This window comes from Schistocerca americana, chromosome 1, assembly GCF_021461395.2.
Source record: "Schistocerca americana isolate TAMUIC-IGC-003095 chromosome 1, iqSchAmer2.1, whole genome shotgun sequence".
Taxonomy (NCBI): Eukaryota; Metazoa; Arthropoda; class Insecta; order Orthoptera; family Acrididae; genus Schistocerca; species Schistocerca americana.
Genome location: NC_060119.1, coordinates 798,477,168 through 798,765,525, shown reverse-complemented (window position 1 = coordinate 798,765,525; position 288,358 = coordinate 798,477,168). Strand labels below are relative to the sequence as shown.

The 288,358-nt window shown below is 39.6% G+C and overlaps 1 protein-coding gene and 1 non-coding gene across 2 annotated transcripts; one reads left to right on the top strand and one right to left on the bottom strand.

The window, feature by feature from the left end:
• Positions 1-49,985: 49,985 nt before the first annotated feature.
• LOC124612597 (kinesin-like protein KIF11-A) lies at positions 49,986-281,018 on the bottom strand. The gene is made up of 18 exons (XM_047140884.1): positions 280,855-281,018; positions 263,866-264,013; positions 263,620-263,769; positions 232,370-232,527; positions 208,500-208,649; positions 188,741-189,170; positions 130,914-131,096; positions 130,606-130,814; positions 115,826-115,965; positions 104,671-104,786; positions 101,574-101,759; positions 92,573-92,740; positions 80,943-81,200; positions 62,774-62,953; positions 57,074-57,296; positions 56,868-56,992; positions 56,611-56,721; positions 49,986-50,532 (listed from the first exon to the last, which is right to left on the bottom strand). Exons 1-18 carry the CDS (start codon positions 280,908-280,910, stop codon positions 50,416-50,418), a joined length of 3,108 nt encoding a protein of 1,035 aa, XP_046996840.1. The 5' UTR covers positions 280,911-281,018; the 3' UTR covers positions 49,986-50,415.
• Trnat-ugu lies at positions 195,404-195,478 on the top strand. Its single transcript has one exon. It is a non-coding gene; the product is annotated as a tRNA-Thr (tRNA).
• Positions 281,019-288,358: the final 7,340 nt, after the last annotated feature.

Here is a 288,358-nt window from a genome sequence, read left to right as displayed (position 1 = left end):
CTGATTATGATGACTGGCTATAATCCCTTCATCATAAGGCGGCGTCCTACGTGAACGCACTGTTGCGAACGCTCTGCGGTGCGGCGACCGCGTGGAAATATCGAACAATGGCCAACGGTCAAATTGTCCTACGTGAGCGCGCACGTGCGAGGCAGTGTGCGACGCGAGTTGTGGCGAAGCGGACGCGATCGAATTGTTTGACATTTCCGCGCGAAGTGGACTCGGTTTGCAGTATGTTTCTCATCTTAAAATGGCTGAAATTTTGATCAGTGCTGTTCAGGAACGGCGTGTATTGTGGGACAAAAGAAATAAAAATTATCATAACCGTTTAATATCGTGCCGTGAATGGGAGGAAGCTGCGAAAATAATTGGTACTACAAGTAAGTACATGTGTAACGTACATTTATTAAGCAGTATTGTTTACTTTCTGTGCGCAGGATTTTGTTCAACACACAATTTAAAACTTTTCTTCATTGCTAATATAAAAGATACTACAAGTAAGAGCACATAACACATTTTTAAGCAGTGTACTATACATTCTTAGTACAGGATTTTGTTCAAAATACAATTTAAAATCATCTCTCAGTAGCACAGCTGCTCGTGATTAAGGATTGTATCTCTTTTGTAAATTTTCCTGTGCTGCATTTGGTATATTTCGGTATATATCTTGGAAAAATGTCACCTCTGGCTCGTTTATTGATTCAAGATCACGGAAGATGTTGTGTAATAAAGTTATAGCTTTAACAATATGTACTGCTTTGTCCACACAGTGTCGATAGGTTTATGCAAAATTCTAAATTTAGATGTTATAGAACCACCATTCTTTCCCGAGATAATCGATAGTTGTATATCTCTTTACCGTCACCTGCAGTCGTCTTTCTTTCTGGGAAAGGCCTCATTAAATATTCCTTTAGTGGAAATCGTGCATCACCTAGAAAAACATAAGGATACTCGTTACTGGATCCTGGCAAAAATTCTTCTTCAGGTAGTTTTAGTCCTCCCTTTTCTATTGCATGTCGGAAGGGGCATTCAACAAACACACCTGCGTCATTTTCTTTGCCGTAGGAGCCTACATTCACCATGACAAACCTGTACTTTGCGTCGGTGACGGCTAATAATCCAATGGAAAAGAAGGATTAGTAGCAGTAATAAATGGAACCAGATTTACTTTTTTTTTTTCTTAATATGCGAATGTGTTTCGCACCTACACTTCCAAGACAGTTAGGGAATTACCATCTGTCCCAAAAACATTGTGCTATTTTTTTAGTCATCTTCTGTTGGCTCAGGCATGTGCTTCATTAAGAGTGTTGTCCAGATAGCTTTACAGCCTCTGCAACGATTGTAACCGTTTTAGAAATTCTGAATGAAAAAGCGAGTTGGCGGAACGGTATGCCCGAGGCTAAGTACCTGGGATGATGAAAAATCTGTGTTACTTTCTTAAATTTTTTGAATTTGTTTATAGATGGGGTAGGTACTAAATTGGACAATAGTATTTTTTTCCTTTTTACGTTGTTGTTGTGGTCTTCTGTCCTGAGACTCGTTAGATGCAGCTTTCCATGCCTCTCTATCCTGTGCAAGCTTCTTCATCTCCCAGTACTTACTGCAACCTATATCCTTCTGAATCTGCTTACTGTATTCATCTCTTGGTCTCTCTCTACGATTTTTACCTTCAACGCTGCCCTCCAAGGCTAAATTTGTGATCCCTTGATGCCTCAGAACATGTCCTACCAACCGGTCCCTTCTTCTTGTTAAATTGTGCCACAAACTCCCCTTCTCTCCAATTCTATTCAATACCTCCTCATTAGTTATGTGATCTACCCATCTAATCTTCAGCATTCTTCTGTAGCATCACATTTCGAAAGCTTCTATTCTCTTCTTGTCCAAACTATTTATCGTTCATGTTTCACTTCCATACAAGGCTACACTCCATACAAATACTTTCAGAAACGACTTCCTGGCACTTTAATCTATACTCGATGTTAACAAATTTCTCTTCTTCAGAAACGCTTTCCTTGCCATTGCCAGTCTCCATTTTATATCCTCTTTACTTCGACCATCATCAGTTATTTTGCTCCCCAAATAGCAAAACTCCTTTACTACTTTAAGTGTCTTATTTCCTAATCTAATTCCCTCAGCATCACCCGACTTAACTCGACTACATTCCATTATCCTCGTTTTGCTTTTGTTGATGTTCATCTTATATCCTCACTTCAAGACACTATCCATTCCGTTCAACTGCTCTCCCAAGTCCTTTGCTGTCTCTGACAGAATTACAATGTCATCGGCGAACCTCAAAGTTTTTATTTCTTCTGCATGGATTTTAATACCTACTCCGAATTTTCCTTTTGTTTCCTTTACTGCTTGCTCTATATACAGATTGAATAACTTCGGGGAGAGGCTACAACCCTGTCTCACTCCCTCCCCAACCACTGCTTCCCTTTCATGCCCCTCCACTCTTATAACTGCCATCTGGTTTCTGTACAAATTGTAAATAGCCTTTGCTCCCTGTATTTTACCCCTGCCACCTTTAGAATTTGAAAGAAAGTATTCCAGTCAACATTGTCAAAAGCTTTCTCTAAGTCTACAAATGCTAGAAACGTAGGTTTGCCTTTCCATAATCTTTCTTCTAAGATAAGTCGTAAGGTCAGTATTACCTCACGTGTTCCAACATTTCTACAGAATCCAAACTGATCTTCCCTGAGGTCGGTTTCTACCAGTTTTTCCATTCGTCTGTAAAGAATTCGCGTTAGTATTTTGAAGCTGTGGCTTATTAAACTGATAGTTCGGTAATTTTCACATCTGTCAACACCTGCTTTCTTTGGAATTTGAACTATATTCATACATCTTGCTCACCAGATGGTAGAGTTTTGTCAGGACTGGCTCTCCCAAGGCCGTCAGTAGTTCTAATGGAATGTTGTCTACTCCCGGGGCCTTGTTTCGACTCAGGTCTTTCAGTGCTCTGTCAAACTCTTCACGCAGTATCGCATCTCCCATTTCATCTTCATCTACACCCTCTTCCATTTTCATAATATTGTCCTCAAGAACATCGCCCTTGTATAGACCCTGTATATACTCCTTCCACCTTTCTGGTTTCCCTTCTTTGTTTAGAACTGGGTTTCCATCTGAGCTCTTGATATTCATACAAGTGGCTCTCTTTTCTCCAAAGGTGTCTTTAATTTTCCTGTAGGCAGTATCTATCCTACCCCTAGTGAGATAAGCCTCTACATCGTTACATTTGTCCTCTAGCCATCCCTGCTTAGCCATTTTGCACTTCCTGTCGATCTCACTTTTGAGACGTTTCTATTCCTTTTTGCGTGCTTCATTTACTGCATTTTTATATTTTCTCCTTTCATCAATTAAATTCAATATCTGTTCTGTTACCCAACGATTTCCACTAGCCCTCGTCTTTTTATGTACTTGATCCTCTGCTGCCTTCACTACTTCATCCCTCAGAGCTACCCATTCTTCTTCTACTGCATTTCTTTCCCCCATTCCTGTCAATTGTTCCCTTATGCTCTTCCTGAAACTCTGTACAACCTCTGGTTCAGTCAGTTTATTCAGGTCCCATCTCCTTAAATTCCCTCCTTTTTGCAGTTTCTTCAGTTTTAATCTACAGTTCATAACCAATAGATTGTGGTCAGAGTCCACATCTGCCCATGGAAATGTCTTAAAATTTAAAACCTGGTTCCTAAATCTCTGTCTTACCATTACATAATCTATCTGATACCTTCTAGTATCTCCAGAATTCTTCCATGTATACAACCTTCTTTTATGATTCTTGAACCAAGTGTTAGCTATGATTAAGTTGTGCTCTGTGTAAAATTGTACCAGACGGCTTCCTTTTTACGTATGTAATGCAATATATCGAACTTAACAAATAACATAATTATTTGTATAATCTGTCGCTTTCGCAATTGCTGACAACAGAATGGTGAGCTAGTCTTTGTTTACACGCTAACGAGCTCGAGATTATACGCACAATAGTATTCAGAGTGAGCTCCTGCCGTAATGTGCCCTTAACATCTTTTGCAATAGATCGTCGGCCGACGTGACCGTGCGGTTCTAGGCGCTTCAGTCCGGAACAGCGCGAATACTGCCGTCGCAGGTTCGAATCCTGCCTCGGGCATGGATGTGTGTGATGTTCTTAGGTTAGTTGGGTTTAAATAGTTCTGAATAGATCGTCAACAAGCAGTCAGTTGTTATGATATAGAGCGATTCAGTAGAAAAGCAATTATAAATCACGTAGGTCAAATTTGCCAGAAGAGTTCAACAACTGTGGAGTAAACGTCTGCAGCATCTCATCAGTTATTATGTCATTAAACAATCGCATTAATTTCCTACGCTTCTATGTACAAGGATGAATCAGTAGTATGGAGAGTTTGATACTAAATTTGTCTCATGTTCGCTCAACTCATATAGCGTACGGAAAGTTCCATTTTCACCGAGAGAGAATATACCGCTCGCCATTAATTCTAAGCAATCAAGTCAACAATCCGTAGCGTTCCCCACTGAAACGGCAGTTGTTAAAGGGACAGGATAACAACCCTTTAGTACCGTTATGCTTTGAAGTCTTTTTCTTTTTAAATTTTTACTTCAGGTGATGCGGCAAAGAAAAAATGGAAAAATGTATGGGACACGTTTGCAAAAGAATTGAGAAAAAAATACCGAAGCCTCGTTCTGGGCTGACGCCGACAGTGAACCGGTATATAGAGGCACTTGGCCATATTTTGAGTCCATGTTATTTTTAAAAGATATTTTGACACAGCGAAAAACAGAAGGGAACTTTCAGCCAGAACACTCGGCAGCGAGCACGTCTTCGGATTTTTTGATCTCTACATGTGCTACTACTCTGGAAGACGAAATGGATGTGAGGGACACAGAAAATGCCTTTGAAAGTGCTACTGTCAGCATCAGTTATGAGACTCTCAATGACAGTAGTGTTGACGACAACGATGAACCTGAACTTCAGGTTCCTGTAGTTGAACAGCCAGAGCAGGCCATCCCCCAAACAACAGAAACTACCCGCAATGATAGCATCCCTTCAGGTTCGATAAATCCACCGGCTGCAGCGAGAAATAAACGCAAGCAAAAAGATGAGCTGTATACATTTCTCCAATTAGAGAGAGAGAAAATTAAAATAATGCGTCAGGACCAAGAAGATAACAATGATGAAGACCTTCTGTGGTTCAAGACAATATTGCCATATATTAAACAGTTGCCATCATTAAATAAATTACATTTTAGAACACAAATGCAGGAGTTGTTATTAAAGGAGTTGTCGAAGTCAAATACGCTACAGGTGCCACAAGTTGATCATTCATATCTTACTAGTGTGTGAGAAATGTAAAATATTAAGTACATACAGTTATGTGAATAAAGAAGTGAAAGGGCTGATTTATTATTTGTTTGTGTTCTTATCTTAAAGTCACCATCGACCGTTCTTCAACTGAAATAGGTCGCTGGAAATTAGTTGAATTCAATGGCAGAACAGGTTTTATAGCGTCCACGATATAATCGAACGTTGTAGGCAACATTCGAGCATACTCCTTGAATAGCAAAGGTTGTCATTTCAATTCTTCATACAAATGGTGAAGTTCTCCATGAATATGCCTTTCCAAATATATTAGTTTCACTCCTTTGTTGTAGACAATATTTCTTCAGTATTTGGTACCGTAGATACGAGTTTTCCATTAAAAATATCTTCCTTCTGTCCATAATGAATGTGGTGTACTGAAAGGGAGGGTGTGCCGACACCAGAGTAACGCGATTGCTTCCATAACTATTGACGACTGAGCTGCAGGCTACTTGCAGGCAGCGCGTTCGGCACCTGCGCCCTCGAATAAAAATACTTCAGCATCTTTCTCCATTCTGTAGTTAGATATTGCTTTTATTTCAGCTTTAAAAACAATTTCGGTATGTCAGCTACATTTTATACGCAGGAACATATCATCTAAAATTAACCAAACGTAAAGTAGCCTGCGACCACATTTTTCACTGTAAACACTCTAAATTTGATGAGATAACTTTTTAGAAATTATCACAATGACTATGACAAATATCGAAAAAATTGACACTTCATCATCAAGCTGCGATATGATACTGTAAGATACGGAAAAATCAGTTCTTTGCAATAATTAGTTTTCTTATAATCGAATAAGAAGTATTCCCAAAACGGAAAGAAGCGGTTTGTAATTTATTAAAGGAAGAGGAGAGTCTCTACCGAAAAACTAACTACAGGAGTTGATGTAGCTTTGCGTCATTAACAGACAGTATTTTTTACTTTAGGAAAATCGGAAAAAGGCCGCGTCCGCATTTGACCGCTCACGTAGGATGTGGTGTTAAGAGTAAACCTGATGTAAACATTGCCCTATGTATACTTCCGCGTTTGCTGGAACCTCATTGGATTTCCGTTTCACGTGGGACTGAAGCCAGGCTGACTCTACGCGTGATAATGCGGGACAACTTTACCGGCGCATGTAACTTGGATAGCACTAGCCGGTCAGCTGGTACAGCTAGCCTGCAGTGCCGTGGACAGCTGCAGTTCACACGCAAAAAGAGACGAGCAGAGGAGCAAAACAGATTCGAATGTCATTTAATTTTTAAGCAGAATGAAATAATATACCGCAAATCTCCCACAATGCGCTCCTTAGACAAAAACCGCAACACGTCATCGTTTTTAGCTAACGTACTATTGTAATTAAAATTAAGAACGATGAAAATTCCTGACTTAACCACAGGATAATTTTTCTGCATAAGCTGTGGGTAACTTAAGAGAGTATTGAAGGATTTCACTGTATAGTTATGTATTGAAGCCAGTGAAGCTATTTCTAGTCGTCTGGTAATCTCTTAGCTCCTTCCTTATCCGAATCCGAGAAATACACTCCTGGAAATGGAAAAAAGAACGCATTGACACCGGTGTGTCAGACCCACCATACTTGCTCCGGACACTGCGAGAGGGCTGTACAAGCAATGATCACACGCACGGCACAGCGGACACACCAGGAACCGCGGTGTTGGCCGTCGAATGGCGCTAGCTGCGCAGCATTTGTGCACCGCCGCCGTCAGTGTCAGCCAGTTTGCCGTGGCATACGGAGCTCCATCGCAGTCTTTAACACTGGTAGCATGCCGCGACAGCGTGGACGTGAACCGTATGTGCAGTTGACGGACTTTAAGCGAGGGCGTATAGTGGGCATGCGGGAGGCCGGGTGGACGTACCGCCGAATTGCTCAACACGTGGGGCGTGAGGTCTCCACAGTACATCGATGTTGTCGCCAGTGGTCGGCGGAAGGTGCACGTGCCCGTCGACCTGGGACCGGACCGCAGCGACGCACGGATGCACGCCAAGACCGTAGGATCCTACGCAGTGCCGTAGGGGACCGCACCGCCACTTCCCAGCAAATTAGGGACACTGTCGCTCCTGGGGTATCGGCGAGGACCATTCGCAACCGTCTCCATGAAGCTGGGCTACGGTCCCGCACACCGTTAGGCCGTCTTCCGCTCACGCCCCAACATCGTGCAGCCCGCCTCCAGTGGTGTCGCGACAGGCGTGAATGGAGGGACGAATGGAGACGTGTCGTCTTCAGCGATGAGAGTCGCTTCTGCCTTGGTGCCAATGATGGTCGTATGCGTGTTTGGCGCCGTGCAGGTGAGCGCCACAATCAGGACTGCATACGACCGAGGCACACAGGGCCAACACCCGGCATCATGGTGTGGGGAGCGATCTCCTACACTGGCCGTACACCACTGGTGATCGTCGAGGGGACACTGAGTAGTGCACGGTACATCCAAACCGTCATCGAACCCATCGTTCTACCATTCCTAGACCGGCAAGGGAACTTGCTGTTCCAACAGGACAATGCACGTCCGCATGTATCCCGTGCCACCCAACGTGCTCTAGAAGGTGTAAGTCAACTACCTTGGCCAGCAAGATCTCCGGATCTGTCCCCCATTGAGCATGTTTGGGACTGGATGAAGCGTCGTCTCACGCGCTCTGTACGTCCAGCACGAACGCTGGTCCAACTGAGGCGCCAGGTGGAAATGGCATGGCAAGCCGTTCCACAGGACTACGTCCAGCATCTCTACGATCGTCTCCATGGGAGAATAGCAGCCTGCATTGCTGCGAAAGGTGGATATACACTGTACTAGTGCCGACATTGTGCATACTCTGTTGCCTGTTTCTATGTGCCTGTGGTTCTGTCAGTGTGATCATGTGATGTATCTGACCACAGGAATGTGTCAATAAAGTTTCCCCTTCCTGGGACAATGAATTCACGGTGTTCTTATTTCAATTTCCAGGAGTGTACATTTCAGTTCTGGAAGTGTCACCTGCTACGTCGATAACGTAACGACAGAATCCACGAAGCCAACCAGGTGCAGCATTTTCTATTCTTCTTTTATGACGAGCCGTTCTATATATCCCGCCAGCGTTTGGCAGTGACGTGTAAAAAGGTGCGTGGGCTAGTTCCAGTACGTCTCGCAGCTTAACAGCCTTGTTACTTTCTGAGGCCAAATCCCGCAGCTTGGCTCCTGATCAGTTCTGTTGGGTCCAAATTGTAATGATACAGCAGGAAATGTAAAAATGTAGCATTTCTATGATGTGTTCGATGCTGTGAAAATGATTGTTTTTTATGTTTCTACAATATTTAACTACCTCTATGGTATAAAACTATGAACATATTCCAAATAAAGAGGATTTGGTTTTTCATTATTGCCTTAAAAATTAAATTGTTACTTTTTCTTAATTTAAACAACTCTTATGAACAGTCTTTCATAAAACGTCTATAATTAAGACTGTATTTGAAGTGGAAACAGGAAATTCGCGTCCAATATGTAATTAGAAACAAGAAAATGATGACGAGTTTTATAATTACGAGATGTAGGTATTTCAAAGTAAACGAGGAAAAAAATTATATTGGGGACATTTCAACCAACGCACGAATATCCCCATTAGGGTGACATTCCACTACGCTGCCGACTGTGCTACACGTTCAATAATAGGCTAAGTTATCATCTGCAGTATATGCAACGCTGGGAAAACTTCAAAGCCGATTATCTCCATAAATTTATGAAAAACATAAAGAACAACCTATTTTTCGGCACTTTTTAACGGTGTTCCATGCGCGTGTTTCACTACAGAATAGAAAACAGCCTCAGCCATTTTCATACTGCGCATCAACAGCGCGATATCAGAGCACAGCACTGCAGAGACTGTGACTACACGATTTTTGAAATAAAAACTACGTAACTAAAGGATGATTAAGAAAAACGCTGATGGCTGTTAGTAGGGTTGAATATCTTAAAGTTTCATTTAACGTAACTTAGTAATAAGATGTCTAATACATAAGTATGACAAACTTCCAAGAGCGTAACAACACCAGTGTATGTTACCGAGCGAGCTGGCGCAATGGTTAGCACACTGGACTCGCATACGGGAGAACGACGGTTCAATCCTGCGTCCGGCCATCCGATCGAGGTTTTCCGTGATTTTCCTCAATCGCTTCAGGCAAATGCCGGAATGGTTCCTTTGACAGGGCACGGCCGACTTCCTTCCCCATCCTTCCCTAATCCGATGAGACCGATGACATCACTGTTTGGTCTCTTCCCCCAAATCAAACCAACCCAGAGTACTTGTGCTACGGCTTCTGACCAATCATAGCGTTCGTGTTTGTTTACATCTGGTTTATTCTTCTCATAAATGGATTATAGTCATTGCGTTTATGTTTGTTTACATCAGGTTTATTCTTATGATGAATGACTGTAGTTCTGAATCGGTCCATGTTGCTTGTGGTCTGAAAACATCATGCTCATAGTATTTTGCCTTCTCAGCTGCCAATCTCTAAAGAACACTGAGCCCTTTACAATACAATATAAAGCCAGTACAATACTACACACACTATAGTATTTGCTTTGCTATCAACAAAATCTCAGAAAATTAAGCAGAAGCATGTCTTTCGTAATCAGACTCAAACTGTGATTAACCAACCTTTATTGCACTGTATAGAATGTGATTTTAAAGAATAATGTGCTTTTTGTCTTCAGCTTTTATGATAGATTCAGATACTTTTCTAGGAAAGTAGCGTAAAAATGTCTAAGTATAGTGAAAACGTAACAATAAATTTAAATATTTCTAACGTGGAAACATAAGTTCTGTAACATATGATCTGCTAATCTCATATTTCACAAAGTATTAAGTGTATTATTCCTTGTTCCAGTTCATTTTTAGGCTATTGCCATCAACCAGGGTTACTTCGGTCCTTGCAGGGTTACTTTGGTCCAACACCAAAAAAGAAGAGGTTTAATTTTTATGCTGAACAAACAAAGCCAGATATATTGGTATTTTTGGGTTTACTAGGGTGGTTTGAAAAGTTCTCGAAATCACCACGAGAGGTCAGTGGTAGCGCAACAAGTTGTTCACATGACATTCATTTTACTGTTGCCTGCAAACACGTGCCACATCAGTGCTCTTGGAAGAGAGCTGTGGCGGTGACATGACTCTGTTGTTCTTCCTGCGTAGTGATTTGCGAAGATGGAAAAAAATCGAGATTCGAACAGAATACACTGGAGGATTCTTCTCCTTCATATTCAACTGTTGCCAAGTGGACAAACGAATTTAAATTTGGTCGGGAAGTGGTAGGACAAGATGTGTAACTACTCCATAAATCATTGCAAAAGTGCACAAAATGGTCATGGAGAATCGCCAATTGAAAGCGCATGAAATTGCTCACCCTTGTCAGATGTCATCTGAAAGGGTATATCATTTTAACTGAAGAATTAGAAATGAAAAAATTATCTACAAGGCGGGTGCCGCGACTCTTGACGCTGGATCAAAAACACTCTAGAATGGACATATCGGTACAATGTTTGGCCCGTTTTAGGAGAAATGAACAAGATTTTTTGCGCCTGTTTGTGACCACATTTGAAACTTGGGTGCACTACTATACCCCAAGAGACGAAACAACAACCAAATCAGTGGAAACATGTTCATTCTCCTCCACCAAAGAAAGCAAAGACAATTCCTTCGGCGAGAAGGGTCATGGCATCAGTTTTCTGGGATGCGAAGAGGATTCTGTTTGTAGATCGTCTCCCCACCGGACAAACAATTACTGGAGAATACTGTGTTAACCTCCTGGATGAATTGCAACAAAAGATACGTGAAAAAAGGCCAGGTTTAGCAAGGAAGAAAGTCATCTTCCATCAAGACAGCGCACGCCTGCATACATGTGCTGTCGCCATGGCAAAATTACACGAACTAAGGTATGAACTGTTGCCACACATGCCTTATTCACCTGATATGGCTACATCATCAGACTTACATCTCTACCCAAAACTGAAAATTTTTCTTGGTGTACGAAGATTCGCGTTAAAGGAAGAATTAGTAGCTGGAGTTGACAACTGTTTTGCAGGCCTGGAGGAAACTCATTTTCGACATGGGATCAAGGCACTGCAACATCGTTGGACCAAGTGCATTAATCTACAAGGAGATTACATTGAAAAATAAAAAACGTTACAGTGATGTAAGTACTTTTTTGTATTCCGTTACGAGAACTTTTCAAACCACCGTTGTAAAATATAATTTATACCATAATTGATGGTATTTTAATAGTTTTGGGTAATTTAAAATTTTTACCGTTGACAACACTGGAGCTTTTGTAAACCTTTGTTTTGGTGTGTGATTTGTTTACTTCCAAACTTTTCATCATGGACAAATTCAGTAACACAATAAAAGTACCGTAAGGTAAGTGGCAAAATATCTGTTACCAATGTGTGATAATTGTTTTTCATTATTCTTTTTTTAAACTTCACCTAAAAACTAGTTTTTTGGGGCTACTTTGTACCAGGCCTAATTTGGACTAAAGTAGCCCCATCATCTTAGAAATACGTTTTTTGCTTCCAAATTGAAACAAAAATATTTTTACTGACATTGTTGTATAAGTGACTGCTGTACAATATTATTTTGGTTGTTTTTGTACCTGTTGCTGACCGCAGAATGACAAGGATCTACAAGAGAAAGCCAGGTCCAAGAAAGTATACTTATTATAATGCTGAGACACTGGAAGCTTGTATGAAGGATGTACAAAGTGGAGTAAGAATACAGCAAAGTGCTAGTCAGTGCTTAGAAGCACAATAATAAATGAGCTTAAAACCTATGGGTTACTGGTACTGGTAGGCTGACCTGCAAAAAAAATACGGCCATTCTCCTCAATCAAGGAGAAGAACAAGCCCTTGAGGCACATTGACGAGTTAGCTACATTTGGATTTTCTATCATTGATCTTGATGTAAGATACTCCACAAAATACAGGGTTATTACAAATGACTGAAGCGATTTCACAGTTCTACAATAACTTTATTATTTGAGATATTTTCACAATGCTTTGCACACACATACAAAAACTCAAAAAGTTTTTTTAAGCATTCACAAATGTTCGATATGTGCCCCTTTAGTGATTCGGCAGACATCAAGCTGATAATTAAGTTCCTCCCACACTCGGCGCAGCATGTCCCCATCAATGAGTTCGAAAGCATCGTTGATTCGAGCTCGCAGTTCTGGCTTGTTTCTTGGTAGAGGAGGTTTAAACACTGAATCTTTCACATAACCCCACAGAAAGAAATCTCATGGGGTTAAGTTGGGAGAGCGTGGAGGCCATGACATGAATTGTTGATCATGATCTCCACCACGACTGATCCATCGGTTTTCCAATCTCCTGTTTAAGAAATGCTTCTCCTTTAGCCTTTTCCGTAAGATTTTCCAAACCGTCGGCTGTGGTACGTTTAGCTCCCTGCTTGCTTTATTCATCGACTTCCGCAGGCTACGCATGAAACTTGCCCGCACGCGTTCAACTGTTTCTTCGCTCGCTGCAGGCCGACCCGTTGATTTCCCCTTACAGAGGCATCCAGAAGCTTTAAACTGCGCATACCATCGCCGAATGGAGTTAGCAGTTGGTGGATCATTGTTGACCTTCGTCCTGAAGTGTCGTTGCACTGTTATGATTGACTGATGTGAGTGCATTTCAAGCACGACATACGCTTTCTCGGCTCCTGTCGCCATTTTGTCTCACTGCGCTCTCGAGCGCTCTGGCGGCAGAAACCTGAAGTGCGGCTTCAGCCGAACAAAACTTTATGAGTTTTTCTACGTATCTGTAGTGTGTCATGACCATATGTCAATGAATGGAGCTACAGTGAATTTATGAAATCGCTTCAATCATTTGTAATAGCCCCGTACTATCTTGACAAACAGAGGGATACAGTAAAGAGTTTTAAAAACAACTTTCCAGGTCCTAATTGGGCAGCGTCATTCAGAAAACATCACCCTAAGTTAATGGTGTGTACAGCTAGCAACATTAAATGAATATGGGCTGCTATTGATGAAACAGCAGTCAGTGATTATTTTGACAACAAACAAACTGTCCTCAGTAACGTTCCAGATGAGAACATATGGAATTATGACAATACAAATCAATGACCCTGGAGCAAGCAAGATCATTTGCAAAAAGGGGCAGAAGTTCATTGAACGCATACTGGAGTATTCTATTTGTTTAAAGTTTGTGGAAGTGACTGTGGAGAGATGTTACCACCCTACGTGGTGTATATGTGTGAACATTTATGGTCTACAAGGACCGAAGGTGGTCCTGCGGGATGCAGAACAAAAAGTGGGTGGTTTCATTCGGAGACATTCGATGATTAGTTTACGACCACCATATTTCCTGAGTTGAAAAAGCTGCCTGGTGTCAAAGTTGTGATTAAGAACGACTCAAGTAAAGTTGTAAAAGCTTGTGAAGATAATGATGTAAAGTTTGTGTGTCTGCCACCGAACTCAACATATATCACCCAACCATTAGACATCCCCTACAATGGCCCAATGTAAAAGGAGTGGCGTAAGATATGGATGTCATGGAAGGAAACAAACAAGTCACCGACAGGCTTGTCCAAGGATACATTTCCTAAACTGCTAAAACAGCTAGCAGATTGTATGCAGAGGAGGAGGAAAATGTGGTATCTGGATTTAAAAAAATCAGGTATCATACCTTTTGATGAAAAAAAGTACGGGAGTACTTGCCTCAACATGGTAACTTCAAGAGCCCTATGAAAAGTCTAACTGGAAAAAAATTTCATGCAATACCTTGCAGAAAAAAGGAAGGATGTGACAAAAAGTACTAGGCCAACTCAGAAGCATAAGAAGTTGGATGTTCAGTTTTTGTTCAAAGTTGTTCGATGAATCGAGTGAAAATGAAATGGACTTTGAAGCCGCATCAACTTCTGCACCTAAGCTGGAAAAGCAATAACTAGCTGGTGAATCAGATAACTCTAGTTCTTACAGTCTTCATGATGACAGTGCTTCTGGCTCACACCTGCAGGAGAGCTTCTGTAAAGTTTGGAAGGTAGGAGATGAGATACTGGCAGAAGTAAAGCTGTGAGTACTGGGCGTAAGTCGTGCTTCGGTAGCTCAGATAGTAGAGCACTTGCCCACAAAAGGCAAAGGTCCCGAGTTCGAGTCTCGGTCGGGCACACAGTTTTAATCTGACAGGAAGTTTCATATCAGTGCACACTCTGCTGCAGAGTGAAAATCTCATTCTGGATTTAAAAAATAGTTGAAAAGTAAAAAAAATATAATTTCTTTAAAAAATGTTGATACAGTTTACTTCTTTATAATTTGTTAATTGGTTGAAACTCAATTTTGACATTGAAAATTCATGTATTATATTTTTTATTAATTAATATGCAAGCGAAAACATGAAAAATTGGCCCAAAGTGACCACGGTTGACGGTATTTATTAAAAGTTTGTAATGAAGGGATATCCCATACTCAGATTTAGATCTGTGTCAGCAGGATAAACTTTGTCTGTATTTATGTTACTATTTCATTTAAAAGGCCATATTTTGTGTCTGTTCACAGGAATTTACGTATAAGAGGCGTCCAAAAAGAAACGAGCCGGAGGCATAATTACAGAATCCAGTACCTGGATGTTAGAGGTATTGACCCTGGCTGTTAAGATACGTGTCCCACTGTGACACAAGGTGGTGAATAGCTGTCTCATAAAATTACCATGGCTGCGATGTTAACCAGTTCCACACGTATGTCATTGTCTGAGATGAATCATTTGCCCCTCGGAACTTTTTTAAGGGACCCAAAAATTCATTGCTTCTGATTCACTTCCTGCAACATGGGACAACAGTGAATGCCAAGCATTACTCGCAAACCTTGACCAGCCTTCGTCAAGCAATCAAATCAAAACAACCAGGCAATCTTACCCATGGGGTCATTCTGCTCCACAACAATGCAAAGCCTCTTACGGCCAACACAGTTGCGGCACTCCTGCAGAAATTCAAATGGGAGGTTCTCGGCCACTCTCCATACAGACTGGACCTCTTTCCCTGTGATTATGCTATTTTTGGAACAACTTCGACTCCAGGAAAAGCCAAAGGGTGTGTTGTCAAATGATGAAACTGAATAATTTTCAGGAGGATACAATTTGGCAATATATATAAATGACCATTATATGTGAAAAGAATGCCACACTTGGAAGAAACTGCTTCTCTCACAAGATAGTTTTTTTTCCTGAGAAAAATGAGCTTTCAAGGATGCAAATAGAAGATAGGGTTTTACCCTTTCTTGAGGGAAGTAAATGCAAACCTCCAGAAAATTTGCACAAAGCAAGGGTATACACTAATCATTGCAGACCAACAGCATGGACCAATAACACTGCATGAGGAACTGTTGGAAAAGGCAGTCGAATCATTGTTCTACACACTAGAATAACCAGCGAGTTTGTTCCAAATCTAAGTTGTTTACAGTGAAGGAATCTGGAGACTAACATGCGGAAATAAAATTTAAGAACTGTTCATACACTCTTTGGTTCTAAACATTGAAAAGAACTCCACTATAATATTTGATAATGCGCCATATCTGTCCACTGAGTCAAACAAAGCTGCAACATCCATCAACAGGAAGAGTGACATTGCACACTGGCTAGAGAAGAACAGCATAGATTCGTGTGATAGAGAAATGAAAAAGAAGCAACTGCTGAAAACTATGAAACAGCACAACAGCACAGCACATAATATCATTTACAGCATTGGCAAAATTGTAGAGGAAAGTTGTTAAAGAATTTTGTCATCACGACTGAGTAATGGTGTACTTGTGGCAGTTCCACAGCGTGTTGTTTCTATTTTATGCACAATATTTCTATGACTGACTCAGATGTCTTCTTCAGGCACAAGACTAACAATAGTTTATAGCTTTGTTGGAGTCCAGGCAGAGTACACAATGGCAAAAGAGCACCTGAAGAGTACGGCTGAGTTGGTCATCTAAAAATACATAAAATGGAAACAACTTGGCAGGAAACCTGGAAGCACACCATTAATTGTCATAGAGTGTTGCATCTTCCACTATATCACTGCCATTTCAGTGTAACAAAACTCGTGTGGGCTCAGGTGAAATCATTAGGCAGTATTACTCCCACAAAATGGAACAATATTGTCACATAATCGTGGCATGTCTTGGCAGAGGCATCGCAATAGGAGGCTGTGCTGTGTCATGTACTGAGATGAAGTAAGGAGTGTGAGGAGGGCTATGCAAGAGGCGTTCAATGAATTCGAAAGTAAAGTTCTATGAACTGACTTGGCAGAAAATCCTAAGAAATTTTGGTCTTACATCAAAGCGGTAGGTGGATCAAAACAAAATGTCCAGACACTCTGTGACGAAAATGGTACTGAAACAGAGGATGACAGACTAAAGACCGAAATACTAAATGTCTTTTTCCAAAGCTGTTTCACAGAGGAAGACTGCACTGTAGTTCCTTCTCTAGATTGTCGCACAGATGACAAAATGGTAGATATCGAAATAGATGACAGAGGGATAGAGAAACAATTAAAATCGCTCAAAAGAGGAAAGGCCGCTGGACCTGATGGGATACCAGTTCGATTTTACACAGAGTACACGAAGGAACTTGCCCCCCTTCTTGCAGCAGTGTACCGTAGGTCTCTAGAAGAGCGTAGCATTCCAAAGGATTGGAAAAGGGCACAGGTCATCCCCGTTTTCAAGAAGGGACGTCGAACAGATGTGCAGAACTATAGACCTATATCTCTAACGTCGATCAGTTGTAGAATTTTGGAACACGTATTATGTTCGAGTATAATGACTTTTCTGGAGACTAGAAATCTACTCTGTAGGAATCAGCATGGGTTTCGAAAAAGACGGTTGTGTGAAACCCAGCTCGCGCAATTCATCTACGAGATTCAGAGGGCCATAGACACGGGTTCACAGGTAGATGCCGTGTTTCTTTACTTCCGCAAGGCGTTCGATACAGTTCCCCACAGTCGTTTAATGAACAAAGTAAGAGCATATGGACTATTAGACCAATTGTGTGATTGGATTGAAGAGTTCCTAGATAACAGAACGCAGCATGTCATTCTCAATGGAGAGAAGTCTTCCGAAGTAAGAGTGATTTCAGGTGTGCCGCAGGGGAGTGTCGTAGGACCATTGTTATTCACAATATACATAAATGACCTTGCGGATGACATCGGAAGTTTACTGAGGCTTTTTGCGGATGATGCTGTGGTATATCGAGAGGTTGTAACAATGGAAAATTGTACTGAAATGCAGGAGGATCTGCAGCAAATTGACGCGTGGTGCAGGGAATGGCAATTGAATCTCAATGCAGACAATTGTAATGTGCTGCGAATACATAGAAAGATAGATCCCTTATCATTTAGCTACAAAATAGCAGGTCAGCAACTGGAAGCAGTTAATTACATAAATTATCTGGGAGTACGCATTAGGAGTGATTTAAAATGGAATGATCATATAAAGTTGACCGTCGGTAAAGCAGATGGCAGACTGAGATTCATTGGAAGAATCCTAAGGAAATGCAATCCGAAAACAAAGGAAGTAGGTTACAGTACGCTTGTTCGCCCACTGCTTGAATACTGCTCAGCAGTGTGGGATCCGTACCAGATAGGGTTCATAGAAGAGATAGAGAAGATCCAACGGAGAGCAGCGCACTTCGTTACAGGATCATTTAGTAATCGCGAAAGCATTACGGAGATGATAGATAAACTCCAGTGGAAGACTCTGCAGGAGAGACGCTCAGTAGCTCGGTACGGGCGTTTGTTAAAGTTTCGAGAACATACCTTCACTGAAGAGTCAAGCAGTATATTGCTCCCTCCTACGTATATCTCGCGAAGAGACCATGAGGATAAAATCAGAGAGATTAGAGCCCACACAGAAGCATACCGACAATCCTTCTTTCCATGAACAATACGAGACTGGAATAGAAGGGAGAACCGATAGAGGTACTCAGGGTACCCTCCGCCACACACCGTCAGATGGCTTGCGGAGTATGGATGTGGATGTAGATGTAGATGGCATCAAAGAGTCGCTTTTTGTTGTAGTTTATGCAGGTCAATGCAGCTAAATGACAGGTAACACAATTTAAGGGGCAAAATAAACTTATGCTTTATTCGCACAACGCATATTAATACATCTGACTACCAAATTATATTACGTTGCCCCAACAAAATCATGTATATTCCATAGAGTCTAATGCACTCTGCACATCATATCTTGAATGCCACTAAGCACACTGGAAAATGTTTGTTCACATCCCCAATACTCCCCCTTGAACAAATATTTTTCAGCTACTCAACACTATACATCCCAGGTTAAACCATAATGTTTCACCAGCTTCTGAAATTTGCCTTACTGAGAGGCTTGGTTCGGAGATCAGATAACATTTCTTCCGTGCATAGATAACTTAGGATTATATTCCCCTGTTCCACATGATGTCTTATAAAGTGATGCCTTATGTCAATATATTTGGATCTTACACTGGTGACATTATTTTTTGCTAGTTTAATAGCTCCCATATTGTCACAAAATATCACAGTTGGCTTCAATGTAGGAGGAGAATCTATTTCAGTCATCAGTGTACGGATCCAAAGAGGTTCTTGAATAGTAGAGGACAAGGCCATATATTCAGCTTCTACAGTACTCAAAGCAACAGTTCTTTGTCTCTTACATGTCCATGATATCAATCCTCCCATTAGTCTAAAATAACTTCCAGTGCTGGAGTGTCTGCTTTCCAACTCATTTCCCCACTCTGCATCACTGTATCCTTCCAAATTTATGTTTCCAGTTTTAGAATATTTAAACTTATAATCAGCAGTTCCATTTAAATATCTGAGTATTCTCTTGACTGCCATTCAGTGCTTTTCTCTCGGATCAGTGCAAAACTTGCTTATTGCATTTGTGCCAACTCCAATGTCTGGTCTGGAAGTCTGTGCCAAGTACAGTAGACTTCCTACAGCTTCCAAATAGGGTACACTTCCCTTACATTTCTTGTCATCATCAGTTATTAGCAGTTTTGCATTGTTTTCCGTAGGAGTAGAAATATGTTTACAATTTTCCATATTGAACTTTTCTAAGATCTTCCTTGTGTACAGAGACTGATCAATCCATAATTCTTCTCTGTTGACACTTCTTAGAATCTTCATGCCTAAGTATAGATTAATTTCCCCTAAATCATGCATATTAAATTCTGACCGCAACTGGTATTTAAAAAAGTCCATCTGGCTTTCACTATTGGTTAAAATAAAAAAAAAAATCATCTACCCATATGGCCATGATTGCAATTTCTTCATTGCTCCTTTTATGATATACAGGATGAGTCACCTAACGTCACCACTGGATATATTTCGTAAACCACATCAAATACTGACGACCCGATTCCACAGACCGAACGTGAGGAGAGGGGCTAGTGTAATTGCTTAATATAAACCATACAAAAATGCACGGAAGTATATTTTTTAACACAAACCTACGTTTTTTAAAATGGAACCACGTTAGTTTTGTTGGCACATATGAACATATAAACAAATACGTAAACAGTGCTGTTTGTTGCATTGTAAAATGTTAATTACATCCGGAGATATTGTAACCTAAAGTTGACGCTTGAAACCTCCGACGTTCAGTTGCATGTTGTAACAAACACGGGCCACGGTTGGCGAGCAGCATCTGCAGGGACATGTTTACGATGACGACTGTGTTTACGAGTGTGGCTGTAGTGCACTGTTGTAGTTTGGTCTAGCTGTCGCAGTGTCCGCATGTAGCGCTTGCTGCTATTGTTATTCTGCTTTCGTCTCCGCACGCAGACCAACTGTAGTACACCGTGTTACCGGACGTCTGTGACAGTGTAGTGACCATGGTGTATTCGAACTCTGAAAAGGCAGAGATGATACTCATCTATGGGGAGTGTCAACGAAATGCAGCTAAAGCCTGCAGGGTGTATGCAGAACGGTACCCGGACAGAGAGCATCCAACGTGCCGCACATTGCAAAACATCTACCGCCAACTGTATGCAACAGGTATGGTCGTAGCACGCAAACGGGTCCATAACAGGCCCATCACAGGAGAAGCGGGTGCAGTTGGTGTGTTAGCTGCTGTTGCCATGAACCCAGACATGAGTACACAGGACATTGCGAGAGCCGGTGGACTGAGTCAAAGTAGTGTCATGCGCATACTGCATCGTCACTGCTTTCACCCGTTTCATGTGTTGCTACATCAGCAATTACATGGTGATGACTTTAATAATCGAGTGCAATTCTGTCAATGGGCATTAACAGAGAATGCGTTGCAGTTCTACCTGTTTACCGATGAAGCGGGTTTCACAAACCAGGGGGCTGTGAATCTACGGAACATGCATTACCGGTCCATGGACAAACCTCGCTGGCTCAGACAGGTAGAGCGGCAGTGACCGTGGACTGTAAATGTATGGTGCGGAATCATTGGCGACCACCTCATTGGTCCTCACTTCATTGCAGGGGCCCAAACAGCTGCAACATACATCGCGTTTCTACAGAATGATCTGCCAACGTTGCTCGATAATGTCCCACTGGAAACGCGTCGACATATGTAGTATCAGCATGATGGTGCACCTGCACATTCCGCAATTAACACTAGGCTGACCCTTGACAGGATGTTCGATGGGCGTTTCATAGGACGTGGAGGACGCATAAATTGGCCAGCCCATTCTCCTGGTCTTACGCCTCTGGACTTCTTTCTGTGGGGTAGGTTAAAGGAGAATGTGTACCGTGATGTGCCTACAAAAATGGCTCTGAGTACTATGGGACTTAACATCTATGGTCATCAGTCGCCGATGTGCCTACAACCCCAGAGGATATGAAACAACGTATTGTGGCAGCCTGCGGCGACATTACGCCAGATGTACTGCGGCGTGTACTACATTCATTATGCCAGAGATTGCAATTGTGTGCAGCAAATGATGGCCACCACATTGAACATCTATTGGCTTGACGTGTTGGGACACACTCCGTAATTGAAAACGGAAACCAAGTGTGTACGTGTATCACACCCCTCATGGTAATGTACATGTGCGTCAGTGAAAAAGACCTATAAAAAGGTGTTAGCATGTGGACGTAATGTGCTGTTCCAGTCTCTTCCGTACCTAAGTTCCATCACCGTTCCCTTTGGACCTCTATGTAATTCGGTGCTCTCCGATACACACGATCGAACAGCGGAGGAGTGTTACTCAAGTGCCAACTTTAGGTTACAATATCTCCAGATGTAATTAACATTTTATAATGCAACAAACGGCACTGATTACGTATTTGTTTATATGTTCAGATGTGCTAACAAAACTAATGGGGTTCCATTTAAAAAAACGTAGGTTTGTGTTAAAAACATACTTCCGTGCATTTTTTTATGGTTTGTATTAACCAATTACACTAGCCCCTCTCCTCACGTTCGGTCTGTGGAATTGATTCGTCAGTATTTGATGTGGTTTACGAAATACATCCAGTGGTAATGTTAGGTGACTCACCCTGTATACTGGGATCTGCCTTTGACAGTAACATGCCTAGATACACTCCTGGAAATGGAAAAAAGAACACATTGACACCGGTGTGTCAGACCCACCATACTTGCTCCGGACACTGCGAGAGGGCTGTACAAACAATGATCACACGCACAGCACAGCGGACACACCAGGAACCGCGGTGTTGGCCGTTGAATGGCGCTAGCTGCGCAGCATTTGTGCACCGCCGCCGTCAGTGTCAGCCAGTTTGCCGTGGCATACGGAGCTCCATCGCAGTCTTTAACACTGGTAGCATGCCGCGACAGCGTGGACGTGAACCGTATGTGCAGTTGATGGACTTTCAGCGAGGGCGTATAGTGGGCATGCGGGAGGCTGGGTGGACGTACCGCCGAATTGCTCAACACGTGGGGCGTGAGGTCTCCACAGTACATCGATGTTGTTGCCAGTGGTCAGCAGAAGGTGCACGTGCCCGTCGACCTGGGACCGGACCGCAGCGACGCACGGATGCACGCCAAGACCGTAGGATCCTACGCAGTACCGTAGGGGACCGCACCGCCACTTCCCAGCAAATTAGGGACACTGTTGCTCCTGGGGTATCGGCGAGGACCATTCGCAACCGTCTCCATGAAGCTGGGCTACGGTCCCGCACACTGTTAGGCCGTCTTCCGCTCACGCCCCAACATCGTGCAGCCCGCCTCCAGTGGTGTCGCGACAGGCATGAATGGAGGGACGAATGGAGACGTGTCGTCTTCAGCGATGAGAGTCGCTTCTGCCTTGGTGCCAATGATGGTCGTATGCGTGTTTGGCGCCGTGCAGGTGAGCGCCACAATCAGGACTGCATACGACCGAGGCACACAGGGCCAACACCCGGCATCATGGTGTGGGGAGTGATCTCCTACACAGGCCGTACACCACTGGTGATCGTCGAGGGGACACTGAATAGTGCACGGTACATCCAAACCATCATCGAACCCATCGTTCTACCAGTCCTAGACCGGCAAGGGAACTTGCTGTTCCAACAGGACAATGCACGTCCGCATGTATCCCGTGCCACCCAACGTGCTCTAGAAGGTGTAAGTCAACTACCCTGGCCAGCAAGATCTCCGGATCTGTCCCCCATTGAGCATGTTTGGGACTGGATGAAGCGTCGTCTCACGCGGTCTGCACGTCCAGCACGAACGCTGGTCCAACTGAGGCGCCAGGTGGAAATGGCATGGCAAGCCGTTCCACAGGACTACATCCAGCATCTCTACGATCGTCTCCATGGGAGAATAGCAGCCTGCATTGCTGCGAAAGGTGGATATACACTGTACTAAAGCCGACATTGTGCATGCTCTGTTGCCTGTGTCTATGTGCCTGTGGTTCTGTCAGTGTGATCATGTGATGTATCTGACCCCAGGAATGTGTCAATAAAGTTTCCCCTTCCTGGGACAATGAATTAACGGTGTTCTTATTTCAATTTCCAGGAGTGTATATCAAACTTTTATGCAAACATTTATTCCAGCAATGGCCACTTTGTTTTAATCCATATATGCCTTTCTTCAAACGCCAAATTCTCCTTTTCCCTTGATAAGGTCACTTAACTTCATCAGGTGGAATCACATATATTTCCTCTTCCAGTCTTCCATTCAGGTAGGCTGTTTTCACATCCATTTGATGAATTACATCTACATCTACAAAAATACGATCCACAATCCACCACACGGTGCGTTGCGGAGGGTACCTCATACCACAACTAGCATCATCTCTCCCTGTCCCACTCCCAAACAGTTCGAGGGAAAAATGACTGCCTATAGGCCTCTGTACGAGACCTAATCTCTCTTTTCTTATCTTTGTGGCCTTTCTGCGAAATGTATGTTGGTGACAGTAAAACTGTACTGCAGTCATCCAGAGCTAAAAGGTATCTTAATGATGAATACTTCACCACTGGTGAGAAAGTTTCATTGCACTCTATTCCTTCTTTCTGGGAACATCGTTTAACTACCAATCTGGCTTTGAATTTTGGTATTGCACTCTCAGGATTTTTAATACTTACCACCCATCTTGTTCCTAGTGGCTTTTTATTTTCGGGCATGTCAACCCATTCATATGTATCATTATCCACAAAAGATTGGAAAAAAGCTATTGAAAAGGAACTGCAATCTTGAGCATTTGAACTTGCTAAAGCTTCCTCAACTGTGACTGGTTCATTGTTGATTGTTCGGGCAGCATACATTTCATAATCTGGATATTCTTTCGGTTTTGCTATACGTGAAGACCACCTTAAACTGACTTCCTCTGTTGAATCTTCTTCTTCAATTTGATTCTCGGGTAGCACATCAGCTTCCTCTTTATTATCGTCTTCCTCTGTTTCAGCACTATCACACATTATGCTTGGCTGCATTACTGTGTCATTTTGACTACTTTATTTTAGGTCTGTAATCCTCCAAAAATACTACATCTCTACTACTTATTATCTTCTTATTCACAGGATTATAAAATCTGTAGCCTTTTGAATCCTGACAGTAGCCAACAAAAATATATTTTTGAGATTTTGCATCCCACTTTCCTCATAATGGTTTTGGAATCTGAACCATGGCTTCACATCCAAAGACTTTTAAGTGCTTTAGATCCGGTTTCTTCCCAGTCCATACTTCATAAGGTGTCTTGTGTCTCACAGCTTTGGTAGGTGATCTGTTAATTAAATACACTGCTGTTGACACAGCCTCTGTCCAAAAACACTTAGGTAGTTCAGCATCGCTTAACATACTTCTTGCCTTTTCTACAATGGTTCTGTTGGCTCGTTCTGCAACTCCATTATGAGGAGGACTGTAGCGAATGGTAGTCTGATGCCTAATACCCATTCCATTCAACTGTTCCTTAAACCGTCTGTTTACATATTCTGATCCATTGTCTGATCTAATGATTTTAATTTTCTTCCCAGTCTGTCTTTCGACCATTTTGCAATAAACAACAAATACATCATTCACTTGATCCTTGCTAATTATAAAATAACTATGAACGTCAGGAAATAGAAGCTACCTCCTAAGAATTCATTCTCCATAGGTCCACAGAGATCTGAATGTCGGAGTTGCAAGACTTCAGTAGATCTGCTCTGACTCGATTTAAATGACAATCTAGCCTGCTTCCCTTGCAAACACACCTCACATTGAACAGTATTCATTCCATAATTTTCCACCCCAGTTGCCATATTCTTCAGTAAAGTCATACTTTTCCTATTCAAATGTCCAAGACTCCTATGCCACAAAAAACCTTTTGCAGCATAAACAGAGTGATTTCCTGTTTCAGCAGTATTTAGAACTGTATTCACTTTGTAAATACCTCTTACATTACTTGCAGTAGCTACAATGTCACCACAAGAGTCTTATCACTTTGGCTCCCTCTATATCGAAGATAACTTTATTACCCTTCTTTACTATTTCGCTTACTGACAACAAATTAGTTGCGATATTCTTTACATAATGTACATCATGAGCAGTAACAATTTCCTTTTCCCCATTCACAAGCAAATTAAGATCCTCTTTTCCTGCGATTTCACACCTTAACTTAGATCCGTCAACTGTAGAAATTCCAATGTCAGTCCTTGACTGAACATCATACAAACCAGACAGAGTTTTGATAATGTGCACAGATGCTCCTGAATCTAGGAACCATTCTGCACGATCGTCACTCGCTTCATTAAAAGAGTAAAAAACAGAAAATGCCTTACCTTTGTCGGTAGTCTTTCTCTTAGGACTACTAGAATTAACATGCTTCTTTTCTTTTATACTTAACTTTTTGTTACACTTTGAAGCAATATGTCCAATTTTCTGGCATCTGAAACATCTTATTGGCTTCTTCTTGTTGTGCTTAGAGTATAAAGCCGACGCTGTTTCCTTTTCTGAAGCATTAGAATCTGGTTCATTCTTCACGTCCTGTAGAATCTTTACCTTAACACTATCCACTGTAATGGATATTCCCGAACTTTCCACGCCCACAATCATTGGCGAATATTTCTCAGATAGTCCAGCTAACAATAAAGTTCCAATCCATTCTTCTGCAATTTCAAAACCAATATTCCTCAGACGATTGGAGATTGCAATTATTTTATGAACACATTCATCGACACTTTTACACTTATTCAGTCTTGTGGTTATCAGCTCACGAAGTAATCCTACTTTTTCTGGTTAAACCACCATCTTCAAATGCGTTTTTCAGTTTGTTCCATACCTCCTTTGCTGACGTAGCCTTTTCTACGTGAACATAATTCACTAGATCAATCAAAAGGATTAGTTTTCATTTCGCCTTCCGATCCTTAGTAGCAAAACTTGATTCCGTAGGTACCAATTTATCATTTACGTCGTCCCGTAAGTCATCCAGGTGCAAATACGCCTCAACGGCAAATTTCCAGGTCTTGTAATTTTCGCGCCCTACAAGCCGCTCTATTTGCGGTATCTGTGTTGTACTCATTTTACAGTTATTTTCTTCCTCGTATAGCGTACACCATCCAAGTTTATACGAACTTCCGCGCACCTTTTGCGCAAATACACCTTAGAGCTTATTATTTCTTTAATCCAGTACCTGGGCCCATAACCTGTTGTAGTTTATGCAGGTTAACGCAGCTAAATTACAGGTAACACAATTTAAGGGGCAAAATAAACTTATGCTTTATTCGCACAACACATATTAATACATCTGACTACCAAATTATATTACGTTGTCCCAACAACAGACACGGAAAACGTATATTCCATAGAGTCTAATGCACTCTGCACATCATATCTTGTGCGCCACTATGCACGCTGGAAAATGTTTGTTCACATATCCCCAACACTTTTGCATGGGCAGCTGATAGAACTGCACCCTGTAAAGAACGTCCAAGCTAAGAGGGTGGGTAAATACCAAGGAATCGTATTTTGAATTAAACTCCAAATAACAAAGTTCAATGACAGTTCACTTCTGGGACTACTGACTTTTAACTCATCTGTTCAATGCATCATGCTACTGTATGTGGCTCACTTGACTCTTAACAGTCAACTGCTTGCTTCTTGTCTCTCGGTCCTCAGACTACCTTCTCAGTACTATCTCGTTCCCAACACAGGTCTAAATATTCCAAGTCCTCAGCCTGGCGATGTCCGCCACAGGGCGATTTCCCTTTTTATAGTGCTCACCACATTGCTGGAACATTCCATCTGATGCTTATTGCAAGAGGGTGTACATTAGCATATTTGGGGCAACTCCTGGTGCACTTGTCACTGAGAGACGTTGCTTGTATGGGTCCTGGGTCGAGCGCTGGCCGACCACAGTCTGTCTCCATGTGTGTACAGTGTATAACGGGCATTCAAAAAGAAATGAGCCAGGGGCCTAATTACAGAAACCAGTACCTGTATATTAGAAGTACTGACCCTGGCTGTTGAGACAATTTTCCAACTGTGCCACAAGGTGGTGAATGGCTGTCTCATAAAATTCTGCTCTACTCCCTCTTGTACATTCTATCAATACCCTGATGTTCTTCCAATCAGAGACGTGCATTTGCTTCATTATTACTTATGCTAGTCACTGAATTTGAGCTTGTTTATTTCCTTCGGCAGCTTTCCTCTGATACTCAGAGCGTATTACTACCTGCTCCCGTTATCTGTAGGTCGTCACAGATGGCCTTGGCTACTGCCTCATCTGCACTGATTAGAGCTGCCAACTATCCCAATTTTTCTTGGGAAATCCCATGTTTGGCTACTTTTTTGGTCAGATCCTGTGTCCTGTATTATTTCGAATTCAACCCGTATTTTTCTAACTTTTGCAATGGTCGTTAAAAGACTTTATTTTGCCTGATGTGACACAGCTTTCCCTACTACCTCTACCCCTGTGGTGAACAAGTAAACAGTTCCTAAAACTGTATGGTAACTTCTCCATTTCTGCAAAGTGAAGTTTTAAACTCCTTTTTTGAAGTTGTGGGTGTAAAATGAAGTGAAATTTTCTTGTATTTACCAACTAGATGGCTTTCTTTAACATGAACAGCTGTCAGAATCATTACAAATTAACCCATTGAAAGTTACATGATAAGTATGATGGTTGTCCCAAAGATCTGAAGTTATTTTTAAATGATTATGACAACACTGAAAGACTGCAAATAAAGTTTTTAATAAGTTAACTGTTTCATAAAACACCTTGAGGATAATCTTACGGACTTTTAAGTGTAACAGAGAACATATTTAGTCAAGAATTTCAAATTCGAAGATCATTTGCCAATGGCATAACAATCTTGGATGCCTCTTTGTAGTCCAAGCTAAAATTTGAGCATTTTCAAGAAGTAATTGACTCATTTTGGTTCGATGATGTAGTTGAAGATTGTTTGCATGTTGAACATTATAATACAGAAGATATTTTGAATCAATGGTTGTGCATGGAAGGAAATGCAAACAGAAAGTGGCTTAATGTGTTCTGCCCTTTGAGAGCCAAAAATGTTCAGGTTCCAAATTAGCTAAAAGTAGTTGGGTTTGTATTAAGAATTATTCCTAGTTCAAATGCTGAGACAAAAAGTAGATCAAATTCTGCAACAAATGTACCCCCTAGCTTATAAAAGCAGAACTGCACGTAGTACTGAATTTTAATTGTATATAATGCTTTACATACGGAAAATCAAATGAATCTTTGCAAAAAGAAGCAAAGACTGTTAATAAATACAAGCAGTATTGTAAAATAAAACATACATGCACATTATAAATGTATTCCTACTGTTCTTTGAGAAAAAAATCTCTATTTGAAACACTTATTTTGTAGGCTTCCTTCTCGATCCCTTATTTTCCCAGTACTGTATCTACAGTGTTATTGTCTCCACTCACTGCTGTAGGTGCTGGGTCACTTCCAATCTCTCTTCCATTCCAAATGTGAGACAACACCTCTGCCTTTATTTTTTTTTGCATCCTTAGTACAAAATCTGGTAATCCTATTCTAATTTCAACTTGAACTTCACCAGGCAGGACGACAGATAAGAAACACTACCGATCCCCGTGAGTGGCTTGTGATTTGTCACTATCTTGAAATGTCTTCTGAACAGATAAGGTCTGAAGTACCTCACAACCCATGCTGTTGTGAGTACCTTTCTCTCCGTGGTGCTGTAATTTTTTATGGTGCTGTAATTTTTTACAGACTTGTTGACTGTCTGATATATGAGGGTGGTTTGAAAAGTTCTCAGAATCACCATGAGATGTCAGTGCTAGAGCAATGAGTTGTGCACTTGATACTCACTGGACTGTTGCCTGTAAACATGTGCTGTCAGTGCTCTTGGAAGATAGCTGTGGCAGTGATGTGGCTCTGTTGTAGTAGTGATTTGCGAAGATGGAAAAAAAATGAATAAATAAATAAATAAAAAATAGATTTGAGCAGTGATTAAGTACTTCGTAAAAAAAGGTATGAAACCAAAGGACATTCATGCTGATTTCCAGAATACACTGGAGGACTCTTCTCCTTCATATTCAACTGTTGCCAAGATGACAAATGAATTTAAATTTGGTCGGGAGAGCTTAGATAATGATCCGCGCATTGGTCGGCCAAGATGTGTCATTATTCCAGAAATCATTGTAAAAGTTCACAAAATGGTCATGGAGTCTCACCAATTGAAAGTGCATGAAATTGTTCAAGCTAGCCAGTTGTCATCTGAAAGGGTATATCACATTTTAACTGAAGAATTAGAAATGAAAAAATTATCTGCAAAATTACATGAACTAAGGTGTGAATTGTTGCCACATCGGCCTTATTCAACTGATATGGCTCCGTCAGACTTCCATCTCTTCCGAGAACTGAAAATCTTTCTTAGTGGCCAAAGATTCACTTCAAACAAAGAACTGCTAGCCAGAGTAGACAACTATTTCACAGGCCTGGAGGAAACTCATTTTCAAGATGGGATCAAGGCACTGGAACATCACTGGACTAAGTGCATTAATCTACAAGGAGACTACATTGAGAAATAAAAAAAAGTTTCGGAGATGTAAGTACTTCTTTCCTATTCCGTACCGAAAACTTTTCAAACCACTCTCGTATAAAGGCTACTGGTAGATCTTTGCCAACTGATTCTTTACTTAGAACTGAACAAGTGACATGCTGGCTCATGTCCATCGTCACTATAAACTCTTGTTCAAAGTCTCGGTAGTGTAAAATTGGCAGACTAATTATTCTGTCTATTAATTGTTGGACAGCTGCTTCCTGTTGAGTCCCCCAGCTATATGGAACTCCCTTTTTCAATGCATCATACAGTGGTTTGGCTGTCTTACTGAAGTTGCTTCAAAAATGCCTGTTGTATTCCGCGAGGCCTAAATACTCTTTTCAACTGTGTTGTCCGTTGCAGGTATTTCCTGATGGCTTCCGCTTTGGATGGATCCAGCTGAAATCCCATTGCCATCAACACAAGACCCAAAAAACTGACTTCTTTCCACAGGAATTCGCACTATCTATCTGATGATTTAAAGTATGATGACTGGGTTACCCTGTGGTCCTTGGAATGTGGATGCCGCCAACCCCATGGCCATCTTATTGTACTCAAAGTGACCTCTGGGCATGTTAAATGCAGTTTTCTTGTGATCTCTTTCATCTGTAAGCACTTGGTAGTATCCCTTTACCATGTCCGACATTGAAAAATATTTTGCTTTTCCTAAACTGTCTAGTATCTTGTGTATATGAGGAGAGGATACACCATGTTGAATGATATCTAATTTAATTTTCTGTAGGCAGCTACCACTCTCCATTTCTATGGTCCACTTGCATCTACTTTCTTAGTTAACATAATTAACGGGAAATTCCAAGGACTATTCCAAGGCAATATTATTCCATCAGCTAACATATTGTCAACATCTTTCCGGCTACTTCTGGTAGTAGTGGTATGTGGTGTATCTCGACTGTTGTATGCATTAATAGATCGCCCAGTAAATGGAATACGTTTTGTAGGCGATGCACAATTCTGAAATTGATTGTTTCTCTCTCTCATTCAAATGGTCTACTCACATTTTCTCTAGCAGAAGGCTCTTTATAGACTTCACAATAGTGTGCATATCTTTTCATACTTGTCTGAGCTTGCAGTGGTTTGGTGGAGGTATTGGTACTTGCACACCTTCCTCATGAGAGTTTATTGTAATTACAGCTTCAGTCCCTTAACTCTTGTTAGTTTTACTTGAACAAAATGCTTTTCTTAAGGTTCTATCCACATTTCTGTTTTGAACTCTGATTACCGTTGCTGCTGGTTGATTACTGTTTATCTCTTAGGGTCTGTCAACACACTGTTCTGGCAAAATTCCCTCCACGACTCCCATTTTTCTGTGATGCTGACAGCCTTAGGTTGGCCAAGTGAAGCTTGTGCTAATGTCCTATTCAGCTGCTTGTCTGAGGCTCTTACTCTAGTCCTGCTTGTGTTTACTTGCCTGGGTAAACCACTCATTCTTGAATAGACGGTTGCCAGTTTCTGTGCTATTGCTTCCCTTTTTGTGTACCACTGGTGTCTTGCAACACCTAGTATTGCTTTTGCACTAGATCTCACTTCCTCAGTTCTCTTCTTGTGTCGTGCATCAGCACTTCTGTTTAGTGCCATTCCCAATTTGGCTACTGTTGCATATTCACCTGTCTCTTACAACTCAACTCAGTCGTTCCATGTCTTAAGTCATTGGCTTACATAGCCAATAATCATGCGGTCCTGATCCAGGAAGTCCCGGAAACTAAACCGTCAAAGTGTAATCCAATACTTGCTCCAATGACCTGGAAATTCTGTACACATCTTGTCCGCTGTGGAGTATACAAGACTAATTTTGCTCTTCCTTCTGTTCAGATCTCATTTGCAGTACTTCGAATGCTGACAGCTTTCCTTTCATCCCACTATCTCCCAGGCTTCTATCCTTCCACCTTTATTAAACTTATATGCACCCCACTGTCTATTAAAACTGGGCATCTCAACTGAATAAAATCTTTCTTGCTGCTGCAATCTGTGGTACGTATAATGCCGGTTCCAGAGTAATGTGACTGCTCCATTATCCTTTGCGTTTCTTTCCCTGTGCATTCTTCTTATGCACATTCAGCCATCGGGTCCCTGTACTGTCCATGGCGTAGTGTCCCGGGCAGTGATAGGTAAAGCATGTCCCTGGTTTCCCTTGTGTACATGAATGAGTACATCCCATCAGGTTACACTGACTGCATCTCACTGGAGTTGGGCATTACGATTGGGACCTGTTTCCTCACAAGTGACACACTTCGATCTCTGTGACCGGTAATCTTCAAGGAATCGAAGGTTGAATTAATTACAACTGCGCACCAAGTGTCTGTGACCACACGTAAAACACTTTGTACATACGCCATGGCTTTGTCTAGGGGAGGGGCCACACTGTTTTCTCTGTCTGAAGTCATGGCACTTTCTTTAATTGCCACTAAATCTATGGCTTCAGACAAAGTTGGATGCTCCCCGTGAGCTCTAATGACTGTCTTTATGCTGTTCTCATAAACTGCCCGTCCAAGTTTTCCAATCAGTGTGTTATTTCCAAAATCATCTGTGTTCATTACACTTTTAATTGGTTCCCTGAAATGAAATTTCATTACGTCTATTCTTGTGCCCCGGTGATCCACACTTTCACCTCTGCTGCCAAATAATTTGCAAGTGTATTAGTCTAGTGGTCGCTTTTTCTCATAATTTTCAATTAAAATCTCACACTGCGGACCAGGATTTCGTATGACCACAGAGTAATAATTTGCTGTTAGCTGACCCAGTGATTTGTCCTATGATAAACTTTAAAGAACTAGGATCGACTCACTCGTATGCTTTATCGCAATTGTTTATGAATTCAGACCACTGTTTACGATCACCATCAAACTTCCATTGCACTAATTTGGTTGCATCACTGTGACTCAAAAAATCTCGAACCCTGCTATTTGAGAGTGGATTACCTGCCTCAGAGAGTGAAGTCATAGTCACTAACCTCCTCTTACTATTGTAGTCAGGCTAGTTACTGCATTGTTACCTTCGAAGCCAGATGGGCCTGTTGCTCATGGTCTGCATGGCAGCAGCTGTGTCGGTGAGGCTGTTGCTCACTGTGGAGGTAGCATCTGCATCGGTGTCCCCTTCTGTATGGTGAGCCTCTCGCTCACTGTGGCATGAATACGAATGTGGTGGGGACCTCCCCATCTCGAAATTGTTCGCTTGAGACGTTCCCCGTTGGCATGGACTTAATTTAACTGAGCTCCCCTACACCTGTTCCAGTGCCCTGATTTTACTAAATCCACCTACATCAAAACACACCCACTCCATATCTGGCACCAAAATGAGTTCACAATCCTTGTCGTGTCCAGAGAGGGGGAGACATTATAATTACAAGGGCTTACCTCGACTGATGGCATCAAGGATGACTTTTGCATGGGTTGCTGGCAGAACCGCACCCTGTAAAGAATCTACAAGCTAAGAGGGTGTTCAGAGACACAGAACTCTGTGTAAATACCAAGGAATCGTATTTTCAATTAAACTCCAAATAACAAAGTTCAATGACAGTTCACTTCTGTAACTACTGACTTTTAACTCATCTGTTATACAGTTGTACAGATCTTTTAACGTCCACATCAGGCGAAATGGACCTGAATGTAACCAGATACAACTTACACAAGGGTGTTGAAAACTCTTAATGATTTTAGGAATGAACAAACACAAGACTTTAATAATTTAACTCAAACTGTATGTGGCTCACTTGACTCTTAACAGTCAACTGCTTGCTTCTTGTATCTCGGTCCTCAGCCTACCTTCTCAGTACTATCTCGTTCCCAACACAGGTCTAAATATTCCAAGTCCTCAGCCTGGCGATGTCCACCACAGGGCGATTTCCCTTTTTATAGTGCTCACCACGTTGTTGGAACATTCCATCTGATGCTTATTGCAAGAGGGTGTACATTAGCATATTTGGGGCAACTCCTGGTGCACTTGTCACTGAGAGACGTTGCTTGTATGGGTCCTGGGTCGAGCGCTGGCCGACCACAGTCTGTCTTCATGTGTGTGCAGTGTATAATTGGTGTTCAAAAAGAAATGAGCCGGGGACCTAATTACAGAAACCAGTTCCTGTATATTAGAAGTACTGACCCTGGCTGTTGAGACAATTTTCCAACTGTGCCACAAGGTGGTGAATGGCTGTCTCATAAAATTCCCAGGGCTGCAATATTAATCAGTTCCACATGTGCAGCTGGACGAAAATGTCTTACAATTTAAAATCTGTTTCCTAAATCTCTGTCTTATCATTATATAATCTACCTGACACCTTCGTGTCTCCAGGCCTCTTCCACGTATACAACCTCCTTTCATGATTCTTAAACAGAGTGTTAGCTATGATTAGGTTATGCTCTGTGCAACATTCTATCAGATGGCTTATTCTTTCATTCCTTACTCCCGTCCATATTCACCTACTACTTTCCCTTGTCTTCCTTTTCCTACTATTTAATTCCAGTCTTCCATGACTATTAAATTTTTGTCTCCTTTAACTATCTGAATAATTTCTTTTATCACATCATACATCTCTTCATCATCTGCGGAGCTAGTTGGCATATAAACTTGTACTACTGTGGTAGGCTCGGCTTCGCGTCTATCTTGGCTACAATAATGCGTTCACTATGTTGGTCATAGTAGCTTACCTGTGCGAAGTCATTAAGTTTCCTAACACTGGGGGGCGGGGGGAGCGGCAGTGGCAAAATGCAATATAAACATGCCCACGCTATGCAGGGATATGTCCGGGGTGGAGGGGTGGGGGTGAAGAAAAAGAAAAAATAAACATATATCTGTATTCTACTGTTTCCTTCTACTCATCCTGAAAATGAGACCCGGAAACACTGTAGCCTACAGTCTTCGGATATAACAATGACATTATTTATGATTGTATTATACTGCATTCTTTATCACAGCGATGGACAGTGAAGAAGTAAACATCACTCTGTTCAAAGGAGAGTTAATATATCAATCAATTTAGACTGTTTCAGTGGTGATCGTAGCGATAGACTGTAGAGGTGTAAACTTATGACACATGAAGTGCTGCAGGTGAAAGTATCCACCAGCAACACACACCAAAGTAATCCACAGTAGTCGCATCCTTTCAGCACCAGTACTTAAATACCAGTATAACTGGAAACGGTAAAAAAGATGGTGCCAGGTATACTTGAAGTAATTAAAATATGTAAAAATTTTCCATTGTATTAATTATCTTTTTTTTTTTTTTGTTATATGAAACGAATAATATTGCCAAGAGAAAGAGAAGAAGGATCACAAAAGGCTATACATGTACAGAGAATACATTGTGAAACTCATTGAGAAGATGGGAAAATTCTGACATTTAGCTTGCATGGCTGCACTTGATAGTGCCACCCTTGTATCTAATATCAGTAGTACCCTCTCCCCTCCCATCCTAAAAACAGGAGTAAGTAGTGTATATATTAAAAAAAATCATTTTCTTGTTGATAATTTTGAGTACATGTAAGGGCAACAACAATGAGTTACAATATATATACACAACATGTCACAGGATAATTTACAAAATTTTCTCAGAGTAATTAAGAAAGGGATATTCATTTTAAAATTTAGCGTTTAGTAAATCACAAGGACAGGAATGGATACAGCAGATAAACCCATTGTTCACAATTCAGTAATTAATGTACAAGCACAAAATGGTAATGAGTGTGAACATGTCAATGAGTGACACAACAAATGCGAGTATTATTTATGTTCAACTATGATTGAGGACAGCAATGTTGCGATTAATGATATGACTGTACTTACAGTAGACAAAATAAATTCAGGTATATCACTGGGAAGCAGTTTTTCATATGAGACTAGTGAAAGATGCAGCAGGGGGCAGAGTCGAGTAGATCTTTTAATGTCCACATAAGGCGAAATGGACCTGAATGTAACCAGATACAACTTACACAAGGGTGATGAAAACACTTAATGATTTTAGGAATGAACAAACACAAGACTTTAATAATTTAACTCAAAAGTCTAAGATTCTCAAAACAAAACACACAAACACGCCATAATTTTAGTAATTGTGCAACACAAAAATATGAAGAACTTTCAAATGAACAAATCCAAAAATTTGACGACCTAAGTAAAATGTTGTGCACTGACCTGTGAAATGATTTAACATGTAATTTGTCCGAAATGGGAAAAGAATTAAAAGTAGATCTATTCATAGATCGGGTCTCAGGAAACAGAGAAGATAGGTACAGGATGAAATGACAGGTACACATAGCAATGCCTACCTGGGAAGAGCATATGAGACTTTTGGAACAAGTACTACATCGATTCTCAGGATATGTTACAGCAAATTTAATGAAGTCTGAATTTTGGTATGAGAAGGACAAATTCCTGGGACACATCACATCACTCCCACGTACTTAGCCAGCTCTGGAGAAACTAGATGCAATCGGTTATCTTCCCCCACGTCAGAACAAAAAACAACTTAAAGCTTATCCGGGTTTAGTGTTTGTTTAGAAAATTTACTAGTGATCAGTTGTTGAATAACAAAGTCCTGTTAAACTTGTTACAGAAGAATAACTCAAGGGTATGAACCAATTAATGTCAAACCAACTTTGGAAACACAAATTATGCTCTACTCAACACAAATATATTGCATTATCCAGACTTGTTTTGTTTAGGTACTGATGCTCCTTTGCAGGGTCTGGGGAATGCCTATTCCAACTCACCACGACAAACGTACAACAAATTCCCAAGATAATTAGTTTTACAAGCAGAAATCTTACTTGTTATGACTTCTGCACCACTTGTTAGCAGCAGACACAGTGGCTGCGCCAAAGCCCGAGACGGCGTGGGGTTTTACAATTAGTTATCAAACTTTCTTTACAATTTCTCCCTCGTCATCACTGCCCAGCCCTTCGAATCCGTCCGCCTGGCTGCTGCTGTGTAGATTCTCCAACAATGCTGATCGCACTCGGAAGCTTCAGGCCACCAGTGCTCCGCTGAAGCCAAGATGCCCTGTGGTTGAGATGAACTCGTTGCCGCTCGGTACCTCAGTACGGCACGCCCACGGAGCCGCGTCGCCGTGAGGTCAGCTGCCGACGCATGCTGCACCGGCAGCTGGGAACCTGTCAGTCGCGATGTCCCGTCATGGACGGACCACGGGTCGTGGGGCCAGGTTGCCATGAAGTCCGGGTGTCAGTCCCCGGCGGCACCTGTGGCCAAGACCACGCTGCGGCCGCTCTGGCTGGAAGTTCTCGCTGTAGCTAGTCAGCCATGGTGCCGACCGAACTCGGGCTGACCTCCGGAGCTGAAGTTAAAATCTGGCAGCGAACGGATGACTCCTGCGAGCTGGAACAGACTTCCGGAATTGTTACCTACAGAGATTGAACATTCGGACACGGACCACATCTGTCCTCAGATCCGAACTGCTTCCTAATGGCTTCTGTCTGTTTCTGCCTGTGCTCCTCTATTTATATAGAGCAGTGTAACTTAGCATGCTGGCCTCACTTCCCCTTACTCAGCACTCTCCGGGCTTCGCTCGGCGCTCGTTCTGTGTGCGTCATTGCGTCAGTCTGTTGGTAGACTGCTGCTGTCAGCAAGGCTATCTGTGCCTGCTTATTTCGCAACGCCTAGGTCGCCGGCGAGCCTCTGTTTTACCATTCTCCACTGCATGAAGCAACGCTTACTACATGTGGCCGCCACACTGCCTCCTCCTAAAAATTAAATTTGTCCCCGAATGCACCCTATACGTTAACTCTGGTTCTACCCTATATTCTACTTCTTCCCTATATACATCCACGTTGCCCCGACTCGTGCCCTACTGGTAATCCATTCTACGGGAATCTCACGGAGCGGTCTTGCATTAACATGCTGAATCCTCCGTTTTAATAAGACATATACCACACCGATAAATACAATCAACACGGTAATAGTACTGGTTGAAATACCAACGGTCACTATGCTACGTTTCCGCCTGGTATCGTACCCCTCCACATGCCTTAATAATTGCTGCATGGAAATTTAACTTTTCTCCAAATCTACTAGTTTATCTGTCGTTTGCAATAGTGTAGCATCCAAGGTCAAATTTTCTCCTGGAGCGATGCTGAATGACGCATCTGGCCAGTACAACGTCAGATGAGTATCTGTAACCTTGGTGACCTCCGTGACTGTCGCTGGTAAGCTGAAACAATCCCCCTCACAGTTTGTCCCGTTGATTAGCAAACCACTGTCCCGTAATTCCATTTCTGTGTTTGCTGTCCAATTCCCATTGTCATAACACTTGGCTGATATCCTCTCCGTAGCTAATACTGAATACAACCAATGCCTCCCAACTTGCTGAAAAATGTGGCGTAGGCTTCACTATTATTCTCCGACGCTCCGAAGCTTCTGCTTCTGTCCTAAATAACTGGATCTCACACGACCCCTTGCCTGTGAAAACAACCCATGAAGGACAAATGGAAACTAACTTCGTTAGACATCTACTTAACTCTAAACTCGACATAGTAGCACGAGTAGCCCCCTCCTTAGAAATTAATAAAACCTCCCGTGTCCTGAACTGTATGCCCTTCCCCATGCGCTCCCATCTGACCGGATAAGGACGCACTGTGCAACAGTGATACTGTTTCCCCACACTAGTTACACGAAATCTAATCTCTATATACATCTTAACTAGATCTGTTGTTACCTTAATCCTAGACATATGATAAAAAAGTGACACACTCACTTCAATTATCGGCACTACGTGCTCTACCCCCTCTGGAAACTCTCCTGCCTGCTTCAGATTCTGTCTGAATTTTTCTGGTGTCATCAATGTCACACTCACCTGCCCGTGCAATGAATGATGTACTGCCTCTTGCAATTCACCCATCCTCACTCGTGCATCACCAATGCTGTTAACCAGTTCCCGCAGTAATTTAGCTATTTCCAGCTTCCTTTCCACTATATCCAATCGCTTTTGTACCTGTTCCAGATCCGCATTCAATAATTTCTGTGTTTGTTCTATATATGCTCGTAACCCTGTAGCCATCCCACGCACCACGGGTGTCACATTCAACAACTCTGTACCCAACCCCCGTATCTCTGTTGTGTGTATATCCACTAACTTCCCTATGCTTTCCTCCCTGTCGCTAGTAACTGTTAAAGAATTGTTCAAACCCTCAATATTGTCTCTATCCGCTGTTCCAAAAATTGTTTTCAGTAACTTCCCACCTGCATTCAACCAACCCCTCTTTATTCTCTTTCTCCTCTGGAATCATGCTCACGAGTTGGCGCAGTTGTTCCCTTATTTCCTTACATGACCTATCCAAAGCCTCGTACTCTCCTTACGTCCCGTAATATTCCGTTCTTAGATGCAACCGTTTCCACACTCGATACCACCTCCTGTAGCTGCCGCATCTCGTTCCTTACCTGTAGGATATTGAGTGCCAGCCGAAGCGTCCACTCGTGACATGTGAGGACCACATCCGGTTGTTTCCCGAACAACAACCCACTTCGCCATGGCATATCCTGTACCTGGCCAGATTGTATCAGCTGCCAGAGGACTACGCCCCATACTATCCACTTGTACCCCATCCCACGTCACCTACAGAATGGAGAGAGAAGGGAAAAACTCCATCACTACCCCTTAATACCAATAAAATAACCCTAGTCTGTGCACAAAAATAATACACACGTGATAATTACTGCTAACGACACATTCCTCGAACACAACTTATACTAAATACCCGGTTTATTGTCTGCTTCTGGGGCTTCTTTTCGCTTTCTGCCAGAAGGAGAAGTACATATACACGGATCTACTAACCCCTGGAACGGCTTAACTCTACAAACGTGAACCACCGTTGTCTTGGTAGGCAATTGTAATTTTACATTAACAGGTGATGCCATTTCCACTATCTGGTACGGTCCCTGGAACTTGTTTGTGAACTACTTGGTTCTCCCTTTTGGAACATGCGGGTTAGCTAGTAGCACCTATTGGCCTATTCTGTACTGTGACAACTTCTTCGTTGTACCTCCCATTCGTTCTTGTCGTTCCAACACTTTCGTGTTAGCTCATCTAACTCTCTGCCATACTTCCTTAATGGTTTTCACAAATTGCCTTTCATGCTCGCCATCTGCTCCCAGCCTTGGACGAAGCATATCAAAAGGTGATGGCATCTTCCGCCCATACACCACTTCGTACGGCGACAATCCTGTTGACGTATGTACCTTACTATTTTATGCACTGGTTATGAATTGCAAGTACATATCCCAGTCAGTGTGTTGACTATTTAAATAGTGACTCAACATCTTAGCAATCGTGCAATGCACTCTCTCCGTTCGTTCGTTTGCTTGCAGATGGAATGGACTAGTCCGTAATTTCTTTACCTTCAGCAACTTACACAGTTCCTTCATCAGATCAGTGTGAAATTAGTACCGTGATCCGAGATTAAGGACTGAGGTATCCCATACCTGAGTAACTAATTATTAACTAAAGCTTGTGCCACTGACTTGCTTTCTGATATGGTAATGCGACCATGACTAAATTCCTAGAAAAGTGGTCAATCACTGTTAACACATACTTATTCCCTGCTGCACTCCTATTAAATGAGCCTAATACATCGATTCCGATGATGGCTCTAGTCCGCACGCTGTGTGCATGGCACACAATTCCTGACGTACTCATCCATGTCTTGACGTCGTGTCCTCTACCAAAACTTCTCCCCTATCCACCTATCCGTAGCTCGTCTCTCGCCATGTCCTGAAAGAAAATGGTCATGCACCTGTTGCAAAGCTTCAGATCTTAACGCTGCTGGTACGACGACGCGCGGGCCACATTTCGTTGACCTGCAAAGTAAATTGTTACTGCAAAAGAATAGGGCGCACTGTACAATTCCACAAAGGACATAAAGGATTGCTGCAAATGCATCCAAAGCGAACCAAACATGGAAAACTTAGCTGCAAATGGAAACACTTTCACACTGGCCCATTTGTAATTACGCCCCTCATTCAGGATCATATAGTGGAAAGGACAAGGGCCCTTATCCACACAAGGATCTAAAGGAATTTGTACACTGAATGGGTTTGACAACAGGTCATGAAGTTATTGTGCTTTAAGTGTTGTGAAAATATATCACTACAAATTATGAAAGATGTTCACTTAAGTTTTAGGATAAGTTTCTCCCTTGTTATTTATATGTGAGTAAACAGAAATAAGGTAAGTCATTAGTTATTTAAGATTTTGTTCATTCGCAAAAGGACGTAGTGAAATAAGCAATAAGCTGAATTTAATTGCCATGGTTCGAATTTGCAACTAAAATACATACACCTCCCTAATGCAAATTGATAAATGTGGCGAGGAGAAATAAATGATGAAGCACTACGACGAGAGGCAACAAGCAAGCACAGTAGAAATTTTTGTCACAGGACATTGACCTCGGTGCACGCGAAAATACAAAATGTGTCCAGCACGCTGCTTAACACATCAATTGCTCAGCTAACATTAGTATCTGTCCACCAAGTAGAACATACCCGAAATATTATGAGTATAAATTGATTACTAAAATAAATACTGAGGTCTACATTATAGAAATAAAACTAAAATAAGAAAAGAGAACTAAGATAAGGAAATATTTACATGGAAGGGAAGAAGACGAACTAACTACGAGGAGATATCTATCCACTAGGTTACTATAGGAGGTGTTCAAAAATAATTGACCCAAAACACATATCCCACTGTGACACAAGGTGGTGAATGGCTGTCTCACAAAATTCCTGGCGCTGCGATGTTAACTAGTTCCGCATGTACAGCTGGACGTCGTCGTCCACACAAGTGTAGGAAAGGTTACCGTATTTACTCGAATCTAAGCCGCACCTGAAAAATGAGACTCGAAACCAAGGAAAAAAATTTTCCCGATTCTAAGCCGCACCTGAAATTTGAGACTCGAAATTCAAGGGGAGATAAAAGTTTTGGGCCGCACCTCCAAATCGAAACTAAGTTGGTCCATTATGATACGAGACACAATTGAGGTCGAACGAATGACGATACAGCTACAGTAGTTTGGTTCGAGTCGTAAGCTTAGCAGTTAAGCTTCACCAGGAAGCCATTGCTATGTGTCAGGCGCTCCGTCCGTATTTATACGGGTACCCTTCCTTTTTCACGTGCTTCGTCTGGTTTGAATGGATTGCTTATTTTTCTTTGATCTGATAAGTGCCGTTATGTGTTTACGTCACTCTAAGCTGAAAATGCATTACTGTACTGTGTCACGCATTGTTTGTCGCATTCTGATAATGGCTTGCTCTTGTGCGCGGTTACTTGCACTGCTGCTTTCTTTGATAATGATCAACAAGAACCAAATAATAGACTGCATATGATGGAAGATGTTCTGAACGAGAGTTTAGCGAACATTTTTCTCCGTTTGAAAATCTTTGCAGACGCCTCTTTAGTACATTATATTCTGCACAGAAATTAGAGTCATCTTAGATTTAAAAATCTAGTCAATTGCCATGCTTCATTTCTGACTGTATCACTATTAGGCATAAGAATAATACGAATATAAACATGACATGATTTGTGTATTCTTCCGCGTTTGCTGTGCTCTCGCTATAGTTTCGTAGTTTATTAGGCAGACAGGATTTAAATGAGACAGCAGCAAACACGAAAGAATACATGGCAAAATGTTTATATTCGTATTATCCTTATGGTGAAGAGAATACTGCATGTGATTCACAATTCATAAAAGTTCCTCGTAGCAACCATCTCTTCTCATAGGTAGGAAAAAATTCAGGACGTAAAGTTTCCCATATTGACAAACACTCCAGTCTTGCCAGTCGGATTTTCGTAGTACATTGAAATGCTGCTAGAAGATGAACAATACGAAATTTCTATTTACTTCGTTGGATAGTGTATGAAAGTGCAGTGCTCGAAACTCGGGGCGGAGAAAAAAGCTCGTTTTCCACTTTTTTAAAAAATTTATTTACTGACGAAGAGGTTTTGGCGCCAGTTTTTATCTTTGTGCCTGAAAGACATGCCTGTTGTAGCGCTACATATATTCGATGGCAGAAGTTAGTTGTGGCGGCACCTACCAACATTTTTCAGAACTTCCGCTTACTTTGCACTCGATTCTAAGCCCCAGGCGGTTTTTTGGATTACAAAAACCGGAAAAAAAGTGCGGCTTAGATTCGAGTAAATACGGTATGCTCATGATGTTTTTTGACCAATATGGCCGGCCCACTTCTGATTCCCTACCTGCAGCACGGGACAACAGGAATGTCCAGCATTACACGCAAACCTTGACCACCCTCCACGAAGCGATCAAATCAAAACAACCAGGCAATCTCACCCGCGAGTTCATTCTGCTTCACAACAATGCACAGCCTCATAAGGCCAACACAGTCGTGGCACTCCTGCAGAAATTCAAATGGGAGGTTCTCAGCCACCCTCCACACAGTCCAGACCTCTCTCCCTGTGATTATGCCATTTTTGGTCCCCTTAAAAAGGCTCCAAGGAGCAAACAATTCACCTCTGACAAAGACGTCCAGCTATACGTGTGGAACTGGTTTACATCGCAGGCCCAGGAATTTTATGAGATAGCCATTCACAACCTTGTCACACAGTGGGACAGGTGTGTCAACAACCAGGGTCAATACTTCTGACATACAGGTACTGGTTTCTGTAATTATGCCTTCGGCTCGTTTTTCTTTTAAATGCCCCTTATATTTACAATATACACAAAAATCTACATTATGGCTATATACAAAATAAACTAAGCACTGCAATAGGAAATCTGTTGTTGTTGTCTTCAGTTCAGAGACTGGTTTGATGCAGCTCTCCAAGCAACTCTATCCCGTGCAAGCTCCTTCATATCCCAGTACCTACTGCAACCTACATCCTTCTGAATCTGCTTAGTGTATTCCTCCCTTGGTCTCCCTCTACGATTTTTACCCTCCACACTGCCCTCCAATACTAAACTGGTGATCCCTTGATGCCTCAGAACATGTCCTACCAACCGATCCCTTCTTCTAGTCAAAGTGTGTTACAAAAGGAAATCTGTATATAGCATGAAAGAATGACTAATTCTAGGGATATACTTATGCCTGAATTCAAACACACCCTTTTTTTGCGTCACGATTCTCAGGAATGGAAACTTTGAAGTTTCGTACATTTCATGTAAATTAATTGCAGTATAAAGCTGACAGGTGCAGGGCATAATTGAGATATAAACTTAGCCGCAAATAAATGGATTTGAACCCCAGCTGGACCAAACCTTAGTTTTATTGGTACTTTCATATGAAATCTGATTGATTATACAGGGCTATTACAAATGATTGAAGCTATTTCATAAATTCACTGTAGCTCCATTCATTGACATATGGTAACGACACACTACAGATACGTAGAAAAACTCATAAAGTTTTGATCGGCTGAAGCCGCACTTCAGGTTTCCGCCGCCAGAGTGCTCGAGAGCGCAGTGAGACAAAATGGCGACAGGAGCCGAGAAAGCGTATGTCGTGCTTGAAATGCACTCACATCAGTCAGTCATAACAGTGCAACGACACTTCAGGATGAAGTTCAACAAAGATCCACCAACTGCTAACTCCATTCGGCGATGGTTTGCGCAGTTTAAAGCTTCTGGATGCCTCTGTAAGGGGAAATCAACGGGTCGGCTTGCAGTGAGCGAAGAAACGGTTGAACGCGTGCGGGCAAGTTTCGCGCGTAGCCCGCGGAAGTCGATGAATAAAGCAAGCAGGGAGCTAAACGTACCATAGGATGGTGCTCCACCGCACTTCCATCATGATGTTCGGCATTTCTTAAACAGGAGATTGGAAAACTGATGGATCGGTCGTGGTGGAGATCATGATCAGCAATTCATGTCATGGCCTCCACGCTCTCCCGACTTAACCCCATGTGATTTCTTTCTGTGGGGTTATGTGAAAGATTCAGTGTTTAAACCTCCTCTACCAAGAAACGTGCCAGAACTGCGAGCTCGCATCAATGATGCTTTCGAACTCATTGATGGGGACATGCTGCGCCGAGTGTGGGAGGAACTTGATTATCGGCTTGATGTCTGCCGAATAACTAAAGGGGTACATATCGAACATTTGTGAATGCCTAAAAAAACTTTTTGAGTTTTTGTATGTGTGTGCAAAGCATTGTGAAAATACCTCAAATAATAAAGTTATTGTAGAGCTGTGAAATCGCTTCAATCATTTGTAATAACCCTGTATGTATGTGTGTTTGTAAAATACACAACTACTGTATACTGTCACTCAGTAATCTGACAACACAAGTATACAGTTGGAAGCAGTTGTGATAGATCTTATGTTGTTTTAGCTATAAAGTAAGTGTCATTTAATAAGCATCAGAACACTGTGCAGGGCACGAACATAAACATGCCCTTACCAAAAAGAGATATGTATGAAAAGAAAACTTAAAATAAATGTTATATTTTTCCTTAGGGCAATATCAAATTTTTCACTTCAACTATCTGTCTCTTCACATCCATGATTCTGGTTGGACGTGTTGTGTGTGTTACACAGTTCTGTGTATGTGTGTTTTTTACAATGTGTCTTGTGGAAAGGGAGGCTGTTTCTTTCATTTCTAAATTACTCATCCTGAAAATGGTACCTACATATACTGTAGCCAGCAATCTTTGGATATCGGCGACATTATTTCAGATTGTATTATCAGGTTGTATACATAGACAAGGAAAAAAAATTCCTGGATTTCCCGGTTGAAAATATACTTTCTCCCGGGTGGAAAAACACTTTTCTCGTGTTAAGTGACACTATACTTTTCCTTGGCACTGTAGAACTTATCAATCCTTTGAATGTTTATGGATTTATACACTGACATATAACTTCCTGGCACTTTAGAAAACGAAACTCAGGGGGGAAAAAAAGTTTGGAAAGATCTTTGATGTGCAGCAACATGTACACTACATATTTTCGTGTTACGAAGGTATAAATTTGAATTCCACCAAATACCACATGTTACTTTCCGAAGCATAGAAATCGAGATTGCGACGCGCTTTTGTAATCCAGTCAGAGCTCATGCCACGTGATATCGCCAGCTGATGACAGCATAGGACACGTGATGATGTCGGCCAATAGCAAGATCACTCTTTTAAGTAGCACGAACACACAAATCAGAAAAGCTAATGGTTTAAATTAATACACATAGTGTTGCTACAAGAAAAACAAAGCTTTCACATATAATATTAGTCTCTAAGATTAACAAGCTGCAAGAGAAGCTAAGCTTCCACAAATAATGTTGATCTTTTTTGCGCGTGTTAACATTTTAAGATACATCACACAAATGCGCCAGTAAAATTTTTTATAACGACGTAAATGTCTGCTCTTCTGGGCTTGAAATTCTTCTAGATAGTCGTCCTCAAAGAGTACATTTTTAAATGAGAGTCTAACACTCTGTGATTTAAGAAATTCATCATAAATTCTTGCACATAGTTCACCTTGCGTAAAAGGAAATTTACTTTTAAAGTAACCCTTTTCAAACCACCATTTGCAATATTTTCCCGTGACCTGTTAGAAATTGGTTCGTTTCAGCAGTTGCCAGAGAGTGGCAGGTAACATGCGTCAATGCGCTTGCACAGCTACGATGATGCAGGAAGCCCTCATGTCCATACGTGTAAAACATTAAAAGATCTTGCATTATGTCATAAAAGACACAAGACATCAGAGGATACTTCAAGAGCATCGGAACTTCTTGAACCATGCTAAAATGCATAATTCGGCTTAAAGTGTACATTCGTATATCCAGAATCGGATGTACATTTTATTGAGTACCAGTACTGTATTATCTCAAGTTTGGTTCTTTATTATGGCATAATGCCATACGAACTAGACGATGGAAAACGTGCACTTGAAATGCAGCAAACAGTTGAAACTAGCCAACAGTGTGAAATTAAACACTTCGTTTCAAATAAATTGACTGCCTCTGGGCAAAAGATTAATAAAAGTCAAATCTCTTTAGCAAGCTGACAAAAATAACTTCATTGTTCTGCAAGGCAATTAATGCTTGACTGTCAGAAAGGTGGAAATAAAACCTGAAACTAATAACATATTTTAGCCTTCAGTAACTATGCGAATGTATTTTAATTCATTTGATAGCTCTCGGCCACAGAAATCCAATTCGTTTTCATTTAATGTGAGAGCAATAAATGAAGAGGAAACAGCAAAATCACTAAATGTAGACACAGGTCACGTGGAGACTCCCCATCTCCCAACAACTCAGACTGCTCTGTGCATCATCCAGTGATCTACAATATTTCGGAACTGGGGCAATACTAGATAGTGATGCCCAGACACACATCCGTAGCCAGAAGTGGGAGAAGGTACTACTCATATGCGACTCAACTGCGTATGCACAAGAGCTCGCCCGCAACTGCTCAAACGAATCTAATGCAAACAGCTGTCACTTCACGCTCATCGGAGGCAATCTGTTGTTAGGAAGCATTGCATAGTCTTCCTTAAGCCTTTGACAAACTTTGCTGTTGGCAGACGCTTGTATGAGCACTGTGTTTTATTGTTGTATATGGCATATTTTGTTTGCGACTTCAGTCTTATTTTCGTTTTTTTTTTTTCCCCCCTATCGTTCATGTTTTGTTGCTGCAGTATTATTCTGCAGAAGCGGGGTACAGTAATATCCTTTGTTAGAGCATTGGTTCTTACAGTCAAAATCACAAAAATTTAACTGAAAACTAAAACAATGAAAAATTCCCGGAATTCTAAAAAATTCCCGGGGTTTTCCCGGTTTTCTCCCAGATGAAAAAATTTCCGGGTTTTACCCGGATCTCTTGGGTTGTATACACCCTGATTATACTGCAGTCTTTATCATGGCGCTTCCTTTCCTTCAAGAATGAAGTAGTAAATATAACTCTGTTTAAAGGAGGGTTAATATGTCAATCAATTTAGACTGTTTCAGTGGCAATCTTAGCGAGAGACTGTAGAGGTGCAAACTCAGATGCATTAAGTGCTTCTGGTGAAGGTATCCACCAGCCACACACCTCGAAATAATTCATATTAGTCGCACCTCCTTAGGCCACATGTGCTTAAATACCAGTGTAACTGTCACTTCATGCAGCAATGACAGATTTCTGCCAAATGGTTACCCCTGAAAGACACTCTTGTCAGTCAGCAAGACACACACACACACACACACACACACACACACACACACACACACACACACAGAGAGAGAGAGAGAGAGAGAGAGAGAGAGAGATTACCTCTAACTCGGAGTACCCCGGAAGCAAAAGCTATCACCTTTGGCAATGTTAGCACCTCCTTCAATAATAATAATAATAATAATAATAATAATAATAATAATAATTATTATTATTAACTCACTCTGTCTGTGTGGGTGTGGTTCTTTAATTTAAAAAAGCAGGTTATATATAAGACTGCCCAAACATAATTAAAGTACAGAAATCTACGAATCTTAAGCAATCTGTGGGTATACATCTGGTGGAAAATCTGATGAACTGTGACAGTGGCGGACGGTGTGTGGAACACCATAATCTCCGCGATTTGTTCTAATCAAAGACAACAGAGTGCACCAACCGCTGCAGTGAGTGGTAAAACAGCAGCTGAATTTTGCAGTTACACCAGAGAGGGCACTGCCACTTTGAAGTGTGGGCCATCTGTCAACTTCAATCTTTACACTTGAATGGAATACTCTGAGCACGCGATATACAATGGAATGGAGCAAGCATTCATTGGTTCACCTGAAGATGACTGACAGGTGCCCTGCCGAAATATCATGCAATGAAATAGACAAAGATTGGCTGCAAGCCCAAAATTTGTTTGAACAAAGAGTCTGTATATTGAACCTAGAGGACTGTATAGTAGCTGGATATTTCTGTATGGAAAGCATGGATGGAGGGATGGGAGGGAGGAAGAAAGGAAGATTAAAGAGTCTAACATCTCAACAACAGGGCAGCCATGGGTGACCAAGCACAAGCTCTGATTACAGAAAGTTTGGGAAGGAAATCAGTAATGTCCTTATCACAGAAACCTTCCCCACATTTGGCTGGAGCAATCTAGGGAAATTATGGAAAACCTAAGGCTAGATGGCCGAACAGGGATTTAGACCACTGTCTCATGAATGTGATTCCAGTGTGCTGATTGCTGTGCTACCTTACTTAGTAAGGAGAAGTTGTTATGCACGTTAAAAATAGCATTAAGTTAAAAATTACGAAGTATGCACATACCACAGGGATATTTTCATATATCTTTGGGAGGAAAAATCTCCATTGTGCCACCTAGCAGACACAAGAAACCAAATAATATTCGAAGAGATTTTAATATTAATGTTCTGAAGGATTATGATAAACATAAATTGAAACTATTACTTTATCACTTACAACAGTGTTCCACTCTTAATGTTCCCACCAGAATTACACACGCGAGCAGTGCATTAATATGTAACACATTTAGTCAATGAGAAACATTTCTACAGCAAAAAATGCCCCTGCCATTGACATTATTTCTTTCAGAATTTTCTGTTGCTAATACAGTATGGTACTAAAAAAAATAGTGTCTTGAATCACGAAAATTTTCACATCACATGAAATACTATACAATAATAATTCAGGCAATACTTAAAAGAGAAGTTGAGCAATGTGAATGTCCATTATTGTTCAGCTCCTTTTTTAAGCACAGTCAGGCACCCATGTATTAAACAAGCTCAAAAGACTGGCAATGATACTGCAAAGGATGAAGCAATGCCAATGCTACATATGTACAGTCAAATTTCAGTTGCACTGGCCAGTCTCACTGTTTTTTTCTATCATGGAGGTGCTGGAAAATAATATGTACACAAGAAAAACACACCTATTGCAAAGTACAATACTTCTCAAATTTGATTTTCAAATACATCTCTCCACAAAATTTACAATTTTTCTATTCATGTATCAAATTATAGAAAATTTAAACAACAAAATATTGCCAACTGGTGTATTCTGTGATTTGTCCAAAGTGTCTTCTTGTGCAGCTCACTCCATTTTCCTACTACAGGAAGTCCAATAGTATGGTATTGAGATCTGGCTGCTAACAGAAAGGATGCAGAATATTCCACTAAGAAGCTCAAGAGCATGTACACCGTAAAGCAGCACCTTCAGATTGTGGCTGACTTACTACAAGTGTACCAAATGGACTGACACAGGGACCACTCTTTTACAGGAATACAAAAAAATGATGTGTAATAAAAGCATTACAAACTGGAGTCAATTTATTGTAATACTTCAACTTTGGCGTCATAATGTCACTGTTTCCTCAATTTACAGTAAGACTCGAGACAAAGCTGTCAAGTCCAGTTTTTGTTACAGGAATGTACAAAAAATTAAAATAAATGCCTAGTTACAAAAGAACATTAGCACACTAACACACAATTTATTATATTTCTATAAATATTCACATGTATGATGGTAAAAACGGCAGTGGAAACCTAACCCTACTGACATTAACTTCTCTTAAAACAAGCTGTAAAAACTTTGTCATAATATTTACAGACAGCTTCGCACAGCTACAATATATATTTAATTTACATTTAATTGCAAGATAAAACTGAGGTTCACTAAACTTTGTTTCCTCTTACAGGAATGTACAAAAGAAATTCAAGTAACGTCATGATATAAAAGCATTCAGTTTTTAGCATTCAGAGGTTTACGTGGTGTGACTTTCATATCATTTAAACTTGCAGACTTTAGTAACTTGTTTGTTTCTTTGTCACCAGGCCGTGAATTCTCTTTATTAACATCCTGTAACAAAATAGAAGTGTGATTCAGAAACGGAACATTTGGAAAAAAATGGTAAAAGTTATCTAGTGCCACCTAAACTTATTCCAATAAGTTGTTGCTTACACCATTGAAGTTTGAATGAAAGGGCTAGAAAACTGTAATTCCCAGTCACGCAATGTAATTTGCTTAAATTTCACAACTGATAATGAATTTTCTGTAATAAATATCTGTTGTATGCACACAATTTTCATATCAAGAAGTTTCAGTTCAAATTAAACTAATCTGTTTTGAGCGCTTAAGTACTACAGTATTAAGTTGAATGTCAGAACCAGCAACCCCAAAAAATACAGTTGATCCAAGTAGGGCATATTAGTAACTGGATATAGTCAAACAGCTAGAAATTTAGTACATGGAAGGTGTGTGTGTGTGCGCGCGTGTGTGTGTGTGTGTGTGTGTGTGTGTGTGTGTGTGTGTGTGTGTGTGTGTGTGTGTGTGTGGGGGGGGGGGTTGGTTATGGAAATGTGTAATTGGGGGATGGGACATTGTAAGCATCGAAAACAATGTGTTGCAAGTTGGATGGATAGGCACATTGGGAGGTAGAAGTCTTAACAATATGATTTCGTTACAGCCCTGTGTATTATTGAGTGACAAGAGGATGTGCCATCATTGTCTGAACAGCAAGAGATATCGAGTAAAATGCAGGGTCTACAGGTGGCCACACTGCAGGAGACACTTTTTGGTGTTAACCAGTTGACAGCTGTTGAAGCTGAGTTGTTGCTGGTCACTGGTAGGTTTGGTGTGAACACACATTCTTATGGGGCAGTCAGTAGGTGAATGCAAACATCCACAAAGGTGGATAGCCGAGCTGAAGACATCATCATCATCATCAGTTATCTGCTATATTAGCAGGTCCTTTGCCTCTCCATTTTCTGCGATCCATTGCTTCCTTCTTAAGGCTGCTGTATGTTGTACCGTCCATCATGTCATCCAGTATCTGGAATCTCTTCCTTCCTCGCTTTCTTTTCCCTTCTACATAACCTTCTAAAACTGTTTTTATCAGTCCGTCATTCTTTCTTAATATATGCCCAATCCAATTTCTTTTTCTTCTCTTTATTACATCTAGTAACTGCCTTTTCTCTCCCACTCTTCTCAGTACCTCTTCATTTTTTACTCTGTCCATCCAACTTATTCCTTCCATCTTCCGCCATGTCCAGATCTCAAAAGCCTCCAGCCTTTCTCTGTCTTTTTTCCTCATAGTCCATGTTTCAGCGCCATATAGAAGAACACTCCATACAAGGCATTTTATGAGTCTCTTTCTGAGTTCTCTGTCCATACCGCTGCAGAAGATTCTCCTTTTCTTATAAAACACCTCTTTTGCCATTGCTATCCTTGTTTTAATTTCTGTGGTGCACTTCCAGTCGGTGTCTATCCTGCTTCCAAGATACTTAAAATTTTGCACCTGTTCTAGGTTTTCTCCATTCAGCACAATTTTTAGTTCCTTATTTCCTCCTATTGTCAATACTTTTGTTTTATTTGTGTTAATTTTCATTCCATATTTTTTTCCGTTAGTTGCAATGGTGTCCACCAAATCCTGTAATTCTTTTTCCCCTGTGGCTAGAAGGACCATGTCATCAGCAAATCTCAAGCACCCTACTCTTCTTCCTCCAATTTCTACTCCTTTGTCATCTAATGAGCATTGGTCAATCATATTTTCCAAGTACAGGTTGAAAAGAGTAGGTGATAAACAGCATCCTTGTCTTACTCCTTTCCCCTAGTCTGATCCAGTTCGTACTTTCTCCTCTCATTTTAACTGAAACTTTTTGATTAAGGTACAATGAGTTTATAAGTCTTCTGGTTTTCCAGTCCACTCTCTTTTCCCTCATAATAGTCGCCAGCTTGTCCCAAACCACATTGTCAAATGCCTTTTCTAAATCGATGAAGCACATATATAGGTCTCTTCCTTTTTCAATAAACCTTTCTCCTAAGATTCGTAGGAGCCCTATTGCATCTCTGGTGCCCGTATTCCGTCTAAAGCCAAACTGCTCCTCGCCGAGATTCTCCTCTATTACTTTTTCAAGTCTTTTATTAATTATTCTTAACATCACTTTGGCTGCATGTGAAATGAGGCTGATTGTCCTGTGCTCACTGCATTTCTTGGTTCCTTGTTTTTTCGGCAATGGAATCATTACTGTTGTCAAAAAGTCCTCAGGCCATTCACCACTGTCATATTTTATTACATAACCTCAATATTTCTCTTATTCCATTGTGGTTCAAGCATTTTAGTATTTCTCCCGGTATTGTATCTGTACCTACTGCTTTGCCATTTTTCATTGCAGCAATAGCAGACTTTACTTCTTCCATTATGATGGTCGGTCCTTTCTCTTCATCACTTACACTGTTGTGTGATTCAAGTTCCAGAGTTTCTGGTTTGCTATTTGTGTCATATAGCTCTTTTATATATTCTTCCCATCTCTGGAGGACATCGTCACGATCTTTATACACTACCTCTTCGTCTTTACTCAAAATTTCCATAGTAGCACTTCCTGCTCTGTTTTGTTCCCATGTCATAGTCTTTACTCTGTTGTATAGTAAGTCGTATCTTCCTTTCCTGTCCAGTTCTTCAATTTCATCACATTCCTCTTTTAGCCATTTTTTCCTAGCCTGCTCTGTTTCTCTTCGCAGTTCATTATTTAACCTTCGGTATATCTTTCTTGCATCTTCAGTGTTCTTGTTTTTCAATTTTCTTCTCTCCTCCATCTTGGAAATCATTTCTTGTGTGACCCATGGTTTTTTTGACCTTTTCCCTTTTACATATCCTATATTTTGCTGTCCTGCTTTAATGATTCCTTCTTTCAGCATATTCCAGTACTCGTTGGCATTATCAGGTGCTTCTTTGTCTCGTAATGTGTTTAGAAAGTCCCGAGACAGCATTTCTGTAATTTGTTCTTTGTTGGACCTTATCTTCTCTAGATCCCATTTCTTCACCATTGTCGCCTTTTTCAGTTTTTTCATTCTTATTTCTATTTCTGCCATAAGTAAGTTGTGGTCACTATTAATATCTGCACCTGGTAATGTGTGCACCTTCTTGATTCCATTCCTGTATCTTTCTTCTACCAGTATAAAATCGATTTGGTTTCTATATTTATCCCCTGGTGATTTCCAAGTGTAGAGCCTCCTCTTATGGTTCTTGAACCACGTGTTTGCCACTATCAGCTGCCTTTCCCTGCAGAAGTCAATTAACCATTCACCTCTGTCATTTCTCTTTCCAAGACCATGACTGCCTACTATGTTTCCCTCTTTCCCTTCTCCCACAATGGCGTTCCAGTCTCCCATTACTATTTTGCAGTATTTTTTTATTTTCGTCCATTATTCTCTCTATTACATTGTACGTTTCCTATACAATTTGGTCATCATGTTCTGAAGTTGGCATATACACCTGGACAATCAGTAAATCTTTTTGTGCTCCTTTCAGCTTTACACCAATAACCCGGTCATTTGCATAGTCTACATATTCCACACATTTAGCCAATTCCTTTGTCATAATCATTCCTACTCCATTAATTCCTTTTACTTCTCCTCCTGAGTAGTAGAATACATATTCATCTGACTGCAACTCTCCATGTCCATTCCATCTTACTTCAGCAACTCCTACGAGGTCCACATGATTCTTTTCCATCTCTCTTTTAAGGTTTTCTAGTTTTCCTGCTTGTAGCAGAGTTCTGACATTCCAGGTACCAATTCTCGTTTTGATTTTTTGCCTCCTTTGAAGTTGTCCCCCCCGGAGATCCGAATGGGGGACTATTTTACCTCCGGACACTGATTTAACATGAGAGGAAGCCATTTTTTGTGCATAAAATGGAGACTGCATTATGCTGAAGACAATCAGGTAAAAAAAAGGGGGGGAGTGTCTAACTAAGATGGCCCTCACCCTGTTAATAGATCATTATGGGACAATACGAGGTTTGCGACCGAGTGACTACAAAAATGCCTTGAAATAGCCCAAGAACATACTGGAGTGTGAGGTGCAGACCTGCTAGTATGACAGTTGTAAATATCTTTGTACAACCACCCTTTAAGTGACTGGCTCACGAATTTGTTCATTTCAAGACATTTATAACACTAAAACCAAATGTTTAGGATTCTTAACATTAGTTTTAAGAACATATTTTATTCACATGATATGTGAAATATCTAACTAACTTGAAAAGTTACACAACCAAATCAAAAGGGATGTCTCATCTATAACAGTGTCAATAAAATCTCCTTGCACACTTGCAGAAGGAAATTGTGGAAGTCACAGATATGCACTAACAATAACTTATCAGTGAAGTTTGAGAATGCTTTGACACTTGCTCTGTCAGCACACAAGTGAACACACACAATTCCTCCAACAAAAGCATTGAGTCATCTTCCCTGTGGATAGATTAATTCATTTTGAAGAAATATATTGGATATTATCAATTCCCTAATCCTTCAGACTGCAACATATTGTCCTTCCTACCCTGTCACCTCAGATCATGAAATTTTTAGCCAGACATTTTCAACAAAAGCAACAAAACGCTTGTTTCAAGAAATTATCTTCAAAAAACTTATATTTTTATTAATAAAAAACGTCCTACAATGAATGACATTACTTATATACTTACAAAGATAGCTTTTAAAGCTCAAAATAATGAGTTATAGCTTTCTGAACATTTCCAGTAATAAATTCCCGAGTGTACTCATGTACTGGACATCAACTAAAATATCAAAAAACTTTAAGTCATTTTTTAGTTTGTGTAGCTATGAAGTCGTTCACAAAGGTTTCCTGTGAACACTAACATTGGAGGAGCTTGCTGGAGCACAGTGGATGTATTTTCTCTTACCATTGGCGAGCACTTAACTGACGAACTGTTGTGACTTCCAATTTCTAATGAACACATCGCATTTTCCTTCACCTTCTGAGCTGCTAAATTCAATGTCAATCACAGGATTACTGTAGTATCCTCTTTCAAAAGTACTGCCGAAACAACAATATGGAACAGAAGTTGAAAGTGTGTGTTTTATTGTCAAATATCCCAAGCAGCGCACAGTGTAGACAATATCTAGAGGTAACCACCTCGGCCAAAACATGACAGCCACACTAAGAATGTAGGATTTAATTTTTTCAAAGATCTGTTCTGAAGTTGCCCGAGAATATTTGGGATTTTTTAGCTTGTCAAAATAATAAAACCAGAGTAAATTGGGATTTTATGTTTGCACGTAAAACAAAAGGTTGAAAAATATTTTAAATACAATAAATCTTACTGAGATAGGGACTATGCCATTGCCACTTCCCATCAGTGGTAACTGCACACATTGTGATTCTAGAAAGCACTTAGTAATAAAATAAATTAGGGTTGCCCAGAAAGTAATGCACCACGTTTGTTTCCTTTAACAATCCTTTATTGAACATAATGAGATTTACACACACGAAAGAATTGTGTTTTTTTACACACCCTATTTTTCCACTTTATCTCCATCTCATTCTATGTTCTTCATTCAGCACAAAGCAAGGGCTTGTATGCCCTGCTGGTACCAATCCTTGTCTTGGTGGCAGAGCCATTGCTTCACTGTATGAGTCATCATCTGTTCGTCCTCGAAATGTCTTCCACAAATGGCATCCTTTAATGGCCCAAACAAGTAGAAGTCAGAGGGGGCTAGGTCAGTTGTGACAGCCATGGACGGTCTTCCCGACTGCTGCAAATCTTAACGCTCCGCTGAACCGCCTTCTGATGACCTCACTCTATGTGCCCAGCGACTAACCGTACTTTTGCCGATAGCAGTTGCTCCATAGACTTTGCACAAGTGTGTGTGAATATTCCCCACAGTTTCTTTCTCTGTGGTGAGAAATTCAATGCAGGCATGTCACTTGTAATGCGCCATTTTGAAGCTGCCCTGCAGCTACACCACCTGTCGTAAGTGGCAGAAACTTTGTGCAGTCACTGAGGTGGCTTCACATAATACGTAAGTAATGTTTCACATTTACAGCATTGTTTTTGGCTGAGAAAAAAAATGTAGCGCGTTACTTTCTGGGCAACTCTTGTACATTGCAGAAATATAACTCTAAACAATATATACCTCATTACTCTTAGCTTTATGTAAGCTAATGGGTGTCCTTAATATATTTTCTGCATCTTGATTACTGATGGAGGAGTCTGTGCTCTCTGCTTCTACATCTTCTGAAATAACCTGGAAAACAAGATTACAATAGAGAAAGCATTACATATATAATGATTTCAAGCTTTGTTTTCTCCAAGCAGCATGTACAGGTTAACAATGGACAGGATGGTGCATTTACTTTCTCCTACAGCCCACATCAAAAATATGTAGCTCACCTGATCCAGCTTATTTTTGAGTTGCGCAGCTTCATGAATTTTTTGTAACTTTTCCAATATTTTTGTAGGTGTTGAATTTATTAAGGTTGTCGGGTAGTTGAACTGCCTTCTCTGCGGAGTGGTGCCTACAAATCAAGGGACACAATTAAGAGCAAATGGCTCTGCAGCAGTTATAACAAATTCTGGAAGTAGTAAAGTGAAATTACCAGTAGGGATATCTTGACGTAGCAATTCCACAATGAACTGTTCAACATCTTTATCCCGTTCTTGCACATGACCATCAATACTGTACTGCCAGTCAGATATATGTGCACACTGCTGTTCGAGAGAAAGGACACGGTCACGAATAAAACTGGCATATGCCACGCGTTGTTCTTCTATATGTACTTCTTGAGCATGTGCTGACTTGTGGAGACTCCCAGTTAACAGCTGTAGAAGAGACACATACAAAAATAGGCTTGAAAATTTGTTATTTAACACGTTAAACGGAGTATGTGTAAAACTAACTAACACTGTTTATGTAAAGAATTATATTAATGACATCTTGGGTTGTCGGGTGTTCTGCCGGATTTCAGCGTTGTACTTGCACGATATTTCGGCCACGTAGCTCGTGGCCTTCATCAGGTGCGACCTGAGACTACTCCTCGAGTGGACCTGGTCCAGTATTTATGCCTATGGCCTTCCCCCTCCACCAACGGCTGCAGGCGCTTCCTCTGTGAGAGGAGATGGAAAACGAGCCCCTGACGGACTGCCAGGCGCACCAGACCGAAGATGGAACACCCAGATGTGGGACTGGTGGGCGCGGACCGCAGAGGGAACATCCAGAGCCGCAGCGGACGAAAAACGGAGCGGCAACGCTCCAACAGGTCGTGGTGAGCGGGCGCGGACTGCAGGGGGAACGCTCGGTACCCCAGACCGTAGATGAAACCCCCAGGAGCGGGTTTGGTGGGTGCGGACTGCAGAGGGAACACCTAGAACCGCAGCGGATGGAAAACGGAGCAGCAACGCTCCAGCAGGTCGCACGGAATGGGCGCGGACCACAGAGGAAGCACCTGCAGCCGTTGGTGGAGGGGGAAGGCCATAGGCATAAATACTGGACCAGGTCCACTCGAGGAGTAGTCTCAGGTCGCACCTGATGAAAGCCACGAGCTACGTGACCGAAATATTGTGCAATTACGACGCTGATATCCGGCAGAACACTCGACAACCCAAGATGTCATTAGATCGCCGGGAAAGCCTGAAGAGTTGCAATTATATTTATATTTAACTCTTCCAGTGCAAACTTTGTAGTATATTTCACCTAACTGTAATTATCTTTTATTCAATTTTCTTTCCAAAGCATAAATGTATATATAATGAAGCTTCTTACAAGAATAACAGTGCCTTCAGTGAGAGAAAGAACTTGAGTGTATACAGCACTTCAGACAATGACTTTTTGGATACAGCAGTAAATACATTTGGAAACTTTTACACATTTGATTTAAAGAGAACCTTATCAGATCTGCCAGGGTGGTAAACATTATAGAAATATAGGACAGCTGTAGAGCGAAGATGCCACAACGTTAGGTGAAGAGCGAGTGATGTAGGGAGTGTGTGCGCTCGAGCATGTTTACCATTGTGCATCGCAGCAAGACAGAGGTAGACCGCATTGGCATAGAGAAATTTGGAAACTGATTTTACACACAGCAAAGCAGAGATGTCCAACATAACTTCTGCTGACAGGCTACATGTTTCAGGATGAAGCAGCTCTAAGGTATTTTAAGAGATTGTGACAAATTGTTTTTATTTAAGCCGACTGACATGTCATTTTTGTGAAAATTTGTAGCTATTTCATCACATGGAAACAACGTTGTTGTATACGATTATTGGCTTCTTAAGATCTACACTTTTCTACTATACTAGTCATTTATAAACTATCTGGAGCGAACAGTTCAATCAGCCTCGCAACATTTAAATCAAAATGGTCAATGGAAACTCTTAACTTAGTCAGAATACTATACATTTTTAATTTGCTTTAAATTGAAATATTTTTATTTTAGTTTTGTAAATTCCAATTAATAGATAAGTCAATCACAAATTTATCACCACCTTGAGCATCATCATGAAAACTGAGTCAGAACATGTTCTACTTTAATTACAACATAGTGAAACCATTAGCCTCCCTTTACTAAATTTTCCACCTGGAATTTTTCTCCTATGAACTCAGAAGTGTTTTCCAGGCAGAAGGCGCAAAAAATAATAATTCATCTGCATTAAAATCATCATTAGGACTGTGTCAATGTCATGCTTCCGGCCTCACATCTAACATTTATGTACTAATTGTGTGTTCTTGTCATTTAAAATATGGTATGCTATATAGTCATTGGGACATTTTCTTGGGGACCCGGAGAAAAACACACAAACTTTGGTAAACATGTGCAGAACAGATCAAATGAGGAATGAAAAAGCAAATTGTGGAAAACATCCAGCCAAGTAATGAACACATAAGAGATATCACCATAGGTAATAACGACAGGAAATAATCCAATTTTATTTCATACAACATTCATACAAACAGGAATTAAAATTTTAATCCTCAATAATATGTGAAAGTTATTTACTCAGTTGCTGGTAACAGCCTTTCTACTAATGGTCAGAACTTTAAAAAATACTATTCTGCTATGCAGGTACTGTTCACATTTAGCTGAATCCACCTTTGTATCTTTTTATGATGCCAATGGAAAAATCTATTTGTATTACTCTTATGTGATATGCAACTGAAGTGACACTGTTACTGTCTGCATTATAACTGTACGCAGTACTGAGGTGGAGCCCTTCGTCATCACTATTATTCTTTCCTCTGAACATAATTTGCTTCACAAGCAACAAGAACCCTTTCAATTTTTACAGAAGTAGAAAGTTTGAGCAGAAAATGCAAGAATTAATTAAATGTAATCCTAGTGCTCTGCTTCTTGTAATGAACTGCTGACTGTCAAGGTGTTAATGTGTGAACGCAGCTTCATGGATATCTTAACTGAAATGATCATGTGTTTTTGAGATCCCCGACACAGATCCTCTTCGCAGTGAATGAAAACGATTTATTCATAAGAATTCATTCACCTGTGTTTACCCAAATTCAGTAACAAAGTTTCCTGTACGTCAAAAACTTAGTATCATCAGTAAATTTATTTTAGTTAACTTTTAAATGTTGTCATCAAAATTTGCTGTCATAAATAAAACTAATGAAAGCATATCTCCAAGAGAAGTGATGCCAGTTCCTTCTTGGTCCACTGACCAGATTAAGATTTTAATGACACTTAAGATTATGCATGTTTTCTGTGTGGGATGTGCAACTCTGCTGGTGTTAGAGCTAAATCACTGTCTCCTAAGTTTTTACTGCTGTGGCCAGGTTAACAAGGAACATTTAACACTGATTGATAGGCTTTTCCACCTATCACCAAACACAAATTAGGAACACGAATGGTGCCTGCTGTGTGCAATATGAACCCATTCTGTTACTGTATCAGTTATGTTTGTGTTACAGAAATTCCTCATGAATGAATAATAGCCACTATTTTTGTGACGTTTTTGGCTTACCAAATGCAGTTTAAGGAAATCAATAGTCCTCTAACAAAAGATTGTCTTACATAACCGTACTGTCCACTGCTTTCTCTGCTCACAGCTTTCCTCCTTTTTCGGTGTCCTTGCTAATGTTACTGACCTCCTATGATAATACTGCTGTATAATACACATATAAATAACAGAATAGATTTTCTTCAAAAAACATGATAGCAAAATGATTCATTGCAGGACAACTAGTAAAAAATTCCTAGGACAACTAAGCACAAGTCATATGCATCCATTCAGCAATTAACCACTGGTGTATAATAAGATCAAGGGATCTTTCACAGAACCCAAAGAAGTTCTGGTCATATGTAAAGGGTATTAGTGGCACCAAAGTTAGTGTACAATGCCTAGCAAATGAGACAGGAACTATAATTGACAGTAACAAAGCAAAAGGTGAAATGCTCAACTCCATTTTCAAATGTTCCTTTACAAAGCAAAACCCAGGAGAAATGCCCCAAATTAATCCTCAAACCATTGAAAAGATGAATGAGCTAAGTAGTGTCAGTCGTATTGAGAAAAAGCTGAAATAGTTAAAAGTGAACACAGTTCCTGGGCCCGATGGATCCCTGTCAAATTTTATGCAAAATTTGTGGCCAAGTTAGACCCTCTTCTAACTATAATCCATCTTAGATCCCTCAAACAAAAAACAATGTCCAGTTCTCGGAAAAATGCACAGCTCACATCCATCTACATGAAGGGTAGTAGAAGTGATCCCCAAAATTACCGCCTAATATCCTTGATACAGATTTGTTGTAGAATTTTAGAACACATTCCGAGCTCAAACATAATGAGGTATCTTGAGCAGAATGACCTCCTCAATGCCAACCAGCATGGATTTCGAAAACTTTGATTGTGTGAAACACAACTCTCACTTTTCACACGACATACAGAAAGCTTTGGATCAAGGCAGTCAGGCAGATGCAATATTTCTTGGTTTCCGAAAAGCATTTGACTCAGTACAACATCTATACTTATTGTCAAAAGATCGATCATATGGGGTATCAAATGAAATTTGTGACTGGACTGAGAACTTTTTGGTGGAGAGGATGCAGTATGTTATGTTGGATGGAGAGTCATCGTCAGAGTTGGAACTACCTTTGGGTGTACCCCAGCGAAATGGGTGGGGACCCCAGGCTTTTTGCAAATGATGCAGTTCTCTATAGTGAAATAGTATCTGAAATAAGCTGCATAAATACTCACTCAGATCTTGATAAGATTTCAAAGTGGTGCAGAGACTGTCAGTCAGCTTACATTAAATGTTCAGAAATGTAAAATTGTGCACTTAACAAAATCGTAAAATGTAGTATCCTATGACTATAATATCAATGAGTCACAGTTGGAAAATGCCAACTCATACAAATAGCCAGATGTAACACTTTGTAGGGATATGAAATGGAATGATCACACAGGTTCAGTCATGGGTAAAGCAAGTGGTGGAATCTTGTTTATTGATAGAATACTGGGGAAGTGCAATCAGTCTACAAAGAAGATTGCTTACAAATCACTCGTGCGACCAGTTCTAGAATGTTACTCTGGCGTGTGGGACCCGTACTAGATAGGACTGACAAGGAACAATGACGTATACTGAGAAAGGTAGCACAAGTGGTCAGAGGTTTGTCTGATCTGTGGAAGAGTGTAACAGAGATACTGAAGGTATTGAAGGACTCTTTAAGATAGCTAAAGTCTAATAACAAAGTTTCTAAAACCAGCTTTAAATGATTATTCTAGGAATATACAACAACCCTCCATATATCACTCACATAGGAATCGAGATGTTAAGATTAGTGTAATTACTGCACACACAGAGTTATCTAGGAGATAGAGGTGTACTTATTCAGGTTTTGCCACCTCCCTCTGTACATTGTTGAGTATTTTTTACTGTTACTTTCTTTGCTGAGCAGTGAAAGGCTTGATAATAGGACTCCTGAGATATCATCATGATCTGAATGAGCCTGAAGTATTTTATTATTGTGAAGGTTGAAGTCAAATAAATAAATAATAAAACATGGGTAACAAGGTTGCAGTATAGCCACTAAATCTGGATAGCTGATGTTTTGTGTAAAAAGCTAATGTATGATTTTAAATAAATAAATAAATATTATTATTGTTTATTTACAAGCAAAGGGATGAAAATACTTGAGACTGAAGTGGGAAGGAAAACTAGAGTAACTTTGTGTCAATGACGTTTTACATTGTTCTGAAAGTACACAACTGTCACAGTATTAGCTTTCAATAACAAATGCAGGATGAAAACAATTGCCAACCAACAGATTAGGTTTTATTACTTGTTACTAACTTACTTGAGTATGATCTTGGTGCTGTTTCTCAGCTTCTCTAATATTTTCTGATATATGACGAAGTTGTTGCTCAATGAAACTGTATTGTTTTGACCATGCTCCTTCTGTATCTGAAACAGCTTTCCTTACAACAGTTTCCAGTTCACCATTACATTCTTCAATCCCACTTTTAACAGTTGAAATCTGAAAAAAGAAAACAATTTAATTTTAAGATAAATATCAAACAAATATAACATTATGTATAAAATAATTATGTCTGCTATTTGCTACTTATGCAAAAAGCAATGATATTATCAAGTAAGAGAATTCTTTTTAACCATTTTAAATTGTTGCATGATGTTATGTAGTTTGCACAGTACACACTGATCTGTACATAAGACACTACTTAATTGAATGTACTTTTAGTTACTAAGAACACATCGGTAACCTCAGCAACAACTCAATAAAACATGTAGACAAGATTCAAGGATACTTCACTGCAATCCACTTTTACTATTATTCTGATAAACATTATTACATTACTACAATTGGTTTGTCAGTGAAATATGCAAATTTGTCAGATTTTTGAGACAATATTTCAGGGTCAGTGTAAATAAGAAAATGATTAAAATTATTTACCACCTCATTTTCAGTTACACCCAATAATGTACTTCTGGAAATGCAATTGGAAGTGACAGACTTGCAAAAAATGCCCTTAGCAGAGATAAAACTACAGCACCACAAACCTGTTCCGATATATTGGAAAATTGGTCGATTCATGGGAGGGAATCAAACAGTCTCATGGAATTCGGGAAGGATGCGGAAGCAAGTCAGGACCCATCCTGGCATTTGCCTGAAGTGATTTAGGGAAATCACAGAAAATCTAAAGCAGGATGGCCGGACGCGGGTTTGAACTGTTAGCTTTCCAAATGAAAGTCCAGTGTACTAACCACTGCGCCACCTTGCTTGGTAACCATTGGAAAATCTGTAAGCATTGGAAAATATGGGATGCAAAGCAACAATATGAAACATGATAGATCAATACTCACCACATAAAGGAAGCATTTAGTAACTGGCAGGCAGGCATGTTTAAAAAAAGACTGCAACACTTCATATGCAGAAATGAAGACCCCCCCCCCCCCCCCACACACACACACACACACACAACCACTGGTGGGTCATTCCATGTCAAGTCACCCAGGCCTTGACACCAACCATGTCAGATTTTGATGAAACTTGGTACAATTACTTCTTTTATCATCCTGAAAGCACTTGTAAAATTTTTTTGCTCTTTCTCTGATAGTTTTTTTTATAAATTTTTAAAGTTTTTAGATTTGGCGTTGTTTCAGCAGTCGGAAATCTTAACTTAAACGTGTCCTCACAACTAAAAAAATTTGTATATTAAAGAATACTCAAGATATCAGTATGAAATTTTGGAATAAGTTTGTGTATTATATCTAAATGTTAAAAAAATTACCATAAAGATATATTAAAACCTTTCAAATGAATAAAAATTTACAAGTTTTTTTTTGTAGCTAACGGATGTTCAGTTTTACAAAAACTGCAATATCTAGAGTCTCAGACCTGATAGAAAGCTCAAATTTGTTTTAAAATACTCTTAATTGTATAGGCTATTAGATAAAAGAAAAATTATATTGGCTTTTTAACCTGTTTAATAGTTATCTAATTTTTAAAATAATAATAATTATATTTTAAAAATAAAAAGTACCAAGTGACTTAGACACCGAAAATAAGTTTTTGTCTTCTTCAAGTAACAATGTACGCTTGGATTTTGTTTTGTTACTCCTGTGTTTTGAAGTAAAAAATTATTACAGTGTTAAATAGTGCTTGGATAGTATTTTATTAAGTTTATTCGAACTTTCAGTAAGTACTGTTACTTAGTTTACAGAGATTCTTTTCCAATATCCTATAAAAGTAACCAGAACAGTAACCAGACCAAAAGTGAAATCAGTATGTCAGATATTCAAACCTGTAGTGTAGGGTTATTTAAAAAATCTGACTGTTTCCAAACAACCTACACACCTTCAAAAAAGTTACAGCCGGTATCTGAATTGAGCGAGGAAGAAAAAGATTTGATTCACTTACGATCTGGAATTAATCTGTGTGAATTTAAGAATATATGTTCATACCACAGCTACTACTTTTTAAACGTTTTTGAAAAGTATCAAACAGCATGTGTAGACCCCCTAAAAAAACACAAAAAGCCCATCAAAAAATCATTGAGAAGTGTAGGCTTGGATCTTTCTAAACAATTACTGACAAAAAATATTAGCATAAAACCTGGACAAAAGTTTTGCTCAACATGCCGTAACTTTTGTGAGGAAAAATTAAGAGTTGAAGTCAATGAAAGTGAAACAGATGAAGTCATGGTTGAATTAGAATCACAGGAATCCAGAAATGAATCCCTCGTACAAACAAACATTGCTCTTGATAATTTAGGTTTAACACCGATAGAGCTTCATGGCTTGTCAGAACAAAGTAAAGGGTCTTATTTTAAAAGGAAGGTTAGCAGTATTGAAAAGACGGCAAAAAAAGGCGGTTTCAAAAGCATTAAAATATGATGCACCAAGTTCTGATGATGTCGAAGAAGATACAAGTGTGGTTTAGAAAGCAAAGGATTTTGAAAGAGAAGATTTCATCCGTTGGGAGGTCTAGAAAAATCCAGATTCTGACCTTGGCTCCAGATTCTCGGAGTCAAAATAAAGTGATGAAAGAATTTAATGTAAGTGAGTATATGGTGCGACAAGCTAGAAAGCTAAAATCTGAAAAGGGTATTTTGGAAACTCCTGGTCCAAAAAAAGGTAAAACTCTTTCTGAAAATACAGTAAGACTTTTAACAGATTTTTATGAAAAGGATGAAAGTTCCAGAGTGCTACCTGGAACAAAAGACAAAGTAAGTGTTTAAAAAAATGTGTACATGCAAAAAAGACTCATTTTGTGTAACTTGAGAGAACTCTATTATTCTTTCTAATGGGAGAATCCCGAGCCAGAAGTAGGATTTTCAAAATTTTGTTTCTTGAGACCTAAATGGTGTATCCTTGCTGGTGCTGTAGGCACACACACTGTATGTGTATGCAGTATCCACTAGAATGTTAAACTATTACTGGATGCTGTGAAAATTGAAGAATCTTATAAAGACCTAATTAAGATGCTTGTGTGCAACACGGAAAACCAAAACTGCATGCTACGTCATTGCGACAGCTGTACTGCAAATACTGCACTAACTGAGTACTTATCTGAAAAACTGAGTGAAGATTATGATTTAGAAGAAGAAATTGTAATCAGTCAGTGGGTTAACACAGACAGGGCAGAAATGATCAAACAGTCTATCAGTGTTGAAGACTACATTTCTTTATTGGTTAGGTCATTGGAAACACTCACCCCGCACTCGTTTATAGCAAAATCCCAATCAGCAGCCTTTAAAAGATTGAAAGACGACCCACCACCCAAAATAGCAATTATTGTGATGGGTTTCAGTGAAAATTATTCCTTTGTTATACAAAATGAGATCCAAAGTTACCACTGGAATAGAGGTGGTTGTACTCTACACCCAGTTGGAGTTTTTCTAAGAAATGAGGAAAACAATGTTTTTGTTTCCAACCAATGTTTTATTAGTGATGACCAAGAACGTGATACTGGTTTTGTTAACTTTGTTCAAAAAGAAATTACAAAGTGGCTGTCATCACATCATACTGACATTGACTCAGTTCACTACTTTACAGATGGTTGTGCTGGGCAGTACAAAAATAGAAACAGTTTTAAAAATTTGACTGAACACTTGAGAGACTTTAATTTGAAGGCCCAACACACTTTTTTTGCAACAATTCATGGGAAGTCAATTTGTGATGGCCTAGGAGGACCTATTAAAAGAATTTTAAGGAAAGCTGGTCTACAGCTTTCAGACAAAGAACAAATAATGGCAGTAATCGATGTGTGTTCATTTTCACTTTATTGACAAAAAAGAAGCTGATTTGTTACGGTTAAAACTAGAAAACCGTTTTTCAGAAACCCGAACCATTCCTGGAACAACAAGTTTTCATAACTTCAAACCACTTCCAACAAAAAACCTTGAAATTAGAAGGACTGCAGATAGTGTAAAACCCTCCTTACTCTTTTCTCTCCATTCATCTTCTGATTGGGTTCGTGTTGAACCATCCATAAATAGCTATGTGGCTGTAAATTATGATGGTAACTGGTACTTTGGACTGGTAAAAACAATATTCAATGATGAAGAAGATGCAGAAATTCTATTTCTACATCCTTCAGGACCAGCTGCATCATTTTATTGGCCTGAAAGAGAAGATTCTTGCATAGTGCCTTTGGAGCACATACTCTGTGTAGTAGACGCACCTCAATCAAGCGGCACTGGAAGAATGTATTACTTCAATAAAGACTGTATCAAAAGAACTGAAAGCTCTTGGATGAAGTGGAAAAACAAGTTGAATCAGCATTAATGTTTATTAAAAAGACAAAATTACTCAAAAAATTCAATGTTTCAAGCAATCAGGTGGGTTATACATAAGTGTCATAAGTACACTATCTTTGTACATAATTCTAATGCAATCTACTATAATTAATAAACATGTTAAAAAGCCATCATTATCAAGTAGCCTATATGTTTAATTTGCGCATTCTATCAGGTCTGAGACTCTAGATATTGCAATTCTTATAAAACAAAACATCCGTTAAAAAAGAAAAAAAAATACATATATATTTTTTTTTCATGGAAAATATTAATATATTTTAATAGTATCATTTTTATCTTCAAATATGTATAATAAATAAACTTGCTGCAAAAATTCATGATGTTATCTAGAAGAGTTTTTAAGATAAGCAATTTTAAAGTTTTGAATACAAATTAAATTTACCACTTCAGAAGGTTCGGAAAACACAAAACATAAAAACTTAAAAAATTTATATATAAAAAAAAAACTATAAGAGATACAGCAAAAAAATTTTGCAGGTGTTGTCAGGATAGTATTAGAACCATTTGAGCCAAATTTCATGAAAATCTAAGGAGGTGGGTGTAAAATTTATTTTTTATTGGGCGATTTGATGTGGAATGACCCTGGTGTCTCTTCCTCCACCACAACACTGCTATCCCTCCCCTTCCCTGCACCACACCTCACACCTCTTCTGTACTCCCATTCCCACCCCTCCCCCCTGACATGCTCAATGTTCACTGCTCACTGCAGTTTGGCCATAAGCCCTTCACAGGGGGAGTCAATTTGACTGACATATAATTATAAAATTAATAAGGCTTTCGAGGTCACTTGCTAACGAACTGCCTATTGGCTTCTGTCTCGAGTTCTTCAGCTGACATTCGTCTGACGATTTTTCTGATGTTCGCCAGCACAAGTGGCTGGCATTGTCAAAGTTTCACACTCCAGTGCTGGTGGTGGACGTGAGCCGAGCTCGCGGTCGCGAACTGTATGTACCTGGTGCGCCGATGTCCAAGGGCTTCTATGCAGTCATTTCCGTCGTGGTTCTCCTCTTGCTATGGTCGTTCACTGCAGCAAAGGAAGCAAGGATCCATTTACCTTGAAGCTTTCTTGTTTCTTGTTGAAGCTATTCCCATGTTTTTGTATTTCTATAGGTTCTCTGAACAAGTGTGTGTGATAGTTCTCCTCTCCAGCCATAACTTCAGTGTTGGAAAATTTTACCACGTAGTCTGTCTCTTCTAGTGCGTGCTCTGCCACGGCCTATTTCTCCACCTGCCCCAATCAGCAATGTTCCTTATGTTCTGTGATCCTGGTGTTGATTGATCGTCCAGTCATTCTGACAAACTTTCCACATGTGCATGGTATGCTGTATATTCTTGACACTGTAAGTGGGTATTTTCTCATTTGCCGATCTAAGACACTTTTTGATCTCTCTTGTTGGTTTGACAATAGTCTTTACCCCACGTTTGCACATTATGCGGCCAATTCTGTCTGTCACTCTGGGAATGTATGGCAGAAAGGCCAAACTTGATATTTATTTTTCTGATTTGTCACTTTTCTGAGTGTTTTGGCTCTGTTACACCACATGCCATGCATGCACATGTGGAAAACCTTATGTCGGAATCACTGGATGATCAACACCAGGATCAAAGAACATAATCAACATTGCAGGTTAGGGGAGGTGGAGAAATTGGCCATGACAGAGCACACACTGGATGAGATTTGCATGGTAGAAGAAACAGACATCTGAATAAAACAACTACCCAGGGACAAATGCAGTCCACCCTAAAATAGAATTCACCGTTAAGACAAAAGCAATCGTGAAATTAAATTTTCTGTACGTCACCATACACACAATCAACAGTAAACACAATACAAACGACACATACAGCCGTGAGTACAACTGTTAACAGCCAGTCCACTCACTGAAGTGCACAAAGTTTCACATACATGCTACACTCCATAGGACAAACTCAACTATACACACGAAATGTCCACAATGAATCAGATAGCTAGAGAGCATGGGTACAATGCACAAACAATAAGAAAACTGAACAACAAATAAAAAAAGCAAATTACAGAAAAAGTCGTCAGTCCTGTGACTGACTCTGAAGATGGCCGGACAATACGCAGCCGAAATATCAGAGGAGGAAATTTTGCGTGGCTGCATGCCCGAAATTTAATGGACTATTCATTACGCCGCGAGAAGGTGAAAATGCACATCAAGTACCTCCTTGGGGAGGAGATGGTTTCATGGGTCCATAGTTCAGACAAATTACGACACAAGAGAACAAGACTATTGAGCTCCTTGAGTTTCTTACTGAAGTGCCACAACCATGGAGTTGTCCCAAAATTTGCAAGGTTGGTTCACTTTGTTAAGAATGCTACAGTAAATAAAATTTCACATAGGGCTCGTTCTGTATTGTCAGAGAACTAATTCGTTTTACTAGTTGGAAGTTGGACATTGTTTCTGAACACCTATATCATCTGCATTTGAAGGTAGCAGCTGAATTATGGTGTTGCCATGGGAAGTCCCCTCTCCCCTCTGGTAGCTAATTTATAGGACATGCTGTATATCAGAAACCAACATGTATCTTCATGCCAGTAGCTGCCATCACCCTTCACAGACCATAGGTGTCCTTAAGACCTTAGTGCATCGGGCGCACTGTATACCCGATAAAGACAATTTGCAAGAAGAGCTCGCACACCTCAAGAGCATTTTTAAATCGAATGGATTTTCTCCAGAGCAAATTCGTAGAGCATTCCATGGAAAACCTAAAATGCATGTATGTGATGGGGAAGAAGATAGTAACTCCTTCAGATCTAGTGTGGTTTTGCCCTATGTGGGTGCTCTTTCCTCGAAGATAAGCTGTATTCTTGAAAAACACTGTGTTAAGGTGATCTTCCGGCCCCCCACGAAGATTGCAGCTTTACTCGGCTCTAGCAAGGACGATTTACAGCTTCGTAAAGCTGGTGTGTATCAGATTACTTGCAGAAATTGTGAGAAGTCGTACATAGGTCAAACAACACGCACCGTTCATGAGAGGTGTGTTGAGCATTGAAGATACACACATGATTATTACAGCCAGACAAGTCAGCTGTGTCCAAACACTGTATTGGTACAGGGCATTCTATGAATTACAGTGATGTGAAGATTTTAACATCCACTACTTCTTTTTGAGAATCTGTCTTCAAGGAAGCTAGAAAGATTAAACTGCAGAGAAGTCGTCATGGTGTCACCGCAGCTGATCATACATCGATAATTGAATCGAATGTCTGTACACCTTTGCCACAGGCGGCACGTGCGTAAACTTATTTCTCTACCTCCGACCAGCATCTGTGACCCGTATGCGCAGTACCGCCATGGTGGAGCATCTAAGGCCGCGCTTGGCATCTTGTCAGTCTTGTGACTCACTCTGAGAATGGCTGGACAACACGCGGCCGAAATATCAGTGAAGGAAATTTTATTTGTGCGGCTGCATGCCCGAAATTTAATGGACTACAGAAAAACTAATCAAGGATAAATTACCAGCCACTACAAAACCCAAGAGCACTAACACTTGACAAACACAGAATGGACCATACAAATATATATCAACAATGATGTCCACAGGATGGGGAAGATTCTGAAGAAACGACTACAATATTGAAACGGATGTGAAGTTCCTCAGAGAACGCAACAGTTGGGTCAAGATTTTGTTATGAATGTATCTGTCATGAGGAGGATTACAACTACAGAATGGTTCCAGCTTTGGGACCCAACACTAAAAAAAATTCTGTGTCTTGCAGCAGCATGAATATTTTGATACTTGTAAATAAAAATAAAGTCTTGTTATGGAGTTTAACAGGGTAACACAGTGGGCAGAGTGGGAATGATATTCGGAAGATATTGTCTTATTTTAGGGCTTAGCTTGAAAAAGTCCCCGGATGTAACTAGATAGAAATGGAAGAAACCAATTTTGAGTTTACAAATTGTGGTATTGGGGGGTTCAATGGTAGGGCACATCAGTTTAGCACTGACACCTAAGTTGTAGGCCACGTAGAATTTCATATAGTTGTGAGACCTGTCAATATTGAGGTATTTTTGCTTAATAGCTGGTTTTATACATACTGAGGTTTGAATATGATTTTTAATGACTTGGAAGAGGACCAGATGTATGTAAGTTGGGGAAGTCAAGTGTTGTATGAAATGGAGAAGATTTTGATTAGGGATCCAGTTAATAAAATGTAATCAATAAAACAGGATGCAGTAAATATCTGCAAAAAATAATACAGATATCTAAGTGGGGATTAGGGGGGAGGTAATAAATAAGTTGATAACACATGTTCAGTTCATTGGAATTAGAAAAAAAAGCTATACTTTTATCTCTGAAGTTGGACAGGATGGAAGACAACACGAACAGGAAATTAATAAGATATACACCAAGTATTGTCACAGTTCAAAATGCACCACAAGTTCCCATTCAAACAAATGGCTGTCCCTCTCTTAGAGAAGTGTGTAATGTATCAATGTGGTGTAGTGAAACTTACATGCAACAAGCATTGTACACTGGTGTCTCATCATGCTGAAAATGGAATTCATCGATCAAGGAGCAACACTCAGCCAGGACAACTTGTCAAAGCTGGTGTTATTTTCAGCTTTTGTTCATGGTCACAATTCCACAATCCATCCTTATTTGGTCGTTGGGATTAATGAAGATCATACAGAATTAATTTTTCACTCTGAAGTTGAGTGAAACACAGATACAAAACTTCCAGAGAAACTAAAATTGTGTTTGAGAACAGTGCCTTAGCATGACAAAGGCCAGTGTTTGACCTTGACAATTCTCATTTGTTAAGAATCAAAGTCGATACTGTGACACAAATGTGAAAGCTCAAGGGATAAACATGCACACCCACATGAATCGCAACACCAAGGAGATGCCCTGTAGCATGCATTCCACAGACTCCAAACCACCAACATCATTGGTGTCAATTGAGAGCCCACAGGAGGGCACGGTGGAGGTTTGTTGTGCTTTCTAATGAAATAGGGTTCTGCCTTGGTGCCAGTGATGGCTACACATGTGTTAGGAGGCCAACTTGAGGGCCTGCAACCAATCTCTCTAAATCCTAGATACACTGGACATATGGCTGGAGTTACGGTCAAGGGTGTGAATTTGTATGACAGCAGGAGCACTCTTGTGGTTATCCCATGCACCCTGACTGCAAATCTGTACAACAATCTGGTGATTTGACCTATCGTGCTGTAATTCATGAACAGCATTCCAGAAGGTTTTCCAGCAGCATAACACTCACCTACATACCACTGTTGTAATCCAACATGCTCCACAGATTGTCGGCATGTTGTTTTGGCCTGCTTGATCATCAGACCTGTTGCCAATCAAGCACATACGGAACATCATTGGATGACAACTCCAGCATCATCCACAAACTGCATTAATTGTCCCTTTATTAACTGACCATTCCACAAGCCGACACCTGTACAACACAACTCGTGCACATTTGCATGCTTGCATTCAACATTCTGGCAGTTACACCGGTTATTATGTATTACCACATCACATTTGCAAAGGTTTATCTTGCACTTACATTGACCTGCAATCTTGCAATGTTAATCACTTACATATGTTACCTAGACATACAGATTCCTGGAATTTCATTACTTTGCATTCTTTATTCTTTGGTGTTGCAGTTTTCCTCCCTACAGAGTAATATGAACAGCAGATTTTTCAGAAATAGTGAAACGAATCTGTAGGTTGCTGTACTGAACCCTTATTCAGTAATAAACAAGCATAATGAAAAATGCTCTTATCATAGTACTAAAAAGGCAAACAAACCCTGGACAGAGTTAGAGATGTGAAAGAAGGGAACCAGCCATTCAATTTATCTGACTGCTTTCAAATACATTTTAATCTCAACATATTCATGCTTTTTTACTTGTTGGTATAAGTGCCCATGTCATATAATGCATAGTATCAAGTAAAGTAGGCATATTCCATATTGGTTCAGGCAGGCTAGGAAAACCCCTTACCTGCATAGTTTCTGATGTTATTGAATTTAGCATACGTTAAAATAAAGGACTAAACAAATAACACATTTTTTTGTTTTCTCCAAAAAAAATTCTGCTCAGAAGACATTGAGCATCCCATTCTGAAGATGTGAATTTTGGAAAAAAAATTTAAAATGCTGTATCTCTTAACAAAGAAATCGTTCATTATCTATCAAAGTTCTTATAGAGTTCAGAACTTTTTTTTATTATTGGTGGATTTTTTTGAACACGTTTTATAAACAATGGAAATTTTTTGCCATACATAAAACCTGTTTAATTACCACATTATCACATAACAGGCTCATAAAAATCAAAACCTAGCCTTATTTAACATAATTTTAGTTTTGAACGATAAGTAAGATACTCATTATTAAAGCATTTTAAATAATTCCAAAATGTATGTGATAGGTCCAAAGACAAAGGTTTCAATTTATACAACTTCTGTGCACGCTGTTTTGTGCTGAAATTAGCCAGCCAATAACCTAAAAACGTGTTCGACTGCTTCAGTATCTTCCTTTGATATAGTGAGATGCCTTCCTGTTGAACCAATAGGAACTTGAGCACTTACAATCTTCATAATATTGTGAACAGGAACTGAGCACTGATGGCATTGTTTTTGTCCATCACCTGGAAACCTATATCCAGCAGCTGGTCCATGTGGTAGCATGAAGTTCACTACAATTTCGTTTAACTCGTAACCAGTGCCTACAGTGTCTGCAATCCACCAGTCCCAGTAATACACACATGCCACAAACATCCCCCTTCTCAGGTTGTGAATCTCAATATTATCCTGCTGTTTCTGAGGTGTTGGCCGAACGAACGAAATTTCTTCTTTCTTGCTCTTTAAAGTGCATGCAATATGAATCTGACCTACACTTTAGGTCCAAAAATGTAGTCTTCTAAGTTCCTTTCACAGGAGCAGGTTTGTTTGGACCATTCTTCTTTTTCTGCTCATGGAATTCTTTGATTTCCCCTTTGGACAAAAGGAGGAGAGCTGAGGATGTGTAGGATTTCACAGTCCTCATAAAATCCTCAGCATTCTGAATCGCAGCTGTATTTGGTCTGGAAAGATTATGTTTTGTAACATGGTGCTTCAGCAGGCCTCATACACCATCACAAGGCCTCTTCCCATGACCACTAGCACTGTATACCCAGTCGGTTGGCACAAGTGACTTACTCAATTCAAATAGCTGGTAACGATTTTTAAAATGACTAGGAGCATAATCAGAAATAATGATGATCATCTCTCCCCTGTTTGCAGTTGAAGAATTTTGCGCATTGCTAGCAAAGCATGTGCTGAGTCATGTCCTGTGTCATCACGTATAACTGCAACACTTGTGCTCTTATTTTGAAAATACGTCACTCCTGTAAAAATTGAAACTTGGTCTTTACTCCAATGGTACCCTTGTACTTCTCATGGTAGAATTATGGACCAGTGAAGCACTGCATGTAGTTCTTCAGCCTGTACACACCCTTACACTTCTGCAATGTGTTGTTGTTGCAATTTCTTCAGATGCTGATGTGTTACTGCTTTCACTGACCATTTACCAAGTTCATCAATGAAACTGTCAAAGGCAACAGTTTTCTTAATTAGTGTATTTACCTCCCATATCGCATATGTAATTTCTGCACAGTTATCGGCTATGTCTGTAAAGACAGTCCTCCCTTTCCAGGGGAGTGATCACATTCTTGAAATAAATAAGTCTCTTGCTTTACGCCACAGACTACTTAATACTTCACATGCCCAACCATGGTGTCATATGTCATGTGCTCCAGTAAGTTCTTCAAAGTTACCACGCAAAGTTCAAATTCGCACAGTACACACATAAACAGACATCTCTAGGTGGATGTGGAACTACCTTCTTAGGTCATAGCGCATAAAATTTTGATCTTCCAACATGTGAAGTTGTATAGGTGCTCTTATAAATTGAAAAAGTTTCTTTAATACTGCAAGTTATGTACCTCTTCACTTCCACAACTTTTTGACCTTCAACTGTTACAGTTATAGTGTATTTTTTGTCAGCGCTTTGCCGATAAGTCCCATTTACCTTCCAGATAAAATGACTGCATTATTTGAACTTGAGCTGCTTTCACAGGATGATCATAATAGGGATCTGGTCTTTCTATGACTCCTTTTACAGAACTCACATTTCTTGATTTGTCTACCATGTACTTTGATACTGGTGGAACGTGGTTCAAAATTGTTTTCTTTGAAAAATGTCTCTGGAATATTAGTTAGAACTTGCACATTTTCACTGTTGGGTGCACAATATTCAACAGCTGAATTGATATTTGTGAAAAATTCCTGGCAAGAGGTACAACAGTGCTTTGGTTCATTTTCTTCTGAAGATGGACTTTCTACTTTAAATAGTGTGGTCAGTTTGCTGTAGTGTATTCATCCATAGCTGTAGTAATTCCTCTGCACTTTCCTGTGGCTCCTGTCAGAAGACATTTAAAACAGTACTTTTCACAAAACACACTGCACCTGTGTCTAGTGGCAAATTCATCGCGAAAACACGGATCTCACTGGACGGTGTCAGACTTCTTGGAAGCCTCTTCGGTAAACAAATTAACACTGAACAACTACGATACAGAAACCTGAAATGAACAACCACAACAAGGAAACTGACAAGAAACTACAACAAAGTGTAAGAAATAACTGCAACAAAGAAATCAGTAAGAAACAAAATCAGTGGAGACATACTTTATCCCTATAAAAAAAAGGGGCCATTTTTTAAAATAAAACCTATCCAACATGAAAGTGGAAGCTCTCCTTTACAGCAAAAATAGTACTACATGGTACTAACCAACAGAAAAATGTAACTTTTCTGGATTTAAAAAACTATATTATAAAAAAAAAAAAAAAAAAAAAAAAAAAAAAAAAAAAAAAAAAATTCAAAAGGCGACATTAAGAGAGCACTGACATTTGTCCAAACAGAGGATACCATTGTACTCATAAAGCATTTATCTTTGGAGGCCTGTATCTTGAGGCAGGATTATTTTTTTTTAAATAAAGTTTCTTATTTACTCCTGAATTTTAACAAATGCTAAATTCAATAACATCTGAGGCTATGAAGGTAACTCAACCTGCCTGAAGTGATACAGATTATGCCAATAACATCATACATGACATCGTATCATCCAACATGGCATTTGTCATGTCATGCAATTTGACACACAGTTTCATTAAAGTTTAGGCTGCATGCACCCTCATTCTAGGATACTTCATATTGAAGATGCATCTCACTCTCCAGAAGCACATCAATTTCTCTCTGTTTGTTCTTACACACATTTAACACGAGATAGGTTCAGGAGAGGAATGGGCATAATCTGGTTCCGTACATGCATTGTTTTGCACATACAAAGATTTTTCGACGATTTTAAGCCACTGGTTCATAGAATCTTCACTGTATGAACAATGAAGTGATAGTCAACTTCTAGACTGCTACAGCATAGCACAGGAACAATCTTTCACAAAACAACAGGCCGACCAATAATTACAAGTTTTTCTAGCATCTTTCAAAATTCGAGCCGATTCGCGTAAGTTTGAAACACACAGGTGGCACATTTTACATTGCATGTAAAATCCAAATGAAGCTAGACTAAGTGACTTTCCAATTTCATTGTAAGAATCCTTTTTTAAATTTGATTCACTTTAAACCATTTCTGCACATTCAATTCACATAAGAATGACTTATGTGCTACATTTAGCTGAACTTTAAATTATCGTATCTGAAGAACGGATAAGGAATATAGGATAAAAAAATTTCAATTTTACTTTACCCTTCCTATATTGTTTGAACAGTGTCGCAAAATCTTGAAGTACACAAGTGGCGCGGTCCAAAAACCTCCCAGAAAAACATGTTTTATGGATGTAAAATTCAAATGAATTAAGATTTTTTAACAGTTAAAACTCACCTTGGACCAAGGACTGATGCAATGGTGGACCAAATTTGAACCACCAGTCTCTCTCCAATACGGAGTTACTGAAGGGCGACTCTTTTTGTAAATAAAATCTGAACAGCGCACATACAAATGGTGCAATTGATTTCAGCTCAATTAAAAACTTTTGCAAAAGGCATTAAACAATTCACACAATTTGCCTGGGTGCCGGTTCTGGTTTGTTGTTCAAACTTTACTTAATGTACAGTAACACAGATGGGTTACACAAATGAGTGTTGGTCCTGGCTAAACTAAAAACTTTTTACACGTAGGAACTGAGTACCAAGACCCAACCGTGAATCGGCATGTGGCCTTTTAATACATATTTGTTAGAGTGCTTCAACACTGTAACAATGTCTTCCACATCAACTGACAAATTACAACCTAAACTAGACCATTTTTTTTTTACTTAATCTGTCCTTAATTTGTCATTGAAATAATATTTGTACTGAATGATAACTTAAATTGAATTTCAGTCACAGTTGTATCCAATAGAATGCCAAAATCACTTCACAAGAAAGGTATAAATACAGGGTATCCATTTATCTAGATGTGTCACAATACTAGCCAGAATAGTATCAGTGGGCTCCTCTACTTTTGTAACAAAGGCAGGCAGTCATCTGCTTGGGAGAAAAGCAGCCAGAATTTTTTTTGGGAGGGGGGTTGGGGGATAATTACATTAGCTGATTAGTTGACACACAGCTCAACAGCAGTCGACATCACTAACTGTGTATAAAAATGCATTTCAAAAATCATTCCTCTATGAATTTCTGGGCTTAAATTATTTTTATTATTAATTTATTTCTTTAATCGGTAACTTCTTAATACCCAGATTAAAAAGAATTGGCACAAACTGCATTTTCTGAGGATAAATGAATGAGAATGGCTTGCTTTGTGCACAGATGGAGTTCATGGGGATAAGTCAAGAGAAATATGCTGGCGAAGCAGGGACTGAAGTTTGAAAAATTTGTACACAGAGGAAGCTGCTATTCCTTGCTTGAAACTAGGGAACTGGGATATCGGCAAAGCTTTAACCCTGAGACATTGATGCTAATTATTGAATGTTGTGAAAAGCAACATGCAAATACACCTAATACCATATTTATCAGTCAATAAATAGAGAAATAAATAATTTTACATAAACCACAACCTTTTGGACTAGAAATACAATTTTTGAGGAGTTTCTTCTTCAATCCACAGCATTATTGACAGAGAGCAATATCCTACTTCTGACAACAGTATTTTAGAAAACTGACATTGTGGTTACACAGCCCTTCAGCACTTTTTTCTTTTTTTGATAAGTAGTACTGATGATATGATTCCATACTTCTAATAGATCTTGTTGAGCAAATTTAAGGCTATTTTCCAGATAGTAACTGGAGTGTTACAGTAGTTCCAGTTCATTTTTTGCCAATTATTCTTTTCTTGTGCTATTTTATATGTATGCATGTTTTGCCCATCTTTAGAGCCATTCATTTCAACAGCAGAAAGTAAATCTTTGGTGGTTTTGATTGCCTTCATCTTGAAAATTTATGTTCTTGAATACAGGTGCCAGCAATGTTGATATGGTTAATGTATTAACATGTTCAGCTGGTAGTAAGTGTTTTTTGGCTACTGTTATGATATTATTCTTTACATTCTCTTCAACAGCCAGTGTTGATTGTATACCAGATGTTTTTATGTTCAACATACTGGTTTTGAGATAAATTCACTGCTTACAACATACTTTTCTACACAAATTACCAGTGTAGACCGCAAAATGTCACAACCATCTTAAATATCTAAAATATCAGTAACTGACAGTGCAAGTGGTGCACTAGCATGGCATGCTGATCGTAAGTAATATAGAAATAAGAGTATCTATATTAATCACAAATGCACTTTAAAATGGCATTGTAGGCTGAAACAGGGAAGCTTTTTGTGCAGAAATCTCTAAACACAAGCATATAAAGCTTACACTGCAGTTACTCGAACTGACTTTGTATAAAATGTGGTATTCCTGTTCAGTTCACCCTGCAAGCCCTACTGACAAGAAATCATTGACAGTGGTAACAAGTAGACTGGTTTTACACTGATGTAATTATGTTTCAAATTCTCCAGTATCAAAATTGACATTCTGTAAATATTGACGACTATTTAACATCCATACTTCAAATTACCATTTAGGACAATATTATGCAATTGTAAATAATATCTCTCAAATTTCTTAATGGGACTCAATTTCTGTACCTCATATATTTCAGGAACAACAGTATACTAAAACGACAGAAAAGAATGAAGAAATATTATGTTTAGGACCTTAGTCTCCATTCTATCACCGCCTTCTACAAATTTAACACATTAATTTCTTTATTTTTAAAAATATCAATTTCCTGTGAAGCGTTCCATAATATCAAATTCCTGTGACAATGGTGAATCTACAATGATAATCCAAAACATTATGACCACTGCCCACCGTGATGTTTGATACTGCCTTGTGGCGCTGCAGGCCTATGATGTGGTAACAAATATATGCAGAGCAGATACAAACAGAGGAGCACCTGAGTAAAGATATGGGCTACAAATGGGGAAATACATTGAGATAAGCAACTTTGACAATAGGCAGATTATTATTACGCAGAGTCTGGAAGCGAGTAAGTTAAAACAAAGAAGAAGAGCCACAGTCTTGGGCATCTATGGAAAGAGGTAGAAGGGCAGTGAAACTATCAATAGGCACTAAATGGTTGGACGTCGATGACTCTTCACATAAACTGTGGGGTTCGGAAGCTTGTGAGATCTATAAAGTAGGAGAGAATGTGATCTGTGGCCACTCTGCTGAAAGAGCACAATGCTGGTGCATACGCAAATATTTTGGAGCACACAGTTCGTCGTACATTGTTGAACAACTATGCAGCAGACCACCCCTGTGTGTTCACACGTTGACCCAGAGCCATCAAGATTCAATCATTGATCAATGGAAACGTGTTGGCTCTTTAGTTGAATCACATTTTTGTTGAAACTAGGTTGATGGTTGTCTCCACTTATACCATCACTGAGATGAACGGCAGCTCAAAACATGCAGCGCGTCATGGACGCAGTAATAGAAGACACGCTGACAGATGCAAACCACCTGCTTTCTTTCATGCTCAATGTGTTCCCTGACAGCAATGTCATCATTCAGCAGTATAATTGTTCATATCTCTGAGCCAGAACCATGCTGCAGTGGTTTGAGCGGCATTATAGGGAACTCACGTCTCGGTAATCAAATTTGCTCGACGTAAATCCTATGGAACCCGCCTGGGTCAATTTCAGGTGCCATCACCACATCTGCAAATTGACAGCCATTATTTATGCGAATTACATGACCTGTGCATAAACATCTAATGCCACATACCTCCACAAACTTACGGACAAACTATCAGATCCCTGATATGCAGAATCCGTGATGTATTTCATTCCAAAGACAGACAAATAAGCTATTAAGCAGGGGGTCATAATGTTTTGGCTCATCAAGTGTTTTAGTGCACTGTTCTACAGTAAATCAGTTTATATCCTGGTACCACTTTATTCTCTATGGCACTACTGTCAAGAGATTACAATTTTTGTGAGTAAAACTATTAAAGATGTACCTGAACAATATCTACTGAGACCTCAATTTCCACTTCTGAGGGCAATTCTTTTCTCTATAATAATTATTTAGAATATTCAGTTCAGTTACTGCACTAGAAATTGAACACTTATTTTCATTTTCCATACTCACCCTTTCAAGAAATCCTTTTACCATTTCCGAAGTTTCTTCGCCATGCACCTCTATGCTAGTATGAAGATCGCGGCACCGTCTTTCTTCTGTTTCCAAAGCAGATGATACCACAAGATTAGCTTTCTCTGTATTTTGCTGGATTAGCTTAAAATCTTCATCTGTTTCCGACTCATCATTTTCTTCTGTAAGAAATTCTTGATGCCTTCTTTCAATATTTCTAGCATTTTCTATCAATTTTCGTAAACTGGAGAAAAGTTCCTGTAGTAAAAAGAGTAATGCTTTAATGAGCAGGTGTGATGATAATTGCTACCTTCTAAGCTCTTATCTATTAGATAACCCTCAAACAATTTTGAAACAAAAGTCGAATGGAGTCTTCTGAAATAGTGTAATGATTAAGGGCCTGGAAAGATAACATCCATTTTTGGCGAAACTGGAACCAATAAAAGCAAGCGCGCCTCACACACACGTCTGCCAACTCCATCTAGGGCCAGAACGCAACATGAGGTGCAAGCCGCAATCTGGAGGCGGCTGGAAAGGGAAAGGGATAGTAGTGCATGGGTGGGGAGAGAGAAACGCTGTCTGATGGAGTGTGCAGAGACTAGAATGCCAACACGCATAGTGCCAGGGGGTTGTGGGGCAGCAAGGTGGGGGAAAAATGGACCAAATAAGGAGAGGAACAGGGAAAGACTGACAGTTGCATTGGCAGAGGACTGGAAATAAACAGGGTGAGAGATGATAGGACAGGGGTGGAACCTGTTGGATGGAGGTTGTGCGAAAAGTATGTTACCATAGGTTGAGGGTGGGATCCTTACAGGAGCAGAGAATTTGTTGTAAGGATAACTCCCCATCTATGCAATTCAGAAAAACTGGTAGTGGAGGGGAGGATCCAGATGGCTCGAGCAGTGAAGCAGCCATTCAAATAAAGCGTGTTATGTTCAGCTGCCTGTTGTGCCACCTTAATTCCAACACTGAACACTGCATCTTCCAGTTCATACCACCATAGAACTGTGATCCTCACACTCCCCCCCCCCCCCCCCCCCCTCCTCCTCCCACTTAACCCTCACCAGTCATCTTCCAGGAATTCCTTACCTCCAACTTAGCATTCACCATCTTTCAGTGGAAGAAAGAACAGCCATACACAAACTCAAAACAAATCCTGACCTGACCATTCAACCTGCAGACAAAGTTTCCACCACTGTTGTCATGAATCACAGTGATTAACTTGCAGAAGGTCTCCACCAGTTATCTAACTACTCCATCTATAAACTCTGCCAGCGTGATCCCATCCCAGAAATCCAACCCAATCTCCAATCCCTGCTTAAGACCGTAACCAATTTCCAGAAAATCTCCTCTGAACCCATTTCCGTCCTCACCTTATGACATCCACACACCTTATGACATCCGCACACCTTCTACACACTCCCCAAAATTCACAACCCCAACAATCCTGGACGTCCTATTATAGCTGATTATTGTGCCCCCACTGAAAGAATTTCGGCCCTCATTGACCAACACCTTCAACCGATTGCCCATAATCTAGCCTTCCACGTCAAAGACACAGACCTTCCACCATTACCACCCCTTTACCTCCTGAATCCTTACTTCTCACTGTTGACACCACCTCCCTATGCACAATCTTTCATGCCCACTGTATGACCATTATTGAACACTACTTTTTCCAGCATCTTCAATTCCAAACTGACTACCTCATTCCTCATACACCTTATCAACTTTATCCCAACCCACCATTTGAAGAGAAGGTACATAAATCCGAGGCACAGCCATGGGCACCCACGCAGTACCATCATATGCTAACATTTTTATACTATGTCTAGAGGAGACCTTTCTAGCCTCCCAAACACCAAACCCCTCGTCTGATTCTGGCTCATTGATGATATCTTCATGATCTGGACTGAGGGCCAAGACACTGTATCTTCGTTCCTTCACAACCTCTAACACTTTCCCACCCATCTGCTTTGTGTTGTCCTCCCCAACGCAGCGTGCCACCTTCCTAGGTATTGACCTCCCCGTTCTCTTTGATGGCTGCATCTGCACCTCTGTCCACATTAAACCCACCATCCACCAACAGTACCTGCATTTTGGCAGCTGTCATCCCTCTCACAGCAAAAAAATCCCTCTTATACAGCCTGGCCCTTGCTCAGTAAGCTGAGGGATTTACTAGGGCCGTCACAGGCAGGTACTATTCCCCAGACCTAGTCCACAAACAGATCTCCTGTGCCATTTCTCTTCACACCCCCAATCTTTCCACAGCCCTCAAGAACCAGCCACAAAGAAGTGTCCCCTTCACCACCCCGGACTGGAAAAACTGAACTACATCCATCGCCAAGGCTTTGATTACCTACTATCATGCCCTGAAATGAGGGACATCCTTGCTGAGATACTTCCCACCCCTCCTAAAAGGGTGTTTCATTAACCACCCAACCTCCACACATAAGGATCATATCCCTGTGGAAGACCCAGGTGCAAAATCTGCCCAATCCACCCACCCAGCACATTCTATTCCAGTCCTGTCACAGGTTTATCCTAACCAATCAGGGGCTGGGCCACCTGTGAAAGCAGCCACGTCATTTATCAGCTCTGCTGCAATCACTGCACAGCTTTTTACAATGAAAAGACACAGAAACTGGTACAAGTCCTTAATATCATGCAGGGACCCTGCGAGCATGCAGAAGTGCTGCAACAGGACATGGCATGGACACAGCATGGATTCGACTAATGTCTGAAATATCACTGGAGGGAACTGACACCATGAATCCAGCAGAACTGTCCATAAATCAGCAAGAGTACGAGAGGGTGGAGATCTCTTCTGAACAGAACATTGCAAGGCATCCCAGATATTCTCAATAATGTTCATGTATGGGGAGTTTGGTGGCCAGAGGAAATGATTAAAACTCAGTTCCTGGAGCCAGTCTGTAGCAATTCTGGACATGTGGGGTGACGCATTGTCCTGCTGGAATTTCCCCAAGTCTGTCGGAATGCACGACGTACACAAATGAATACAAGTGATCAGACAGGATGCTTATGTACATGTCACCAGTCATAGTTGTGTCTACGTGAATCGAGGGTCCCATTTAACTTCAACTGCACATGCCTCTCACCTTTACAGAGCCTCCAGCAGCTTGAACAGTCCCCTGTGCAGGGTCCATAGATTCATGAGGTTGTCTCCACACCTGTTCATGTCCATCTGCTCGATACAATTTGAAATGAGACTTGTTCCCAGTCATCAACAGTCAAATGTCGGTGTTGACGGGCCCAGGCGAAGCATAAAGCTTGTGTCGTGCAGTTGTCAAAGGGTACACGAGTGGGCCTTCAGCTACGAAAGCCAATATTGACGACGTTTCATTGAATGGTTCGCATGCTGACATTTCCTGAGGGCCCAGCATTAAAATCCGCAGCTATCTGCTGAAGGATTGCACTTCTTTCACACTGAACGATTCTCTCCCCGTTCTTGTAGGATCTTTTGCAGATGCAGCGATTTCAGACATTTTATGTTTTATCAGATTTCTGATATTCATGGTACACTCGTGAAATGTCCTTACAGGAAAATCTCCACTTCATCGCTACTTCCAAGATGCTGTGGCCCATTGCTTGTGTGCTGGCTATAACATTGTTTAAACCCACTTAAATCTTGATAACCTGCCATTGCAGCAGCAGTAACCAATCTAATTGCTGCACAAGACACTTGTCTTATATAGGCGTTGCTGACCGCAGCGCCATATTCTGTATGTTTACATAGCTCTGTATTTGAATATGCATGCCTATACCAGTTTCTTTGGCACTTCACTGTATATTGGTATGAGTACCAACCAGGACCACCAGAATGAACGGCCACCAACAAACTGCGGCCAAAACTAAAGTAGACCACTCTGTGGCCCAACATGCAGCAGACAAATAACACACTTTATTTCAATGGCTCCTTCAATGCCCGAGCCATCTAGATCCTCCCCTTTTCTGAACTGCACGGATGGGAGTTATCCTTACAAGATGTAACAATCCCAGCCTCAACCTACAGTAACATACTGTCCACCCAACAGTTTCCACCCCTGTCCTATAATCTCCTCCCACTTTCATATCTCACCCTGTTTATTTTCAGTCCTCTGCCAACACATCTGCCAGTCTTTCCCTGCTCCTCTCCTCCATTTTCTCCAACCTTCCTGCTACACAATCTTCTGATTCTGCGACTGTTGGCATTCTAGTTCCTGCATACTCCACTAGACAGTGTTTGTCTCTCTCGCCACCTGTACAGTACTATCCCTTCCCCTTTCCTGCCTCCTCCAGATTGCTGCTTGCATCCCATGTGATAGATGCATTGTGGCCCAAGATGCTGGAGTGTGTGTGTCTTTTACTGGTGAAGGCTGTGGCCGAAAGCTTTATGTAAGTGTCTGCAACTTAGTATATCTTTTTTACAGTAAGTAGCGATCTGTCTTCTCCTACATTTATGAAACACGACTTTAGTTATGACCACTAAATTCCTAATGTGCGAGGACAGAAATGGGTGTGTCTTGTGCAAGTGTCCACTGGATATAAAAACCAATTACTTCAGAATGGAAGCTGATATTGTTCTGATCTCAATCTGAAATAAAATTTCTATAGCTTATCTGCATTTCATATGCTCAATATACGATCTAAAATCGACCATAAAGTTTATCTAACATGTTTTTACCTCTGCAAATTCTTCAAAATCGTGTGCAATGTTTTCCTTATTTTGATGGAGTGCAGTAAATGACGCATAACAAAAGGAAATTGGTCCTTTATCAAGCGAAAATATCAGACTGTAACACGTGCAAAATCAATTTGTTTCATTGAATAATTTTCTTAAAATCTGATGATAATTACTTCATAGAGGCCTGAAAGCCATCTCAGCACAAGTAGCAGCATTTGATGAGTAGTATAGCCACAACAAAGGTACAGTCAGCATGGATGGCAGAGAGCATGTTCGTAACAATGAAAGGATTAACGATAATTACTCATTCTTTTTTCAAACAATAGTGACTGGAAGTTTAGTATATAACTGTCCGAAGTAACTGCATGATAGATAATTATCTGTCTTCTTTTTCCATCAGGGACTGTCATTCTCCCCTTGGGTGTACCAACCTTCCAACTTCCACCAATGTATGAAATCAATTTTCGTATGTGTAATGAATGATCAAGATTAAACCAAGTCTGATCAAGCTACACAATATTATCTAAGGTCTCACCCACCACATTCCACAAAAATATCAGCTATTATCTCTCCATCCCACAGTTCTGAACCATTAATAAATGAACAACTAAGGTTTACGTTTCTCAGCATTGGGCGTAATGAAAATTTACTGCCTTTGAGAAGATACTGGGTGGCCCAAAAAGGATGGTCGGATTTGAACTGCGTAGTACCATTGAAAGGTGAGGAGGGGGGACCACTGCCGGCCGTCTGCAAGTCGGCCATTACACCCAGTTTGCCATGAGATGGCGCAGTGGACGGTCGAGCATCGTGTTTTTGCTGTGGAACAGTTTTTCAGAAATGATGAATCGTTTATTACTGTGCAACGATGGTTTCGACAACGTTTTGGTGTAGCGCGTGATGGACCCATTCCAGATCGCAGATCCATATCACGTTGGGTGACTGCATTCCGGACAACAGGGTCTGTCAAAAGTGGTAAATCTACAGGGCGTACACGTACGGCAGTTACTCCACAGAACATTGATGATGTTAGAGCGTCAGTGCTGCAAAGCCCGCGTCGTTCCACTAGGCGTCGTGCTCAAACTTTAGGCCTCAGCCGTAGTTCGTTGCAGCGTATTTTAAGCCGTGAGTTACAGTTTCACCCATACAAAATTATGATCATGCAAAAGCTGTATGATCGTGATTTTGAGCAGCGAAGACGATTTTGTGAATCAATGCTTGACATTTTGTACTCTAATAATGATGTTGTGCTTCTTATGTCAGATGAAGCCCATTTCCATTTAGACGGCTATGTCAATAAACAAAACTGCAGGTATTGGGCAGCAGATAATCCCAGAGAATTGCACCAAAAGCCTCTTCATAGTGCTAAGGTAACAGTCTGGTGTGGAATTTCAAGATTGGGGATTGTTGGTCCTTATTTTTTTGAGGAGAACAACGCTACAGTCACAGTGAACTCGAAACGTTACGTTAACATGCTACGTAGCTTCTTGGTGCCGAAACTGCGAGAGTTACATGTAAATCAAGATCGAATTTGGTTTCAACAGGACGGGGCCACGGCCCACACAGCCAATGACTCCATGTGTGTTTTAAGGCGGATGTTCCCCCACCACATCATCTCGCGTTTTGGAGATGTCCACTGGCCCGCGAGATCACCTGACCTCTCAGCCTGTGATTTTTTTCTTTGGGGATACCTAAAGTCAAAAGTCTACGTAAAGAAGCCCCGAAACTTAATTGATCTGAAGGAGGCAATCAGTGCGGAAATTATGGCAATTCAAGAAGAAACAGTAGTGAAAGTGATGGAAAATTTCGAGGAAAGACTTGTGGAATGCATCACCGAGGAAGGACACCATCTTCCGGAAGTCATTTTCCGTACATGATTTTTTGTGGTTAGTTCTTGTAATTGGGTGCCTGGGAGCATTTAGTTACGTAATTGAATAAAATTAATTTGTAAAACTGATGGAGTTATAGTTATTTAAAATGTGACCATCCTTTTTGGGCCACCCTGTACACAACCTTCCTGAAGTAACAAAAGAAGCTTTTTAGTGTCGTCTTTTCCCTTCTCCTAGAAAGACAACAAATGTTATCTATCTTATAATAATCCAAAGCTGTCATTTACTTCTTACTCCGACAGTTTCAACCTGGGGAACGCCAATTTGTTGTGACAGTTTCATTATAATTTCACCATTATTTTGCTATCAACACCAATGTGCTTTTGCTTATTTCCCAAAGCTGTTGTGGTCCTCTTAAGACCTGACTAATAGCTCACAAGTTATCTTTTCTGTTCCAAAGCACTCTTTTGCCACATGGATGTATAGCACATATTTCTCCCTCATGTGTGTGGCTTGTACCATTCATTGTATAGATCACTGTTTAGAATGAAATGGAAGTGAATAAGCATGAATAATAACACTCTTGCAGTTAAATGACTCTAAAAGCCAAATATATGCACACAAGATCAGGTTCCATTGCACAAATGATGTCATCAAGCTACACATCAATAAGTTATACATAATATGGTAGCTATTGCAGTAAAACTGGTTAATCTAAATATTTTATTCCTTTTATGTCTAAATATTTAACATACACATGAAGTGCACCGATTCAGATCACTGTACTGTAACCATAACGGTAAATCGGGACACTATCGGAAAGGCTGTTTTATATCTGCATTTTTAGAAGGCAACTTAGGTATTTGATGAATGTAGCAGCAGGGAGAGGGGGAGGGAGAGAGAGAGAGAGAGAGAGAGAGAGAGAGAGAGAGAGAGAGAGAGAGAGAGAGAGAGAAATGGACCAAATGCAAATTTGTTTAGTTATTTTCCAGATGGACTATGTAATTCAGGTGAACAATTTTAACTACAACTAAGACAATGGACACAACATCCTGTTTTTAGTGCGAAGTTTGGCAGCTGAAGTAACATCAGTTAGTGAAACTGCTTTACAGATAATAAGTGTAAGAGGTGGATGGATGAGGCACAGACACAGTGATATTTCCTCCAAAGGCAACACAGTTCCACAGCAGGTACCAAGAGTTTATGCTACGATATTTGTGCAACTAATGTGTAATGCATAATTAAGGCACATGAATTTCAATGTTTTATATATAAAGTGGTAATCAGAGGCAATTAACTTTGTAACCTTGACAATATGTACTGGCACACAGTGTTCTTACTTAACCATTAACATCTCTGAAATATGCGTAACTGAACTTCACATAAGATGACAGAAATCCAGTAAATAGTCAGTTAATTCATGTCATAAGTAAATTTAGTACTTTTCAGCCCATATAAACACTTTGTTGTTTAAATTATATAAAATAAACATGAAATATCACAAGTACTTGCAGTCATTCAGTGTCAGATTTCATATGATTTTCACCACTGTTATACCAGACAATATATTCCCAAATATAAATAAAATATTGCAGAGAGAGAGAGAGAGAGAGAGAGAGAGAGAGAGAAAAGAAGAAAAAAAAAGAAAGAAAAAAAAGAAAAAGGAAGAAGAAGAAGATCATCAATTGAACTGAAATATTAAATCACATCTCTTTTGCACAGTCAACACACGTCTTTCTGCTGCATTCCAGGCAGCACTTACACGCCGTTTTCCTCTTCTTGGACGCAGGGCACTTCATACACGTCTTCCTTTTGTCCATTCTATCACTTGGAATGCCTTCACTTGATCGCTGAGTGTCTCCTAGAACTTTGTGGATCATTTCCTTGACATTCCTAGGACGAGTTAGCATGGGGTTTCCTCTGTAGCACAAATACAGAACAAAACTGTCCATGCAACTGATGTTTACAAGTGTGTACAAGACTGCCACTGGGCAGCACCTTGTATGTCTGACGAATAATTGGCACATTTCATGCCTAGCAAATCTACTCCATATTTCGTTACTACAACACAACAAATAATTTCTGGCTTATGTTTTATGGTATCATTTTCAATGGAACGATGCACTGAAAACACAAGAATTACTGCTTTGTTTTTCAGAGAATCCATATAATGCTGACCCAACTGGCCTACTTTTATCAGCCAAAAGCTCTGAGAATTTCTGACTGTTCCTACATATGTTAGTCCTCTATTTCTTAGCTCACAAATTAGTTCTAGAGATGTAAAGCAGTTGTCAGCAATAATATTTCTGTTACTTCCTTCTATTGCACAGACGTAAAACAGCCCGAGTTGGTTTGGCAAGCCTTTTCTCTTCTTCTGTCAGGCCACATCCATCACTATCTTTCCCTGAATATATGTAGACATTGAAGAGGTAAGCGCTTCCAGAGTCTGCCAGGCACATAATTTTTATGCTGTATTTGACTGGTTTGCTAGGCATATAAACACGAAAAGGACATTTTCTCCTGAACGGTACAAACATTTCATCCACTGTAACATTGCCTTTTACGCAGTATAATTGCTGAGAATTGAAAATGAATTTCTCAAAAATTTTTGATATTGCAACAGCACGACCTGACTTCTTTCTTTTGTTTCTGGTAGTCGCATCGTCAAGTCTCAGACTACGTAGAAGTATTACAAAGTGCTTTGCCGACATTGTCACCACAAATATAGGACAACAGGTCAGATCCTTTTCGCGAAGACACTTGTCAGTGTCTCTGTAATTGGAAGGATTAGTTGTTTCCTGCAACTTTACCCTTATTGTATTCAGTTTCACATTTGTGTGTAAAACTATTTCATCTATCATGTCATTATCAAATAAATTCTCCCATATTTGAGATTTAGTAGGACTTTGCCCCAAACTTCGACTTTTGACTGTTAGGCCAGGCATTCCTCCTTTCAGAATATTGTGTTCTGGTGGTGTTCTCATTCTAACAGCCCACTGGAAATTATTTTTACCATAAAAGTACTGTGTTTGCTGTGAGGTATTATCTGTAGTATACACTGCTCCAGGCTCTTCTTCCAATAAAACATTTTCTTCACTATTATCACTCTCTGTTTCATGGTGACTATCACCTACCACGAAATCTGTATCATCAGAATCGTCAAACGTGTCATCATCGATCCCACTTTCCTCTTCATCTAAATCCAGTAACTGTGCTTGCACCCAAGCTTCCAAATCTGGATTAGCTGCAGATATGTTAGTCTTCTTAGAAAGTTTATCCATGTTATACCTGAAATAGGACCAAAAAAAAAAAAAAAAAAAAAAAAAAAAAAAAAAAAAAAAACCAGCCACTGAAAGCAGAATATACCGTAATTAGAAACATGCAGTTCACTGAACCTACCAAATTCTTGCACATAATATGAAACGTGGTATCTCAGGCACACAACTTCGCGCACTCCTTTAAGCAATACTCTGTATGTCTTCACTGATGAAGTAAAACTGATTGTTGACTGCTGCTTTACACGCGGCAAGCACTGCGGCGAAGGTACTGAGCAAGTGAAGCTGTGCTCTTTTGCACTGCTGCCACACTAGACATTTAAAATAAATGAGGGGTCTGAGAGATCGATGTTAAGGCTTAAGCCTAAGAGCATTATAGGTAATTCCATGTCAATTCCATGCAGGGGGGATTTTTCAACATGATCATCTCAGATTTCTTTTCAATTTGATGCATTCAATGATTCACATTAGAGGTGGAAGACTACCAATTTGTAGAGGTATATGAGAACTGTTAATAAAGGGGAGAAAGAGAGAGAGAGAGAGAGAGAGAGAGAGAGAGAGAGAGCACATACCACCAGATCCCCAACACTGAGTGCTACTACACAGGGCTAGCACTTGGGATGGGTGAGCATCCTGTCTGCCGAGTGCTCTTGGCAAGCAGGGTGCACTCAGCCCTTATGAGGCAAACAGACAAGTTACTTGACTGAGAAGTAGCGGCTCCCGTCTCGTGAACTGAAATATGGCGAGAAGAGCGATGTGCTGACCATCTGCGCCTCCATCCAGTGATGCCTGTGGGTTGAGGATGACATGGTGTCCGGTTGGCACTGTTGGGCCTTCAGGCCTGTTCAGGTAGAGTTTAGTTCAGTTTTATTGAGCCTTTAATATGCTATTGTGAACACCATAAATATCAAGTGGGCACACCAAAGGCATTATGCCCAAAAATTTGTCACCATCAGTACCTATCAAAATGCTTAAGGTAGCCCATAAATATGAAACAAATTATAAAAAAATAGAATTCATAATTACCATTTCACAAAAATGTGGTTTATATTATTGAAGTGGTATTATGAACCATTTACTGTTTAGGTTTAATGAAAAGGTGACAAAAAGTGGTTCATCTCGTTTCACAAAATTTTTTGAAAATCATTTGATAACCCAAGTGTCTGCTATAACAAGAAACACACATGATGAAGATGGTCTACGTCGATTCGGATGTGAGAAGTTGGCCTGAACTTCACCTGTTTCCTTGTATGTTTGTAATACAGATACAGCATACCAATCACTGGGGCAAAAAAAGAAAAAAAAATAGTGGGTGGGTGGGGAAGGGGGAGGGGGGCGAGAGAGATTCAAAACCTTTCTGGTCATAGGCCAGATTCGTGAAATTCTTTCTATCTGTGTATTGGGCAGCACAACCATCCTCAAAATAGTAAATGTACTTTGGAGTTTGAAAGTGACATTTTAACAAATTGACAAAACTGTGCTGGAAAGCAACCAATTTTTGCTGAAGGTACTTTGTTATATATTTTTGAAACATTTTATTTAATCACAGCGCTGTGTTTTCCACTGTTTATGGGCATATAATTTCAATTTCATAAAGATTAACATCACTGAAAACATGCACCTCCCTTATTCAATCTTCTTTTGCAGCTGTTATCAAAACTTAATGGAAAGTAAGCTCCAGATTTAATGTGTAAAATTAAATACATAATTAAGAAACAATCTTGCTTTCTTCTATGCACTACACAGTTTGGCACGTTACTGCTGTAGCAAATATAATCTCTATTCGTTTTTAGGGTCTCAAAAACTTAGAATATAAATAAAGGGAAAATTTGACTGTAGCATTACCTCATTATATTTCTGTTTAGCTTCTTGCCTCTTTTTATGATCCCTCTGCATTTGCTCTGTTGTCTCTTGAACTATCTGAATAGGAATGCTAAAACTATGTCGTAATTGCGACAGAGCTTCCAACTGCATTCTAGTGAATGTTGCAACTGTCTCAGAGCTTCTCTGGGCCTGAAATTAAATTAAAAAAATAAAAAGGTAGCATTACTGTAACTCACCTGAGCTAAGTTATTCTCCGAGTCTCGTTGAAATATTTCAAGATTGACATGCAATCTTTTCAGCCACTGGATAATTTATTGTTTCCTTGTTGCCAACGTTCACGATTTTATCATTAACAACATAACAATAAGGGTCATGATCAGCGAACTACTCCAAATTCTCTGCAGTCATAAAATGTTGACCAGGAAAGTGATCTCTCCATATCACAGGCAGATTAAATATTCCTGAAGATATGTCCAATGAAGCATAGTCTTCTCTCCTACTGAGGATATAGTAGATAGCAACAAAAGTACAATAGCATGGATTTCTTGTCAAACTTACATAACAAAACAGAATTGTCAAATTTGAGAAGGTACCTGACCAGGGGAAGCAGTTGCTCAAATTCAGGAACACATTTTAAGTCATGCCACATTCTTGGAAGGTTTAGAAAAGAATTTTAAAGAGTTAAAGCTTTGTACTGAGTAAAAGTTTAAACAAATAATAAAGAAGGTTGACACAAGGTTTTCCAGTTGCTCAATTAGTGGCTAATGCTGAGCCTAGTCCCCATAGCACAGTCCCTGCCAGGATCAGAGAGAGAAAGTAAGATCATTATTTAAGACTTAAGAAGGGTCTTAATGGAAACTAACATAAGAGAATTATGTGCATGAGTCAAAGGGCAAAGTTCCCACTCTTTTCCTGATCTGAAAATTAGAGCCTGCGAACACTCGCGTTCTAAAGAGGAAACTAAAGAAGAAGCTGCGAATTTAAGGTAAGATATTTACTAGCCCCACATAATTTTTTTAATTAGCAAAACCAATTAAAAGGTGTGACACATTAAAATATGTATTTTAAAAGTAAATTTTATTTTATACACACATAATATATAATTTATGTTTCATATCTTTCTCTAAACCTTTATAATGCACCAGAGTTATAAAAGTTTAGAGCAAACAAATTCTATATCTAGCCACAAGGTCATTGCAGTTTATAGCATTTAAAAAAAAAAAAATTGCTCGTATATCAAAATTAAAACAGTTTTTATGGTATCTCTATGTGAATGTTAGAGATATTTTGCTTGCAGTGGCGCACATCGATTGTTTGTTAGATCATTTATATTCTTGCATTAACACGGACAATGACAAAGAAAAATACATTTCTATCTAGGCTTTCTGTCATAAAACTGTGGAAAAGAAACTAACATCTTCCACGAGGAATGGAAGCTAAAGCATAATATTATTATTGGTTTTACTGTAAAATGGTTTTTGCCTCATTTAAGTTAACAATAGTGATTACTAATTTTCATGGTTCATGATTGATGTTGCTAAATGGAGTGATATGAAAAATAAAGTTGTATTATCAGAATAACAGTGTTATTGGTTATCAAATATATGCAAAAATAATCTTTAGATGTGGAATTTAATTTAAGCATAAAAATTAACTCAAGTCAATGGTTATAAAGAATCCGCCTCGATTGCAAATACACACTCACGCAAACGCAACTCACTCATGATATGTCCAAGTTTGACGACGGTATTACTGGCCAAAAGGTATATTTGTGACAGTCTTTTTGTTGTGCCTATCTGCAACAGCATCTCCGCTGTACCATGAGTAGCAACTTTCGTTTCCACAATATTGTTACTTTCCATCCTGTATTTTCCATTGTTTGAAATGTGATTTATGACTGTCAGCGATGTAATTTGTGATGTCACAGGAATGGCGGTGGCACATGGAGGCATCAATATAAAAGACCAGATCACAATTTGAATAGTGATTACAGGAGAGGCAGGAACAATTGGAATGCTAGACATTTTAGGAATTAAAGAGATAGCAGACGTAATGGCAAAGATGGTTACAGAAATGAGACACATTCAGTCTTGCACATTGGGGCCGTACGATCACCTGAACTGTGGAATAATGTGTAGTTGCCACAAACAATTGAATGTGTGTAATTTTGAAGATGTGGGGGAGCTTTTGCTTGATTAGAAACAGGAAAATTTAAATTCTCTAGCGAGTCCAGTGCTTCAAATAGAAGGTGAAACCACCGGTAATACATCATTATGCACCATTACTTACAATTATTCCACAAAGATTAGAAGAGCTAGCAGCAATAGCCTTGTTTGTCCTCTTGGGATAACTAATAAGGGGCCCATTTGCACTTCCTTAAGTAGTTTCTTGCATGAAGTTAGACAGGTGAAGAAGATGGAATTGGACAACAGTTCATAATTCAGATCAAAAGTCTGAAAACATGCTCCACAACATCAGAAGATTAGAACTATTTCCATTACACTATATCATCAGGCATCCAATCCTTACGATAGTGTGATGAAAGAAATAGGAAAATTGCGCAAACTTTTATTGTTAAAGATGCCACAAATCATAGCATTCCTATATTCAACAATTTGAGGAAGTCCTTAATGAATTACAAAGTAATTCAAAATGCCCATCACAAATTCAAGCTCTGCGCAAGGGGTAGGGGTTTGAGACAGTGATTATGGGCAGCTGGCTTTATGGAATATCAGAAGGGATATCAGAAGGGCTGCCAGGAAAAATAACTGCAAGAGAGTAGCCAAGTCAATAGTCCTGGGATAAAATAACCAATTACCCAGTAAATGATATTCACTGATACAGACTGTGTTTTTTCCTGCATATTTAAGACCATACTGAGTGAGGTGTGTTGTACATGAAAATACAGTCGAGGTGGAGACTAAAGAGCAGGAAAAGCCAGGGAGCCCTTTGTCTCTGCAATGTGGAAATATGTAGAGAGCAGAGAGTGGAGAGCAGTGTTTTGACTTGGAGTCCTGTTGTGATGAAGTATTTACAGCTGTTTGCCTACTATGTTCTGTATTATAAGATGGTTGAGGTTTCAGAAGTAACTGAGTAACTCAGTTTTTGTTCCCTACGATGCAACCAACAGTAAAGCCACACTAGATTTGTTCAGAACAAACAAAGAGGAAGTATTTGAAGGATGGAGTGCAGCCACCACAGAAATAATTCAAAATGGACTTGAGACAAAAAATAGTAAGATACCGCAAGCATAATGTGAGTGAGTATGCTGAAACTTCTACCTTTTATCCCTGTATTTTAGTGAGTAAAATAACTTTTCGACCTAAGGTATAGAAGCCGTGTAGGGTTTCTTGTTTTATGTGCCGAGTTATTCATATTTGAATTGGTGAATGAGTACCATTTTTCCAGTTAGGGCAATTTTGAAGATCAGCGTTGAATGTGTAATGCTAACTATCTTACAGGAAACATTCCAAGTCTGCCCTCAAATTCCAGTGGAATCTGATGGAAATGGAAATAAACAAATGGCACTGTTGGCCGGGAGGCCCCATTCAGGGGAGTTCGGCCGCTGTATTGCAAGTCCTCTTTAGGTGATGCCACATCGGCGACTTGCGAGTCAATGATGATGAAACTGATTATGAAGGACACACAACACCCAGTCCTCTGCCGGGAATCGAACCCGGGCCCCCTGCGTCATAGGCGGTAATGCTACGGAGGCGGACAGTGGAATCTGATGAAAAGTGTCCACTATAATTGGCAATCTATCTACTATTATGTTTTTACACAACTTTGTCTCGCAAGCAATCCTTGCTGTTATAACTGTGGCACTTCCACCAACATCCGAATATTTACACCTGTTTTGGGTACACAAGTGTTTCGCTGAGGTGTTATGATGAATGCGCGGCTATGGCTAATTTCTACTAAGGGTGTTGTTGGCGCACGTGGCTTAGTTGCTATTAAGGAAAACAAAGCTTCGATCTATTCCATTTGGGCTGTTTGGAAGGGAAGGTATATTTTGCTCATGAATGATACTGTGTGGTGACAGTGACTGCATTAACACACACTGAGAGGATAGGAAGGAGATATGCACGAAATCAGCAACGGCTTGTACTGATGAAGTAATAACAATAATATACAGCTGCTTTACATGCTCCTATCCTGCAACACCCAGTAATGTTATTATTTGCTTTACAAGTGGCATAATGGCACTCACAGTTATGATCGATGCAGGGCAGATGCCATTTTGTTTACGTATTGTTCGATTTGTGATTGGGTTTAGCAAATCAGTCTTGCACTCACCAAATAGGTTTAATATTTTCTATGCTTTTTAAAATTTATGTCACTGACTGGAGAAAGTCGTACATGTCTTGAGTAACCTTAATGGCTTTGAAATAGGTAGAACTTTCGTTATTTTGGAATAATAATAATTATAAAGTTAATGCAAATCTCATTTTATTTCAAATTTGCACCTTTCATAAATTTAATTAACAGAAGTACAATTATTATAAGATAGTAGAAGTGGGCACCAATGACGCATAGCACACTGCTTATGTGGAAGTAATTAAAACAAAATATTTCCGTGCCTAATCCAAGTCACCTTTTTTTCCTCATCGAAACCATTTTTGCCCATAGTGGATGTTTGCCAAAACCACTCTTTGGATTGGTAAACTACTTTTATAATACAGACAATAAGTTACCTTGAGAGCTTTGAGACTGTGGCTACTCAAAATTTTATTTACTGGGTTTGCAATACTGCAGTATTGCAAGGGCATTTAACTGAAATGTAACAACTTTATACATGAAGCATAAATTTGGATCTCTGTATTGCTTATTGTTAAGAACATGAAAATTTAGCATATTTTTGTTTATAAATGATTGTGTGTTTAAATTTGAAAGGTTGTCATACTATCTGCCTGAGGATGAAGCCTTAGCATTTTGAAACAGACTAAAAAATTGATGATTTGGGAACTTTCTGACTGGAACATTTGCTTTTCTCCTAAATGATTTTGGCTAATTTTCTTCTTTTGGGTCTACTTAAGTTTTTCAACAAATGATACCTTCTGTTGAGAAAAGGAATGATTTTCCCACCCATTTCAAAAATTCAGAAATTCACATGGTATTTACTTTTGGCAAAATCAAACAATGGCAAATCCAGAATGGAATATAACAATATTACGAAAAGGATAGTTGCTACTCACCATACAGTGGAAATGCTGTGTCACAGATACGTACAACAAAGAGGCTGTAAGAAAGTGAGCTTTTGGCCAAAGAGGCTGTAAGAAAGTGAGCTTTTGGCCAAAGAGGCCTTCATTTGGAAACACACACACACACACACACACACACACACACACAAGGCTACACTCTCTGGCTGCTAAAACCAAACTTGGCAGTCAGATTTCTGAATGAATGCCTTATTGATCAGAAGCTCACTTTCTAACCGTCTCTTTGTTCTGTCTATCTGCAATTCTCCATCTCCGCCCCATGGTGTGTAGCAACTATCCTTTCATAATATCGTAATACTGACTGATGTCAGTGGGCATTCATAGCCATGCAACACATACTTGACAACGTTACAGATAGAACCAAGGTAGATACAGGTACTTTGAGAAAAGTCCATAAAATATGCTGTAGAGAAACAGAGGTGCTGAACTAAAGATTAAATCTCCTTTGCCATATTGTTGTAAAGGGTAAAAAATAAAACACACTTGACTGCCTGCACATTGTTCGCTAAAACGACCAATAATTCATATGGGAAACGTATGTTGGAACATGAGTGGTTGAAAAAGGGCATTCCATCAGGAAATGACGAACCGTCAAAGGTTGAGGGCAATAAGCAGAAAGTGGTGGGGAGCACCACTAGACAAACAGTAATGGCTAAGAAGATAAGGCCCAATATGCAACCTAACTAAAATGATCTCAGATAGATAGGACCAGGAGGTTGTCCAAGCCACTGGGAAAGGTTTAATTTCCCAGAGCTTGTTCCCACGAAGAGAGGACCAGTGGTGTTGACAAAGTGACGTCACCTGCTGACGGACGGCAACAGAGATCCTCGGAGGGAATGGAAGAACTAATGGGCCGAGGTACCAGGGCTGCAGCCTTGGCAGCAGCGGCAGCAGCAGCAGCAGCAGCAGCAGCAGCAGCAGCTGCATTTCCCGTCAGATTGATGTGACCAGGAACCCACAATGACACAGTGGATCTATCAAGAGTGAGCAAGTGACAGCTTTCCTGGAACTGTTTCACGAAGGGATGGACAATGTACAGCACATAGAAGTTCTGAAGGGCACAGAGAGTTGGAGCAGATGATGCAATTGAAGAGCCTGTGTCTCCAGATGTACTGCATGGCCTGATACAGGGCAAAGAGTTCTGCTGTAAATACTGAGCTTTGTTCCAGAAGCTGATATCGAAAAATGTAGGTGCCAATGACGAAGCCACACCCAAACCACTTTCACACGTTACACTAAGGCCATCAGCATGACCAAAATACATTAACATGTACTGCTTTGTGGTCACTTTAAAGTGGAGAGTGCTGACACTATAAACTGGCAGTTGCTCACGACCATAAACCAAGTAGAATTTTGACTGCCATAGATAATAGTAGCAGTGCAGGGAAGCAATTCCCTTGCAGTGCAACCACTGTACAACCGCATTCTGCGTTTCTGGAAGAACAGAACTTTATACACAGTTACTGGGATCTCAGATCCCTTCTGGTGTTATTAGCTTCTATACTCATTTAAAAAGAAAAGAAAACAAGAGCAATGCACAATGCAAAGCATTCAGTAATAGCTACCACAAAACTGCTTGCTGATGTTGGCAATGTCATGAACAAGGTAGTTCAAGCCCGAACTCAAGCAGTACTTTACATAACCACAGCTCTAAACAGTAACCTCCTAAAACCTGTTTAAGTGTCCACATTATGCCAAATTTTGAACTTTCGCTAGCAGAGCCCTACATTGCATTACGTGATATACAGCTTACACAGACCATTCTGAATAATAGAACTAGCCTTTCAACAAAGCATCAAGAGCAGATATGTCATTGCAGTCATACATTTGTTGCTTTGCAAACAAGTTCTTACATACATTATCTACAGAAACTGGGCTTCACTAGATTTACCATACCAACAGCTACAAACTGAGTACATTTTCAGTATTTACCTGCAGAAAACAAAGCTATTTCAAACTTGCTCTGATAAAATACAATTCACTACAAAATAGCATTTATGCGTAATTTTGTGTTTCTGCACTTGAGACAGAATTCGCTTGTATGTTTACGTCTACTGGAAACTGCAAATTTTTCAGGTCCCTGCTTGTTACGTAAATATGAAATACTATTAGGTGGAGGTAGCTTAAGGAACAGGCAATACTGAAGTATTACAGATATTAAAGTAAATGTTACATTGCACTATACAAGTATGGGTGTCTGTACAACCACAGCTCAGAAAAGCCAGACTACATTTTATTAATTTAGGCCTTATTCAGTTTCTAAGGAAGGGTAATCTTTATGCGGGACTTAGTTACCCTTCCATGCAGGATGCCCTTATGCTTGTGTTTTACTGTGAGCCCCATGCTGATACTCTTCGGTCACGTTGCACACAGCATCCCTGTGTTTAGGAACAGTCTATTTTGGCTGATTGTCACAAAATAAGCAACATATGACGCAGAATCACAGTCAAATTCTGCAACCAGTTGTCAATAAGAATAGTGCACCCTTAATGTATTCACAGATGTGAATATGAACAACCACAAGCTGTATAAGAGAATGATGACAATGAAAATCTGTGCTGGACTGGGACTCAAATACGGATCTCCCACTTTACACATGTGGTTGCCTTAACCACTTCAGCTATCCATGCATGAGCCATGGGCATACCCAAACTTACATATGTTGTCACTCATGCAACACAATCTGTACACAATAAGATATTGCAGTGCATGTGTGGTTAAAAAGAACAATGCAGTGACCCTTTGGACAAGCATGCAAGTCTGAAGGAACAGGCACTGCAGCTGTTACAGCAGGAAATCTTGGTTCGAGTCGTGATCTGGTACAAATTTTGATTGTTGTCATTCCTTTGTACAGCTGATGGCTGTTCGTATTCTCAAGTACAAATGCATTCCATGCAATTGTTAACTTTCTTTCTTTTGAGGTTGCAGACTACCAAGTGTTGAAGAAAATTATTTGACACACTGTTGTCAATTGCACCTCTATGTGCATCCAAAGAATCATCCAAATGAAACCATCTAGTGAAATTGCCATCTTTCTACAACACCATTACTTTAAACATTCACTGTAAATAAACTGCTCTGCCAATTTGAGTGCTGGCATTATTTGTTTAACAACAGATTTTAAAACCACACTAACATCATACCTCAACAGCACCATTTAGCGTTGCAAAAACTTGAAATGTGTGCATCATACGGGACTAGCAGCCTACCTACACCATATATGATTGTCCCCTCCCCAAATTTGTTGGGATTTAATCTGCCAAACTGTAACTTTGTTCTTGTTAGAAATGGCCAATGATGGGTACACATCGAATTTGTGAATAGTTTTACAAACCTACATCATAAAAGAGCAATGTCAAACAGCGTTGTCATTATGGATAATTACTGGATGAACAACATCACAAGTAAATGGGGTAACACCATTGACTGCACTACTTTCAGGATACTGAAAATGAAATGTGAATGGCTGGCAAATAGTCTGTAAAGCTTAGAATCTATTAACAGTGTCTGCTGCCGAGAAGATATACCAACAGACGAGTAATTGCACAGATGTTATTTTAGCAGGTCAAATTAAACAACTACATATCTTCTACGATATCATAATGTAAGGACACACATTCTAACACATTTGAGAAAATGGATAACATCTTTGTTAGAATTAAACCTGTTTACTCATTTTCTATTCCGATCACAAATAATTCTTGTTTTTTAACTATATTCTCATCACATGAAACACGCTTAGGCTATATTTCAACAACAGTAAAGAAACACCAAAAATTATGGTTTACACAGTAATTACTCACCTGCTCATTCACAAGGCGTGCAAAACCATCATTTTCGGCTTTTGAGCGAAGAATTTGATGTTGAAGATTTTGGGTTATGGGTAAAAATCTTTCGGTCAAGAAACTGTGTACCGAGTTTATTTCTGTATCTGTTATGCTTCTCGCATCTTGAAGAAGATTTTGTGTATTTTGTTGTGCTGCACCTATCTGAAGCAGAACATATTTTTCACTTATGACAGGTAGTTAAAGTGGCCTGAATTTTGTAAGGCAGTGCTGCCTTTATTCTGTGCAAGTGACACCTTACAGTCTACAATTACACACAACATGATACAGCAAGCTGTAATGTTTTGAAGTTTGCATGAGAAAAGATTGATCCTTTTAAGATATTAATCAACTCTCATCAAATAAAAAATAATGACCCACCTTTGATGTTAACAGAACCTGGTTCAATGTTTAAATACACCTAGTTAAACAGTGGTCTTTGAGATCAATTAGAAATAAATGCCAAAATTTGAACATCCTGGATGTTTCTCATCTTCATTATATGACTGTTCCTCAACGTCTTTTAGTAACAAACACTTGTTTTTCTATGTTGGGAAAAAATTCTCCAAGAAAGGCAGAATATTGATTCAAGCCCCAATCCTACATTGTTGCTTTATTTTTTATTTTATTTTTAACCCTTGGGAAATAGTATACAATCCTTAGCAATCACTAATCCACTTCATTGATTTCTGAATGTGTGACAGAATATTTTAGCTCTACTGCATTAACTATTTATTAATAAAAACAAATAGCAGAATCTTAAAAAATTAGTCATTGATTCAATTTTATAGAAAAATGGATTTTGTTTCATGTATTTCTGTTTAGTTTGTTTCATGCAATTTGTATGAACATATAGCAGATTAGATTAAACGAAGAATTACCCATTAGCAGCATTTCACCAACATGAGAGGGAACAAATTATATGTGGATGAGAACAACAAAGTGATTGATGTCTAGCTTTTTACTGATCAGAGAATGCACTTAGTTGATACTTCCATTCGCCATTGTCAAATCACACTGCTACTGCAGGTAGCAGTTAGCAGCTAGTTGCTGACAATGCTTTTCACCAGTAGCCTAAGAGTTGTGATCCGCTTTTGTGTGCTCTATTTCTTTGTATTTACACTACAGAATGTCTGAAACTTGCAGCAGGAGTGTGCAGACAAGTGTGGGCGTTTAATGGAAAGTTCAGCAATCTGCTCACGCCTTGTGTGGTGAGAAATGTGGGTTTGTGGGATCAGTGTGGGAATATTTCGAGAAGAAGAGAGAGAATAGTGTAACTATTGCCTCTAACAAAGGTGGTCTTAAGAACTGCAGACATTCTAAAGGGTCACAAAGATCTTGTCAAAGTTTCTACGGGAAAATACTGTGTGGACCAGGAATGGCCTGGTTCATTTAATCTACAGGGTGATTCACGAAAATATCCAAATATTTTAATATGTTATTGTACAAGTAAAACTAAAGAAAAAAGTTCATATAAACAGAAGTCCACAAATGTTTAGTAAGGGAGTTTTCTTCTTGAATCACCTTGTATAGGCAACCAGCATAAAAAAGAGAGAGAACAATGAGAAAAACTCTGATTTATTCCAATATGATGCTACTAGTCATCACATATATGGATATTACAAGAGAAAACTGTGTGTTACTGTTCACAAGATACAATTATTCAGTGTCAGAAAGAATTCTTTGTTAACTGTTATCATAACCTTCGGTTTCAGATACAAAAAAATTACGTATCACAATATTATAATTAAGAAAGTGATGATATTGTGCAGCATACACTAAACGGTTTGGGTTCTCCAACAACAAACAGTAATAGCATCTCTGTGGCAGAAATTAAGAAATTGTTAGTGGAAGCAGTGGAACAAATAATACCATTGTAGTGGAGTAGTGCTGTATGCCACACACAAACAATGAAGTGACTATAGAAAGTAATATAATTACATCCTTCACCAACTTCAGTGACTCTTCCATGGACCATAACAGCATAGTTAACATGTCGAGGTAGGAAGTGGGATTTATCCTTTGTTGAAATTTGTCTTCCTTTACTGTCTGCAGACATCGTTGAGTGGCATCTGCCACACTTCCATAATAAATCTCTTATCATTCTTAATGAATATGCCTCTGCATTAAGTATGACATATTACGTGGACACTACACAGATTGGCATGTACTTAAGCAGTTGCTACTATTTTAATGTTTTTAGTTATTGTATTCACAAGCAGTAACCTTGAGCATCCCCTTTGTATAAAATTCACCATTTAAATGTGAACCATTTTGATTATTATAAAGACAGTGCTCATCCCTTCACTTTTGTTGAGGTATATAAGTAATAGGAAAACATTTATTTTATACACAGTAGTACATTCGTTAAGCAACAAGGATATTGTGACCCTGTAAAGTGAACTCAATATTGCATATTAACAGAGAGTGTGAGCGGATGTTCAGTACCGAACTGTACACCTGTTGTTACTACAGTCAAATTGTACATGCATGCAATGGCAAGCCTACAACACATCCCTATTCATGCTCAACTGCGCTTTGCGGTCAATCACTGTTATTCTTATCCACACATAATACGTTCCTTCAGTAAGGACATAACATTTACATTTCTCACTGTGTGTAGAATAAACACTTCCACAAAGCAGGGTACAAAATATATATATGCATAAGTATTTTCTGCTATTAAAAAAAGATGTGCAAAGTTATTCTCTTTCAGGTAATCAGCACATTTTTATAGATAGTGCCTGAACATTCAGTTACACTGAATCTCCAGTCTTTCACACTCCAGTTTCAACAGTGTCACATGGAATTAAATCTGATACTGTACTCTCATGAAACAGAATACCCAATTCAGTTCTTCACAGTTTCTGTGTTTTAGTACTTGCATAAATGTCGAGCTTCACATGCAGAATATTTATGCAAACTGTCATTCCACTGTAGCCTCAGCATGTATAATTAATCAGAAATTTTTGAACATTACATGGAGCGTAGTGTGTCTTTGCTGCTGAAGTCGTATGCTCTCCCAGTCAGGTCACACTAAATTATTAATAGTCACCTGAATTTCCTGACAAATTACCTTCTCAGAAGATTTTTTGCTCCACGTCTGCAAGGTAGTTGTTAGCATATTTACTAAGGAAGCCAGATCATCACTTAATATGGATAGATCTTCATTTTTCTTCTGTACACTTTCATCTGAAATTTAAAATAAATTTTTCCTGAAAATGTAATTCACATAATAAGCATTGTAATGTTGTCATGCACGTTTTGTTTGCTCAAATATAATATGTTAAGAATGGTCTTTTAGTTGTTAGTAGAACCATAAATTTTGAGTCATCAACTTGGGATAGATACTGAGGTACTCAGGAACTGTGGTGCATGGTCTGTGTAGCACACGTCTGGAGAAGAAACATATTTATTATGAAGCAGTGCTACCTTTGTATATATGGCTCTGGTACAAGTTCTGGTATTTTTGCAGGCTTAGTGAGAAGGTTGACGACATGATTCTGATAATGTCATCAAACAAGCGCGCTCAAGTAACAGAAACCATTGGTGTGTTGATGAGAACGTGATAAAATGGTCATAAAACTGTTGGTGTGACGGATGCTGACAGTCGACAAGCGGTTATACCTTTTAACTTTCAAACGCTGCATGGAACAATTTGAGTGCAACATGGAGGACATTTTGCAGTAAGTTTTTACTGTCAACAAGCCATGGATTACTATAAAATAAGTAACAATCCAAACAAGCTGTTTATGTGAAGATGCTCCAATACTGACAGGGAACAGGAAGTAGCCACTTGGGTCGAAGCGTGGGGAACAGGGTGAATGGGGAATCAATTCAAAGCACAAGTCATGGACTTATGCCAATGTTATCACTGATGTATGGGATGGTGCATTATCCTGGAGAAAGAGCACTTTTTGCATGACAATCTTGATTTTTCAGCCTAGGCAAGTTTCAAACAATACAACAATCTTGAAAGGGTCCAATTATGGTTGTGATTTTTTCCAAATAATCTATGACTATTATTCCTTGCAAATCCCAAAAACCAGTGGCCATCACTTTACCAATTGATAAAATAGCCTTTGCCTTCTTTGGTGCACTTTTTCCAGTCTGTCCATTGTTTTGATAGTCATTTTGACTCTGGTGTGTAATGGTGGATCCAGGTTTCATCAACAATCACAAATCAGCACAAAAAGTGATGCGGATTGTGATTAAGCATTACCAGACATTGTGCTGAAATGTTGTACCACATGAGCTTTTGGTCGACTGTGAGGAATTGCGGCATCCACCTCTCACACAACCCCTTCGTAGCCAATTCTCCTAGCAGGACATCACATTATCACAAAGTTAAGATGCCTACAGTCTCAGCAATGTCATGCATTCTTATACGGTGATTTTGTCAATGGTTTCCTTTGTGGCGACCTCATTTGGATGGCTGGAGCACGCTTCGTTTTCAGTGCTACCTCAACAATATTTAAATTCATTAATCCAAAAGTAAATAGTCTTCAATAATGGTCCAGAGTCAGTGTAAACTTAATTTAGTTCTGTTTTGATTTGTGTGGCAGACCAACCCTACAAATGAAAATTAATAACAGCACAAATACTGTTGTCTTGACTTTTAATCCCAGTTGATGTACTGAACAATTCAGACAGCTTTACACTCTACAGTGTTGAAATTCTTCACACTTTACTTTGTACAATCAAGATTACCAGCCATTCACACGTGGAAATTTACCGCACATATCACACCATCCTCGTAATTCTCCCTCTCAAAAATGCGAAATATAGGGTGTATTGAAAAGAATCATCCAATCTGGCATGTCTATATTTCTGAAACTGATCAACATATACAATGAATTTTGTTTTTATATGAAAGAGAAACTCCAAAGTTTTGTTGTCCTCCCCCCCCCCCCCCCCACCACCACCACCATACCTTTTCATAGATGTTCTATATACCCCACACAAGATGCATTTTTATAGACCCCCCCCACAAGAAGTAATCACATACACCCAGATCCAGTGACCTCGGAGACCAGTAAACTAAGGCTGAATCATTTGGTCCAGTGCAACCAATCCATTGTTCAGTAATCCTTTGATGTAAAAATTCCCGCACTTCCAGCTGCCAGTGTGGCGGTTCCCCATTCTGTTGGTAAATGAAGTCATTCGTATCAGTTTCCAACTATGGGAAAAGAAAGTTTTCAAGCATATCGAGACAGGTGCTTCCCATAACAGTGTTCTTGGCAAAGAAAAATGGACCATACACCTTTTCTGTGAAACTGCACAAAACACAATAAATTCTGGAATTCCTCTCATGTTGTACAACTCCACGTGGTTGTTCCATACCCCATATTCTCACATTACGACAGTTCACCTTTCTATTTAAATGGAATGTTGCCTCGTCACTAAACACTAAGTGTGGAAGAAAACCGTCATCCTCCATCTTGCTAAGAGCAAAATTACAGAACTCCACACATTGTTGTTTGTCAACTTCACTAAAAGCTTGCAGTAGCTGAATTTCGTATGGTTTTGTGTGTAAACGTCAATGTAGCACACATTGGGGGCATGTTGAGCTGCACAGCGAATGAATTTCTGATAACTCCTGAATTTCTTAGAACTCCTTGTGTTAGATATTCAGGGATGGCCCAGCGATTTGCCTTTACATAAACAACCTGTTTCATGCCATCATCTAATGCTCTTTACTAGAATGGAAGTGGGCACACACTGCCGCTACGTAAGTGGAAACCATGTAAAACCCGAGTGTTTGCTCTTTCCAACAGTATGTTGTTCACACACGTATCTCAAACATAATAATAGATATGATTTTTAATTGGATGATTCCTTTTGATACGACCTGATAAAAAGAAATTTTTCCATCGAGTGTTTGCAAACATAACTCTTTATTTTCAAGCTTTCATGCACTAATTTAAATACCTTTATTTCCAGATCATTACACAATTTGTGTGTGCATCCATTCAAGAGACTGTTCTACCTTACATTTCAGTCCTTAAATTTTGGGAATGAGGTCTTTATTCCAAGGATATCTTAAGCTTGGTTAACACTAAGCAAACGAACATCAGCGCAAACTGCATTCTCTCGTGTGCAAACGGTAGGCAGGTGCGAGCAAATGACATTCAATTAAGTTTGATTCGTAGGTCACTCACTATGCACCATGCCTCAGATGTTTTTGAAAATGTTCAGAAACATGCGATTCAAATCTCTTCTTTCACATTACATTGTTTTCTTCGTATGTGAAACAAATCCTGTCTATAATGTAATTTTCCCTTTCATGCTTAGCCTTTTTCACAGAGAGAAACAACTTACTACCAAATGCATAATCTCAGTATTTGAAAACATTTGCATGATGGAATCATCATTCTGTTGTGTTCCCTTCCATTCGCTATCCTATAAATGTTCATGAAACAGACACCAGAATGGCAGAGAGCACTAACAAACTGCTCACTTGAGCCCCAGGTTTCTATCAGAGTGATGTGTAAACAGTGGGCAAGCACAAGAAAACATTCTGTTATGTTCGGTATGCATTCGCTGGTGTTTGGTCGTGTTGAGTAGTAGTTAGTCTTTTAGCGAAACATCAAAGGAAGTCATAACTTTGCTGCTTCGAGTCTTGCACTATCCACTGCTTCATGTGCAAACAACTTTGTGATGATCATGGGTACTTAATGCTCTTTTAAATTTTCTCCTTTAAGTATAAATGGGACCCAGTGAAGGATGTCAACCAACTTATACTGTTATAATGCTGGAGCTGCAACTGAGTTTTAAGTGCACCACCTCGACGTAATTCACAATTATGTAAAAGTTCAGACACCTACACACTTATTTCCTTACTCAGTTTTGCTTCCTTCATCAGAAACAGCAGGGAAAATAATTGTACCCCAATACCAAAGATTTACATCATAGCTATAATTAGGGCTGTGATCGTGCGAAAGCTATGTGACTGATTTAAAAAGAATTGTAGTGTTAGTAGAGCCGGCAAGATATGCTTATTCTCTCATGTTCCCTCCTGTGTAACCACTTGCTCACAGGCACAAACAGGGTGTGTATGTAGATGAGGAAAAAAAATTCCCGGATTAGTCCCGGAATTCCCAGTTAACAGTAAACTTCCTCCCGGGTGAAAATACACTTTTTCCGTTTTAAGTGAGAGCATACTTTTCCTCGGAACTGTAAAAGTTTAAATGGTTATGGTTTTATACATCGGCGTAGAATTTCCCAGCACTTTGGCAAAAGAAACTCAGGGAACAAAACAGGATTTGGGAAGATGTCTGTTGTGCAGCAACATGTACATTGTTTTTTTTATATTACGAAAGTATAAATTCGAATTCCACCAAACACCGCATGTTTCTTTCCGAAGCATTGAAATCAAGATGGCGATGCGCTTTTGTAAGCCAGTCATAGCTCAAGTCACGTGATCTCGCCAGCCGACAACAGTGGATATTCAGAACCTAGGACACATGATGTAGTCAGCCAATAGCAACATCATTTAAGTAGCGCGAACACACAAATAGGAAAACTTAAACGTCTAAATTAATAAACGTAGTGCTTGCTACAAAAAAAGAAAAGCTTTCACATATAATGATGACCCTTCTTGCATGTGTTACACTTTAAGATACATGACACAAATGTGCCAGCAAAATTTTTAAGAACAACATAAATGTCAGATCTTTTGGGCTCCAAATTATTCTATATCATCATACTTGAAGGGCTGATTTTTAAACGAGAGTTGAACGCTCTGTGATTTAAGAAAATCATCATACATTCTCAAACACAGTTCATCTTGCGTAAAAGGAAATTTACTTTGAAATTAACGCTCTTCAAACCACTATTCGCAACATTTTCCTGTGACCTATTAAAAATAGGTTCATTTCAGCAGCTGCCAGAGAGCGCCAGATAACAAGCATCACCTCGCTTGCCCAGCTACGACGCCACAGGAAGCCCGTATGTTCGTATGTGTAAAACATTAAAAGATCTTACATAATTGTATAAAAGTAACAAGACATTAGAGGATACTCCAAGAGCACGGTAATTTCGTGAACCATACTAAAATGCATAATTTGGCTGAAAGTGCACATTCGGGTGTCCAGATTTGGATGTGGATTTTCTTCGAGTACCAGTACTGTATTATCTCATGTTTGGTTCTTTATTGTGGCATAATGCCAAATATGCTAGAAGATGAAAATGTGGACTTGAAATGCAGCGAACAGTTGAAACTAGCCAAAAGTGTGGAATTAAACACACCATTTCAAATAAATTGATTGGCTCAGTGGAAAAGATTAAACAAAGCCACATTTCTTCATCAAATCGACAAAAATAACTTCATTGTTCTCCAAGGCGATAACTGCTTGACTGTCAGAAAGGGGACATAAAATAAAATCAAACTAATAACATATTTTAGCCTTCTGTAATTATGTAAATGTATTTTAATGGACTCGATAACTCCCGGCCACAGAAATCAGTTTTGTTTTCATTTGATGTGAGAGCAATAAACGAAAAGGAAACAGCAAACTCACTAAATGCGAACACACCTCACATGGGACTACCCACTTCCCCATCACAACTTAATACTGCTCTGTGGATCAGGCCCGGATCTACGATATTTCCAAACCGGGACAACACTAGATAGTGGCACCCCTCCTACCTCGGGCGTTTGAGGTAGGATGCCAAAAATTTTAAAAATAGACTTTAAAAAATAAGTCCATTTTGTAGCGCACATCTTTCTGGAGAGTCTGATACATAAAATGAACGTGTTTGAGGAAACATTTGATCTCAAATGTGCCAAAGTGTAGTGCCACACCTCTTCACACAGCATTCTTCCATCGCACGTCACTGTATTTCGCTCGGTGGAACTCAAATGTGTAACATTTGTAATGAGTGCCATCGAACTGTATTCTGGACAGTGGAAATTAAAATGTCCTGTGGTACCTCTCTTGCTCCCAGTCGGCCAGTTTGACAACCTACCCCTGATTAAAAAAAACTTAATATATACTGGATGGGAGTATTTGTAACCGGGAGAACAGGAACTCTTCACAAAATTTGCACTCTTTTATTGCCTATTAGCTAATAATTTTATGTTTTGTGTGACATAAAATTAAATATAGGAAACATAAAACCATTAAAGACAATAGACAAGCAAGACAGTATACATTTCTTCAATTCTTAGCTCCTAGAACTGCTTTTCTCACTAACCTTAGTACAGCTTTACATGGTGTGCTTTCCTTTTGGGAAAGAATCCATTAGCTCATCAAAGTTCGTCAAAGGTTTTGCCACATGAAAAATCAAATAGTACCCAATACTGGTGTGCTTTCTCGATCTGATTACATGTATTTTGTCACTGTCTGCTAGATACCACGAAATAGGTCTGCCTAATACTGCAGCAATTTTAACACAACGAATAAACAACACTGTTTTGGCACAAAAGGTCATTTTTATAATAATAGAATATAATCACGAGGCACCAATATCAAATGCCTATTAGGCCTACTACAAGCAAAAAGCTTCATGTTAGGAAATAGTTTCACATTTCATTCAAATGCTCTAGCTTCTGAAGCATGAAATCAAAAAGTAGTAGTACAAAATTTTATATAAACTTGGATTCGTCATATTCTTCCATAATTTTTCTCCTCCTTCCTCGTTCTAACAATCCTGCAATCACTAATATTGTAACTATTCCTGTCAGGGTTAAAAATTATTCTCCAGTTAACTTGACTAACCCTGCCACCATCACCGGTTTAGTTACCCCGCATTTATTTTCGGGTTAAGCATTATTACGTGTTCATACAACATGTTTTCCGCACTACTCCCAGAATAGAAGTTTAGTGGCTGCTAGCCGGGGACTGTACAACTGGCCCTTACCAGTGTAGCTTTCTGGAAAAAAAAAAAAATTTTCTGCCAAAATTTCATTTTCTTGGATACATCGAGAAGATAATACGTAATCTTTCTTACCTGTTATTCAGCAGGGATGCATTTCAAAATCATATGAATAATCGATAGACTGATGTGCGCTGGATGCTAGGCGCTTTGTGAAATAATGTCTTTCCTCCCACACCAGAAACTGCCGCCCGGGGCATATACCCCAGTTTGCATGATGCGCAGTTGCTGCATTACACCATCGTGTAAATTTCAGCAGTATTGAGTGGTTAGAGCTCTTTTATTAGTTATTACTTGTAACTAATGCATTCATTCATTTGAATTCAAAATACACTTCCATAATCTTTCACCACCTTTAACAGGAAATCTGAGCATTTTTAGTCCATGACTTGTCCGTCTGTTCCTTCTACAGATGATTTTCTCAAAGGCATTCAGCAAGATGACTCAATCCATTAGCAAGGCTCTCTCAGAAACAACTGAACTTCGCAGCCACGAACAGTGGAAAGAGGGATTGCTTATCGCTAGGCAAGGTTCACACAAATTTCACTGAATGGAGTGTCATCTAGTGATTGATGCCACAAGTAAGGGTGTGATGGTATCGGTTACCAACATTAACACACTCCTGCCCTCAGATGTAAAAGATTTTTGTACAGAAACTGTGAAAATGCTCGTTGAGGCAATTTGTTACAGTCAATCAGTTTCATAGTAGTCCCTAAAAACTTATTTTTTGTGTTTTCATTATCGTGTTATTCTCTCTTTCCTAAATATAGGTGTAGCAAAGTCAAAAGCCCAGAACTATTTTTCAGCTCTTTGAAGACAAATAAGGTACCAGTCCCACACAAGAGAAAAAGCACTGCCTAAACCATCAATAGAAAGGAAATATTATAGGGACTTTTATACCAGCTGATCAGCATTTTACCAGCTTTGTTCAAACCTTGGAATACATTGTCCACAATGTACATCCTAACAATTCTCTATAGTAATGGATGAGCTGTAATATACTACAGATAACCATGAGGCAACAACATTGAAATGTCCAGATTTCAGCTATGAATTTGAAAGTCATATATGATACATACCCAAAAAAATTTGAACATTTGAAATTTTCAGACAGTGTGATGAGTCAGTATGAAACACACTGAAAAAGACTACAGCACACTGTCTGTAAAAACAAAAAGTAATGCTCAACTCAAGTTCCCGTTCGGATGAGCACAAAACTTGATTTTACGCACCAAGTTATTTCAGAATCTCATCCAAAGTTGAGCAATCTGGAAGACTGCATACGCTTACCACTTGTCTCTTAGGTGGCCTTAATAATTCATTTAAAACTGACGAATCCAGATGTAACAATGGATGAGCACTTCTACCATGCACAAAAAACAGTCCCAAGCACAGGGAGACTTCCGCATTGTCTGAATGACACTTAAAAATTTCAGAAAATATTTCCTCAGACTGTGAACGGGATGTACAGCCATGATTATTTTTCGGTGCTACTGACACTGCTGTGACTAATGCAAGGGGCCTTGGGAGCAGGCTAGAGCCAAACAAGCATAGTTGCACCAACAAGTACCCACTGTGTGACACACTGACACCTATCAGGAGATTGGCACATTGATGGCACGACCGAGGGATCTGCATCGTAATAATGATACTGCAAAAAGACGAGAGCCATTGTCAGGTGGTGGCTAGTTTACTTAAGGTCCGAACCACAGGCTTTGTTCGGCTATGTGACAGGAACTGATGACTTGGCATAACAAATATGCACCGTGCCTATCATTTTTATCTATAAAGCTGTAGTCTGGCAAGAGCAAGCACCGAAAGGAGATCCACGTTGATCTACAAGTTGATCTGAATCTACGACTTGCCACCACAAGACAGACATCGCTAACTGCAGACACACTGAGCCTGAGTCCAATATAGGCCACCTCTGGGCCTACTTCCTGTCACCGCCTGCCTCTTATCGTGGAGAGCTATTGTTCAAGAGCATGGCGGTGCAGCCGCCCAGCCACCTTCAAAGTGTGGACATACTGTTGTATGTGTGTGTCACTACAAGGGCAGGCCCTGCTATTGAGAGCTGTCTTCCTCTTCGGGGTCCAAGGCGGGATTCTGTGCCTTCCGGCATGCGCGCGCACACACACACACACACACACACACACACACACACACACACACACACACACACACACACACACACCCTAAACCTCGTGTGTCAGCATAGCTGCTGACTCACTGCAAGCTATTGGAGGCCATCTGCTTACCTCAGCGTTTCCACACGCACTGTAACACCCTGGAATGTCATGCCACCTCAGAGCCTCTTTATGATTGTTGTTGTATGTTCACTAATAAAATGTATACTTAATCAATGATTTTTTTTCCTTGATGACATGTCACCCTGCAACCAGACTACCACTTTCCGTCCCAATTCTAAACCACCCAAGATGGTGAACTACTGGTTTCTAATGCTTCCAACTCAGTAAAACTTGACAAAGGGCTGTCAGTTAAATGTAAGATGGTGGAATAGCTGAATTGTGAATCAGTTTTCCATATCATAAACTTATAGGTGTTGCGAACATCTGCACATTGGGTGGCCCATTGCAAACTTTAGCCAACAACTCAGTTCCAGCATCCACTGATGCAGCCAGCCATTACATGGAAATCCATGGAGTCTCCATTTGGGACCAACAGCTGTTAGTAAAAGCTATAAACCAGAATAAACTTTTAATACTTTGGTGTCATATGTGCCCCTGCTGAAAGAATGGCTACCACAGTTGCACCAAGACTACTCCATGGAACGGTTGAGCATTATTGGTAAGTGAAAGTGGTTTACGCATGCACAAGAGGAGTCATAATGAAAAACATCAGCCACCTCATTGTTAGTGTGATAGGCAATGTTGGCAGTTCAGATTGTAGAGTCGGCACCAGCTGACACCTTCAAGATCTCGAGACATGTCCCGGCACAGGGCTAGTGTTTCACTGGTTCCTCAATGTTTATGTGCCCCACTATCTTGGATCACAGATCATGTACTTATAAATGCGAACATATCTTACTTATCAAGTATCCAAATTGTATCCACCTGTTAAACAAAGAACATTTTCTAACTATTCCTTTACTGATGGCACTCCTTGAACAAGATAGATTGCACTAAACACACTACAATACCCTGTTGCATCTAATTAAATGGTAAAATGTTTCTTTTTGCCAGCATTACAATTTTTTTCAGCAACTCCCCTCACTGCCTCAGCTCAAAACTACATATGCCTGTCTTTAATTACCTCTGTTCAGAATTTTCACAAACTAATATAAACTCTGCCACCCCCCCCCCCCAATAAAAAGCTGATAATCAATTTTGTGTGTTTAGATTGCACACTGAACATAATATCTAGCATCACGTGTCCTTACGAATGTACTGATAAAATATGACTGCCTGGTTGGTTATGAGATACTCTTGCCAGAATAAATAAATAATTTTTCTGAACATTCTCCTTGATAAAAGCAGCGTTCTAGCAAAAATACATTAAAATGGATTAAAAACAGTCTTGGTTGCAACAAAATATTCATTTTTAATAATTGGTTTTGGTCAGAATGTGAGTATCTGCAGAACATCACAATGGTAGGTGGTGGCAGTGAATGAAATAGGTGTTATGGTTCCCAGAATGGTAACTGCAGTCAACAGTCCATGGAGCCACAACTTCTACTCCATTCACTGCCACCACTTACCATCATGATATAAATGGTCTGAAGATGGTCACATTCTGACAAACAGGTTGCCATCACAAAAATAATTTACTGTGGTCAACTCTGTTTTAGTCAGTTATGAAATAAATAATTAACACATGCCTTAATTATGCAGTTATCCAAAACAAAATTAAGTTTACTGCAATTGAACAAATTAAATACACAACGTAAAATAGAAAATGACAATATTATGAAAATTATAGATTGCTACCAGCATAGAGGCAATGCTGAGTAGCTAAAGGCATAAAAAAAGGTTGCTAAACTTGTGAGCTTTTTGGTTAAAAAGCCACTTGCTAATGCAGAAAACACACACGCAAGCACAACTCGCACAACCACTGAGGCACGACCGCGAGAAACTGCATCCAATGGAGACGAAATCTGGGTGATGGGGATGAGGAGGACTGGGGAGGGATAGCAGGGTAGGGGGTAGTGCTGCTTGTGGGATCAAGCAGGTAACCTTTTCATATGATCATCACTATTCCATCTTGTATTTCACATTGTTTTAAAACAGAAAATTATAGTACAAGATTAATTTTAAAAAATCTTGAAAGCAGAAATAAAATTTAAACTTACAAAATTTAAATTCATTGCAAATTTGAATTGCTGAAAATCTTACCAAGTGTTTTTCTTATTTCATTTAAAGCCGTTATATGCCCACTTAAAAAATTTGTGATGTCACCCTGTATCTCAGTAATTTTTTTGTGGAACTCTAAGCGAAAATCATGACTGATTCGGGAATTCTCCTGTTCAACAGACCTAGAAAATAACAAAAACAAATAATGAACGAAGCAAATTCGAAGTGTGCAGTTACTAAATGATACAATGCCCGACTGTCTATTGCAGCAGTGGTCGAAAACCACTGTGTTTAGATACTAATACTTTTTAGATTAGATTTACTTTCATTCCAATTTATCCGTAGTGAGGCAGTCCTCCAGGATGTAGAACATACCAGAAAAACAGTACTACAAGACAAATATTTACAACTTAAACAAATAAGCTAATGTACCTTCCACAGGTCCCAAGTGGAATGACTGTCTTTTTTTAAATTAACACTATATGAAAGAAACATTTTACAAACACTCATTTACTAGGATTGCATTAATGCACTGAATTTAAACTTAGAAATCCTTTTCACTTGTAAGGTAATTAACATGTAATAGTACACATTAGTGCACTGAAACGACGCAGAAGTTAGATTGTACTTAGTTAAATTGTACCCACACACACAAACAAAAAAACAGTTGGTCCTACTGAGAAATTCATCAATGGAGTAGAAAGAGTTGGCCACCAATAAATCCTTTAAGCTTCTCTTAAACTGAATTTCATTGGTCGTTAAGATTTTTATGGCTGTTGGCAAGTTATTGAAATGTGTGCTCCTGAATAATGCACACCTTTTTGTAAAAGAGTAAGTGATTTTAAATCCTTGTGAAGATTCATCTTCTTCTAGTACCGATTCCATAAATTGAGCTGTTGGTTTGAAAAAGCAAAATACTTTTAATGACAAATTTCATTAAGAAATAAATATATTAGTAGGCAGTAGTTAGTATCCCTAGTTCCCTAAACAGGCTTCTGCAGGATGTTCTTGAGGTCACACCACATATAATTCTTACTGCACGTTTTTGTGCCCGGAAAACTTTAGCTTGGCTGATGAATTACCCCAAAAAATAATCCCATATAACATTGTGGAATGAAAGTAAGCATAGAATGCCAGCTTTTTCATTTTTATATCACCTATGTCTGACAATTCACATTGCAAATAGAGATTTGTTAAGACACTTCAGAAGTTCTGTGGTGTGCTCCTCCCAGTTGAATTTATTAATAAGCTGTAATCCCAAGAATTTAACACTGTCCACTTCTTCTATCTGCTTGTCATCATATGTTGGGCATATACTCTTGAGACACCCCTTACAAGTTCTGAACTGCATGTAGTGTGTTTTTCCAAAGTTTAGTGACAAAGAATTGGCTAGGAACCAGTGATTAATACCAATAAATATTTTATTAACCTATCTTTCTAAGACTACACTTGACTTGCTATTTATTGCAATGTTTGTATCATCAGCAAACAAAAAGAACTTGGCATCAGGTAATGTTACTAAAGAAAGGTCATTTATATACACGAGAAAAAGTAAGGGCCTGATATGGAACCTTGTGGGACCCCACATGTAATTACTTCCCAGGTGGATGATGCCTGACAGCTTAATACATCTCTTTCCTGGTAACACCCTGTTTCTTGCCAGAGATATAAGTTTTGAATCATTTTGCAGCATTTCCCATTACACCATAATACTCTAATATACTTAAAAGGATATTGTGATTTACACAGACAAATGCTTTTAACAGATCACAAAATATACCCGTTGCCTGCAATTTTGTGTCTAATGAATTAAGCACATTTTCACTGTAAGTGTAGATAGCCATCTCAATATAAGAATCCTTTAGAAATCCAAACTGCAACTTTGACAGTATGTTATTTATGATAAGACGGATATAAAGGCGATTGTACATTACTTTCTAAAATTTTTGAGAATGCTGGCAAAAGTGAAATTGGATGGAAATTTGATTCTATTTCTTTATCTCCCTTTTATGGTTAAATTCAGCATATTTCAACCGTTCAGGAAACATTCCACTGATCAACGACTGATTACACAGATAGCTTAATATGCTACTTAACTCAGAATCACATGCTTTAATTAGCTTTGTTGATATTTCATCATACCCACTAGATGTTTTTGTTTTTAAAAATTTTATTGTGGACATTATTTCTGCTGGGGTAGTGTGCATGAATTCAAATTCATATTATGGAATAGTGTGCATTTCTTTTGAATTGATCCTCTTATAACAATATTTATTCACCGTAAAAACTAACACAAAAGCAACAGTTATAAAATAAAATAACATGTTACCACATGATGTGAAGACATTGTACACGGAGCTGCTGTGAATACCAACAGCTACTTATCAAGTGCTAACTAGCTAGCAAAGGCTAGGCATCATAAAGAGGACACTCCACCCACTACTACACATATGATCTGCGATAAAAGCAGTTAAAATTGACAAACACTGCATGTATGATCAGGAAAACCTCATCCAGGGCATGCAAAGATAACACAATAAATTATTAAAAAACGGAAACTTCAGTTAATAATTTAAGCAAGGCACTGAAGAATAGTGCATGGCCTAATGTACTGAGGACACAGGGCCCTGTTTTTGGAAAATTGCCACCTCAAGGGGTGAGTGGAAAAACACCATTACTCATTATGAAGAAATGTTTCTCAAATTTTACACAACCATAAAGTTGCACAAGATTTTCATTCAAACAAAAACCTTTACACCACATATTTACTGAAATGGTCAAAATATTTGGAACGCAATTTCATTCTTTTCTAGAACTGAATTTCCTAATGTTAGTTTACATGAAGAGAATTGCAGGTAAATGATGGTGAACACTTATTTCAGAGATTTTACTCTCATTATTATGACAAGCATGACAATTCTGGCTTCTCAGTGCACTGAGATGGCTTATGTGAAGAGATGTACTACAGAATAGGGTGTCTCTTACTGTCATTGTTCATTTATATACGAGGGCAGTTCAATAAGTAATGCAACACATTTTTTTTCTCGGCCAATTTTGGTTGAAAAAACCGGAAATTTCTTGTGGAATATTTTCAAACATTCCCACTTCGTCTCGTATAGTTTCATTGACTTCTGACAGGTGGCAGCGCTGCAGGGAGCTGTTAAAATGGCGTCTGTAATGGATGTGCGTTGTAAACAACGGGCAGTGATCGAGTTTCTTTTGGCGGAAAACCAAGGCATCTCAGATATTCATAGGCGCTTGCAGAATGTCTACGGTGATCTGGTAGTGGACAAAAGCACGGTGAGTCGTTGGGCAAAGCGTGTGTCATCATCGCCGCAAGGTCAAGCAAGACTGTCTGATCTCCCGCGTGCGGGCCGGCCGTGCACAGCTGTCTCTCCTGCAATGGCGGAGCGTGCGAACACACTCGTTCGAGATGATCGACGGATCACCATCAAACAACTCAGTGCTCAACTTGACATCTCTGTTGGTCGTGCTGTCACAATTGTTCACCAGTTGGGATGTTCAAAGGTTTGTTCCCGCTGGGTCCCTCGTTGTCTAACCGAACACCATAAAGAACAAAGGAGAACCATCTGTGCGGAATTGCTTGCTCGTCATGTGGTTGAGGGTGACAATTTCTTGTCAAAGATTGTTACAGGCGATGAAACATGGGTTCATCACTTCGAACCTGAAACAAAACGGCAATCAATGGAGTGGCGCCACACCCACTCCCCTACCAAGAAAAAGTTTAAAGCCATACCCTCAGCCGGTAAAGTCATGGTTACAGTCTTCTGGGACGCTGAAGGGGTTATTCTGTTCGATGTCCTTCCCCATGGTCACACGATCAACTCTGAAGTGTATTGTGCTACTCTTCAGAAATTGAAGAAACGACTTCAGCGTGTTCGTAGGCACAAAAATCTGAGCGAACTTCTCCTTCTTCATGACAATGCAAGACCTCACACAAGTCTCACAAAACTTCTGTGGACTGTTCTTCCTCATGCACCCTACAGCCCCGATCTCGCACCGTCGGATTTCCATATGTTTGGCCCAATGAAGGACGCAATCCGTGGGAGGCACTACGTGGATGATGAAGAAGTTATTGATGCAGTACAACGTTGGCTCCGACATCGACCAGTGGAATGGTACCGTGCAGGCATACAGGCCCTCATTTCAAGGTGGCGTAAGGCCGTAGCATTGAATGGAGATTACGTTGAAAAATAGTGTTGTGTAGCTAAAAGATTGGGGAATAACCTCGTGTATTTCAATGCTGAATAAAACAACCCCTGTTCCAGAAAAAATGTGTTGCATTACTTATTGAACTGCCCTCGTACAATTTGTCTTTAGAATTAAGTGTAGTGCCAAAAAACAATATGTGATGTTCTGATTATTACAACTTAAGATTGATAAAGATACAAGAGGAAAACATTCCAATAGACCACACAACACACAGTTCACGACAGTGAGAAAGAAACAATGGATCATTTCCATTGCAAGAAAGTGAATACTCCATGTATAAAAGTAAGACCATATTTTAGATCTGAACATGCAACAAATTTATGTCCTTATCAGGAGAAGTACACCAACTAAATACTGTCGAAATTATATCTAAGAGATATTATCAAAAGTGATTTTAAATTACATTTGGTATGCCAAGCTTCGATGTGTGTTCATTCTGCAACAAACTTTTTATGCAGGCGGTAGAGGGAACTAAAACAGTTGAAACAAAGCAAAATTTGCCATGTAAATGCTGAAGCAGCATACAAAATGCTAGTTGCTGATACTGGAAATGCAAAATAGCAGCTACTAATATGACTGTGCCTATCTTCACTAGGTACTTTTCTGCTAACAGTTTAATGATTCTGTCCTTTTAACAAGCAGTACTCCTGTTACAACCTGGCAATATGCAATATAGATTATAACAATGCTTTCATGTGCTGTTGTCATGCAAGCATCGACAAGAGAATCGCAGCAGAGATATCTTTATACATTCTGAAGTACGGTCTGAAACATTTCATTCTGGCCAGTTACGGCCAGTCTATGAATAAGGTTATTTGCTCTAACCTTTGCACTGGACAGAACAACAGTTGGCAGACAATTTAGATTTCTCCAAATCTGATTGTTCAAAAATAGTTCATTACTGTAGACAAGAAATTAATTGTTAGAGGGCATACAAGTTTTGCCCTTTTAGGGAGGATACAGTCACTCCACAAAAACAAAACATCTCCTTTCTCACTGCCTATGTTTACTCGTTTTAGAAAATACTGTATCTGTTATGGTAATAGCAATTATCAGAATTTCACTTGAACAATGTATCCAGAGCTGAAAATTTCATTACTTTGTTCAAGAGTAACTAACTGCCTTGTACTGCTTTATCAAGGCAACAAGATACTTCTCTGTGCAGTGCATTCTAAAGTCAAACAAAGCAGCACTAGACCAAGGCAAGAACTACATATAGCTCATAAGCCCCTTGGCCACCATTTGTCTATAGGATCATTCTTTATCAAGTGGTGCAATTTAAAAAGTCATGCCTACAAAATTTTACACAAATATCCTTTACAGAATAAAACTACTACAAAAAAATTTGAGCTTAATGCCAAGTGATCTTTATTTACAGTTTTGGCCAAATTTAAGATGGATTAAAATTGAAACTAGCGGTGATGTGAGCACAATATTTTGACAGGATATACATACAACTTTTTGTGCTCTTCACAGTGTTAAAATTTAAAGAATGAGCCATTTATCATTTTTTGTGCTGTGTAAGCTCACATTTGGGGAGGGGTGGGATGGAATCATTGAAGCTATTTTTCCAATGACTCCATCAGTGCAATAATTTGTAAACAAACAAGTACACTGAGTGATCTTTAGCAGTTTTGTAGACATGCTGTTACTTAATTTTCTAGACATTATGGCTATGAGACCGAATTTATTTCTATAGAATTTGTGCATAATTTGATGTTCTATTGCTAAATAACGTTTTACTCCCTATAACCTATGTCATTAAAAAGAGCATGTATTTGCATACTAGAGAAGTTTTTGTTTGTTGTGGAGACACACTGGGTAACATTTAAAAAGTGAGGCCAAAAGTCGAATATATTTCAGCAAAAACGAATTCAGGAACTGTTGTTCCATTTATGTTTGCTAATGTGTGGGTTATTATTATTATTATTATTATTATTATTTGCTGTAAGTTTGTGGACATTCTAGTATCTTTTCACTAAGAAGAAATCATCACAATGGAAGACCATAATGAAAATGATTAAAAAGGACAGACTTAATTACCTACTGATGATTGTGAAAATATATGACACCCATCCACACTGACGTTTCCAGTTAGTTCGACAGCCCACACACACTGGAAACAGATGTCGTACCTACATACAGATGTGACGTTATCAAGGTGTCAGTATAGAGCAGGGATTAGTGATCATGCTGTTATAGTAATGATGGTTACTGAAGTTAATGAATCAAACGTGAATGCTAGAAGAGTACTTCTGCTAAAAATAGCATGTGTATCGGAAAGACAGATTAGACACCGTAGGAGGTGGTGTCTTCATTGCAGTTGACAAAAATATTGTGTCTATTGAGGTCGAAGTAGAGTGTGATTGTGAAGTTATCTGGACACGTTTAACAGGGCTAGGAGGATCTTACAAACATACCGCTGTTTGAGTCTCGTACAGATTCCTGTATGGAGGACATAGTGATAGACATCCCTGGGGTTGTGAAGCAGCTGAATGGGTCGAAAATAAATAAATTGCCAAGTTCTGATGGGATTCAAATTCGGTTTTACAGAGTATACTCTATTGCATTGGCTCCTTACTTAGCTTGCATTTATCGCGAATTTCTTGCCCAATGTAAAGTCCCGAGTGACTGGAAAAAAGCGCAGGTGACGCCTGTATATAAGAAGGGTAAAAGGACGGATCCTCAAAATTACAGACCAATATCCTTAACATCAGTTCGTTGCAGGATTCTATAACATATTCTCAGTTCAAATATAATGAATTTCCTTGAGACAGAAGTTGCTGTCCATGCATCAGCACGGCTTTAGAAAGCATCGCTCCTGTGAAATGCAACTTGCCCTTTTTTCACACGATTATTCCTTGACTTCCGGAAACCGTTTGACTCGGTGCCCCACTGCAGACTCCTAACTAAGGTATGATCATATGGGATTGGTTCCCAAGTATGTGAGTGGCTCGAAGACTTCTTAAGTAATAGAACCCAGTACATTGTCCTCAATGGTGAGTGTTCATCAGAGGTGAGGATATCATCTGGAGTGCCCCAGGGAAGTGTGGTAGGTCTACTGTTTTCTATCTACATAAATGATCTTTTGGATAGGGTGGATAGCAATTTGCGGCTGTTTGCTGGTGATGCTGTGGTGTACGGGAAGGTGTCGTCGTTGAGTGACTGTAGGAGGATACAAGATGACTTGGACATGATTTGTGATTGGTGTAAAGAATCACAGCTAATTCTAAATATAGATAAATGTAAATTAATGCAGATGAATAGGAAAAAGAATCCCATAATGTTCGAATAATCCATTAGTAGTGGAGCGCTTGACACAGTCACGTCAATTAAATATTTGGGCGTAACATTGCAGAGCGATATGAAGTGGGACAAGCATGTAATGTCAGTTGTGGGGAAGGCGGATAGTCGTCTTCGGTTCATTTGTAGAATTTTGGGAAGATGTGGTTCATCTGTAAAGGAGACCACTTATAAAACACTAATACGGCCTATTCTTGAGTACTGCTCAAGTGTTTGGGATCCCTATCAGGTCGGATTAAGGGAGGATATAGAAGCAATTAACAGGCGGGCTGCTAGATTTGTTACTGGTAGGTTTGATCATCACGCGAGTGTTACGGAAATGCTTCAGGAACTCGGGTGGGAGTATCTAGAGGAAAGGAGGCGCTCTTTTCGTGAATCACTACTGAGAAAATTTAGAGAACCAGCATTTGAAGCTGACTGCAGTACAATTTTACTGCCGCCAACTCACATTTCGCGAAAAGACCACAAAGGTAAGATAAGAGAGATTAGGGCACGTACAGAGGCATATAGGCAGTCATTTTTCCCTTGTTCTGTTTGGGACTGGAACAGGGAGAGAAGATGCTAGTTGTGGTATGAGGTACCCTCCACCACACACCCTATGGTGGATTGCGAAGTATGTATGTAGATTTAGATGTAGATATAAGCAGGTATTAGCATCTCACTTAGAAAATGAGCGATCATCATTTAATTTTACGAAGTGTGATTGGAAAGTTTTAAAAATGGATTCGCTACGGCTTACTGGATTGACAGGCAGGAAGACGGAGGGTGGGTAGTGAGTCATTGCCTTGTCCCTGAACACCTTCTGACAGGAAACTGCGTTCCCTTTATTCAGTTCGTTGTGACAGCTTGTTGAGTGTGGGTCTGTTAAGGCTTGTTGCTGGATTCTGTCTGCATGTAAACTGATATAAAAACGGAGCAACGAGTTTGTGTGAAATTTTGTTTGAAAACCACTAAATCAGCTTCTGAGACTTACGTACTATTAAAAACAGCTTTCATTTGAAGACCAACGACGGTCCAACTGTCCTTCCACCTCAAAAACAAATGAGAATGTTGTGAAAGTTCACATACAACTGCGCTCTGATCGTACACTTACAATTAGGGAGATGGCTGGTGAACTTAATTTAAATTTCCATGCAGTTCAGTCAATTTTAACTGAAGATCTGAACATGCGTAGAGTGTCCGGAAAATTCATTCCAAAACTGTTGTCAAGTGACCAGAGACAATGCCAACTTTAAGTGTGCCAAGAACTGATTAATTGTACTAAAAATGACCCAGATTCGTTGAATAGGATAATTACAGGTGACAAATTGTGGGCATACGGATATGATCCTGATACCAAAGTGCAGTCTTCGAAGTGGAAGACTCCAGGTTCACCATGGCCGAAAAAAGGATGGCAAAGTCGGTCGAAGGTGAAGACAATGTTGGTGATTTTGTTTTTTATTCTATCAGTATAGTGCATAATGAATTTACCACTGGAGGACAGACAATTAACCAGAAATACTACAACTGTGTCCTTGAGCATTTGCGCGAAAAGGTGCGGAAGAAAACGCCTGCATTGTGGAAAGACAGAGTTTGGTGCTACACCATGACAATGCTCCAGCTCATCTTGCTTTCTCCATCGTTGAATTTTTGACCGAATTCAAAATTCCTGTGCTTCCACAACCACCATATTCCCCTGATTTGGCCCCTGCGGACTTCTACCTGTTCCCTAAACTGAAATTTTCACTGAAATGGAAGTGATTTGACTTGATTGAAGACATCTAGGCAAATACGGAGAGCGTCCTTAACACACGCCAGGAAAAAAATTTCCAGGAATGTTTCCAAAAGTGGAAACACTGTTGGAGTCGGTGTGTTCAGTCAGAAGGGGACTATTTTGTAGGAGATGCATCACAGTATCATATAAGCGCATTCATTGTACAATTAAAAGCCCATTCTGAAAACTTTCCAATCATACATAGTAGAATGTTGGAACTATGGGCAAAGTTTAAACAGACTGTAAATCATGCTCTGGAGAAGTATATACTGAGTAAGTGGATTAACAACAGAAAGGACCCATTGTGGCTAAATAGCTGTTGTTGTTGTTGTGGTCTTCAGTCCTGAGACTGGTTTGATGCAGCTCTCCATGCTACTCTATCCTGTGCAAGCTTTTTCATCTCCCAGTACCTACTGCAACCTACATCCTTCTGAATCTGCTTAGTGTATTCATCTCTTGGTCTCCCTCTACGATTTTTACCCTCCACGCTGCCCTCCAATACTAAATTGGTGATCCCTTGATGCCTCAGAACATGTCCTACCAACCGATCCCTTCTTCTAGTCAAGTTGTGCCACAAACTTCTCTTCTCCCCAATCCTATTCAATACTTCCTCATTAGTTATGTGATCTACCCATCTAATCTTCAGCATTCTTCTGTAGCACCACATTTCAAAAGCTTCTATTCTCTTCTTGTCCAAACTATTTATCGTCCATGTTTCACTTCCATACATGGCTACACTCCATACGAATACTTTCAGAAATGACTTCCTGACACTTAAATCAATACTGGATGTTAACAAATTTCTCTTCTTCAGAAACGCTTTCCTTGCCATAGCCAGCCTACATTTTATATCCTCTCTACTTCGACCATCATCAGTTATTTTGCTCCCCAAATAGCAAAACTCCTTTACTACTTTAAGTGTCGCATTTCCTAATCTAATTCCCTCAGCATCACCCGACTTAATTCGTCTACATTCCATTATCCTCGTTTTGCTTTTGTTAATGTTCATCTTATATCCTCGTTTCAAGACCCTATCCATTCCGTTCAACTGCTCTTCCAAGTCCTTTGCTGTCTCTGACAGAATTACAATGTCATCGGCGAACCTCAAAGTTTTTACTTCTTCTCCATGAATTTTAATACCTACTCCGAATTTTTCTTATGTTTCCTTTACTGCTTGCTCAATATACAGATTGAACAACATCGGGGAGAGGCTACAACCCTGTCTTACTCCCTTCCCAACCACTGCTTCCTTTTCATGTCCCTCGACTCTTATAACTGCCATCTGGTTTCTGTACAAATTGTAAATAGCCTTTCGCTCCCTGTATTTTACCCCTGCCACCTTTAGAATTTGAAAGAGAGTATTCCAGTCAACATTGTCAAAAGCTTTCTCTAAGTCTACAAATGCTAGAAACGTAGGTTTGCCTTTCCTTAATCTTTCTTCTAATATAAGTCGTAAGGTCAGTATTGCCTCACGTGTTCCAGTGTTTCTACGGAATCCAAACTGATCTTCCCCGAGGTTGGCTTCTACTAGTTTTTCCATTCGTCTGTAAAGAATTCGTGTTAGTATTTTGCAGCTGTGACTTATTAAGCTAATAGTTCGGTAATTTTCACATCTGTCAACACCTGCTTTCTTTGGGATTGGAATTATTATATTCTTCTTGAAGTCTGAGGGTATTTCGCCTGTTTCATACATCTTGCTCACCAGATGGTAGAGTTTTGTCAGGACTGGCTAAGTTTGGAAAATGCTGAGGAAGCAAAGACTGCTGCATTCTTGGTTATGTGTGTTATGTGTCATAACTTAGCAAAGGATCTAGCGAAGATTCCCAGAAAATTCTGGTAGCTCCCAAAATTTCTAAGCAGGTCAAAGGCTTCTATCCAGTCACTCTTTTACCAATGTAGTGTGGCAATTCGAAGATGACAAAAGGAAAGCTGAATTTTTAAATTCTGCTTTTAAGAAATCATTCACACAGGAAGATTGTATCAACATACTGTCGTTTGACCATCGCACAGACTACTGTATGGAGGACATAGTAATTGGTGCCCTTGGATTACAGAAGCAACTAAAATGGTTTAGCACAAATAAAGTGCCAAATCCGAATGGAATCCCAATTTGGTTTCACAAAGAGTACTCTACGGCACAGGCCCCTTACTTAGCTTGCATTTATTGCAAATCTCTCAACCCAGTGCAGAGTCCAAAGTGATTGGAGAAAGCAGCAGGTGACTCCTGTGTATAAGAAATGTAAAGGAACGGGCCCTCAACATTGCAGACCAATATCCCTACCATCAGTTTCCTGTAGAATTTTTTTAACATATTCTCAGCTCAAATGTACTAAATTTCCTCGAGACAGGAAAGCTTCTGTCCAAAAATCAGCACACATTTAGAAAGCATCACTAACACACAAAACAATTTCCCACTTCTCACACAACATCCTGCAAACTATGGATGAGGAGCAAAAAGCCAGATTTCAAATTCCTAGATTTCCAAAAAGCATGCGACATGCTGCCCCACTGCAGACACTCAACGAAGGTACTAGCGTACGGACTAGGTTCCCAGATCTGTGACTGGCTTGAAAACTTCGTAAGTAATAGGACACAGTACCCTTGACCTCTATGGTAGGTATTCATTAGACAAGGGTACTGGCAGCAGTGCCCTGGGGAAGTGTGATTGGACTGTTATAATTCTGAAACTTCCCGACAGATTAAAACTGTGTGCCGGACCTAGACCCGAACTTGGGACTTTTGCCTTTCGCCGGCAAGTGCTCTACCAACTGAGCTACCCAAGCAAGACTCGAGACCCGTCCTCACAGCTTCAATTCTGCCAGTACCTTGTCCTACCTTCCAAACTTCAGAGAATCTCTTCTGCAAACCCTGAAGAACTACCATTCCTGGAAGAAAGGATATTGCATAGACATGGCTTAGCCACAGCCAGAGGGCTTTCACTCTGCAGCAGCGTGTACGCTGATATGAAACTTCCTGACTCATTAAAACTGTGTGCTGGATAGAGAATCGAACTCGGGACCTTTTCATTTCGCTGCAGAGTGAAAATCTCCTTCTGGAAACATTCCCTAGACTGTGGCTAAGACAAACTCCACAATATCCTTTCTTCCAGGAGTGCTAATTCTGCATAGTTCGCAGAAGAGCTTCTTGAAGTTTGGAAGGTAGGAGACGAGGTTCTGGCAGAATTGAAGCTGTGAGGCCGGATCATGAGTCGTGCTTGGGTAACTCAGTTGGTATAGCACTTGCCCGCGAAAGGCAAAGGTCCCGAGTTCGAGTCTCAGTCTGGTACACAGTTTTAATCTGTCAGGAAGTTTCTCAGTGCACACTCCGCTGCAAAGTGAAAATCTCATTCTGTTATAATTCTGTATACACGCAAATGATCTGACGGACAGGGCAAGCAACAATCTGAGGCTGTTTGCTGATGATACTGTGGTGTACAGGAAGGATTCATTGTCGAGGGGCTATAGGATGATACAAGATGGCTTAATCAAAATATCTAGTTTTTGTGATGAATGGCATTAAGTAGTTCAAGTGTTTTTGTTTTAAAGTGTGCGAACTGTTAATTACCAAAACAAAACTGTAAGAGAAAACCGTATTGTTACAGTGACCACTTAACATGCTTTAAAGTAAAGCAAATTGCATCTGGTCTTACTAAGATTTACTAAAGCTGCTAAATGTGGCAATTAACCTACACAAAGCAAGTTAAAGTGAGCGAGTAGGAAGAATAATCCTGTAATGTTTGACTACAGATGAGTAATGTGTTGCTTGAAACAATCATGTAACGTTTAATACCTAGGTGTAACATTGTAAAGCAACATAAAATGAAACAAGCAAGTAAGGATTGTAGTAGGGTAGGTGAATCGTTGACTTCCATTTAGGAAAGTGTGCATCACCTGTTAAGGAGACCACACACAGAACATTAGTGTGACCCAATCTTGAGTACTGTTCAAGTGTTTGTAATCACCATCAGATCAAATTAAAGGAATACATCAAAGCTATTCAGAGACAAGCTGCTAAATTTGTTAAAAGTAGGTAATCACCACGCAAGTATTCTGGACACGGTTCAGGAACTCAAATGGGAATCCCTGGAGGGAAGGCGACTTTCTTTTCGAGGATACCTATTTACAATACTTACAGAACTGGAATTTGAAACTGACTGCGGAATTATTCTACTACTGCAAATGTATAAGTGGTCTAAGGACCACGGACATAACATAAAAGAAATCTGAGCTCATGCAGAAGAATATAAATCGTCATTTTTGAGAGAGGAGTAGGAAGGGAAATGACTAGCAATGTACAACATACCCTCTGTCATGCACTGTATGGTGGCTTGCAGAGTGTGTTTGTAGTTGTAGATGCAATGCAAGCAGAGTTTTAATTGGTGGTGTCAACTTGGTCTTTAGAGTGTTTCTTACTGTTGGCTGTTGCCAACTAAAACAGAGCACATATTAGCCACTGTGTGAGAATGCAGAGTTAAATTGTGCAAATAATCCACAACCAGTTCGTTTTTAATTGGAACCAAGAAATTTAGTAACTTTTGAACCCAAACACACACTTTGGGTAAAAGGAGGCCCACTGAAAAGCAGAAGAAGAATTGAATTGTCGACACCCCCCCCCCCCCCCCCCCCCGCCCCACATATACACACAAAAAGGGCATTTCTGAAGGCAACCAAGTCTTTCCTCAGTAACTGTAACAAAGAACTCAAGTCACTGAAAGGTTTACCCATCAGATCAACAGAGACTGCTGAAATTACACTTGTGTTGTAGTCATGAAAAGGTCCAGTTATCTGCTTCAGTCATCTAGCTTTGTTTCCAATTTAATTTGAACTGTTGCAGGAGCACTAATGCAATTTTTTGGCATGAACGAAGCTTCATTAATAAAGGGCTTGTGCACTCTTGAGCAGCAAAATTAACGAAATACACACAAATTTTGTCTCGTGTACCAGAATGGGGTTCACAAGAAACTTACTGGTCTGTTATCCTACACGGTTTCAAATGTTGGTGAACAAAATTCACACTTGCCAGAAGGAATGAAGTGACCTTCGAAAATTAATCAAAATCTTCCTCTACAGTTTCACTAAAATTTTTCTGGGTTTACGACCACATTTTTAATATATAAAACTACCAATGCTTCAATCGCTATTGCAAGTGACATTCTTCAGGGTGTTTTTTGCTTAAAAAAGGAAGTCACTTGCAACAGGGACTGAAACATCAGTAGTTTCATATATTTACAATGCAGTCACAAACCCAGAAAAATTTTATTGAATGTGAAATAGCCACAGAAGTCTACGTTTATATTCCTCTACAGTTTTTTACTAAGAGGCTACTTCAACACACCTCAGTGTCCCAATAATAGTTAACATTACCATTCAATTTGACAATTTGACTAGTCCTTTGTGGTTGGAGAGAGGGGAAAATCTCACAGCTAGAGTATTGTAACATCAACGGGGCGGAAGAAAAAATCTGTACTCATCATTGATTTCTGAGTCAACACATGCACACTTTAGTATTTATTTGGGGGAAAGAGAAAATTTACCTTTTCCTGTCAAGTTTATCATGGAGCTTGTGTGTATCAACCGTAGAAGTATTTGCAACGGCAAGTATACTCTGTGCTTGTTCCATTAGCTGCTTCTCTTTGTCAAGTTGCTCTTGAACTGTTTCTGCAGCTAACTTCAAAGTATTCTTGGAATCCACTAGTTCACCTTCTGTTTCTTCCAAAGACATGCGAAGTTGGTTGCACAAAGCCTGTAATCATTTACAACTTAACTCATAGGTAACAAAATTTGTTTGGGGGAAAAAAATTACAAGAAGCAATTTTTTTAGCTATACCTAACATAAACTTGCCTCTTTATCAGCCTTCTCCTTCTCCAGAACTTTAACAAGTTGCAGCTTTTCATTTATTTCTTGACGATTCAATTCCAGCTGTCGTGTCATCTCATTGTAATTTTCCAATGCAATATATACACCATTTCGTTCACGAGCTGCCAACAGGTCACGTCTCAGGCGATCAATTTCCTCAGTGTATTCCTGTAACAAATTATGCGGTGTATGAGCAAATAGCCTAAGAGCATTCCTCATAAAGAATTTTCATGTACATGCTCAGGAAAAACGGTATAGCTGCAACAATGTCAGATACATTGTATTGTTTATTAAGCCAATTTCAAACAATTCAATTCACATTTGTAAATACTGCTCTTGGACTCGCACAATTATACAAGCATAAAATCTGTGAAAAATGAGCACAAAAATTGAAATCCATCAAAGTAAATTTGTTTCTATAACAGCTCAGCTTCACAAATAATCCTCCACCTAGTAAAAATTACTTGCAAAACACACACAAAAAGAAACTGAAAATGTGTAGTTCTACACGAAGATTTTTCTACTTGCAATATTAAGAGGACCTGTATCCTGCCAACAGCCACAGGTGGCGTATAAATAGAAAAAAAAAAAAAAAAATTAGGCACATTCACACGCCGCGAGATAAATTCCTTCTCTGATTCGGATGCTAGGGATTTCAGGCCATGCAGTCTTTAGTCCCTAGTTATAGTAAGGGTAGTGGGGAGCGAATCTAGCTCTTTATTAACATTCCGAGCTGACCGTATTTACATTTTCAAAAACCATTCCTGCAGAAACTCATGCAGCCTCACTGTTCATCACTTTCACAATGCACTGGAGTTAAAGAACGAGGTATATCGCGCGCTACACCGCAGCCCAGCGGCGCGCCGGTATGATTCCAGCGACGCCATCGTCGCACCGCCCCTAGCGCAGCGGTTTCACCTTGTGTGCAACGTAGTTTATGACGACCGTGAGCACGGCGGAGGCGAGGAGCACCAGCGTGGTGAGGGCCCAAATCGCCACAGCCCCAGAGCCCATCTAGGCGCGGCCCCATAGCTCAGCTGGTTCGCTGCGAACCGGCAGCCAACGCCGTTATGCGCTTACCGAGTGGCAGTCCCACACAACTACGCCCGCCCCTCCTGCCCCTCCCGCGGTCACTCCACAGCAGCGGCAGTGAATTTCGCGGAGCCTGCCATGCGCCGCCGCCTCTTTAATCGTCGCCCTAATTAAAAAATGAATTTTCTAATGTCTTCGCTAATATGCTCTGTTCTTGATAACTACTTATATTCAGAAGCTTTAGGTTACAGGGGAGAGAGAGAGAGAGAGAGAGAGAGAGAGAGAGAGAGAGAGAGAGAGAGGAGGGGGGGGTGTTGTGTTCCCCTTGCATGGTCGTAAGAAACTGAGCTCTTGTACTAATGGATGAAGTTAGGGGAGAAAATTGGAAGCTGCCTATTCAATAGAAGCATCCTGGTACTCATCGTGTTTACAGGAAACACAAATTCAATTCCGCTGTTCCCAAATACAAATCCGGAGACGCGAACTTTTCACCATTCCACTTTATGTACCCACGAAGCCTTGTTAAATGACTTTCACAAAAAACAATACACTTAGCCCGCTTGGAAGTGACTCATCTTACAAGAGTGATCACATTTTTGGGGCAAATGACATGAATCACAGTGAAGCAACGAAAGTATCGTTAAGGGTGACGTTTCAGAATCATCAGCAGAACGTCTAAAGCCTGATTGAAGACAAAAAGCAGTGTTATAAAGCATGAAACAGTTTTATTATGCGTTTCACCGCTGTGTTTCTGAATGGTTCGCAAGTACCATTTCTTCTTCAGCACCAGAAATAAAGTTACTTAAATCAGTTTTATTTTATGCGAGATTATCATTCTATTCTCTTGTTAAGGGATGAAACAGATCTTTACCAGATAGCGCTGTGTTTCTTATGGTTGTATGTAAAATGTTTTTTGTCCGTATACGACAAGAAATAAAAGGAATCTGACAACTTAAAACAGTATCTAATGATTACTTTCATGGGTTGTACAGCATCCAAATATGCAGCTACTGACACTTCATCGGGAAGTATGTGTACAAATACAAATCTTTACGGGCTAATTGGGGGAACTTCCCATTTTGTTGGTTTTAATTGTTCAGTGGTTTCACAAGGAAAAGCATACAAGTTTCAAGTCATTCACACCAGGCAAGTATCAGGTGACATTGTGTGCGAACGGTAAAGCCACGCCAACAGATCGAAAACCATCGAACGTTTCTCAGAATCAAAAGTGAGTGACAACAATGTGGACTAAATTCATTTTACCTAAACTAAGATCGCTACAAACGACACCATATAAAGTTGTGACGTGAAACAATATAACTTCCGCACCAATAAACTATCACTGACCACCGCACACGGAGTACGTACCTACCGCGGTTTAAGCCTCTTTCGGCGTACCTATCGCGTTTTAAGCCTCTTTCGGCTGCAGTGCACCACATAGTTTTATGGAAACTGTTCAGCGGACAATCACCCGGTTCACGTGTGTTACTTGTGGTGCAGTATAGAAAGTTCTCTCTTTCATATAACTATACACTAAAGTACGCTTCGTCAATAAAATGAGAGATTTTACTCTGGAAACGGGCCGCCTCTTCAGCAAAATGATCTAAACGGTTTTTATCTCATCTAAACTGTACTTTTACAAGTCATCGTACAGTGTGTGAAGGAAGTTACAGAGTAACATTACTATGTCCTCTTCTCTCTTTCCTCACACATTCGTGACTGTGCGATAAAAAAATGAATGCCAGTGCCGCTCTGAATGCGAGAAATTAAATCTTTCTTGACCCACCTTGGAATTTCGTGAGTAAATCATTCTTTGGACTTCCACTGCGAACTTTCATATTCCAGCGATATTGTCGGATCGATAAGAAAACTTATGAACTCTCCTTCCGTTAATTCATCTTGCTACGAGTTCTAGGGTGACTAATAAAATTCAATCGCGCGCTGACTTTGCAATTGAAATCAATGTGGCATGGCATTTGCGTACATGAAGTTTACACGGCTGTTCCACTTCAAATTGAGCGTGCTAGATAGATGGCGACTTATGCAGAACATATATAGGTTTGTGTGTGGTGCACGGACGATCTTACCAACATGTGTTCCTCACGTGCAGATGTTGCGAACATTACGAAATCTTCCCTGTATACAACAGTTTCGTTCGCGAAAAGAGATACAGAGATTCACAGCCACCAACAATAAAAAATTTTTTTATTCCACAGGACTACAGTAAAATTGTCTCACTGTCATGGAACCTCAGGTGAACATTTAATACACGAAACTTGTGGGTATACGACATTGTATTTTAATCGAAGTACCTGCCGTGACATCGTCTGAGGATTTATCTTGCACAATTATCTAAAAAAAAGAAACCTTTAGTCTGAACTACACCATAATAATACCTGTTTCCAGAGACTGAAGAATGCATTTTTGTCTCAGCTCCAGGACGCCGTGTTAGCCCAATACCTAACAGTACTTTTGATATTTTTTGTTACAACTTACTGTAGGTTGGAGAGGTTTAAGTGCACACTGAAGGTGAAAAATTTGCCCATCACAATAATTTACCAAGGTTTAACGGTGAAAAATCCACAATTTCAATAGCCATTCGTCTATAAATTTATCGGCAGAGAATATTAGAGAAACAGGGAAGCAACCAAAGCTCCGCTTGTCGCTATAAGTGAGCGTTGCAGATTTGAACGGTAGCTTTATAACTTTGTCGCTATTTTCAAATAAAAACTCTATGATTCGTTCCATATTATATTTACAGGTCTAAACGAAGAGTCACGCTTTTTAGTCACAGGCCATCAGCCGAGAGTGTTTCATGAAGAACCCACAGGTGGAAGCAACTTTCACTACAGGTTACCAATTACGTTTGCCTTCTTGGACAGTGCCGTCATGTTCTCTCTCTCTCTCTCTCTCTCTCTCTCTCTCTGACTTAAGAGTCCAACCAATGGTATAGGCCCGCGGTTCTCAACCATCTCGCCTTTGGAACACAGTAAAGACGAATTCAAACTATCGTGGCACCCATATATATATATATATATATATATATATATATATATATATATATATATGGGACAACTATGATATATAAATGTTAAATTTATTCCGTAAGACTCTTGAATAGGAATGTATGAAATTTATTATTCTTAAGCGGGAACATAGAATATAAAGACATAAAGACATAAAAGTAGCGAGATACTTCCCCTGGCGATTTTTTTTGCAAAGTCGTTCGCTCTGTGGAAGAACCCTTGACAGACACACTCATCTCGCAGTTCACATTAAGGAGACGAGACCTGAAGCGAGATTTTATACTCTTCAACGTAGAGAATCCAGACTCGCACTAGTAGGACGATGAGAAAGAAACGAGATATTGCTTTATTCACGATATCCGGATGTTCACTTTTGACAGATCCCAGAAACATCTGGACAATTTTCTTAAATTTCGATTTCAGGATGATATTACGATATGTTACTCTTTTTCGGAGCTATCATTCTGCTTTGGATAAGCTTTCCTCGTCAGGTGCAGTCATCCACTCCCAGCCGGTAGCTGATATGCGATAGAAAGTGTTTGGATATCCCTTCTTGCAACTCAGGTACGCATCCTTTTATACTACCTTCATCTGACTTCTAGGGTTCTGTACCTCAATCGGTGAAACCCACATAGAAGCATCACTTTGTCGTCCGCCTGTTAAAACCCCTTTCTGTTATGTACAGATAAGCGTATCGAGTTGAAATTTATGTCACGTACTATTTAAGCCTGTATAAGTCAAAGCACTCACAATATACGGCCATTCTTTCTCGAACGTTTTTAAGGAAACTATACGGTAATAAACTAATTCTCCCGCATCTTTTAGTTTAATTCGTCAGTTTCATGATGAACAGGCTATAATTTCGTTAATGGTCATAGTTATTGTGATATTTCGATAGTAGGTAAACTACCGCAAGACATTCTTAGTTTGCAGTGAAAAAATTGGCACCGCTATGAATCTGTGTTTGGTGCGTTCAAATTCAAATTCTAAAGGTGGCAGACGTAAAGTACAGGGAGCGGAAGGCTATTTACAATTTGCACAGAAACCAGATGGCAGTTATAAGAGTCGAGGGACATCAAAGGGAAGCAGTTGTTGGGAAGGGAGTGAGACAGGGTTGTAGCCTCTCCCCGATGTTATTCAATCTGTATATTGAGCAAGCAGTACAGGAAACAAAAGAAAAATTCAGAGTATGTATTAAAATCCATGGAGAAGAAATAAAAACTCTGAGGTTAGTCGATGACCTTGAAATTGTGTCAGAGACAGCAAAGGACTTGGAAGAGCAGTTGAACGGAATGGACAGTGTCTTGAAAGGACGATACAAGGTGAACATCAAGAAAAGCAAAACGAGGATAATGGAATGTAGTCTAATTAAGTTGGGTGATGCTGAGGGAATTAGATTGGGAAATGAGACACTTAAAATAGTAAAGGAGTTTTGTTATTTGGGGAGCAAAATAACTGATGATGGTCGAAGTAGAGAGGATATAAAATGTAGACTGGCAATGGCAAGGAAAGCGTTTCTGAAGAAAAGAAATTTGTTAACATCGAGTATACATTTAAGTGTCAGGGCGTCTTTTCTGAAAGTACTGGTATGGAGTGTAACCATGTATGGAAGTGAAACATGGACGATAAATAGTTTGGACAAGATGAGAATAGAAGCTTTCGAAGTGTGGTGCTACAGAAGAATGCTGAAGATTAGATGGGTAGATCACATAACTAATGAGGAGGTGTTTAACAGAATTAGGGAGAAGAGGAATCTGTGGCACAACTTGACAAGAAGGAGGGACCGATTGGTAGGACATGTTCTGAGGCATCAAGGGATCAAAAATTTAGCATTGGAGGGCAGCATGCAGGGTAAAAAATTTTAGAGGGAGACCAAGAGATAAATACACTAAGCAGATTCAGAAGGATGTCGGTTGCAGTAAGTACTGGGAGATGAAGAAGCTTGCACAGGATAGAGTAGCATCAAACCAGTCTCAGGACTGAAGACCACAACAACTAGGTTACATGTTGCTGTGTATTAAATGTAGATGATATATTTAATTATTCTTTAAACTTTTAAGGAAACTGTTTCCAATTTCGGGAAAATTCAATGTATTTAATGCGCTCCATGACGAACTCGTGCGTCAGTGAAAAAACTAGAATAAAATATTTATAAATTCCTCGTATCTCATAAATGGTTTGATATATCCAAATAAGATTTTGGCAGATGATAGCGCGCAAAGAAGGGAGTGTTTTGCCATACGATTAATATGCGCAACTTCAATATCTATCGTGGTATTCAAACGACTAAAGGGTTTTTGCAGTGGAATAATGTAAATATTGAGTCACCGATAGCTGGTCAAACGAGAACTGCTGTAACAATTTAAGTGAAGAAGCTAAAAGTTTATATTCATGCTATGAATGGCCTGTTTCATAAACTATTGACCTATTACTCAGTTGTTAGTTTAATAAGACACTATTTCAGGATTCTGTCGCAGTTACAACTGCATTAGAATGTTAGTGAGATGAATATTTTTGAACTCTGCTGTGTTTTGACAAAAGAAGCAGATTTTAACATCGCAACAAGGGAAGTTACGTACTTGTCAAAACTCGTCACAGTCCTTCATGAACCGATGTCTCCTGAACTGCGTTCTTTGTATGGCTGACAAATCAAGACCAGTCCTGTTGTGCAACATTTTCAATGGCTTCTTTGGTCAGCATTTCAACCTCACTCAGCGTAATCTGCTTGTTTTTTGCCCCATTAGTTTTCAGCTAGGCCCATATACTCATCGGGTTTAAATGAGCATGATACGGAGGAAGCCTGATTAAACTATTTCCTTTACCGTTAGCCAGTTCGTCGATAACGTAGCGTGAAGTTTTGGCTTGTACAGCACTAAAGTTCCATTACCTTCGCCTTATACATACTAGGTTAAATTTTATCTCACGGAACATATCTTTGCACCAGCAAACTATCCGCTTTCCTTCACTGCATTGTTGGAGCTTTATTCATCACAACAGAGCGACCGAGTTTTAATGCGTTTTGTTCATTACTACCGCCGAATTCCGAGGAATATTTTGCGGCAGGTCGTTCTCGGACGACACTGTTATTGAATACGTCGTATTCAGGTGTACTGCATAGCAACTAATGCAACACCAACTCAAAAACACTTTCTCTCAGTACCTGACGACTACAGAACACTTCAATGCCAGAAAATACGACGCTGCAACGAGAGTTGACGAACGTTGGTACATCTAACGCCTGCTGTTTATTCATGGTCTGACAGCCGATGCACTGACGGCGTGGTAGGGAAAGTCGGCTCGCCATTGGTGCCACCTGGGCAATGGCGTCACGTCCCTCTTCGGTCAGCCAAATGTCAGAAGTACCAACTAATTTTCAACGTACTATAGTGTCACGGTTTTGTATTTTACCAGTATCGATATCGATAACAGACAAAAAGTCTGTCTAAATCCTCTATTCCGCCGAAGGATGAACTATATGTTATTCTACAAGTAAAATTAAAGAAAAGAGCTCATATAAACATATGATAAGCATGTGTTGGGGTACGGAGTTACGGCTAATAAAAGAATTTGCCCGAAATTTAACAATTTCGCTAATATGAAGCCATCGCAAAACTGTACAAGGTTAAAGTAAAGCACCATTTCCATTATTATGTTGTTATTGCTCTGGTGAATCTAATAAAACATGTCCCAGACGTGTACCTGCAGTAGTTTTCCAGAACATACAGAGAAGCAAACAAGTAATTTCGCAAAATTTTTAATTAACTAGTTAGCCTTTTTTTTTAAATTCCAGACAATTGCACAAAGTTTTCAACAGAAGTTGTAGAGAATTTAATTTTGGAAAAATGATGGTAACAACGTTAATTGAAACTGTATGATTGCCACATAACCTGCTTTTATTAATACCATAGCAAATGTGAATTCCTGTTAAGCCGGAAAATACACTTTCGTTCTTTCACTGAATAATACAGAAAACTAACTCGTTTCAAGATCAGCAAACGACTGAAACAAAAAATGTTCTAATGTGTGTGAAATCTTATGAGACTTAACTGCAAAGGTCATCAGTTCCTAAGCTTACACACTGCTTAAATTAAATTATCCTAAGGACAAACACAAACACCCGTGCCCGTGGGAGGACTCGAACCTCCGCCGGGACCATCCGCACAGTCCATGACTGCAGCGCCCTAGACTGCTCCAGGGATGTGGTGGCGAGGCGGGGCGACTCGAGCGTACCGAGTATTTCTCGAGCGAGCCTCTAGTTCTCAAGCAATTCTCGAGAAGCTCACGAGAAATGGTTCGGCGGCGTGTGCCGCTGCGCGCCAGTTGGCGTCGACAGCATACGCCGCGCCGCTGTTTTATGAATTAAATGCCGCCGCTAGACAAACACGCTCGCTGTGCTCGAAACTAGTATGTCTCAGGTTTCATTCGAATAAAGCTGTTATTCAAATCAATATGGACACTCGAAAACTAACGTCATGGTGCTGGCAATACTTTACGGAGAATGGAGACAACGTTACTTGCAACATTTGTCGTAAAGATCTCCGTAATGTATCAAAAAATGAAACGGGCATGATTAGGCATCTTAAACTGCACAATTTATCGAGCAATAAAACAGCGACGTCCGTGGATACAGAGGCTCATTCTTCCAATAGTGCGAGGCAGACAAAATATCCAGGTAAGTATAGTACAAAAGGTGAATTCCGTGCAAAAGTTCGGATGCTTAAAAAACACTTGTTTTAATCGTACTCCGATAACATACAACATACCCCAAAACCAAACCTATACTATCCTAGCTTTTGCACGATACGATATGTAATTTTATTGGACTAGTTGTCGAGCATAGCGTATCCCCTCGCAGGAGCACTGATCTAAATCTTACGTTTCTCTTCATAGAGGGAAGTAAACGGCAACAGCTAGAAGAAGCACTAGTGGCCATGATAACGGACGATTTTCAACCGCTTTCAATCGTCGAGGACACTGGTTTTCGACGTTTTCTTTCACTGTTGGACCCACAATACTCGATACCAAACCGAAAAAAGTTGCGCCTCATGATTGAGGGCGATTACCATAAACAGAAAGAGGCTGTAAACTTGGCCGTGGAAGACTACTTGTGTTTCTTTAACGACCGATATCTGGAGCTCACTCAATAGTGAGGCATATATTGCTGTAACTGGTCATTTCATTAACACTAATTGGTGCCTGAAAGCTCTCGAGACATTCCGTTTCCCAGAAAAGCATACAGCGCTAAATATTAGTAAGGCGTTAGATAACGTGATTTCAAAATGGAACATTGCAAACAAAGTTGTAAGCATCACAACTGACAACGCCAGTAACATGACGGCACCCGTACAACTTATTCATAGTGGCAACATAGATATGCAACATGTGCCTTATTTAGCACACACCATCAATTTAGTTGTGAAAACTTCTTTGAACAGTAACAGTGAGCTCTGCATAATGCGGGAAAAGGCCAGAAAAATTGTTATCTATTTTAAAACAAGTTGTAATGCTAATGCAAAACTCCATGAGATCCAGGATCTAATGAAAAACCTGTTCATAAATTGATTCAGGAAACCTAAACCCGATGGAACAGTACGTTTTATATGCTACAACGTCTAGTGGAGTAAAAGGAATGCATTGCAGCCTGTTTATCATCTTTGTATTCAGGTGTAGAGAACCTCTCAGCTGACGAGTGGCTAATTTTGAGCGAATGTTTGTGTGTACTGGAGCCATTCGAAGTGGTAACAAGTGAAATCTCAACTGAAAACTATACCTCTCTTTCGAAAGCTACTCCATATACCTCTCTTTCGAAAGCTATTCCAATAATCAGACAGCTAATCCTAACCGTATGAAATGGGAAGTGGGCTACCACGACAGCGCAAGAGCTACAGCAACATCTGCACAACTCACTAATTGCCCGGCTAGGATTAATAGAAACAAAGTACATGCCGTTGCCACAGTTCTCGACCCAAGATTCAAAACGTTACCATTTACGAATCCCATTCATTCAAAACATGCCGTTGCAAGCCTAATTGCAGAGTGCACAAACGTGGTAGAGACCACACGATCTACTCATTCGGCTGCTAACGACACTAGCCACGAATACCATATCGTACAAAACGCCAGTAGTCTTATGGGCTTCTTTCGATGAAGAGGTTTCCAATAAAAATCTATTGAAAAGCGACTGTGATAAAATAGACCTGGAGGTACAACGATATTTGGAAGAACCGTACCTACAACGCACGGATAATCCTTTACACTACTGGAAAAAAAATGAGAACAGTTACCCAGGTCTAGCCGTCGGGCAAAAAAATATCTTGCAATACCTGCAACTTCTGTTCCCAGTGAAAGAATAGTTTCGAAAACAGGACTACTTATAACCAAACAAAGAAGTAGACTAAAAGGCCAATTGGTTAGTAAAATCACATTTCTTAACAAAAATCGACGGCACTGTAGCAATGGGATGTCATAATGCCTTCTGCTGAACAACTTTTGTTTCCTTTCTTTCTTCAGTAAGTAAACGCATGTACGCAGTTCCTGTCTATAAAAAAAGGCTATAGCACTTCTCTTTTAAGGTTAAGCATGCATGCATGCATACATGCAGAATGTACAAGGTAATTTATTTTTTAAGAATAAAGCTTCTGTTTTATGCGAATTCTGTGCTTTGTTTTAAACAACAATTCTATGATTTTTGTCTTATGAGACATATACTAATACTTTAGTACACACTAATAACGGTAGTACAGTTGATATCAATCATAGAATTTCAAAGTTTCCCGAGCACGTACGTACGACGAGTACGACCGCTGCGGCTCAGTGCTTCTTGTACTGAAGGTTTGCGCAATTTCTCAGAGAGCGCAGCCAACTTCTAGAGCGTACCCGAGAAATTGCCTTCGCATCATGCGTTTCTCGAGCGCGATCATAGCCCATCCCAGGACTGCTCGGCTAATCCCGCGCGGCCGACTGAAACAACTCGCTAACGGTGGCCACCAACGACATAAACGTTTCTACATTCTTAATGGAAAGTAAACAAATTTGCTTGTATAATGATCTTTGCTTCTCTTGATGTTCTGGAAAACTACTGCAGATACACGCCTGGGACACGTTTTATTAGATTCACCAGATCAATAAAAAGAAAATAAATGGAAATCGTGCTTTGCTTTAAACTCTTACAATTTTGCAATGGCTTCATATTAGCGAAGTTGTTAAATTTCAGGCAAAATCTTTTATTAGACGTTTGCGGACCTACGTTCATATGAACTTATTTTTCTTTAGTTTTACTTGTAGAATAACATTAAAGTATCAGCATATCTTCGTGAATCACCCTGTATATACAGATAATTCTCGTTGCGCGAATTCTATTGGTACTTACGGGGATTTTTTTTCCCCTTGTCCTTTCACTCACCTGACGCGGTAACCGTAGCCGAAAACTCTGTTACTCGTAGATCGTTCTCTCCTGTAGAGGAAGTCCAAAGGGTGGGTTTTTACGAAAATGCGCTAATTTTATCACTTGATATGATCGTTTTATGCAGTCCTGCATAACTGAATTGAAAGTTAGTTGAAAATATCAGAGGTACGTCAGCTCAGCGCACCAAATGGGATTTTTAAGACATTCACAGTAAGGTAACTTCCTATTAATTATAAAACATGGAAGTAGTTCGTAATGTTCTAGAATTATTTTAAGGTTGGCTGTGGAATAACACTACGATCTGCACCAATTTCTTTACAGAGTTTCTCAAACGCTTAGGATTTTACAGGACGAGTTTATTACATAGTTGATCATCGTAACAACCATTTGAATGACGCCAATCAAACTATTTTCGCCTGCAGTGTTCACCATTAAATCCTCTCTAACAAGGGGAGGCCGCCAATTGTGAAATTCAGATTCGATTCATACTGCGCATAATAGAAGCTCATGGCCAAAGGTGTAATGTGGCAAAGCACCAAGATGCACTTCTCAGCCGTTGTCGAGAAAATTGACGGTTAAAAGAAACCGTTGCGGTGAAATACTCTCTACGATTAATAATTTTCTACAGCGTCGTGGCGCAGCGGTAAGCGCTCGGGTTCGTAATCCGAAGGTCACCGGATCGAATCTCGCGCCATGCAACTTTTTTTTTATTATTATTAGTTTTTTGTAATTCAAATATAAATGAATTGCTTATGCATGTTGGTGAAGGCGGATCGCTCTCCAATTGTACCGCCTCCATTTTTCCCTTTTTTTTAACAGGGTGCACCAAAGCTCTCCCGTCCGCACTGATTTTCGACGATGTTGTAAGTTGCGCTAGGGACCGCATCTACCTTCTTTCGAAGTTAGCACGCAACTACGCTGTTATGCGGCGGCTCGTTTCGGCCCATTCAACATCTGTCCTTCAAGTGTAATGAGCGAGTAACGGAGTTTATATTTCATACCTGCCACAACAAATTTGTGTTCGTGGTGTCTCTATTCTAATTCGAACGTTTGACTTACGCTATACGTATTCGTTTCGGAATATCGTTTCTACGTCTTCCGTAAACTATACGTGGATAACATTATGAAGATAATAACATTTGTGAAATACAACTTTGTTTGCGGAAAACATAATGATGTTCGAAGTCGCCAGTTTTTCCACGACAAACGACTTTCAACAACTTATTATATGCATAATTGTTGCAACTGATTGCCGGGAATTTTACAAAAAACAAGCGGGATTCGATCCGGCGACCTTCGGGTTACCAACCTGAGCGCTTACCGCTGCGCCACGACGCTGTACAAGATTGTTAATCGTAGAGAGTATTTAACCGCAACGGTTTCTTTTAACTGTCGATTTTCTCGACAACGGCTGAGAGGTGCATCTTGGTGCTTTGCCACATTACACCTCTGGCCATGAGCTTTTATTATGCGTAGTATGAATCTGAATTTCACAATTGGCGGCCTCCCCTTGTAAGTAAAAGGCGAAGAGTAATTATTACTGATCGGTTTTATGCCATGCGGAAGTTCTAGTGGGTCTAAAATTAGTTGCTGCTTCAGACGTTTGGCTCACAAGAGGGCACATGACGCCGTTGCCCAGGTAACATCAATGGCGAGCCGGCTTTCCCTACCACACCGGCAGCAGTTCGGTTGGTAAAGCGCCCCTGTTGGCACGCCGTGGTTGAACACTACCTTGTGCCGCGTATTACATGGATCTACGCACATTAGCTCTCGTTGTTAAGTGATATTTTCTGTTGCTGCAAGTGTTCTGCAGAAATCACGTATTGAACTAGTGTTTTGTGTTGGCGTCGCATTAATAAAAACAGTGCACCACATCTGGAATCGAGATTCTCAATAAAAGTGGTCGTCAAAGAACACGTTCACCGGGTGCGAAGGTAATGTTGTGCTGCATAATATTCCTCTGAATTGAACAATAGCAATGGTCAATACGCCACATCACTCCGATGTGATGGATAACGCTTCAACAATGTATGGAGGAAACCGAATATTTTGCTGTGGGCACTACGGCGGAGTTGACGGAACTTCTGTACACGCCAAAAACTCGAAGCTGCCAGGTCGATGCTGACGCTGAAAGGCATAGTTTAATCACAGGCTTCCTCCATATCATCATTTAAATCCGACTGAAAATATTTGGGCCTACGTGAAAATTAATGTGGTTGAAGAGACATGAATTCATGAAGGATTGCGAAAGTTTTGAGTAATACCTAACTTCTCTTGTGCCATGTTTAAACACAGCAGAGTTGACAGACGTCGACCTCACTACCGTTCTAAAGCAGTTGAGATTGTGACAATCTTAAATCAGTGTGTCAAACTATCAACTGAGGGGAAGACCGGTCAATAGTTATGAGAAAGTCCACTCTCAGTAGTAAAATAAACTTAACTTCTTCACTTATATTGTTATAAAACCCACAGCGAATCTCGTTTCACCAACTATTGATGGTCCTTAAATCTTACATTATTTCATCTAAAAAAACTGTAGTTGCTTGAATATCGCGTTAGATATGGAAGTTTCGCATATCAATCATATAGCAAAATACTCTCTTTGCGTGGTATCAATGCCAAAAACTTGTACCAAAGAATTTCGCGCAGTAGTTTCCCCTAATAACCAAATATCGCATTAACTATGACCATGAACGTAATGATAAGCAGTTAATCATGAAGCTGACGAATAGACCTATAAGATGTGCGAGAATCGGAGTTTATTCCCGAACAGTTCCTTTAACCCTGCTGTTCTGTTCGGGTCTATATGACCCGAAACGAATATGAACGTTATTTTACATTATGTAAATACCAATATATATTTATGAAACTTTGTGACTTTGTCTGAAAATGGATGAGCAGCATGTGTTTTAAAAGGTTTTAAAAAAGTTTAAGAAGTTTGGGCTTCAACTGTAATAGTTGCATATGTAATGTTCGGGTCATAATGACCCGACACAAATATGTTTAGTGTAACTCGTATTTATTTCTAAAATCTGGAAATGGCGAAAATTATTTTTGTTGTGTTGTGTGGGAATAGTGACTGCATCATTCCAACTTACTCTCAACAATCACCTAAAGCTCCATGCGTTCACAACAATGGGCTTGTTTGTTGCTTTCCCCAGGAAATAATAATTGGCAGTTCTCAATAATTGGAATGCTTTGTTTCTGCCCAGTTTGACTTGTGACACCATGGCGATGAGACCATTGAATGATCGTGAGTTGGAAGAAATAGTAAATGCCTCACCAGATGAAGGATCACTTTCTGAGTTTGAAGATCACATCAGCAATGCATCTGAAAGCGAGTGTTCCGATGACAGTTACGACAGTCCACAGCCCATACAAAATAGTGTAGAGACTTTTCTTTCTAAAAATGGGAATATAGAATGGCAGTTGCATCCACCAGCACAACATGGTCGCCTACCAGCTTCGAACATCATCAAGAGTACCCCAGGAGTTACCAGGTATGCAGTCAGCAGAATATCTGATGTAAAATGTTCATTTGAAGCAGTATTTCACACAGCGCTTCAAAATGAAATAATAGAGATGACAAATATTGAAGGGCAGCGAGTTTATGGTGAACAGTGGACAGATATTGATGGTTCTGTTTTCCATGCATACTTAGGACTCTTACTCCTAGCGGGTGTATATCGATCTCATGGGGAGTCTACAAAAAGTTTGTGGGATAAAGATACTGGGCGAAACATATTTCGAGCAACCATGTCTCATGAAACATTCTGTAAGATATCACGTGTCCTGCGATTTGACAAGAAATCTACTAGAGAGGAAAGACGACGTACTGACAAACTTGCCGCAATTCGTAGTATTTGGGAGAAGTGGGTAGAGGTCCTTCCTAAACTGTATAATCCAGGAGAAAATGTTACTGTTGACGAGCAGTTAGTAGCATTTAGAGGTCGCTGTCCATTCAAGCAGTATATCCCAAGTAAACCGGCAAAATATGGGATCAAAATATGGACCATGTGTGACAGCAAAACTTCATACGTACTGAAAGCCCAAATTTATACAGGAAAGGTGAGTGGAGCGGCACCAGAAAGAAATCAGGGAATGAGGGTGGTATCTGATCTCACTTCTGAGTTACGTGGTCAGAATATCACGTGTGACAACTTTTTTACGTCGTACAATTTGGGGCAGCTGCTTCTGAAAAGGAAATTGACTATGTTGGGAACTATACGGAAAAATAAGCCGGAGCTTCCACACAAAATGACCAACAAGGAGGTACACAGCTCTTCATTTTACTTCACAAATGACACTACTGTGGTTAATTATATTCCTAAGAGACACAAGAATGTTGTACTTATGAGCACTCTCCACCATGATGCGGAAATCAGTGACAGGGCTGATAAGAAGCCAAAAATGATTTTGGACTATAATTCAACCAAAGGTGCTGTAGACACGCTTGATCAGTTATTAGGTACATATACATGCAAACGAAAAAGTAATAGGTGGCCAATGATAGTTTTCTACAATATTCTTGATGTTTCTGCTTATAATGCATACGTTTTGTGGATTTCGGTTGACCCTAATTGGAATGCAAGCAAATTGACTAGAAGGAGAATATTCTTGGAGGAACTTGGAAAGTCACTGATAAAAGAACATATTGCATCAAGAACGCATTTCCCAAGAACAGAAGATTCTTTGAGAATGGTCACAAGCATCCAAAACCCGAATGATGTGGGTGGTGTGTCAGAATCGGTAACAACAAGAAAATCTACAAAACGTGCACGCTGTAAGTTCTGTCCATCAAGTAATGACAATAAAACAAACATGGTGTGTGGAAAATGTAGTAAACATATTTGCAAGAAACATGTAACCTACTTGTGTCCACAGTGCAAGCAGTAAGAAAAGAACTGTAGTATTTTATAAGATGATTGTATTGAAAATTCTGTTGTTTCAAATTTATGTGAATACTTGTGCCTAAACTACAATCAGTAAGAAGAGAGGATTCTAAAGTTGTAGTGCTTTCTATGTTGGAATGTAATAAAAAAACTGTAGTGTGTTCTGTACTGTAGTGTGCTCTAAGATGAATATCTGTAATGACAACTGTCTGTTGTTAGAAAATGTCAATACTTACGTCTAAACTGTCAACAATAAGAATAGAAGTATGGAAAAACTGTAGTGCTTTCTAAGTTGAATGCCTGTAATGGAAACTGTCTGTTGTTTCAAATTTATGTGCATATTTAAATGAAAAATATCCCTCAATAAAGTTGTATGCATTGTTATTATTATTATTATTACCATTATTATTATTATTATTATTATTATTATTATTACTAACAAGGTACTGGAATAGAACAACAATGTCGATAGCTAAAACTGTACCAAAATTTATGTTTCTAAAGCATTTTGATATGTCGGGTCATATTGACCCGAACAGTATATATGTCAAGTAAAAGTGAACAGAACAGCAGGGTTAAAATCCTTTGAGAAGGATTGCCAGCTTGCTGTTCCGCATTCAGTACACGCCGGCAACTAAACTACCCACCATGGCTACGTACTGAACTGGCTAAAGTCACAACCAATTTTACATGCACTGTAGAAAACCATTTATATATTCTGTCATTGCAGCGGTGCTATCAGTACATACAGCAATGCAATCCGTCCACTTGGCCCAGTTATCTTGAAAGAAACCCACAACAGCGGCAAATCAGTTACAGTGATGGTGGTTTTCAGTTCTCGACAAAACGGGTACTGTTAAATAATTTCTGATCTACAAACAAATCTTACAAAAGATAGTAATCGAGGTTTTCCGGAAATGACAGTGCTTTCACCTAACTGTTAGAGCAAACTGAGTGTTTGTTTTCTATAACACAACTTCGAATATCAACTGACGCGCCCATCTTTTGACGATGATACTTTTGAAATCTGTTCACATTCTTCCAGTCTCAATGATTTCTTTACATGCCAGTAACACAAGCTCTTTGACCATGTTGCGAGGTTTCTGTTTCTTAACAATCATTACATAAAATTTGAATGTGGTCAGGAGGGCTTTATCTGAGATCTTAATTAGTTTTTCGATCAAGACAATGTCTGAATGGAAGAATTACCAAGTTTAAGATACTCGAGGCTTGGAATTCCACTGACTGGTATAGTATTGTCTTCAGTACCACTTCGACGTTAGCGCCGATAATCGGTGGGGACTTGTTTGGAGATGCAACGGACAACGGTGGGATACCATCTGACTGCCGCCCCGTCATATTGCCCGACAACCATGAGTGATGGCGTGGGGTCTCATTTCTTTTCACACCAGGACGCTTTCGGCTGTCATTCGCAGCACCCTTACAGGACAGCGGTACATCGACGATATTCCACGCCCCGTTCATTCCACAAGCCATCTTCGGCACACATTCCAACAAGATAATGTCCTCCCGCACAAGACGGGAGTTTGTTTTACTTGTCTGCGTGCTTCCCAAACTTTACATTGGCCAGCAAGGTCGCTGTACCTCTCGCCAATTGACAGCGTTTGAAGCATTAATGGGCTGCACCTCCAACCTCGGGATTCTGACGCGCCAATTGGACAGCATTAGGCACGATATTCCTCAGGAGGTCTTCCAGCAACTATCGGTCACTACCAACCCGACCCAAATACTGCTTGCAACGGTAGCCAATTTGTTGCCAGTTGGGCTATTCCAAGAAACGATTTGGCAATAATTTTTTTATCTCCTAAATATTGTATCAGCGGAAGATTAGACGACATTAAAAATCTCACCACACAACTTACATTTATTCCAAGATACAAATGTGTCGCGACACGGCAGTTGAACGCTGGTATATGCAATCTAATTCCTGTCACAAGGGTATTTTTAAAGATCTGAGATGGCTAAATGGGTGTCCGACTACATACAACTCCTAATGCCTGCAGTTCCATCCTCACATGGTCTTCTGTCATTAAAACTTATGTCTTTTCCGGATGTAGTATGTATACACGAAATAATGCTAAGTTGTGACATTTAAGAGTCGCAGCTAAACTCTTGTCCCTCCATAACTGGGACTCGGTGCATCAGTTATGAGACTGGTGTAAGACAATGGCGTATAACCTTCAATATGCCCAATTTAGTCCAGCACCGACGTGTTCAAACTATCTCTTTGCACTGAGAACAACTTTGCCTTTATACTGAGCGAGAAACAACCGTTCTGAAGGCACTAGACTTACATGGGAGGGGGGGAGCATTCAAATTTCCACCTGGCCAACAAGATTTAAAATACGAGCAATGAACGACTGCTATAAGCGCTTCTCATTTCCACCACCAGTTGTTACGGTTCAAAGAATTAACACAGGACTCTCTCCAAGACTGAAGTGTATTGGGTGCTCATCAACAGGCACATCCGAAGAAAACTAGTTTCACGTTTTGAGAATAACTGAAGACGCCGCCTTCTGCGGTCTTACATTTGGTCATTACCATTGCGATGGTCGCACTACCTCAGACAACGCAGGATCAAAGTGGGATTTCTGTTTAATGGTAGACGATGCGACAATCATGCGCCTGAATATTCCCTGATACTCATCCAACGAAATTGAAAAGACGACTAATGAAATAACTGCCCTCGTAACTTTTCTGTGAACCGAACAAGTACACGATTTTTAAACGGAACAGTTTACTTTTTAAACGGAATCAATCTCTTGTGCCGGTGCCGAAACATTTCGCAAAAGTATCCGTGAAATATGCTAAAATTTATGCAAGGGGATCAGAATCGGCTGTTATGTGAACTCCGACATGTTGGGCTCTCACCCCAGTATATGTCGTAAGAATGACGACAGGCATGTCGCACACCGGCAAGGAAAGTGCTACCAAACCAAGAAACGGCAATTTTAGGTTTCTGTCACCGCAATATATGTGTGAAGTTACCCAACGTGCGAGAAAAAGTCACACCTCTATCTCGCAGTTCGTCTGCTTCAGGACAGATGTGTCAGCTTTGTTGCAGGTTACTACAGGATACGCCATGATAAGAACAGCCAACAGTGTCTATATCAGGATTGCTACTGGCAGTTGTGCATGAGTCATTCACGAAGAGCGAACCTTCTGAGATGTGAAACTTTTCATGTGTAACTTAAGTTGAATGTAATAGTTAATAATATTGATTATTACAACGCCAGTGTCCATATACTGTGTCTTACATAATAATCTCCTCCACACATGCATGCTTGTCTGAAGGAACAGACACTGTTTTGACGACTGCAGCTGTTGTAAATTGGAAAATTGTACTGAAATGCAGGAGGATCTGCAGCGAATTGACGCATGGTGCAGGGAATGGCAATTCAATCTCAATGTAGACAAGTGTAATGTGCTGCGAATACATAGAAAGATAGATCCCTTATCGTTTAGCTATAAAATAGCAGGTCAGCAACGGGAAGCAGTTAATCTGGGAGTACGCATTAGGAGTGATTTAAAATGGAATGACCATATAAAGTTGATCGTCGGTAAAGCAGATGCCAGACAGATTCATTGGAAGAATCCTAAGGAAATGAAATCTGAAAACAAAGGAAGTAGGTTACAGTACGCTTGTTCGCCCACTGCTTGAATACTGCTCAGCAGTACCAGATAGGGTTGATAGAAGAGAGAGAGAAGATCCAACGGAGAGCAGCGCACTTCGTTACAGGATCATTTAGTAATCACGAAAGCGTTATGGAGATGATAGATAAAACTCCAGTGGAAGACTGCAGGAGAGACGCTCAGTAGCTCGGTACGGGCTTTTGTTGAAGTTTCGAGAACATACCTTCACCGAGGAGTCAAGCAGTATATTGCTCCCTCCTACGTATATCTCGCGAAGAGACCATGAGGATAAAATCAGAGAGATTAGAGCCCACACAGAAGCATACCGACAATCCTCCTTTCCACGAACAATACGAGACTGGAATAGAAGGGAGAACGGATAGAGGTACTCCGGGTACCCTCCGCCACACACCGTCAGGTGGCTTGCGGAGTATGGATGTAGATGTAAAGTTGTGGTGGGGATCTGTCTGTTTCTTCAATGAAATAGTTATAATGTGTTAAAATCGAATGTGTTCTGAGTGGTGATAAGAGGAATGTAGTTCCCAGCAATCCCCGTGAGTTTGACAGTATCTTTTTGCAGCTATCGGGTGGAATTTACAGTGAGTCCAAAAAGTATTCGTGTGGTTGTAATTTTTTTTTTAAACTAAGTATGTGTCACGTGAAAGGAAGGGAACATAAAATGTGAACACCCAGTCATATGCAACGAACCTTGGTAAGTCATTTTTATTGATGGACAAGGCACCCAAAATTTCTTGCGCGCTACCCGGCCGTGATACTCATATGTTTTGAAGGTATTTCTGATTGTGTTGCCACATGCCTTCTTTCCCCCTAGACTCTTACTCCCCAGCCAACTTAGGAGCGCTGATTTTAGGTTTCTTCTTGATTTTCCTCATGATAAATCTCACGTCTGCATCAGTCAAAGTGTGAAGGCGTCCAGTACGTGGTTGGTTTCTTAATGATTTTGTTGCGCAAAATCGATCTATTATCGACTGAACCGTCGATCTAGGTCTACCGACTACTTTAGCAATCTCGTAAGACGATTTGCACTTATTATGTAAGCGCAGAACAAGTTTCCTTTCTATCAGCGTCGTCTCACTACCCTTACAGCCAATGGCGCTAATTGCACTGTATCGGCGCCGTTCAGAACCACAACAGCGGTTAGAGTGGGGCCGCGCACGGTTGACTCTAGTGTGTGCCGTGGGTCAGCGTTGAAACTCACTGCGCGCAGAATTTCGGCATGATCTGATGGACGAATACTTTATGACCTAGCTCTTTTATTACATTTTCTATTTTGTTAACCTTGCTGTCGATTTGGATGTATTTCTTTCCTTGCTTTTCAACAAATCTGACATACCGAGGTACTTCTTACATGACTGGCTCTTTAGATTTTATAGACATTTCTTTTCATGTTACACAGACTGTTTTCTAAAAGACATGCAGCTAGACGAATACTTTTTGGACTCACTGTAGCTTTACATGGAAATTTTTTTGCTACAGAGATTGTATGATTTTTCAGAATGTAAAATTCAGTACTCCAACAAAATTATGTGCTTTTGTGTGATAAATAGTAAAATGCTGCAGGCTTTGTTTAGTGCAATAAAATAAACTGGACACATTTTAACAACACTTAAATAATCGTGAAAATGAATGTTATATAGCATAAATTAAAAATTTCATGCGATTTTTGTCTTAAATCTCGGTTTAAACATAGGGGTATCAGAGCCTCCCCCTCGTGGTATACGTTACAGAAGTCATCTCGCGAGTTAAGGGTTAAGAGTAGAACTCCGATGCGAGCTCGCAGCTAGTGAAGGCTGGCGTTATGCTGTTAAACCCGTCATGGCGTTCAGTTTGTTTCAGTTTCTGGTGAAAAACTATCTACTGATGCCGAGGAGGCAAAAGAATTTTCTGTGAAGTTTCAAGAAATTGTCGAAGCAATTTAACTGTTACTTTGCCACTATAACAAGATAGGCCTAAACTACAAAATATGCTGCCAAACAAAACGCTCGCTGCATCAAGTAAAACCGTAGCAGGAACGAAATTTTGAAGATAGGATAACCGCGGCTCTTCGCAGCAACGCTCACGCTACACCCAAGCTTCCCCAGCTTGTATTGGCAAATTTAGGAAGCCAAGGGCGCTAACTTTATCTTCCTTGGTACTTTATTACCGCAATAAAAAATATGCTTGGATGGACTGTAAAAGTTCCCTGTTCTTGCTCTGTTGCTATTGGATAACGCACTATCACGCCCATCCATCCGAGGATGATTTAGTTAAAGGAGACGTAAGAGCTATCTTCCTTCTATCAAATGTCACATCACTTATCCAAACAATGGATCAGACACCGACAGAATGGTTAAAGAGGCGATATCGTAGAAATACATCAGCTTAATTTTATGGAAGTCCCAAGTAAGTTGTAACGTACTTGCAGCTATGAAAACCCTCAGCGTCAAAGACCCTATCTATACAACTGCTGAGTTATTAGAGGAACTGAAACATGACACGCTGCGAAAATTTTGGCGTACGCTTTGGCCGGGAGTTATGACCGAACGTGACCAAATCGAAAGCAAGCAAAACGACAACACGAAGGAAATCGTTAAAGATCTACAAACCATATAACCTGATGTCCCTGCCGGTAAGATTGAGAAGTGGATTGCCTAATGTGATAAGCCGGTGAAGAGTTCAATGACAGCTAGATCATTGGCGCTGTTTTGGAAAAAAGAAAAAAATTGGTGACAAAACTGAACGAGAACTGACGGTGATGATCAACCCCCTACGAAAATTTCACACACCGACGCCAAGAAAGTTTTTGATACTGCCCTTCCGTACATAGAGTGTAACTCAACCACAACATCTGTGGACATTTTGTGGACCAAGAAATGGAGAAACACTGCAAATAGGTTTATAATTTTATCTGCTAAACAAAGCTCTATGACTGACTATTCCCAAGTAATTTTTTACTAGTGTGTACGCTACCTTCAATTTTTACAGTTTTGTACATATGCACTGTATGTAGAGCACAGTAAATGCATACTGTATAGTATTGCTCTTTTTCAATATGTATTAACAGATTTCGTGCTATTTATTGCAATTTTTACTGTAGAGAACAATGTACATACGTACAAGTCATTTTTGAGTTCAGAGCTTGTTTATTTTAACGTAAATCTGTGTTTTGCTTTTGTTTCTGGTGATTCGAAATTTGATTTTTTGGGTTGGAGAAGTGACAAAGTATTACATGAAGGGTCAAAAAAACAACTTTTTAGAAACTCAAGAAGTGACATTTCAAAGAAAAACTGAAAACTATCATTCGACGAGAACAGAACGACATGCCCATATTGCTGTTGTATAGACTATAATGGAATTTACTGGGAAAATTACTAACTTTAAATATAAGAGTGCTTATACTACTTTAATACAAGTGTTACAGAGTTCTTAAGTCGTGTTATCACAAGTAGCGCATTTTTTAGTTGTGTCACTATTCTTGCTAGGGTGCGATATTATCATACTAAGATAGGCTTGGCCCGTTGCCCTACTTGGAATTTACATTGCCTTGCATTTCAGTTTTGCGGGAATTTCAATAGCAAGATTATAAGCGTTATAAGAAGTACCGCATTCATCTTTCCAAGAAGCTTTCAAATACACAAAGTATATGGTTCCATTTAATGAAAAATAAAATAATTGGTGTTACAATGCGACTCTCCCTGAATATCGTTGGTAACAGTCGGTGCAAATTAAGTTTAAAAGTAGAAGTACGAATTTCCTTAACTTTCTCCAAACACTCGTTTGCGTGGACCCGCAGCTGCAAGCAACAGCGTTTTCAATTCTCAGGGCGGTTGGGGAAATTGGGATGATTATGGTATCTGCACTGAACTTTTTTTTTTTCTAATGCGGAAAGGAAACATCGACTTTGCTAAAATGTACGGAAAAAGTAACTACCCTTCGCGATGATGATACACAGAAATTAAGGATGCTTATGATCTGCACAAGAGTAGTCAGATATTTTGTTAAACGTCCCGTTGTTTGGCGGTCTTCATGAACTAAAAATCTGCTGACAGTTTTTGCACAACGGGTCCTGTGAGTTACAAGCGAGCGGCGCGCCGAAAAGCGGCCATTGAATCCGGTTTGGGAAGTCTTCCTGACACGCGTATCAACGGGTGACGTCAGTCCCTTTACGTTAGCATGCTGCGCTGAACGCAGAATACCCAAACAAAAAGCGAATGGGCAAGCCATCGGCGGGGTGGGTACGATACACTTTTGGAACTTCATCATCATACGAATGGACGCAGAATTTACGTACTGCACTAATAATTTATACGCAAAATGTGTTCCCATAAGAGAATGAACCAAAGTATTTAATTTGCCTCGCACGTAGAAGCAGAACCAGGTGAAGTTCAGTTTTTCTTCCGGGAAAACATAGCAAACAGGCGAGGCAACACTGCCCTTAAAACTTCATGAGAGATTGATCGTGGCAAGCAAATCTACGTTTATAGCATTTGTAGATAGAGAAAAGGCTTTTGACAGAGTTGACTGGAGTCGGTCAGTGAAAGTCTTAACCTTCTGCTTACCAGAAAATCTGTACAGCGTTGCCTACCAGTCGGGCCCCTCAGTCTAGCGTTGTTTAAATTGACATACACTGACACTGTTTTAACTACCTATGACGTGACCTATTTCTGACGTATAAATTCTTTTACAACACAATATTTATGCTTGGTAGCTTTTATTCTCATTGCAAACTGATGCACAGACAATAGCAGAAAGTTCCAAGCATACAGGTTTGGTGTGCTTATAACATGTAATTTGACTTAATTTTTCTTCTCTGCACAAATGCACATAATTTCCTTTTCTTAGCTAGTGGTTTCACTACCCTTCCTGGATCCTATGCTACTAACTAATTCACTGACTTCTTTACCCCTGGTAGTTGCTTTCACAAATCGATGATGAAAGTCTGATGTGTCTTTTTCTTGATCCGTCCAAATTATATATGCATTCATTCCACTCACACCGATCGTGCTGAAGAAAACTATCAATGACCAGTGCCTTATTTTACTCTTAAAATGTATCATCGCGTATTTTTGTCCATGGTGTCACGCCGCACTTGGTGGTATCGTATACCATTACAACTACAGGCTTCTTTACTTGTGATGATGACACCGTTGATTGGTACTGAACAGAGCAATGGACGGTAACGCCTTCGACTTTCTTAAGAATAGAAGAGACTATCATCACATCTTGTTGAAAACCAAATAATGTAGGGTATACTTCACGTCCATTAGGTATAATAAAATCGGCAGAAAGCTCACCGAATACCGGCCAGTGTCAGATCTCTTAAACACGAATAATAAGCTAAATCAAGAGATGTAAAAAAAATTATCAAAGGTGATATTACGTCAAGACTTTTCAAGTTCAATCACCAGGGTTTTCACAACATTCTCTCCAAGTCGCACGGCTGTGGTTTCTTCCTCCTTCCTCAAATACACTTTCATCTTCCGGAAATAGCTTGTTGCACTGTCACAAATTGCCCAGAACTTTATCCCCTATCTACCAGGTTTTGATGCGACGTATTGTCGAAATGGGCAGCGACTTTGGAATGTGAGCGACTGTTCATCCACGGTCATGAACCATCCTGGAACGTAGGCACCCCTAAGGGTAATTCCCCACATTTCAAAAACTTGTGATTGATTCTAATTTATTTGTTGACTATGTTCACGTCGGGCTGCTGCACTGTCAAAGCGCAACACCCACAGAATTGAATAGAAGCTGTTGTGAGAATTTCACTGAATTGTGGTCGGCCATTCTCAACATTCCTAAGCTGACATATCTTCATTTTTTGACTTGTAATCTCCAGCCAGTTTATGAACACCAAGAAACTCATTTCATTCATTCTCATTACAAAAAGACAATAAAACACACTCAATAGAACTTGCACTAAATTGTTGTTCTCTGTCTTCGTAAAGGTATTCTTCATTATCATCATCTTCGTGTAGTTCTGAGTTTTCACCGACCTCTACCTCGTCGTCGTCACTAGAAGATTCCCAATCACTACGTAGGTTTTCAGAATCAGAAGACTGCTCCATCAATTCCCGTATCTCCTCATCTGATAGTCCTCGCTCTCCGTAACACTTCCAGTTTGTAGAACATAACTGTCATGACATAATGCACCAAAATAAACATGTGCTGTTTAACACAAAGAATAACAGCGCCAGTCAACAATGGCAAACGACGCAACAGATGCCGCACAGACACTTCGGTTGTTGAAAAACTGTTTCTAACCGCATGGGCCTGTGAGGCACGTTCGGGAGGAAACATCCACCAACACTAACACAAAGCCATACGTAAAAATTTTTATAATTTTCTTCCAAAATTATGACAAACCGCACAAACTGGGAAAAATCCATAAAAATTCATTAAAATAAAAAATACAGAGGATACTAAAATATCACGGACAGGCCTCTGAGGCCCGATGGTAGGTGAAGAGTTAAGTAGTACAGTGAACAGAAAGTTATATGCGACTAGTACAGAGGGCAGAAAAGTCACAGAAATAAAGGGAAAATAATACCGTTGTTGTGAAGGAGGTCGCAAAGAGTTGAAGCTTTAGCAGGTACATCTTGCTGTTTGGGCAGTAAAGTAATTGGCGATGGCAGAGGTAAAGGGCAGACTAGCAATCTTACGAATAGCTTTTTTTGAACAACACTCTATATGTCCTCGCCGAATAAAACTAAAAGTGTTACAACGACTTATTTATATCCGGAATGTAATGTTATAAAGTTGGTGAAAAAATGTGCATACAATTACAGGATTGATAATTTTTAATTGTAGTAAGAAAGATGAAGATTACACAGATAGTTATTAGATCTTACCAAGAGCTTGTGAATTGAACTGGGAGGAAAGCTTTATATCACACCATGTCTAAAAGAAAGGATAGGTTGATAGGACATATCCTACAGTCTCAAGAAACAGTTAATTTTTATTTACAGAGAGAGAGACCAGGCTTCATACTGCAACGGCTTTCCATCCATTTCTGTACAAAAGTTTACCACAGGTCCCAATCTGGTAAGCACTCATTACACCACAGTGACACCCATGCAATCCATGATAATGTAAGTCACGACTAGTCGAGATGTCATTATGCAAATATATCGCAGTTTTCTTACGAGTCTATCTCAAGTGGGTTTTGAAAATTACGAAGACTTGTGTAAGAGTGATTAAAGCTGTAAATACTAACATAGCAAGACGATTAAGTTTCATCTATAATTCCAGATATAGATATCGCCCGTTTTGAACGTACGTTTCAAAAATTCAATGAGATTAACTATAAAATTAATCAGATTTCAACACAGCACTAATGCGAAACAGCAGCGAACTACCACCGACTTACAGATGTCATCACCCCATAATTACAACATTGCGAATGCTTAAGTGAAAGAATAAGTACTTTACATTTACAGAATGCGCTCCGTGCATAATATGCACTGTCAGATGCGGTTTTGTAAGTTGGGACGTCGGGCGAGCTCCGTAGTTCGTGAGGCTAAGAAGGACGGCAGAGCTGCAAAAACTGGCTCCGCGCACCAGGGTCCAGCGATATGCAGGCCATTAAATCATTGCTGCCTGTCTCGCTAACAAGACCACTGCGCATTCAGGAACTTCACAGTCAAAACAAACATGCTCCAGTTTGAAGATCTAGCCTTGGTACAAGCTATTTCAGTATAACAGTGAAATTTAAAACTACGGAACAAGAGGTAGTAACAGGTTCATCGGTATACAAGAACTCAGTGGAAAATCCAGGATAGATTGCTAACCACCATATAGCAGAGATGAGTCGGAGGTATTTTGTAGTGCTTGTCTGCGACTTATCTCTGCTATATGGTGAGTAGCTATCTATCCTTTTCTGGTATACAAAAACTGCATTACTACTCGGCTTTCGCGTATTAACATGACTTCAAGATTTTTTGTGTTGTCACACTTCATGACCCAACTGTGTTCAACGGTTCTTGGCTGCAAGTTGCACAAAAAACTTAGCAAGGTATTAATATTGATTCCAAGCATTTTGATGGATAATTCTAGAAAACTTGGTACATTCGATCTAACGTCCGTGGATAAATAGATCCACAATTTCATTCAACAGAATGGGTTTCCGCCGCGTGATAGGAAGAAGTTTATCCCAGGATGCCAGTAAAATAATTATTCTTGTTTACAGTATTTGTAATCACCGAATTTGATAAGGTTGACGTAGCGAACCTGTGTGTTTGCGTGCGTGCAACCTTGCAGCCAAGCCCGCCTTGAATCCTTGATGCGTTTCAATGACCCTTCTTTAGTTATCCGATATACCCACCAAATCAACAATTCTTCTGTAGCACCACATTTAAAAAGTTTTTATTTTCTCTTCTTAGAACTGTTTATTGTCCATGTTTCTTTTGCTCGTAAGGCTGTCTATGTTAATACCACGCTACTTGACAATTTAACTTACTATTGCAACAAATATCACCGAAACTGAATAACTTCGTAACATTAAATCGAGAGCGATGCAACTCCAGACTGCTGCCTCTGTGGAGAAACTTATATAAACTGAAGTTAATACAGTAATTGGAAATGTGTTAATTTCTAGGTCACTGTTTACAGCTGGTCGCTGTCAATTGTTTTCGTTAAACTACCTTAAATGTATGAGCTCGTGTCACATCCAATTTACAGTGGACATATGAGTGTTCCATTAAATCAGATGCTGTAAACCCCCCTCCCTCCAATGCCTTACCCCGCTGAGGCAACATTCGTTGTGAAGTTTGGCTTCCGAGCGGCGACGTCAAGTAGTACAGGGCATGGCGTGGCGTGGCGCGGCCCGGCGCAACGCAGCACTTTTACGATCCCTGGAGGCAGACCAAGGTTACGATGGAAGCTGCCACGCGCTCAGCTCCCTCTCCAGCGACAACGCTACGACGGAGATGACCACACCGCCCCAAACCTTTATCGCAGTCTTACGCGTCAAAATGTTTTTGCATACAACCATTTCCGAGAAAGTAACAGCTGATGCAGACTGCGCTCCAATTTACTATTCCATAACGACCTCCAATCTGTCACTTTGCTTATTTTTCGGAGCCCTCGTGCAAGGCTGATGCGCGGGACTGTATCGGCAATAAATGGCTGTTAACTTCGAGGTCAAATCGGGCGGCTGAACTTTTGTTCAGCGCAGAGAATGTCTGGGTAAAGGAAGATGCAAGATCCCTAGTGCATAACTATAGCTGCATGTTTCATTTAGTAAAGATGAAAGCGGACGATGTGTGTAATGCAGAACTTGACAATACACGCGCTCATGTGCCATAATGACTTATTCCACAATCCACCCCAGTCTACTTTTCGATGAACAGACCAATCATGAAAAAGAAACTAATCACAAAATTGTCATAAGTACAAATCAATAACTTTTAACAGAGAAATCTTCCGTTATTCAGTTCCGGAAATTTTAAAACAAAAGTTGCGTGCACGCGGGTCAGGTTCAGTTACCTGCGACCGAACACCTACGGACAATTCCGAATGATCCATACCACCCATCATTTCAGCAGCCCGTAAACGATCAATGAAGGAAACTAGGGCTACTGGTGAATGGGAATTACCGTAACTGTTTCCAGAATAATTAATGTGTCTTAAGAACTATTTTATTTATTTACTGTGACTTGAGTGCCTCTGGACTACAACGCAGTGCTCACAGTGTCTCGCAGAGATTTTTATTATGTAAGTGAAATATCTGTCTTGTCCCCTTAAACGAATGTCAGTACGTTGCTTGTTTCGTGCCTTTGTCAAGATAATAGATGAAATGCTTAGACTAGCTCACCGGGTAACTGAAGGAGCACAATCATTCGTCTCGCCAGCAAGACGAGAACTAAACGTATCGAAATCTTACACTCTGATCAAGCAATTTTCCAAGACTTATTTACATAAACTCGAAAAAATTGTGAGAACTCTGATCATACGCATGAACATACCATGTTCAAAAGTATCAAATCACTCACGTAACAAATACCTTCTCGCAGTTTTCGATGTAATTCTTCAGTTCCAAATACCACGCTCTTTCTGAAGTGCGTAAAATATTTGCTTAGAAGATATGGTCACTAAATCGAGCTATGCCACTTTTTGTGTATTTGCAACTCAAGGCACCCTGTTGTTGATTGTCATTAATGTATTACAACTCAGTCTCCATGTAAAAAAAAAAAAAAAAAAAAAAAAAAAAAAAAAAAAAAAAAAAAAAAAAAAAAAAAAAAAAGGTCCTGTTCGATTACATCCTGTAATCTGATATTAAAACACACAAACGTCGCAGATGGCAATACAAACAAGATATGACTGGATTTCAGACTATATTGAGCACCAGGAGACAGCAATGAAAGGAAGTAATTAGCGATACGAAAGGGGTCTATATACAGATAATTAATATTTATCAATTGCATTGTAGCACCGAAGCATTTGGCTGTGACTTGTGACTTCAAACACACTATAAAACCCCGGCGACGCAAATTCTTCCCAACGTTTTCCGTAGAAGCCAGAAATACACGAACGTCGACGTCATTTGTCCATTACTGTCTCTCTAAATCAAGGTTTCCCGAACTGTGTTTCGCGGAAAAAATATTAATAGCGGTTTTTGTGATATTTTCACGACATTAAATACTTTTGAATTTTTTTTACTATTTCTGTGCTATTACAGATTAAAATATGCTTTCAGTTACACTGGCCGCACACTTATGTACTAAATCGCATGATCACGAAATATCTGCATCAGAAATAAAATGGAATAGCGCTTATTATTAGGTGGTAATTTACATAAATTAGTATGTGAGGAGCCCCGCCAACAGACTAGATACAGTACGATGCACTTAAGTTGGCTACTGGTCCCCAAGTCCTGATCCGTAAGTCGGCACCATTCGGAACACTTGGCGCCGACTGCTCTCGATTTCTTTTATGTCCATTCTTGTGATTGATATTCTGCGACACTTCAACTGTTCACTTATGTATCTGGATAAAAGGCTTTGATCTTATTTTATTACATTGCAACCAGTTTCGGTGACTGAGTACGCCATCATCTTCAGGTCTTAACTGACGCTGAAGGGAGAGCGTCAATCTTATACAAAATCACATCAGTGGCCAACATCTGTGAACTGGAAGCTGGCCACTGATGGTATCGTAATTTAAGATTAGAGCTATCAGCACAGGAAGACAATTCTACGGAGGTGTTAGGTACCGCTAACGTAGCAAATACGTATCTCTTCGAGCATACATAAGTTGTTGTTCAGGAACTTCAACTGAAATTGCGAACATTAAAACATTACTTTAAGTACCGGTATTTCTGTTTATTGCTAAGCAGGAAAATTACACTCTTTAAGATCTCTTAAGGTTAGTTGATTTTTTCGAACGCGGCTTTTAGAGACGAATATTCTTACAAAATACGGCTGAAAAACGCGGGCCGCAGGAATGCTTTATTCACGCCGCAGTGGGACGACTATTGTGCTGCAATGTTGTAAAATGAAGGAAGACCCGTTGAGGATCGTGGCTTGGTGGAAGGATTTTCTGTCGGCTTTAAACATAAATGTTATGTCGCACATGAGCAGGAGGAAAGACCTCTTATTGTATGTTTATATGATTGCCGATCAATCAGTGGAAGCAGTAAAATCCATTACATAAATGTGTATGCGTACGAAGCCATTCAAAGCAGGATGAGCACATAAAACTCATCCCAGGAAAGGTAGACGTCAAATAAATTCAATGGAAGAATCCTATATGTGGGCCAACCACGAAGGAGGCAGCTTATAAAACCCTCTAAGGGTACTTTAGTACTCTTAGTTGGCCTACGACCTTTAGCAGACGGGACTAATGAAAGAAACAGAGAATATCCAAAGAGCAGCGCGTTTCGGCACCAGTTCTTTCAGCAAGAGCGAAATCGTTAGGAAGATTTTCACCCAACTTCAGTGACAGACGTTATGAGGCGTTGCATCACTTGTAAATCACGCTCAAAACCGTGAAGATAAAATTAGACAGATTCGATCTCACACGGTGATTTACCAACTATTTTTCTTCCCGCGACAGTGAAAATTTCACAAAACCTTTTCCAGTAATCAGGGAAGTGTTAGAATTTGCGGAACTTATCGAGAATATGGCAGGCTACATTGCATTAAAATGTAGTCATGATTGGTCTTCGCGATCGTATCTCTCGAGATGTTAGTTACGAGCTTCGTCCGTAAATATTAAAAACCGAGTACGAAATTCTTCTCAGCAAAGTCCTTAAACATTTATTTTAACTAGTCTTGTGTCATTCTTATGAGAAGAAATAATGATTTTAAATTTGATATGACATTGAAATATGTCCAGCAGACAATCCACAGCAAATCATCACTGCAGAATACGATGTAATATGAATAGCATGCCATGTAGTTTTCTTTTTAGCTGTTCGATACGTCGTGTTCGATATAATATGTACTAACGATTCTGTTAATATGCAAACTGGACACTTATGAGCGATTTTTATATCAGGTCTATTTAATCAGAGAAATCACATTTAATGATCAGGAACTTACCAACTGCTTTATTCTCAAAAAGATGTCTATTATGCTTACTAACAAGCTATCAATGTTACACTACACATTGTGAAAATGATACGATGGTGCGACTCAGTAATTTGCGACTCTGTGATGAACAGGTGAGCTAAACTGAAATAAGGAATACCACATGAACCTAGTTATTTCGGAAGGTCTTTGATCACCCCACAAAATATTAATGGTTGCCCGCTCCCATGAACTGCAGTTATGTTTAGCTCAAAGACCAAAGCAGCGGTACTTGTCAGCGGACGCTGCAAACAAATTACGCTTCCGCGACTTAGTGAAAACAAACCCATGCTTAGTCAGTCGTTTTATTTATAAACAGTGAACCAGCTGGGTAATGTCTACGACTAAATTTAGCACACTTTTCGCAGAAACAATGAGTTCGATGACCCAAGCGTGTACATCGCTCTGGCTGCGAAAAGCTCCGGTACGAAGGGAGATGATGTTACCTGTGAAGTATCTCGCTGCCGAAAGTAAGAAGACGCTTCTAGTTCATTCACAGAAAAACCCTCCGACAGGCAATTTGTCAACATTTCTGTCGCCACCTGAAGTACCAATTTTCGAGACTACAAAGTATTTTCGAACACATGTCTGAGAAAAATTAATTTTTTAAAATATTTTATCGGCGTTCTTGTGGTGCATTTCATTTTTTAAACACACGCAGCACACCAAAAGTATCAGATTTACGAGCCCCCTTCTACATTAACGTATGCTAAAATTTTTGAATAACGTCCGAAAATTATCAATGAAAAATATGGAGTGCAATCAAACGTATGAACGTTGAATGATAGCCACTTAAAAAAGGGTTGATTTCACAGCAGCTAAGATGTGTGCAAAATTTATGGTAGAAATGTACGAGTACGCATGTACAAGAAAAATTTCCGATGCTCACTACTGCTGTCTTCTCCAAACTGTGGAATTTTCCGTTAAATACGACACAGCTATCACCAAACCACTTCCACTTTCATTTGCAGGACAAATGCTTCTAGCAATTCACAACTGCATTACTCACGACAGATGTACATGCCACTTTCGGAAGACTGAGTATTACAATAGCTATATTACTTAGTTCCTCCAACATACAGGTAACAAACGGTTCCCACAGAGCAACCCACCATAAAATTCTCACTATTCTTCATTTGGTGTTAACACAGACTATACCTCTCACTAGTTTTCTTAGTAACATATTTCATGTTTCACTTCTACCTCCCTCTCTCCCCATCCTTTAACAACATTCTTTCTCCCTCTCATATTGCTCCTTTCATGTTTTTCTTTATTTCCCTATTTTGGTTATTCGGAACTTAGAGACATAGCACAAGCTTAATATTGACGACAGAGCATAGAAAGCATCTGCCATACTGTTGCCAAAAGGGCTGCCAGAAATATCTACCACATTTAGTAAAATACAGAAGAACTCTATCTTAACAGAGATTGGCAGCTGGAGAGAATTTTCTGCTTGTTCCACACTCAGTTCTATGCCACCCCCTGCACATTTTTTCTACGTAACTTAGTATCATCCCTGTATTAGCAAATTCAGCTCCTACATAAAATGTCATCCTCTATTAATCACGTCACAGCCATTCTTTAATTTGCTCTACGAGAGCAGTGGGTAGAACCTGATATAGCCAGTACATGCTACAACAAAAATTATCTCTGTAGAGAAATTCAAATTGGACAGATGTGTGTGTGGCACATGTTAAGTGTGCTCTTGCTTCTCCCATAGATATCTACAGCAGGACTGCCGAAGATAAATATTTAACGAAAAAATATTGGTGCACATTTGCCATTTATTGCTCTCCTAATCTTATAAACCAAAGTTCTGTCTGATGGCTGGAATAGTATTTTATTGCTAGGGTCAGATAAAACAATATTCTTGTACACTGTTTGATGAAGTTTGAATTAAGCAAATGTGTATAATTTGTTACCTATCTGATCAAGTAAATTGAACAGTACCTGTATTTCCCTACTTGTGAGGTGTAATTCTGTTAACTCATCACATTTGAAATATTTCCAGTTAAAACCATCACTCTTCTTCACTCGTGGATACTACTAAACACAACCGCATCTGGTTGGTAAAAGTGGTCTGTTCTGCTGATTTAGTACATCAAGTTCATTAGTTATGTTGTGGAATCTAGCAGTTTCACAGGGGCAACCTTAAATGATAACACTGTACCTCTGGTTGCAGACCAGCCAAAAGAAAGAAAGAATATAATTTATGAAGTAAACAACATAGCTCCCATTCTGGTGACAGATATAATGCAGTGACCCATCAGCCAAACAATAACTGTTGTTGTTGTTGTTGTTGTCTTCAGTCTTTGAGACTGGTTTGATGTAGCTCTCCATGCTACTCTATCCTGTGCAAGCTGCTTCATCTCCCAGTACCTACTGCAACCTACATCCTTCTGAATCTGTTTAGTGTATTCATCTCTTGGTCTCCCCTACGATTTTTACCCTCTACGCTTCCCTCCAATACTAAATTTGTGATCCCTTGATGCCTCAGAACATGTCCTACCAACCGATCCCTTCTTCTTGTCAAGTTGAGCCACTAATTCCTCTTCTCCTCAATCCTATTCAATACCTCCTCATTAGTTATATGATCTACCCATCTAATCTTCAGCATTCTTCTGTAGCACCACATTTCGAAAGCTTCTATTCTCATCTTGTCCAAACTATTTATCGTCCATGTTTCACTTCCATACATGGCTACAATCCATACAAATACTTTCAGAAATGACTTCCTCACACTTACATCTATACTCGATGTTGACAAATTTCTCTTCTTCAGAAACACTTTCCTTGCCATTGCCAGTCTACATTTTATATCCTCTCTACTTCGACCATCATCGGGGGGGGGGTACAATAATTAATGTAGATTATTCTGTGGAGGCAATTATTTAAAGCAGAAATTTTTGGAAAATCATAGTTTGCACATAGGCGTTCCGTCAACTTATTAAACAAGCAGTTTCGGTAAGAAAAAGATCACCTTCAGATATGTGACATCAACCAGATTCATGACAATTATTATTGGACTGGAAACAGGCTGGATGCAACTCCAACAGATTTTTCTTCTGCATATCATAAGCTGTGCTTGTTCCAGCCTACAACGTCCACATACCAACTGGTGGCAGGGACTGTCAAGTTTATGAAGATTTGTTCCTTTTAACAACAGCACTCCACACGCTCTTTAATTACCACACAAATCCCAAATGTTGCTTGGACTGTGTAATTTGGCATGTACAATGGGGACAAATTGTTGTGCAGAATAACTTGTTAGACTGGAATTTGTAATTTAACCATTGGTAAAAGCCATCACTGCTTTCAACATATAGTTGTTACCAGCAGTACGGACAATGGAAGGAATGAGATCAGCATCAGAGAATCTACGACGAAATGTTTCTGTGCCCTACTTCAGCTATATAATTTTTAATAAATAATGCGGAACCAATCTGAAACATTATAAAAAATTTAAGGCAAAACGAAACTGCGACCTCAGAAAATAACTCTACCAGAAATGGTGACAGTTTCAAATCAGTGGCCACCAAATTCAATGATTATTTCCTCACAGTGTCTGCAAAATTGCAGCTATTTCTAAACAACCAAATAAAGATGTGTTACATTTACTTGGACAGGCACTGTTTGCACCACCAAACAGACAGTTTCAAAAATATAACCCCTAAGCAAATTACAGATTCATCTACTTGCTAAAAAGTAGCAATTTGGCTGGCTATGATGATGTTTCTAGCAGGATGTTAAAAATCTTGTGCTGACTACAGGATTACCCTTAACGCATTTTTGTAATCAGTCAATGGCACAGGCATATTTGTTGACAGAAGTAAATCTGGTGTAAGAAGCCCATTTACAGTTCTGGAGATCAGCAAACCACTTCTCATTACCAACTATATTACTCCCTCCAGTCTTTTCGAAAGTGTAACAATGCCATACAATAAAATACTGTCTCATTTAAGAGAGCTGAAACCATTATCATCAGACTTGGTAGATGCTTCTCCACAGAAAACAATTCGACACTTCACAAAAGAAGTACTATCGAAGCTAAACAAGAAAAATTAATGTGCTGGTATATTCAGCAACCTTGGCAAAGTCACTGCATTGAACCCAAAATTGTACTTAGCAAACTATTGTGTTACGGCATTGACGAGACCAATTTCGGTATGGATGGTATCCTTTGTTCACAAGAGATCTGATTATCTCATTAATAGATTGCCACTGGGATGAAAATAATCTCAAAATGAGGGACCATAACGTGTGCCACTATGACTGATAACAGGCCTACTCTTGATTGTAATCTACACAAATGATCTTCCAATATCTTTAAATGGTAGTTCAAAAACTAATGTTTGCCGATGGCAAACATAAAAATCAAAACCTCAAACCCAGTATTAGCAGACACAGCTTAGATGATAGCCGTGAACCAATTATAGGCATATTCAGGTAACAGTTCAAGCTTTCATCTTGCAGAGTGATATTTTACAATTTTTAAAATGCGATAATGACCTTTTAGCACTGGAAGTACACATTAATGGCCACACACGAAATGAAGCACACTGTGTAAAATTTCTAAGGATCCAACAGGATAAGAATTCTTTAAAAATTGCAAGAACTAGCCCCAACTGTCCTACAATATTATATCAATATGCAGGAATTGTGACTCTGAAAAGAAAGTTGTTGTTATTATGACAGGATGAGTAACTTATGAATGTTGCATTACACTACAAAGTGACAGACACACGACACTATTTTCAAACATAGTCACCAAGTTTCTTGAAATAATGGTCGATGCATTCTACCTATCTTTCACTTCTGTGACAAGAGGAATTTGCTCTTGGCCACATGGCCCTTCGAGAACTGCTGATCGATCATCTTTGCCAAAAAGGTGGAAATCACCGACTGCATGCAGGGCAACAAATCAGGGTGGTGTCTATAAGATGCATAGAGTGTGTGCAGCAGGCAGATTTGAACCGGAAATAGGAATTGCTGCAAAGGTTGCCAGAGGGTATGAAACCATTCACTTTCATTTGAGTGGATGTATTGGTTCGTGTGTGTGTGTGTGTGTGTGTGTGTGTGTGTGTGTGCGCGCTTGTCACCAACTCGGGATCCAAAAACCTGCTTTGACAGGAAGGACAGTACAAAGATGGGCACAAAAGGCCCTCTAATGGAGTTGCTCTAGAATACTGTGTCTTGCACTTCTTATTGATGTCAAAGAGTATACTGAGACAGTAATGTTTACATAGGAAAGCCTGCTGAATAGCAGCCTCTAGCAGGGTCAGGTTGTTGACAGTGGACCGAAATCTCCAGAATCCCCACAGAATGGTAAGGAGCTGCGTGGACTAACAATCAGATGAGACGAAGATTAAACATTTGCTCCAATGTCTTTCTGACATCTCGTTAATGCGATATTCCAATAACTTCTGAGACAAGAGTAGTCCTTTTTTGGTTTATGGAGAGGTATCAAAACTGCCTCTCCACATGTCGGAGAGGTGACTTGCCTGCCATACCAAACTAAAACCATTAGAGAGGATTTCCTTAGACGCTGTTGGCAAATGTCGGAGCAAGCATCAGCAGATTTGGTCATGACTGGAAGCAGTATCACTAGTCTCAAAGTGTCGATTCCAGCTCCCACATGGAGAAAGAGCAGTTGTAAGACTCAGAACTGTTGGACCTGAAGTCCAACTTCCTTCCTTCTCTACAGTCTCACAATAGCAGTGAAATGCTGGATCCTGACTAGCAACAGTTCTTGCAAAATGCTCTGCCATTGAGCGATGTCTCCAGACATTGTTTGGAGACACTTCTGTTTCAACACTGCTGCTATTGATCAACAGCACTGCTGCTATTGGTGAACAACTGTGTCTACTGGATATACTTCTGATGGCTTCTCATACTTTTGTACAACAGGTAGAATGGTTGATAGAGTCCAGGATCACTTGCTCTCTTTAATTTCGTGGCGAGCCTTAACTCTCATGACTCAAAGTTGTGAGGTTGTCCGCTATTGGGCAGTATATTCAAACCATTGAAGAGCTACACCCTTGTCCCAGATTGCTGAGCAGCACTCATCAGTCCACCAATGTACAGGCTGCCTCCTACAAAGACCTGAGGACTTGGGGACGGATGAGTCGGCTGCACGATGGATTACTCATGTGATGTGGTCCACTTATTTCTGAATGCTGTTGCAGTGTTCAAAACAGAGCCAGATGGCTGAACAGCATCCAGTTAGCCCTGCTGACCATTTCGGTGTCTTCTGTTTAAATAATGCTCTATCAGATAGGTGGATCCAAAGCTGGCAGTGGTCACTGGAATGAAGGTTTTCAGTTGCTTCTTACAGAGCTGAGTCTGCAAACGCCGGAAAGTAGAAAGCTTGGTTGATGGCTGAGGATGACCCAACAGCAGCCGAGAAATGACAGCAACCACCTGTATTGAGGATGCACAGCTCCTGAGACACTAGGAGGTTTTCCAAGCCTCGACTCTTAGGGCAAGTATAATTCAAGACCCATAATACATTATAGGCACTGGGATCACCCTTTATGATAAATGGGCAGAGGAGATGTTTAATAAGGCCTTTGAGAGCTTCAAACTCTATCGCATCCTACGGAGGTAAGTCCTGTGAACTGACCCAAATGAATTGCAACAGTTACTGCTTGTAGATCAGTAACCAACGAGACAGCAGAGGAATGCTGTGTGTTACTGACAAAGGCAGCAATCCCTCCCTCAGCTCTTTCCCCAGTCGGGTCATCCTTTCGATTGAGGTTACAGACCTGTAGCACAGCGACGTCACTGGCTTTAAAATGTGTTTCTTGTGAACACAAGCATAGGTTGTGTGTGTCTGTGCCATGAGTACCAATTTCTCCATGTGAGTCCTGAACCAATTCACGATCCACTGCAGTGTGGAAGAAATTTATCATGGGGACTGCACTTTCACGTCTTTCCGCCACGGCAGTGGCCCGAAACAGGTTGATGTTAAGACTTGTGGCAAGATGGTTGCCCAGGGCAGATTTCGTATTCCACTGGCTCTGAAGCAGAAGTAGCAGAACAGTCACGTCGAAAGACATCAACAGGGTCTGATCATCTACCGCTTGTTTTTGCCCAAAGAGGAATTCAAAGGTGTGCAAGTTTGAGAAGGGATCACTGATGTACAAAATATACTGAAAAGGGTGGCTGGAGATCTTATACAAATCTGATTCCTTCATATCCTTATCTTCAATATCATGTAATTTACAGAGCATAAAGGTAAGTGGGTTCAAGACTTTAATTTCACAGGTTCCAGCTCGATCCCACATGCAGCAAGGGAAATACGGGTCCAGTCAGGCAGACTCACATGCCTAGGTGCAGCAATTTCCCCAGGGGTTGCCTGCTAATGATTGTTCCATCTCCTCTGCCCAGCGTACCATCAGCAAACAGCAGACCTTGAGATTAGGGACTTATTTATAGAGGTTTTACTACCGTATTTCCTCGAATCTAAGCCGCACTTTTTTTCCGGTTTTTGTAATCCAAAAAACCGCCTGCGGCTTAGAATCGAGTGCAAAGCATGCGGGAATTCTGAAAAATGTTGGTAGGTGCCGCCACAACGAACTTCTGCCGTCGAATATATGTAGCGCTACACAGGCATGGTTTGTAGGCACAAAGATAAATACTGGCGCCAAAACCTCTGCGTCAGTAAATAAATGTAAAAAAAAAAAAGGTGGAAGACGAGCTTTTTTTCTCCACCCCGAGTTTCGACCACTGCATTTTCATACATTATCCAACGAAGTAAATACAAACTCCGTATTGTTCATCTTCGAATGTAGCAGAATTTCAAGGTACTAAGAAAATCCGACTGGCAAGACTGTTTGGGATGTTTGTCAATATGGCCAACTCTACGTTCTGAAATTTTTCCTACCTGTCACAAGAGATGGTTGCAAATAGGAACTTTTATGAATTGTGAATCACATGCAGTATTCTCTTCACCATAAGAATAATACAAATATAAACATTTTGCCATGTTTTCTTTCGTGTTTGCTGCTATCTCATTTAAATCCTGCCTGCCTAATAGACTACGAAACTAGAGTGAGACAACAGCGAACGCGGAAGAATATATGTATCGTGTCATGTTTATATTCGTATTAAGTGATACAGTCAGAAATGAAGCACGGCAACTGACTTGATTTTCAAATCTAATTCTAATTTCTGTGCAGAATTTGATGTACTAAAGAAGTGACCGCAAAGATTTTCAAACGGAGAAAAATTTTCGCCTAACTCTCGTTCAGAACATGTTCCATCATACGCAGTCTATTATTCGGTTCTTGTTGATCATTATCAAAGAAAGCAGCACTGTAAGTAACAACAAATAGCAGTCTCTTGCCATTGTTTCACTAATGAGACGATTCCCCTCTCTCTTTTTTTATTGTTAGCGGCAGTAGCGCGCACAAAAGCAAGCCATGCCGCGAGCGGCGACAGTCCATAAATACACACTATCAGAATGCGACAAACAATGCATGACAGTACAGTAATGCATTTTCAGCTTAGAGTGACGTAAACACCTATAACAAAGAAAACGGCACTTATCAGATCGAAGCAAAATAAGCAATAGATTCAAACCAGATGAAGCACGTGAAAAAGGAAGGGTACCCGTATAAACACGGACGGAGTGCCTGATGCATAGCAATGGCTACCTGGTAAAGCTTAACTGCTAAGCTTACGACTCGAACCAAACTACTGTAGCTGTATCGTCATTCATTAGACCTAAATTGTGTCTCATATTACAATGGACCAACTTTGATTCGATTTGGAGGTACGGCCTAAAACTTTTCTCTCCCCTTGAATTTCGAGTCTCAAATTTCAGGTGCGGCTTAGATTCGGGAAATTTTTTTTCCTTTATTTCGAGTCTCATTTTTCAGGTGCGGCTTAGATTCGAGTAAATACGGTATCTTCACAAGCAGGTGATCAAGCCAAGATCCCTGTTCACTGTGTCAGACAACATTCCACTGCTGTGCCATACAGCGGTCACTGAATCATGCCCAGAGCTTATGGTGACAAATGACTGGTGGCAACAAACAGCCCCAGCTAAGGAACCCTGAATTTACCAAGCCCATAGCCAGCAAATGAATGAGCCCCCGAGAGTTGGATGATTAGGACAATTCGACCCACCACCAGCAGATACAAGTTTTGTGCTGACCATAACAGACCATTGTTCTCATTTCACAGAAATGATGCCAATGCTGGGCCAAAAGGCACTCAGTCGTATAAGCATTGGTGAAAAGGTGAATACTGACATTTGGGGAAGATCCTCTGCAAAAGCGAAACATCAACTTTGGCTCCCACAGCAACAACTGCCCTCCAGGTTGGTGCTAATCAGAAACAAACATTACACAAAGGCAATAAAAATTACGGTCTATTTTACATCTTTTGCGAAGAATGTGCCCATTTGGCCCAAGAATGTCCTAAAATTACTGACACCACTGAATGAAAACAGAACTTATGTCTCCAACCTGCGACACCTTAGTATTTTTACATGTTAATCTCATGCTAACCCCTCTACATTTTAATCTCATGCTAACCCCTCTACATTTTAATCTCATGCTAACCCCTCTACATTTTAATCTCATGCTAACCCCTCTACATTTTAATCTCATGCTAACCCCTCTACATTTTAATCTCATGCTAACCCCTCTACATTTTAATCTCATGCTAACCCCTCTACATTTTAATCTCATGCTAACCCCTCTACATTTTAATCTCATGCTAACTCCTCTACATTTTAATCTCATGCTAACTCCTCTACATTTTAATCTCATGCTAACTCCTCATGGTGGCACAGCCTCATCAATTTCAAAATTAGAGTACTGTTGACTAATTCTATGACTTCTTTAAACACACATGAAAGTGACCACTGCTTCACACCAGAGTTTCACAAGATATTACGAATATGATACACGTTTGCACAATGCAATTAACTGATCCACAGACAGATTCCCAAGAAGAAATCCACATGAGCATTTAATTGGTAGAGATTATTAAACGAAAATTATAGCCCATAGTTTACCAATAAGCACTTCAGAGTCCATTGTTCTGTTTCCCATCAATATTGGTTGGATCCTCAGTGGGGGCGGACTGCTGTCTGTGTGAATTTAGCTGTTGTTATCCTTAAACCTCAGACACATATGCCCACAAATGATTGAGATTAATTTGAATCATAGACACAATTAGCATAATTGCACATCATGATACAGTTAAGACCAATAAATATCCTGTCCTCGAAAAATTTCAAGCATCGCCTCTTGTGCTGCATCATCACCACCACCATCGGTTGGTCTTCCTAAGAAACAAAATAATATTCTTCATTCTACCGGGATGCAGGGCACCATCAAGAGGTGCTTACGAAAAGTGTTGGGATGATCAAGATTAACTGCAGAACAACTTTCTACCACTTTCTCTCTCTCTCTCTCTCTCTCTCTCTCTCTCTCTCTCTCTCTCTCTCTCCTGGAGATGATACTGGCCCACTTTTTGGTTGATAACTGGTTACTAAATTTGCCCATTGGACCTGAACCTACTGTCTCAGACAATCTGCCCAAAGAATTCAAACTACATCAGGAGCTAACAAACAACTTCTATCTCACAGCTTTCAGCTTTCATGAAGAGGCACATCTGCAAGATGTGTTGCCTACTGGCCTTATGATCTGGCTTTGATTCAAGAGGGTGGATGGCCATGACATCTCTGAACAGTCAAAGGCACTGTGTCTGTGATACAATATCCAGTCAATGTCTGCCTTCAGGAGTTCTGGGAACTGGAGTGATGCAAATCTTTTTTTTTATGTGTATAATGTTGTTATGTGATCTGACTTATTGTAAATTCCTTGTAAGATATGTTCTGTGACTAAATAAAGCGTACTGTATTGGAATCACTGCTCACCACTAACATGACAGCTTCAGACTAAAGCTGAAATTAAACATACTTTTCTATATCATATTTAAAACTGCATATAAATGAAAAAATACTTTAGTTATTCATTAGGCTAGTTCTTGCACAGAATGGGAAATACATAATGAGGTTGTAAAAATATCCCATCACAACAGGAAAGCCTCAGGCATATTCAACTGATCCGTGCCTTATTTCCCACGCCACTTGTTTACAACCTAAAGTGAAAGACTTCAGCATATTTTGGTTCAACAGCTCTCTGTTTTTGAAGAAACAACATCTTAAGTTCATGATGCATTATCCATTAAAAACTAACATAATCCGAAGATAATTTGAAACTAAGCATTTTTCATCAGCCTATATGGGGTCAGTGAACATATATTTTCGTAGAAACTGAGGAAAGAAATTTATTTGGCTGCCACTTATGTGCCCGTAAGATAAACAGTTTAATGGCAGTACTGCTGGCTTAGCGATCAAGGCATCTGATAGTGAAACGGAGAATTTGTTCAATTCTCAGATGCATTCTGCAGTTTTTTCCTTTTGTATATCGAAATTAGTATGAATAGAAGGGTTGATAAGATATGGAAATAAATTTCTCAAATGACTTGAATTAGTAAGGAATAAAAATTTTAAGACCCATATGATAACAATTCCGAGTAAGACTGCTGCGATGATGAGCATTTGACACACATTATCGGTTAAGGAAATAAAAGGAACCATTGTTGCTGTTGGTTGTTGTTGTTGTGGTCTTCAGTCCTTAGACTGGTTTGATGCAACTCTCCATGCTACTCTATCCTGTGCAAGCTTCTCCATCTCCCAGTACCTACTGCAACCTACATCCTTCTGAATCTGCTTAGTGTACACATCTCTTGGTCTCCCCCTACGATTTTTACCCTCCACGCTGCCCTCCAATACTAAATTGGTGATCCCTTGATGTCTCAGAACATGTCCTACCAACCGATCCCTTCTTCTGGTCAAGTTGTGCCACAAACTTCTCTTCTCCCCAATCCTATTCAATACTTCCTCATTAGTTATGTGATCTACCCATCTAATCTTCAGCATTCTTCTGTAGCACCACATTTCGAAAGCTTCTATTCTCTTCTTGTCCAGACTATTTACCGTCCATGTTTCACTTCCATACATGGCTACACTCCATACAAATACTTTCAGAAATGACTTCCTGACACTTAAATCTATACTCGATGTTAACAAATTTCTCTTCTTCAGAAACTCTTTCCTTGCCATTGCCAGTCTACATTTGATATCCTCTCTACTTCGACAATCATCAGTTATTTTGCTTCCCAAATAGCAAAACTTCTTTACTACTTTAAGTGTCTCATTTCCTAATCTAATACCCTCAACATCACCCGACTTAATTCGACTACATTCCATTATCCTCGTTTTGCTTTTGTTGATGTTCATCTTATATCCTCCCTTCAAGACACCATCCATTCCGTTCAACTGGTCTTCCAAGTCCTTTGCTGTCTCTGACAGAATTACAATGTCATCGGCGAACCTCAACATTTTTATTTCTTCTCCATGGATTTTAATACCTACTCCGAATTTTTCTTTTGTTTCCTTTACTGCTTGCTCAATATACAGATTGAATAACATCGGGGAGAGGCTACAACCCTGTCTCACTCCTTTCCCAACCACTGCTTCCCTTTCATGCCCCTCGACTCTGCCATCTGGTTTCTGTACAAATTGTAAATAGCCTTTCGCTCCCTGTATTTTACCCCTGCCACCTTTAGAATTTGAAAGAGTATTCCAGTCAACATTGTCAAAAGCTTTCTCTAAGTCTACAAATGCTAGAAACATAGGTTTGCCTTTCCTTAATCTTTCTTCTAAGATAAGTCGTAAGGTCAGTATTGCCTCACGTGTTCCAGTATTTCTACGGAATCCAAACTGATCTTCCCCAAGGTCGGCTTCTACTAGTTTTTCCATTCGTCTGTAAAGAATTCGAGTTAGTATTTTGCAGCTGTGACTTATTAAACTGATTGTTTGGTAATTTTCACATCTGTCAACACCTGCTTTCTTTGGGATTGGAATTATTATATTCTTCTTGAAGTCTGCTGTTGGTATTATACATAAAATAATGTATTCATACATGGTGCCACATTTTATCACAACGCCTACAGAATTATTGCCTTTGCACAGTTTTCCTATTGCCTTTGCACAGTTTTCCTGTGCTTACAAGAAACAAATGATTAATTTGTCCTTGGGGTATAGAAGCAGACAATTGTTAAAAAATGAATCTTCCTGGAAGATTAAAATTGTCAAAGGCAATTAACGTTACTTGCTCCAGATCTGGGAAATTGACAAATTTAATTTACAAAACTTATCTTGAGAATATTATAAAACCATATGTTGCTGGTAAGTTTTGTCTGGTACTGGACTGCTGGGGTCGACAAACTTACATCACCACATATGACAGCACTTTATTGATGACTACGGTCAGAAAATGGTTCAAATGACTGTAATCACTATGGGACTTAACATCTGAGGTTATAAGTCCCCTGGACTTAGAACTACTTAAACTTAACTAACCTAAGGCCATCACACACACCCATGTCCGAGGCAGGATTCAAACCTGCGACCATAGCAGCCTCGGGGCGCGGACTGAAGCGCCTAAAACTGCTCGACCACAGTGGCCGGCGATCACTAGGGTCAACTGACTTACATGATAGAAGGAATACTGCACACCTGTTTGGCAGCTATGTGATGAGTATATTCAACACCAAGTTAAAAAACATTATTCTGAGGGTTAAAAACTGGAACCTGCTTCTGGAAAACCCAATGGGAATCTTGCAACTGTGGAGATTTAATAACAACTCACAGCATAACTCATCATCAAATTGCAGCACCAATTTTCCAGGCAGTGAAACTGTATGCATGGAATGCATCAAAATTAATTCACCAATAAATAAATATAAAAATTTAAACCAAGCTTGTTTTCTGCACAACCCTTTGAAGTAATGATGTAGTTATACAAGGACAGCATCATTCATTAGATGTTCTTGGCGCTGTCAATAAATCTGCTTAGAATGTTTATACAACAAGTACCATGTATCTAGTAATTCAAAGCAAACTGAGAACACGTAACAGAGTGAAAGAGCTACTGCAAAATGACCATGATTAAATTTTTAGTTCTTTATTACTCCAAGTTGTTCATTTCTCACTGATTTAGCTACCTTATTAAGGGATAGAAATCCCTACCAACTTCAAAACAGAAAAAAATACAAATGGAAGAAACTGCAGAATCCATTTGGAAATCTAACGCAGGTTCTCTGCTCTGTAGCCAGATGCCTTAGTCACCAGGCCAACATTGTGAATGGCAGTCGGAAATTTTTTTTCCTGGATTTTAAAAAAAAAGTGTTTGCAAAACCTGTATATGATTAAGAAAAATAGCTCAAATTTCAGTTATTTCTTGATTCCATCAATTCTGAGTTGACTGCGCATCATGAACTTCAGAGTTAGTTTTCTCACAATTTCCTAAGATTCTCTCATTTTCAGTGGTACACAAACAACTTGCCAGTACTGAGATGAATTGGTTGGAGTGCATTGGGTACCAGCACCGCCACCGACTCTTCCCGACACCCACACGATAATATGATCACGACAGAATGGGAACAACACCAGTGAAAGAGAGAAGAAAAGAGGAAGCGAAATAGAAAATTAAAAACGCACGCGCGCGAACGCAATCTCTCTCTCTCACACACACACACACACACACACACACACACACACACACACACACACACACACAAGGCAAAAGGTTTGGAAAAGAGGGAGAATCTGGCTGCTGAGAAGGAAGGCCAGTGCTAACTGACAGCTCCAGGTCCCCAGGGAAATTGAAGGACTTCAGCCAATTTTCAGGAAGAAAACCAAGGGCAGACATAACCATGCAGTGGTCATCTGATAACATTAAGGACAAGGAAGGTGACAGGCCATATTTAGTATCAAGATCTGCAGGGGGGGGGGGGGGGGGCTGTTTGCTGTAGTCTTACATTTTGAGATGCCAGAAACTCTGCAGCATCAGCAGCTGTGTCCTTTACTGATTTTCTTTGAGGAGCTATGGACTCCAGAATAGCGGCACTGACAAACGCAGGTAGTAGAACCACCATTAGCAGCTTCAGTCTATGTAGAGGCACTGGCTTTCGGAATAGACTTTTGAAGTAAGTAGTGAAAAATGGGAGCTGGGTGGTCTTTCTTACCTGTCTGGACATGTCATTCCCAAGCACTGGCAATTGAAACATCACACTGGGTTGGGCAAAATAAAACCACACACTTAAGCAAAGGAAACCTGCCTTGATATGCTCTGGAAATGTTGGGCTACTGAAGGTAAGAATGAAAGAATCTGATTTGACCAGTTCACCATCTGCAGTAGGATTTTGAAACCAAAGTGTATATGTGAGCAAGAAAAGAAATTCCTGAATTTCCCAGTTAAAAATAGTTTCTTTTCTTTCTGGGTGACAATGCACTTTTTCCAGGTGAAAATACGCTATACTTTGGGAGAAAGTACATTTTATCCGTGTTAATTGACAATATACTTCGGAGCTGTAAAATATATCAGTCTTTTGAATGGTAAAGTTTTTATACACTAGTGTAGAGCTTCGTGACACTCCCAGCAAAAAACACATTTTGGAAAGATCTTTAACGTGTGGCAACATGTACACTGCACAATTTGGTATTACAAAAGTATGAATACGATTTCAGCAAATACAGCATAGTAGCTTCTGAACACAGAACACCAACACATAAGAAGTGTGACATCCATGCTACGATACAGAAACAGAGGCCTTAGTAGCGCTCCGAAGAACTGGTAGTGAACTACAAATTCGAAAAAATATGACGCGATAATATGTATTCTTGCTTCGCGAAATATGTGGCTGAATGCATGTTCAATTACTCCATAGAAAATCCGATTACATGTGTAATTGCTAAACAACTCATCTTGCTCTTTTTTGAAGGATAAATAAACTTTTTGCCATTGTTGTTGCATAATTTGTAATCTATGTAAGAACTACAATAAATACGAAAAACTAACATTGAAGATTGGTCTTTTTTAGCTTGTGTTCCCTTTTAAGATGAATCAAACACAAATGCACCAGTAAAATTCTAAATGAAGCCACATTTGGCTGGTCTTCTGGGCCTGAAATTTTTCTAAGTGGGTGGCCCTCAGTGTTAAGTTCTGAAAGAGTCAAACGCTGCACGATTTAGGAAATTCATCACATATTCTGAAATGTAACATACTTCGTCTTGCGCAAAAAAGGAATTTACTTTGAAAGTAACACTTCTCAAACCACCATTTGCAATATTTTCATGCTACTTATCATAAGTGTGAACAGTTGGGACTTCACACTCATCGAATGCAGTTTGATGCTGTGATATATTACATAGTCTTCATCCTTACCCCTTTGACACATTTTGCTGTTGGCACATGCTTGTATGTACACTGCTTTGTTGTTGTGAATAGCGCATTTTCTTTGGAACTAAATATTTATTTTTGTGTTAATTTCTCATTTATTTTTTATTGCTGCAGTATTATTCTGCAGTAGCAGGCTGAAGTCAAATTACCTGTTAGAATATCAGTTCTTACCAGTCAAAATTACAGGAATTTAACTTAACTAAAACAACGAAAAGTTCCCGGAATCCTAAAACAGTCCAAGATGAAAAAAATTCCCAAATTTTCCAGTTCTGTGGTGTATACACCCTGTGGAACATATACCATGTTTGAACATTATGAATTACATCTAAGAAAATGATGTACTGACAAACAAACAGCACATATTCAGAAAGTATTGTTCTTGTGAACCACAGCTAGCTCTTCATCAACATGAATTAATGAGTGCTATCGGCAGGAAATCTCAAATCTATTCCGTATTTGTAGATTTCCAGATGGGTTTTGACTTCACACCACATAAGATACTTCTAATCAAATTACATCGCTATGGGGTATCAGTCGTGCAACTGGATATGGTTATCCTGTCAGAACGGTCATAGTTTGTAGTAACTGATGGAAAGTCAAAAGTGGCATCTGGCATTACCAAGGAAGTGTTATAGGAGTTCTGCTGTTCGTAATCTATTTAAATGATTTAAGAACAATCTGAGCCACTCTCTTAGAATGTTTGCAGGTGATGCTGTTATTTACTGTTTAGTATCTTCATTTGAAGAACAAAACCAACTGCAAACTTTTTTAGACATGATATCTGCATGGTGCGAAACGTGACAACTTACTCTGAACAATGAAATGTGTCATCCACTAAGTACTAAATGGAATCAAATTTCACTTACACAATAAATCACACAAATATAAAGGATGTCAATTCAATAAAATACTCAGTGATTACAATTACAAATAACTTGGAATGGTCACATAAATAATGCTGCAAGGAAAGTAAAGCACAGACTGTGTCTTAGTGACAGAACATTTTAAGATGCAACAAAACCACTATGCTCATCTCTCGTCTTCTGGACTACCGCTGTACGGTATGGGATCTCTTTCAGACAGGATTGACGACAGCCATCGAGAAGGTGCAAAGAAGGGCACTCGTCTCATTATCACGAAATAGAAGAGAGAGTGTCACAAATATGATATGCCAGTTGGGATAATCATCATTAAAACTATAGTATTTTTCGTTGCTACCACAACATCTCACAAACTTTCAATCACCAACTTTCTCCTACACAGTAAGAAATGATAACCAAAATACAATAAGAGAAATCAGAGTTCGCACGGAAAGATTTAAGTGTACATTTTCCTTACAACTTCTTCGAGAATGGACAAGTAGAGAGGTTCGATGAACCCTCTTCCAGAAACTTAAGTGTGAATTGCAGGGCAGTCATGTATATGTACATCTACTCATTTCATTATATTCTGCATGTCAATGCGGTTTTATTGAGACCACTAATTGTTCAGTTCCTCTTTGGGAATATCAATAATATCTCTGCACGACACCACCTTTGCTGTAGTTCACGGTGTTGACAGCTCAATTTCAACTGCATTTTCGCAAGGCATTTAATTTTCTGGAGATTTGTTGCTGTTGGGGACTTGAAGATTCCACTGAGCGTCCCAATTCTCAATAACCTAAGAGTTTTAAAGTGTCAGCAATGCCTTCTACACCCTTTTCAGTGTAAGAAGACAAAACTTTCTCAAAGCTGCCCTCCTTCCTGTTAATTATTAAACACACTTTCTGTCTCGCAGCATGTGTTCAGTTACTACAAACTGCTTTGTCAGGCTGGGTGTTTATATCCTCCAGCGGTACACCGATTCTTTTGGGACTTGAAAAGAGAGATGTTTGACGGTTCTGTCTCAGTCCCAAGAGCAGCTAGGAAAACAGACAGTGCCATACATCCAAAGCAAGTGTTACACAACTGAGGTGCAGCAGGTTCCCCACATGTCTGTTCTGTTCCACCTCAACAGCATGACCATCATCTCAGCTCACAGCACATTGAGTTTTTTTTTCTTTTTTAATAGGTGTTTGTATCATCTTTGCAATCTAGGTGGTTAAGCCAAGATTCCTGTTCCCTGTAACACACAACATTCCACCGCCATAGTATGTGATGGTCACTGTGGCAGGTCCAAAATTTCTAGTTACAGGGAATGGTGACACCAAGCTCGAACCCAGCAATCTAACACTGTGCTCCTTGACATGCTCACCATTTAGGTGGGTCACACAAGACTTTATCGAAAATACCATTGATGGGAGAAGCATCATCACCTCTTCTGACAGTAATGAGTTCTGAAATATTTTTCCGATATCCTGTATGACAAGTAACTGTGGAAGAGTAAAGAGTGTTTTCCAAAGGTATGGGAATATTCCTTAGCTGACAGAAGGTGGTGGGGATGCAGCTGGCCATCTGCCTGCCACATTGGCATTAAATAGCAATGGAACAGTGAACACATTGCATGTACGCTGTCAAAGCGTTCCACCCTAATGGTAGTTCTTATGTGCAGACATGTTGTGCTTTTCACTCCCATTTTCAAATTAGTCGATATCAACTGGTGTCCGCCTGTGCGATTAAAAAGTAAGTTAACAACATTGTAGTGAAATGGTCAGTGACAATAAAGAAGACTAAAAAACAGACACAGTAATGGATTATTGACCAGGCCCATTTTCATTTGTCAGGTTACATCAATAAGTGAAAATTTAGGTTCTGGAGTGACATGAATACTGGACATCAGCACTCAGCAACATCTCCATTCCACAAAAGCTACTGCACTGTGTTTTCATCAGGGATAATAGGACACTCCCTTCCGAAAGTTGTGCTAGGAAGTCACAGACACGTGCAGACACATTGAGAAACATTTACTATATAACTTCCTCAGTACAAAGTAAGCAAGGAGACATTTTTAAACAAGATGGAGCAACTTCACACACAGCACGAAAAATCAACAACAACATTCATGCTTACTTTCAAATCATGTGATCTATGTAAATGGAAATCATACGACCTCATTTACTGGACTTCAGGAGAGTACGTACGTTCTATACCTACAGTTTTAAACTTGCAATATTGATGACCCACTAACTCAGGACCTTCAAGAGTTAGAGATCTAAAATTTTTCGGAAGTATATAGTTCCACTCCTTTTCCTATTACTGAACCAGGATCAGAATATACAGACAAATAATTAGTTAATTATGATTTTTCAAAAATTAAGTTCAATTTTTTTAAAATGTCCCCTGCTCCTTCTCTAAGGAAAAACCGTTACAAGTTGAGATGTGGCTCAGCAGATGCACAGTACTAAGAGGGAACATAGTGTAAAGTAAGACATATTATCTGTAATAGTTCCCAAGACAATGGGTCAAACATTTTAAAAATGTTTTATTTAATATTAACTCACATATGGAGCCATGCCAGCTCCTAGAAACAGCCAGGCCCATAATGAGCATTATCTGGATCGTGTATTTTATCATCCTGCAAACCTAGAAGCTTCCTTCTTTTCCTGTTTCTTGCTTCTTTAGTCATTTCCTCTGCTGCACACTGCACTTTCATGATCCAGAGTCGATCCATTTGCTGGAAGGCTTGGAGTGTGTTGGCTCCTGGAGTGATACCTAGTTGCTCTAGTACCCCAATTCATCCCTTATTGCCATCATTAAATGTTGTCACAGCATCAAAAACACCCAAGCATAGAGGTTTAACATCTACAAAAACATTTTTTTGGCATGTGGGTCCAAATGACATTATTGAAAGACTCATTCGGGTTTTGCATTCAACCATGGAGACAATTGGAGAGAAGATCAGAATGAGGTAACACACTATATATTGGCTTAATTACCTCCATCACTGCAGATGGCATGTTGTTTTTGTGCCTAAATTGTTCCTCTGGACCTGCTGCCTGAGCTTTGCGGTACTCGCACCATGAATCAGCACCAGATGGGCAAGGACCATGCATCGACAGTGGATGATTTGTGGAAGAATGTAGCCCACAATGCTCTTTTCATTCCTTGAAGGTCATGTGTGTTCCTTATTGCCATTCCATAATAGTGCTGGAGTTCATCACTGTTTTCGTCTGTAAGTCTTCCTTTAAAATTTAGAGTTTTTCCATCCAATAACTTCTCTTTTCCTTTCATCAGCTTCAATTTTCAAAGGCATGATCCCATCAATTTTTTAATGTGGCCCACACATTCGATCTTCAAAATATTCTTTTCACCATAAGGTTGACTTTCCATGACTGATTTGAAGGCCTTCAAATCATCCCCTCCAAGTAATCAGTGTAGCACACACCTCTTTCCTGCTGTGAGCGTCAGAAGATAGAAACAACTGCGGTAGCCTCCATACCCCCCACTAGTTCCTCATAATTCTTGGCACAATTTGTTGTATGATTTTCACTTGTTTCATTGTTAATTGATTTACATTGTGTCAGTATTTAGTTAGCACCTCAATGGCTACAATTTTACCTGTGTCTATACTAGTGACTGTTGCAACTGCACTTTAAGATGTGTGGCCTCTTTTCTGCCATGTACCATTAACTGCCACAGACAAGTCTGTCATATAATTCTACTGCTTCTCTAGTAGCAGCTTTCATAGAAGCAACAGCAACAGATTTGACAAATTCACCAATTACTTAAGTGTATTTACTTGATCTGGTTAGTGCGTTTGACAAGTTCAGTGTCACACATAATACTTGAGCTGCAGTCAATCCTTTACCTATGAACCTCATTCCATACAGAATCTAACATTGCTCTCAAACAAGTCGTTCTTGCACTTACAAGAAGTCCAAAATAACGTAGAGAGCCAGTCAACTTTACATTGAACAAGTTTGTTAGCTAGTCAAGTTCTTGCACATGTGTCCTCAAAGATGATAATTTGCCCACCACAAACCTTACATGATACAGCATCTAGTAAAACTTGTCCTAACACACTTAAATCTAATAAAACATCTGTTACATGACCTCCTTTGTCAATAAATACGGCCTCGAGGTTTCCAAGTTTCCTCCTCGAAGCACTAGTAGGTGTGTCCTTTTCATGTGTCTGTGAAACATCTATTTCAGGACCAGCTCTGGATCCAGATCCAGTTGTATGCCGATTCCCATGGAAACATCGCTTCTTAAAAGAACTCTTTCTTTTCATCACAGGGTGTATACGTGGACGAGGGAAAAAAAAATCTCGGATTTTTCTGGGATTTCCCAGTTAAAAATACACTCTCTCCCGGATGAATATACACTTTTTCCGTGGTAAATATAATAGTATACTTTTCCTCGGAACTGTAAAACGTATCAACCTTTACAATGGCTGTGGTTTTATACATCGGCGTAGAAATTCCCGGCACTTCAGAAAACTAAACTCCGTGGAAAAAACACGTTTTGGAAAGATGTGTGATGTGCAGCAACATGTACACTGCATATTTATGTATTACGAAAGTATAAATTCGAATTCCACCAAACACCGCTTGTTACTTTCAGAAGGATTGAAATCGAGATTGCGATGTGCTTTTGTAAGCCAGTCTTAGCTCGTGTCAAGTGATCTCGCCAACCGATGACAGCGGATATTCAGAGCATAGGACACGTGATGATGTCAGCCAATTGCATCATCACTGTTAAGTAGCGAGAACACACAAATAGGAAAAGGTAATGGTTTAAATTAACATACATGGTGTTGCTACAAGAAAAGAAAAGCTTTCACGTATAATATCGGTCTCTAAGATTAATAAGTTGCAAGAGAAGCTAAGCTTTCACACATAATGTTGATCTTTTTCGCGAGTGTTACACTTTAAGATACATCACACAAGTGTGCCAGTAAAATTTTTAACGATATAAGTGTCTGATCTTCTGGGATCGAAAATATTCTAAATGGTCATCCTCAAAGATATGATTTTTGAATGAGAGTCAAACGCTTTGTGATTTAAGACATTCATCTTGCGTAAAAGGAAATTTACTTTACTTGAAAATAACGCTTTTCAAACAACCATTCGGAATATTTTCCTGCGACCTGTTAGAAATAGATTCGTTTCAGCAGTTGCACCAGGTGACAGGCATCACCGCACTTGCGCAGCTACGATGACGTAGGAAGCCTGTACGTTCGTACGTGTAAAAGATTAAAAGCTCTTACATTATGCCGTAAAAGAAACAAGACATACTCCAAGAGCATGAGAAATTTGTGAACCATACTAAAATGCATAATTCTGCTTAAAGTGCACATTCGTATCTCCAGATACAGATTAAAATTTTCTTGGAGTACCAGTACCGTACTATCTCCTGTTTGGTTCTTTATTATGGCATAATACAATACGTGCTAGAAGATGAAAACGTGAACTTGAAATGCAGCAAACAGTTGAAACTAGTCAATAGTGAACAGTTGAAACTAGCCAATAGTGTGGAATTAAACACTTCGTTTCAAATAGCAGAAAAGATTAATAAAAGTTATTTTCTTTAACAAGCCAACAAAAATAACTTCACTGTTCTGCAAGGCGATTAACACTCGACTGTCAGAAAGGTGGAACAAAATAAAATCAGAAACTAATATTATATTTTAGTCTTCTGTAATTATGTGAATGTATTTAATTCACTTGATGGCTCGCAGCACCAGAAATCCGTTTTGTTTTCATTTGACGTGAGAGCAATAAACGAAGAGGAAACAACAAAATCACTTAACGTAAACAGGGGTCATGTGTAGATTACCACCTCCCCACCACCACTCAGACTGCTCTGTGCATCAGGTCCGGATCTACGATATTTCGGAACCGGGACAATATTAGGTAGTGGGGCTCCCCCTCTCTCGAGCGTTTGAGATAGGACGCCAAAAATTTAAAAAAATTGACTTTTCAAAAATATCTTCATTTTGTAGCGCACATCTTTCTGAAGAGTCTGATACATAAAACATGTATGTTCGAGGGAACGTAAGACATGTTACTTGGTCTTAAAGTGTGCCGAAGTGCAGTGCCAACCCTCTTCACACAGCATTCTTCCATCACATGTCTCTCTGTTTCGCTCTGTGGAATTCAAACGTGTAATATATTGTAATTGGTGCTATCAAACTATATTCCGGCCAGTGGAAAGTAAAATGTTCTGTGGTGCCTCTCCTGCTCCCAGTCGGTCGGTTTGACATCCTGCCCCTCTTTAAAAAATCTCGCAATTAATACTGGATTTGATTATTTGTAACCGGCAGAACAAGAACTCTTTAGATAATTTGCAGTCTTTGCTGCCTATTAGCTAATAACTTACTGTACTGTGTGCCATAAAATTAAATATAGGATACATAAAACGAGTAGAGACAAGCAAGACAGTACACATTTCTTCATCCCTTAACTCCTAGCTTTTTTCTCTCTAATCCTGCCACAGCTTTATATGGTGTACTTTCTTTTCTGGGAAAGAATCTATTACCTGATCAAAGTTCGTCAACGTTTTGCCATATGAAAAAACGAAATGTCGTTGTCTAATACTAGAAAAGCTGTTAATACAAATAGTACCCAATTCTGCTGTGGTTTCTCGTTCTGATTACATCTATTTAGTCACTGTCTGCTAGATAAAACGTAATAGGCCTGCCTAATATTGCAGTAATTGTTATACGCACCAAATAAACGGGACTGTTTTGGCACAAATGGTTATTTTTATAACACGACAGAATATAATTCACGAAGTACCAATATCAAATGCTTATTAGGCCTACTACAAGCAAAAAGTTTTATGTTAGGAAATAGTTTCACATTTCATTCATACACTCTAGTTTCTGAAGCATGAGATCGAAAAGAAGTAACACGAAATTTTTATATGAATTTGAAATCGTCATATTCTTCCGTAATTTGTGTGAATCCCCATTCCTTCTCCTTCATCGCTCTAACAAACAATATTGTCATCACTACTTCTGTAACTATTCCTGCCAATGTCAACATTTATTCTCTGGTTAACTTCACTAACTCTGCCACAATCGCCTGTTTAGTTATCCCGCATTTACTCTCCGGTAAGACGTTATTACATGTTCGTAGAATGCGTTTTCCCCGCTACTCCCAAAATAGAACTGGTAGCCAGGGGTTGTATAATTGGCCCTTAGTAGTGTAGCGGTCTGGTCAAAAATTTTCTGTCAAAATTTCATTTTCTTGGATTCACGGAGAAGACAATACGTAATCTTTGTTGCCTGGTATTGCTGTTAGTCGTTTATTTCCACTCTGGTAGTCTGAATCTATGGAATTCGCTAGTAATTATAACAATGCTGATTATTTGCGAACCCAGTCAACCACACAAACAGCGATTGTCATTCACTCTTTCGTCTTTATTCGCTCAGCTCGTATAGACTATGCATGCATTCAAATCAGCTTACGATTCATTCAGAAATCAACTTAGAATTTGATCAAAAATGTTCAAAAATCAACAGGTATGCGTTAAAAATCATATGGGTACTGTAATCTATAGACCAACGTGCGCTGGATGCTAGGCGCTTTGTTAAACAGCGACAATGCACTACATCTCAGTAAACAAACCCTTTCATCTACTGAGACAAACACGATATTTTTCCTGTGTTTATATCCCTATTTCCTTGATATTTCCCTGACACATTTGAAATTCCCTGGTATTCCACAATTCCAGAATTTGTGGCAACCCTGCCTAATATATGCTTTTAAAATCGATAATGAAAGGGGAGGATCAAGATTAAAAGAAGAATACCTTTGTTAGGTAACAAAGCAGTGGACACAATTACCAAGTAGAGGACTATGAGGTACAGATCAACTGCTATCTCTGCCACCTACACTTTGATTAGTCAGTTTTATCTTCTTTAAACAGTTTCTGTTCTAAATATTTTTACACAGGACACACAAACAGCATGAGAAATGTCATTTTCAAGCAAGTGCATTATAATGACAGAATATTACATGAAAAATTTAATTTATTCCTTACCTTTATGAGCTGTGCTTTAGACAGTTTTTCATTCACTTCAGGTCTGTTCTGAATATTCTTTGCACGGTTGGCATATTCAAGTGTGCTCAATGTTTCTTCAATGTTGCACGAAGCTGGTGATATGGTGGCTATTATCGATGTTTTTGTTCTGCCTCCAAGAGAATCCTGAAGCAAACGTGTAAGCTTAGATTCTCGATACGGTATATGTGGAGCTTTCTCAACAAGTGCAGTTATAACTCGTCCCAAAGTTAAGAGAGACTGGTTGATATTGCCTGCCTCACGGGCACGTTTCTCAACTGCTCCTGAGCGGCCTATGTTCTCACTCCCAGCAAGATCAACAAGATTTAATTTGCCCGTTTTCAGTAGTTCCTCACTGTCAACAGCTTTCTCTCTCATATGGACTGTTATAGAGAACACTGTATGTGAGCGGCTGCAACAAAAGAAAAACAAGTGAACCAATACTGACATCACAATTAAGACAAACAGATTGAGGGTTTTTTTTTTTTTTTTTTTTTTTTTTTTTTTTTTTTTTTTTTTTTTTTTTTTTTTTTTTTTTTACTGGAATAAATGTATCAATTATTTATATAAGAATATACAGCCTACAGTTGCAGGTTAACTTTATCGTTTACCTAGGTTTCAACGTTAGTAATAATGTCTTCTTCAGAACATAAAATATTATTTAAATGTTTGCCTAAGACAGGCTATGTCCTAAGTCAACTTTATAAAACTTGATGCATAACCATAAGGTTTTTTCACCTCTATTAAACAAGCTGTAGCAACTTCACTTTTAGCCCGTTGACTAAGGACATAGCCTGTTTTAGGCAAACATTTAAATAATATTTTATGTTCTGAAGAAGACATTATTACTAATGTTGAAACCTAGGTAAACGATAAAGTTAACCTGCAACTGTAGGCTGTATATTCTTATATAAACAATATCAGTTGCTGTCACTGCATAAAAATGTTAAAAAGTATCAATTATTATTTGCTAATTAAATATGCAATGTTAAGTATTTCTAAACTGGTTTATAAATATTGATAGAATTAATTTTAAGAAAAATGGCATTATAATACACAGTAACTCAGTTCTAACAGCTGCAACAGGTATATTATGATAAGGTACAAAATCCAATGCACACACAATGCCAAACTTTAATAATAAAAAAGAAAAACAATAAAATAAAGGAAATCCAGGATGGAACAACAGTATGAGGAGGACAGATTCCTGTTCATGACATAAAAGTAGGTGCAGAGTGGCAGACAGGCACATTGAAAGACTGTTACGTATTATTCATCCATCAGACGATAGTCCATCAGATGTAGACAAATCTAAACACCCACAAATGCGCATCTCACAGATACATGCCCACTTTCATCTCCAGTCAGTAAGGCCCAACTGTGTCCGAGGTGAAGAGTTATCTTTGCTGGCGTGGGTAGTGGGTTTAGGGAAGAGGTGTGAGGCATGGAGTTGAGGGGATAGCATGGTAGAAGTGGTGGAAGAAGTTAGTCTTGCCTGTAGAAGCTTGAGGTAACATGGTGGACACAAGCTAGTGTGCTGCACTGAAGTGTGGTGGGGTGGCGGCCGGGGGGTGGGGGGTGGACAGGTTTGGCGAGGCAGAAGTAGCGAAGATAAAAGGACTGTGCAGGTGGACTGATGGGATAGAAGCCATGTGTAGAGCTAGAATGGTAACAGGGAGGGAGATGTATAGGTCGAGTTCAGGAACTAGCAAACATAGACAAGAGGGTTACAGAACTAAGAACTGTTGCAGTCAGTCACCATCTATGCAATTTAGGAAAGTTGATGTTTGTAGCAGTCTTTTTCAATGCACCTGCCTGGCACTTAACACTACTATGTAGTGAGTAGCAACTTATACTTTTCATACTGGAGATAAAATACGAACACTCGGTAGAAATGAATTTTGTTTTTGGAAGTTGACACACAAATATGCAGAAGTTCACATTTTACGTTGTCATACACTGCCAAGTGGTGATGTATTCGTGTCTGTGTAGCTTACGTTGCCAATACTGAAAACAATAAGGGCTATGTTTCATGCATCACAATTGCAGTGACTATTGCATGCAACTGCAAAGGGCATAAATACCATCTAAGAACAACTGGTCAAGTTTTAAACAGCCAGTACACTAACATACACGTTGGTTGTGTCAAATACTGATTTGTCTTCCACCTTGGGTTCTTCAAGAAACTATCAAATTTTGTAAACCAGATTTATATTATTTTGGCATACTATTCAGAAGCACAGGCTCTCAGGAGCAAAGAGATCCAACAATTCCCTGACCTGGCATTAATTAGTATGTAATAACTTTACAGGAACACTGTGTTACTGAAGATAACGTCAGTAAGGTGTATGAAGAATGAGGTAGTGGGTCTGGAGTCTGAAGGATGTTGGGAAAGGTAGTGTTCAATTGCAGTAAAGCAATGGGCATGAGGAATGTTGGTGTTTAGGGAGTTGGCGACATCAGTGACGAGTAGGGATTCGGTGGGCTGAAATTATTTCAGTGGGAGCACAATAACCAGCCAAAATGGAGTGTCCAGGACTGTTGCCGAGTTTGTGCCTTTTGGGGAACAAGTAGAAGTTGAGTGTGCGGGGTTTTATAGGGGTGAAGAGATAATGGATTCAGGGGAAATGTTCTGGGAAGGGCCTAAGGCTTTAAGCAGTGACTGTAGTGTGTTGGACTTCTGGGATGTGAGGGGATCACTGTAGCGGAATTTGAAGGTGGAAAAGTCAGTAATAGGTAGAGACCTTCTGCCAGGTGGTCTCAGCAATTCATAACAACAGTGGTGGAACCTTTGTCTGCAGTTAGGATGAATAGGTCAGGATTTGCTTTGAGGTTGTATATTTCTGTTCTTTCTTCTACTGAAAGATTGGTGTTCTGAGGAAGGTACCTGGGGAAGGATGGTGGGGCCAAGTTGGAGGTAAGGAATTCCTGGAATGTAGATAGGTGGGAGTGGGGGAGGATCACAGTTGAACAGTGGTATCAAATGGAAGAGACAGGGTTCAATGTTGGAATTTGGGTGGTTCTGGTTGGAGGGATGGCGGCAATGGAGTGCTTCCATTGCAGGGATTGGATTGCTACATTTTTTCATTTTGTAAAGTGCACAATTTACATTCCTGACCATTTAAAGCAAGTTGCCAATCTTTGCACCACTTTGAAATCTTATCAAGATCTACCTGAACATTTATGCAGCTTCTTTCAGACATTACTTCATTACAGAAAACTGTACCATCTGCAGAAAGTCTAGGGATTACTGTTAATATTGTCCACGAGGTCATTAATACACAACATTAACAGCAAGAGTCTAAATAGACTTCCCTGGGGCGCAATCGAAGTTATTTTCACATCTGATGACAAGTCTATATCCAAGATGACATACTGCACCCTCCCTACCAAAAAGTTCTCAGTCCAGTCACAAATTTCACTCGATTCCCTTATGATCGTACTTTTGACAATAAACATCGGTGTGGTAACAAGCCAAATGCTTCTCGCAAATCAGGAATTACAGCATTTACCCGACTGTCTTGATCCAAATCTTTCTGTATGTTATTTGATGAAAATGCGAGTTAGGTTTCACGTGATTGATATTTTCGAAATTCATGCTGGCTGGCATCTGTTGGAGATACTTCAGTATGTTTGAGCTCAGAATATGTTCTAATATTCCACAACAAATCTATGTCAAGGATATTGGACGGTGTTTTTGTGGATTGCTTCTACTGCCCTTCTCATGGACAGGTGCAACTTGTGCCTTTTTCCAAGAATTGGGCATGGTTTTTTGTACAAGGTATCTACAATAGATTATAGTTAGAAGATAGGCTAACTGTGCCGCAAATTCAGTACAGAATCTGACAGGCATTCCATATGGACCTGGAGCTTTTTACAGTTTTAACAATTTCAGATGTTTCTCAACACCACTGACAGTAATACTTATTTCATTCATTTATTTTCTTTGGTACGAGGACTAAATTGCAGCAATTCTCATGGGTCTTCCTTTGTACACGAACATTAGAAAACAGATAAGCATCTCAGCTTTTACATTGCTACCCTCAATTTCGGTCCTGTCTCATTCACTAGGTACTGGACACTACCTTTGGTACCACTAACAGTCTTTACATATGACCAGAATTTCTCTGGGTTCTGTGAAAATTCATTTGACAACATTCTACTACAGTAGTCATTGAAGCCACCACACATTGCTCTCGACAGTCAAACGCGTTTCATAGAGCATCTCTCTATTTACAGCCCCACGCTTTGTTTTACACCTATTATGCAGTAATATCTTTCTTTATATGCTTCTTTACAATGACTGTATACCATGGAGTTTCCCTTCCATTATGATCTGTTCCACTGGGTACATATCTATCCAGTGCATCATCAACTGCTATTTTTAAATTTGAGCCATAGTTTGCTTACATGTTCCCACCTTGTGCTGCAAGTTCCTCATTGTGATACAACACTAGTGATTTTTATATAGCTTGATTAACATATGTATCTTTCTGCTTGTTTTAGTTGCCCTCTGTACTTTGGTAATCATTGTTGCCACAACCACGTCATGATCACTGATACCCGTTTCGCGTGGACGTCCTCACAGATGTCAGGTCTATTTATTGCCATTATATCCAGTATACAGGGCTATTACAAATGATTCAAGCGATTTCATAAATTCACTGTAGCTCCATTCATTGACATATGGTCACGACACACTACAGATACGTAGAAAAACTCAAAGTTTTGTTCGGCTGAAGCCGTACTTCAGGTTTCTGCCACCAGAGCGCGCGAGAGCACAGTGAGACAAAATGGCGATAGGAGCCGAGAAAGCGTATGTCGTGCTTGAAATGCACTCACATCAGTCAGTCATAACAGTGCAACGACACTTCAGGACGAAGTTCAACAAAGATCCACCAACTGCTAACTCCATTCGGCGATGGTAGGCGCAGTTTAAAGCTTCTGGATGCCTCTGTAAGCGGAAATCAACGGGTCGGCCTGCAGTGAGCGAAGAAATGGTTGAACGCGTGCGGGCAAGTTTCACGCGTAGCCCGCGGAAGTCGACGAATAAAGCAAGCAAGGAGCTAAACGTACCACAGCCACCGGTTTGGAAAATCTTACGGAAAAGGCTAAAGCAGAAGACTTACCGTTTACAATTGCTACAAGCCCTGACACCAGGTGACAAAGTCAAACGCTTTTAATTTTCGGCGCGGTTGCAACAGCTCATGGAAGAGGATGCGTTCAGTGCGAAACTTGTTTTCAGTGATGAAGCAACATTTTTTCTTAATGGTGAAGTGAACAGACACAATGTGCGAATCTGGGCGGTAGAGAAGCCTCACGCATTCGTGCAGCATCTTCGCAATTCAGGAAAAGTTAACGTGTTTTGTGCAATCTTACGGTTTAAAGTTTACGGCCCCTTTTTCTTCTGCGAAAAAAAAACGTTACAGGACACGTGTATCTGGACATGCTGGAAAATTGGCTCATGCCACAACTGGAGACCGACAGCGCCGACTTCATCTTTCAACAGGATGGTGCTCCACCACACTTCCATCATGATGTTCGGCATTTCTTAAACAGGAGATTGGAAAACTGATGGATCGGTCATGGTGGAGATCATGATCAGCAATTCATGTCATGGCCTCCATGCTCTCCCGACTTAACCCCATGCGATTTCTTTCTGTGGGGTTATGTGAAAGATTCAGTGTTTAAACCTCCTCTACCAAGAAACGTGCCAGAACTGCGAGCTTGCATCAACGATACTTTCGAACTCATTGATGGGGACGTGCTGCGCCGAGTGTGGGAAGAACTTGATTATCCGCTTGATGTCTGCCGAATCACTAAAGGGGCACATATCGAACATTTGCGAATGCCTAAAAAACTTTTTGAGTTTTCGTATGTGTGTGCAAAGCATTGTGAAAATATCTCAAATAATAAAGTTATTGTAGAGCTGTGAAATCGCTTCAATCATTTGTAATAACCCTGTATTTCCATCAAGAGTGGGGTTGTGAACTATTTGCTCTACGTAGTTTTCACAGGAGGCATTTAATAATAGTGCACAGGGCATGTTATCATGCAAACCGGTAACGAAGCTGTTATTTTTCCAATTAATTGTTGAATGATTAAAGTCTCCACTGATGATTACAGTATGATTGGGGAACTTGGGCAAACTGGGGTTTTCTACGATGTTTTCGGTTACATAAGGAGATGAGTATGGTGGGCAATTAAGGGATCCAGTAACCATTTTAAGCACAACCATGATACCACTGCGACAAATATGCCACCTCCATTTTGCGTTAGCCTATCCTTTCAATATACACTCATATTTTCCCCCCAAAATCTCACCGTTTCAACCAGCTCTCTGCACTTAGTATTATGTGGGCTTCACTGCTTTTCATAAGCACCTCAAATCTCTGGCACTTTGTTGCAAATGCTTTAGCAGTTTATCATTACGAGTTTACTACTCTCGCCTGTGTTAGGCATTTCTTTCAATCTTACACCGATACTTCCAGCTTTCCTACAGCTATCATTTATCTGGACTTGATAGATAGTTATACTTATATGGGGTGGGACACTACGAATGTAGTGTGTGGACATACAAGGTGAGAATGTGGGTCTCGTGGGAGGCATGTGCGAGATAGTCCCTGCAGTCACGCTATCCTCTGTGCCCTCGGTGGCTCAGATGGATAGAGCGTCTGCCATGTAAGCAGGAGATCGCGGGTTCGAGTCCCGGTCGGGGCACACATTTTTACTTGTCCCTGTTGATATATATCAACACCCGTCAACAGCTGAAGGTATTGATATAATTCCAATTTCGATAGAGAGTTGCCAAATGTAAGAAAAAAACCTTTGTGTGCACCCCATACAGTGTCAGCTACCTGAGTAGCAGTCTGGTGTGCAGTGCACACCTGACCAGTTCAGGAGCACCCAACTGTTCTCAGCCCTATGGCGCAAGTCCAGGAAGTGGCAGCTTAGCTTGTCATTGAACCTCTGAAGTCTCTGATTCAGTCCTTCCACTCAACTAAGGCTGGTCTTCCCAACCCTCTCTGCCAGTTCCTGGGATGATTCAAGTATAACCTCACAGCCCAGATGACAGGTATCATTTGTTCCAAGGTGCACCACAATCTGCAGCTGGTTGCACCATGTTCCCTCAATGGCTGCTGGAATAGCCTCTTCAACATGGTGAATGAGGCCAGGCATGCACACCGAGTGCATCTGGTGTCCTTTCCTGCCCATTGTTCCCATTTCCCTACAGTGTACCATCATTCACCACACATTTGACTGCCGATTATATTAGACCGCTACCCTTTTGAGTTTGCTTCCTTTTCACACCAGAAAAAATAGGTTCCCCAAAACAGATGAAGTGAGTCCCGCTGGTTCAGTTTCAGTACCAGAGAAAAACAGCACCTCAAACTTGTTGGTTAAGGGGATTGGTATAACATCCTGTATCCTCTCTGCTTCCCACCAACGGTGTACAGGACACCTGGATCTACCATCGAAACACCACTTGTAGTCATGTGAGTGGACAAGTAATGACAGATACCACACTTTCTGCAGGGGAGACAGGATCCACAGGAGATTATAGTATTTGAAGCACATCTGGTACCGGTACCACAGGCACACGACTCTCGGGAGCTCTTCAAACACACTAATTTGCAGCAGCTGCCAATTGTCTGACACTAGCCAGGGTGATTTCCAGCTGCTTAAAAACATCAACCAACTCATCCCAACTGAGACCAGCACTCATAGTGGGCTGCATTTTGGCTGGTGCAACATATTAAAGGACAGTGATACAAATAACTTTAAACAAAGCCTGCTGATAATCTTATATATCTGCTGAGTTAAGAAAGTTACTAATTCCCTGTAAGAATTAAAGCAAATACACAAAATGAGGTATCTATTAAGATATCACAAAACCTATGGTAAAAATTACTAAGTCCTAAAATTTGAGGTTAGTTACTGGAAAAATTGAAAACAGAATTCTATGATAAATGTATATTATATACTCCTCTTTAACGGAAAACTGGAAGTAAACAGTATGTACGTTAGAATATTTGCTATAGTAACAATGACAAATGCCGATTTAGTAAAAATTAACTGATGCACTGGACAATGGTAACTTCTGAAAATACTCAAATATGCACATTTATTTGCGCTGATATACAATGAAATTCAGGGTGATCTATTCTTCGCAGTAAATGTAAATCGCAAATGCTGATTTGCTATGAAATAAGTTACCTAAAAACACTCATACCATAGATGTCTAAATTTTATTTAAAACTGAGAGCAGAACGATAACATTTCTTTATCGAGATACTTTTGTATCCGAAGGAACCGTCTCGCACAATACGTCGATTTCTGTACTTACGCACCGCAAATCATGCTCGTAACGATCGTCTTATTTAATGAATGATTCAAGATAATGAAACTAAGTGTTTTGCAAATGACAGCACACAAAAAGGCACTATATTGTACAACAAATACTCTTAAACTTTTTTAATCACTAAGATATGGAAGGAAGCTGCACCCAGCAGCAACAGGTCGGAGGCTCAGGACACATACAGACATTAATATCACTGTAGGAAAACTTAAGTAGCATGTGGATGTAAGTCCACAGCATCTGGCACATGGTGGAGCAAGACTGCATATATGTTCACAGCCGTGAAAGGGTTAATTAACACCAGAGAAATAGCAGAAAGTTAAACAAAGCAGTTTCATGTTTGATTCGTTGCACCATGCTTGTCTCGTGATCTGAGCCAAGTGCAGTTATTGGTTCCTACCTCTGACTGCCAATGTGTATTCACTTCAGTTTATTTCTTGCAGGCCAGTCCACTTTAGGTTCCTATTTCCCTGTTTTATTTAATGGAGCTATAAACCATTAGAAGATATTCTTTACCAAACCTTTAACTCTTTACACAAAGTCTTCTCACATGCTCAACTCAGTAAGCTGAGTTAATAACTTATACTTGTTTGTCAATGATATGAATTAGTTCTGTTTATCGCGCAAGTCCTGCATATCAGGGGTATAGTCATGAAATTAATATAGTTCCCTTGTGCTAAATCTGTGTAACAGCAATTTGGCACAACCCTACACATTTGCTTAAACCAACGTTAGCAATTTGCCTCACTCTGGCTAGCTTCAAAAAATGGGAACTTTGTTAGTTTGAATTTAACTCAATACCACAAATAGCACTTTCGATCAGTGTTAATTTCTTCGTGGTTCCATATGTGGACGTCAAAATGTGCTGTGGCCAGCATTGCTATAGATCATGCACTACAGTTTATTGCACACATTTACGAAAAAGATCAAACGACAGAAAACCTCTTTACACCACAGTTACTCATTGTGGCTTGATGAAAACATTCAAATTCCAGGTGAAAAACTTCATGAAGAATCACTTTTAAAGAGAAAAGGAATGAGATATAAGGTGCTAACATTGAACAACATAGGAAGGTTTTCTGTTTAGGTCACATGATATAAAATTTATTTTGAACCATTCTCATGTTCTGCATGTAATACAATAATCATATAAAAACAGGTCATCTGCCACCATTTCTATTGAATATAAAATGCAAATTAAACATTTTTTGCAGAGCATCACTAACACCAGTAAAGCATTTTATACTCTCCAAAGAGATGAGCTGTAGTTGACATTACACAGGACGAGAGCGCACAGCTCCACCACAGCAGCAGCTGGCAGGTGCCAGCAAGTGGGCTCCAGAGAGCTCTGATGCATGCGGCATTCACAGGCAGACAGTATTCCAAGAAATCTGCTGCAAAAATGTTATTGGACAGAACTGTTATTACTGGTGTGTCAAAAAGTGAAATACACTGTAGCTGTGCTACAATTACACTCAGTGCTCCAGCATTCGGACGAAAGTCGTCGTAAAAATTTAGGAAACAAGCAGTTTCAACAGCGTGACATTGCATTCAGACAATGTGCTATTTACCACTAGACCAAAGGCACAGACCAATCTTAACAACTCAAACAGAAGACAGACTTCCTCCACTGACTGCAACAGCCTGCAGTGTCGCCAGACTGTGCAAATAGTCAGACTTTCAGCATGGTCATATTATTCGACCCATGTCATGATCAGCACAGGCTTACATTCAGTGGCCGACAGCTACCAGCAAGATTTATGTCAAAGAGAGTACATCTGGCAAACAACACTGAATGGCAGTAAATTACAGACTGGGGGAAAACCAGAAAAGAAGTTAATGCATTTGGGCTGTGGCACTACAGAACGACGCTGAAAATTAAGTGTACTGGCAAGACAAGAGGTGCTTTTTACGAAGAATCAACAACAGATAATATAATAACCAACTAAAAGCAATGACAGAATTATGAAACATGTTAAGACATCAGGAAATAACTTACAGCACCAGAAGGAGCTGCAGACTGAGTAACTGTGTGGAAAGACAGATACTGGAATATACCCCATGAATAATTAAGGACAATGGATGTAAGTGCGACATTTGATGTAAGTGCTATTCTTAAAAGAAAAAATGCTACAAAAATGGCCCATTTTGTTGGTTTGTATCTTAATTCAATACCTCAAATACCACTTTCAATCACTGTTACGTTTTTCATTAATCCTTATGTGGACCTCAAACTGTGCAGTGTGCCTGCAATGTTACAGAGCACACACTGTAAGGTATACACACATCTTGATGGGCTACATCAAATTAGTCTGAGGACTGTTGGAAAAGCTGATCAGTGTCCATATAGCCAATAATTATTCATACATCAAAGGTAGCTGAATTCAAATTATATACAAAATTCAGGATGGCTTTATATTTTGCTAAAAATAATTTAGCAAAGAAATAAAAACAACCCTTATCTGCAATTTCTCTGAGCAATAAGTGGGGTACTGCATCACATTAAAGACCACTATCTCATTCTTATGTCAAAATAACAAGAATTCTGCAACCGAAGAATTATGGCACACAAGAAAGCACCGAAAGGCATGTACCCACTAGCAAGTAATTTCCACAAGTTTATGCTGAACTGTTCACACTTTAACAAAAACTTCTACAAGTTGTTTGGGAAAGTTAATTTCAGGAACCTGCAAGTACTTGCAGACATGTTTTGCTTCATGAGATTTCTCAAAGCAGCTAGCACCACTATTGAATAATTATTATTGTATTATTATCATTATTTTCAAGTTTTGAAGGAACATGTAGTTAGTTTCTTTTCTGCACCGAGACCATAATCTGTGAATGCTTTTGCATATTGATGCATCTGTTGTCTCAACATCTGCTACAATATTTTCCTGTTATGTCCCACTTTCTAATCCTATTCTTAAAATCCAAATTTTTCTCATCACATAATACACAGAGACACACTACTTACTGTTAACAACTGTATCATGTCACTGGTTAACTTCTCCTTCTCCTTCTGCTACTGATGCTGCTCCTCCTCCTCCCTAGTTTTGACACCAACATTTTTGTACCAGTATTGAACACACGAAACTTTTGGAAGTCTGAGAAAAACTTTTGCAATCGGCATGTTTGGCAAGTAACCGCAAAAATGACAAGAAACTGTTTCCACTAGCTTGTGGAAGTAGACTTGTTGGGTGAATTTCCACTCCTAATGTCTTGCAGAAGTAGCTTCTACAAATGAATTGTGGAAAGTTTACTTGGTAATGAACATGCTTAACCAAATGCAAAGAAAAGCCAGTTACTTTGTGTCATGTGTACAACTAGAATGTAGTGCAGCAGAAGAACAATGTCTATGTGAGGGGTGGCCGACCTGCGGCCCGCAGGGTGCTAATTTTTGGCCTGCAGAGCTGTTTCCTGTTTGAAAAGGAAGGGGGGTGGAATCACTATACTGGATTTATTTTGAAAATAATCCCACACACCATCTTGAAGAAAATATAGTTCGCCTTGACGATATGCAATCAATAATCAGCAGTAGTAGTAGTAGTAGTAGTAGTAGTAGTAGTATGGATCATGCAACTGGATACATTTGTTGCACTGCAAGAGTCAGACGAGTGCCAAACATAGCCAATATATCCCATATTCAATTTTACTACAAACTCAAAACACGATCGACTGTAAAGTTAAGGCCCTTCGGGTGTATATTTGGTGCAGATTCGATTGTGATAGACCTACCATCACTTCAGGCAAGTTTGCCAGCTTTTATGTTTTTACAATTAATCTCTGATGCTTGTCTTTAGTTTTAGTAGAGTTGTATTATGTATTCAATTTGGCGAGTAGGTACACCGAACGACATTAGCAATAGTTTCTGCCTCAGTGCCTTCTTTTCATTTTAGTAGTACAAAGTAAATACATACTTAAAATTAATAATGTGTCTTTGCTGACGAGGTTTAAGACTCCTCACAATAACGGTAGAAAAGGGACTCTCCTAGTGTAACTTCATCCAACTCTCTTTCTTATTTACAGCATTTAAGAATGTTATCAACTTAAAATGTAGAAAACTTTTAAGGAACAGTTGTGACGAAAGAAGTCAACATGGAAGTCAAAATTTTAAAGTAAGGTTGATAAGTTACTTGAAACATACATAATTTTTTATATTTATAATGCAAGCTGTGGAGAACTAAAATATCAGATTCCTAAAGCAGTTTAATACTACTCACAACTATCAAAAATTTTCAAGAGAACAGACTATGAAGTTTCTCAAGTGCATACAATACTCAAGTGAAAGACAGATAACTCGACGAGTAGTGTAACACTGTCGTACGATGCTAGCTATCCCTGTGGAGGACAAGGGTTCGACTGCCAGGTGGATTGTGTTTTTAAACGTAAGTGAATGGCTGATATATATTTTTAAACACAGTCGCATGCTCTACAAGCATTTCTGGTAAGTGTGAAATACATAAATATCGAAATATTCACGTGACTGTCTATCGTCAACAAATAGGATGTAAGGAGGAGAAAGTTAGAAAGAGTTCAAAACTTTTCAAGATAAGTGAACTACAAACTTTTTTTTTTGTGGAATATAAAACAAAACCCACGTGTCTGATATGCAATGAATCTGCCTCAGTTCCAAAAGAATATAACATCAAACAGCATTACAAGACCAAAAATGCAGTTATGTTTGATAAGTACAAGGGACAATTTTGACAAGATCAGGTAAACGACTTAAAAAAAACTTTGTGCTCAACATTATTTTTTTTTTTTTTTTTACAGTATTCGGATGGTGAAATGGTTAAGGAATGTGTAGAGAGTTGTTGAAATTGTGTGTCCAGAAACAAAAAATGATTTCTCAAAAGTAAGCCTGTCTCGTCAGACTATTACTAGACATGTGGACGAAATTAAAAGACAAATTGAAGATAATTTAAAAAGTCGTGAATCTGAGTATATTTTATTCTCCAGCTTTGGACCAATGGACAGATATGGCGGATACCACTGAAGTGGTGATTTATGTCAGAGGTGTTGATGCCCATTTTAATGAGAGAGACAAATTAGTAGTGCTGTATCCACTTTAAGGATACCAGAAGACGAAAGATTTGTTGAAAGCAATTATATGACATTAACCCTTAGCTACACGCGTCGCTGCGAGTTACGCCAGTACAAGCGCGCGGCACTCCATGCCGCAGTTCCATTTTCCAGAAATCATACCACATAGTATTTTTAAAATATTTATTGAGCAATAAAATTTAAGTAGTACAACTGTTACAAATGAGTCATGATGGCAAATATAATACTTTAGTAAATATTTTAAATATAACTCATTACTTATGACAATTAGGAACAAGGTTACATAAAAAACATAGCAATGAACAAATATTTAGAAATAATAAGTACTAAGATGTCACGCTTCGTCAAATGGAATGTTGCAAGCATTGCAAATAGTTCTGCAGGTGGAATGCTTTTTGCATACAAATCGCGTACACTCTGAGCATGTTATTGTAGTTTTATTCTTGTGATGTTTACCACGCTCATGGCATGGACCAGATCTTGGTCGCTCTCCTGAGGCTTGAGGGATTACTGGTAAATCAGAAGGCTCCTTGTATTTGACCGAATATGCTTTTATATCTAGGGGTAGTGATTGTATGTGAGCCCTCTCTTTCAGATAACCTTCAAGTAGGCTAAATCCCAAGTTCTCAATAAACTCTCCTCGCCTTGGCCTCTTTCTTTCCAACATTGATATGTCGTTGGCAACAAAAATAATATGGGCATTTACAACTGCCATATCTAAAAATCTGAAAAATAATGCTAGTGGCCACCTCCATGTCCTTCGTCTCTTGGAATAATCGGCACATTTTTGGTCATGTGAATCAACGCCACCTTTAGTTGCGTTATAATCAAGAATAATGTCTGGTTTTTATTTCCTTGCATACAGCTGGTTTACCCTGCATTGTGGACAGTAAAATGACATTTTTTTTAGGAACGTGAGACACCAGAGGGCAACAATCTTGAAAGCCAAATAAAGTTGACCCTAATGGGCGATTTTGGTTAGGAAGGAACTCAAGAGGCATGTCTGGCTTGTTCTTCTTCATGGTAGCTAGAAAGGTAACACCATTTTTGAGAAGGGTGTATAGCAAGCTCATAACCTGAATAATAATTATCAGTTGTTAAATTTCTCTTTGAACCTTTCAATGGTTCTACTAATCTCTCTATGATGCCCATCGGCTTATTCGATAGTACATACTGTCCTGGTCGCCACAATAAATCTCAAAATGTGATACATAATACGTTTTCGCATCACATAAGGCATACATTTTTATGCCATATTTGGCTGGCTTATCTGGCATACAGATGACGAAGCCACATCGGCCTCGAAATGGGTGGAGCATTTCATCAATGGTGACAAATGCAGATAAACAATAACTTTTCTGAAAATTTTCATTTATTTCTGAATAAACCTCTCTAATTGGAGCTAATTTACGTACCATACATCTCTGTGATCAACTGCAGTAGTCATCAAAGCGTAGGGAATGTACACTATTGGCCATTAAAATTGCTACACCACGAAGATGACTAGCTACAGATGCGAAATTTAACCGACACGAAGAAGATACTGTGATCTGCAAATGATTAGCTTTTCAGAGCATTCACACAAGGCTGGCACCAGTGGCGAGACCTACAACGTGCTGACATTAGGAAAGTTTCCAACTGATTTCTCATACACAGACAGCAGTTGACCAGTGTTGCCTGGTGAAACATCATTGTGATGCCTCATGTATGGAGCAGAAATGCGTACCATCACGTTTCCGACTTTCATAACGGGAGTATTGTAGCCTATCGCGATTGCGGTTTATCGTATCGCGACATTGCTGCTCGCGTTGGTCGAGATCCAATGACTGTTAGCAGAATATGGAAGAGGTGGGTTCAGGAGGGTAACACGGAACTCCATGCTGGATCCCAACGGCCTCATATCACTAGCAGTTGAGATGACAGGCATCTTATCTGCATGGCTGTAACGGATCGTGTAGACACATCTCGATTCCTGAGTCAACAGATGGGGACGTTTGCAACACAACAACCATCTCCACAAACAGTTTGACGACGTTTGCAGCAGCACGGACTATCAGCTCTGAAACCATGGCTGCGGTTACCCTTGACATTGCATCACAGACAGGAGCACCTGCGATGGTGTACTCAACGATGAACCTGGGTGCACAAATGGCAAAACGTCATTTTTTCGGATGAATCCAGGTTCTGTTTACAGTATCATGATGGTCACATCCGTGTTTGGCGACATCGCAGTGAACGCACATTGGAAGCGTGTATTCGTCATTGCCATTCTGGCTTATCACCCAGCATGATGGTATGGGGTGCAATTGGTTACACGTCTCAGTCACCTCTTGTTCGCATTGACGGCCCTTTGAACAGTGGACATTCCATTTCAGATGTGTTACAACCCGTGGCTCTACCCTTCATTCCATCCCTGCGAAATCCTACATTTCAGATCCCTGCAAAACCCTACATTTCAGGAGGATAATGCATGACCGCATGTTGCAGGTCCTGTATGGGCCTTTCTGGATACAGAAAATGTTCAACTGCTGCCCTGGCCAGCACATTCTCCAGATCTCTCACCAATTGAAAACGTCTGGTCAATGGTGACCGAGCAACTGGCTTGTCACAATACGCCAGTCACTACTCTTGATGAACTGTGGTATCGTGTTGAAGATGCGTGGGCAGCTGTACCTGTACACGCCATCCAAGCTCTGTTTGACTCAATGCCCAGGCGTATCAAGGCTGTTATTACGACCAGAGGTGGTTGTTCTGGGTACTGATTTCTCAGGATCTATGCACCCAAATTGCGTGAAAACATAATCACATGTCAGTTCTGGTATAATATATTTGTCCAATGAATACCCGTTTATCGTCTGCATTTCTTCTTGGTGTACCAATTTTAATGGCCAGCAGTGTAGTAAAAATCTAAATCTGTTTACTCCAAAAGCAGCCCTGGCCACTGTAAGACTGGCACCATTCGTTTTCCACGCCTGCGAAGCATCAGCTCTGCAACTCTTGTTGACAGCTAAAATATATAAAAGCCCTAAAAGACCCATGATTACAGACAGAGGCGTCCTTACAATCTTTATCTCTGGAATAAACGCAACTACTTTTCTTTTTATCTATATATAGATTAGTGTAATTTACAATTTTATCTATATCAATTGTAAAATACTTAAAAAATGCATCAATTTCAGTTTTAGCATCCCGTGAGACGTGTGGGTTCAGGAAACATTTTCAACAAATTACTTGCAGACGTTTTCGAGGTTTTGGTCACTGGATTGCTAGGCCGAAATGCTTCAGACCTTTTCCCCTGCCCCAAAAATACTTTAAATTCACTTGGCAGTTCCAGAGTTTCTTGGCCTTCGTACTCTGACTGTTCAATCTCGTTGGAATGGTCATCTTCAGTCATTCTCTCTTCTTTGGCACTTTCGTCTCAAAAATCTAAAGTATCTTCTTGTTCTAATCTGCCTTCACGCTCTTGATCAGAGAGCTCTCTTAGTAGCTCCACAATCTCTTCCGTCTTATTATAACGTCTAGACCTGAAAGATGAGAAATGAGGGAATAATGAAAGGAAAAGCAAAGCAAATAAACGACATAAGTCAATAGAATAATTATATGAATGAAGCAAAATGTAGCTTATTTTTGTAAAAGAAGTAATAATTATTATTCATTAATAAATGTATAGTACTAAAAAGGCAACGAAGTAGTAAAAAAAATACTTACATTATCATGTATTATAAATATAATTGTAGAACACCAACACACGCAATCAGTACAGGGTGCCGCAACGAGGAAGTGACTCGGTTAAGGTCTTGCAGACAACTAGCTGTAAATCACACAGGCATGGAGTGATGTGGGAATCACGTGGAGACTTCTGGTGGGAGAATACCTGGAAGCTCAACTTCAAGCCTCCCATAATAGCTGCCAAAACTCAGAAATGCGCAGTTTGCGGCACGGAGTGCCGCTAAGCATGTAGCTAAGGGTCGAGTCATGTTTCATTAAACCATAACAACCTACTGCAGCTAACAGACAGACACAAAGGTTTAGTCCAGTTGATTGAAAACGAGGCCAGCAAAGTTGGCAATATATCGATGCTAAACTTTCATTGCATTATGCATCAAGAGAACTTATGTGCAAAGCCCCTCAAAATGGACTATGTCACAAAGGTAGTTGTCAAAACAGCAAACTTTGTTAAGTCTGAAGAGCTGAATCACTGTCAGTTGCAATTTATGAAGTCTTCAGATTCAGTGCACGATAACATATTTTTTGTATTATACAGAAGTAAGATGGCTAACCCGTGCAAAAATGTTGAAGAGTGATCTGAAGCAAGAAATGCCATCATTCTTTGAAAGCAAGTCAAAGAGACTCTCGAAATTCAAGGAGAAAGAATGACTTTCCAACCTGTTCTTGGTCGATACAACAAGCCATTTAAATATGTTAATACCCAACGCCAAGGAAAATATCATCTGATTAACATCATGCATGATATTTCCGCTTTTCATATAAAACTTGGCCTTTGGAAACAACAGTTATGAACATATAAATTCGCCGTCACACAGGTATTTGGACAAAAAGAAATATCCAATATTTTACGAATGTGCTTTAAAAATGATTTCATTATTTGGAAACACTAACATGTGTGAATAGCTTTTTAGTCAGCTGAGTTACATCAAATAACAAATGCGAACACGAATTACTGATGTTCGTCCGGAAAACTCGTTGCATGTAGCAACAATTTCAGTTGACATAAACACCGACTCAGTTCAAACAAAGTCAGATATCCCACTTACATTGTTTTTCACTAAATTGTATAATATTTTTTTCTCAGGTATCCTTTATTTTCTTTAAAAAATAATTTAATATTTCTTACCTGGTTTGGTTCACAAAACAAAAATTGGTGATGCGCCCTGTGGGGAAATCCCCATCTCAAAAATTTGGATCGCCTGCCAAAAAGGTTGGCCACTCCTGGTCTAAATAATACACATTTCACCACCCTTCTATGTGCTTGTACCTAATTTCAGGTACAAACTGAAACACAGTACAACTGCAGGAAAATTTACCCAACTACTTTTCCAACACAGTTAGAAATATATATTATTTACCAGCATATTATCATCTCATTACGACAGTTTCTTTTATGCTGGAAGCCAGCTAACAAGTAAAAATATACTACATTCACAATTGATTTTCTTTTTTTAACTCAAGGTTCATTGGTTGGTTGAGTTGAGGAGAGGACCAAACACTGAGGTCATTGGTCCCATTGGATTAGTGAAGTATGGGGACGGAACATACCGTGATTCATCAAGTTCCCATTACCCTGTGCTCCAAACACTGATCTATCAATCTGCTTACTGACTGCAGGCTAAATTAACCAATTTTTTTAATAGTATAATCAAGAATTAAGTGAGTGTCTTGGAGGTGATGTGTGCATACAGTAACGACATTTTCCTGATACAGGTTGAAAACTTACTCTGTATAGTATTTAGACAGATTAACTAGTTCTGACTTCGGTTTCAGATAGAAAAATTAAAATATGATAGCCCATTGACTTCAAGTTTATTTTAGACTGAGTACATGCTAAGCTGACAAAGATGAGGAATAATATCATCCCAGCCTCGTTTAGCTCATTTTTCCAAAGTGACTGACAAAAACCATCAAAATTAGGAAGCCCAAGGAAGGATTTAAGCTCTGTATTTTGTGAGTGTGAATCTAGTGTCTCAACCTGTGACATGGTCGCAGCACTCCTTCACAATCGCAAATTTTATCTTCTTTGGTATCACCCCACTACATGTCAGTTGCACCCTATTTCATGTCACTCTCATTCTGTGAAAGATGAGTGCCTTCTATTTCACAAATGGAATGAAGTTACCAACATTAGCTGTCTCCCTGACTTCCCAAAATACGTCAAATGTTCTGCAACAGTTCAATATAAAAGGCTTTAGGTGATAAGTAAACATGAAACTTCTGGTGTGTGCATAAGGATGAAGGCCAATATCAAATAGTGAATGTTTTTTTTCCGTTTCTCCTGCTGCAATTCTAATATTTGGGAGTTGCTACGTTATTTTACTTACAGGACTTGGTCTTTATCAGCCAAACACCACAATACTCATTAGTTTACTTGAGATCTTCATTCTGACGAAGTTCAGCAACTTATTAGCTATTTAAAGAGAATTTTTCCACTCAACAATTTTACTAGTTCATTATTTAACACAATGACTGGTTCAGCTAATATCACATTAAAAAGATTTTGTGACGCACACGTCTTTAATTGTTACACTACATACAGTTTCTGCTGTCCAATAAGTACTATCTTATTCATAGCTCAAACATTACCTGGAATTTGCATTCATAAGAGTGGCTGCTGTCTGCCGTTTGGTCGTACCACGATCCATTATATTGAAAACTTCATTTTTGCTGTGTACTGTCACCTCCTCCAGCCCATTAATAATAACAGAACCTTTCTTAGTTGAATCTTCAAACAGCCTGCAAAATAAATTGACATATTTACAATATGTAATAACGTGTAAGTTAATACCAAAAAGATTTTACCATTAATCAAATCTCCAACGTACAAGGCAAATTCCCTCTACAATAATAAAACCAGATCAATTTACCCTGTACCAGGTATGAAGTTTTGTGGTAGCTGGTTTGAGAATAGAGCTATAGAAAATACTCAACTCAAAAGACAGGTCAGTAATATGTAACAGCAGTTCTGTTTCACAATTTTTACAATCTAAAACACTGAACAGCTACTAGATGTAAGTCTTAGTCTGGCATTTTGAAACTTTCCATTTGTGTTTCATAACTACTGTTAGCAAATTAAATAAGTTGTGACTAAGGTATTGGCATCCAATAGTCTGTATGTATTACAGAAAAATGCAAGTGAACTATAAATAAGCATTTAGGAATTAGTTTCAACAGCACAGATGGTCCTACTGTCTCACTAAGGAAGTATTAAGTTATTTCTGATAAAACGGGTACCACAGTAAACTCTTCTCATAACAGCTACAAACTTCCAAGACAAATTCTCAATGGCATTAAAACAATCCTTTTTTTCCTGGATTTGCAAACATCCAAAAATTTATGAGGTAATGAGTGTACTCCGTATGAAGTTTAAATCTAAGAACATAGCAAATGGAAATAAACTGCAGCAGCCTCTCAAATACTGTTTAAAATCATTATGAGTACCATAAAAAGCACATTCCAAACTGTGTTCGACAGGATCTTAGCATTCCTATAAAGTTCAACATGCTTCCGTAAACATGCAGAGGGGGATGAAGGCAGACCTAAACACAATGTACAAAGTCATTTTACCTGGTAATCTAATACTTCCATTACTGATGTCTATGTACGACTTGTGGTCAGCAACACAAAAGAAGGATGAAATCTGGACCAGTTTCACAGCTCTGAGAATGACAAGAAAATGAGTTTTCACCAATGAATGATATGATTTGAAGAAATTAGAAAAACACCCATGTAAAGCATTGATAATATTCTTTATTACTGATCGTCATCTACACCAAGAACATAAAAGAAAATGGCACACAAAATAGTGTGGTAGGCTATGTAACATTGGAATCGGACATATCTTCATAGAACAGCCGTAGGTCAGTGAAGGACAATGTCCGAAGTAAAAATCTTGTTGGTAGTCCTAAAAACATTGTCTCTAAAAAAACTGGAAGATAAATGCATGATCTCTTACCAATATATTCAGTTTTAAAGCTTAAAAAAAATGATGTTTAATGCAAATACTCTACTAGTGTCAAGAGTAATGATAGTAGCTCATCAAGGATAAGCTATCTCCAGAGAAAATAAAATGGCTCACAAATAACTGCCCGTGTATAAAGCTCTCATATTTCTATAAGATACTCTTTGAGTGGTGTTAAATAGAAAAAAATCTCCTTCCAAAAGGAGAATCACAATTAGAAGATGGAACAAAATAGATTATTATGGCTATTATTAAGTTTCCTAACAGTTTTCAAAGCTTCCGATCACAATAAGAGGAAATTATTCTAAGCAGCAACAAAGTAACTGTCATGTTTCATATTACAACTAGCAAGTAAAACACTAAGATTAGTCCTGGTTCGAAAGTGCAAACGAAATTGAAACACTTAAAACCAGACAAAATTCCTTACAGTGGAGGAAACTAGTATAAACAATATATTAACGGGGGGGGGGGGGGGGGGGGGGAGTTTAAATTGTGAATATTTAAAGTTTTTCCTCTATTATGCTCCAGAACAAATGTGGTCACGTGTTCAAAGACTCGTTTGATGGAGTTCTCCCCCCAAAGTCTATCCTGTCCAAGCCACTTCATCTCAGCAAATTACTGCAACCTACACCCACCGTCCTACCAAAGTCAAACCTTGGTTTCCCCTCTACAATTCTGATCTCACTCCCAATCCATACTTCCCTTCTTTACCAATCTCTTAATTTTTTGATAGCTAAGGACAAGTAGAGCATCAAATTATTAGAGCGATTAAGTTAGCCAGAGAAGAAGTTTTATAGTAATGAAGTTAGTTGAAATTTGAAGGAGTTTTGGGAGCCTGAAGTCAAATGTGTGTTACATTCGGTTGCGCAGTTCAGTGCTATGACACCTTGGCATATTTGGGTTGGCAGAGCACAGAGTTAATCCTTTTGCAGTCAGCCGATTTGGAGTGGTGTGTGCTAAAAATGTGCGTATTTATACCGTTATGCTACAATCTACTGAAATTGCCATATATTACACAGTATTCACTTTAAAAATATGAAGAAATTACCACTTATCCATAAAAGTATGTAGAATATTATGGTTTACACAGATTATAATGTTTCTAATGAATTTGATTGTGACAGTCCAAATAAAATATATATTTTTAATATTATAAATTTGACTGATTCCATATAACCAACACTGTGCTTCAATTTAAGAAGGCTAACTACAGTCCATAGAATCTACACACATTTCCGAGTAAAATGACATGAGAAATATGAAATTTGTGTTGTTATTTAGAAAGATTTAGGAAAACAGTCACCATGCAATCCCTTATTGCATCTATTAAAAACAGTTCTTGACCTTCTTTTCCTTCCCCCACTAGTACACACACAGCATCTTACTTTCTTCTCTGGAAGTTTGCTCAAACCCAGAGAACCACGAGGATCATCAGTTGCATTTTTTTCTTGCAGCCATTCATCTGACAAGTCTTCAATTATCATCACAGTATATAGACCCTACATATCTGGAAACAACTTTCCTTCCTTTATTATGCTCTTTGTATAATATGTAAGAGTTCAGCATCATTCTTGACATTATGTTGAAAGCTACCTTCTTCCAGTAACGAAGAGTTCACCTCTCTTCCAAATACGCATACAGCATCGTGTCTGATGTGTCTGTTCCACCCAGATACTGGTTGTACTGGTGTATTATTTCTGGCTTTTTTATTGTTTTATTTTTATTTTGGACTTCAATGTCACCAACTTTACTTGACAATAAGAGGATGGGGGTATGCTGGGATTTTTTTCTCTCGATACGCACATGCCAGTACCGGAGCTGACTTACAATACATCTATTCCCCAATTCCAAATTTCTTCCTACATTGGTCTGGCAAATATTTCCTGTTTTTTCTTACAGTGCCAGTAATGTATGTACCTAATTTATAAAGACTTTTTACAAGTGGTACTGACATGAAAAAGTTGTCCACAAAGATATGATATCTCTTGTTCGAATAATTGCCCAAATGCATTAACTTCTGGACAACACAGTAACCTAAGCCAGGTCTTGCAATCTCAGCCTCATCTTCTTGGGTTTTGGCACCTCTGTAAGTATAAAAACCAAGACAATAGTGCGTTATAGAGTCACACAGCATCCAGAATTTGATTCCCCATCGGTGGTGGTGTTTGTTTGGCAAATACTGTAATAGGGAAGTGTGACATTTAGTGCCAACTAGACTCTCATCAATACTAAGTTGTTGAAGAGGTGTGTAATGATGTCTAAATATATTATTAGCATGATCTACCAATGGCTGGTACCTGATACATGGGTCATAATCAGGATGGCCTAGTGCTGGACATTTCTCACGATCCACAAGATGAAAGAATTTCGTAAGATGTCTAAATTGATATGCAGAAAACATATTACCAAACCACGGAAATGCCTGTGACGGTTTTGTGCTCCAGTATGAGAGCATTGTGGGCCTTTCATTGAGTCCCATATTTAGTAAGCAAGCAATAAAACCTCTTATCTTGGTACTTTTCATATTCTTCCATTTCTTACACGGTTTGGACAATGTAGCATATTTAGTTATAAACTGTTTAGCTGAGCAATTTGTTTCAGTTACAACAAGCTGCAGCAACATTGTAGTAAAGAACAAATTTGAAGTATTCTATCACAGAAGATCCTGCTGGCGGCATATGCTTTGGTCCTGGCAGCACTCGAAATGGATGTGGTAATGGCTGTAGTGTTTCAGGTGCAATTACTTCAGTGTATTGTACATATTCCATTTCATCTTCACTTTCGTTCACAATATCATCAAGCACATCACTGTCACTTTCTGAACTGTTGCTACTTTCGCTAAAACACTCTTATCATTGGTACATTCTAAAATTCCACAAATTTCTTCGTCGGTAAGTCCTCTGCTGTGGCCCGGTGTAGGTCGCATTTTTCACAAAAAGCGGAGAAAATAAACTGTAAATGTGAAGAAAAACACACAGAAACAATGATAAATAAAAGAAAAACACACACAAAGAATGATAAATAACAGTACTGTGCAAAAACAAGGACTTAGAATGCAATAACAGAAGGTAAACATGTACTGCGAAACACAAGTCAACAAACAAACTTTGCAAAAGCGGAATAATCCAACGCTAATATTTCACCGAAACGATGCTCAATTGTTGATAGCTATCGACCTACACGTAGCTCAAGGCAAAGAGCATCTGTAATTAGCACGCCAACACCATCTAGTGCCCGATTCTGTAAGCTAAACAAGACGAAGCAGAGTACCGACGAATCGGCACCTTGACAGTATTATCAACAGTAGAGGGTGACAATAGATCATTACCTTGACATTCAGAGGGTTAAGCAATACGAATAAAAACACTGTCACCAGCCAGCAGAGGACATGAAAGAAGCAGCCCACAAAATGCGAGGGTGTCAACAGCAGGGGTAGTAATCGGGTCAGTTATGCAGCCGAGCAACACCAGAATGTTCCACCCACCTACTGGGGAAGTAGAACTACAGACATCAGTGGCAGAAAGCAGTATTTCAGGACCAGCAGCTAGCTCGTGAACATCATCCATCGTGAGGTTCTATAGTGATGCAGAGCCTGTGTCACTTAGTGCCGCCACCAGTTCAGAGTTTTCACTGCATTCTCAATCATCGTAATAGTCACTGTTGTGATGCACGTCATCACCTGGGGGGCATCAGAGTGACACCACCACTGTAGTCATCACTGTCACTATCGTCAGATACTGGCAGCTGCCTATAATGAGAGTCATTGCCTACGGTGCATTGTGGTACTGCACTGTCGACATTGTTCTCTGGGATGTTGCTGCCACAAACGCCGTGACCGGAACAGGAACTGGGGACCATGGGCCACTGACAGCAGACAGCTGCCACTTGGGATGGTTGCTGAGACAGGGCACTCAACCGTACCACAGCCCCCCCCCCCCCCCCCCCCCCCCAAAGTGCCATCACAACAGAAGCCTGCAGCCCGTGGTTCCCGCAACCACAGTACAAGCCAGCAAAGTCGCAGCACTGCTGTCGAGGCAACAGATTCCAATTATGCCAGCGCAGCTACAGACGCAGCAATGGGCACCCAGGAACCACCCATGGACACATCCCCCCACGCCCAGCAGAGAACCCACGCTCACATCTGGCGATGGGCAGAGAAGTCAAGTGCCTGTTAACACGGCCCGTTTACACTGCTATCAGGTATGGACGTTTACAGATGTGTCTCTCGCGGTAATTTAGTGCCACAATTTTTCTTAATATTTCATTTCACTACCTCTTTATTAGTTATCCAATCTACACGTCTAACTCTCAGCCTCCATCTGCACCATCAGATTTTGAAAGTTCCTGTTTTCTTCTTGTCTTTATGTTTATCATCCACATTTCATTTCCGTACAAGGCTACACTCAAAATACCTTCTGAGAAGTCTGCAAAACAGTGAAACGAGTTCCTGATCTCAAAATTAACTATGGTTTGTTTCTTACGAAAGCTTAAGAATTTTCTACACAGGTTACACACAAATTTCAAAGTAGTTAGAAACTTTTTTAATAGATGGTGCCGTAACTGCAATACATAGTGCCTATAAATAATGCAGCACTGCTCAGAGCAATCGCCACTGCTCAGAGCAATCAGTTCCAGTGCTGAAATGTGAAAGAAGGAAAAGACTGAAATCATGTATTGCACTGAGCATGTTTTTCTGGTACTGGAATACCACAGGTTAAAACAGTTCTATGGTAACAAGGTGGAGCTTTCAAACACTATTTAATGTTCCAAAAGGACCCAATCCAAAGACCACTTACAAGCTCTTTGCCAAATTCTATCAGACAGGTAGCGTGGCTTATGATCTAGCAGGGAATGTTGACCACAGATAAACTGTTGTTACTCCTGAAAATGTCACCACAGGAATTATTAAGCAAAATCCAAGGAAATCCATGTGAGGAATTTCAGCAGACATTGGTTTGAAGCATTTGAGGAGAAAATGGCAAGCCAGAGCCTACATGTTTCCATTCAAAATACAAAGCCACCAGTCCATACCAGTACAAGCTGTGCGACAAAGGGCTGCCATTGCAAACCCGATTATCGTAATTACCGATATCAAAAGATTTGAAGTTGGCTGCATTTGGATCACAGGTGAAGCACACTTCCACCTGAATGACATCTTGTATAAACAAAACAGGCATTTTGGGGGGGGGGGGGGGGGGGGTGTTTCCAAAAACCAGCTTTTGTGTGAAGTGAAACCACTGCATTCTCCCAAAGTTACTGTTTGGGCTGCAATATTCAACAAAGGCATTATTGTCCCTTTTTTTAATGCGAGAAACCAACACCAGTGAAGATCACATTGCAGTTTTGGAACTATTTGTCGCCACACAGCTAGTGTTGGGGGATCGACCAAGCACAAAGTAGTTCTTGCAAGATGGGACCAGACCACTTCGCACTGAACATGTGTTTCCTTTCTTGATGAATACTTCCGGAATAGAGTCAGTGCATTGGATTATTGCAAATTTACTGGCTCAGGGGTGGTTTGGCCTCAGTATTTGCCCACTGTGGCCCCTCGTGAAAACTTTTTGTGGGAGATATTGAGAGACGTTGTCTACCAAAACCGTGGCTCCATGCTGGACAAGCCCAAATCGGCGACCAGCAATGCATCTGAATCCATTTCCATTGAGACACTACAAGATGCAGAATTCATTATTCATTTGCACCATCTCTCAGTACTGCAAGTTATGGACATTTCAAAAATATTGTGATTGCAAAGACTGCTTGCAGAAAACAAGTTTAAATGGACATACTGAAATTGTATGGGCTGCAGAGTGTACAGTTCCATCTGTTAGCAGCTTTTCAAACCATTCTGAAACTTCTCTAAAAAATTCTTACAACTTTCACAATAAACATACTATTTGTTGCACTGTTCCATCAATCTTAGTTTACAAGATATTTAATTTTTAAATCATGGAGTCCTTTCGTGGACATCCTGTATAAAATGTTAACTAACCTCTCTTTTCAAAAAGATTTCTTACCATTGTCAGTCTCTTACATCATCTCTACTTCAGCTACTGCCAGTTATTTTGATGACCAAATAATGACTATGTACTTTGGAGAATCTCACTTTCTAATCTAATCCCATCAGCATCTCTGATTTAATACAATCACATGCCTTTACCCTTGTTCTACATTAGTTTGTGTTCATTTTATAAGCTCTCATCAAGGCACTAACCATTTTGTTCAACTGATCTTTCAAGTCCTTCGCATTCCATCAGAATTGTAATGTTATCGGCAAACCTGAAACTTTTTATTTCATCTTCAATTTTAATTTCCTTTACACATTACTGCTCGACTTCTTTTATAGCTTGCTCAATGTACAGATTGAATAACATTTGAGATAGGTTCAAACCTATATCACTTTCTTCTGAACTATTGCTTCCCTTTCATCTCCTTTGATTCTTAAGACACTCTTCAGGTTTCTGTAGAAGTTGTAAATAACCCTTTGTTCCCTTTATTTTGTCCCTGCTACCTTCAGAATATCTAAGTGTGTATTCCAGTAGACACCGTCAAAAGCTTTCTCTAAATTTAGATATTTTATCAAGGTAGATTTACCTTTCTTCAACCTATTCTCTACCATAAGCAGGAGGGTCAATATTTTCTCAAGAGTTTCTACATTTCTACAGAACCCAAATTTATCTTCCTCAAATTTGGCTTCTACCAGAGTTTCCATTCATCTGTAAATCATTAATGTTCAGTATTTTGCAACCATTCTCATTAAACTGATTGTATGGTAATATTTACCTGTTAGCCCTTTCTTCTACAGAATTGCCAGTAAGTCCAAGAATATTTTGCTGTCTCACATCTTGCAATTCAGGCTGAATAGTTTTGTCATAATACATGGTCTCATACATCTCAATAACTGGCAGGTACTGTCATCTATAGGTGCCTTATTTCTCACACTCATATTCCCCATCTCATCTTCCTCTAATTCTATCCACTTCCCTTTCCATAATATTGTGTTCAAGTTTGTTTCCCTTGTATAGTCCCTAAGTGTACATAAGGATGACATAGCACCTTTATTGTTAACGATTTCAGGCACTTAATTTAATGCATGCATGCTAATCAGTGATTATCTTTTTGTTAATTAGGAGCAAACTATTTATTGTATAGCCTCCTGGAACAGCTAATTTCAATCAGCTTGAAAATTTAAAACTTTTCTGGTCTTGCCATAAGAATGGGGAATTTGGAAAATTATACTGGGCATTAGCAAAAATCCAGTTCTAAGCTATATAAGTTGGAGAGAGGATGGCCTATGACATTCATTTTGGGACCACAAACAATGTAAGGTCTGTGTATGTTTGGTTGGCATTTTCAGCCTCATGTCTCAGGTTTAGTAATTTTGTGTGCAAGTGCCCTCAGCACTTGTCAATTTTTCGGTGTTGATTCACAGTTTGGACTGGAAGTTAAAAAACCCACAAAAATTTTCAGTGTTCTTGAGTCTGGTTACAGTAACTCTTACTATTTTTCCATGATGAATGCCGGTCACAACTTGTGAACTTTCTTCCTGTTAGCCACAACTGGGACTTGCATTTATTTCGTGCAATGAAATTATTTGGTTTGGGCTTCGAATATTTGACATCATAACATTCCGCAGGTCTACACTGTATGGGACCTCTCAAGTCAGTCTATGCATTTAAATTTTTCTGAAGCACACTTTAACAACAGTGAGGAAATAAATATAGTTTAAATTCACTTTATGCACCAGGAATGTGTATTAACATGAACATTTTTATTTAAAAAAATCCTGGGAAATCAACAACAATTTCATCTCAGCTACAGATATTTACAGTAGATTACCCATCACCAAACTAATGTTCCATTGTGAACTTACAGCTATGTAGATGCAGCTTATATGTGACAAACTGACAGAAACAGACACAGTCATCCCCTAGACAATAAACAGCCAAAAGTGTGGTTGCATTTAGAATTGAATCATTTAAAGAACTTTTTCTTAAATTTTGACACAGGACATTGCTCAATGTATTTCAAAAGCACTTATGAAGTTCTGGCTACTGTGAACATATGTAGGTATTGGATGTTTGTTACACAATTTCACTGTTCATAAATGGGTGGCTTGCAGAGAAATAGGTGTTTCTATGACAAGTTTTGCACATCTTAACCACTAATCAAGTGCAATTGTACATCACAAGGCATTCTGAATGAAAAAAATTATATCTTCTGGAAAAGATCCCTCATGACACTTTAATACCAGGAAAAGTATTTGTGATACAGGACTCAACTGTTATACATCATTGGTTTCTGAAGTGCTATTTTTGGAGGGCTATCCTCTGAGGATCTATAGGTGGGCGGGTATTGTGCCCGAACACTACATCAAACCAGTGTAGTGGATTTTTTGGCATTAGATACATGGCTTTCCCTGGTTCAGAAAGGGGAACAATAATCTAAGACAGTTGCACTGTTCTGGGTACACCTTAAGCTAAATGAGGTGCAGCAAGTGACCCAAAGGTTGCCCACTAACAACTGTAGAGCATCAACAACCATCAAATTCATCAGAATGTAGCACCCTCTCCCTACGACAGCCAACATTTCACTAACACAAATGGTTGGACATCAGCCATTTTGAGGCATCAAAATTTGACAAAAATCTCAAACCTTTGGAAACATCAAGAATTAGTAACTTAGAAACGAACAGTCCTAAAATTTTTTAATTTGGGTTTCTTCATGCAATCAACTAATATCAAAATCTGATATGTCAAGAACAAGACCACTGGTTGAGTTCATATGGACTGATCCCATTAGAACAATGCATTATGTCAGAGAAGTGCAACCAAAGTTGCATATCAACAATAAGACAACATTTCAACAATTCTGATGGAAATATGAAGAATTTTTGCAAGCTAAAAAGTTTGCAATCTTGCAAACAGGAAATAAGATTTCAAAATACTGGCGTGACCTATTCTTTTAGGCGAAGACATAGCATGAGCAACATCTCTGTGAAAACGAGGCTGGCTATGTCACTGTGATGTCACATCAAAAGGCCCATAACTAAAGACTATATTTGCAATATGACAATAGCAGTTTACTGTGTGTAGATTGCTGTTGAGCTGAGAGTTGCTGAACATAATTACTGCATGTCTGTCTCACCACCGGAAACACTTCGCTTTCCCTCACACTATAGTGATTAAGTGCTGTGCACGGGGCTGTACTAGCAATTATCACACTGGGAAAAATATGTGCGTGTTCAGATTTACAAAGGACTCTGAACTGAGGAAGTAGACACACACTATTTAATAGGAGAACTTCACTCCCTTAGAAACATTCTGTGGTAACACTATCCAGTTACATTAACCAAAAAAATCAAAGTTAATTTCAGTGTAATGTTGGTATGCAACAAACTACAACTACAAAGGCTCTATTATAGGAGATGTTAACTATGCAATGCATAAACTTCATAAAACTACATGTGACAACGTGAACAGCATATTTAATTTAAATTCCCTACAGTAATTACAAATGTAATTCCGGCATACCAAAATTTCTGGTCCCAAGATTTTTTGCATTTGATGACTACATTTGCTGCATTATGAATATTTTAAGGTACTGATCTTGCTTTGTTATCATATGCGTATGGCATACTTTTACTAAAGTGCACATCATTTATGACGGCGGCCGAGTTTAGATTCGTTCTGGGCATCTGACGTCACAAAACACAGTCAGCCAATGAACAGAGAAAGACGTTGCCAGAGCTCGACTGTAGTGCAGAGCACGGATGAGTGTTTTCAGTTTTAGAAATGTTCAGTCATAAATAAAGTAATTGAACAAAAGCAATGTCTTGATAGCAGGCTTTCTTTTATAGAATGTTTGGAAAAAGCATTATTTATACCAATTGCTTCATACTCTATTAATTAATTAAACCTAACAGGCAATAAGCGTCCTAATTCAGGCGATAGCAAGGAAAAGTGTTTATATCGTTCTCACTAACCGCTTTTTCACATTAAAGAACAGCGGTAATTGTTATTTCCTACTGTACTTCGACGAAACGTGAGTAATTCATAGTCACACCAACTGTGTTTGTCGGTATTTTGCGTGATGTTTTAAAGTCTTACGGAAGATGCTTTGAATGACGAGCTGCGTTAGCGTAATGGTTAAAGTGTATGGCTGCTAAACGAAAGGTTCTGAGTTCAAACTCGGCGCTTAATATGTTTGAATGTAATTTTTTGAAATTTCTAGTGGCAACTAAAATCGACCATAAGGAAAGTATACGCTATAGACTTTTACCTCTGCAAACTCTTCAAAATTTCATGCAATGGTTTACTACATCTAATGCTGCACAATAACTGTGTTGAACATCGAAACAAAATTAAGTCATTTATGGGGGGAAGGTATCAGTCAAGAAGATGTGTAAAAATCAAATTTTTGGGCCAAATAGTTTTTATGAAATTGAATGATAAAGTGTGTCAAAGCAGTCTAAACACCATGTGTCTGCACAGACAAGCAATGCAATGATCACAAAGTCGCGCACATGCGGGGAGCACGTCTCTGTAGCAGCGAAAGGGTTAATGCGGCCAAGGTGGCTTTACTTCATAAACTGCGCACTCCCCCCTAAACGTAAGTTTAGGAACTATACTATGGTGCTGCTTCTCTTGGCACGTACAACTGACAATGCAGCAATCTCCTGCGTCTGGGCGCGCATGCGCGAACTGCCAAGATAAAAGAATTGAACTATAATGGGAAATCACTATATAAAGATGTGAAAGCAAAAATATTTTATTTCAATTTTTTCTGAAATTTTCCTTTACTTTCCAACTTTCTCAAGAAAACTTTATTCATAGTGAGCTGATTCTCTAAAGCACTGTATTTGACTACAAAATAGGCAGAATATTAACATTTCCTTTGAAGAAATAGATTGAAAGGAAGTGCAGTGCCATTTTTATGACCAGACTTTGCTGGTTATTTGAGTTCAAGACAAGATGTTCAATGAGAACCCTCAGGTCAAACACGACATAGGATGGAAACAGATGCTTCGAGAAGAGCTATATTCTAAAGCATAGAAACCACTTCTGCACAAAGGGAAAGAATACAGTTTTCATGATTATGATTACTCTGTGAGAAAAAATGAATATGTTATACTGAATGAACCACAGAGTAAATATGTGAAAAAAGGTTATGTACTGTTTCTGTACTTCAACTTACAGAAACCTCCACAGTATTGCATACACAACAGTTTGCAAAAACTGCAGTGTTATATACCATTTAAAGGACATTTACACTTCCACAGTGTAATCGACATTATGTTTAAGTTATGTATAGACTTAGGGGCAGGATGAATAATTCACACATATGACTAATTCATTCCCTTCTTGACATATTACCAGTTTGAGGAAGTTTTTTTCCGTTTCTGAAGTCAAACTGCAATGTCTCTACAATTCAAGGCTCATCATAATTTTGACCAAAAGCTTTTGATTCCTAGTTCTATGTTGTTTACTACATCCCCACACACAAGTTTTTGTGAACATCTAGTTTTGTCGTTCTCACTTATCCAGATCTATTAAGGAGGCTTAATGTAGACGTGAATAATAGTCAATTTTTTCAGTCACTTTAAGGATGATGTTCTACGTTTGGAATCACGTGAACTGTTTGTAACATTTCTGCTTTATGAGTTTCACATCCAACTGTATATGCATTATAAAGGAAAGAATGTTACTGGAATGACTTTCAGTACTGGGGATATAGTAGCCAGTGCACATATATTCATGACTCATAGTATACCACATCGTCATCGTGTTGTATACATATGCAAACGGTATACATGGCACCTTACAATACAATACATATGTGTCGTCATTGTCGTCTCTTCTTTCCCTCGTCAATATTAGAATATGAAAAATGTTTGTGTTTACCTATTTGTTGTTGACAACACACAACTATATGGCCACGATACCACCTGATTCCAGAATAGCTAGCTTAATATAGTATAAAGATAGTGGGTTTCGATGCAGCGTTATTTAGGTGTGATTTTATTCTTCATTTAATCTCCGAGACTAAGAACCAGTTACTCTTAATCAGGCCCAAAACTCGACTTTTAACAAGAGCACTTATGATCAGTCTGTCATAATATTATTAATACGTAAGCTCTATACCTCTATAAGAAAATATCACTGTTCATGAAACAACAAAATATACGAATAAACTTCTTTATATCTTTCCTTTTATTCAATCAAAAGCTTTCAAATGTTTATTTCGCACCAACAAATCATTCACACCTCTATGTAGAGTGTAAATGTGTGCATGAAAAGTAGTAGGCTGTTACTGCTGATTACCACGTATGGGCTTATGGGTTGCTAGGCTGCTTCGATCAACAGGATTTATATTGGATTTTGAAATTGATCCTTCTATCCAAACTTATGCCCTCCACAATGGCCCATCGACAGTGGGGTAACCATAAAATATGCTTCCCATTCACGATAATTAAAAATTCACGTAAATTCTATTTTCGCGAGTTTACAGCAAACCACTGGCATCGCGAAAGCAGTCTTGATGCCGCGTCACACTCGCGACACTTATTAGCCTGTCACAAAATTGATCTGCACAAATCTACAATTAATTCCAAGTTCATAATTCGCCCCACACGATTGTGTGCAATTGAAGTTTGTCAAATCAATTATTCCTCAAATCGTAATCACAGATCCAGACACTGACCGTTCATAAACGCACAATTAACACACTCTTTCTAAGAGTAAAAGAATGACGTCACGTGATCTACTTAGTTATTAAAATATTATTCCAAATGACCTCAAACATTTATCGTCATTATATTTTAATGGTAATCAGAAAAAATATGATTATTCGAAAAGAAAACATAACAGATTGCAAAGTGCAAGTAACTAAATGACAGCTTTGCGTAGTGTCGGGACTTTATCACGCAAAAGTATATAAAGAAATGCTTGAAATCTCAATTTCTTCATAATAACTGACAGATACAAGTAAGATATTCAACACTTGATAGGTCAATCCTGACCTATAATGTTATAATAGTATTTTTTTTTCCCTTTCAAAATGGTTGTGCATGTATTGCCTGTGAAGAAACTAAATGCAGAAAACTTGTTTAATGTAATGAGGACATTAACAGTACATGTAGAAGCTGTGGGCTTTCAGACACTTTCAGTAGATGATAATTCGACCAACAGAAAATCCGTCCACATTTTCCAAATCCACCAGTAGCCTATAGATATTGAAAGATCATTGTCTTTGATGATAAAATCTTCTGGGTTGACAGCCGAGTCAATTTGGTGTTCTCCAGCAACGTTTCAGCAAGTTTCTTACTTGTCATCTCCAGACACAGTGTCAAGTTCACACCTCGTCTGTATCTTTATAGCCGCTGGACCACGGACTTCTCTGCATCCTCGGCACTGGTCGGGCCAATCAGGCACGAGCGGAATCGGTGCGGTGGCGCGTGGTGGTCGTGGTGGAGCCGCGGGTGCCAGGTCCTGGCATCTCATCTCGGTGCGGCCTGTTTATTCCATCTGCCTCCATCGGTGAGCTCTTTTCTCATTATTGATAATGTTGTGTTCCATGTACTGCTGAGTTGGAAGCCACTATCCCGATTGACCCGGTTATCACTGACCTGTATCTCCACTGCCTCTTTAATGATAGTGTCCCAGAAATCTTTCGCTCTACACAGTCTCTTGGTTTCTCCAAATTGAAACATGTGTTCTTCACTGAGACTGTGCTCTGTTACTGCGGGTTTTTCTTTTTGTCTGAGGCGGACGCTTCTCACATTTTCAGGGATGCGTTGTGTTATGCAACACTGTGTCTGCCCTATATATTGTTTCCCACATTCACAGGAAATACTGTAGACACCTGGTGTTCTTAGACCCAAGTTGTCCTTCATTAAGCCCAACATATTTCTGATTTTTGCTGGAGGATGGAAGATGGTTTTTATCTTGTTCTTCTCCGGTATCCTGGAAATCTTGGCCATGGGCAGCCCTGCATACGGGAGGAACGCCCAGACCTTTCTTCTTCTTCTTCTTCTTCTTCTTCTTCTTGCCCATCTTGAGAGCACATCTAATCTGTGTTTTGGTGTATCCATTCTTCTGGAAGGTTTTCTTCAGGTGCTGAATCTCAGTAGATAAACTGTCCTTGTCGAATATGTCATGAGCTCTGCAGATAAGAGTAGTGAGCACAGATTTCCATTGTGCTGGGTGAGGGCAGCTGTTGGCATTGATGTACAGGTCTGTGTGTTTTCTTTCGGTAGACCGAGTGTCCCGGTGTGCCATCCGTTTTCTTCTTTATTAGGATATCGAGGAAGGGTAGGCACCCATTATCTTCCAATTCAATTGTGAATTTGATGTTCTCGTGTATGCTGTTCAGGCGGTTGAGAAATTCCATTAGAGGGTACTCGCCGTGCGGCCAGACCGCGAAAGTATCGTACACATACTGATAAAAGACCTTGGGTTTCCAAGGCGATAGCCTCGAAGTATTCCAGGTACAGATTAGCGATACCTGGTGCCAGTGGGAATCCCATAGCGACTCCATCCACCTGTTGGTAAAACTTTTCCCCACGCTGGAAATAGTGGTCGCCGATTCCACTCACGCCTGATTGGCCCGACCGGCGCCGAGGATGCAGAGAAGCCCGTAGTCCAGCGGCTATAAAGATCCGGACAAGATGTGAACCCGACACTTCGCCTGAAGATGGCAAGTAGGAAACTTGCTGAAACGTTGCTAGAGAACAACACATTGACTCAACTGTCAACCCGAGAAGATTTTATAACAGAGATTTGCCGAGAAAGCCAGCATTCTAATAGTTTTTTTTTTTTTTTTTTTTTTTTTTGCATGGCAGTGTTCATATATTTAAGTGCATACAAAACAAGTCGATAAATCAAGATTCTTGGGCAAACATTTCGTTAATCCTGACACTGCTAGATATGCATCTTTTTGCTGTAGTTAGGGAAGTATAAAATATAGAAAGCTGTAAGCTGCTAAAATATATTTATAGGTTGTCAGTGAATGGCTAAATATTAAACTGATTACTTGGGCATTCAGTGATTATGTTGCAAGTAGCGTGGTTGAATTGGACAAGACTAATGCAGAGGACTGGAATGGTATAGCAAATTTATATATTTGATTATGATCTGATGGAGCACACTCAATGTTAATCAAGATGTCGGTATATCTCACTTAGGCACTTGGTGGAAACTGAAAAGTTAAGATTCTGGAGTATTTGAGAACTAAATGTGTACCTGCAAAAGAAGCTGAGAATTGCAGAGATTCAGAGTAGCGATTAAGGTACCTACAGCAGTGTGCATGACATTTCTGACCATTTTCTAAATTTCAGCATCCGTTATGATGAATTCAAACATGTTTTATCTGATCCCAGCTTTAACCAGAAATTGCTGGTTTCTGTTGTCAATCATTCTAAGAAACTTTGTTGTACCGAGTGCACAATTTTTTTAACTCTTTGTAAGTCTATGACAACTGGTAAGCAGTTCAGACATTTGGACAGTGGCAGTTTTATGCTCCCATGAACATTTCCTGTAAAAGTAGTTACATAGTTATTAGACTTTGCAAGGCTTACTGTTAACACCTTCCTTCATAAAGCTGCAAAATGAAGAGAGCACTAGCAGCTGAACTCATTCTGTAAATACTTACGGCTAATGTTGTGATGTGTGAAAATTATTCTACTCAACACACGGTAACAAAAGTGCAAGAAAGTTATAGGGACCAGTGTAAATATTGTAATGAATAATTTTTACAATAATAATAAAAATAATAGTTTTAATAATAATAATAGAACTTCTGTACAATCTCTTGGCGGCTTTAAAAAGAGGAAACTTCACTATGCCTCTTGATATATTTTTATTTTTATCTGTTTCTTCACTATTACATACTACTGCATTCCAGATACCTCCACATATCCTCAATGCAAAATGCTTTTGCTCTTTGATGAAGCACATACTGTGCTCATAGATCAGTGTAAAATGAAATTTAAGTGTTGCACAGTCCTCTGAAAATTCCAAGAAATAAAAATCACGTTTTAAGGCACGTTCTGACAAACACCTCTTCGAACACTTAATAAGCATTGCTTACTGCATACCATATACTTGTCCTTCCAGATTTACTCAAAGGGAACAATAATTTCTTTTGAATTTCAAACTGGAAAAACTAAGCAAACTCTCTGCCAGGAGTTATTGTGAATAACTGCCACACTTAAAGTGCCAGTCCTATGCAATTAAAGCATTCTAATTCTCAGAGAAATTAACTGTCAGGAGACTCAACAGTATTGTTATTAGCACCTTCAGCCTCATAATCATGAAGCCAACAAATTGCAATCAGATCAAAAGCTATGTGGCACTGTCACAAGAAATGATTTATGGGGAACACTGCACAGAACATTGGTAAAAGATGCAGGATAAGCTAAAGTGAAAGCAGCGAGAAGTGCACAGATAAAGGTTCAACTAGAAGAAGAATTGGGCGGAGCTGCAACTCTCACTCCTCTTCTGCACTGATAGTGGTACAGAAAATGTAATATAGGGTGACAGGATTTGAAGTTCATGTCTGGGCTAGGAAGGGCAAGATGAAGATTGCTGGAGATACAGCAAGCTATAGAAGATGGCTCTCTCAGCTCTGCCGTAAACACACTACATGTTCCCAGCAGCCAATAGCATTTCATACTGGCAGGAGATGTAAAAGCAAATCCCATCGGACCCACAGTTTTAGAGCCATCGGTTGAAAGATGGCAGCACCCTAGATGTAGATGAAATGGACATAAGAGAGACTGACAAATCATGGGGCAACAGACTATGACTTTCGAAAAAACTGGTCCTAATCTGTGGCCTGGCCCCTTGCAAGGTTAAGTGCAGGAGAAAATGAGGAGAGCACAGTCGGGGGAGGGGAGATGGAGATCTCAGTAGAAGGAAACGAGATGCTTTCCAGTCGGTAATACCGCCCAAGGGTGGGTATCTGAACACCCGTTGTATGTAAAGGGAACCAGATGCATGAGATGATCAGATAAGTGTGTCATGTCTATTGCTCAGGAGACCAAGAGCTGGTACTGTTGAATTTGAAGAGGAAAGATCCCCATTTTGGGAAGGAGACTATAGAAAGGGGCTAGTCCAAATGGCACCAGTGGCCAGACACATGCCACGTTGGTGGAATGTTTGTAACAGTTTCAAACTGAAAGAGCCACCGAGCCATAAACCTGGGAACCATGGTTCAGTGGATAGAAGTAGTGTCATTCATACCACATCATTTGTGCCCCCAAGATCTATCGGCAAGGAAACAGCCAGTGTTAAGCTTCCACATGCAGCTAATCCTCATGTGATTAATGTGGCACAGCTAACACAAATTTTTATCAAAAAGGAGCCCAAGAAATGAGAGTACTACAGCATCCAGGTGCTTGGTACCTAAATATAGTTCCAGGTCAGGATGGACCATTGTACAACAGCAGAAACACATGAGCCGTGTTTTGTATGGAAAGATTTGAAACCAGTAGACACCTGCTGGATGGCATCTTTGAGCTGGCATTCTGCATAAGCTACCTATTGGGAGATTTACCAAATGCAAAACTCGTCAACATACAACACAAAGGTGACCAGCAGCCCAACAGATGTCAATGTTCCATCGATAGCAATGAGTAAGTGTGCGACACATGCCATTCTCTTAGACCTGTGGGGACTAACCCAGAACAACAGGTGGGAAAATTGATCAATAAAAATCGGTACGGGGCCTCAAAAGCCTCAGTCATGGAGGGTAAGTAATATGTGAGGGCACCAAGAGATATCTTGCAACTTAGGCAGGTCAAAAAACTGCAATAAGATGTTGGCACATACAAAAAGCCTTTTGGATTGCTGCTTACAACCTAAGCAGATGGTCTACTGTGACTTGTCTATCCCAGAGACCACACAGACAGCGAGACAAACTACCCTGATATTCGAGAACACAGCATAATCAGCAGGCAACCATCTTTTTAAGCATCTTACAGATTATGTTGGTCAGGCTAATCGGCCAGTAACTGTTTGGATAAGTTGGGTTCTTGGCTGGCTAGAGGGTTGGGGCAACTATGCTATCTCATATGGGGAAGGCACCTTTCTGTCAAATACAATTGGAGACCCTAAGGAGATGTTGCCTTTAAGGAACATTCAGGTGCTGGATCAACTGATTTGTATTGAATCAGGGCCCAGGGCTGTGTTGTGGGGTGAGCCAAGAGCCTGAAGTAGTTGAAAGTCAGAAGGGTTCAATATAGGATTCAGGACAGTGGGGAGCGAAATGTAACAGGAATGTCTGCAACTTGTCACTCCTACAGTAGGAAGTCAGCCAGAAAGGAGACACAGCGCACGCAGCACCACTTACTGTGCCTGATTTGACAGCAAGCCTTAGCATGAAGTTGCTAGAAAGTGATAAGTTTCATTTGTGAAGGATGTTGTCTGAGTCGTTGAAGGGTGCTCCATAATAGCAATTGCAGTGTCTTTGAGCCACCACAGCACCCACCATCGGTGAGGGGTTGGAGAGTGGTGTGGGGTGGGATGGTGTGGTGTGGTGGTGTACAAAGCAAGGTGTATGCGACTGAACTGCGCATGTGCCTGCTGGCGATTGCTCAAATTAACCGAATGTAAAGAGTTGTGACGTCACGCTAATCGTAAGCAGTCAGTAGTTAGGAAGTATTGCATAGTCTTTGTTCTAAGGCATATGAGACAATCCCTGGAGCTTATGCCCACAAAGGTAAGACCAGTGGCAAAGCCAAAGTGACACCACCTGCTGACAGATGGCAACCAGGAGATGATCTGAAGGAATGGGAGAACTAGGTGGCCGAGGTAAGACAACTGCAGCCTTGTCAACAGCCTCATTTACCATCAGACTGACATGACCAGGTACCCACATAAACATCGCATTGGTGCTCTCTCTCTCTCTCTCTCTCTCTCTCTCTCTCTCTCTCTCCCCCCCCCTTCCTGGTCTGCTTGTTGCGCAACACGTGATTCTGCCACCGGAGGTCATGATGTTAGTGTAAGATTGTCATATATGCATAATGTAAGCATTTGTAATTCTTTTGAACTTCAGTATACAACAGGTGCTCAGCAGGTTTTTATTCCTGGATCTTCTGTTCCTTGTTGAAAACTGACCAAACGCAAACTTTGAGGGGACGTTCCATACAGTTGATCCACGAAGGTGGTTGTTCACAAGGGCTGCCTTTGTGAAGTGATCATCCACAGTTGCCACATTTTGGGTCTGCCGTCCAGTAGGAGAAAATCTGCCTAAAGCGTAAACATCTAATATAAATGTGTGTGTGTATCTGTACAAATATCCATATGCCCTTTCTGTAAACGTCTGATAAAATGTATGCCTCACTACTAGAAATTATAATGGAACTCATCTGTCTGCAGTGTAAGATCTCTATGGGAGATGATTCCTTCAGCCCTGCTCAAAGTTTCATGTGGATCAATGGTCACTCACAGGTATGTCACCTAGAGAATTAGATGCTCAAAGAGCTGTGGATTGAGCAGCAGATGAGGTTTTAATTAATAACAAACGATTTCAATTTTTTCCCAGAGGTAACTTCCCCATATTTGTCTTCAATGTTTTCAACAAAAGTAATGGTTTCATTGCAGAAAAAGTATTTCCACCAGTCCAAGTACATATCAAGTATTGTGTGAAGTGTTTAGCATCCAGACATCAAGCTTGTCCCTCTTCCCATCGGGTAGCCAGGGAAGGAATTGTCGTGGGGCCATACTATCTTAGTAGCGTTGTACCTCTGCTTTATGAAAATTTTTCCCGTCTAAGGAGACTGCTGAGGCCTTGCAGCCAACATTGAAAGGAAGTTTAATTAATCTTTTGCCATGCCACAACCCACTGTTAATGGGGGCTCTCCTCACTGGCACCACCCAACTAGTAAACTGTTGCCACCCAGCCCCTGTGCCCCAGGCACGATTGATTTGCATGGGGAGCTTCCAACTTGGGCATCAACAGTGCCATCCGTGCATGGTCAGGGAAGATACCTAATATCAAAACCCACAAACCAGATCCCAGCACAATTGGCACCAACAAGGCAGTAAGGAAAAAAGCATAGTACAAAAACAGACTTGCAGCACAGAAAGGGAAGTACTGTTGCAAGGTGTGGTGATACACTACTTTTTACTGTATCAAATATTGCAGCAATGACACATGGTAAGCGTTCGCCAGAGTTTATTAATTTGATATAATATTTAAGAAAGATAATGTTTACATAAATTATGTTAATTTTTTTGAACTACAGATGTGTGTGTGATTCTTATGTTTCACAACAGACACAGTAATTATGAGCCAGCTGAAGCAATGTTCAACCTAGCTCAGAATGTTGACATTGCTGAACACTTATTTCGGAGGCAATAACCGTGCACAAGATGATGCCGCGTGTTTCCCTTAGACGCTATTTCACCTCCACGTGACAAAATTATTTCCAAACTATGGCTACAAAATACCCGGAAAATCTCTTACCCTCACACCGGCCACCCTTTATATAAATGAACAAGCATTTGACTACTATGTAGTTTCAACATAATCCTTTTTTCATATGTATGTTCCAACTTATGACTATATGTACATCAGTCTGTAAGTCCATCTTCCATCACATGTTTAAATTGGACAGCAGGTATGTAATTAATAAAACAGAACACATTGTTTACCCCATGAAACATGGCAATTTCATATACTGTTCAAATTCATCATTGCACACATTTAATGAAAATATGTCTTTCAAATCTTATTACAGTACTGAGTAAAACTGAATAGTTATCAACTACTAGTGATGGAAACCCCCTCAAGGCTGCATTACCTTGGGCTAATCTTGTTATAACAAGTTTTACGGACTGGATATAAAGAGGGGTTCACGCAACGGGACTATTGCATGTGGATAGAGAGAGGATAGAACCTGTACACCAACAGGGGAAGAAAGGAAGGAAAAGGAGGAATTTGGAGTGTAAAGACAGAGAGAGGACGTGAGAGACTCCAAAGACTGGTACCCCTCCCACCCTGGACTACCCTTCTGTGGGAGGTTTTACACTGGTGGACCAGATAGTAGTGGTGTTTGTCAATTCTACAGAATCTTCTTCACACCATGCCTCTCACTATGGTATGCCAATGGAAAGTATAGTGCAGTTACCTAGTTCGATTTCCAGAGAGAAAGAAGAGAATAATGAAAGATGAGACTATTGTACTGAATCTTACACCTGCTTATTCAAGGGTTTCAGATACAATTGCTCATTTCTGTAAAATGGGGATTGATTCAACTTAGTAACTAAGTACAATTATCCTTACCAAACAAACTCGTACAATCCATACCATTTCATTACCCCCCCCCCCCCCCCCACACACACACGGTATAATGCCTTTCCCCACCATAATTATTCGAACTCTACTTGCTCATAATAAAATAGAAATCCTCTCCCGGTTGTGTTGGAATGCTGGGTTAAACTAATAAAGCATCTCTTAATGTTACAATGAATCTAAAATATCATTTCAAAAATGTGGGTAAACCAAAACATTTGCTATTGAATAACAGAACACAGTTTTTAGCCAGGAAGTTTAAAAAATTTTTGGCATGGGAAGGTGTGAACAATGTAATAATTTCTAAATATCATTCACAAAGTAACCCAGCATCAAGGGTCATGCACAAGTTGGGCGGGCATTGTCAGGCTTACTGCAGGGCTAGACATTCAAAATGCATACATATGGTGAGAGAATTTGAAAATCTGCTAAATGAGTTGTCACATTCAGTTACAAAGGTTTCCCCAAGGGGAACAGTAGAAGAACACAAAGAAGGACTAAAGTGGGTTGAGTGACCATAGGAGGATGCTGTTACATAGGAGCCAAAGGGCAATAATGTGCAAGATTTGCTAATGAGAAAAGGCTGAGAAAAGGAAAAAGAGATGGGAGAAAGGTATACCTATGCAGTACAAGGTGGTCGATTTGGTCACCTTGTGGGATGCGAAACAGCCTAAAAATCACATCCAGGATAACCAGCTCACCAGTCATCAATTAGGACCAGACTCATCCTCTGAAGTCCCAAAAGTGGCATGTCAAAATGCTTCATTATGCTGGCAGGTCACATTTTTGTTTTATTATGTAATTTGACATATTTGGAAGGAGATGAAGTTTCATGTAATGATTCTTTAAAACAGTTTCCTATATATTTTAAAGCTGAAATACAGTTCATACTCAATTACAAGAAATTCAATTTACAACAACTGTTTGTATGTCTATCCAACTTAGACATTTTCAAGACTTCTGTGGACACAGCAAAGGCTTCATCACCCTATTATGTCTTGCTATGCAACTTAAGATTTCCTTGAGACAGTCATATACACACCATAAATGTCAGTTCCAGTCTGTCTCCGGTAGCAGCCTATGAACTGACAGTTTGAGTAGTATCAATTTCATACATGTAATATCTGAGTAGTTTAAATAATACAGCACATCTAATAATTTACCACCACCAATTAAATGATTTTCATTGTATTTTTCTTACCGTATTTTACTGTTGTCATCAATTGGAGACAGCAAATCAAACAGCTCTTCGTTGTACAACTCCAGAAAAGACACTCTAATGGTGTACTCAACATCTTGTATTCGCAGTTCATCAATTAGATGTCCTACAGCTCTCGGAATAACACCAGCAAGAGGATCCTAAATTAAAATGACACTGTTTTAACACAAAGCTTCCAGTTCTTTGGGTTTATTAGACTTTAACCATGTAAATGTCTCAATTTCAAGACAAATGCATTTATTACATATGATACATGTTTGATGTCTCAGCCTGTTCAGGTCAACTGCAATTTGGTCCAGTCAAGTGTTATTATCCTCACTGATATTAAGATGTGTAAGGCATAAAAAATTAAGTAGGATAATAAACAATTTAAACAATGGAAAACCCAGAAAGGAAAAACAAGAATATTATAGTGAAAAATATTAGATTGATAATTACCATATAGAGAGAAGTTTCAAACAGGCACAAAAAGACTGTTACACATTTGAACTTTTGGCCAAAGGAGCAAGAAGATGGCCCCAACAGACACAGATGTGTGAATGGTTTGCTGATAAATTGGATTGTAGGAGCATGCAGGGACACAATGGAGACAGTAGGAGTGTGTGGGGACATGATGGAGGCAGGGTAGGCCTGCACTTGGGAGGTTTTAAGGACGGGGAGCAGAAATGGAGAGGAGCAGAGGAGGTGTGTCAGTCGAATACAGGGTATCCAAAAAATCTGGGTACATACAGAATTCTAATAAACATTCTATAAATATTAATGAATAATAATAAAATAAATTCTAATACATTTTGTTTTTTCCAGATTGAATGATGGCTCTGTCAAAAGGAGTAAAAGTTAGTATTCGAAGTGGACGAGAAGGATCGCCCTACCACAAAACTGCAGAAGAATTTAACCTTTGACACCCTCATCAGCAATCTATTGGTTTTACTGCCATCAGGAAATTAATCACCACGTTTAAAGTAATAGGCAGTATGATGGACAAACTGCATTTTGGATGACCTACGACTTTTAGACGAAATTAAAGAGGCTGTCTTTGCCAACTTTATGCTAGCCCAAAGAAATCACTTCATCTGACATTCATGGAGTTGGGTGTTCCAAGGTCAACCATCTACAAAATCCTGGTAGAGGAGAGGTTTCATCTGTAAAAGATACAGCTATTGCATCACTTAAATGAAGATGGCTCCAACAGACACAGATGTGTGAATGGTTTCCAGATAAATTGGATGAAAATTTCAATTTTACTGAAGACTGTGTGTAGTGAAGTGATGAAGCTGTGTTTTATGTCAATGGTGAAGTGAATAGAAAATCTTTGATACTGGTCCCAAAGCAATCCACACTGGGCGAGTACATACAAACAGCAGGACTGCCAGAAGATGATGTGTGCTTTGTGGAAAGCTCTTCTTTGAAGAAGATGTAACAGATGACATTTATCGGAACATGCTGAGAGATAAATTTACGTCTCAAACTGAGTGTCGGTGTAGGGTGACAGACTTCCAGACTGGTTTCAGCAGGATAAGGGCCCTGCCCATTTTTCTGCAGCTGTTAGAGATTGATTGAATGACAATTTTCCTCATTGGATTGGGAGAGGAGGTCATATGGAGTGTTCGCCTCATTCGCCAGACCTTTCTCCCCTTTATTTCTTTTTCTGGGGTATGCTGAAAGAGAATGTTTTCTCTATGAAGATAACAAATTTAAACCACCTGACAGAACAAACTACCGTTCAGTGTGCTAAAATTGATGGCAATTCAAACCTATTTCATTGAGTTCACCTAAATCGCGCAAATCTCGTCAAATTACACATTGAAAAGCATGGAGATCATGTTGAAAATAACATTCATTAATGTTAAAGTGACTAAAACATGCTTTATTATTATTATTATTATTATCATCTTTCCTTTCTCAGACCTTAGGTCTGGTTCGGAATGAAAGTGACGCGGACCTTGATCAAGCGTCACTTCCTTTTAACTGTACGGTATATGTTACATTGCGTTTAGGAACTTTCGGGTAATTGAACATGTATCAATAATTACGGATTTCTGAAGTTGTATATATAAGTTTGGACGTAGCTGTATTGCATTGATGTACTGGTGGATATTGCGTGGTATGACTCCTGTAGTTGAAAGTATAATTGGTATAATGTCAACTTTATCCTGATGCCACATGTCCTTGACTTCCTCAGCCAGTTGGATGTATTTTTCAATTTTTTCTCCTGTTTTCTTCTGTATATTTGCTGTATTGGGTATGGATATTTCAATTAGTTGTGTTAATTTCTTCTTTTTATTGGTGAGTATGATGTCAGGTTTGTAATGTGGCGTTGTTTTATCTGTTATAATGGTTCTGTTCCAGTATAATTTGTATTCATCATTCTCCAGTACATTTTGTGGTGTATACTTGTATGTAGGAACGTGTTGTTTTAAAAGTTTATGTTGTAAGGCAAGCTGTTGATGTATTATTTTTGCGACGTTGTCATGTCTTCTGGGGTATTCTGTATTCGCTAGTATTGTACATCCGCTTGTGATGTGATCTACTGTTTCTATTTGTTGTTTACAAAGTCTGCATTTATCCGTTGTGGTATTGCGATCTCTAATAATATGCTTGCTGTAATATCTGGTGTTTATTGTTTGATCCTGTATTGCAATCATGAATCCTTCTGTCTCACTGTATATATTGCCTCTTCTTAGCCATGTGTTGGATGCGTCTTGATCGATGTGTGGCTGTGTTAGATGATACGGGTGCTTGCCATGTAGTGTTTTCTTTTTCCAATTTACTTTCTTTGTATCTGTTGATGTTATGTGATCTAAAGGGTTGTAGAGGTGGTTATGAAATTGTAGTGGTGTAGCCGATGTATTTATGTGGGTGATTGCTTTGTGTATTTTGCTAGTTTCTGCTCGTTCTAGAAAGAATTTTCTTAAATTGTCTACCTGTCCATAATGTAGGTTTTTTATGTCAATAAATCCCCTTCCTCCTTCCTTTCTGCTTAATGTGAATCTTTCTGTTGCTGAATGTATGTGATGTATTCTATATTTGTGGCATTGTGACCGTGTAAGTGTATTGAGTGCTTCTAGGTCTGTGTTACTCCATTTCACTACTCCAAATGAGTAGGTCAATATTGGTATAGCATAGGTATTTATAGCTTTTGTCTTGTTTCTTGCTGTCAATTCTGTTTTCAGTATTTTTGTTAGTCTTTGTCTATATTTTTCTTTTAGCTCTTCCTTAATATTTCTATCATCTATTCCTATTTTTTGTCTGTATCCTAGATATTTATAGGCATCTGTTTTTTCCATCGCTTCTATGCAGTCGCTGTGGTTATACAATATGTAATCATCTTGTTTAGTGTGTTTTCCCTTGACTATGCTATTTTTCTTACATTTGTCTGTTCCAAAAGCCATATTTATATCATTGCTAAATACTTCTGTTATCTTTAGTAATTGGTTGAGTTGTTGATTTGTTGCTGCCAGTAGTTTTAGATCATCCATGTATAGCAAATGTGTGATTTTGTGTGGGTATGTTCCAGTAATATTGTAACCATAATTTGTATTATTTAGCATGTTGGATAGTGGGTTCAGAGCAAGGCAGAACCAGAAAGGACTTAATGAATCTCCTTGGTATATTCCACGCTTAATCTGTATTGGCTGTGATGTGATATTATTTGAATTTGTTTGGATATTAAGTGTGGTTTTCCAGTTTTTCATTACTATGTTTAGGAACTGTATCAATTTAGGATCTACTTTATATATTTCCAATATTTGCAGTAACCATGAGTGGGGTACACTATCAAAAGCTTTTTGGTAATCGATGTATGCGTAGTGTAGCGACCTTTGTTTAGTTTTAGCTTGATATGTCACCTCTGCATCTATTATCAGTTGCTCTTTACATCCTCGTGCTCCTTTGCAACAGCCTTTTTGTTATTCATTTATAATTTTGTTGTGTGTTGTATGTGTCACTAGTTTCTGTTTAATGACTGAAGTTAATATTTTGTATATTGTTGGTAGGCATGTTATGGGGCGATATTTAGCTGGGTTCACTGCGTCTGCTTGATCTTTAGGTTTCAGATAAGTTATTCCATGTGTAAGTGTATCAGGGAATGTGTATGGGTCTGCAATGTAACTGTTAAATAATTTAGTTAGATGTGAATGTGTTGAGGTGAACTTCTTTAACCAGAAATTTGCTATTTTATCATTTCCAGGGGCTTTCCAATTGTGAGTAGAATTAATTGCTCGGGTGACTTCACATTGCAAAATTGTCACTTCAGGCATTTGTGGTATCATCTTGTATGTGTCTGTTTCTGCTTGTATCCACCGTGCATGCCTGTTATGTTGTACCGGGTTTGACCATATGTTGCTCCAGAAGTGTTCCATGTCTGTTATGTTTGGTGGATTGTATATTTCAATGTGTGTGTTATCTATTGTCTGGTAAAATTTCTTTTGGTTTGTGTTGAATGTTTGGTTTTGTTTCCTTCTATTTTCACTTTTTTTGTATCTTCTGAGTCGTTTGGCGAATGCTTGTAATTTCTGCTTCTTTTCGTCTAATTGCTCTGTCGCTTCTTGTTGTGAGATTTTACCTAACCTTTTTCGTTTTTTTTCTGAGATTTCATTTCTTATAAATTGTGTTAGCTGTCCGATGTCTTTTCTCAGTTTTTCTATTTTGATCTGTAGCCTGTGTTGCCATGCTGGTTTTGTGGGTTTCTTCTGTGTGTTGGTTGGTTCAGATCTCTGCCTAGTGTGTATATTTAGTGTAGTGAGTGCTCCTATATATACCAGTAGTTGTAACTCTTCCATAGTTGTGTTTTCATTTATTTTGTTGTGTATGATTGTGTTGATAGTTTTTATTGTTGTTTCGACTTGTGGGTTATTTGGTGGTCTATGCAAGAATGGTCTAATGTCTGTATTTGTGTCTTTGTATTCTATATATGTTAGCTGAAATTTTTCTTCTATATCTAATATCTGTGTCACTTTGTGTTCTATTTGTGCTTGTTCTGGTGGCTGCCTTAAGATTTCGTTTTCCTCTGATTGTTTAATTGGTGTGTGTGTGTTCTTTGTTTGTTTGCTCTTGGATGTTTGAGTCCATTACTGTATTTTCTTCTTCTTCTGATTGCACATTATTTTGTTCCAGTATTTGTTGTACTTGTTGTTTGATGTTATCTAATTCTGACTGGGGTATCCTGTTATTTTTTATTATTCCACGGATCTGATCAGCTAGTCGTCGTTCTGTTAAAAATTTTAATTCTGGGTATCTGGTAATAAATGTTGTGTATACTTGTGATCTGTATCCAGTTGTGTTGGTTCCTAGGTTTGTTGCTTGGTAATAACAGAACATGAGGTGTCGATTAACTTCATCTGACCATCTCATCCTCTGTCTTTGTTTTCCTTCTAGGGTGGTTGCAGGAAGCATATCCTGCAAAACACCTCTATTTGGATTTAAATCATTTTCCAGTTGGCTAGCAGTGTCGTTACCATTGTGGGCGGGCATAGGGTTCAAGCGTCGTCCCCGACCATGACGGCGCTTGTCCGAGGCTTCATTATTTCTGTCCTGAACCAACTAATCACACTAGAAGGGGGGTTAGCCCTATTAGTGGTTTGTTCTTTTCGTCGCCTTTTACGACTGGCAGAACATACCGGAGGCCTATTCTTTTCCCGGGCCTCCACGGGATTTATTATTATTATTATTATTATTATTATTTTTCTTTTTGAATTCTCTGTGTGCCCATATACCCTGTACAAGGCTGCATAGTGCCGCAATGAGAGCAGGGAAAGGAGTTGGTGGGTGAAGGACCAGTTGATGATTGGGGGTTACCAGGACATAGGACATATTGTAAGGAGAGTTCCCACCTGCACCGTGCAGAAAAGCTGGTGTTGGTAGAAAGTAGGCAGAGGTCACGCGCTGGGAAGCAGTCATTGAAGTGAAGCACACTGTATTGGGCAGCATGTTCAGCAACTGGTTGGTGCAGCTGCCTCTTGGCCATAATTCTTTAGTGGCCATTCACACAGACATACAGTTAGTTTGTTGCCATGCCAGCATAGAATGCAGCACAATGGTGGCAGTTTACTTGTAGATAACATGACTGGTTTCACAGGTAGACCTGTCCGATGGGATAGGTGATGCATGTGACTGAATGGGAGTAGGTGGTGGTGGGAGGATGTATGGAACAGGTCTAGCATCTAGGTCTACGGCAGGGATTTGAGCCATAAGGCAAGGGGTTGGGAGCAAGGTTCAATGGGCAGCAAAATACTGATGTGAGAGTGGTAGGAAGGATAGTGGGTAGGGCATTCCTCATTTCAGGGCTCAATGAGAGGTAGTCAAAACCTTGGCAGAAAATGTGATTCTGTTGCTCCAGGCTTCGGTGGTACTGAATGACAGCCAGGACGGTGGTATGTAGGCAGACACTGGGGAGACGAGGCACCTTCAGTCTGTGACAAGTTCAGTATTACCCTTGGTATATTTGTAGAAAGGCTATTCGTCACTACTGAGGCAATAGCCACAGGTGGCTAGTCTGCATGGAAGGTATTTCTTTGTATTGTATGAGTTACAGCTGTCTAAGTGGAGGTGTTGGTGGCTATGATATGGAAAATGGTAGTGTGGTCATTTTTGAGATGGATGTCAACATCAAGGAAGGTGGCTTGTAGGGTTGACAATGATCAGGTGAAGTGAATTGGGTACAAGTGGTTGAGGTTCTGGAGGAATGTGGATACGGTGTCCTCACACTCGGTCCAGATGATGATTTCATCAATGAATCTGAACCAGGCAAAGGGTTTCAGCTTCTGGGTGGTTAGCAAGGGTTCCTCTAGGTGGCTCATGAATAAGTTGGCACAGGATGGTGCCATGTGGACGCTCGGTGCTGGAACACAAATGTGTGAAAGGTGATTCCTTCAAATGGCGAAGTAACTGTAGGTGAGTGTGTAACTTATCATGGCCAGGAACGCTGTTTTTAGTCTTGAGTCAGCACTTCAATAGCAGCAAGGCCATGGGCATTAGGGACGTCAGTGCAAAGGGAAGTGGTATCAACAATGACAAGCAGGGTGCTGTGTGGTAAAGAATCAGTAACTGTGGAGAGTTAGTGCAGGAAATTGTTAGTATCTTTTTCATAGGAGTGCAGGTTATGGGTAATAGACTATAGGTGTTCTATGAGAGCAGAGATTCTCTTACTGGGGACACAGTAAACAGCCACAATAGGGCATCTTTGATGGTTCGGGTTATGTATTTCTTTTGGAAAGAACTGATACTTCAATGGGATTAAGGCTTGTGAAGGAGAGGTTTATGGTTGTGTTTCAAGGTCTGTCTAGGTTCTGGATTCCGTATGGTTGTGGGAGGGAGTTCCTGAGGACATGATAAGTCTAGCAGGTCTGTGAGGCAGAGTTTGTCAGTTATGAGGGGATAGAGGAGAGATATGGGGGTTGTTGCAGAGGCAGTGAATAGTGGTAGTCCAGTGTGGGAGTAGATGGTAAACACGTCCTATCAACATAAGCTTTTCTGAACTGTGCATGTGGGAATTCCCCGTGTAGTATACCCTACATTCTGATAACCCACTCCCGGCCCGGGCCTCTAACTTTGCTAGTCCTTGTGTTACATTTATCTATCCCCTTCTCTGCTCCCACTCCAGCACTACACTGCCTTCTACCAATACATGCCCGAGTCTTTTCCCCTTTCTCTACTTTCTCCTTTTCCACTCCCATCCACACTCCTCAAACCTCCAAACAGCACCTAGCAGCCCTACCCTCTCTCCATCACATCTCTGCATGCTCCTACACACAGCACTGTATCTTCCACCAACCTAACCCTCGCATCCCTTCCCTTCCCTCCCCCAAACTCTTCCTTACCATCCTCCCTTCCCCACTACCCATAGATTGTTTCTCTCATCAACCGCATCTACTGTGCACAGTCCGGCAGTGCCGAAAGACAGTGGTAAACACATGTGCAAGTTGTGCTTGTGGGAATGTGTGCGTTTTCTACTTTAGAAGGCTTTTTGGTAGAAAGCTAAAATGTATATCAGTCTTTTAGTGTGTCTGCATTTTAACAAGTTATCTTACTCAAGAAGCTGCAGGGCTTTCAGATATTCCTGTTTCTACGAGGACATATTATTCCAGTCCTTTAAACTGTTTCACTGTTGATGTATTTGTCTATATGCTTTCTGCACATAAAACAGCCAACTCCTTAACCATTACTATTATGTGAACACAAGATTAAATTCTGTGACTTATTTTTTTTTAATTAAAAAAAAAAAGCGTATCAGTAAGGATGAGAATAACTCATGAATTCATTTCTTGTCAACAATGTTGTTCTCACGCAGCTAACTCAAATTACTGTGTGTTGCCATGCCCACTATCTTGGCTCACCAAATGTACCAGGTTTGGAACCAGCTATAGCTGGCCAAACCATCCAAGATGCTCACCATTTTGTATCAACCAGTGAACAATTGTACCCTGACCAATGTAACAGATGTGCCAAGTATTGTACTCAAACCCTATGTAATACAATTCTTACAGATGACATGTTTATTGTGACATACAAACTGATTGCTTTAAAGTTCTGACCAATCCACCACCACAAATCTGTTAACAATAGCCAAAAATAATAACAAAAGTAGTTTTAATGTCTTACAAACAGGTAAGAAATCTGAAATGTAACTCGGGTATTTTTTTATTGAGTAACTGACAAGGAGAGGGACATAAGAGGTGCAACTGATTTTTTTAAACTATCTATACGGTGATGCAGGTTAAGATCTCCTATCATTCACTGCAGCCATTCACCCTGGTGGGCCTTCATTTGAGGGTAATTGAAAAAAATCTGAATTTTGGGCGACAGTAGCGTTAAAAAATTATAATTATTTAGTCTAATTGTTGATACAATGAACAGGATAACAGCTTCACATACAGGAGGTTGTGAATCAAATCTTGTCAAATGAAGTAACATTTTTATTTTTATTTTTAAATATTCATCAATATAATTTCAATCATCATTTTTATTCAATTAATTGATTTAAATATAATGTTTTAAATCCATTCCTTTGCCATATAATTTTAATCATAATAACTTCTTCATTTGCTCTCATTCTTCTTCCTATCATTTTTCCCCACTCTGAATATTCATCATATGTTTCTAATTAATTTTATGTATTAATTTTGATTTAATTTCTTTTATTTTGTCACCCTGCCTTTTTTTTTTGTCTGCATTACTGCAATCACTATATTTCTCATTTTGCTCAAGTTTTGTTGTACTTACAAAACTGTCTTTCATGTAAATTTTCACCTGCGTTATTTTGTCCATAGTGCAACAGGTATTCAGGTTTATTACATTCTGAATGTTTGTATGACGACTACCACGCAAACAAAAATTGCACAATAACTGAATATTAAACAAATGAAGAAGTTCATACAGTGATTAAAATAAAGTGTCAAAAGAATAGAAATAAAAAATTACATTTAAACCAATTAAATGAATAAAAATAACGAGCAAATTAATTTTGATAAATATTTAAAAAATAAAATAAAAAATTTGCATATTTAACGAGATTCGAACCCACAACCTCCTATATGTGAAGCTGTTACCCTATCCATTATATCAGACAACCGGACTATATAAGGCAACTTTTTTAATGCTCTTAAATGTCACACAAAATTCCGAATTTTTCTTTGTCAATTACTCGCAAATGTGGACCCACCAGGATGAATGGCTGCAGTGTGTGATACTTGGGATCATAACCTACATCACCATATAGATAGTTTCAGAAAGTCTATCACATCACTGGGCACGTCTCCTTGTGAGTACTGGTAATAATCCTCAAATAATTTTAGAAAATTTAAATGTGGGACCAGGCATTTGTTATGTTAGAAATCGTTTTTTAGCAGTGTAACAGTGAGCATAAATTGCTATGTATTCACAGTGTACAAAATACTTAACACACCACGAACATATGTAAGGCTACTACTAAATTAGCACTTAGTGCAGGAACTACCAATCCTGCATGATCTATTTTATGGGCATAATTTTTAGGCAGGCAGGATGAAACTTAAAAAATAGGCAGCATTTTGTCACCGGAAGAAACCATGATCTATTTAGTAATTTCATAGACAAATAGCATCAAAAAGATTTATTTTTTTGTAGCTTTCATTAAGCCCACCAGACAACGCTTCTGACTGCTAACAATCTCTAAATTTTAGATCCAAAGACTGCCTATTCTGTATCTACATCCGTACTTCACACGATACTGAGAAGTGCACTGTACCACACATCAAATTTTCTTATTGCTCCATTCACATATTTAGCACAGGAGAAATGATTTCTTAAGCAATCCTCTCTGTAGGCTGACTGCCCTTTATCATTATCTCACCAAGTAACTGAAGTCTCACCCATTGTATTTACAATTAAGCCTACATGTTAATTCCACTTTGATAAACTAATCCAAATACCTGGATGTAACCATCTGCAGGGATTGTTATACCCAGGTACTTTTAATAGATACCAGACCCAATTGTGAGGATAAAGCTATTCTGAATTTTGTGAAGTGCACATGAAAGGGATTCTGCTATGTTCTGGAGCCTTCTTCAATTTTAACAATTTGATCTGTCTCTGAACACCAATGTAAGTAACATATATATTACATTTTTTGCAACAGAGAGAGATTTGAACTGGGCAGTACAGCTTTATGTTCATTTGAACAACCAGTCATACAATTAAAAATATCTGGAATGACTATATTGTTTACAAGAAAGATTCAATTTAAAAATATTTTCAATGTGTCACTTTCGCATATTGTTTTGCAGCTTCTTTAGTCCTAGTTGTGATATTAACACTCCATACAATTTTCATTTTCTTGTAAGTCAGTATCAGGTACTATTCATCAATCTCCAAGATTTTTGTTTCGAGTTACTGCAACACTGCATCGACTACCACAATAGTAGTGTTGCGACAACTTCCTGACGACCACCTCATTTCTGGAGCTACAGCGATCCAATGTTACAACCACTCTTCACAAGAAAAGAAACAAAATGTTCATTAGTGTATATTCACACTTCTTCACGTGTTCCATGCCAAGTGGGCTAATTTCGAAAAAGTGTGAAAATTTATTTTAACATTGGTAAAGTTTTACTTTTACCGTTTAATAGTTGCAGAGATACAGTCATTTGCTTGACCCAATAGCATACCTTTCAACAGTGTACCGATGAGTTATCAGCAACTTTGTGATAGTATCTCAAACAATATTTTCATAAATTAAAGAAAACTAGGCCAAAGTGAAATTTAGCTTTTCAAATCTCCAGATCTAATTGTGAGATAAACCTGACATTGATTGCAATAAATTACCAAACCAAGGTCTCAGAATATATAATTTCATTTGCCTCTTGCTTTCCAATGGTTTACAAGCAGTGGTCAAGTTGACAATTTTTGTAAAAATCCCAAAAATGGAAATTTTCAGCACATCATTTTTGGAAAAGTATTTCCTGCAAACACAGTTAAACTATTTTCATTAGACTACATTCTGAGCCATCTAAAAAAGCTAGATTTGGTCTTTCAATACGAGCATATAAGGCGCTAAAAAAAAAAACAATGAAACAGCGAAGGTGGTGTGAAGCTATGTCCCTTCACTGATAAACTAAATCTGACATTTTATTATGTTTTTCAATTGTTTAGTAGTATTTAGGTAGAATCAGAAGTCCCAATGAAGAGACGTGAGATTTCAACCGAAAAACAAATATAAAGTGTAAAAGAGTTGTGATTTTTAAACATATCTTAAGCACTCAGCACTATAAAATTCTTTTTCTAAAAATGAAAGGGTGTAAAGAATCCAGCAATAAGCACAGTGCTCTTTTCTGTGTATCTAATAATTTAAGCTAATCAACTGAGATTTCCAGTATGGCAGTTTAAAGTCAGCAATTTGAAGAATGCTCACACCACTGTGAAAAGTACCGAGCTATGGACCAGATGTTATAGCAATTGCTAGCCGATTCATACAAGATGACCCATTACTGTGTATAAGCAATGGATCCATGCCAGTCCGGACACTCAGGGCACGAAACAAATGCCAGTGGATTAATTTATTTAGCAAGTAGGAACAAAAATTTACAATTTTCATGTCATCATTACGCCATTAAACATCAAAGTTCGCATCTTTGAACCACTACATTTGATCTAATAACAGGTAAGATTATTATCCTAACGGATTTTGCCAAAAATTACTCATTTACCATTCAGGAAGCAATGAAAGTTTTTCACTGTGAAAACAGTTGAGCAAAAATTCACCCATTCATTCATCTTCTATTTTTCCAAAATAAGGAAGTGGAATCAGAGTTCTTTAACCTGTCCATGACTGTCTGCAACAATACAATTACTTTTGATACTGACAAATTATGTAAAAAAAAAACTTGCTCGGATTTCCCCCACATCCATTATTTCCACTGATGGCTCCGAGACCTAGATAAAACTACCTCAATTTGTGCTGTCATAAAAGACTTTAGAATGACAACAGAAAGGATTTTCTATGCTGCAATTCATGTAAAGTCACCTTGCAATGAGATAGAAGATACAACAAATTTATTAGCGTCAAGAGCAAGCTTGCAATGGCCAGTTGATGGGCAGATTATTACACCTATTGATGTGTCACTTCTACACAGAGCATTAATGTAATTAAATTTGCATTCACCAGCAAAGAAGGTGAACAAAATAGATCTTCATGAGGACTCTTGTACCAGCTTGAGAAAAATAATTTTTTTCCAACTGATGAAACAACACTTCAAGTTAGCAGAGTTTGAAATAACAAGTCATCTTTTCTGGCAAGTATTAGTTACACTGAAGGAGGTATATTAACATCAGATCTACAGCCAGGACAACTGAACACTGCACGTATCTATTTATGAAAGATTTATTTATTTATTTTCTTTCTTTGTTATGGTTTTAGGGCGCAAAACTGCTACGGTCATTAGCGCTCGGTCTGTGACTTAGGAAAAGGCAAAAAAACCAAACTGGAAACCAGCAGCAATGGGAGCGAAACTCAAAAAAGTGAGAAACTAAAAACAGAAGGAAAGCATAAAAAACCACTATAGAAGGGGAGTTGTTTGTCCCCAAAAAGAGCTTCAAATGACTGACATCATCTCACCGACACTAATAAACTCGAGAATGCAATCACCTGAGCGCGTACCATCTGTTAGAAGGGAAGATATATCAGGTGACAACTGTAGACGGGCATGTAACGGAGTAAAATAGGGGCACTCAAGTAAAAGGTTTCTCACCGTCCACAGTTGAGAGCAGTGGGGACAAAGCGGGAAAGGATCGCCACTTTAAAGATGTCGATGGCTAAAAAGACAGTGCCCTATCCAGAGTCTAGTTAAAATTACCTCCTCCCGACAACGAGTTCGGGAGGAAGAGGTCCTAGCACAGGAAAGGGCTTTCACGTCCTGCACTTTATTATTGGGAAGTGTAGACCAATGTGCTTGCCATAAAAGAGTAGAAGAGTAACACAACGACATAAAACACTGTAAATGGGCAAAGGGAACCATGCGAACAGCAGAGAAGAGGAGAAACTGCAGCCTTGGCCGCTACATCGGCCGCCTCGTTTCCACGGATACCAACATGTCTTGAGATCCAGAGGAACGCCACAAACGTCCCCAAGTGGAGCAAGTGGAGGCAGTCCTGAATCCGGTGGACCAGAGGGTGGACAGGGTAGAGAGCTTGGAGAGTGAGGGAAGAGCTGAGCGAATCTGAGCATATAATATACTCTATCCATTGATGGCGATGGATGTATTGGACAGCCTGGAGAACAGCGTAAAGCTCAGCAGTAAAAACCAAACACTGGTCGGGAAGCCGAAATAGATTTGGGGTGTCGTCAACAATATAGGCACTCCCAACACCAAATGATGTTTTTGAGCCATCAGTGTAAATGTGGCATCCTTCATTTGTGCGCATAGAGCAGCAAATGCCCGGTGATTAACAAGAGCAGGGGTACCATCCTTGGGAAACTGACAAAGGTCACAGAGCAGGCAGGTGCGGGGCCGGAGCCAAGGTGGTGCTGTACCCCAAGTTGTCAAGAACGTTTTAGGAAAGTGGAAGAAAAGAGAACATAGCAGTTGACGGAAGCAGACTCCCAGTGGTAGTAGAGAGGAAGGGCGGCCAGCTTACCCTAAATCCAAGGAGACGTTGAAAAAATGTCAAGGGCCGGATTAGCAGGCATGGAAGACAGATGGCTAGCATAACGTCTCAGAAGGACAGCTCGCCGATTGGACAGCAGAGGTTCAGCAGTCTCAGCATAAAGTCTTTCCACGGGGCTGGAGTAAAAAGCTCCAGTCGCTAAATGTAATCCACAGTGGTGGACAGAGTCGAGACACCGAAGAATAGACAGCCGAGCAGAGGAGTAAACTATGCTTCCCTAGTCCAATTTCGAGGGAACTTAGGCACGATAGAGGAGGAGAAGGACCACTCACTCCACTCCCCAGGAGGTACATTTAGGACACGGAGGGTGTTGAGGGATCGCAGACAGCGAGCCGAAAGATAGAAAACGTGGGAGGACCAGCACAGTTTTTTGTGAAACATAAGACCCAAGAATTTAGCGACGTCCGCGAACAGAAGGTTAACAGGGACTAGATGTAAGAAAGGCGGAAGAAACTCAGTACGACACCAAAAATTGACAAAAACCGTCTTACTGAGAGAAAAGCGGAGGTGGGAGGTATAGAAAGTTCCGCAGCTGTAAGAATAACTTCTGAAATATGAGTGACCTCATCGTCAACGCTAGGAAAGCGACGGTCATCGAATGAGAAACAAGTGTCCAATCGGCTTGGGCAAACTCCCAGCATCTCGGTCGCATATATGGCTGCAATGTGAGGACACAAATGTGTATCAGCAAGAGCGAACCATTCAAAGCACCGAGCTAGCGGATCAGTACCGACCGAAAGTCCAAATGAGAGAAATTTGTAGTGGAGGCAGACAAAAATGTAGGGTCCCCAGTGTTGGGGCAAACAAGATCCACTTGGTGGAAGACGTCTATCAATAGTGAGCCGCACGGACGAGGACGCGGAGATCCCCAAAGCCCCGACCAGCAAATAGGGGGGCAGAAGCTGACCAAGAAGATGGAGATCAGCTCTTGCCATTGGTGTGGACGATGGAATGTATGCATTACAAATAGAGAAGGAGTATCCAGAAAGGGAAAGACGAATAGTGACAGCTTGGAAGGAACTGTTTATGGGAATTGGGTGATAATGGACAGTATCATGAAGAAAAAGCATGAGCCCTCCATGTGCCGGAGTGCCACCAACAGAGGGGAGATCAAATTGGACTGACTGAAAATGAGGGAAAACAAAGGGATCGTGGGGACGCAGCTTTGTTTCCTGAAGACAGAAGATGACCAGCGAGTAGGATCGTAAGAGGACGACAATTCATCCCGATTGGCTCAAATGCCGCAGATATTCCAATGGATAAGGGACACAGGGTGGACAGAAAAGGGAAGAATGTGACCAAGGGTGCCCTCAACTCAATGGCTGCTCGGAGACGGTGGCCGACAGCGTGGAACAGCTTTCAGCCAAAGGCAGAAGATCCTTATCCATAGGTTGTTCGGGAGCAGCTCCTGCCACCAGCGATCAGCCGCCAGCAGTGTGCCTCAGCGACACAGAAGACGGCCAAGAGCGGTTACTGCCAGGTGGTGCTGTAGATGAGACACGCCGTGGCGGAGGAGGAGAGGAACTGGGTCTCTTATTATCCTTCCTGGAAACAGGACGTTGAGATGAGGGAGGAATCGATGGTTGTGAAGTCAGGGTATGTAAAAAATCTTCATGAGTAGGCTCTTTTTTGGAAATCCGGGTGTCTGATTTTGGGGCTCGTAATTTAGCAGACCCCGATGAAGAGTGAGCCATGGAGGGGATGGAGGTGGACAAGCACCCTCATGGGCATCCTTGCCACACGTAACGCATTTGGCCGGATTGGAACATGACTGGCTGGTATGATTGAACCGCTGACACCGATAGCAACACGTAGGGTTTGGGATGTAAGGGCGAACGGAAATTATGTCATAGCCCACTTTTATGTTCGATGGAAGTTGAAGTCGGTCAAATGTCAAGAAGACAGTACGGGTAGGAACAAAGTCTTTGTCAACCCTTTTCATGACTCGATGAATAGCTGTTACACCCTGGTCAGAGAGGTAGTTTTGAATTTCCTCGTCGGACAATCCGTCGAGGGAGTGTGCATAAACCACCCCATGTCATGAATTTAAAGTGCGGTGCGCTTCCACCCAGACAGGGAAGGTGTGTAGCAGTGAAGCACACAGCAATTTTTGTGCCTGGAGGGCACTGACTGTTTCTAACCGCAAGGTGCCATTTCGTAATCGGGAACAAGACTTTACAGGACCTGCTATTGTGTCAACACCTTTCTGAATAATGAAAGGGTTGACTGTGGAGAAGTCTTTACCTTCGCCAGACCAAGAAACAACAAGGAACTGTGGCACTGATGGAAGAATTGTCTGTGGCTGAGACTCTTAACTTTCGCTTGTGAGCAGACATAGTAGATGATGATTAAACCATTGCGGAAGTATCCCCCACGATTACCGGCATCTCCAATGGCGCACTCCTTCCTTGTGGGGACCCTCTCTGAGGGCATTCCCGCCTTAGGTGATTGTTCACACCTCAGAACACACCTCCCGAGAAACGGACGGAGGGACCAATCAGCACTTTCGGAAGGTAACAGCTCGGATAATCACCCCTCCCTGGGCCTGGTCGTTACCAGCGAATACATGTGTGTTCTACCTGTCTACCCGAGGCGGGGAATTACGTGTTACCTCGTTACCGGCTACGCGTGGGAATGCGTGGGTAGGCCTTCAGACACGCACAGAAAGGGGGGGGGGGGGGAAGAGATAGGGAGGAACAAAGAAAAGGAAAGGAAATAAGAGAGGTCTCAAACGCCGCAGCGGAGAAGAGGGTAAAGAGAAGAGGTAAGGAAAAGAGAAGGACAAAGGAAGGACAGAGACTTTCCAGCAGAGAAAGCAAAGAGGAGAGACTGTGACAGTTTCAAGCGTCCATCTCCAGACGTAGGCACTAAACATACTCCAAGAGGGGGAGAAAGGGAAGGGAAGAGGCGGAGGTGGGGAAGGATGTGAAAAAGGAATATATGCATCCCGGAAAGGAAAGAGGGCCACACTAGCTCGGGGTCCCGTGCTCACTACACACATATCCACAAAAGAGTTGTGGACCCCCTGGGGGTTACGAAAGAGAGGTGGATTGGAAACCTACTTAAGACTTCCGGCAGGCAGGAATATGCTTTAATAAGCTTCATCAGGGTGTACACGTAGACAAGGGAAAAAATTCCAGTATTTCCCAGTTAAAAATACACTTTTTGTGTTAAGTGACAGTATACTTAAAACTGTAAAACTTATCAATCCTTTGAATGGTAAGGTTTTATACGTAGAGATTCCCAGCATTTAGAAAACAAAACCCAGCAAAGAATGGGTTTTTCCAAGCTCTTTTGATGGCAATTAAAATCATACCAAAATGATTATCAGTTGCGTAAGGCACCACATCATCTATGAAAGGAGAACTGTTACGAAGAAGAGACTAAATGCTGTAAACGAGCGGTTATACCATTTCTATCGAGAATTGATTTTAAATTTTGTTGTACAAACAGTAATCAGTAAGACTTCATAATAACGGATTCCAGTACAAGATGAAATTCTCGTTAGTATGCACGCACCCGGTTGCGAGTTAACAGATTTAAATACGCATTTTGCCCGCTCAGTTACGGGAACGAGCGAGCTCAGGCCGTTCTTCATGACGTACGCGCCGCGGCCTGTCTTTCTCATGGGCCTCGATCAGTGCATAATACATGTTATGTACTCAACCACTAGCAGCATCATTGTTAAGTAGCACGACCATACAAAGACGAAAGGTTAATGGGTTAAAGGAATGTAAGTACACTATATCTTCACAAAAAGCTGAACTTTCACATATAATACTGGGCATTAACAATGTTTTGCTGCTTTTTCTCGAAGGGCGTGGTTAGGCAGGAACCTAAGAATGCTTCGGAAACTAAACTGCTGTATTTGATGTATTTCATATATATACTTTCCTATTACGCAAACATGCAGTCCAAATGCCGATGCGAATCAAAGGTCTTTCCAAAACGCGTTGTTTTTGCTGGATTTAGTTTCCTAAGTGCTCAGAAGTATAAAACCCCTAAACTTTCCATAAGCCATTTTCCAATAACACTATTTAGTTTTTATTTCATGATCATAGCTGCAGCGATTTAGGAGAACCATTACAAAGTGAAGTTTATACTCAGCAGTAGTCGGTGTCATGTTTTCTCAACGAGTGATGCATTAACTTTTACATTGTTTCTATTCGAAACTCTGCATATACTGTACAACATTTAAACACCTACTGACGTAAGGCTGCGAGCACTCACAACAAGGTCTAGGGATCTTTGAGAGCATTCTGCCTGACTGGGACTGGAGTGGCAATGAAGGATGGGACAGAATAGGAGTCACCATGGCGTCAGCTGGTCAATGCAAAGCGATCCAGTGACTGGATGAAGTGGGAAGAGACATCGCTGCGAGCTGAGGAGGTGAGGTGAGATGACCAAGACAGCAATCGATCACACGAAAGACGAGCCATCGCTTTCAGCAGCTAACATCGTTACATGCCTGTTCAAAATCCCAATACCGTGAAACGCCGTAATAATACAGCCACTGTTACCGTGATTAAATACAAATAAAACAATTGCCGTTTATACATTCAATGGCTAAAAATATAACTTGGTATATGTAAACAGAAAAAAAACCCATCGAGACAGTATTACAGGAAAATACTAGCTGGCAAATAAGTGGTAAAGAAAACATTACGTAAGTTGGTCAATAATTAAAGAAGAAAAGTCTGGAGCAAGAGTCTTGAAATACGAGTTTATTGAGCCAAGTAGCATGTTCTTCAGATGATCATAGACTGCCGTGTAGCTAGCACGTAAAGTAACTGGGAGGCCAAGTCGTTCGTAACCGGCGGACTTCATAACTTAGTAATCGTGGATGGCAGACGAGAGCAAGCAACCAATAGCAGTCGATAGAGAGAGAGAGAGAGAGAGAGAGAGAGAGAGAGAGAGAGAGAGAGAGAGAGGGAATAAGCTAGAACGAAAAGGTGGCGAACCCTTCAGAACTTTGGTCGATGAGCGAGGTGGCCTTAATATCTTTCGTCTTTATAATTGAGGTGCTGTGCTGTACATGTAAAATTAGCTAGAAACTTGCAACAGGTTACTGGAGTAAGACTGGTTGATACGTCCTGTCATTCATATTTTCTTAAAGGGTCAACAAACGCAGCGCTACTAATAATATCGTAATTAACGCCGATTGTTGCTTGGCAGAGACAGTGTTGTCAAATGTGCCTCGCTCGATTTTCAAATCACACAGTCTGTCAGTAGTCAGTGTGCTCGGCTCACCTGTTGAATTCAGTTCTGCGCACGTTCGGGGCAAAATTTTATAAACTGACAAGGTAGGTAACACTCATTGTGTCATATTTCATTATGCATAATTACGAGGCGCAGCCTTATTTACATCCATCGTTCTTCTTTCTCCAATAAAGGTTGCCCACCAACAACCACTGCGAGAGCGCCATGTCGATTGGTTTTCAAGATAGCTGGCTTTCAGATACAGCATTCAAGGACTGGTTGGTGAAAGTACCTACAGACCTTTATAGTGCTAAATGTGGATTATGTCCAGGGACCCTCATTAACATCCGTACAATGGGAAGATCGGCTCTTACAAGTGACATGATAAAACCCAAGAAGCACGTCACGAAAGCAGTTTCCAGCAAGTTTGTATTTCTACACCCGACTGGCGGCGACCACTTCAACCCAGCAGACAGATTCTACTTCCACTATCACATCTGCGGATTAAGCTGGGTCAACAACAGTGGCATTGGCCGCTGGAATTGTTGCGCCTCCGCAGAAGGATGACACTGCAATGTCGAAACCCATGGATAAACTGAGAGGAACTGATCGGATGGCAATAAAGGACAAAGTAACAAAGGCGGAAATACTGTGGTGTTTGGAGTGCATCGTTTCACACAAGTCACTGCGTGGTTCTGCGAACGACATGTTGCTTTTCCCCGCAATGTTCCCCGACAGTGAAGTGGCCAAGAGCATGCGTTTACAAAAGGACAAAATCGGTTATATCATGCAATATGGATTAGCTCCCTTCTTTGAGTCTGAAATTAAATCTGACCTCGTAAACGCATCAAGGACTGTTGTTTGTTTTGACGAATCCTTGAACAAGGTGTACAAAAGAATCCAGATGGACATTTTAGTGCGTTATTGGGACATTAAAAATAAATCTAGTGTGCACCCGTTACTACGCATCGGCTTTTCTAGGCAGTTCGACGGCAGCTAAGCTACTCGAGTCCTTCAAGAAAAAAATTCCCGGCAAAGCAATAAAAAAACTTTTACAAGTATCGATGGACGGCCCTAACGTCAACTTCGCGTTCTTAAGGGAACTTAAAAATTTTTTGAAAGAAATTGAAGGAGTAGACAACGTTTTACTGGAAATTGGAACGTGTGGGCTTCACGTTGTTCACGGCGCCTTCAAGTCCGCAATTCAAGAAACACAGTGGATGATAATTCAGTTTTTACGTGCCTTGTACAATCTTTTTAAGGATGTCCCTGCCAGAAGAGCTCTGCATATTTCGACAACGGAATCGGAACTGTTTCCCTTAAAGTTTTGCACGATCCGATGGCTGGAGAATGTGGACGTTGCTGAGCGAGCTCTAGTAATTCTTCTGCTTCTACGAATATTTGTTGGAAAACTGGAAGAAAAAAACAAACGAAAATGTGCTAGCTACAGAGTAGTGGAGGATAACCTCAAGGACAAGCTACTTGGTCCGAAAATTGCCTTTTTCAAGACTCTTGCTGGAGACTTGACACCTTTCCTAAGGGATTTCCAATCCGATTGGCCGCTAGCACCGTTCCTCCACTCTGCTTTGACAGAGATAATGGAGACAACGATGACACGATTTGTCCAGCGGACGAAGATCTCGCCGTCAGTTAGTTTGGACAAAGAATCCAATCTTTTGGGTGTGAACCACGTCAAGATTGGGTTCACCGTCAAGAATGAATTCAGAATGTGCAGGTCTCTCACAGCCCTTGAAATCGCTAAGTTCCGGAGCGAATGCAGAAGAAGAATGATCAAGCTTGTGTCAAAGTTGATGGAGAAATCTCCTTTACACTTCAGGTTGACAAAAGCTGTAAGCTACTTTGATCCCACAATAGCGTGCAGGGAGGCTGGTCCCAAACGATTTCATTCCTTTCTACAGATTTTGGTGGAGAGCAATTGGATTAACAGTGTATGTGCCAATAAACAGGGTGTATATGTGGACAAGGAAAAAAACATTCCCGGATTTTTCCCGGATTTCCAGGTTAAAAATACACGTTCTCCCGGGTGACAGTATATTTTTCCTTATCAATCCTTTGAATGGTTATGGTTTTATATATGGGTGTACAATTTCCCGGCACTTTAAAAAACGAAACTCAGGGAAAAAGATATGTTTTGGAAATATCTTTGATGTGCAGCAACATGTACGCTGCGTATTTTCGTATTACGAAAATTCCACCAAACACCGCATGTTATTTTCCGAATCATTGAAATCGAGATTGCGATGCGCTTTTGTAAGCCGTTCTAGCTCATGTCACGGGATCCCGCCAGCCGATGACAGCGGATATTCAGACCGTAGGACACGTGATGTAGTCAGCCAGCAGCAACATCATTGTTAAGTAGCACGAACACACAAACAGGGAAAGTAAATAGTTTAAATTAATATACATAGTGTTGCTACAAGAAAAGCAAAGCTTTCACATATAATACTGGCCTCAAGCTGCAATAGAAGCTAATCTTTCTCATATACTGTTGATGTTTTTTGCGCGTGTTACACTTTAAGACATATCGCACAGATGTTCCGGTAAAATTTTCAATTACGACATAAATGTCTGATCTTCAGGGTTTGAAATTCTTCTAAATGGCTCGTCATCAAAGAGTTGATTTTTAAATGAGAGTCAAACGCTCTGTGGTTTAATAAATTCATGGTACATTCTTGCACATAGTTCAACTTTGGTAAAAGGATATTTACTTTGAAAGTAACGCTTTTCAAACCACTATTCGCAATATTTTTGCTCTGAGCACTATGGGACTCAACATCTTAGGTCATAAGTCCCCTAGAACTGAGAACTACTTAAACCTAACTAACCTAAGGACATCACACACACCCATGCCCGAGGCAGAATTCGAACCTGCGACCGTAGCAGTGCCGCGGTTCCGGACTGCAGTGCCAGAACCGCACGGCCACCGCGGCCGGCCGCAATATTTTCCCGTGACCTGTTAGAAATAGGTTCGTTTCAGCAGGCGCCAGAGAGCGCAGATAACAGGAGACACCACACTTTGGTAGCTATCATGATGTAGGAAGCCCGTATGTACGTACGTGTAAAATACAGAGGATACTGCAAGAGCATCGGAACTTTGTGAACCATATTAAAATGTGCACATTTAAAGTGCATACCTAAAGGGCACATTCGTATGTCCATATTCCCAATGAAGCAGACCTCGATCTGATATTAAGCTTTTCAGTGTGGTTTTCGGGATGTAAATTTTCTTGGAGCACCAGTACTGAATTATATCATGTTTGCTTTTTTATTATGGCATAAAGGTGGAAAGGTGGAAATAAAATAAAATCTGAAACTAATGACATATTTCAGCCTTCCGTAATTATGTGAATGTGTTTTAATTCAATTGATAGCTCCCGGCCACAGATATCCGTTTTCTTTTCATTTGACGTGAGAGTAAGCGAAGGGGAAACAGCAAAATCACTAAATGTAAACACGGGTCACGTGGGGACTACCCACTATTACTCAGACTGCTCTGCGCATCAGCCCCAGATCTACGACATTTGCGTAGCGGGTCAACACTAAAAAAAATCGAATTTTCAAAATATGTTCATCTTGTAGCGCACATCTTTCTGAAAAGTCTGAAATATAAAATATATGTATTCGAGGAAAAGTAAGACATATTATTTGGTCTTCAGTATGCCAAAGTGCAGTGCCACGCCTGTTCATAAAGCATTTTTCTACAACACGTCCAAACTATATTCAGGACAGTGCAAATTTAAATGTCCTGTGGTGCCTCTCCTGTTCCCAGTCGGCCAGTTTGACAGCCTGCTCCTCTTAAAAAAAATCTCGCAATTAATAACGGATGGGATTACTTGTAATCGAGAGAACAACAACTCTTCAGAAAATCTGAACTCTTTATTGCCTATTAGTTAATAACTTGCTGTTTTGTGCAATAAAAAATTACATATAGGATATATAAAACCAATACTGACAAGAGATAAGCAAGAAATTACACATTTCTTCAAACCTTTGTGCCTAGCATTTTTTTCTCTCTAATCTTGCTACAGCTTCACATGGCGTGCCTTCCTTTCTGCGAAAGAATCTATTACCTCATCAAAGTTTGTCAAACGATTTGCTACATGAAAAATCAAAATGTCGTTATCTAATACTGAAAAAGCTGTTAATACAAATAATACCTAAGACTGGTGTGGTTTCTCGATCTGATTATGTCAATTTTGTCACTGTCTGCTAGATAAAACAAAATAGGCCTTTCTAATATGGCAGCAATTTTGTAACACACCAAATAAACGAGACTGTTTTGGCACAAATGGCCATTTTTATAACGACAGAATATAGTTCACATAGTACCAATATCAAATGCCTATTAGGCCTACCACAAGCAAAAAGGTTTATGTTAGGAAATAGTTTCACATTTCATTCATACGCACCAGCTTCTCGAGCATGAGATCGGAAAGTAGTACCGGTATTACGAAATTTTTATATAAATTTGGAATCGTCTTATTCTTCCATAATTTGTGTGATGTCCCCGTTTGTTCTCCTTTCTCGTTCTAACAAACAATCCTGTCATCACCTATTCTGTAGCTATTGGTGCCATTGTCAAAATTTGTTCGCCGATCAACTTCACTAACCCCGCCAGAATCACAGGTTTAGTTATCCCGCGATTATTTTCCGGTTAGGCGTTATTACGTGTTCCAACAATGTTTTCCGCGTTACTTCCAGAATAGAACTTATTGGCTGCTAGCCGGGGACTGTACTACTGGTCCTTACTAGTGTAGCGATCTGGCCAAAAATTTTCTGTCAAAATTTCATTTTTTTGGATACACCGAGAAGATAATACGTAATCTTTCTCATCTGTAATTCCTGTCAGTCGTTTATTTCCATTCTGGTAGACTGAATCTATGGATTTCGCTAGTAATTATAACAATGCTGATCATTCGCAAACCCAATCAACCACATAATCAGACAGTGATTGGCATTCATCCGTTCGGCTTCACTCCCTCAGCTCGTATAGCGCCGCCCCCTTTTGTCTGCGAAAGTTTATTTCTAGATACGACGAGGATTCTTCTGACAGGGACATCACGTACACAATGCATGCATTCAAAAGTCTACTTATGATTCATTCAGAAATCAATTTAAAATGGGTTCAAAAATGTTCAAAAACCAACAGGGAAGCGTTTCAAAATCATATGAATAATCGATAGGCAAACGTGCGCTGGATGCTAGGCGCTTTGTGAAACAAGTTTTTTTCCTCAAGAATATGAATTTGGCGCCCCCTTTTCCTGGTAGCATCTAGCTTGCTGCGACAGCTTGCATAGCCAACAGCCACATTCCTGTAGCCAGAAGCGGGAGAATCTGCTACTGAAACGTGATTCAACTGCGCATGCGCGCGAGCCCGCTCTTAACTCTAAAACGAATCCAATGTAAACAGTTGTGACTTCATGCTCATTGGAGACAATTTGTTGTTATGAAGCACTGCATAGTCTCCCTAAAGCCTTTGACACATTTTCAATTGGCAGACGCTTGCATGAGCACTGTGTGTCGTTGTTGTATATGGTTCATTTCCTATGCAATTTAAGTTATTTTCGTTTTTTTCTCTCGTTTATGTTTTATTGTTGAAGTATTATTCTGCAGTAGCGGGATACAGTAATATCCTTTGTTAGAGATTCGGTTCTTACCAGTCAAAATTACAAAAATTTAACTGTAAACTAAAACAAAAATTCCCGGAATTCTAAGAATATCCCGGGTTTTTCCCGATTTTCTCCCGGATGAAAAAATTCCCGGGTTTTTCCCGGATCTCCCGGTTGTCCCGGGTCGTATACACCCTGTTTCACTGTTGCCAGAGAGCACCAGAAAACAGTCATTACCACGTGACACAGGAAGGCCTTATGTTCATATGTATATAGCATTCATCTTCTTACATTATGTCATAAAAGAAACAGGACATCACAGGATACTCCAACAGCATCAGAATTTTGTAAACCGTACTAAATTCGTAATTCGGCTTAAAGTGCGCATTCATATGTCAAGATTCGTAATGAAGTGTGCCCATACCCGATATTAAGCTTTTCAGTGGAGTCATTCCATGTCAAATCAACACACTTTGAATAAAAATTTTACCTCACCTCCTTAGATTTTGCTGAAAGTTGGTATACTTATAGTGGGTGCTGAAACTAAGAAAAATACCAAATTTCAATTTTTTACCTCAAACCATTCATGAAATATGGTCATGTAAACTTTTCAAAAACTGGCCAAAAATGTGTGAACGGACTTTTTTTAAATTGCCCTAGCAGCTGCCCTAATTGAGCTAGAGAACTGGGAAAGGTGTCATTTTGCATAATTTTTCATGCTCTTTCCAGTGATAGACAAAAAAACGTAGCTCCTAATTTATAACCTTTTTCAAAATGGTAATTATTATTCCGATTTAATTTTTTTACAAGAAGCACATAATTGAAAATTTTCAAAATATTTCCAAGCTACTTCATACTGTTGTAAGTCACATGGCAAAATATAAATGTGGGGTGATGATGAAGGGTTCATTGTTAAAAAAAATTATTCTGGACTCTTGTTTTTCACTAATGGCCCTAGTTTGACCAAACTGACCTTGTAAGGTAGTACGCCAGTAGAGGACCGTATACATAGGGCTTGATGTCTGTACAATAATTCAGAGACTGTAGCCATTGTTGAGATGATGTAATCTGCATTGTTACCTTCTAAGGCTTTGTGTGCCTACAGCATTATTGTGCACTGTGGTTTTAGTGCAAATCAATTGTTACCTCTGTGTTGACCAGTCTGTATCTATTATATTTAATAGTTCATTTTCAAGTACATCTATACACTGAAGGGCAGTTTATAAGTGGTTTTTGTATAAATATGGAACCAAGTAAAAAGTGCAGTGCTGTAAGAGTGCAGTGTTGTAATCCACTGAAGAAGTCAAATCATTTTATTAGAGACAGAAAAAAAACTGAGAAATGTCACAACATGGATGTCCAAATTATTTCCTCAAATACCAAGTGGTGCCAAGACTTGTGATAAATGTAGGAGAGATGTAACCAAATTGAAAAATACACCAGAGCTCATCAGTGATGAAAGTGTTGAAGAATCTTCTGGATCAGAGATAATCATCCGAGACCAAGGCCCTGAGTTCACTCCAACTTCAGTAGCAGTTAAAACATTTAACACAACACTTCAAGAACTAGGTGAGTCCCCAATTGACAAGAGAAAACTAACATCTAGGCATTACGGTCAATCAAAAGTGAAGAAAATCTCATCAATGACACGTGAACTTTTTGTTGCTCCTGAAACTTCTTCGTCAGATACTGATACTAATGAATCCGTTCTTCAAAATCTTAAAAGAAACTTTAAAAATTCTATAAGTAGAGCAAAAACACTAATGATTCTTACAAGTTTACCTGAAAAGTGGAGTGTCAGGAAAATAATGAGGGAATTTAATGCTCCTAATTGCATTGTTGGGCAGTCCAAAAAAATTTTGAAAGAGAAAGGATTCATGGAAGGTCCAAACCCAAAACCAGTTTACCAACAGAAACTGCCAAAACTATACATTCATTTTATGAAAATGATGAAGTTAGCAGGGCAATGCCAGGTATTAAAGATTGTGTGACAATTACAGAAACAAGAGGAAATAAAACAAAAATATCAAAAAGATTTATTCTGCGAAACCTTAAAGAAGCTTACAAGCATTTTAAAGACAAGTTTCCTAACATAAAAATAGGTTTCTCTAAATTTGCTGAGTTGAGACCAAAACATTGTGTATTAGCTGGCCGGAGTGGCACACACACACTGTCTGCGTGTGCACAACTCACCAAAACATAAAATTAATGATAGAAAATGCCAAACTAAATACAGTAACAAACAGCAGCTTAAACAATTATAAGCAGTGCATTGCAAAAATGCTTTGCAATCCATCATCAGTTGATTGTAACATGGGAAACTGGGAATACTGCCCAGGAGAAACTGTCATACGTAAAATTTTAAAAGACTTTTCATGAAAACTTAATTGAACAAGTTCAGCTCCGACAGTGGATGTCAGTTGACCGATGTAATCCGTAAATTGTTCAGAAAACTTCTGAAGAATTCATAGATTTATTTTGTAGTCAGATGTCGACTTTGATTCAGCATGACTTCATTGCCAAGCAACAACGAACATTCCTAATTCCACAAGAGAAAACCTTATGGAATCTGAATTTCTTGTCATATGTGATTTTTCAGAAAATTATAGTATAGTTCTACAGGATGAAGCTCAGAGTTTCCACTGGACGAGACAACAGATTACCATTCATCCTTTTGTTATATATTACAAACAGGAAGACAAAATTGAGCATATGAGCTTTGCCATTGTTTCTGATTGCCTGGAGCACAATACAACTGCAGTTTACACCTTCCAAAAGAAGCTAATTTCATATCTAACAAATAATTTTCAAAAGATACCACTCAGTATAAAAATAAGAAAAACTTCCTGAACCTTTGCCTTCACGAGGAAGACTTCAACATAAAAGCTGAATGGCACTTTTCAGCCACAGCACAAGGGAAAGGGCCTTGTGATGGAGTAGGGGGTTCAGTAAAGACTGGCAGCTCGTGCGAGTTTGCAAAGGCCATACCAAAATCAGATCCAAACCGCACGAGGTCTATTTGAGTGGGCAGTAGATAATACCACAAATGGTGATTTTGCATATTCCACTCAAGAAGACTACACTGCTTCAGAAATATTCTTAAAAAGCCGACTTGAAGAGGCATTGTCAATCAAAGGAACACAGCAATTTCACGCTTTCATTCCCAACACTACATCAAAATTAATAGTCAAATACTTCTCAGGTGATATGCAGAGTTAGGAGAGGGAAGTAACATCACCAGACAAACTGAAGTTACAAGATGTATCGAGTATGTCACCACATTATATGGCAGAAACTGGTGGTTTGGGTACATTTTAGAAAAAAACAAAGAACTTGATGAAGTGAAAATAACTTTTCTTCATCCATGTGGACCAGCTAAGTCATTCTCTTATCCTGCACATGCAGATGCCCTGTGGGTGTCAGTTGTGGATGTTCTCACAAAAGTGAATCCATTTACTCCGACAGGGAGAACATACATTCTTAATGAAAGTAATGTAAACCAAACCCAGTCAGCTTTATTAAAATGTAATATGTGAAGTTCCAAGACAATTTATTGGGAAACTACTTTCAACTCAAAACTTAATTTTTGTCTCAGGTTAGTGTTATGTATATTTTATAGAAAGTTGTTTCAAAATTATTGTTAGTACCTATTGCGTTAAATTTAGCTATGTACCGATACCTGTTACTCAAAAACAAGCATTACGTATTTAATTTGTTTAATAGTTCCATTTCAAATATCATGGACCAGAACTATTATGTAAATACTTGTACTTATTCATACTTTATTTCAGTTTGTAGTTAAATGCTCACTTTCTTGTTTTTGTTATATCGGTTAATATACTGTTAGTGAAGTTGTATGAAATTAAAATAAGCAATCAACTTAATTATAAAATATGCTGATCTGTTTTGGTTTAAAAAGGTGATGTTTTGATATTTATAATACTTTTTTTACTTACCTTTCAGCATATTCTAAAGAAATTCCTGTTTGTTAAAGGTCAATTTGGTCAAACTAGGGCCGTTAGTGAAAAACAAGAGTCCGGAATAATTTTTTTTAACAATGAACCCATCATCATCCCAGATTTATATTTTGCCATGTGATTTATTAATTACCATTTTGAAAAGGGTTATTAATTAGAAGCTAAGTTTTGTTGTATATCCCTGGAAAGAGCATGCCAAAAGACACCTTTCCCAGTTATCTAGCTCCTAGGACAATTTAAAAAAGTCCATTCACACATTTTTGGCTGGTTTTTGAAAAGTTTACATAGCCATATTTCAGGAATTGTTTGAGATAAAAAAATTGAAATTTGGTATTTTTCTTAGTCTCAGTGCCCACTATAAGTACACAAACTTTCAGCAAAATCTAAGAGGGTGAGGTAAAATAGGTGTGTTGATTTGACATGGAATGATGACCCATTGCGGTTTTTGGGGCAAATTTTCTTGGAGTACCAATACAGTATTGTCTAGTGTTTGGCTCTTTTATATGTACCAGAAGATGAAAACATGCACATTAAATTCAGTGAACAGTTGAAACTAGCCTACATTGTGAAATTAAAAAATTCATTTCAAATAAATTGACTACTTCTGTTGAAAATATTAATAACAGCCAAATTTCTTTCAAGAATCAACAAAAATGACTTCATTGTTCTGCAAGACCATTAATGCATGACTGCCAAAAACGTGAACGAGATCAGAAAACTGAAACTAACAACAATTTTAGCCTTCCGTGATTATGTGAATGTATTTTAATTCACTTGACAGCTCCCGGCCACAGAAATTCATTTAGTTTTCATTTGACGTGAGAGCTGTAAACCAAGAGAAAACAACAAAATCACTACATGTAAACACAGGTCACATGGAGACTACCCCCTTCACCACTATAACTGAAGACTGGTCTGCGCATGCATGAATCCAGCAGCTAGGGGGTGCCAGAAAAACTTCTCCTGGTAGCATCTGACTGTTTGTTGCTACTGCTGATTCAGCTACACAGCCAGAAACAGGAGAAAGTACTGCTCATAAGTGTCTCAGCTGTACAAGCGCACAAGCATGAACCTGCTGCCAACTGCTCATTTCCTTTGTAACTTAAGTATTATTTTTTACTTTTTTCCTGTCATTTATGTTTCATTGCTGCGGCATACTCACAGTAGTTGGATATAGCAAAATTCTCTGTTACAGTATCAGTTCCTAGCTGTCAAAACCACAAATTTTAACTGTAAACTAAAATGAAAAATTTCTAGAATTCTAAAAAAATTCCGATATTTTTCCCGGTTGTGTCTGTGCATATATGCACCCACATAGCCCAGCAAATTTGTTTTATTGGTCATCATGGAGTGACAAGTGTGGTGTTCCAGATCTGTCTTTATTGCAGTTATTATAGCTCAGTCGGTGACAATCTGCCCAGCAAATGAGACTTCTAAACTAAGTAGCTTAGAGTGGACATAAACTTCAGACCTAAAAGAGACAACATCTACTTCTGGCCTCTTATGTTTGCATTACAAAAGCAAATCAAGCATTAGGTGGTTTGGAACATGGCCTTACTAATGAGAATGGTTGAAAAAGAGTATGCAGAATATAATTTTTTGTAAAAGTGGGATAAAATATGAATTTTTGTCATTTTTACTAAAGTTGTCAACTTTGCCATCAACTTGTAAACTAGTGGAAAGTAGTAAGAGAATTAAATTTTATATTCTAAGACCTTTTGTTGGCAAGTTGTAACATACAAAGTTTCAGTTTATTACACACTCACTTGGCCAGAGTTATAAAAAGCTACACCTCACATTTTTCCAAGCTGCTATTTTTTGGCCAATTTTGCTTAAAGCTATCTACATGAAAAACATTAAAATTTTTGTTAATTATTTCATTAAGAGTCAAAAAAGTTGTACAATAGGGCCTAGCCTTTTTCTTTCTTTCAAGAAAATACTCATACAGATATTATGTCTCAAAGTTGCTGAAAACTCATGGGTACTAGCTGCCAGCTGTATTATAGGGTCAAATAAATGATTATCACCTTAAGTATCAAAATAATGTTCATGAAACATTACAAGTGTCTACTGAGAACATGTACAAATGTTCACACAAAACTCCATCAAAATCCATTATCGTCATGTGGGAGTCTCTAGACCACTTGACATGGAATCAGCCTTAAACATCTAGTACCAGTACCTTCAATTAAGAAGGTGTAAGCCAGAGGTTTCACTTGCTACAAAAATTCTTATCTAATATTTGAACTAACATTAAATAGAGTTAATAACAAAAATTAATTTTACTTACAGTTTGCCACGAACTTAAAGCGTTCCCCTTTTCGCCTAACATAGTGAATGTCTTTCCTGTGCCAGTCTGGCCATAAGCAAATACTGTACAGTTGTAGCCAGACAACACCTCATCAATCAATGGACTAACAACACAGTTATAAACATCAATCTACAAGCAACAGAAAAAGTTACAAATTACTGATAGAAAGGCAATGAAATAGAACATAACTCCATTCTGTAATATCAAAGAAACAAAAGCTATTACCTGTTTAGAACTGGGTCCAAAAACACTGTCAAAGGTAAAAGTTTTTGTTACTTTATCCGAAGTCCTTTCGCTGATTTTCACTTCTTTTGAACCAGAAATTTCAACGACATTAGTAGTTCTCTGATGTTTTTCCAAGTTGTTCATTGGCCTGTAGAGGGTCAATTTTTTTTCATCAACTGCACGTTATATTTTGTATCAAAAATGCCTACTGAAAATGATTGTATTAATCAAAGACAGAAAGCAAAGAAAGCTGGACATCATTTAGCACTGCCTGTGATCAGATAATATTAACTGTTAAAGTTTAAAATTACATTCAAATAAGTATGGTTAAACTCCTATGACACGAGAGAATTTAAAGAAGAAATACTACTACTAAAGTAATTAAAGTGATATTTATGATGAGTAGAAACATCTATTTGCAACATTGTTTTCGATGAAGTGTGCAAGAAGTTTCCAACCATGTTTGTTGTTTGTGTCCTGCTCCACACTAGTGACAAAATTTCATGTTCGGTACTCCCTTTAGTACAACACAAAGTCTGACAGAGAGGATGAATTAGTGCTACATTAATCACAGGCAAATGAAAAAAAAAAAAAACTTTGATTTGATAGCTTATCTTTAAAGATTTTTGAGCCGAATCCAAATCTACCCTTAGTTTTTTGTATCACCCGTAGTTTTCAAGCAATATGCTTTTTATTATATAGTATACAAATCCTATGCCATACGGTAAATGAGGAAATTAATGAAACGCTTTGTTACAACATAAGCATAGTTTGTATTTACAGTAAGCTACTTAAAACAATGATACATGTTAATAGGGGTTTCACTTTTCAGCTGGAATTGGTTTGAATTATCTTTTTCTAATTTCTTTGAAGCTTCAGTGTAACTTTTTCTACGATGAGTTGCTTGCTGCACTTCTTGGTGAAGTGACCAACAGCTGGCCCCCATCATGTTGGTGTTCCAGCAGCCTTGGCAGCTTTTTTCCATCACTTTAAGTCCTGGTGAAAACGCTCTCCTTGCTCCTCACTAACATCTCCAATATGGTCCAGGAAGTAATCAAGGTGACTGTTCAAAAAGTGAACTTTCAGGCTCATTAAACATCGTAAAGTTATAAACTTCTTTAACACTGCAGCTACAATAGAAACATATTCTGGGTCTTTTTCATCTCCTAAGAACTTTGTAACGACTTGCTTGAATGATACCCATCATTCTCTCTCATTTAAGGTAATTGTGGATTCAAAGTTAACATCAAACATCAATTTTCTAATGTCAGGTCTGAAAAAGACACCTCCTTTTAGTTTAGCTTGTGAAAGGTGTGTAAACTTTTGGCAGAGATACTTAAAACACAGTCCATCTCTAGGCAAAGCCTTTACAAACTGTTTCATTAGGCCTAACTTTACATGTAGAGTTGGTAGGAATATGTTTTTTGGCTCGACAAGGTTTTTGAGTAGAATGTTGTTCTCACCAGTTTTTAAAGGCTCCCTCACTGGCAAGTCCTTTCTGTATCAGTGTTGATCCCTAGCCCTACTGTCCCATTCACTCAAGAAACATGGAAATTTGGTAATGCCACCTTGCTGACCAAGGAGCATGCATGTTACTTTTAGATCGCCACATATCACCCAACCATGAGCAGAACAGCCTATTTTATTTAGCACTATTTCTAGGTTTTCATAGCTTTCTTTCATATGTATAGAATTCCCATCAGGTATAGATGCAAACATGTTACCATTGTGTAATAAAACACCCTTTAAACTAGTTTTGGATGAATCAATAAGCACCCTCCAGTCTTCCTTTTTTGTATTCAATACCAAACTCCCATCAGACTGGAAATGTCTGAGCAGTACACTAAATCACCGTCTTGTTGAAAAACTTGGAAAATTGCTGCTCTCTCTTTCTATACACATATATGCTGGTTCCAACTGCAATAAGTTCTTTTCTTTTAATCTAGAGCCAAACAATTCACCTTTTTCCTTTGTTAAGCCCAGATCACTGACCAAATTGTTAAGCTCAGTCTTAGTAAACAATTTGGGTTCTAGACTTTCTGTATTACAATGGAATTCATCATCATCTGGTTCATCTCAATCAGATTGTACATCAGAAAATATTTCTGTTAGAACAGAATTTAAATCATCCAGTGGTTCAGGAACCAGCAAATCTAAACCACACCCTACCAGTCAGATGGCGGACAGAAGGTTAGGGTTTGGCGATTTTCAGTGACTAGAGGGAGCAGTGTGGTGCTGGTGTGCCTGACTCACACTCCCACTTTATTATTGAGATTAAGTGGAGTTGTTTCGCCGATCTTCTTTTCAGGATAGCCGGCTGCGATTGTCTGCCCAGCTTCTTCTCTGAAGATAAGATGCTGTTTTGGAGGAACTTTTTAAACTCCGTACACTCAGGATACTTTTAAACCAATCTCACTGTATGTTCACTCCCACAAACAAGACACCATATAAATGATTCATTTTTGTAAGTCCAACAATTACTGGTCCAACAGATACTCTTACATACTTTATAACAAATACAATAGGCTAGTAAGTGAATAAGTGTGTTTTCTTTTACAACATTCAACTGTTCTCAATAATGACTGAAGTAGCACTGTCACGGAGTATGTCGCATTTGCTCTTTGTGCTGGGCGTGCTGCACACCTTGTGCTGTGCACACACATAATCGTGGTGCAGTAGACACAGTTCCACTTTCACACACCCATCTTTACAAGGGCGTGCGTTCGAGACGCTGGAAATACGTATGTGTCTAGAATTTACACCGAAATTCTCAAGGCACTACAGGGGTAGCTTATTACCTCCTTGTTTTTTCGGATTATGACCAGTAATATTTCCTACCTAAAAACATAAGAATAAGGTATTTTGAGCATAAAAGTTTTTCTATCATATAAGCAGACTAAGACAAAGCCATTGTCATTAGGGGGCAAAACCACACTACAATGGAAGATGTGATGAAAATGATATGACACTGGAGCATTACTCTACTGCAATATTAACATGTGAATGAAATTCTAATAAATAGGACAGAGCCATTTGTTTCCAAGAAAGAAATTTCTTACTCTGTTTTTAACAAGAGCTTCCCTTCAAAGCTTTTCATATTCATTCACTATTTCAAAACCTGCTATACCTCATAGTTAATGTAGTTTGTGAAGCAATGATTAAAGAATTATGTAAAGGTAATTCAATTATGTAAATAAATTTATGCAGGCTTTCTATAGTAAACTCACATTCAATGCCAATGAATATGACAAACTGCAGTTGTCAATCCCCTTGCCATAGCCATCTACACTGACAATGCCTTCATTCTCTTATAAAATCAGTTCCACCTCACCTCAAGGAGTCTCTGTACTGTAATCAGAGACCTAGTAATGTGGGGCAGCCGAACGCCCAGTGGGCAGGACATTTATAAATCTGGGAACTTATAAGAAAAGTACTTTTTAAGGTCTTTACTGCTACAATGTACAATTTATCAATTAAAATAAGGGATGGGACAATACTTAAAATATTAAAAGTTGGTAAATGTTTACACTTAAGCACAAAGAATGAAAGGAAAGAAGATCAAAGCAAGTTTTTTAGATTTCCAACTTGCTGTACCGAGGAAGGGCATTTCTTCCTGACGGCTACTTATCATTTATAGTGTCCTTTTTCTTTTTCTACTTCTTGCACACGCCCGCGCACACACACTTATATAGAGAGAATTGTGCAAAGAACAGTTTCATTAAAAACATCCAATATAAAGAAGGAAATTTTAGTTTTAAAACTCTTCCACCCTTCATGTAACATTGCTTTGATTGACGTCATGGTCCACACACACGCACACAGGAAGTTTACTTAACAGCGAAACATGTTATTTTTCCAAATCACTTATTGTCAGGATCGTACAACTACGTTCTGCAAGTTTGTAATAATGGGACATACACCTTACATATAAAATTGTAAAAGGGTACACAAATAGCATCTTTTCTACTGTACCATGAGAATATTGCAATTCAGCAGGAGCCATGCAGTTAATCTCAACATCTTTAAGTTCATGCAATAACTGGGATATGTGTAGAAGTTACATATTGGACCACATTAGCACTTTTCAATATGGCGTAGAAACATTAGGCTTAGCTACTGATCAATTCATTATCACCAACAGATTTTCTGCTTTCACATTTGTTGGCTTTGCCAACTCGCTACCAAACTATCACCTTCCAACATAACCTAGAAGACCATGGCTTGCACTACAGATCAATGGCACGACAACCAAGAGTTCAGTGTGTAAGAGTGAGTGCGTGTGGTCTTCTGCACCATTTTTCATCTCATTTCAAAGCTACACACTGCTCCACTTGCAGATGTTCCAATAAAGCATTTTCACGAGCTGTAATAGCAACCGCAGCCTCATTAGCATCTACTGAAAGTCTCTGCATTAGAAAGGCATTGATAGCAGTGACTAGAAATGCATGGGGGCAATCATGTTTTGTGTCCTGGGAAGATACAAACAAAATTAATGACCGTGTTCTGTGAAGTGCTCATGCGAACACTGCAAAGCTTTCTTCTGATGTGATGGAGTTTCTCACTCAGAAATTTAGTGTGCAGATTCAATTTTTAACACATGCTCCAACTTCATGGAGCACTGTCAGACTAATAGATACTTTAATACTAAAGAGCATATGGTACATTTAGCAAAGAAAAAGTAAAGAGAGTAGTGGTGCAATTTCTACTCCAGAATGCAGGAGTGGTCAAAAGATGTTACCTGAAGCTGTGAAACAAGACATAGTGACAATTTTTCAAAACTTTGTGCAGGAAAGGAAGATTACATTTCTGTCACACATACCAAGAAGGATCACATGTAAATATGAGATTTTAGTTCATCTGAAAGAGTTGTACACAAACTCAGCAAAATACAAGGCGTTAGCATGTCTTCGTTTCTTTGCAGATGATCAAGTCTTATGAACCATGCATTTCTACTTACTGCTATTAACACCTATCTAATGAAGAGACTTTTGGCAGATGCTAATGGGACCACTGTTGCCATGGCAGCTCGTGAAAATGCTTTGTTGGAACAGCTGCAAGTGGGCCAGTATGTAGACAAACACTGGTACATAGGACACATGTACTGTTTACCACATGAACTAGAGATAAAGTTTATGGTTCTACTGAATCACTTGTTTTCATGACCCAGTAGGAGAGATGCTGCTTGGGTTCCCTTCTAAAAAGTTATATGTGAAGTGGTTGTCCCATTGTTACAAACTCACAGTGCATGGTTACATAAACTTCACAATAAGTGCTGTGGTGAGATCACATTTCTCACCTTGAAGTAAAATTCTTTTGTGTGTGGATCATGATATCAATCAAAACGATGTTACATGGAGGGTGGAAGAGTTTTTTAAAAAAAAAAAAAAAAAAAAAAAAAAAAAAAAAAAAAAAAAAAAATATATATATATATATATATATATATATATATATATATATTTCATTTTGCATTTGATATTTTCGCAGAATTGTCTCTCCGTGTGTGGTGTGTGTGTGTGTGTGTGTGTGTGTGTGTGTGTGTGTGTGTGTGTGTGTGTGTGTGTGTGTGTGTTTGTTTCACGGAAGTTCTCTCTCCATTTTATGATGACAGGATAAGGGTGCATCACCATATTTACGCATCAAGCTGTCTCTTAACTCTTACACTGAAAAGACATTTAATAGTGAAATACAACATATACATTTAAAAAAATGTATTGATAATTGTTTTCAGCTCTCATCGGTTTACAGTTCTGAACAACAGGTCAAACACAAATATTTTAGTTACAATTTTTTTCAAGGAACTCACTTTTTTTTACCAATATCCTGAAGTGCTGCATATAGGCACTGTGTGAGAGTGGCATTTTCATCTTATTCTCCACCAATTAATAAAATGAGTTATGATATTTTTCTCTGCACACAAGAGAGAAAACTCTCTTTCAAATTCTGAAGGTGGCAGTAAAAGACAGGGAACGAAAGGCTATTTACAATTTGTACAGAAACCAGATGGGACAAAAAGGGAGCATTGTTTGAGAAGGGAGTGAGACAAGGTTGCAGCATATCCCCTATGTTATTCAATGAGAAGAAATAAAAACATTGAGGCTTGCCGACGATGTACTTCTATCAGAGACAGCAAAAGACTTTGAAGAGCAGTTGAAAGAATGGAAAAAAGAGGAGTATATAAGATGAACATCAACAAAAGCGAAACAAGGATAATGGAATGTAGTCGAATTAAATCAGGTGATGCTGAGGGAATTAGATTAGAAGATATGACATACTTAACATGGCAGATGAGTTTTGTTATTTGGGCAGCAAAATAACTGATGTTGCTTGAAGTAGAGACAATATAAAATGTAGAAGACTGACGATGACAAGAAAAACATTTCTGAAGAGAAACTTGTAAACATCAAGTATAGATTTAAGTGTCAGTAAGTCTCTTCTGATTTCTGAAGGTATTTGTATGGTGTGTAGTCATGTATGGAAGTGAAACATGGACGATAAACAGTGCAGACAAGAAGAGAACAGAAGCTTTTGAAATGTGGTGCCACAGAAGAATGCTGAAGATTAGATGGGTAGATCGCGTACCAAATGAGGAGGTACTGAATGAAATTGAGACGAAAAGGAATCTGTGGCAAAACTTGACTATAATGTTGGACAAATTCTGAGGCATCAAGGGATCACCAATTCAGTACTGGTGGGAAGCTTGGAGGGTAAAAGTCGTAAAGTGAGACCGGGAGAAGAATACACTAAGCAGATTCAAGAGGATGTAGGTTGCAGTAATTACTCTGAGATGATGAGGCTTGCACAGGATAGTGTAGCATGGAGAGCTGCACCAAACCAGTCTTTGGTCTGAAGACCACAACAACATGTAAACATTTCAGCAAAAAATCAAATGGAGATTAAATTGTCTACATAACCCCTCTTCCCCTCCCATAACGATGTTTATCAAATTTGATATTTTTCTGAGGGAGTCATCTACAAGCAAAAGTAAGAACTATCAATTTCAATGCCAGATGCTTTTCATTATTATTTATACTTAATACCAAGGCTACATGGTTACAGTGCACAATCTGAGTTCTGTACCATTTCCCTGTTCAAAGCTATGCTATTTTAAAATCAAGATGAATTTAAAGTACAGCATGGAGGAAGTGTTTTTTTCCGTTTCTTCTTCTTCTTCTTCTTCTACATTTTTCATACACAATCTGAATGATGTACCCTACTTTTACACATTATATGGACTGCATACTGGATGAATAAAAAGTTGAGGTCTGTTGGTCAACTCATTACTAAGTAGTAAATCTCTGAAAATAGGAAGGGAATTTATACAAGACTAATGATGAGGTACACACCCTTGAGCCTTAAAACCTGAATTCATTAAAAAAAAGGATTCACAGTTTTACAATTAAGCCATGTGCCAAATATGACTAAATTCTGAAATGGACACCTCAGTAACTACCAAAATATCTCCATTTACATGGAATGACCCTGAAGGAGATCCTCACACCCCAGGATCAGATGCTGAAAGTGTTTGGGTGCATCAGACAAGAGACTTTCCACGGCAAGTAAAAATTTGTTGGGTTCAAATTTTGAGTTCAGCTTTTTGACACTAGTTCTTTCCACACATCATTTGCAAAATAAATTGGAGGTGACAGGTCTAACACAAGAGTGCAACACGAAGTACTTTTCACTACACACAGAGGATATGTAGAGGTACGAAAAAATTATGTATGATAAAAGTAATTAAACACTTATTTGCCTTCAAAGTTGCATCCGAATCGCACCACTGAACTAGCTCTTAAAAATATTTATCTACAGTGGCCAAAATAAATGTTGCACGTTGACAAAACTGTAAAACTGCACACTGTGATCCAGAAACAAGCTACAATTTCCACACAATGATTTGTCTGTAATGTAATTCTAGCAGAAACTGTCCACGTTTCTACTGTGATGGGGCAGTACGTGCAGTCCATGGCAATCGCGACATCTGTAAACATTGCGCTACTTGTGCTTTGTATCATCACGAGATGTATTGCGTCAGGATGATTATGTACGATCAAAGGCTCTGCATACTCACTCCAATGGGGGTTACAAATGAGACAGGCAGATATCGCAGTGAATGTTGGCCTGAGTCAAAGTAATGTCTCTAGAATCTGGAACAGGTTTCTAGTGACAGGACGAGTTGAGGATCATCACAGTAGCACAACAGGTTTGCAGGACTGATAGCTGTATATAACAGCGAGTAGAACTCTTAACACAATGTGACATATCTATGGCCACAGTTCTAAACAACTACAGGAGGGCAAGTGTCAACACAAACGATACAAAATAGGCTCCGTGAGCAGGGATTATTTTGGAGAGGGGTTTGTGTCGCACAGGCACAAAACCACATTTTATGGACTAGGCAGCTGTGGGACATCATGCCCTTTTCTGATGATACCCACCGTCTCCATCCTGACAACATTGATATTCATGTGTGGAGGCAACGAGGACAACATTTATACTCCAACTGTATCATAGACCGCCACCCTTATCAAGGCAATTCTGTCATGTTTTGGGGTGAAATTATGTATAGCCTGGGGGCACCTCTTGTGCCAATACATGGGAAGATGACTGGTGTGAAGCATCATGACATCACTGTACACATTGTGGCTCCATCTGGTGAACATATTGGAGTCAGGTTCACACTGATTGACAACAGAGCATACTCCCATTGCCAAAATGAGCAGTTGGCAATCTTTCTGTCCCACTAGAGACCACATAGAGGCTGCTGTGGAGGAATTGAGAAATATCCCACAGGCTTATCTGAACAATTTGGTAAGGAGTATTCCTAACCGTATTTGAAACTTTTCCAGTTATGGGAGGGGGGGGGGGGGGGGGGCAATTGGCCCATAAACAATGTGGTATGAGAGATTAAAATGAAAAGAAACTGTAGTGTCTGAAGTGGAGTCTTTAGTAAGGTTTTGGTTTTGTTCTTGTTTATCAAGTGGGAATGTATGTATGTTTTTTATTTCCATTTTCTTGTGGCTGTATCTGACAGAACAAAATTAGTTTTGCTTCCTATTGCATCCAGTACTGACAAAGCAATATGCAATAATTATTCTATGCACAGCAAATGTAGGTCCTATTTAATTAGCTTTCCCATAGTGTGATGACAGCAGTAAAACAACCAAAGCACAGTTTAATCAGTAATAGTTTATCACCAACAATGAAGTTCAGTTTGCTGAAATACTACAACTTTGAACATAATTACTGTATACATGAAAAATTTTCTCAAGAGTTAGGATAAATATGATTAAAGAAACCCTGATCTTTTACAGCAGGATGCAGCACATGTTCTTCCGTCGAGATACGCGTACTTTAGCAAACAGTTGACCAAGCGCATGTCGGAAGAAACAGCTCAGAAACCAGAGTTGAAATGCACACTGATAGGTGCAAGAAAGTGATATAATGAGAGTTGCGTGACCATTTTAAATATTTGTTTATTTGTATATGTGATTACCATGAAACTGAGAAATTCGAAACAGTTTTTAAGAAAAATTATGTTGCCCCATCACTATATGGTGACCAACTTTATTTGTAAGCTCATGATTTTTTTCGAATTTGGAGACACTACTGTTAGTTTGAATATATCTGCACTGGGTTAAGTTACAGCACAGCAAATTGTTTTGAGGAAAGTCTCCTCTACAACATTGTTTATTACCCAAAATATGCTTAGTTCAAAAATTACCTCCAAAGTTGGGTATTGGAAATTTAGAAAATTCACCTTTTAGACCCAAAACTAACAACCAAGGAATTATTTATCATAGTATTTTTTTCTCTAGTTAGATGACAAACTACTGGCCTTACATAGAGAAAGAACACTGACAAATGTTTCCCTAATTTTTGAAATTTGAAAATCTTTATTTATTGTTAAGTTTGGAGCTAGTTATCTCTGGTGGGATTGACCATAAAAATTTGATTTTAGTACATTTTTTACATCTATATGATAAAGTATTGCAAAAATTTCAACATTGATATTTGACTGAACAAAGATATGAACTTTTGAAACTGAGGAAATAATTCACATTACACTACAACTTATCTTACAGTTGTTGCCTATTTAAATGGTTTATTGTTTCATTATAATAATGTGTAGTTGTACAATATTTAGTTAACACCATCACCCTATATTTAGTTGGTATTAATTATCTAAATAACAAAATATTAAACAGGAGTTTTTGCTTTAGTTCTGTTAAAAAAATAATAATTTAAAAAAATTGCATTATTCTCACAAGTTCAAAATGAAAAAAACTGAAATAGTATACGCACGAAATTTCTCTATTGTTGAGAAGGCTACAGTTCTGTGTACGAGATTAGACCTCAAGACAAGTGTGTACAAGAGCCCAATGGGTAGAATGTAGAATAACAAGTCTTCACAGGAGCCCAGAAGTCAGTGACAAATATGTACATCAACTGTGTACCCCATTACATTTGCTGGGTGTGGCATTGTTGTCAGTCTATTCAGAAACCTCTGTCAGAGTGGATGTAACTATTTCATTGAGAGTGTAGAATATTTTGTGCACTTCTGCCATGAGTGCAATTTTTAATTAAAATAATTTCAAAATTCAATAATAAATGTCTATGGGACAGATAGTAAGTGAAGTGTCACAAAAAAGTTACTGGTTCAGTTCCAAAAACTTAAAAAATGTTAATGAGTCTGAAGAAGATACACAAACTTTGTTTACATTACGAGTAAGTCATTCTATGTCATCAGTTTGTACCACGAGAAAAAATATATACTGAGGTACAATCACATTTTTAGAAAAAATGCTCTGATCCACTGAACGTTCATAAAAAAGCCAGTTGTTAAAAAGATTTGAAGGATATGAAACTTGGGATTGAGGGAAACAAAATTTGAACATTTGCCCTTTAGCACTAGTAAAACAGCTTCCAGAATGAAACTTATGTAACTCCTGGAAATATTCCCTGTGCCCAAATTGTTATTTGAAAATGTGTGTCATGAAACCATTTATATTCCTAATGAGGAAGCTACAAGCATACTGGATTTTGCTTGTTCTAATTTAGAGGTATCCCCTTCTTTAAAAATAAAAAAAATCACTATGGTAGCAGAATAAGAGAAAGCAAGATAAGAGTTTCAGACAAAATCAGAAAACACAGGATCATGCTTTAATAATGCAGATCCAACAGTATTTCTAAGAAATAAGAAATCTACCCCCAGAATCATTCATCACTGAATACTTGAGCTTAATTGAGGAATCAAATAAGTGTTCAGAGACACCTAAAGAGGAGAAAGTTAAAATTTTAAGTTTGCTCCCTGACTCATGGTCTAGAGTAAAAATAGCTCACAAGTTCACCATTTCTGATTATTTGTTTAGACTAACCTGAAAATTAGTGAAAGAGCACAGCATTCCACCAGTTTTAGGAAAGAAGAAACAAGAAGGTATTAGTGACAAAGTAATTGAAAAGATCCAACAGTTTTTTTATGACAATGGAAACAATAGAATGTGTGCTGGTAGCAAAAATAGAAAAAAAAAGAGTTGTTACAAATGGAGTTAAACTAACAAAGCAGAAAGACTAGTGCTATAAAACTGAGATGAACTTCAAGTAGCTTCCAAAAATGCTAATCCTGAAAGCAAAAGTGAAGGTCAAAATTTTGTGACCTTTGCCCGAAGTGGTGTATTTTGGCCGACTTCTCAAGATCACACGCTGTATGTGTTTGTTTGTATCATCAAAATGTCAAACTGATGACTGCAGATGCAAAACTCGATGTTAACAACCACAAAGAGTTAGGGCCTACTAAATTTTATGTTCTTTGTTACTAACAATTTATGATTGAATGATGAGTTTCTCTGATAAATGTCCTGGTAAAGAAGTCGCTCCTGAATTGTTTAGCGGATCTGAGGAAGAAATGTCCTCATGATGAAGGAGGTAACAATGTGTGAGCCATGTATTGCCAATGTGAAAAAGAATAACAGATTCCCTGCGAGAAGCCCGCAGGGAAGACTTCCACACATTTGCAGTCTCCTAAATGACATGCAGTTTGTTGTGCATACTGTTATGCCACTCCGTCTCCCAAAGCCTAAAAACCTTGAGGTGTAAGACAGAGATGCCCATTTCCAGGAGAGGTTTCCGTGTATCCTGTTTGGCCAGCCTGTCAGCAAGTTCATTGCCTGGGGTCCACACAAACACCACTGAATGACTGGATCATTCCAGGGCAGAGATGGACTCCTGGATGTTCGCTACCAAAGGATGGCGAGGGTAGCACTGGTCGATAGCTTGTGAGCCGCTCAGGGAGTCAGAACAGAGAAGAAATGACTCACCAGAACAGGAACGGATGTACTGAAGTGCACGAGATATGGCCATCTCTGCAGTGAACATACTGCAGCCAACGGGCAAGGAATGCTGTTCAGTGTGGCCTCTGTGGACATAGGCAAAGCCAACATTACCATCAGCCAACGAGCCGTCGGTGTAAACAACTTCAGAGCCTCAGAACACGTCAAGAATCGAGAGGAAGTGACAGCGGAGAGTGGCGGGGTTAACAGAGTCCTTAGGGCAATGCAAAAGGTTCAGACGAAGCCTCGGCCGGGGATTACTCCATGGGGTGTACATGGATGGACCTCAAGTAGAGGTGGTAAAAGGAAGGACTCCAATTCGGAGAGAAGGGATCACACGTGAATTGCAATCGTGAGCCCTGAACTGGGCCGCTGATGCAAGAGATGAACTGCCACAGGAGGGAAAAGGAGACAGTATTTTGGATTCTCAGAAGAACTACGAAAGTGTGCAACATAACTGGCAACCAGTTGAGCACGTCAGGGGGGACTCCTCCCTCCACCAGGACACTGGTCACCGGACTGTTTTTAAAAGCTCCCGTCGCTAGGTGTATGCCACAGTGGTGCACTGGGTCGAGTAAATGCAACATTGAGGGTGCTGCCGAACCATAAACCAGACTCTTAGTCAAGGCAGGATTGAACAAGGGATCTGTAGAGCTGCAGCAGTGTAGAGCGATCTGAACCCCAGTTAATGTTGCTCAGGCAGTGGAGAGCATTTAGGTGCTTATAAGCTGACAAAGGTGAGGTAGCCAAGTCAATCGGGCGTCGAAAACCAGTCCTAAAAATCAATACATCTCCACTACACTGAGTGGATCATCATTAAGATAAAGTTCAGGTTCCGGATGAACGGTACGATGCAGACAGAAGTGCATGAGACACGACTTCGCAGCTGAAAACTGGAAGCCGTGGCCTGGAGCCCGTGACTGCGCCTTGTGAATTGCTCCTTGTAGGCACCGCTCAGCAACACCAGTACTGGAGGAGCAATACGAAATGCAGAAGTCACCTGCATACAGAGAAGAGGAGACTGACGGTCCTACAGCTGCTGCTAGGCCGTTAGTGGACACTAAAAATAGAGATACACTCAATACAGAGCCCTGCAGAATGCCATTCTCCTGAATAAAGTGGGGTGGGGGGCTATGGGACACACCAACTTGGACATGCGAAGTATGGAGCAACAGCAAGTTTTGAATAAAAGTCGGGAGCGTGCCCCGGAGGCTCCACTCATTCAATATGGTAAGGATATGTCGCCAGGTCATGTCGTACGCTTTACGTAAGTAAAAAAAGACGGCAACCAGACATTGGCATCTGGAAAAGGCTGTTCGGATGGTAGACTCTAGGGACACAAGATTGTCAGTGGTAGAGCGATCCTGGCGGAAGCCGCCCGGACATGGAGCCAGTAGACCACATAACTCCAGGACCCAACCCAACTGCCAACACACGATACGTTCCAGCAGCTTACAGAGAACGTTGGTAAGGCTGATGGGTTGATAGCTATCCACATACAGCAGATTTTTACCAGGTTTTAGCACCGGAACGATGGTGCTCTCCCGCCATAGCGTTGGAAAGACCCCATCACACCACATCCGGTTAAAGATGACGAGAAGATTTTGCTTGTAGTCAGACAAGAATCATCTGACTGTGGATCTAATCCGGCCCAGGAGCTGTGTCGGGGCAATGTGCAAGGGTGCTGAGGAGCTCCCCCTCTGTAAATGGGGTGTTATAGGGTTCACTGTGGCATGTAGCAAACAAGAGGACTTTCCTTTCCATCCACCGTTTGAGGGTGCGAAAGGCTGGGGGACAGTTCTCCGACACAGGCTCAAGCATAGTGCTCAGCAAAGTGCTCTGCAATCTCGTTTGCATCGGTAGAGAGCACGCCATTCATGTTAACGCCACGGACACCTGTTGGGGTCTGGTACCCAAAAAGACGTCCAATCTTCATCCAGACTTGGGAAGGTGACATATGGCACCCAACGATCGACATGCACCTCTCCCAACGCTCCTGTTTCCGTCGATTTAGAAGCAGACGAACACGGGCACAGAGCCACTTAAAGGCTATTAGGTGTTCTAGGGGAGAGTGCCGCTTATGTCGCTGTAGAGCTCGCCGACACTCTTAATTGCCTCAACAACTTCCAGTGACCACCAAGAGACTGTCTTCCGCCAGGGACACCACACAGAACGAGGGATCACATTTTCCGCCACAGAAATTATCGTTATAGTGACCTGCTCTATCACAATGTCGATGGCACCACGTGGGTGAGATTCAACTGTTACAGCAGAGGTGAAGGCTACCCAGTTTGCCTTGTTTAAAGCCCATATAGGTAGGCAGTCCATGGGCACGAGGCTGGGTGAGTGGCAGGAAGATGGGGAAGTGGTCACTACCACACAGGTCGTCATGTGCTCTCCAGTGGATAGATGGGAGAAGTCCTGAGATGCGAACTGATAAATCAATGGCCGAATAACTACCATGAGCCACACTGAAATGTGTGGCAGCCCCAGAATTTAAGAGGCAGAGGTCGAGTTGGGACAGTAAATTTTCGACATCTCTGCCACGGCCAGTAAGCGTGGTGCTACCCCACCAGGGTTTATGGGTGTTATAATCTCCCAAAAGTAGGAAAGGTTTGGGGAGTTGATCAATCAGTGCAGCCAATACGTTCAGGGGTACCGCACCATCTGGAGGGAGATATACATTGCAGACAGTTATTTCCTTCATTGTCCATATCGTGACAGCCACAGCTTCAAGAGGAGTTAGAAGGGGCACAGGATGAAATACAAGGGTACCGTTGGGTCAATGACCAGGCAACAGTGCATCTATTTGTTCTGTACTTCAAAAATGAGACACATAGCTTGCAGTTCTTCAATTTGCATTCTAAGAGACTATGTGGAGCAAAACACTGCAGTTGGTCATGTGTTTCAAAAGTATGTAACAAATTACGTAAAAGAAAAGTTGCTCGAAGTTGACAAGCTCATATACTTTTCAGGTGGAAGTTGTAGATAACACAAAAAAAAATCTTTGCAACCACAAAGTAGATCTTGGATTGGAGGCCAAATGGCGCTTTTTTGTCTCTTGTCACAGAAAAAATGCATGCAATGTAGTAGGGCGCACAATAAAACATGAGGTGAGTAAAGCCAGTCTACAAAGACCTAATTATTACATTAGGGGACATGTATGTCTTTTGCTAAGATAATATTAAAGGCATCACCTATTTCGTCATCAAGAAAGAAGAGGTAATTCACATAAAAACACTCCAAACAAGATTTGAAAACTGTATAGCAATAGAAGGGACAAGGCAATTCCACATTGTGTGCATGGCATTGAAGAAAACTTACTTCATGTTATGTAACAACAGAAACTACAATTTATAAGGCTCATTGTGCCAGTCAAATCACATCTCTGTCTTCAACACTGAATGATTATAGTGGCATGTGTGTACGATGGACAATGGTGACTTGCACAGCTTGAAGTAATAGACATGGAAAACAATGATATTTTTGTGCATTTTTACCACCCTGCTGGCTCAAGAATGTCATTCAAGAAATCTACTAGCAAAGTTCGGATACCAATAAAACTTATTAAGAATGTTTTCAGTGTTGCACTTACCACAGCACCTGGGAGGTCTTATTCTGGGTCACAAAAGCTATCTGAAGAAATAAGTGTTCTTAACAATTACCATTAGGATTAGAAAGCACATCTGAGAAGGATGTTAGGCCTAATAGAAAACGATTATTTTAAATCTCAAGATTATACAAATGTTTGGTTAAGTAAATTTTCGAGTTTATTCACATAATTCCGTGCCTTAACTTCACTAAAAGTTAATTACATCTAGCCCATATGATGTGAATTTGGCAACACTCGTAAGATCAATTTTAGTTTAATCATTTCCTCACTTCCAAAAATTCACGCACTTGTTCACAGTCACAATATCAGTGTTCAAATTTTTACAGTGCTTTGCTACCATACAGGTGTATAAGATGTACAGAAATCAAATTTTTATATTCAGTCCCACGAGAGAGAGAGAGAGAGAGGGGGGGGGGGGGGGGTTGCATCAAAGGATTCAACTAACTCAGTACAGGCCGACATTTCCAGCGTCATACAATTGCAATAATAGTTGTGTTCATTAGTAAAGACGTAAACAGACAGCGTAACTGCAACATGAGCAAAGAGAGAGAACCAAAAGTCTCACCACCGGTTCATCATGCCAAGGCCTAACATAACATTTCACCCGCTAACATCTTAGCTCCATAGACTTTCACTTACCAATATTACACAAAGGTGTACAACAATAAATAAAATTAATTCGAAACAAATATAAAAAGGCAGTTCTGTTACAGAATAACTAATGATGCATCATGTCCCTGTACCAGTTTCAGTTAAACAAAACATTGCTTGTTAAAGCACCACAGCATTACTATTCCATTACAAACAATTCAAACATTTTGGAAGAGAGAAACAAAAAGTTTAAATTCAGATTTGCAATTCGAAGTCTTTAGTTGCACAAAATGTTGGCAACCAATTTACTCGGCGCACTGCAAATTGCATAAATTGGCTTGCAAACAGCGATTAGCGTAGCAAAAGGGAAGAAAACTAAACTTTAAACCCCCATGGTCCACATTGGTAGACATGACATTTACCCGGCAAATCAAGCTATCCGCCGAAATCAGTACATACCTAACTCTAACAAAAACTTTAATGTTCTGGTTTTTTTCTTTCTTCTTGGAATTCATGATGTACACAAACCAAAAACAATCAATAGTTGGCCAACCGTCAACGGAAACAACTATCAGTTCAGCACGTATTTTCAAACTGTGTACGATCTGCAGCAAGCGCTCCGATTGGCTGCAACAAACAACGACCATCACACAAACTGTGGCGGGTGATGTAAATATTCGATTCTCAAATCGATAGATATCGAATCACATATGTAACCAGATCCATAACAAGAGTTAAATGCAAACGAAACCGAAACCCAAACGTTGGAACCAGGAACAAATTTCATACAGCAATCAATTAGAGGTGACAAACATATTTATAAAAGATATAATACTTGAAGACGAAAATACTGTCTGCTATAGCAAATAAATGCACGTAAATATATTGTATAAATACTAGAAATAAGAACAATCTACATAAAGATCTAAAATCACTTACCTTGGTCCAAAAAGGGGTCCAATACACAGGAACAACAATTTTCAATAAATTTCCAGCAACCATTAAAAACTTGGTTTCAGATGAAGCACGGTTTAAACAGAGTTTCAGACTTTTCGATATGCAACTCCTTCCAGTCTGTAGATGAATATCTTAACAGGGACTGTTAGACCAGCTCAAGCAAAAATGTGGTTAGATTTCAGTTCTGACAGCACTTCTTCACAACAGTCAAGAATAGATTTTGTGTATGATAAAATTATTAAAAGTGCATAACAATGTTTCATTCTGACAGTGTATTAATTCTTAAATCTGTAAATATTAGCAGCTCCTGTTTACTGTTGCGTATTCGCGTGTTTTGACAATCTCCTGACAAATGATCATTGTAGTAAGTATTATATTCCAATATTTTATTGTTTTATGTTATGCTTACTGAGACGTTCCATACCATGGTTATCATTTCATTTTTTGGGTCGATGGAACGAAAACTGAATCTAATATGATCTAATCTAATCATTTGCAGAGACACCGCTCTCGGGGAATTTTAAAATTATACAATATTCGTTAATCTAATTTCAAATAATTCTATTTTTTACCTCCACATCTGCCACATCACACCCTGGCGTTATTTCCTGCATACAGTCTACAATTTCGACAGTGCATCGTCTCTCAGCTCACAATCTTTAACTGCGATTCTCATATCAGGAAACGGAGTGTAAGGACACACGAAAAAATTCTACAATATATACCCAATAACAACATTCACGTAGGCAGTCAATGGCAAACGACATGGAAAAGCCCGTAACAGTTAAAGTTTTTATGAGAAGATAGCTTTCTCCTTGACACTAGTGGAGCGACGCTGTCATATTCTGCTGTTGTAAGTTAACCTTGTGGCGTTGGACGAAAATATGGAAACGTAGCGAGAAATTCATACTTGAACATAAAATGTACATGCTAGGAGAGCCTGCAGGCTGCGTTGTTGTATCTGACCACAAGCAGCATCTATGCAATGTTCCCAATACGATGCAACTGCCCCTCATAGGCGGAACAGTGTTCCGTTTAGTTTTGCATTATATTGGAGCTAGGTGAATTAGAATGTGGGCAATTTGTTGATACTCGTATGATGTGTAATTCCACCATCAAGTTACTGTAGGTGAAGTGTTTGGTGTTTCAAGAGGCATCGTATCGAAGATTTATACAGCTTACAGGGAAACAGAAAATCGTCTTCCGCTAAGTCACAACGCGGTCGAAAATGTGTTTTGAATGATCATGACTGACTGTGACCGAATACGATGGTGAACAACAATAAGACGACGACAAGTTCAGAAGTCACTACAGAGCTGAATGTCACACTCTCGAACACTGTGAGCATCAAGACAACACGAAGGGACATCCGGAAGCAGGGAATAGCAGGCCGAGCTGGAATTCCAAAACTACTCACCATGCCGACCGAAGTGGCTGAGCGGTTCTAGGCGCTACAGTCTGTAACCGAGCTACCGCTACGGTTGCAGGTTCGAATCCTGCCTCGGGCATGGATGTGTGTGATGTCCTTAGGTTAGTTAGGTTTAAGTAGTTCTAAGTTCTAGGGGACTGATGACCTCAGAAGTTAAGTCCCATAGTGCTCAGAGCCATTTGAACCATTTTTTTGAACCACGCATCAGGGACGTAAACGGCTGGATCAGGAAAACGTGGTGTCGTAGCCACAAAACATGGACTGTGGAACAACTGAAGAACGTCGTTTTGTTGAATAACTCTTGTTGACTCATCTCAAGTGTTTTTTCAACTACTGTGAGAGTTTATGCCCCAAGGGTGAAACATGGTGGGTATGTGGTGATGGTTTTGGCATCCATATCCTTTTATTCTATGGGCCCCACTGTTACTCTGTAAATTCGAACTGCGGGGAGTGGTCATTTGACAACAATAGAAGCAAACGTTACGTCATTTTGACGTCATGTGCAATATCGTCAGCCGCATGATCAGCTATCTACTTTGTGACAAAGAAACATATGAAAATTACTGCTCCTGGATTTACTCACAACAATTTAAGCTGTCTTCTTAGGTACCTGGTTAACCACACACTAGGAAATTGCCACATATAAGTAAATAAACAGCGAAATACTTGTGACAAGGAAGAATATGAATGTTGTTGCTGCTCGTTTCACTGTTAGTAATTTAACCCTCCGCTGGGGACGTGGGATCTTTTGAGACCCCATACCACTTACACGACGTACACTTCATTATTTGATGGATCTGCAGCACTCGTGGTCCCTAACATCTCTCTCATAGTTATGATCTAAATTACTACTTTGCAGAAATACCATTAATTAAATATTTAGTTTATGATTACTTAGTTTAGGAATTAATGAAAATGGGCACTTGGGATCTTCAAAGATCCCAGCTGCTTTAACCGACTCAGTGTTGCCAGAAAATGGCTGAAGTTGGCAGGACTTATTAACAATGAAAGTTACTCAGTTGTTAAGCTTCAGACGGCATTGGTCATGTGAGGGAATTGGATGATGGCTGGCTTTATTAGGTAAGCACAGTATTTTTTTCAAATCTTACAGTTTTGCGTACATGTATGATATTATTCACAAAAAGGAAGAAATAACTGTTCATTATAACGTAAGTAAGTCAAATAAAAAAACTGTGGGAACTGAAGGAAAAACTATTTTCTTATACTTATGTTAGAATTTAAATATAGGATTAATTTTTTGTTTAGCAAAATTGTTTGGGCTGAAGAAGCTGATTAGATTCTTCTTCAAATGTGGGATGATGCTGATGTCGATAACGAACGTATTTCTGACTTGAATGATGATGAACACTTGCCTTCAGGTCGTGAATAGGAGGAAGGCAGTGATGTAATGGAAGAGGAAGATAATGAAGATAACGTCATTCACAGTGAGGATGATGTAACTGTACCTAAAGACAGCACTATGAAAGGATATTTCATTGGAAAAAATTGAATTACTTGGTACAAAGAGCCTCCAACTAAGTGCCAAACTCCATCTCATAATATAATTTGTCATAAACCTGGTCCTATAGTGGTACCCCTAGTTCAATAAAAGAAGTCCTAAAGTTCCTAATAACCCAGAAATAATGTCCGTCATGGTGAGGGAAACCAACAGAGAGGCTAGGCGAGTGTACAAGATGTGGAATGAAGATTATCCTGGTAGTACACCTAAGGTGTGGAAGGAACTAGAAGTGGAAGAAATAGAGGCATACATTGGTTTGCATATCTCTTCTGGAGCCTACAGATCAGGGAGGGAGGACTCGCGTGAACAGTGGAAAAAGAATATGGCGCGCCTATTTTCAGAGCAACAGTGCACCTGAAAAGGTTTCAAGCTATCATAAGTTTTCTTAGATTTGACAATAAGGAAACAAAGGAAGCTCGTAGTATTCAAAATAAATTATCTGCATTTAGAGACATCTGGGAAAAGTTCATTTCACAGATTTCTTCCATATACAGTCCAGGCTTTGACATAACTGTTGATGACCAGCTTGTTGCGATTAGAGGGAAATGCCCATTTCGACAATACATGAAAAGCAAGCCTGTTAGATATGGTATAAAAATATGGTGGGCTTGTTATTCTAGAAATGCATTTCCACTGAATGGACAGATTTACTTGGGAAAACAACCCAGCAAACAGAGAGAAGTAATTCAGGGTTCCAGAGCCATAACACATCTATCTGCAAAATGGTTCAATAACAGCTGCAGTATTATAGCATACCTTCAATGAGAGAATTGCTGCCAGGGAAAAACCACCTATGTTGGAACTCTAAGGGAAAACAAGATTGAAATTCCTAAGGAGATATAGCCATATCGTTAGAGAGAAGTAAATTCCTCTGTGTTTGTACTCTCTGATTCCATATCACTAGTATCACATATACCAAAGACATCACCAGCAGTTATACTTGTCTCCTCTCTTCACTCATCATGAACTCTAGTTGGTCATGAAAAGAAGCTAGAGTGTAATAGAGCATTACAACAAACATAAGGGGGACGTTGATACCATGGAACAACTAGTGGGCACCTATAACGTGGAATGCAACACCTCCTGCACTCTTCTATAATATGATCGACATCGTTGGAATCGCTGCAATGATTATATGTTTGAACCATCACCCACAAAGCCTGATTTCAAATCAGAAGAGGCAGGAGTTCCTGCTGCAGTTAGGATAACAGGCTGTGCATCCTTACATCAACAGAAGGCTACTTGATAGAAGGTGCCTTCAAAAGAGAGCAAAAAACGGTCTTCTTGCTCTTGGATATGACTATGAGTCTAAAGGATTCAGTACACCTGTGAATCACCAACCCACCAACAAACGACAAAGGTGTTTCCAGAAACCTAGACAAAAACATAAAAAAAATTGTAACTACTGTTGAAAATTTGTATTCAGTTCTCATTCCAGCCAGATTGTGATATGCTTCGAATTTGATAAAAATGAGTACGTGTGTCGTGGTGACATGACCATTTCTATCACAGTAAAATTAGAACACCTATGTATTTCATTGTACTGAAGTTTTCATTTCCTTTTCATTTTTGTTATGATCGCTATAGATACAGAAAAAACTGATAAATAAGAAAAATATCATTTGCCCTCAAAAAGATAAAATAAAATGGTATGTCCTGATAATGTTTAATACATAAGAATGTAAACCGTAAAAAATGAAAGATTTTTTTGTAAGAAGAAGCTATGTAAAGCAAAATGTGCCCAAATTATATAATAATGAATTTTCTGCCATACAATATAATAAACAAATTTTCGTATGATATACAGGATGAGTCACTAACTATTTCCACCAAAAATAATTCCAAAAGTATGATAGAAGCTGAAAAGTTTGTGGGACAAACGTTGCTTGGGACAATGGGGGACATTACATGAGGTTGGTTTTTTGTTGCTAGGTAGGTTCACTCCAGAGGTATGAAATGGAACTGAAGTGTGGTAAGTGTTCATACATAACCACCTTTCGGGACAGTGTAGCAGTAATTCCAAATGGAAAAAATGGTAGCAACATCTATGAACACAACATTATATTTGTTTATGCCTTGCCTGAAGTTCGTAAGGATGTAACTGCTGATGCAGTTTTCTGTGGCATGATGAATCTTCGAAATACCACAATCAAGATTACAAACTATAAAAGATTTATAGGACCTAAAGAAGAATATGTCCGTATATAGTCTACGAAAAATGCTGTGGAAGAGGCAGTAATAGAAAACGGTGGTAATAGAGACTTGACTGCAGCATTCAACGGTAACTGGCATAAACAGGGACACTATCTCTTCATGATGTAGTATCTGCCACCAGTATGTATACAGGAAAGTTTTAGATGTAGCAGTAATATCTAAATATTTTGGCTGTCCACATAAAATAGAGGTACACATGAAAATGATTGTGCAGCTAACTATAGTGGTAGTAGTGGAAGAATGGAAGTGGCTGGTGTTGGTAGTGTATTTCAACATTCTGTTGCGTGTGATATAGTGCGATATGTGAATTACCTTGGTGACTGTGATTCTAAAAGTTTGAAACATACTAAAGAACTGAATCCCTATGGAGATGATGTTGTAGTGCAGAAATTTGAGTATGATGGTTGGAACTAAAATAGTGGCAACTATTTATTCACAACGGATACAAAAGAGTTACACGTTTGCACCTGTTACTGGACTTCAAACTAGTCACCTGCTTTCTGTAGAGCCCGTTTACAGCGATGTGGAAGGCGCAGTACACCGTTAACAGAGCCTGTTCTGTTGATGGTGATAATGGAACGGTTCTGAAGCGAATGCTATTAAGTGGTTCCTTGATCTTCAGAATCAGATCAAAGTGACAAGGACTTAAATCTGGGGAGTATGGTGGATGGCACAGTACTTCCCAGTCCCATCGACCGAACAGAGCAGCCACAGCTTGCGGTGTATGCACCCATACATTGTTGTGCAAAATGATGGATGGGTCATGCAGAATGTCACCACTTCTTTTGCTAAGCTGGTCGCAGGTGATACTCCAAAAACGAACAGTTATACTGTGCACTGACAGTCTGCCATGGAGGAATGTAATTCATTAAGATAACACCATCACAGTGGTACACGAGAATCACCATAACTATAGACTGCTCCATTCACACCATCAACAGAACAGGCTCTGCTAATGGTATACTACACCTTCCACATCACTGGCAACAGCTTCTACACAACGCTGGTGAGTACTTTGAAGGACTGTAACACGTGCAAACATGTAAATCTTTTGTATCCATTGTGAATACATAGTTGCCACTATTTAAGTTCCAACCGTCGTGTATTGGACAGGTACAGAAACAATGAAATCAAGACTTCGGCTACTGGAAGCTTCATACAAACCATAAAAACTCAGTGGTGATAAAGGGTTGGATGGGAAGAAAAGGTTAACTGACAGTGTAATTGACAAGGTACAGAACTACTGGAATGGCTATCAGGCAAAACATACACAGTGTCAATGAACTGAATAAGGTTGTTTGGGCTCTTTCTTTTTCATACTTTTTCAATCAATGAAAGTTCCCGTCACTACTTGTGTCCCAAAGGAGAAAACAGTTATCATAAGTGCAACAAGAGATTGCTACCTGGTGAAGTGTACACTCATAAACATAGACTGGCTGATGTAGTAATGGATGTGATAAAACTTATTTTCAGAGACTTATCAGCACCAGAACTGTTTAAGAAGTGTGTTCATGGGAAAAATCAAAACCCCAGTGAAAGTGTAAATAGTGTTATATGGTCAAAAATCTCCAAGACTGTGTTCATTTGAATAGAAACACTTCACTATGGAGAGTATGCTACTGCTGCTACTTTCAATTATAGCAGCGTTGTAAGTTGCAAAGTCATTTCGAAATATGGAAATGAAGATAGGTTTCAACATGGTACAAATGATGCTTGCTTTAGACAAGGAACGTCTTCAGGCTGCTGACAGGGCTGTAAATAGCCTAGAAATTCAAGCTAGGGTAAACAGGAGGAGGACAAAGAGGAAGGTGGTGGAGGAGTTTGCAGAAAATGAAGATAATCCG

Coding starts and splice junctions, on each gene's coding strand:
- LOC124612597 (XM_047140884.1), bottom strand. CDS start 280,910: ATGAATTCCAAGAAGAAAGAAAAAAACCAGAACATTAAAGTTTTTGTT. Junction 232,528..263,619: donor CTTTAAGTTCGTGGCAAACT/GTAAGTAAAATT, acceptor ATTTTAATTTAG/GATCCTCTTGCTGGTGTTAT. Junction 130,815..130,913: donor AGGAGAAGGCTGATAAAGAG/GCAAGTTTATGT, acceptor AAATGATTACAG/GCTTTGTGCAACCAACTTCG.